Source organism: Dasypus novemcinctus, chromosome 4 (genome assembly GCF_030445035.2).
Source record: "Dasypus novemcinctus isolate mDasNov1 chromosome 4, mDasNov1.1.hap2, whole genome shotgun sequence".
NCBI lineage: Eukaryota > Metazoa > Chordata > Mammalia > Cingulata > Dasypodidae > Dasypus > Dasypus novemcinctus.
In genome coordinates, this window is record NC_080676.1 from 90,349,722 (window position 1) to 90,566,078 (window position 216,357).

The following is a 216,357-nucleotide window of genomic DNA, read 5'->3' on the forward strand; positions in this document are numbered from 1 at the left end:
AAACTATAATGTAAACTATTGTCCCAGTTAGTAGCAATGCTTCGATATGTGTTCATCAGTTGTGACATGTGTACCACACTGATGAAAAAAAGTTGTTTGTGTGGGAAGGTGTAGGAGAGGGAGGGGATGGGGCACAAAGGAATCCCCTGTATTTTTATGTAACATTTATATAATCTAAAGCTTCTTTAAAAATAAAAATTTAAAGTACAAAAAAATTACTGTGCAAATAACTAGTCTTTGACATTCTTTTTGCCTTTGTCTAATTTTTTTCTTTTAATGAGCATGTATTGCCTTTATAATAAGGAAAAAAACAAAAAAATTTAAGTCAAAATAATAGAGCAGAGAAAACATATATACAATATTCTATCTTCAAAAGCCATGCTGAACCATGCTTCTCGTTGGTCAACTACTCTTCAGATGTAATCTATTGGCTTCTTTTTTCTCTCTCTCTCTTTATTTTTTTTTTAATGTTACATTAAAAAAAATATAAGAGGTCCCCATATACCCCCCATCCCCCTCACCCCACTCCTCCCACATCAACAACCTCTTTCATCATCATGGAACGTTCATTGCATTTGGTGAATACATTTTGGAGCACCACTGTACCACATGGATAATGGTTTATATTGTAGTTTGCACTCTCCCCCAGTCCACCCAGTGGGCCATGGCAGGACATACAATGCCCAGCATCTGTCCCTGCAGTACCACCCAGGACAACTCCAAGTCCTGAAAATGCACCCACATCATATCTCTTCTTCCCTCTCCCTACCCTCAGCAGCTACCGTGCAAATTTCTCCACATCAATGCTACAATTTCTTCCATTGCTAGAGTCACAATAGTTCTATAGTAGAATACCAGTAAGTCCACTCTAATCCATAGTCTAATCCTCCATCCTGTGGACCCTGGGATGGTTATGTCCACCCACCTCTCTGTAGAGAGGGGGCTTAGATTCCACATGGATGATGGATGCAATTCTCCTACTTGTAGTTGTAGGCACTCTTGGCTCCCTGGTGTGGTAGTGGACCTTCTTCACCTCCCTGTTAGCTGGCCGGGTTAAGTCCAATAAACCAGAGGGTAGGAGTTGCAAGTCTGCTGAGGCTCAGGGCCTGGCTGTCACATGGACAGTCCAGAGATTCAGGTCTCCTGAGTATACACCAACCCCAGTGCCAACCACAGGTCCAGTAAAAGTGACAGAAGAGGCATGTGTAAAAGGTAACATCTGAGTCCAATTCCATCACACTCAGCAACACAAACTCCAAAGTAGGGCCAACTGACATGGTACTGAACTCTAGAGCCATCTGCTCTTGGCTTCTTGATTATTTTTAAAGCCCCATTCTTTAAGAATTCTTTAAGAAACTGACATAACATAATTATGAGAGAATTACATGTCCAGCCCTTACCAGAATTTTCTGCAAAGTGTAAAATAAAGGTTGAGTTCCCCAGATGGCTACAAGATAAGGCTGGATTTAAGGAGAGGCAAGAAAATAAAAAATAACTTGCTGATGAAGACCTCAAGATGAAGAGTCCCTCTTCCTTCAGAGTAGCTCATTTAAGTTCTAAAGGATTATACACAAATACTATGCTTAAAATTTGTCAGAATCCAGGGACTCTACCACAAAAACAAAGCAAAGCATCCTTCAGGTTAGAAGCACAAAATGAAAGCACCTGAAAGTCAAGTGGAGATTGCAAGGAAATAAGAAAGGAAGGGAAGGAAAGAGAAGGAATGAAGAAAAAAAGATTTTTAAAAAAGGGGGGAGAATTTAGACTGTCCCAGATAATACTTAGGTGCTGTTATAAGAAAAATAAACCCTTAACAAAATATTGGAAAACAAAGGAGAGGAAAACAACTGGATTTCATTAAAAGAGCCTAACCAAACACAAAGAGGAATTGCAGTTTGGCTTTAGAAACATTTTTAACTGAAAGGACAGAGGGGTTATTAGAGCTGTTAGCTATTTATTTCAATCATGCTTCTAACCTAAAGCCACATTTAGGAAAATAACAAATAACCATTTTTAAAAAAACATTCCAGCTCTATGTAGACATGAAAATAGTTTAAAACATGAATTGTACAGCCAGAATTAAGAAAGCTGTTTGCATATAAATAACCTAATTGGTTAAAAGGCACTTCTGGCTCTGAATAGGTCACCTCATCAAGACTCTCCTGCCCCTCCCCCCCCACACACCCATATGTACAGACACATTTATGCACAATATACACACACATTCATTCCACTTCTCCCATCACCTTTTGGCATCATATAGTTGCACATCTCCATATATACACACTTGTTCAATACTCTTAACTATTTCAATGCTTGGCACACATTGAATGGGGATATTCAACACCAGAGTCTGCCTTCTGCATCAGATATTGGGCTCAGAGAATGATTTGAGAAAAACTGAAAGCCTCCTGCCTAAAAGCATAGTTTCTACTCATCTTCTAGGGACCCTTGATGCTTGAACCAGTTACATGGACCCAACATCACCAATCTCACCCAGGAGACTGTTACAAATAAAGAAATTCATGCCCTACCCTAGACTTACTAAATCAGAAATGCAGTATAAGAAGACCTCCAGGTGTCCTATATGCGACTGAAAACAAGAAACACTGTCCCACAGGGCCCCACAATTTAAGCCATACAGAGTCAATCTCTTGAGTAAGGTACTGGTCGCTTCAGAGTGCTAACTGGAAAGAGTACCGGGGGACTTCTTTCAAATCATCATGCTGATATCTAACTCCTGCAGATCTTACAGACATCTAAGAGATATAAAATGCAAGTTGCATATAGAACTTTACATTTTCCAGTAGCCACATAAAAAAGAAAAAGAAACAAGTGAAAATAACTTTAACAGTATATTTTAACACAATATATCCAAAATATCATTTAAACATATAATCAATATAAAAATGTATTAAAGAGATTTTTTTGCATTCTTTTTTTCTATACCAAGTCTTTGAAATCTGGTGTGGATTTTACACTTAGAGCACATCTCAATTTGGACTAGCCAAATTTCAACTACTCAGTAGCCACTTGTGGTTAGTGGTGTCAGTATTTCCCTAACTCACAAGATTGCTGGGTATAATGAGATAACTCATATGTACATACCTCATAAGCTCTAAAATGCTGACACATGTGTGGTACTAATAAATTCAAAGATCACTTGCATGTATTATGGGACATAGAGTGAATGGGCCTGATTTTCCCAAAGTACCTTCCCCCATGTGCTGAGCCATAAACTGGATATGCTACACACTGCCACTTGTGGTTATAGATGCTCCCACAGTTGTTGTCTCAAGGAAAGAGTGATGGAGACATGGGACTGAGTTCTTGATCACATGTGGGGGTGTGATTTGGGGCAAGATCTGTTACAACTTTCAGTCTCAGTTTCTTTATCTGTAATAGTATCTCTCCTATGTATACCACAAAGTTGTGTGAAGATAAATGTAAACCATTGTATATTATATTACAAAATGTTAGGTATTGTTATTTTTATTAACTCTATCCATCCTCATATAATTGTTGATTGATATTAATAGATAATTATAGGTCTTTCAAATTTTTCAAAATATTTCCTATTGATGGCCCCTTTTAGTGCAGCATTTCTTTAAAGGTTTGGGGTTCTGTGCAATGCCTCAGGCGATTCTGCAAAGGCCTCTTCAGGTGAGAATGCAGGAATGGGAGAATGGCCAAGGCAAATTTAGATTAGAGTGAAGAACATGGATGTGGAGTCAAAAAGAACAAACTGAGAATATTAGTGCTTCCATTTGCTCTGTGAGTTAGTTTCCTCTTTGAACCTCAGTTTCTCCATCCATCTGTCAAATAAACCCCTGCTTAGGATTGATGTGAAGGCTACAAGAGAAAATATTGTGTAAGCCTGAGCACTACTTATTATCGCAGCTTGCCTGATACCTGACATGACATCCCAGGAGAGGGAAGAGCTTTGGTGAGGCTCCACAGTGGCCTGGCCATTCATCTAGTTTGAGAGGGTCTGAGTGGAGGTGGTTGGCAGGTTTATTTCGTAGGGACTGGCCCTCTGTTGGCAGCAGCTTCATAACTTCTTGCCACTTAGTCACACCCTGCTGCATGTAATCATTTTTTCTCAAGAGCTGGAGAAGAAGTTCACAAGACTGATTGCTCCCTTCCATCTGGTAGTCCTTGTGGGACCTCCTTCATAGCATCTGGCTTCTCAGGAGGAACTTTTCTGCTCGACTGGCTTGGGCAGACTGTGTCCTGCCTCACCGGTTCTCACTTCTGACCTGCACTTTCTGAGGTAATGATAGCAATGGCAATAATACTGTTTGGATATTTGTGAGAAACCCTTTCATCCCAAAGGATCCCAGATTAATTACCATATCTCACCTCTTGTGGGAAGCCTCATCTAGCAATGATAGAGTCCCTGTGGTGAACAGGGGACCTGGTAGGAATATCATGGAGCCAAAGAGGGACTAACTCAGCCTGGGTGCTAGAAGGTAGGGTTACCGACCAGCCTGACTTGCCCAGGACAAGGGACTTTTAATGCTAAAACCATTCCAAGCATACTGGGATGGCTGGTTACCTACCAGAAAGCGTGGGCATGTGTATAAGTGAGGAAAGGATGAGACTGTAGGGGGTAAGGGCTACATAGGGATATTGAAGATTAGGGAACCAGAAACACAGAATACAGCTGTCAAATGACTGAGCAGCCTAGACAGCAGGCTTCATCCTCAGGGGTAGAGGGGAAAGCAGCACTTCTCCAACTTTTCTGAGTATACAAGTCAACTGGGCATTGTGATGGAATGCAGATGCAGACTCAGTAAGCCTGAGTTGGGGCCTAAGTCTTTCTAACAAAGACTAACAAGGCTCCCAGGTATTGTTGATGCTGCCCATTCATGGGCCCCGTTTTGAATAGCATTGGTCAAGGAGAACTAGACGAGGCTTTGGAAAGGCCTGGGTTACACTGCTGGCTGCACCATTTCCCAGGTAATATTTTTTGAACTTCACTGTTTTAGTTTCCCAGGCTGATCAAAGCAACATCAGGAAATTTGGCTTGACCAATAGGAATTTATTCACTTATGGTTAAAGTATAGAAAAATGGCCAAATCAAGGCGTCATCAAGGCAATGTTTTCTTCCCAAAGACCAGCTGCTGATGATCCTTGGCTCTTCTGTCACATGGGAAGGCACATGGTGGTGTCTTCTGGTCTCTCTTCTCTTTTCCAGGTTTCATTGATATCAGCTTCTTGCTTCTGTGGCTTTCTTTCTCTTGTATTCATTCTATTTATAAAGGACTCCAGGAAGAGGATTCAGATCCATCTTGAATGAGGTGGATCTCACCTTAACTGAACTAGCCTCATCAAAAGTTCCTAAATACAATGGGTTCACATCCACAGGAATCGCTTAAATTTAAGAACATGTCAGTCTGGGGTACATATAGCTTCAAACCACCACACTCACTTTCCTAATTTACTCTATGCTACTGTCCCTAAGAATGAGACCTACTGTCCTGGCTACTCATAAACTGGCTGTTATCTGTGTTTCTGATCCTCTAATCTTCAACCTTTCTGTGCAGCTTCTATCTCTTACTGTATCTTTATCCCTCCGTATTTATGCAAATGCCCACACTTCCTATAGTAGGGTAGCAAATGGTAATTTTCAACAAATACAAGTTTTTTCCTCCCACTTCCCAAACCTTCCATCAGTGGTGAATCAAAGTTATTGCTGTTAAACAGCTCCGTTCCCCAACCTTACCTAACCTCACCCCTTCCCAAACTGAAAGAAGATGATTTAGGCCCCAGTGCACTTAAGGATTTAGCCAGAAACATCTCCTCCGAAATGCAGTGTATTCTGGTTATGGGATGCCTTACCATGGTAGGAAGAATTCTAAGATAGCCCTTTAGTTTGCCAGAGCTGCTATCCCAAGTACCACACAATGGGTTGACTTAAACCATGGGACCATATAGGCTAGGAGAAGTCCAAAATCTAGATATCAGTAAGGCTTGCTTTCTCTCCAGAGGGCTGGTTCTAACTGTAGGCCATCCTTGAGCTCCCTGAAGTTCCTGTCAAAGGTGATGACTTCTTTCTCTCTGCTCTTTCAGTTTCCACTGCCTTTTAGCTTCTGGTCCTCTCTGTGGCTTTCTCCTTGTAAAGCCTCTAGTAATCTAAATTAAGGCCCACCCTTGCTCAGTTGGGCTACACCTGAACTAAAATTAACATCTTCAAGTGGTCCTATTTAATGGACTCACATCCACAGAAATGTTGATTAAGATTAAGAACATATGTTTGTTGGGTACCTAATTCAACCTACCAGCACCCCTAAGTTCTCCCTCCATGGTGCATACACACCTTCTCTCAGTCAGTCAGTCAAACACTAATCTAGATGCTGCTGTCAAAGGATTTGACAGATGTAATTAATGTTCCTACTCAATCAATTAGCTTTAAGATAGGAAGATTATTCTCCACAGGCCTGACCTATCAGATGAGCCCTTAAAAGGGGTGCGGTTCCTTCTGACATAAGAGATTTGAAGTGTGAGGGAGGGATTCAACGTGAGGAAGATTCTCTCTTGCTGACCTTGAAGACGGAGAGGGCACGTGGCAGGAAACTGCAGATTAGTATAGGAGCTGAGAACAGCTCCTGGATGACAGCCAGCAAGGAAAAAATGACCTCTACAATTTTTCCTTAGAATTAGAGGACACTGTGGCAACCAAAGTATGAACGAGCTGATATGCACAGAGCAGCTAGAAGAAATGTTATTAAAATTGGGGGGCATGCCATAAGAACAGTCCCTGCTTCCTCTCCCCATCTACCCCTCACTCCCTCTGTTCTAGTCACACTAGTCTCCCTACTTTTCCTCAAATACATCATATATCTGCCTTATACTGATGCATCTATCTGGAACAGTCTTCCAGATAGCTGCATGCTTCTCTTCCACATCTCCTGTAGATCTCCACTCACATGGCTCCTTATCACTCACATTTATTTGTATATTTATTTATCATGGACAGGATCAGGCCTTTCCTGACCACATTATTTAAAATAGTCGCCCCTGCAACTCTTCCCCACCAACACCTACCCAGATTTGTACATACCTCCTGACTCCTCTTCCTGCTTTATTGCCTTTCCCAAGCAGTTCTTAATGTCTAGTGTATTTTATTTATTTATTTGCTTTTTGTATGCCTTCCTGGAGCATAAATTCTGGGAGGGCAGGGATTTTTATCTGCTTTGTTCACTGCTGTAGCAACAATGCCTAGTAGAGTACTTGGTACACAGTAGGCCCTCAATAATATTAGTAAATAGCCGTATGTTGTAAATTGTGTAACATAGTAAAATCTCCTATTTAAGAAAATAACCACAGCTAGACTAGGTGATAGACATACAACTACAAAAAGAAAATAGGTCTAGCTTCAAATCCCCTTTATAAATTGCTTCTGTGCTACTATAATTTGAGTTTAAATACTTAAAAATGACTAGGTGTTCTATGATGCCTCACATGTGGCTGGGGACACACACTTTCACACACTCACACACACCGTTTAATTAGCAGTACAATTAAGGCACACTATAATTTCTTTTCTGGTGAATGGGCTCTCTATGAACTGAAATAAAGCATGGCATCTACCGCTTTAGCACAAAATCATAGAAAACTGTTTTGTATTCCATGAGAAATTGTAGAATACTATTCTACAAGATACTATATTCTACTAAATAGTAGAAAACTTTTATCAGAAGCAAAGGTGGCCCTGGTGACCATGCCTGTTCAAATATCCTCCTGACTAACTCAGCTTAACTTAGATGAATTCACTGAGTCCCTGTGTTAAGCAGAAAGAATAAGAAGAAATAGCACTTGTCTCTACAAGTTTCTTGACTGTTCCATGATGGCCTTAATTTACTGTTAATGGTTTAATTTCCAGGTTGTGCTTCCTTCCCCCTTAAATAGCACTTAGTGTAATTGATGCCAGGTTAATCACTGTGCCAGCCAAGGGAAGTGTCAATGGGGCAGGAACCACATGCTGTTTTACCTGTGCTTAAAGAGGAAAATGTCACGCCTCTCTGAAAATACAATGCTGTCTGAAAAATGGTGCTGAGTTTCAAATGAGATCTTTGAGAAAAATAAAGCATGAGGCACAGAGTAAGAGACAAAATTCAACATGATCTAAGAGTTCAGATGAATTTAAGGTGATTATTTTTCCTTCTTTACAATATTAAGTAGTGTCCAAAATTATAACAAAAGATACACATAATTTTTATAATTATTGACAAGATAATATTATGTAAAAAATATTATAGGGAGAATATTCCCAATTTAATCCATTGTGAGTACATTGAACTAAGACTATAAGGATGTGCACTAAAATGTTAACAGTGGATATTTCTGAATAGTGGGATTGTTGCTCATTTTTATCCTTCTCCCCTTTGCTCTTTATTAATTTCTAAATTTTTGGCAGTATGTGTTATTTTGTAATTAAAACAAAGTAGGTTAATTTTTTAAAAAAATTTACTGCCCTGTCTTTACAATAGCTAAGCATTTCATTAGTTTGTTTGCATTGGGTTTATTTTAAACAGGTCTCACCTCTTGTTCCTGGTATTATACCAGTATGAGGGGGAAAGTGTTTATTTGAGGGAGGTATAGGAAGTGCATCAGCTTTTAGAAGAAGTCTTTCTTTCCCATCTGTCCTCTAGTATTTCCCCATCACTAGTTGAAACAGGGCAGGCATGAACTTCTACACCCCTGGGCTTACACTCATCTCAGTCCAGGGGAGAGGAGACCTTGGAAATCATCCAGCATCACCCTCTTTCACAATGGAGGAGACAGACGCCCTGAGAGAGGTTGGGATTTGCTCGAGGACACAGTATGTTGGTGACATAATGACAAGCCAAGGCTAGAATCCCTTAGAGAACCTGTATCCTTTACTTTTTTACTTGTTCATGCTGCTTATTCTTTGGTCTGTGAAATAGAATCTTTATGAATTCCAAGCACAGTGCCTGCACAGAGTAGACTACAATAAATGAATGTGGAATGAGTAAGTAAAAAAACTAAAAAATGATTTGAACATCTATGATCACTACTTTCCATGGGGGAAAAGGAGGTTCTGGAAATAAACATCAATTCTTTTTGTTCAACCAGATAGGAGAAAAGAAAAGGCAGAGACAGAGGGAGCTACTTAAAGTAGAAAACCCTACCATTATCTGTGGCACATATTGGTGGCAGGTGCCAGGGCCTGTCCCGGGAGAGGTAATCAAAATGTCTGCAATGATAGAAGGCATACAGAGGGCTGCACAGGTTCTTCTTTGGGTTTACGTGGAATCTGGGGGATATATAAGAATAAAGAGAAAACCTATTTCAGTGGCTGCAAGGGAGCTCCTATAAGGAATTGATGGAGGTATCTCTAGGTCCCAATAGGATTTCCCTCAGCTCATAGAAAACTAAAGTGGCCAACACATGACAAACTTCAAGGGAGTAAAGGGAGGTTTATATGCATCCCAGGGGCAGTAAAAAGAACAGAAAAAACATTTAGCCTCAAAAGTAGGAACAGTTTTAGAATCAAAGAGAACATTTTCAGGATTTAGTGAAGCTTACTAATAACAATGCACAGGCTTCTTGAAGAACAGGATCTACATGAAAAGCAGGGCTTGCTTTTCTCTATCACTCAAACCTATTAGATTCTCCTCCACAGCTTGGCTTCCTTGGAGAGGCACAGTCATGTCATATGCCTCGGTCAGCTGCACCATTCTTAGAAATTGCGACTGAAAATCTCCATCATCTCCATTGAGAAAAACTCCACTGGCAGGTTTCAGTTTTTTCCAGCTAGAAATGCTTTTGCTGAAGATTCGCAGTGGTCTTTTTTTGCCTCGATCTTTGGTCGAGGTGAATTGTAATGTAAACATGGTAGCAATGGTATACCAGGTTTCCTTTCTTTTAACTTTCTCTCCCAATTCTGAGATTCAGGGTTTGAATTTTCTTTGTGGAATGAGAACACAAAAGGTCACAGGAAAATAGTGTGGCATCACTGCCTTGAGTATCATGGTGGCAATAGGCAAAGTCACGTGTCTTATTCTCACAGAGCTTCAACCTGCTTAGATGTCTCCCTTTTTGGAAGAAAGACTCCTCTTTTCAAGGTAGTCTCCATTTGTTTTCATTTACTAAAACCATTAATTAAACCTATTTGTTAAATAAGATGGCTTTCCAGACAGAGTTTTCCAGGCTGGAAGGAAATTTATCATGGACTTTTCACCTTTAGAAAAGGGACTTACACACAAAAGTTGCTTAATATTAATTCATTAAATAAATATCCTATAGCAGGCAGAATAATGGTCCCCCAAGGATGCCAGGAACCCGTGGATCTTAATAGGGAAAAATGGACTTTGCAGATGTGATTAATTCAGGACCTAGAGATCAGGAGGTTATCTTGGATTTTCCAGGTTAGCCCAATAAAATCTCAAGGATCATTATAAGGGAAAGATGGAGGAAGTTAGTTCAGAGTTAGAGATTTGAAGGTGTTACACTGCTGGCTTTGAAGATGGAGGAAAGGACCATGAGTCAAAGAATATGGGTAGACTGTAGAAGCTGGAGAGGGTAAGGAAATGGATTTTCCCCTAAAGTCCAGAAGGAATGCAGCCCTGCCTGTGCCTTGATTTTGGCCCAGTAAGATTATTTTAGAATTCTGACCCCCAGAAATATAAGATACTAAATTTGTGTTGCTTTAAGCTGCTAGGTTTGTGCTAATTTGTTACAGCAGCAACAGGAAACTAGTATATAACCCAATTGAAAAGGAACAGTTGAGAATTGCCTATCAATTTTCTATCCCTCACCCCTTTCTTTGAAAAGATGATGAATAGACAGGAAATACAGCACCAGAGATCCTACTGTGGACTCTTCCACTAATCTCTTGCAACGAAACCTTGCCACAGGAATCCACGGGAATGTGCCCACTGGACTGAACACACCCCTTCGCATTTGCCAAAATGAATTTCACAAAGCTATATGCAATCAGAACAATTGATTCTAAATTATAGGGTCTTTTGCTCTGAAAATTAACTCCATGCCCTCCTTTTCCTTCTTGATTATAACAAATTCAAATACCTCAGTAGCACATGAAACAAAGGCATTGCCTAATGTGTAATTTGGGAGGGGATTTAATGATACATCTGTCTGTTTTGACAAAGCACAGCCTTGGAGTATCTATTTAAAACAAAATCAGCAGATTGGCAGTGACTAAAACTGAAAGGCTATAAAAAAGTTTAGGGAAAAAGGCATTAAAGTCTAATAGCTCTTGGTTTATGTGCCAGCACTATAGTAAATAATTCTAGCACCAAATTTCTCTCCTGAAATCTCAACATTAGCTATTGAAAAGAAAAAAAAAAATCACCATTAAACACAAGCAAAAAAAAAAATCTTTTTAAAATAATAAAGATTAAGCAACGAGTCCATCTGGGATCCAGTAAGATCCATCTAGGATCCTCTAAGACTGGGTATGCATAATATTTCAATATTTCAAGGTATTTTATTTTAAACTTCTGGGCATTATCTTGCAAAACACTAAGGTGGGAAAATATGCTATTACATTGTATGAATAGTCTTGAAATCTTTTTGATACTACAATAATGTTATTTTGCCTGAACAACATAAAAAGGGATTTTGGAAGTTTGCAAGTTTAGGATATTCTAAATGATCTTTGGAAGTATACTAAATAGCCATATAATGTATTTACATCTGTTCTCAAAATCTCTCCCCTAGTTTATCCCTTAAGGAAATAGGCAAAGACAACCAGACACAGCTGATACCAGAATGAATTTAAGTATAGTTAGCCATGACACTTCAGGAATTACTAGTGACTGACTGACACTTACAAGAACTCTTAGGGTAAATGTACAGCAGCTGAGGATCCAAAACCTCACCCTGCCAACTTCTGAGACCCAATGGCAGACCTCAGTTCCCTTCTGAGATTAATTTTTCTCCACCTTCTGCCTCCAATTACACTTGATGTCTCCCTAGGTTCTTTTCCCATTTCCCAACTTAACTTATTGAGAAAGGACTGAATTTGTTGAAGATTTGTACAAATCTAGTCCTTATCTTATATATCTTTTATCTGGTATCAACCTGAAGATATAAATTCTCTTGCACAAGCTCTTCATACTATAGTGAAGGTTTAGACTCAATAAATCTCCCAAGAACTACTAATAGTGACTTCCAAATTATTTGAGAGCTTTGTAAACTTAATTAACTGTGTAAACAGCTAGAGATGGTAAGTGGCATGGCATAAGACTGTACAATATTGCACCTTTAATACAGATACTACAACTGTCTCCTTAGAATACAGTTGCCCAAAGCCACCCCAAGAAGAAAGTAATAGGCAAAAAAGAAAAAGAAGGTGGTAAATGAAATAATATATTTATTCATTTATCCATCCAATATTTATTCAATACCTAGTCTGTGCCATCTTTTATGCTAAATGTTAGAAATACATGCAGTAGTAGCTCAAATAGTCATGGTTCTGGCCCATTTCATCATGATCTAAAATGATTGCTAGAGATCTAGCCATCACATATACATCCAGACAAAAGAATATAAGAAGGGATAAAGAAGAGCATATCTCCTCCCTTTTAAGGGAGAACTTGTTTAACGATCAGTTAAATCTCATTGCTCAACGCATAGTCACCTAGTCACACTGAGCTACAAGGGAGCTAGGGAAAATAGATTTTTATCTGTGTGGTCTGTACCCAGCTCAAAATCAGGGTTCATATTTCTAAGGAAGAAGAAGGAATGGATATTGGAAAGCAACTAAGATACTCTGGCATAGTATCTTTATTTCTTTTGTATTCAATAGCATATAACTTGATGACAAGCATAGAAAATACTCAATTTAATTTCTAACAGAATCAAGTGTGATAATATAAGAAACAGCTTTGTATTCTAAAAGGTATTATAGGGCAGGACCAAGATCAATCAAATTATATATTGACTTCTTTTCAGCAAGATTAACATTTATTTTAATTTCAGATTTATTTGGCTGCCAATTTTTGTAGAATTATCTTAACTAACAGTTTTCTTTTTAAAATATTTAGGTATCTATCTTGTGTAAAATATCTGTCCTCAGGGATTTCTTTCTGGAATTCATTGCGTACTTTCCTTATTTAATAAAATGATTCAAAAAATGAAATAAAATGAAATGATTCAAAATTTCAGGGAGTTTTCTAGTTCATTGGGAATATGAGATTTTTAAAATAAGAAGTACTTTATTAAAAAACTATAAATATTAAAAACGATGCAAGTAAGTATTATGAGATGAAATAAAAGAGACGTAAGCATGGGTAAAGATGAAGGAGGGAAGCCCTACTGAGAACTTGAAACTGAATTGAGTTACCAAAGATGTGTGGGATTTCATTTTATTATAAAAACATTATAACACATTGCTGCTGGGAACATAAAATGGTAAGGCCACTCTGGAGAAGAATTACACTTTCTTAGAAAACTAAACAAGTGTTTACCATAAAACCCAGCACTTGTACTCCTTGACATTTATCCCAGAGAAATGAAAACTTACCTTCACTCAAAAGTCTGTGCATGAATGTTCATAAAGTTTTATTCAAAATAGCCCCAAATTGGAAACAATCAACGTGTGATGATTAAACAAACTGATACATCTATATCACAGAATACAACTTGGGTAGATCTCAAAGGGATTATGCTGACTTAAAAAAAAATAAAAAACAAAAACCTATCTCAAAAGGTTATATGCTGTATGCATTCTTGATATGACAAAACAGAGAGGGAGATCAAATTAGTGGTTGCCAGGGGTTAGGGAGTCTGGGGAGAGAGGGGCATGGCTATAGCTATAAAATGGTAGCATAAGGGATCCTCAAGATGAAACTGTTTTGTATCTTGAATATGGTTGTGGTTACATGGATCTATACCTATAACAAAACTGTATAAAACTAAATACACACAAACACACCACAGAAATAAGTGCATTAAAAACTGGTGAAATCTGAATAAGGTTGATGAGTTTTATTAATGTCACTTTCCTGGTTGTGACCTTGTACAATGGTTCTCAAGATTTTAACACTGGTAAAACTAGGTGAGGTGTGTAAGAGAGCACTGTATAATTTCTTCCAGCTGAAGGTGAAACTATAATTATCACAAAATAAAATATTAATGAAAATATTATGACATAATAGTAAGCAGGAAAGAGAAAATTATAATAAATATTAAAATATTTATATTTTAAAATATAAAATTATAATAAATTATAATTCCATCATACTATTACGATAATGGCTATTTCTTTTATTCTTATGGGTAGAGGGGAATAAACATAAATAGGATGGAGCTCTGTCTTGTTTTGCTGGAACTGCTAAGACAAATAACACACAATAGGTTGGCTTAAACAACAAGCCTTTATTCTCTTGGTTTTGATCAAGATGTAGGTCAGGCCATGCTCTCTCCCAGAGCCACTAGAATCCTGGTGATGACAAGGTCCTTGGTCTCCTCCTGTGGCTTTCTCTGACTTCTGGCTTCTCTGTCTTCCTGCTTCTCTGACTGCATCTGAAGGTCCTCTCTTTATAAGGCCTCCAATAATATGGATTAAGACAAGACACACACTGATTCAGTCTGGCCACAACTTAGTTAATAATGACATCTTCAAAGGGTCCTGTTTATGAATGAGTTCACATTCACAGGAAAGAGGGTTAAGATTAAGACCATGTTTTTGTGGGGTGCATGATTCAATCCCCAGCAGGGCTTTTTGGAGTATCTTGAGTAACAATATAACTATGAAATAAGAGATGAAAATAGTACCAAACTGTGCTGATGACTCTAATTTCCTTTCTTACCCAACCCACTCCAAATTTAAAGAATATGCCATCCTACCTACATCATCCTCGGCTCTCCTGAGAGGAAAAGCATTAAGATGCATAGCTACATGGTGGTGGACTTGGCCCAGTGGTTAGGGCGTCCGCCTACCACATGGGAAGTCCACGGTTCAGACCCCGGGCCTCCTTGATCCGTGTGGAGCTGGCCCATGCGCAGTGCTAATGCACGCAAGGAGTGCCCTGCCACGCAGGGGTGTCCCCCGCGTAGGGGAGCCCCATGCGCAAGGAGTGCACCAGTAAGGAGAGTTGCCCAGCAAGGAGAGCCACCTAGAGCAAAAGAAAGTGCAGCCTGCCCAGGAATGGTGCTACACAAATGGAGAGCTGACACAACCAGATGACGCAACCAAAAGAAACACAGATTCCAGAGCCGCGGATTTCAACAGAAGCGGACAAAGAAGAAGCTGCAAATAGACACAGAGAACAGACAACCGGGATAGAGTGGAGGGGAGGGGAGAGAAATAAATAAATGAATAAATCTTTTATTTTTAAAATGATACAGAGCTACAGCATTGGACTTCCATTTAGATCACAATGCTATGCAAACTGAGTGTTTCTTTCCCTTCTTCCTCTTAATTTTCTAAAAACCAGTGGCAATAAATTCTTAGCAAAGAATCCCAGTGTCTTGGCCTGCTATTGTGATGGAATATAAAATTTCAGACCACAGAATGACATTGTAGTGTGTTTTCTGCCTGATGAGATACAAACCCATATATTAATTTGTCTCTTTGGTTGTCATTCAGAATTGTGGGGTTTGACTTTTTTTCTATGTACAGTAGGCACCCACACACACCCACACCCAAAACATATGCATGTTTTAAGGTATCTTCTTATAAGTTGATAGGGAAATTAAATAAAACTTACTGATGAAGCCAATTCATAAATTTGACATTTGAGTGCTCTCTCCTGGTAGCCCCAGGTAACATCTAAAAGGCACATTTTAATGTTAGACCAAGAGTAAAATGTTTATGACCATGTTATTCATGCAAACATACATTGCTGTGAAATACCACCCTGGCTAGGCCATCTGTTTATCTGGATGATTTCACTGAGGACACAGATCTGACAGATAAATCAGCTGCTATTTCAAATGACGGGGGCCTTCAGAGAAGGCCAAAATCTATAATTCAGCTTCTGTTCATCACTGGTCAAGCAAAAACTACTGATCAGAATGGGTGATAAACAAATGCTAATGGAAACAGCAGGGACTGGTCTATATTTCTGAAATCACTTTTCTAGAAGGGCATTCAAGTTAGATGGACATATAATTATATGTCTCAGATGTTTGTATGATCCAACCAGGTATTATATTGGTAATATTAATTATATTGTCTATCCTTTCAGTTACTTTTCATGCTGTTTCTTTCTAAGCAAAGAGTTTAAAAACTTAGATCAAAAGAGAATACTTAGTATTAACTGACCATGAATGTGTTGTTCAATATGGATTTCATTTGGTAAATTTAATAAATGCACATATTTTAAAAGTAAACAACTGTAGAAAAAGAAAATTCAGATATTACGTCATTTCCCTATCTGTACTTCTTAGTGTGGAATAGTTGAAAGAGCATAAACTTAGGATCAGACACATATTCACGTCTGCCCTCTTTCTTGGTTAACAATGTAGTCTTGGGCAAGTTACTTCACCTCTCTGAACCTCACCTCTCTGAATCTATTTCCTCATTTGTAAAATAAGGTTAAGACAAACTACCCCTCAAGGTTTTGTAAGAATAGGCCCAATAACTGACACACAGTAGGTGCTCAATATAAGTTTATTCTAGCCCCTTATTGTGATTTTCTTGGATAGTAGAGTAGAAACATTGAACTGGAATGACATTTCAATTCAACACTCGTGTGTGTGTGTGTGTGTGTGTGTGTGTGTGTGTGTATAGTGGGTAAGAGCACAGATTCTGAAGCCAGCTCTACCACTTTCTACTTATACAGCCTTGGACAAATTGTTTAATCTCTAGATGCACCATGTTCTCATCTGTAAAATGTGGACAATAATTGTTTACCTCATAAAGATTAATTAATCTAATGCAAATATAAAGCACTCAGCAATATGTGACACTTTACAAGGGCTAGATAAATGCTCCTGTCTTATTATCACTATGTGTTGTTTGAAAACTTACATTTCCTGGCTTATATCCATTAATAGTTATTTTTAAAGACCTTATTTTATTTCCTATTGGTCATTTAATAAAACAATTTCTCCTTCCACTGTTTTATATTAGAAATAACTGGGTAAATCTGGCTATCTTCCTTCCTGCCTCAACAAGTCTTCCTGGGCAAAATTATGCTTCAAATGATGGAATCAATGATCTTTATGAGTGTCTCTCATGAGGGGAGAATGCTCTAAGTTTCTATTTGAAATATCTGAAAGAACACAGGGTTTTTTCCGGTAAATCTACCCTCAAGGCTTGATAATCTCTAGGATTCCTTATGCATTAAAATTCTGTGAGGAAATTATCCTTTTCTATTCTTAGAGATGGTTTGGGAGAAAGAAACAAGTTTATCTAAATTTCCATGGGAAACGAATGAAAAATGGGACTAAGACTTCCTTACTCCCTCCACTTCTCCAGTGATGAATCCAATTACACATTTCAAGGTTATTCTAGCACAATAGCTTAAAAAATCCCTTTAGGTTTTTTGACTCTATCATCAGGGTTCTTTAGAGAAACAGAACCAATAGGACACACACACATACACACAAGAGGTTTATTAGAACAAAATGGCTCAAGTGATTGTTGGGACTGGTATGTCCAAATTTGTAGGGCAGTCTGGAGGCTGGAGGCTGGAGGCAGAAAGCTTGAAATTCTGGCAAGAGTGATGAGAATTCTTATTTTTTTATTTTGAAATACTTTTAAACTTACAGGACAGTTAGAAAAATAATACAAAGCTTATACAAAGAACTCCATCATAGTATATTCTCCCACATACCTGGAGCCAGCAATATTAACATTTTACCACATTTGCTGTATCATCCTATCTATCCATCTATTAGCAATTAATCTATCTTTCTGTCTGTTGATCTATCTATTTATAATCCATTTTCTGAAAACTTGAGTGTAGGTTGTATATGCCATGCTTCTTGGACACGTGATATTGCCATGTACATTTCCTAAGAACAAGGATAGTCACTTATGTAACCACCTTAAGTACAGTTATCAAGTTCAAGAAATTCAACATTGACTTGAAGCTTATAGTTCAATTTTTCCATATGTCCCAATAATGTCTTTTTAGCCTTTTCTCCTGTTGTTAGATCCTATCCAGGATCATGTATTGATTTAATTGTAATTATCTCTTTAGTTACTTTCCTTTTGTTTTTTAAATTGTGGAAACATCTATACAACATAAACTTTCCCATCTCAACCACTCTCAAGCATACCTTTCAGTTGTATAAATCATATTTGCAGTGCTGCAGTGTATGTAATGGGTAGGAGCACTACCTTCCATTACTAAAGCTTTCCCATCTCCCCAAACATACACACTACACCCATTATGCATTAAGTACCAATTCCCCCGACCCCTGCCCCTGGCAACGTGTACTTTCTGCACCTATGACCTTGTATATTCACTGATATTTTCTTTACAGTTACTATAGGACTTAAATTTAACATCCTAAATCTATAACAATCTTGTTTGTTGATACCAAATTAACTTAAATAGTATACATGAGCTGTACTCTTATACTCCTTCATCTTCCCACTTGTAGTTCTTGTCACAAATTACATGTTTATATATTTTAAGTCCAAAACCATTGATTTATTATTACATTTTTTGAAATTGCCTTATAGATTCTATAGAAAGTAAAAAGTGGAGTGACCAAACAAAAATACAATTTATATTTATTCATATCATTATCCTTACTAGAGATCTTTATTTCTTCATGTGATTGCAATCTATTGTCTACTACCCTTTCCTTTCAACTTGCATCTCTTTAGCATTTCTAGAAGGGCCCATCTAGTGGTGAAAAGCTATAAGCTCCTTCATTTTTGAATGACAGGTTTGCTAGATACAGAATTCTTGATTGGCAAAATTTTGCTTTCAGCACTTTAAATATCATCCCACTGGCTTTTTGCCCCCATAGTGCTGATGCAAGGTCAGCATTTAATCTTATTGAAGCTTCCAAGTACCTGGCACGTAGATTCTCTCTTGCAGCTTTCAGGATCCTCTTTTCTCTCTGTCATTCAATAGCTTGATTATAACATGTCATGGTATAGATATATTTGGATTCGTCTTGTTTGGAGTTCAGTTGAACATCTTGGAAGTGTATATTCATTTCTTTCATTAAATGTGGGATGTTTTCAACCATTATTTCTTTGACTATCCTCTCTTTCTTTTTCTGTCTTCCTTCTCCATCTGGGGCTTCCACAATGAGTATATCGGTACATTTGATAGTGTCCCACAGGTTCCTTAGGTTCTGTTCACTTTCTTTCATTCTTTCCCCTCTCTTCTCCTCAGACTCAATGATTTCAATTGTCTTCCTTCAAGGTCACTGATTCTCTCTTTTGCCCACTCTAGTCTGCTGTTAAACCCCTCTAGAGAATTTTAAATTTCTGATACTGTGGTCTTTAGCTCTGTTTGGTTTCTTTCATAATTAAATGCTCTGAGGCCTCTGTTCCTTAATATTGTAACTATCTAATGTTAGGACAGAGCTTTCCTTAAATATCAGGCGCTAACAACAACAAGAACAACAAAATAATGGAAAAAAGAAAACACCTTCCCCAGTTTTTGCAGATTAACCAGTGTGAGTAATCTCCTTCAGAGTGTATCCGTACAATGAGTTTAGAAAATTGTTGTAGGCCGAAGCGTAGGGGCCTCCTTGATCCTTTCTGCACATGCATTCTCTTTTGGATATGCATGCATGGCCCTAGGAATCCCTTTATTTAAGGTCAGCTGATTGAAATACCTACACAGTAACAATTAGGCCAGTGTTTGAGAAAACAACTGGATACCATAACCTAGACAAAGTGACACATAAAGTTAACCATCACACATTCTTAGAAACAAGTATTTTTAATTATATTAAATAAAAGCTTCCAAAACTCAGAATAATAATAATTATCTCCCCTACAGAGAGAAAAGTGGCAGTGCTCTTCTCAAACAGCAGGACAAATTTTGTGCATGAATCCTACTATTCTTGAACACTTTTACTCTGCCTCCTTTTGAGTAGGTAATATGTTTTCAAGATGGCTGCCTCATCCATGGCACAAAACACAGCTTTTTCAGTCCAGTCCTTCATCAGAACCCTAAGTTAGTGGTGACAGTTCTATGCTTTAAAGACTAGCCATTAAATCAAATATAGCATGTGCCCAAAAGGATGGGAGTGGAATTTGTCACATTCAGTTTGGCTGAGAACCCATCTCTTCTGAAGTAAGAGGTCCAAGACAACTATTCTTCTTCTTTATTTTGAAAGAAGTTTTAGATTATGTAAAAGTTACATTGAAAATATAGGGGTTCCCCATATGTCCCATCCCCTCCTCATTTCATACTTCCCCCTATTAAATAACATCTTTCATTAGTGTGGTACATTTGTTACAACTGATGAACAAATATTGAAACTGTTATTAAGCATGGTCTATAGTTTAAATTATGCTTTACATGTTATACCCCACAATTTTATAAGTTTTGAAAAAATGTATGATGGCTGTATTCATCATTGCAATATCATGAAGAACAAGTCCAACGTCCCAGAAATGCCCCATGTTACACCTATTCTTCCCTCTCCCTCTCCTCAGAACCTCTGGTGATCACCGTCTTTATATCGATGTTACAAGTTCTTCTATTACTAGAATAATAATAAGTCTACTTTTGATCCATAGTTGCATTCCCCCCTTAAGTTTATTCCTTCCTCAATCTTGAGGATTTTAGGATGCTGATGCCCACTCTGTTTCTGATCGAGATGGGGCTTAGATCCCATGGGGCACATGGATGGAACTGTCTTGCTTGCAGTGAGAGATACTTTCAGTTTTTGGGACAGGCATTTAAGACAACTATTTTTAACAGAACATTTTTTAGTTTCTCTAGGTTTCTGTCACAAACACCACAAGCTGGTTTTGTCTTAAACAATAGGAATTTGTTGTTTGGCTCACATTTTCAGAGATCAGAAGTCCAAACCAAGATATTGTCTAGAAGACTTGCTTTCTCCTGGATCATAATGTTCTGGTTATGGAGAAATCCTTAGGTTCCTTGACTTTCTAGTCATATGGAGATGTCTTCTCCTTTTTTCCAGGTCCCCTCTGACTTCTGGCTTCTAGCTCCTCCCCATGGCTCTCTTTTAATATGACCTCCAGTAATAGGATTAAGGCCCATCCTTAGTCTATTTGCCATACCCTAAGCAATATTAACATCTTTAAAAAGTCCTGTATACAATGGGTTTATAAGTACAGAGATGGGATTAAGATTGAGACTATTTTATTTCCTGGGATTTATAACTAAATCGACTGTAAACATCCTGAGACTTTTATCTTTTCTTTCTAAGAAAAATTCCTGAATTTTCACCCTAGTTCAGATCCTGAGTCACATCACATTTATGAGGTGTTTAAACCCTCCTGGAACTCATGATAGAATAGTTTACAATTTAAAGACAGATTTTAAAGGTAAAGCTGATATGATAGAAGAGGGGCCACTAACTCACCCAGTGTTGCTCAAGAGGCAGTGGGAAACCTGACATTTCTTCTCCCTTCCTACTTCCCCATTAGAACTGATTATTCAGATATTTAGATATTTACTGCAAGTAATTTGTAATTTGAGATAAGCTATTTCCGTCTTTGCCTGTCTTTTAAAAAAATGAAACTACCCCTGAAAAATAGGAGAGAATATATCTATTTTTTAAATTACATCAAATACATAGACTGTTTTAAAAGCTTAGATCTGAAAATACTGAAATTCCTTTAGGAATGTTCGAGATAGATAAAAATTAGTAGCAAAGTACTTGTGCACAGATTCCTCATGGGCGCATGAGCATCAGAGGGAAGACTGACTCTGCTGTCCAGTTTTGGTTGGAGTAACCTGATCTAGTTTGGGAGGGAGTCCCAGGGGAAATACCCAGTGATTCTCTCCGGATTCCTCAGGACATTCAGCCATAAGTACAGCGACCATAAAGACAAGATGTACCAGAACAGCTCCAATTTCATGCCTTTTCCTCAAAATAAGTATTTTTGCTAAATATGGTTTAACTTTAATAATAAAAAGAAATTTTCAAGACAAATTGGGAAAAATTATCCCTACCCACATGTTCTGGTTTGAGGTAGGAAAATATAGCCCTTTTAGTATGGAATGAGTCAGTCAGAGCTGGGCAATGTGGTCTAGAAGATAAATGCTACTGAGCCCCAAGGCCAAGCTGAGTGAAGAAGCTGTCAAGGTACAGTGATGCCTCATCCAACCAGAACCCAGGAAACAGGCTAAGAGTTAGAAAAGTCTGCCTGCAAGGCCTTCCAACTGGGGCTGGTTGGCTGAAACAGGGGAAAAGGTAGTATCCTGGAGCACATTTTTTATACTACAGCTGAATCTTGGCTCAGAAAACCAAAACCACATGAGGACCCAGCCCAGGAAGGCATCTGAGGTTTGCTTCCTTCCTTGTATGCCTGATTTCTCCATCTAGCCATCTAGTCTCCTCCTCCCTACTCCAAAAAATACTCAAGGGATATTCTTCAAGGAAGCTACTCAAAGAAATTTGTTTCTGAAGATATCCATTACTTTCAGAATTTAGAATTATTTTCAGTCTTCCTTGATATGTCCTGAGTTTATTTGCACTTCCTTTACTGAGATGTTCCACAGATTCTTGGATCAAGGAGGGCCCAGTTCTTTGGCGTAATCTGCATACTCCTCTCTGGAACTGTGGCAAGAATCACAAAGACACAATGGTCAAAGTTAGTTACTTAGTTTAGCTAAAAACATTTTAGGGTTCATCTCAACATAGACAATTTTATACCATTATGATTGTCATTCTCAACCCCTTGATTCCTGCCCCATTCCTTGAACATTAGAAAACATGAATGTGATGGTTACTTTTATGTGTTACTTGGTTAGATTATGGTATCCAGTTGTTTGGTCAAACACTGACCTAGATGTTGCTGAAGGTATTTTGTAGATGTGATTAACATCTGCAATCTGTTGACTTTAAGAAGATTGTCCTTGAAAAAGTGGGTGAGCCTCATCCAATCATTTGAGATATTGCCTCAAGACTATACCCTCTATTTCTGTTGCGTATTGAATCAAATACTCAAAAAAAGACATGTTCAAAAATTATTCCACATCCATTTGGGCATGGACCCATTTGTAAATGAGACCTTCGAAGACATTATTATTAAAGTGTGGCCAAATTGAACCAGGGTGGGTTTTAACCCTTATTATTGGAGACCTTATAAAGACTCAGTCAAAGAAGCTAGAAGTCATAGAAAGCCATAGAAAGAACCAGAAGTCAGCAGAAATCAGGAGAGCGACACAAAGAGAGAGGGATCGTTATGTGATGGGAGACAGAAATGCATGCTAAAGAACCCGAAGGACTGTGGCAAGCCAGCACCAGAACATATAGACTTTAGGGAGAAAGCATGGCTTTGTCAGTGCCTTGATTGTTGATGTCTAGCCTCTCAAACTATGTGCCAAAAAATTCCTGTTGTTAAACTAACACATTGTGTGGTACTTGTCATAGCAGCTGTATTAGTCAGTCAAAGGGGTGCTAATGTAAAGTACCAGAAATCTGTTGACTTTTGTAAAGGGTATTTATTTGGGGTAGCACTTAGAGCTACAAGGCCTTTAAGAGTAAGTTACTTCCCTCACCAAAGTCTGTTGCAATGTGTTGGAGCAATAGGAGGCGATGTCTGTAAGGGTTCAGCCTTCCTCTTCCTCCTAAGGCTCCATAGTCCCATGGTCCCACTTTGTTCTGATCTTAGCTGTAGGCTAGCATGAAGCATGTGTCCCCCCCGCCCCAGGGCTCCTTTCTTTCTGGTCTTTCTCAGCTGTTCAGGGCTCTAGTCTCTTCAGCTGCAAACTATCAGGCAAACAACTCAGCTTTCTCCCTGGAGCTCCAGCATCCAAAACTAAACTCTCTGTGCTCTCCTTCTCTGTGTACGCACTTCCCCGTCTTTAATTGAACCCTAATGATATGGTCAAATAAAAGCCCTAATCTTGATTTAATAAAATAATAGTGAAACCTCCGAATCTAATGCAATCTAATACACCCAGAGGAACAGACCAGTTTACAAACACAATCCAATATCTGTTTTTGGAATTCATAAACAATACCAAACTGCCACAGCAGCTTTGGCAAACTTAGACAAGTGTCTACTCCTCTCTGAGTTTCCAGCCTGCCAAGCTGCCCTACAGAATTTGGACATGTCAGTCCCTGTGGCCACATGAGCCAATTCCTCAAAATAAATCTCCTTTTATTGATTTGTGCACATACATATATCCTATTAGTTCTGTTTCTCTGGAAAGTCCCAGTTAATATAATGAGTTACACACATAATCTAAGAATTTGGAAGGGCCTAATTTCTCAGGTAATGTCAAAGGAAATCTCCCTGATGGATATTCATATTCTGCTTGAATCTCTCCCCTATTAATTGCTGGAGGTAATTTATACCCAACAGCTCCAATTGCTAAAAATATTTGTATTGAGCTAAACTCTAACTGCTTATGTGTTTTTAATGCCATTTCTGCAACTATAAAAATAATGCATGTTTATTATAGAAAATCTGAGAAACACAGAAACATTGAAATAAAACAATGATCAATTTCACCTCATAGAGGAGTGCTGTTAAAATTTTAATGTATTTACTTCCGTCTTTATTTATACAACACACATGTACACACAAGTACATACCATACCATTTTTAACATAATTGAGAGCACACAGTATTTTGAATCCTACTATTTTCTTTTTGTAATATATCATTACTATTTTCCCATGTTTTTAAAATATTCTTTGAAAACATTTTTAATAGCTGCATGAAGTTTCATAGCCTAAATGTACCATTATTTATTAACTTTTCTCTATCAATGAGTTTTGGGAATGTTTCCAAATACTTGCTATTTTAAGTAATAACTCAGTAAACATCTTATACATGAATATTTGTTTTATGGTTTTATTTTGTTGACAGAGTAGATTGCTAAATGGGAAATTATTGGGTGAGAGGATAGACTTTCTTTTTAAAAAGATGTATCTCTTTACATTCCTTAGAGGCAATGTATGACAGTATGATTTTATTATCCCATTTTTAATACTAAATATTATAATTAAAAAATTTTTATTACCATAAGTAGCAAAAAATGGGTACTTAATTGTTTTAAACCTCATCATGTTGAAGGGGTTTCTATTTTTCATTTAAAAATAAAGCACAATTGAATGTATGGCATATTTTCTTCAAAACATCTAGAGGTGGTCTATCCATTATAAATAGAACCATTTGGTCACAACTACAATGTTTTCATTGTAGTGTTTCAAGAGGAACTCAACAGCCTCTGGGGGAATGCCTTGCAGACAAACCTATCAGAGGACTGGCCATAAAAAGAGAAGGAAGAAGGGGATAGTTCTTAAGCTTAGAGAAGCACTGTTTTAGTTTGTTAAAAACAGCTGGGAACAATATTCCAGAAATTGATTGGCTTTTATAATGGGAATTTATGAGGTTAAGAGCTTACAGTTCTGAAGTTGTGGAAGTGCCCAAGTCAAGGCATTATCAGGAGATGCTTTCTTCCCAAGCTGCAGCTGTGGGTGATTAAGCACATGGCAGCATCTGCTCATCTTTCCCCTCTCCTCTGGGCCTCGCTGCTTTCAATTTCGGATGCTTCATCTGTGACTTCACTCTCCTGATTTCATTGATTTCACTTGTAAATGCTTCTCTCTGTCTCTGCCGCTTTTTCCCTGTATCTGTGGCCTTTTATTCTTCCACTTATAAAGGAATCCAGTAAAGGGATTAAGACCCACCCTGGGCCATACAATCTAATCAAAGACCCTTAACTGAAGTGATTTAATCAAAAGATCCCACCACAATAGGTTTGCATGCATAGGAATGGAGTGCCTTTAAGAGGGGATTTTCTGGGATCCACAAAAGCTTCAAACTGCCACAAGCACCATGAGAAAGGCAGGCCCTAATCTGAGCTGCTGCTTTAGCAGGAGAGTTTGGACACTGGGAAAAGAATCTTGGGGGGTGTGGAAGATACTGAGGCAAACACTGTCTAATTGAATGTCTTGCTAAGGCTTTTCTGTTGAAAGGAAAACCTAGGGAGGGTGCTGCTATGGGAAGAAGCCATTAAATACTCTACTGCAGTGGGTGTCAGATGGAGATGCTTGCTAGAAATGAAACAGTTCATACCTACTCATCTGGTGAGGCAGCCTCTTGTCAAGCAGCAGATGGTGGTAAGTTGTCCATCTAGGAAGGCAGAGCATGTCATCCAGAGTATAAGGTAGGGGCTGTTGTCCAAGAAAACAGTCTTTGGCATTGAGTAGTTCTTGAGTGATCCTTGGTGGGTTTCTCTTACCCCGATAAGGTATGGAGAGGTAAGTACATTGCCTAAATGTGAAGACTAGATCAGGGTATTTGAACATGCAAAGGCAAGCCCCAGGCTTTTAGCTGTGGTTCCAGGGAAATATCAGTCAGGGTAAGAGGAACCCTGGAGGATCTAAAGATCTGAACAGTTATCAAGTCAGACTCTTGGAGCCAAGACATCTAAACAGGAGGTCAGTTACTAGAGCTTGTGTGCAAGGGGAGGGCTGGGTGAGGATATCAGAACTATGGCACTGACTCCATAAATTCTTCTGACAAAGTCTGGGATTATGCCCAGGTAGGGGTTACAAGGTCATCCCTACAGGGCCTGAGAGGCTGAGAAGCCAAGGAGCTAGGCTGGTTATCAGAGAAAACAAGGAGATTACGCTTGAGGACACCACAAATGAAACTCAGAATATTGCATTTCATTCTCACCATTCCAGTTCATGAAGAACTGGAAATTCTGAATGATGAATTGGAAGAGATTTATGAATTAGAAAAAAATGTGTATTAGAAGAAGCCTAGTGAGTAATGAACAAAAACTGTAAATGTTAAAGTAGGCAAAGAGAATGAAATGAGAAATCAAAATTAAGTGTGTTTCGATACCAGCAAAGGAGGACTAAGAGGCAGGAGAAGGATTTGTAGGGACACATTTTTTAAAAGCTAGCTAGTAAATCAAGAGAATGAGATTAATGATGACTTTAAAATGGCTAAGGTATTGAACTGATTTTCTTAATCTATCTTTAATAAGAGTAATGGAACCAAGCAGCCATTTCAATTAGGTGGTAATGTAGAGTTTGCAAGAGTCCACAGCTGGTAAGAAAAATGTGGAGACTAAAAATATGCAGCTCAGCAGGTCTCGAGATTCATTCTGGGAAGTGATGCCTCAAAGAATCCACATAATGTAGGGAAGTGGTAGGCAGAGTTGGGACAAGGCAGGAGGAGTAGAGGTAGGATGGAGAGAAGGTGGACAGCTATGTAGCACAAATCCATGCAGCATACTGGGAGAGAGAGAGATTTGGTTCTCTCTCATCACAATACTAAAAAGTAGGCATTAAAATGTGTTACCTGTCTACAAAATATACATTAGGATAAAGTAGTTAGGAACACAGGTAAGGAATTATAGGTGATGGTCAGTATCATCATGTTTTTCCCATGTATCTTTAATACATTCAAAACAGTTTGTCGGATCACTGAAAGGGCATTTTGGGGCAGAGCTAACATTTTTTAGGAGCATACATAAGATTTTGTTCAGTCAAGGAAATATATGCTGAACACATATTGTATTTCACACCTGTGCTGGGGGAATAATAGGGGGAGTTGCAAAAGTGCATTTTTTCAGGCCCCTACCCTTATGGGGTTTATGGATTCACAGAAACACCAAAAACCAAACTAGAAAATAGTGCAAAACGGTGTAAGCCAAACTGTCAGCATGTGAATTTCAGTTCCCAAGGGCCAGATCAGATAACAAAGGTGCTCATATGGACTTTCAGCATTTGAGGAGACATCAAAAAGGTGGCACTTCAATGGGCCTTACGTGTAAGAAGAATCTATGCAGGGATGAGAGTGTGGACTTTCCTTGCAGAGGTTAAAATAAGAAGGTAGTGTGTGTTGGGGGAATAATAAATAAGCTGACAGGATTAGAGAGCTCATGCTGGGAAGTGGGATGGAAAGAGTGCCAAACTGCAAAAGGTTAGGGTACTAGAAAAAAATAACCAAATGTGATTTGGTTAGTAAGGTGTTATTTTGGTGTTTTTGAGGAAGGAAATGGCATGAGATGAATAAGCTTTTAGAAAGACAGGTTCATCATCCCTGGAGAACGAATAAAAGATTAGAGCATTGTATTAGTCAGCCAAAGGGGTGCTGATGCAAAATACCAGAAATTGGTTGGTTTTTATAAAGGATATTTATTTGGGGTAAGAGCTTACAGATGCCAGGCCATAAAGCATAAGTTACTTCCCTCACCAGTCTATTTTCATGTGTTGGGACAGATGACTGCCAACCTCTGTGAGGGTTCAGGCTTCCTGGGTTCCTCTCTTCCAGGGTCTTGCTTCTCTCTGGGTTCAGGGTTCCTCTCTTCCTGGGGCTTGTTTCTCTTTCCTCTGTGCGCTTACTTACCAGGGTTCCAGCTTAAGGCTTCAGCATCAAACTCCAATATCAAAACCCTTCAACTCTGTTCTTGGCCATGCCTTTCATCTCTGAGTCTCAACTCACTAAGAGGTGGGGACTCAATGCCCTAATCATAACTCAATCATGCCCGGGTACAGATCAGATTACAAACATAATCCAATATTTCTTTTTTGGAATTCATCAATAATAACAAATTGCTACAGACTGTATGAAAGATGCCAGACAGTGCCTAGTTAAAGAGGACAGATCAATATACTAGGCTGTTGATATTAATGCTTGTACTTATGAACCTTAATCTTTTAAAATTGAAACTTAGCCTAATACTATTGCCTAAGAGTTACCTCCTGAAAACCTCCTCATTACTTAAATGTGGCCTTTCTCCATCCCCCCAGCATGGGACATGACTCCTGGAGATGAGCCTCTCTGGCACCAAAGGATTATTACCAAGTGCCAACTAGCAATGCATTTGGAAAAAGACCTTACCAAAGGCAGGAAATATTAAATACAAATGAGTTTTTATGGCTAAGAGATTTCAAAGGGAGTTGGGAGGTCATTCTAGAGGTTACATTCATGCACATCTCAGGAGGATCTCATTGACTGCCACAATAAACAATACCTCAAACAGGGGATCCTATGGCTCTAGAAATATCTGGTCACTCTAGGCAGGGCAGACAACCCCAGGAAACCAGCAACCCATCGGTGGGCCTTACCTTGAAATATTTGATAACCTATCTCCCCAATATATCAGGGTTAGACATAATTATAATTTCCCCACATATGGTTCTTCTGCTCTTTTTATTTGAACCTGTAGTTAGCACTATACCCATTAAATATATGTCCCAGAGACTTAAATCTTCAGTCTGTTCGTATGCTGGTTCAGCCCTGAATCTCAGCAGAGCTGCAGCTAACACATTCTCTCCAGTTTATCTGCCCAGGGCAACTAACAAAAGAACGATGATGGACAAAACATTCCCCAAAACAGAGTATCTACAACTGCAAGCAAGACAGTTCCATCCATCTGCCCCATGAGATCTAAGACACCTCTCAATCAGAAGCAGAGTGGGCATCACCATCCCCAAATGCTTGAGATTAAGGAATGAACAAACATAAGGGGGGAAATGCAACTATGGACCAAAGTAGACTTATTATTCTAGTAATGGAGGAACTTGTAACACTGATTTAAAGACAGTAGCCACGAGAAGTTCTGAGAGGAGGGAGAGGGAGGAATGGGTGTAACATGGGGCATTTGGAGACATTGGAATTGCTCTGCCTACCATTGCAATGAACTGTTACAGGCTATCATACATTTTGTCAAAACCTGTAAAATTGTGGGGTGTAAAGTATAAACCATAGTGTAAACTATAGACCATGGTTAGTAGCAATGCACCAACATGTGTTCATCAATTTTAAGAAATGTACCACAGTAATGAAAGAAGTTGTTAATGGGGGAAAGTGTAGGAGGGGAAGAGGGTGGAGTATATGGAAGTTCTATATATTTCCAATGTAACTTTTATGTAATGTAAAACTCTTTTAAAAATAAAAGAAAAAAAATTTGCACATACTCAGAGTAAACTATCTCCAACCCCATCATCTCAGACCGCCCACTTATCATGCTCAGTAATGTAACATATAAGCCAGCATGATGCCTCTCTGCTATGTTCCCCACTATTGCATTATCTTCCCCTCAGCTTTCACTATCTCTCCTCCCTTTTTGTTCAATCCTATAAAAACCCTAAGCAATTCCAACACAGGAAGACAGATTTGAGGAATATTCTCTTGTCTTTGTAGTACTAGCACTTGCTGAATAACCTCTTTCTATTCTCAAAAAAAGAAAAAAAAGAAGAAGAAAAAAAAAGACGCCAGGGCCTTTGAATTACTGTGGGAAGAATTAAGGAAATATATGTCCCTTTGGTAGAGGCACTGAGATTACTCAACATGTCTGAAATATGGTGCTGATAAGGCCAGAATTTTATGAAGGGGAACCATTTTTGAAGCATGATAAATTTCTGAATGAGATCCATTAAATGACCTGCAACATGAATAAATCTCAATTTTGTCTTTTGTGTTTATTTCTAATGAAGTTTTGAAACATGCATTTTCCCCTCTATTCAATTTGATATCACTGCAAAAGGATTCATTTTAATCTTGGTCAAAATTCTAAAATCAGAAGTAATATAATCTATTCACTTCAAATCAAGGGTTAAATTTTAAAAGAGCATTTTGAGGTTTCTCATGACAAATATAATAATCCATTGATTCACAATCAGAAGTACTAAAAAGCCCACACACATGTGGAAATTAAAAATAAGAAAGAAAAAAGATAGATGAGTGATATGAAGGAAAGAAACATGAATGTGAGAGTGAAAAAAGAACAAGGATAACAAGAATGAGATGCAGCCAAAATTACTTCCTAAAGTGCTGCTATAAATAAATAGTTGTGGGACTAGAGTTGAGGTTGGATCAATGCAAGAAAAACAAATGGGGCTGGGGGTGGGGCACTTATGGATCTGCTTATGCTCTGAAGTGGACAATAGATGAATTGGAGGGAAGCTCTGCATATAAATGCTTAACATACTCTCACGATCCATCTGAGTATGGCAATATGTGGGCCAGATGTCCTAAAGACAGAAGGCTTGTTTGAAGGAAATGGGAGGCTTAGAGGACCTGAGAGACTAAGAGAAGAGCGATGGATGGAGGAACTGACATTATTACAGGATGCTTTGCATAATGAAGCGGGTCTGAATCAATCCACACATTTATATGTGTAAGAATTAGCATGTCTCTATTTTCTGTTTGTCAACTTTTTCCATTTCCATGCCTCCATTCCACTAGGTGAGATAGAAACTTAAATTCTTGGGAACTTTTTCTGCTTCCCCTTTGTATTTCATGTTGTGCCAAAGTCCTGGGGTCCTCCACAGCACCAAGACAATGGTGGTAATGATTAGAAATTACTGCTAAGGCATTTGATGTCTCAGGCTGTCTGTCTCTTCCCTTCCAATACCGTGCTGCTTCTTTGCCAGGGTTAGGGCACAAGATAGTCCAGCCTTCAATATTTGCTGGGTAATTTCTCTGAGCCTCTGCTGTGTACTTAAGAAAGTACCAACAACAACATGCAGATCTGTATTTCTTGTGAGACTTTCTCTGGGACACCTTAGAAATTTCTTTCTCTTAAAACTCAGGTCTCAGAAAGAAGGCTTTAAGTTTTTAGGAAAATATCCAGAAAGGCATAGAATAGATACCCTCTGAGGTAAAGAAACATGAGAGGCTGCTGCATCCTTGAAAGGAGAAAGAGGTAAATACAGGGAGAAAATATCAGGTAATAAATTAAAAATTATTTTTGCCACTTACAGAATTTCCTTAACCTGTAAATAAATTAATAATAGCCAATTGGAATGAAAGTTACCTTTTCTTCAATTCTTCTCCTTGTGTTGGGGACATGGAAATATACTGTTCCAGTTCTCAGTTTCTTCAGAGTTTAACCTGCTACAGAGAACCTCCTCACCCAAGGACACTCCCTATCTGAGACTGCCCACATCCAGTGACTGATGGAGGATGGGCTACAAAAGCTGGGTCGTTTCAGTCCAAGGTAGTACGGAACAACTCTCATGGGCTGTGTATGCCCTACCGTTCCCTGTGGGGTGGGTCAAAGCTTTATGGATCAGCATTACACTTCAACTTTTCTCTCTATCCAATTCTGCTTCCATCCCTTCTCTTTCATAGGGCTTCATCCCTAAAAAAATATCCTGCATGTAGAACTCCATCACATCCTTCACTTCCAGAGAACCCAATCTGTAGCAGTTCATACTAGGAATTGTTCTAGAAAGTAACCACAAAGATAAGATTTTGTAGCTGAATCACTAGCTATGTGACTGACAGTGAGAACCCCAATGGAACACAGGCAGGCCCAGGCATAATGTAGAAGTTCAGTGAGTGGTAAAATGGAATGAAATATCAGTGAAAGGGATGCACTAGGAGGTGAGATTTATCAGTTCTTTGAGAAGGAAGGGACAAATATTAGCTATAAGGACAATGGGGCTGGATGACTATCACTAAAAGCCATTGATACTCTAAAAATAATTTTTAAAAAACTACAGTCAATTAATGGGCAACCGAATGCTAAATAAGAAAGCCAGAAGAACCTCTCTGTAGTTTACAAAGAGGCTCTCATCTCTTGTAGCAGGAGGGCAGAGAAAAACTGAGGTCCAAACACAGGACTAAACATAGTGCCGGTCTCCAGGGACACTTACAACCCCAACCAAGGCAGACCTGTATCTTAACCTGATTGGGAAAAAAGAGACCCTGGCCCTTGGAATGAGATCATCTGGGAAGATGGCTCTGATCCTCATACTCTTAGGGTGATCAGCCATCCCAATTTTCTGACAACTGACTGGTTTCCATGGACCAGAGACTTTCAGTACCAAAACTGGGAGTGTCCTGAAAAAACAGGGACTGTTGTTGATTCTATGACTCCTCTGAAGTCTAAGTCTGCAGAAATGGCTTACTCCTCCCTACTTGGAGCAAGTATTTGCTCTTGTTTGAAAATAATACCATTGTCTCCCCTCCAAGGCAGGCAGTATCCCTCCTCCTGGCTATTAGGCCTATAACTAGGATTAAGTCATAACATAATCAATCAGGACATGCTGGAACTGATAAAGGAATAAAGGAATTCTACTCCAACTGAGCTCCAAAACCTAGTTATGTACACTGGCAGAATCCTGGGCAGCATAAGTGTGACTGGATTCTGAGACTGCTTGACAAAGAAGAGTTGGAATGTAAAACTGGATAAGGAAAGCTATTGATTTGGACCACTCTCCAGAGTTATAGGATTTATACCTTGGTAAGGACTCTAGGAGATGGTGTCACATTTTTACTAGGATGGTTCCTATAAACTTGGGAAAAGCAATTGCCCATACTAAATGAAATTGAAAAACCAGAATTTTCTTGGCAGAGAAAGAAGGGATTAAAAGGCTCAAGGAAGCCAATATGCTAGAATGGATATATTATGTGAGGCCCAATGGCCACCAAAGTATTAGTTCCACAGAAATGCCCAGGAATATACCATTTTACAAGGCCACAAGTAGTATACTGGTGAGAGGGACACCAGCATCACTAAAATGTACAGTAATGATGAAAGGATCCTAAATAATGGTAACATTTGTGATAAAACCAACAGATGCCAGGTAATGGAGTATAACTGCCAGAAGCAAGCCAGGTCAATGCAATTATTCTGAAGAACGGCATTCTAGTTTGCTAGGCTCCCAAGAGGAATATACCAGAAATGGGTTGGCTTTTATTATACAATGGGAATTTGTTGTTGTTGTTGTTTTATTTCTTATTTTTTGTCTTTATTTTTTTAATGTTACATTCAAAAAATATGAGGTCCCCATATATCCCCCACCCCCCTCTCCCTCCCCCCAAAACAACCTCCTCCATCATCATGAGACATTCATTGCATTTGGTGAATACATCTCTGAGCACTGCTGCACCTCATGGTCAATGGTCCACACCATAGCCCACACTCTCCCACAGTCCACCCAGAGGGCCATGGGAGGACATACAATGTCTGGTAACTGTCCCTGCAGCACCACCCAGGACAACTCCAACCCCCGAAAATGCCCCACATCACCTCTCTTCCTCCCACTCCCTGCCCCCAGGAGCCACCATGGCCACTTTCTCCACACCAATGCCAATACAATGGGAATTTATTAGCTTACAAGTTTACAGTCTTGAGGCCATGAATATGTTCAAATTAAGGCATCATCAAGATGATACCTTCTTCCTAAAGACTGGCTGCTGGCTATCCTGAACTCCTTTATCATATTGCAAGGCACATGGTGGCATCTGCTGGTCTCTTCCTTCTTTTCTGGGTTTCGTTGCTTCCAGCTTCTTGCTTCTGTGGCTTTCTCATTTTATCTGATTTTCATTTTCTTATGAAGGACTGCAGTAACAGGACTAAGGCCCACCCTGAATGAGATGGGTCACATCTTAAGTTAAGATCCTATTCACCAAAAGATCCTGCTTACAATGGGTCCACACCCATTGGAATGGATTAATGCTAAGAACATACTTTTCTGGGATACATATAGCTTCAAACTATCACCAGCAGTAAGGTCAGACTGGAAGCCAAAGGGGTCCTGCTACACAGAATTATCTTGCCCAGGTCCTGTGCACAATGAAGGACACTACAGAACAACATTTCACTATAATAATTTCTGCAGTTATTGTCCAAAGAAACCTTTAGCCATTTACTTGGGCAACTGTACACTGGGGAAACCCAGGCATTTCCGGGACTGTTAGACGTGAGTTGACTTTGATACTTGGAGACCCTAAGTAACATTATGCCTCCCTATACCCAGTGGACACATATGAGAAGCTGGTAATTAAAATTTCTGGCCAAAGTCTGTGGACCCACTTGATTTTCACTTCCCCAGTTAAAGTTATTGACATACTTGGTGACTGACGTGATCCCACATTGGGCCCTTGGTCTATGGATTAAGGGTTATCAGAGAGGGGAAGGCCAAGTGTAAGTCTCTAAAGCTTCCTCCTTGCTCCAGACAAAAGAGTAGATTAAAAAACAAGATTGCATACCAGGTGAGATGGCAGAGATTATGTCATCTCTAAGGATCTAAGGGATGATGGTCCCATTATATTTCAATCTAATGCATCATTCTGGACCTTGTATAAACCAGAAGAACCTGGAGGATGAAAGTAGACTCACACAAACTCAATCAAGTATCACCAATTACATCTTTTGTTCCAAATGTGGAAACTTTTTTTTAAAAAAATGATTGATAAGATGTTAAGTTCATGGTATATATGGCCTAGATTTTGCAAATATATTCTTTTCTATTATGACTAGGAAAGAGGATCAGAAAGAAATCACAGTTAATTGGAATGGTTGACAATTCATATTTACAGTTTTGGCCCAGGGTTATGATAACTCCCCTATCCTTTGTGATAAAATAGCCCAAAGAGATCTGGACTCTCAGAATATTCCACAAAATATCTCATTGATTCAGTATACCAATGACGTTATGCTTATTAGGCTGTGTGAGCAAGAAATGGTGAGCAAGCTGGATAATCTTGCCAAAGTATCCAGTATATATATATATGTGTGTGTGTGTTAGGTTCAGAGGGAAGCTGAGGAAGAGAGACATCTTAGAAATCAGACCCGGAGCTGAGGTTAGTTTAAACAAAGCCTTTAATGAGAGAGCTTAGCAGGCGAGCTGAGTCTAGAAAAGACAATAACGCTGAAGGAGAGGGAGAGGAGGGTATTTATACTTGTTCAGGGGCTAGACTACAAAGAGACTAGCTTCTGACGGTTATGCTAGATTTTGTAGTTTTAAGGTTGGGGGGAGATAACTTATATAGGCTTTGTTGTTCCATCCTCATCCCTCAGACATGGTTTGCTACTATCAGACAGGAATGTTTAGGGAGGGAGATGGACAGGAGCTCTGATTTCATATCATTTAGGAATGCACAGCTGCAGGTATAGTGGGGAGGGACGGTGGATGAATGGGGGTAGCAGGATGAGAGCCCTGGGCCTAAAAACACACACACACACACACACACACACACACACACCTTATAGAAGCTGGTGGTTAAATCCTAGGAAGTTTTCAAAGCCTGAAATGAGTAAAATTATCAGGATTTCAATAATCAGAGGTAGCTAGTATATTATCTCTAAAATTAAAAATGTATTGTATCCACCATGAAGAAGGAAGTACAAACCCTGGGAGGGCTTCAGGTTCTGGAAGCAGAAGATATTCTTTAAAGGAAAAGACTCATGAAAGTGGGCCAATAACTATGGGTTCCATTGGAGATTTCACTTATTGTACCAATCGGAAACTTCGAGGCTGATACATGAGCACTGAGTAGCTTCTTGAAGGTGAAGTTAATGTGCCAGCTTGGAAACAACATTCTATTGTACAAGGATGGAGTTACATCCTCTAGGACACAATATGCACATAGAATCAAAGACCCTTATACAGTACCATGTTCACTTTTGGAAGATACATGGGGTGGAAGGAGTGGCCTCACTTACCATCACTTCCAAAGATCCATGGGAACTTTGCCCTTTTCTTCATGTTCTCACAACTTTGTACTCTTGGGGTTAGAGGCCATGGTCTCCAAAGGGGGCACACTTTCACCAAGAGACATAGCAAGAGTCCTATTGAACCACAGCCTTGTGGTCACTTTAAGCTTCTTGTGACCAGGGACCACCGGGTATAAAGAGAAGTCATTGGCTTGGCAGGGATAATCGTCCCTAATGAGCAGGAGGGTTAGAACTATTTCACAGTGTGGGCAGGGAGAAATATGTGTGGTGCCCAGTGGATGTATTTGGATGCCTCTTGATACTCCCTTGCTTACTTGTGGTAGTAAAGTGTAGCAACCTAAGCCTGAGAAGGTCCAGGCTGTTCAGGGGTAAGAATCTATATCATGCCATCAGGCAAGCTACTGAGACTAGAAGAGGTCATAGCTGAGAATGAGGGGAATCTAGAAGGGATTCTCTAGAAGACGAATGTGAAGAATATCATTTTCAGCCTTAAGGCCAGCTGCAGAGGGGAGGACTGTAATTCATTCCATTAACCATCCTCCTTAAAATCTTTACCAGGAAGAGAGGCCCACCAAAATCCTGGAGGAGCTGTCCCCTGAATGGATATAAAGAAGTGGGTCTGAGCAATGCAAGATATGAACTGCAGTGGGCATAGAGACCACCACTCATTCTCCTTCAGGTAAGACCTTGTAACCCCAGCTGTCATCTTCTTCAGGGCTTACCTGACTGCAGAAAGCTGCCTTGCCTGAGGACATCTCCTTCCTAGGGGCCCGTATCTAATGAATGATTGAAGCAGGGATATAAGGACAGATCATTTTGACCCAACTCTGATAATCAATATATGCTCCAGAGTCCCGCATGAGGTTAGCTGAAACGTTGTTAGACCTGCATCACAGCTCAGCTTTTCACTCTGTCCAATCCTGCTTCTGCTCTCTCCCTTCCATGGATGTGGATTCTTTATAAATACCCTGCCTGCCAGGCTTCATTTCACTTGCCTGAGAACTCGATCTGAAACACCCTGAGTAGGAAAATTGTTTTTTTTTTTATATATTTATTTTTTATTTATTTCTCTCCCCTTCCCCCTATTAGCTGCTCTCTGTGTCCATTCATTGTGTGTTCTTCTGTGTCCACTTGCATTCTTGTCAGCGGCACTGGGAATCTGTGTCTGTTTTTGTTGCATCATCTTGCTGTGTCAGCTCTCCATGTGTGTGACGCTACTCCTGGGCAGGCTGCATTTTTTTGCATGGGGTGGCTTCTCCTTACGAGGTGCACTCCTTGCACACGAGGCTCCCCTATGCAGGGGACACTCCTGCATGGCAAGGCACTCCTTGTGCACATCAGCACTGAGCATGGGCCAGCTCACCACATGGGTCAGGAGGCCTGGGGTTTGAACCCTGGACCTCCCATGTGGTAGGCGACCCTCTGTCCATTAAGCCAAATCCACTTTCCTAGAAAAATTCTTTTGAAGAATTTTTCCTCACATATATTATTCACCATCATTCCCAATGCACACTGTCCATCCTGGTAATCAGCAGTCTAGCTATTCCCACCTGCCTTTTTTGCATGATATTCTGCAATTTTGTTCAGGAATCCACTCTCCACAGAGAGAACAAGCAGCCCTATCTGGGGGCTCTTACTACTACCTTACACTGTTGTTTTTTTGGTTTTTTTTTTGAAAAGCAAACACATTGGAGGTTGGGATTCCCTGTATCCAGAACAAAGAATGAGACAGTGTCAGGTATTTCTGTAAGCATACTGCAGGAAAAAACAAGAGGTTGACTGAATAGACACCAATGCCATATTTCCATTGATCTTGCCCTCACATTACAGTATTTACATAAGCAGGATATAAGGCATAGATACTGTGTGTTGAAACCAGCGTGGTGACATACAGTCTGGTATGCTCAGGTGTACTTAAAAGGATAACAGGACTGACTTTGGAAAACAGGACTATGTCAGGAAATACAGGAAGTCTGGCTGAATCATAGCACTAGATACCTTTGCTAAAATGTCATTTACATTTTACAAAAGGCTTTGCTCCTTCCAGCCAAGAAAACACCAGGAGAGTTCTTAGACAATTCTCAGACTCTTCAGATCCTTTTCCCCTGCATATTTCCACTTGGGAAATCTCAAGTTCGGGAATCTACAATTCCAAGTTCTGATTTAAAAAAAAATCAATGTGTCTCAGCAATTAGTAGCTCCATCCCTTCTTACACCGAAGAGTAACAGAATGGCTATTATTCTTCAGCAAATTTCTTCTTTTTTTGTTTTGATTTAAACTGGCAAATATAGGTCAAAAGCATAATTCCTACAGTATATTTTCAGGCTTTACTATCAGTAGGAAGGGGAATGCTTAGAAAAGGTAGGGAGAAATGCAGGAGATTGTGACCAAGAAGGCCCAGTTACTGCTGAACACAATGCATGAACTAATACCAATTTGGAAACATATTAGACCAAACATTTTTTTTAAGGAGGTACCAGAGAATGAACTTGGGACCATATACGTGGGAAGCAGGTGCTCAACCACTGAGTTACACCAACTCCCCTAGACCCAAACTTTAAAGGGCTATTTAGTCTGAGACATGGACTACTTATTTTCTGCATGATTCACCATCTAATTTCTCCAGCACTTCTTGTCTTCTTTCATCAATTTCAGAGGGAGTAGCAGAGGGAAAATTTTTTCCAGTTATGCTGTCCTTGTGGAAGTACAAATCTAAAGTTGAAGCTTTTTCTGGAATCTAAAGAAGAAATCTGCAATTTATGTGATTGCATATCTAACCAAGAAAAAAAACCTTCCCAATTTTTTTTTACTCCCACATTTCAATTCTTTTAGAAACCATTCTATATGAGAGGATTATATCTCCTTTGGTTTACTTTTCCATTTCCCATCCATTCAACACCTTGCCAAAACATGTTTTCAGGAAATTTTCTGGGCCTATCAGATTATGTTCCTCTTTGTTGCTTTGACTTTATTGCAACATTTTTGTGATATTTTTGAGAGTGTGCATGTTTGTGCTTCCTTATTCTTAAACACAGTACATGAACTAATATCAATTTAGAATCATATTAGACCAAAATTTCAAAGGGCTATTTAGAGTCTGAGATAGGGATTACTTATTTTTGGATGAATCACCATCTAATTCTTACAAAACTTCTTTCTTTGCCTTGTGAAAATGTGGCTATGAATCCAGGATAACGATAGCTGAGAAAGAGCAAAAGGCTAAAATACAATTGGAAGAGGCAGACAATATTCCTCTCACTGGATGCTTGTAGGCATGGAGAAGACCAACTCTACCCAACTAATGTTAGCTATTTACTGAACACTATATATATGTCATGCATAGTTATAGGTGGTTTACATCAGTAGTGTGTTAGGTGCCAGCTGATACCTACTCTGGGTTCAAGCTACATTGGTAGACAGAAATTGGCAATGGTGGAATATTTACACCATGGAAGTCAGCAAATGTTACAGATCAGGGCTTTAAAAAAATCCAGTGAGCAGGTATACCAGCACTACTGCATATATATATACACACACACAGACATATATATGTATACATATTATATATGTGTATGTGTGTGTACATATGTATTTCATCTTCCATATGAATGTATGTTATCTTCTGTGTCTCTACTAAATTCTATTATTTATGTCAGGTTGGCAAACCATGGCCTATAGGCAAGTCCAGCCCCCAACCTGTTTTTATATGGCCCAGGAGCTTAGTTTTTACATTTTTAAAACATTGTAAAAAACAATGAAGAATATGTGACAGAAATTTTACATGACCCCCAAAGCCTAATAGATTTACTATCTGGCCCTTTTTACAAAAAAATTGCCAACCTCTAATATATATCATTTCTGCATCTGTTTTCATTGATTTTTTTTTCTCTTCATTTTAAGTTATATTCTTTGCCTGCTTGGTAATTTTTGATTGATGACAGGCATTGTGAATTTTACCTTATTGAGTACTATATATATATATGTATATATATGTGTTATTTTAATTATATTTGAGTTTACTTCTGGGATACAGTTACTTGAAAACAGTTTTATTCTTTCAGGGCATGCTTTTAACTATTGTTCAGCAAGACCAGAGCAGCCTGTATCTAGTGCTAATTTGGCCCCACTACCAAGGCAAGGGTAATGCTTCTGAGTATTTAACAGAATGTTATGTGAATTGCATGGTTTTTCCATTCTAGTTGTGGTAATATAAACTATTACCAGTCTCATGAGTTCTGAGAATTTTTCCACCTGCTCATTTCCAGTGGGTTTTTTTCCTCCTCTCCCCCTTCCCCCATTTGTCTGTTCTCTGTGTCTATTTGCTGTGTGTTCTTCTTTGTCCACTTCTGTTGTCAGCGGCACAGGAATCTGTGTTTCTTTTTGTTGCATCATCTTGTTGTGTCATCTGTGTGTGTGTGCGGTGCCATTCCTGGGCAGGCTGCAATTTCTTTCATGCTGGGTGACTCTCCTTATGGGGTGCACTCCTTGTGCATGGGGCTCCTCTACCCGGAGACACCCCTGCACGGCACGGCACTCCTTGGGCACATCAGCACTGCTCATGGGCCAGCTCTGCACGGGTCAAAGAAGCCCGGGGTCTGAACCACGGACCTCCATGTGGTCAAACTGGGCCAAGTCTGCTTCCCTCCAGTGGTTCTTACCTCAGCTTTAGGTAATCTCCTGACATGAGCTGATGCCCAGCATATCTCTGGAGTTCTTTAGTGGTACAGCTCTCCTCTTTGGTACTTTGCCCTGCAAATCATAGCTGCCTTGCTCTCTTCTGTATTCTCAACTCTATCTTGTGAACTCATGAAAACTGCCAAGAGTTTGCTTGGGTTTCCTCTCTCTGAGCTGTAGCCTTGAAATTCTTCTCCGGTACCAAGCTGTAGCATAACATATATATTGCCTGTGCTTTTAGTTGTTTGATGTAGGAGGGTATATCCAATCCCTGTTACCCCATCATGGGTAGAAGCAGAAGTTGGTTCTCCTATATACCTCTGCTTTATACATATTTTAATTTAACTTTCACTTCATGATGTAGGTACTAGTAGAAGTCAAAGAGAAGTTAGGTAAGTAGTCTGGAACACAGTAAGTGGAGAAACCTAGATTTGAATGGAGTCATTGTGACTACAGAGTCTGTGTTCTCTGTGCTTAGCCTCAGTATATCTTTGTGGCTTGAAGGAAAACTTCTCTCAGGAACATCCTCAGGAACTCCTTGAATGGAATAAGAAAAATAGTGGCTGGGATTCTAGTGATACATAGCATGCTAAATGAGTGAGTAACTGTAGTTTATTACATTTGTTGTCTTCAATTCTGCCAATCTGTAGCTTAGGGAAATGGGGTCTATTCACAAACAGTACAAAAACAGTGTTTCCTATTTTCTTTGGCAGGCCACAGAACAGAGAGGGGAGATGAGTGGAAGAGTAAATTCTCTAAATGTTTTTGATGATGATTGTAGAATGTATTAAGTTGTAACAGAACAACAGAGTCAAATAAACTAATTTAAAAATGAGCAAAGGGTTTGAATAGATATCTCCCCCAACAAAGATATACAAATGGCAAATAAGCACATAAAAAGATGCTCAATCTAATTAGTCATTAGGGAATGCAACCAAAACCACAGTGAGATACAACTTCATACTCAGGGGAGTAGTTAGAATTTAAAAAATTTAAAAAAACAGTAACAAGTATTGGTGAGGATATGGAGAACTTACAATCTTCAGTTGTTGCTGATGGAATTTTAAAATGGTGTAGCGCCTTTGGAGAACAGGTTGGCAGTTCCTCAAAATGTTAACCATAGTGTTACCATAGTATCTGGTAATTCTATTCCTAGGTATTCCCAAGAGAAATGAAACCATGTGTACCACAAAAATTTGTACAGAAATGTTCGCATCAAAAATATTCACAGTAGTGAAAAATAGAAACAATTCAGTCCATCAAATGATAATACACAAAACGTGGTATATCCATACAATGTAATGTTATTCAGCCATAAAAAGGAACAAAGTTCTGATGTATGTTCAGACATTGATGAGCCTTGAAAATATGCTAAATGAAAGAAGCCAGGCACAAAGGGTCACATATTGTACAACTTCATTTATATGAAATGTCAAGAAGAGGCAAATCCATAGAGACTGAAAGTAGATCAGTGGTTGGCCAGGGGCTGGGGACAGGGGCAGGAGAGGGCGAATGGAGAGTAACTGCTAATGGGTATGGGTTTTTTTTTGAGGTGATAAAAATGTTTGATAATGGTAATACTTGTAAAACTCTGTGAACATGCTAAAAACCACTGAGTTGTACTCTTTAAAGGGGTGAATTTTATGGAATGTGAAATATATCTCAGCAAAGCTGTAATTAAAACAAAATCAGTGGGGAGCAGGTGTAGTTCAGTGGTTGAGTGTCTGCTTCCCATGTATGAGTTCCTAGGTTGAATCCCAGGTACCTTCTAAAAAAAATTAGTTCCTAGACCTTGGGATTTAACAGATCAGTAAAGGAGCCCTAAAACAAAGTTCAGGGGTCCATCATAGATAGCAACTTATTTCGGTGCTATGAGGAACATTTTAAAAATGGCCATCTACCACTAATAAAATTTCAAAGAAAGCTCATTTTAACATATAAGAATTATTCATGAATAAAGAACAATTCTTTAGGTGAAATGGATTTAGTTTTTTTAAACAAAATTCATGTTCATAAACAATTACAATAATATGTAACTTGACACCTTTTCTAAACCATTTTCAATACTGCTTGAAATATAAAAGTACTTCTGTTACTATTTTTAAAATCTTTTTTAAAAAAATAATTCAACCACAGAAACTTTTAATTTCATAAAATTTTTCTTTAAATTTGGAAATTTTAGTCCTATAATAAGTTTCTTAGTTTTTATAGTTTTATCAAAAATTGACTTATTGATAATAATGTAAGTGAAAAATCTTAGTTAATAAAAACTTTATTCAAAATAAGTAAAGATCATTTACTTATTCAAAAACTGCAAAAATAAAAGATAATTTCTGGTACCTTAAAAATAAAGAGTATCTAAAAATAACCACAGAACATCTACTATGATTACACAATCTGAAATTCAAAGCTAATCTTCAGCATTCTTCTGTATTTTCCCACATTTAAGCTAGAACCCTCTTCCCTACCCTACTACATTGCTATGTAATACTTTCAGTTTTAACACTTGAAATACAACTGGAATGGTTTCTGACAAGCAAGAATATAAACTAATTAATCTCTTATACTACATATCAAAAAACAGTAATTCAAATGGACTAGAAACTATTTTTACTACACACAAAAAAGAACAGGTTAGTTAAACGTTTGTTTTGAAAACAATATGTGGATTAGTATTCTGAACTGAGCTAGACAAGAACCATTTCAACTTGTAGACTCTCCAGATTATTCATTATGCATTTATATGGTACAGGACATTTGCAAAATGCTTTTCACCACTTATTTGTCAGGCCTCACAACAGGAGAATTTACCTCAGGTTTACACAGGGAGAGCCATGGCACAAGACTAGATGTGCCAGAGCCAGAGAGAGAGTGCATTTTCTGACTTCTTGTGAGCAGAGCTAGATGCCTCTTTACTTTGTTTAATGATGAGAGTCAAAATGTGTGGGATTTGTTGTGGGAGAATTAGTTTTGGCTCCCTAAGTAAATATTTCAGGGCATGGATAAGGTAGAGTGGACAAATTCAGTGTGAAAGGGGTTAATGGGTAGAAGGTTAAAACCAGAGCAAATAGCAATCACTTTTCAGGAAAAAAAAAATGCGAAACAAGAATAGGAAAAATAGCTATAGAGGTTCTCTTATGTAAGCAAAATGGCTTTTATAAAATCACTTTAAAAGTAAGACTTCTCTTGAAGACGGTCCTTAGACATCTTATTTTCCCCCCATAAAACCCCTTGAGGTAGAGAGAACTAACTTAAAGGGGTGAAACTGAGAAGTAAAGAATTTAAGAGGTTAAGACCATAAGGAGAGTGAGTGAATAGGCTACAGCAGATGTTGTGTCTTACAGCATTGGCTTAGAAATAGAAACATAAGGTAGAATAGAAACAAAAACAGGAACTTTTCTGGATGAACAAATGGAATAATCCAAGAATCTAGTAGCAACAACAGCTATTTAACATTTTTTTCTTGCAAAGGACTGGGAATTTCAAGTACACAATGAAACCTAAGATGACATACACTTGTCTGGTAGTGAAATGCTCAGTTAGAGGGAATATATGCAATAAATTCTCATAAGTCCATGTGAAAAAGACAGGCATAAATGAGCTATAATGTTAGCAAGTGCAAAATAATGCACTTAGGACAAATACAGCTGCCTATAGTTAAAATATGATGGACACTGAGTCATCATATATTGTGAGAGAGGAATTTAATTTAGCCTGATCGATATATTAGGTGGATTTATTTTTAAAATTACTGATCATTATTAGAAACGATATTGAAAACCAAAACAATGGTACCCATTCGCTTGGAAAATGCTATGCAATTATGGGCTTCATAGATCTACTGTGAGTTATTAAGTGAAATTAAGGATGTTTGAAGTGTATTCCTAACCACTGGAAGAAACAGCATAAAACACCTTGGCTATCAGGCACATCTGCAGTACAATAGGTCACAGTTCTGAGCCAGTGTAGCAAACCTGATGTTCTGGGTTCCCAGGGAGGCTTTTCTTCTAGGTCTCCTCTAATAGACTTTGATGGGTAAATTCCACCCCATGATAATAAATAGAACTAGTTTAAGTCTTGCTACCAAGGATCCTGTTGGGCCATAGGGAAACTGATAATAGGAACTTAAAATGGTAGTGCTGGGTAAAACCTCAAGAGGGTAACTGTTTGGTCTCCCACCTCTGGATTTAGTGAAAGATTGAAATATTTCAGAAAGCTGACTTGTTTATTAAAGCTTGTTTAGGATGGGAATTATAAATTAATTTAATATTATATCCAAGAGTATCTCCTTGGGTTCAGCTGACACCTCCTGTGAAAAACTGTGTGTAGGTAACAACTGTAAACAACACAGCTCTAAATTGGGAGCAGAGGACAAGGTCCTATCCATTTTCAGGTGGTGGAGATGATATTTCATAAATATATCTAGTAACAGTATTTATTACATCTTTTCCTCTGAAATTCAGGCATTTAACCCTAAACCTCACAGCTAGAGGTAAAAGATACAGACTATAAATAGTACTTTTTGATGTAATTTGATACATATCATGACCTTAGCTTCCAAACTGACTGGAATACTCCAGGGGGATGTACCAATGGAATGGATTCATAACCTAATGGAATGGAGAATGCTTTCATTTGTTAATGTTGATTTCCCTTCTTCCTGAGTTTCAGAGGGAACTTCTATATCATGGCCCCAATTGATAATGTATGCTAAAGGATATTTAGTGTCATTTGAATTTTTCACTTTCCCTTTTAGTTTTGTCTACTCAGTGTGAAACTTGCACAATCAAACTGAAATTTGATTAGAGAAAATAAGTCAACCAATGATGGAAATACAGTAAAAATAAGCCTAATATGTTATGTATTTAGACTGGTAAGTTAAATATGACCTCTTTACTCCTACCTCTAACCCTTTTGAGGACAGAATGTTAAATATAATAAAATGTGCCTGCATTAGTGAGAGGTTTCCAAATGTGGGGGTTCCCTTGTACAAATGAACTGGAAAAAAATTTAATGCACATTTTAAGTAGACATCTTCCTCTCCTTCTCTCTTTCTGTCTCACACACACACATATACACACCCTAAGAAGGAAAAGGCTCTCATGAAGGAGAAATGTCCATGAGGCTCTAATATTTAACAGGTTTTTTACATTAGAGCAGTAAAACAGAACAACCCCACCTAGTGTGATGGTGTCATAACCTTAAGAAACTTTCAAAAACCTGTTATGTTGGATGTAATTTCTTTCAAATATTTCAGCATATGTTAATTCATCTTAATATAAACCCTGGTTGCAGTTAGTTAACATTTAAAGTCTACTAGTCAGGAATACACTGTCCAGGGTTTGTCGGTATTTGAAAAACTCTTGCTACTTCAGAGATTTTGTTAAAAAGTAAATAGAAGTGAATTTCCAATGCTCAAATTCGTGGTCTAAAGACATGTGGATTGGCCCAAAATATTGTAAGGTCCTCCGGCCCTTCTTGAACAGGGTATAAGAATCTAGCAACTCTAAAAGTCCTAGAATTCTGTGTCTAGAAGTTAAGCAGAATTGTGTTGTCTGACCGAATTTGTTAGAATACTGTTCAATTTACTTTTAATAATCCTTTTATGATACTGCTGGATTGCCTAAAAGGACAAAGAGTTGGGACTTTTTAAGTTTACAGGACAGGTTGAATTGCTTTGTTGCCTGCTTGCTTATAAGTATATACACATGAGGCAGAAATTGGTCTAAGACTGATTTGTAGTCTAAAGTTCCATCTGGTGGTGAGGTTGAAGGCAACCTATAGCCCTTACCTACCTCTATCTACTGAAAACTATCAAAAGTAACTTAATAATTGTCAGTAACCAGTTTGGCCACGGCCAGCTTACAACAGTTTTCCTTAGAGGAGGAAACACTTATACCTTTATAGGTGTAATAAGATTAATTCAGTCATAGTCTATAATTGAATAAGCTTGCAAATAGCAATTTCTAGTTTAACAGAAGAACTGGGATACAAGTTCCTAGCCCTACTATAAGGTCTATGAACAACTTAAAGATAAAGGGTCTTGTTAGTCAAGGAGCAGAACAAGAGAAATACAGAGTTGAGTCACAGCTGTGGGCCCTGACATTTCTACTTCGCTCTTTCTATTCTTGCTCTGTCTGTCCATCAGGTCTAGGTAACCCTATAATAGGGCCACCACATCTGGGAATTTGATACAGGTGAAACGAACTAAACAGAGAAATGAATATATCAAAGAACTAAGTTTTTGCCCACTAAAATTGAACCACCTAGGGTGGAATGGTTTTAGCTATTTGGTTGCTTCTTTTAGCAGCTCTGGTTAATTTAATACACATTTGAATCTTTCTGGCATCTAGGAAAGTTCACAAACTATGAGCATTTGAACTTGCTTCCATTTTAATAATCACTTCTTACAAGTTTCTTTCATGTACTCTCTCTTACGCTCTACTTTTAAAAAATCAAGAAAACGCAGAGCAGGTGTAGCTCAATGGTTGACCATATACATCTCACACATATGAGGTCCCAGGTTCAATTCCCAGTACCTCCTAAAAACACAAAACACAAAACAAATAAAAAACCTCAAGAAAACAAAATCCCTTACCACCACTCCCCAAATGCAGATTTGAAAGAAGTAACAGCTGACTGACAGCTCTAATGTGTCCTGAGTATGTGCAAGTGTAGCATGTGTGCCTGTCTGCTCCAACAAGAATTCCTGGAAAGGGACCTAACAGAAGTTTGGTCTTATTTAGTGAGAAGATTCATGTAAGGTACTTGCCCTGGAACCTAAATCCATAGTACACACTCAATAATGTGAGTTTTCATTTGTAGTAATTTTTAAAACAAAAGCAATCACTGATTATAGCAATGTATATTTTCAATTCTAGACAAGGTTTACCAAGCTAATATCAAAATATGCAATGACAAATGTTTATTATAGTAAAAGAAATGCCTCCTAAGTGCACTTGGCTATACTCAAATTAAGTCAAACTGAAATTTCCACGTTTTCACTTCGTTCTCCCTGGGGACACTTAAGGTATTCTAAATGTTGTCAAGGGCACTGGAAGTTTGGGTCCAATACACAATAATAATAGAATCAAAGGCATTTTCAGTTTGAAGAGAACTTATAATATCCTATCCATTATTAACTTGTTTAATTTTCACAACTATTTTGAGAGCCTAGCAAGGACGGTATTATAATCTTGCTTTATGAATGAGAGCAACTGATGCCCAGGTAGTTTATGTGACTTGCCTAAATTTTCATGGTTGGAAAGTGATGGAGCTGAATGTAGGACCTGTTTTTTTGTTCCTTGGTATAATGGTCTATCCTCTATACCCCAGAGAATAAGAGGTTCAAAGGAAAGACTTTATTGCATATAAAGAATAGTACCAGGAGACCAGCACAGTGAAGGGAAAAACTGCACAAGAGAAACCAATTGGTGAATTTTAGACTACTTTGTAAGAGGACTTCAGAAATGATTCTCTAAGTACACTGAATAAACTGGAATGTCCTTAGGGGTAACAAGGTCAAAAAAATTTAATGGGGGGGGGACAAATTCATTTAGTTTACAGCACATTTCTACACATCTACTGTGTACATAGTACAGGGATGCCTAGCATAGGTAAGAATTTTCTATTAAATGCTCCCAAAGAGCATAGGATTTTCAAATTTAGAACATATCAGATAATTAATAGGCAGGGGTAAGGGGAACCCTCATAGAAGAGATGATAAATAACTGCCATTTAAGAACCAATCCAAATTTTTATCCCATATGTCAGATCAATCTTAAGTGTGACAATGCTTTATTTTAGTGGGGTGTGTGAAGAACCTGATTATCTGCTACTGCAGCAACATTGCACACTTCTGGAGCATGGGCTACCTAAAAAATAGACACTAAAGACCATGAGTTTAGGATGAATATACACACTCCCCTTGAAATACAAAGCTGCAAGCATAAATGGATAAACACTTGGGATTTCTTTGTTTTAGTGTGTTTTAGTAAACCAGTTATGGGAAAAGTATCTAATATCAGCTGTGGATTATTTCCCTAAGCCTTACTCACTGATTTTAAAAGTCTAACTTCCAAATTTATATGGCCATTGTCAAGTAGTCAAGGCTCCAACTTTAGAAATCAAGAGGCTAATTTTGGACGTCCTTTTTTTTTTTGGATGAGGGGGCTGGTTTATCAAACCTTTCTAAAGCTCCTTTCTAGTCAGCTCAGTATTTAGAGAGAACAAACGGGAGACATCAGGACAAGCTGTTGCATAGCATATGTGACCTGTGTAAGGGGCCAATGGTATAAAATCTACCAGTCTATTAAAGAAATACCATAGTTGACAGGCAAAGAGATTTTGAATTAGTTGACTTTGAGAAAGATCTGAAATTTCTTTTCCAAAACTACACTGAGAAACGTTAAAAGATAGATGGTGGGTTCCTCCTGGTATGGAGGGTGCTGAAGACAGACCAAAGGGCTCCTGAGACTCAATGCTTCCAAATCCCTTTCCCTAGAACAAATGAAGACATCTCTACTTCTCCCTGGGTCCATGGTGTGTTTTTGTGAAGTGAAGTCAACAACCTGCCTCCCTGCAGGACCTTAGAAACCATCTCTATATTGAAGACATTTTTAAAGTGTCCTAAACGTGATATTCTACTATATCTCCACTGTAACATTCCAGTATTTATAAAACATTTCCCAAAGATACCTATGCCCAGAGTTATCTATCTGTTGTAAAACAAAAGTAAATTGTAAGGATTCCTACACCTTCATTTACACTAACTTGCTGATGGGAAGTCAAGTAAAAAAGGGCAACATCTTTTAGTGTCAGCTTGCAACAAAGGGCAGAAAACTCTTAATACTGAGGTAACATAGTGATATAGCAATAAGGATCTTTTAATCCCATGTAAGTATAGACTTTAAAATGGCTAATTACCTAGTTAAAGCATTCACTTGAAATGAATTACTTAGCTAAAACATTCCTTTCTCTCAGAATTGGTAGTCACTCAGGTAAAGTGGACAGAGTATATAACTGCGGTGAAACAATTTGAATAATTTGTCTGATAACATCTGGCAACTGAAAAAAGGAAACAAGAACTAGAGCCGATAGAATATGAATCATAAAGTATCTTTGGTATCTCATTAGGAATCTGTGTTAAGATTCCCCTGACCAGTTGAAGCTTAGGTTGGAAATGTGTACTATTTTATGTTAATGCTTATACCACTCTTTCCTAACATATGACAAGTTTGGAGTGTTTTTGATTTGTGACATACCTTTAATCTTCTAGAAAACACAGGAAAACATTTCTTTCTTTAAGATATGAGGGAGGGTGACAGACATTCACACATGCACCTATGCTCCGTCCTCTGTTCACATCACTGTGAAGATTACTACCTTTCATCTTAATGATGAAAAGTTGGCAAAGTGAAGTTAGCAAATACAAGACAGATATTTGCATCCTCAAGCATCACAGGATATACTAGCAGGCAAATTACTATATTGCTTTTTAGCATCTCTTTACTCTTGTTGACCAGATAAAGTAGGTTAGAAGAGAGAAAGAACAATGGGGCTTGGTTAGGCACCTAGGTCAAATTGAAGTGGCTTTTTTTTTTTTTAAGTTTTCAAAATTTCTACATGGTTTTAAGAAAAGGAATTATTTCAAGGTAGTTTTCCAGTAGGCTTTCTGAGGTAGATAAAGCATGGACAATAAATAGTCTGAAGGATGCAGAATAGTAGCTAAAGCCTCTGTGGATGGAGATAGTTTGAAAGAAATTTCAGTAAAGCTAAGCTTCTCATGAACAATACTACAAAAAAGCAGGGCAAGGCTAAATGCTATTCACCATTTACATAGGGTTTATAGACTTTAATAAGTGGGGGAAAAACAATCTGGCTAGTAAAGAACAGGACTGCAGGAACAATGAGAGAGCAAGAGAACTTTTGTTAGCACATGGGTAATTGAGAGTAGGAAAATAATAGCAAGAAATATACATATAAATGTATATAAATATATATATAAATTCTCTTAGGAATTTAGTAACCAAAAGTAACAAGTAATATCGCAAGGGTTCAAAGCAACCAACAGATTTGAAGGTTAAATTTGCCTTTTTTTTTTTTTTTAGATAAAGAATAAATTTTGCCTCCTTCCTCAGGTCTGTTTGTATACTGATATTGTAATTATATTATGCACGTCAGGGAAAATCAAATCACTGAGAAATAATTAGCAAAACGGACCCTAAACTCATTTTTCTGCCTGTTTGAATTACAGATAAACAGGCTGGTCCGCCTGAGACCTAGTGAAGTTAATAATACCAGCTGGGGCCTTTCTTTCTGGAGAATTACCACAGTCATCATAGGCAGATGCTGTACTTTTAAATGAACATGCCATTGTAGGCCAAATGTTAGTAGTTAAACACCACCATCACAGAAACACACAAAGCTATAGTCAAGTTCACAAACACAGCTGGTGGGTGAGAAACTCTTAATGAAGGAAAGACATTCACCACTGGCTCCAAGTCATTCATCAAGACTTCTAAAACACATAGATTGGGATTGTTTTATATGAGAGAGAATAATAACAATTGGCCTCCGTTTCTCTCCACAGTCTAAGAATAGACATTTGTTAGGATACCCACTGGCAAAAAGAGGGAAATCACACATAATGTTCTCGTGGGTTGATATAGACTCTCTCCAGGTCATTGTTTTGATGATGTTTGCCAGAGCTCCAGTCTTGGTAGTGCATCTGATTGTAAAGGGGGTGCATCTGCTCAATCTCATCTACCCCCACTGGATTCTCATCTTCGTAGTCAAATCTCCTTCTATTTAGTCCGTTCTAAAAATTCAAACATTGCTTACATTAGCAGAGCAGCTGTTTGTGTTTATCTAGCACTTCTGCAAAAATAGGCAAGAAAATAATCCATTACAGTCTGTGTCCTTGGTTCATTATCCCACAAGCTACTTAATGGCAACATAAAGTACAACAACTTTTCATTTTCCAGTCATTTGTTGCTTTTGATATCAGAATAAGAGGGGTGGCAGCCCCTAAACACAAAAATTTTGAGCAATGGGATTGTGGTGTTTCAGGTTTTGAAATTTGGAGTTGGTATTCATTAAGGTAAACTGGAATAAAACAAGTTTGTGAATTTCAGGAGTCTCTAAGGAAGTCTTACACTTGTAATGAGTACATGAGATACACAGAGAATTAAATCAAACAAAAAACACAAAGCCAAAAAAAAGAAACCTCAGGATTCAGCTCTGGGGAATGAGAAAAAGGACACAGTGACATGAATTGGCATTTGACCATACATCCAATCAAACTGAGAATAAGAAACACTCCCCAAAATATCCTCTTGTCTGATTTTTCTTGCTTGTTTACTTTGTTTGACCTCGGGTCATGGCTGACACTTATTATAAAATGTATACCATGATGATATGCATGTCTCTGGTATAAATTCCTCTGCCTGGTTCATGGGTTCTTGGTTTCATAAAACCTGATTACTGCTAAGAGAGACAAGCAAGCCCAAGAACTTTGCCAAATCATATTACAGACACTCAAACAAGAGAGTGATCAGTAAAATGAACTTTTATGGAAATCAAATATTTTAATATGCAAGTTAGCCACAGGCTCTGCCTAGGCTGACACCCTACAATATGACCGTGCTACTTACAGAGTGCTGAAGACTGCCAACTTCTCTTTCTTCAAACTGAGTCTGCAAAGGCAAGGATTCAGTCTGGAAGAAAAAGAAAAACAAAGACATGTACTCTAAAGCACCAAGCACATAGTAAAACCTATCAGCCAATACCACTAAGACTACTATAACAGCCAATTACAGCTACAAATGTCTACAAACTAAGCAAAAATGTTCCATATGAGGATGGACAAAGCAACTCCATTTCCTAAGAGTTTGTCTCTCTTTCCTGGCTCCAGATGTATTCTGCAAGGAAGGAAATATACAAAACATCAGCTGCAAAACATCTCATGCAATCTTGTTTATATCTCACTTGAGGGAAGGTTCACCACAGAAGGTTCTTCTGCCTTTTCTTAGTGGAAGAGTCTTATATTTTAAACAGGCTAAAAGTGGTTGGAGGGCAAGGAAACATTATTTTTCACCTTTATCTATATATATATTATGGTCATCCTTCTCCTCCTGCCTGCTACTCCCCCATTCCCCTACACACATTAAAGAAGGCATTCATCATTTTCAAATCTTATCCCACAAGGAATTTTTCTCAGCTGAGACCCTGTTCAAATATCACCTCTTACATGAAGCTTTGCACAACATCCTCAGGCAGGGATGGCCACTTTCTTTTCTGTGCTTTCATAGCATTTATGTATTACAATTAATCATTCCATTTGCCTGCCTCCCCGCTAAATTGAGTGTTGGTTAGAATATTTTACAAACACTACCTCATTTAATCCTTATAATAATAATTCTATAAAACTGATATCTCTAGTTTACTGATGACTAAAACTGAGGCCCAGAGTGTTTAAGTAAGGTGTTTTTGATCATACAGTTGGTATGTATTCAAACATGGCTTTGTCTAATTCTAAATCCTGTATTCTTATATCTCCTGCTTCATGCTTAGTACCTGAAAAATAGATGTTCAATAAATACAAGAAAAGAATGACTGAATGTCCCAGTCATGTAGGCATATCTATTAAAAAGCTCTGCATTTCACTGCATTTGCTTATGCTGTCCTTTTAGTCTGGAAGTTTTGCCCTTCAATTTCGGCCAACTGAAATATTACCCATCTATCATTGCCTGACTAAAGTCCTTCTTCTGACCAAGTTTTCTCTTGCACTCTTTAGGCTAATCATTGCCTTCCTAGAATGTGATCTCTTTCAAGGTTCATCACACCCCTGCTTCCCACACACTACCAACAGGAGGGAGGATAGGCAAGCAGTCATATTCTTGGGCACATTTTATTGCTATCAGAAGTTGTTGGAAGATACACTGTTCTATATCTATGCCATAAGATTCCAAATATAAATTTACATCATAACCAGAAAGTAAATCATCATTCACATTTTCCTTAATAATGTGGGTAAGACTTGCCTTTGGTCATCATGAAATACAGTAACAGCCCTTGAGTCACTGGAAGCCAGTATTCATAGGTGGCATGATGGGTGATGCAGCATCATGAGTAGCAATGTTCCAATATTAAATGAATAGCATTACAGAACTGAAGAGACAAGGAAATCTATCTGTTTTATTATAATACAAAGGTTTCAAAGAACCATGATTTAATTTATTTTATGAGTTATAAAAGCATTGCCACCTTTTTCTCATGGTAGGAGATACAAAATTAGCCAGGAATAGGGCATTTGACAATAGAAGACAAGAATTTCTACCAGAACAGGAAGAAATGGTACCTGGATAACCACCAACAACCTTCATGTACACAAACTGGACAATAAACAAATGTGCAATTTCTTCTCTATCCAATATTCTAAATCTTCACCAATGAATCACTACACCTCACATGATCCCATGAATTTTATAATAAAATATTTAATCAATTGTTTATATAGACAGGGGGCTCACTCATCCTAGGGACAGTCCTGCAATAGGAATTATGGATGGGAACCTTTAGAAAAGCATGCTGCACCTGCTTTTGCAGTATGTGGCCATATGGATTTTGACAAGATTTTGTATCCTTCCCTCAATACATAAGAAACTTAATCTAACATAGTGGTGCATCTGTAAGTTCTCTGTCAACCCATAAACTACCTGAAATGCTACATCACTGACTTTAAAAATAAGTTAATGGCTACAGTATGTAGAAAAGTATCTTACTTAGTACATTACATATGTTTGGTGCTTAAAATATATGTATTGATAAGCTAATAGTTCTTTAACTGATAGACAAATGATATATATTATTTTATTATCCTTGCATCTTTTCTTAGAAAGTCTCAGGCTACTATTAATCTATAATACATAATTTTAAGTTCCCTACTTACATGTACTATCTTGCAGCAATTTCTATTGTGCTACAACACATATTCACTTTCCTAATTTACTAAAGTCATTGGACTTTTTCTTCTTTATTTTATTTTAAAGAAGTTTTAGATTACAAAAATGTTACATCGAAAATATAAGGGATTCCTATATATGCTACCCTCTCCCCTCCCACACTTTCTCCCATTAACAACATCTTTCATTTAGTGTGGTACATTTGTTACAATTAATGAACACATATTAAAGCAGTGTTACTAAGCATTGTCTATAGTTTACATAGTTTGCACTGCACAATTTTATAGGTTTTGACAAAATGTATAATGGTTTGTATCTGTCATTGCAATATCATACAGAACAATTCCAATGACCCCAAAATACCCTGTGTTAACATCTATTCTTCCCTCTCTCTCCCCTCAGAACACCTGGTGACCACTGTCTTTATATCAATTTTACAAGACTTTCATTACTATAGTAATAATAATAATAAGTCTACTTTGGTCCATAGTTACATTTCTCCCCTTCTGTTTGTTCATTCTTCAATATTGAGGATTTTGGGATGGTGATGCCCACTCTGCTTCTGATTGAGAGGTGTCTTAGACCCCATGGGGCAGATGGATGGAACTGCCTTGCTTGCAGTTGTAGATACTGTATTGTGGGATGGATGTTGTCCATCATCATCCTTTTGTTAGTTGTCCTGGGCAAGTCCAATGAACTGGAGAGTAGGTGTTGGCTGAAGCTCTGCTGAGATTCAGGGCTGAACAAGCATATGAACAGACTGAAGATTTAAGTCTCTGGGACATATATTTAATGGGTATAGTGCGAATTTCACAAGAACAAGATTCATAAGTACAAGCATCAATATCAAGGGCCTGTCATATTGGTCTGTTCTCCTTCACTAGGCTCCAACCACGTACTCTAGGGATTCTTCCCACTCTATAAGAGAATGGAGCAGGACTCCCCAGGATGTGAATTCAGTATTCCACTGGTTATTGTGTGGGTCTCCACTGACCAAGACAACACCTTATGATCATATGAACACACTCATATTCCATAGAGGCATGCCTGAGGTGCACCCCACCCACACATCTCCCCACCACCAATACTCTGCACTAGAGATCCTTCCTGCCACAGTTTCAACCATTCTGCAATCCAAAGCCTCACCAAAAAAAGTCAACCAAAAATATGTAGACTTATATTTCTGGCTTCCAAGGTGCTAACAACATTAGGTTGCTATCTTAACAAATATCTTACCTTCTCTGAATCAACAAACAAATCAAAACCTCCCTTCTTTACTAGGTATTATATTTTAACAATTTTCAGGGAGATACTATTTTTAAATCCTATAAGCAGAACTTTCAGAGTTGTTAAGGTTTATTCTCAGTGATGACAGAACTAAGATTTCAAGCGGCTACTGTCATGAAGACTACAATAATTCTGCTTATTGCTTGCTTTGGCAGTGAAAAAACTTGAACTAGCATTCTATCTGGAACCTTTGTCTCCACTGCAAATTTGAATCTCTTTGGTCCTCAATTTTCTTTCATAATTTCATCTCCCAAGATGAACAGTGTCTTGCTGAACTGAGGAAACAGAGCTCAGCATTCAAGGAAGCTGAGGTGATTGGAATCTGTGCTACAGGATATAGAAAAGGATGGAGCCTCACATAGCTCCAGAAATATGCAAAGGGTTTCCCTTCCTGAAGACTAAGCTGGGGATTGGTAGGGCAGGCAAAGAACAGCTATCAGGTAAGAGAAATCACTAGGGAGTTATTAGCTTTACCAACTATCAGAGCTTGATCAGGGTTGTGGCACTTCGGTTCCAAAAGAACAAACAAAATAAAAAATACTTATTGAGTACCTGAGGTATTCAATAGAAAATCCAGAAAAGTCATGCATTAGGAGGAGGGATAAAGTAGCTCTAGAGGACAAAATATTCTACTACCTCCCTAGCAAAGTTTAAAATCTAATTTCCAGATGATCATGTTGATCTGAAAATAAATTGTCAGGAAACAACTCAATTTTTATTAAGGAATAACAGCAAAATTCAAATGAATAACAATGTGACATTCATAATATTCAGCATCCAATTAAAATTTACTGAATTTGAGAAAAAGCAGGAAATTTGACCCAAAACCAGGAGAAAAACCCAGTCAATAGAAAGCAACCTGGAAATGATATATAAGATGGAATTAGCAACAAGAACTTTAAAATATCAATTACAAATATGTTCAAGGATATAAAGAGAAAATAATGAAATAAATGAAACAATGAAAAGAATCAAAGGGATTTTCCAGAGCTGAAAAATATATTATCTTAAATGAAAAATTCCCTAGATGGCCTTAACAGATGCTGCAGAATGAAAGATTAGTGTACTTGAAAGCAGAAACTATCCATACTGAAAAACAGAGGAAATGACTGAAAACAAATGAACACAGCCTTAATGATCTGTGGGATAATATCAAGAATACTACTATTTGTAAAATTGGAGCCATAGAAGAGGGATCAGAAAAATATTTGAAGACTTGCCAAATATTTGATGAAAAATATAAACCTATAGCTCTATGAAACTCAAACACTAAAGATAATATATAAAAAAAAACCCACTCTGACACGGCCAAATAAAATGGTGAAAAATTAAAGATAGAAAGAAAATCTAAAGATGTAGCCAGAGAGAAAAAGAAGATACAGTCTGTTTAGAAAAAAAAGATAAGAATTATCACTGATTTCTCAACAGAAAAAGAGAGCTTAGGACATAATGGGGCTACAACTTTAATTTGCTAGAATGAAAAAAAACAAAAAAACAAAAAAACAAGCAATCTAGTATTCCAATCCCACAAAAATATTAAAAAATGAAGATTAAATAAAGACATTTTCTGATAACCAAGAGCTAAGAAAATTTGTTTTCAGCAGACCTGCACCTTAAGAAATGTTATAGAAAGTTCTTTAGGTTGAAGAAAAGAGACTACAAGCACAAGCTTATCAATTTTTAATTTTCTTTAATAAGATATATTACAGTCTAAAACAAAAATTATAGAACTGTATTGCTGGATTTTAACATACAGAGAAATAAGACATATAAGAATAATAAGGAAGAGGGAGGAAATTGAAGAATATGCTAAAAATTTTATTTTATAATGAAGTAATATAATGTCTATTTAAGGTAGAGAGTGATATGTTAAAAATATATCTGTGAAACCATAGAGAACTACTGAAAATGAAACAAAGATGTCTGGCTAATAATTTCAATAGAGTAGATGAAATAAAATACTAAAAAAAGGTGTTAATTTAAAAGGAGGCAAGAAAAAAGGGGAAAAGGAATTGATGGGACAAGTAGAAAAGAAATAACAAGTAGTGGACTTAAATCTAACCATATCCTAGAGGAGGCTCTGTCATGGTCCCTAGGGGAGCAGCAGCAGTCTCCCAGGTGCAACGGCAAGGACCAGGAGGGAATGAGGGTCCAACAGTGGGCTCCTGATACTAATGACTATGCTTGTGAGCCTAAACACCTGAAATAAGAACAAGGCCTAGAGCAGCACTGTGCCTAAGAGTTCCCTCCTGACAACCTCCATGTTACTCAAATGTGGCCAGTCTCAAAGCCAAACTCAGCATGTAAATGCAATGCCTTCCCCCCAGCATGGGACATGACACCCAGGGATGAGCCTCCCTGGCACCGAGGGATCACTACCAAGTACCAGCTGATGACGTAACTAGAACATGACCCTAAATTAAAGGTTCAACATGGACCAGCAGAATATCCCTGTCTACATATAAGAAACAGGAGTTAAAAATGCTGTTTGACCTAAAGAAAGGGGGAAATGGAAAAGACAAATGAGTTCATATGGCTATGAGTCTCTAAAAAAGAGTCTGGAGGTTGTCAGAAGGATTGCCCTTATGCACACCTGAGCAGAGTCTCAGAGACAGATAAAGGAGATACAACCCCAGATATTGCTTCTTTGGAGGGCTAAAGAGACTCACAGGTTCTATGGTCATGGCAGATGGGGTTCACTGCCATGCCAGTTGGCCCTTCTTTGGAGCTGGACTCAGATGGGATCTCTTTTCACAAGCCTTTCATGCTACTTTACTGGAATTGTAGTTGGTCCTGGGGCTTAAGATATATCTAGGGGATCTGAATCCCTGGACTGAAAATATGATAGCCAGGCCCTGAGCCTCAACAGACTTCAGCTCCTACACTCTGATTTATTGGACTTACCCCACTCAGCTAACATGGAGTTGAAGAATGTCAACCACCACACCATGGAGCCTAGAGTGCCTACAACTGAAAGCAGGAGGATTACATCCAATATCCATGTGGGAATCTAAACCCCCTCTTGACATAGACGTGGAATGGACACAACCAAGCCAAGGTCCACAGGAAGGAGGAATACAGTAAGGATCAGAGTGGACTTAATGATATATTATTCATGAACTATTGTGGTTAATAATTGAGAAAATGTGGCATTGGTGTGGAAAAAGTGGGCATGGTTGCTGCTGGGTGCGGGGAATGGGAGGAAGAGATGAGATGTGGAGGCATTCTCGGGACTTGGAGTTGTCCTGGCTGGTGCTCCAGGGACAATTGCTGGAGTTGTATGTCCTCCCATGGCCCACTGGATGGAACGTGGGAGAGTGTGGGCTATGGTGTGGAACACGGGACATGGGGTGCAGCGATGCCCAGAGATGTACTCACCAGACGCAATGGATGTGCCATGATGATGGGGGAAAGTGTTACTGTGGGGGGAGTGAAGGGGTGGGGATGGTGGGGGTGAATGGGGACCTCATTTTTTTTTTTTTAAAGATTTATTTATTTAATTTACCCCCCTCCCCTGGTTGTCTGTTCTTGGTGTCTATTTGCTGCGTCTTGTTTCTTTGTCCGCTTCTGTTGTCGTCAGCGGCACGGGAAGTGTGGGCGGCACCATTCCTGGGCAGGCTGCACTTTCTTTTCACGCTGGGCGGCTTTCCTCACGGGCACACTCCTTGCGCGTGGGGCTCCCCCACGCGGGGGACACCCTTGCGTGGCACAGCACTCCTTGCGCGCATCAGCACTGCGCATGGCCAGCTCCACACGGGTCAAGGAGGCCCGGGGTTTGAACCGCGGACCTCCCATATGGTAGACGGATGCCCTAACCACTGGGCCAAAGTCCGTTTCCCCATATTTTTTTTAATGTAATATCTTTTAAAAAAAATGAATAAATTGAGTAGAATTTGGAAAAAAATAAATAAATCTAACCATATCAATAAAAATATTGAATAATAATGGACTAAGAATACCAACTAAAAGGCAAGGTTTTCACACTGGATCAAAAGGTACTACCCAACTCTATGCTAGTTACAGGAAATTCATTTTAAATATAAAGATATTTATGGGTTAAAAGGAAAAGGATGGAAAAATGCATACCATGTATTTTAGTCAGGATTCTCTAGGAAAACAGAACCAAGAGAAGATATCTGTCAATTTTATAAGAGTCTCTCACATGACTGTGGGGATGCACAAGCCCAGGTTCTGCAGGCAGGATGCAAACCAGGGGCTCTGATGAAAGTCCAATGAAGGTCCTTGATGAGTTTCTGGGAGATGTTGGCTGTCCAGAGACAAGCTGGGAAATTATCCCTGAATGCTGGAATCACTTCCCCTTTTAGACATTCAACTAATTGGATAAAGAGACACTCATTGCTGATGACAATCTCCTGACTGATGTAATTGTAATCAACTATCTATGATTTACCACTGCAGTAAAGTCAATGGTGACTAAAGTCCATAAATGTCCTTGTATTTCAATTAGCCCAGTGCTTGCTTGACCAATCAACTGGGCACAATTACCTGGCCAAGTTGACACATTAGCCTAACTATCACACCATAAGAACACTAATCATAAAAAAATTAAAAACTGGAGTAGCTAAATTAATATCAAGACAGTGCTGTCAGAACAAGGAAAAATATCATAAGATAAAGAGGGAATTTCCAAAATTGATAAAAGAATCAGTTTACCAAGAAAACATAACATGGCAATCTTAAATTTTTATGAATCAAATGAGAGGTACAAAATACATTAATAACTGACAAAACTGAAAAGATGGATAAATATATTCATAACATAGTTGGAAATACATTATTTCCTCTCTCAGTAAGTGACAGAAATGTATACAGAAAATCGGTATGGATATAGAAGACATGAACAACATTATCAACCAATTTTACCAGATTGACATGTGTAGAAGATGACACACAGCAATAGAATACACATTTATTTGAGTGTACATGGAACATTCACTAAGATAGAATAAATACTGGGCCACGAAATAAGTCTCAATATATTTACAAAGACTGAAATTCAACAAAATATATTTTCTGACCATAAAAGAAATAAATGAGAAATCATTAACAAAAACATATTTGGAAATTTCCAAAATATTTGGAAATTTAACAATATAGTTCTAAATAACCATTGGCGAAAGGAGAAATAACAAGGGGAGTTAGAAAATATTTTGAATTGAATACTTTCTGGAATTTCAAATAAAGACATGCTTAGGGGAAAACTTACAGTTTTAAATGTTTGTATTAGAAAAGAAGAAAGTTCTCAATTTTCTGTCTCATTTAGAAAGATAGAAAAAGAAGAAAAAATTAAATCCAAAGAAAATAGAAAGTAGGAAATAATAAGTATGAAAATTAATAAACATTAGAAAAAAATTAATGAAACTAAAACCTGATTCTTTAAAAAGATTAGTAATATTGATTAAACCCTAGCAAGAAAAGAGAAAATATAAACCAATATCAAAACAAAAAGGCAATTTAGCACTGATTCCATATAAATTGAAAGAATAATAGGAATATATTATGAATTTGATACCAATTAATTTCTACAACCTAGATGAAATTGGCAAATTCCCTGAAAGACACTAATGATCAAAACTGGTACAAGAAGGAATAGAAATCTGAATAACCCTATATCTATTAAAGGAATTGAGTTCATAATTAAACTCCTTTCAGTGAAAAAACTACAGGCCCAGATAGGATCCATTGTGAATTCTATCAAACATTTAAAGAAGGAACAGTATTACTCAAAATAAATAAATAAATAAAAATAAATAAAACAAAGAAAACCTCTTTGAGCAAATGGAAAAGAACACTTCCCAATTACGTTTAAGACACAGAATTATCCATATCAAAATAAGACAAATATTACAAGGAAAGAAAACTAAAGTATGGTACATTCACAAATATATACTTAGCAATAAAAGGAAATGAAATACAAATACATGCAAAAACATGGGTGAATCTTAAAAATATGTTAAGTAAAAAAAATCAGACACATAGATCCAAGATGGCAGAAGAGGAAAAGGCAGGCTGCAGTCATCCCCCAGAAGTGGTGGGAAGACAGGCAGGCTTACTGGGTATAGGGCAAGCAATGGTGCCACAGGGTGACTATTGGAGGTGGCCAGTGAGGAGGGTCCTAGCCAGATGCTGGTGGCCTGAGAGGGAGGCCCGTTTATTTTTGCCCCCCCCACACTTTTTCCTCCTCTTCCTTTTCTTTTTCTTTCCTTCCTTCCTTCTTTCCTTCCTTCCTTCCTCCCTCCCTCCCTCCCTTCCTTCCTTCCTTCCTTTTCTATTTAGAATAATCACAAACAAGTATCAAAGATGAGCCTTAACACAAAGCCAAACAAAAATAAAACTTTGGCAAGAGAGAAAAACTGACCAAGAGAGTAAACCCATTAGATAAATAGATACCAAACATGAGCAAAAAATTACAAGCCATACTAAGAAACAGGAAATTTGGCCAGTCATACAGAAAAAAATTTGTAAACATACATAAACAACAATAACAGATCTTATGGTAATGAAAGGCACAATAGAAGAAATTAAAAATACACTAGTATCACAAAACAGCAGATATGAGCAGGGAGAGGAAAGGATTAGCAAGTTAGAAGATGGGACATCAGAAATCACACAGATAGAAGAACAGAGAAAGGAAAAATGGAAAAAATAGAGTAGGGACTCAGGGAATTTAACATACAAACATAAACATTATGGGTGTCCCAGAGGGAGAAGAGAAGGGAAAATGGGGGATAAGGAGTGTTTAAGGAAATAATGGCTGAAAATCTCCCAACTCTTAGGAGGGACATATACGTACATGTCCAGGAAGTACACTGTACTCCAAAGAGAATAAATCCTAACAGATATACTGTAAGATGCATACTAATCAGATTGCCAAATGCCAAAGGTAAAGGAAGAATCTGGAAAGCAACAAGAGATGCTTGATAAGATGCTTGGCAAAGGATGATCAATAAGATTAAGTGTTGATTTCTCATCTGAAACCATGGAGGTGAGAAGGCAGTAATAGGACATATTTAAGGTACTGAAAGAGAAAAACTTCTAGCCAAAAAATCTGTACCCTGCAAAATTGTCCTTCAAAAGTGAGGGGGAGATTAAAATATTCACAGGTAAACAGAAATTGAGAGAATTCATTAGCAAGAGTCCTGCCTTCAACTACTAAAGGGAGTACTGCAAGTTGAAAGTAATGCAATTTTATCAGTCATCAAAAGTCTCCCAACAAAGAAAAGCACAGGGCCAGATGCCTTCACAGGTGACTTTTACCAATCATTTAGTAAGGGTAACTAAAAGAGTAAAAGGAGAAACAAAAATAAGATATGATATATGAAAGACTAAAGATAAAAAGGCTGAAGTAAGTACTGCCTTCACAGTAACAACATTGAATTTTAAAGGATTATACTCCCTAATTCAGAGACACAGAGCAAGTAAAAGTTGGAAAATGATTTTCCACACAAACAGTAACTAGAAAAGAGCTTTAGATGTGGAGGCGTTTTTGGGACGTGGAGTTGTCCTGGGTGGTGCTTCATGGACAATTACAGGACATTGTAGACCCCCCCAGGGCCCACTGGATGGAACGGGGGAGAGTGTGGGCTATGATGTGGACCATTGACTACGGGGTGCAGTGATGTTCAGAGATGTACGTACTGGGTGCAATGGATGTCTCACGATGATGGGAGAGAGTGTTGCTGTGGGGGGGGGGGGGTTGGGGGCGGTGGGGTTGATTGGGACCTCGTATTTTTTGAATGTAATTCGTAAAAATAAATAATTTTAATTAAAAAAAAAAAGAAAAGAGCTTTAATATCAGACAAAATAGACTTTAAATACAAAATTGTTGTAAGGGGCAAAGAAGGACAAAATATATTAATAAAAGAGTTAATTTACCAAGAAGAAAGAACAATCATAAATATTTATGCATCTAACCATGGTGCCCCAAAATACATGAGGCAAAAACTGACAAAACTGAGGGGAGAAATAAGTGCCTCTACAATAATAGTGGGGGACATCAATACACCACTCACAGCAATAGACGGAATATCTAGACTAAGGATCAACAAAGAAACAGAGATCTTGAATAATACATTAAAGGAACTTGATCTAATGGATATATACAGAATACTGCACCCCACAATAGCAGGATATAGCATTCTTCTCAAGTGCTCATGGTTCATTCTTCAGGATTTACCACGTTAGGTCATAGAACAAATCTCATGAATTTAGAATGATTGAAATTATACAAAACACTTTTATGACCACAACAGTAACAAGACTCCTGCCCTTTAAGAAATACTAAAGGGCAGGTTGAAAGTAATACAATTGAATCAGACATCAAAACCTCCCAGCAAAGAAAAGCCCAGGACCAGATGACTTCACAGGTGAATTCTACCAATCATTTCAAAAAGAACTAATACCAATCCTAATCAAACTCTTGCAAAAAATTGAAAAGGAGGGAACATTACTTAACTCATTCTAAACATCACCCTAATACCAAAGGCAGATAAAGATGGTGTAAGAAAAGAAAATTACAGAACAATCTCTCTAATGAACTTAGATGCAAAAGTCCTCAAGAAAATTCTTGAAAATTGAATCCAACAACATACTAAACAAATTATATACCATGCTTAAGTGGGTTTTATCCCAGGTATCCAGGGATGTTTCAACATAAGAAAATCAAGTAATGTAATATACCACATTAACAAATCAGAGGACAAAAGTTACACTATCATCTCTATGTACATAGGAAAGGCATTCAACAAAATTTAGCACCCTTTCATGATTAAAACACTTCCAAAGACAGGAATAGAAGGAAACTTCCTCAACATGGTAAAAAGCAAAAATGAAGAACCCACAGCTAATATCATACTCAATGGTGAAAGACAAAAACTTTCCCTCTAAATATTGGAATAAAATAAGGATGCCTACTGTCACCACTTTTTTTCAACATTGTGTTAGAAGTTCTTGCTAGAAAAATTATGCAAGAAGAAATAAAAGACATCCAAATAGGAAAGGAAGAAGTAAAACTTTCACTATTTGCAGATGACATATTCCTATGTAAAGATAGTCCTGAAAAATCCACAACAAAAACTACTAGAGATAATAAGTTCAGCAAAGTGGCAGGATATAAGATCAACTGGCAAAAAATTCAGTAGTGTTTTTATACACTAGGAGTAAGCAATCTGAGGAAGAAATCAATTAAAAAATTTCCATTTGCAATAGTGTATTAGTCAGCCAAAGTGGTGCTGATGCAAAATACCAGAAATCTGTTGGCTTTTTTAAGGGTATTTATTTGGGGGCAGAAGCTTACAGTTAACAGGCCATAAAGCATAAATTACTTCCCTCACCAAAGTCTATTGCCATATGTTGGGACAAGAAGGCTGCTGATGTCTGCCAAGAGTTCAGGCTTCTCTCTGCCTGGGGTTCCATCTCTCTCAGGGCTCAGCTACTGTGCTCTTTCCATAAGGCCAGCTGTAGACATTAGGTGAATGGCTCTGTGTCTTTCCCTGTGTCTTTCTCTGGGGATTCTGCAGTCACTATCAGGTGAATGGCTCTGTATCTTTCCCTAGGGCTTCTAAGGAGTCATCGCTATTCCTCTGTGCTTTTCTCCTGTGTGTTCACTTTCTGGGCTCCAGCTTAAAACACCAGCACCAAAACTCCAGCTAATTCCTCTGCTCTGCTGAGTAGTTTTATCAATGTCCTACTGACTTGGTGCAATCAAAGCCCTAATCAAAATTTAATCATGCCCAGGTACAGACCAGTTAACAAACATAATCTAAAATCTATTTTTGGAATTCATAAACCATATCAAACTGCTACAAAATAGCAATGAAAAGAATCAAATATCTAGGAATAAATTTAACTAAAGATGTAAAGGATTTGTACACAGAAAATAATACATTATTAATAGAAATCAAAGAAAACCTAAATAAATGGAATGACATTCTATGTTCTTAGATTGGAAGACTAAATATCAAGATATCAAGTCTATCCAAATTGATGTACAGATTCTACAGAATTCCAATAAAAATTCCAACAGCCTTTTTTTTTTTGAGAAATATAATAGTCAATTATCAACTTTATTTCAAAAAAGGACTCTCACTACCTGACTTTAAAGATTACAAAGCTACAATGGTCAAAACTGCATGGTATTGACACAAGGATAGACATAGTGAGAGTTCAGAAATAGACCTGCACATCTGCAGTCAACTGATACTTGACAAGGCTACCAAATCTACTCAAATGGTATAGAACAGTGTCTTCAATAAATAGTGCTGGGAAAAATGGATATCCATACTCAAAAGGATGGAAAAGGTTCTCTATCTCACATCCTATATAAAAACTAACTCAAGATGGACCAAAGACCTAAATATAAGAGCCAGGAGCATAAAAATCCTAGAAGATAATGTAGGAAAGCATGTCTGAGATCTTTATGGTAGACAATGGTTTCATAAACTTTATGCCCAAAGCACAAGCAATGGAAGAAAAAATAAATAAATGGGAACTCCTCAAAATTAAAAACTTTTGTGCTTCAAAGGAATTACTCAAGAAAGTTAAAAGGCAGCCTCCTCAATGGGAGAAAATATCTGGAAACCATGTATCTGATAAGGGCCTAATATCCACCAGATATAAAGAAATCCTACAACTCAACAGTAAAAAGAAAACCCAAAAAAGAAAAAAAGAAGAAAAAAAAAAGCCAAGTACAGAATATAGGGGATTTCCATATACCCAACATAAATATATCCCCTATATTCTGTACATGATTTTCTGTAACCTAAATTTTCTTTGAATATAAAACGAAAAATATAAGGCTCTGGGTGACTATACAGAGTAAAATATCATACCACCGAAAAAAAAAAAAAAGGAGATGGACAAAAGACTTGAAGGGATGTGTTTTCCAAAGAGTAAATACAAATGGCTAAAAGGTATATTAAAAGATGCTCAACATCATTAGCTATTAGGAAAATGCAAATCAAAACTACAATGAGATATCATTGCAACTCTACTAGAATGGCTGTTATTAAAAAACAAAAAACAGATTGGGGATTTGCAGGTCTGTGGTTAAAATTACAATGTTGGGAATGTTCTTTGGCAAATATGGCAGGGGAAGGGTACAGGTTTAGGATGTTGGATGTGGGGAGGGGGATGTGGGACAGAGAGCAACTGGAGCAGGCTTCTAGAATATGTAAGTATTCATCTTGTCATTGTGAACTATATTAGTGGGAGGAAACCCACATAATAAAAAATATCAAACTACCATCCTGCGGAGTCCTGTTATGTCCCCAATTAGAGAGACAAGAATACCTTGAAAACAAAGGCAGTACACAATAAAAGTAAACAGACCAATATGTCAAACCCTCAATATTATTGCAACTATGAATCTTATTCTCCAAAAACTGAAACATAGTGTTTACCATAGGTTCTGAGGGGAGGAGGAGGGAAGAATAGAATAGATGGAATGCAGGGCATTAGAATCGTTCAGCATGATCTTGCAATAACAAATACAGGTCACTTCAAATTTCATCAAAACCTGTAAAAGTGTACAGACCAAAATGTAAACCATAATATAAATTACTGACCATGATTAGTAGCAATGCTTCAATATATGTACATCGATTGTAACAAATGTACCATCTGTATGTAAAATGTTATTAATTGGGGGAGGGGAAGAGAAGCAGGGAAGAAAAGTCACATTCTCTATGTGACTTCTGTATCCTAAAACTTCTTTGAAGATAAAGTGAAAAAATAAGACAATGGAGGAATATAAGGAAGAATTGTCACTGTACATCCAACACAACAGACTTATAGTGATGAAAGACACAAAGTCTAAAAAAAAGTTATTTCAAAAAATTTTTTGTATTTTGTTGAATATTTCTAAATTATTATTTCATTTTCTTATTAATTTTATTTGGTTATTTTTGTGATTTCATTTTTGGAGAGTTTTTGGATCACAGAAGGGTCACAACAGTGGCAGGGAAGGATCATGGATGTAGGGTTCAGTCATGGGGGGATGCATGGGAAGAGGTTTACCTAGGGCATGACTCTAAGGCATACAAATATATTCAAATGTTCATGGGGCACTGCCTCAGTGGGTGGAGATCCACACAATAAACGAAAGAATATTGGATTACCATCTTGGGAAGTTCTAATACATTCTCTAATAGAATGGTAAGTATCCCCTGGGTGCAAGGGCAGTCCATAATGAAGAAAGACAGACTATTGTGCCAGGCCCTTGATACTGATGATTGTACTTATGAACCTTTACTTGTGAAATAGAAACTTAGCCTAGTATTATATATTGCCTAACAGTTTACCTCCTGAAATCCTCCTTGTTGCTCACATGTGAGCACACACTGCTAAAATGTGGCCTTTCTCTAAGCCAGGTTCAGCATATAAATGCTGTAGTACATTTCCCCCAGCATGGGAGATGACTCCCAGGGATGAGCCTCCCTGGCACTGAGGGATCATTACCAAGCACCAACAAGCATGCATCCTGAAAAAGACCTTGACCAAAAGGGGGAAATATTAAATACAAATGAGTTTTTATAGCTAACAGATTTCAAAGTGAGTCAGGAGGTCATTCCAGAGGTTACACTTATGCATGTCTCAGCAGGATCTCCTTGACTGCCACAAACAGTGCTTCAAACAGTGGGCCTCCTGAGGGCTCTAGAGACATCCAGACACTATAAGCAGACAGACATTCAGCACCCTGTCAGTGGGCCTTACTCTGGAATTTATGCTCCCCAGTGTAACAGAGTTAGACTCATTTATAGTTTCCCTACACATATTGTTTTGCCCCTTTTATTTGAACCTATAATTAGCACTATACTTGTTAAATATATGTCCCAGAGACTTAAATCTTTAGTCTGTCCATGTGCCAGTTGAGCCCTGAATTTCAGCAAAGTTGTAACACCTACGCTCTGGTTCACTGGACTCACTCAGGACAACTAACAAGAGATGAAGATGGACAATGCCCATCCCGAGGAACAGAAAGTGTCTGCTACTGCAAGCAAGACAGTTCCATCCACCTGCCCCATGGGACCTAGGCCATCTCTCAATTAGAAACAGAGTGGGCATCACCCCAGCTTGAACGTGACTCCCGGGAATGGACCTCCCTGGCAACAAGGGATTATTACCAAGTCCCAACTAGCAATGCATCTGGAAAAAGACCTTGACCAGAAGCAGGAAATGGTAACTGTAAATGATTTTTTATGGCTAAGAGATTTCAAAGTGACTTAGGAGGTCATTTCAGAGGTAATGCTTATGCAAGTCTCAGCAGGATCTCATTGACTGTCATGGTAAACAGTGCCTCAAATACCAGGGCTCCTGAGGGCTCTAGAGATATCCAGAAACTATAAATAGGGCAGAAAGCTCAGGAATTCAGGACTCTGTCAGTGGGCTTTACTTTGGAATTTATGGTCCCCAGTGTAAGAGTTAGAATCACTTATAGGTTCTCTAGACATGGCTCCTCTGCCCCTTTTATTTGAAACTATAATTAGCACTATACTTGACAAATACATGTTCCAGAGACTTAAATCTTTGCTCCATCCATTTGCCAGTTGTGCCCTGAGTTTCAGCAGAGTTGCAACACTACACACGAGTTCATTGAACTCACCCAGGACAACTTACATGTAGATGATGATGGACAACATCTATCCTAAGAAAAAGAGAGTGTCTGCAAGCTGCAAGCAATATAGTTCCTTCTATCTGCCCATGGGATCTAAGCTCCCTCTAAAATAAAGGCAGAGTGGGCATTACCATTACCATCCCCAAGTCCTCAAGATTGGGGAATGAACAATGGACTAATGTAGTCTTATTATAATTGTACTATAGACTTATTATTATTCTAGTGATGGAAGAACTCTCATCATTGATATCAAGGCAGTGGCCATCAGAGGCTCTGAGGGATGGGAGAGGAAAGAATAGATGTAATATGGGGACATTTGGGGGACATTGGAGTTGTCCTGCATGACAATGCAGTGACAGATACAGGCCACTGTAAATTTTGTCATAACCTACAAAATTTTGTGGGACAGAGTGTAAATTATAATGTAAACTGTAATCCATGGTTAGTAGCAATGCTTCAATATATGTCCATCAATTGTAACAAATGTACCACACCATAATTAGGGATGTTGTAGATGTGGAAAAGTGTGAGAGGTGGGGGGTGGTATATGGGAATCCTTTATACGTTTTTATGTAACATTTATGTAATCTAAAGGCACTTTAAAAAATTTAATTATTTTTAAAAACCATAAAACTACAAGTGTTGAAGAGGATGTGGAGATACAGGAACACCCATTCACTGCTGGCAGGAACGTAGAATGATACAGCCAATGTAGAGGACAGTTTGACCATTCCTCAGCAAGCTGAATATAAAATTTCCATATGACCCAGAAATCTCGCTACTAGGTATATACCCAGAAGAACTGAAAGCAGGGAAATGAATAGATATATGCATACCAGTGTTCACATTGGCATTATTCACAACTGCCAAAAGGTAGGAAGCAACCCACATGTCCATCAATAGATAAATGGATAAATAAAATATAGTATATTCATACAATGGAATATTAGTCAGTAGTAAGAAGGAATGTAGTACTGACAGATGCAACAACATGGATGAACCTTTGGACCTTATGTTGACTGAAATAAGTCAGACACAAAAGTACAAATATGTATAATCTCACTCATATGAACTAAGTATAGTGAGTAGACTTACGGAGGTAGTCTGGAAGTTAGATGACCACAAGGTAGAAAGGGAGTAGAAAATGGTGAGCTAATGCGTACTCTATGAAAAATTTATAATTAGGTTGATTGTGATTGGAAATGGACAGAGGTGATGGTTGTGGAGTAATGTGAGTATAATTAACAGCACTTAAGTTTGTATGTGAACATGGCTGAAAGGGGCTTGGGTCATGTATGTTGCTGAAAGGAAAGCTAGAGGATAAAATAACACAGCTAGAGGATAAAGCACAGTGAAAAGTGTGCTGGCCGAAGACTATGGTTAATATTACAAATAAAAGAATGTTCTTTCAAGATCTATAACAAAAGTACATCACTAGTACAGGGTGGTATATGGGGAAAAATTCACCTAAAGCATACTTCTGTGGGATAGCATCTGTGTTGTCATATGTATTAGTCAGTCAAAGGGCACTAATACAAAGTACCATAAATTTGTTGGCTTTTATAAAGGGTATTTATTTGTGGTAAAAGCTTATGGTTACAAGGTCCTAAAGGGTCCAACTCAAAGTTGTTTTCTCAGCAAAACTCCTTGCTACATGTTGAAGCAAGATAGTTGCCAGTTTCTGCCAAGTTTCAGCCTTCCTCTCTCTCAGATACAGGCTGGCTTAGGGCTTGTTTCTTTCCAGGTCTGCTCAGCTGCTCTGTTCTCTTTAGCTGCAAACTATCAGGTGAATGGCTCATCTCTCTCCAGGGCCCCAAGATCAAACATGACAAAGTTTTCTGTCTTTCTGTATCATCTTCTGTGTATATTCTTTTTTTTTTTTTAAAGATTTATTTATTTAATTCCCTCCCCTCCCACAGTTGTCTGTTCTCTGTGTCTATTTGCTGCGTCTTGTTTCTTTGTCCGCTTCTGTTGTCGTCAGCGGCATGGGAAGTGTGGGCGGTACCATTCCTGGGCAGGCTGCACTTTCTCTCACGCTGGGCAGCTCTCCTTACAGGGCGCAATCCTTGCGCGTGGGGCTCCCCTACGCAGGGGACACCCCTGCGTGGCAGGGCACTCCTTGCGCGCATCAGCACTGCGCGTGGGCCAGCTCCACACGGGTCAAGGAGGCCCGGGGTTTGAACCGCGGACCTCCCATGTGGTAGACAGACGCCCTAACCACTGGGCCAAGTCCGTTTCCCTCTGTGTATATTCTTGAGTGTCCATTTATATCAGCCCACCAAGGGGGCAGGGACTCAACCCTGAGTCACACCCTACTGACAAGTCTAATCAAAACACTAATTTTAACAGATAATTTAATCAAAGACATCTCAGATGAATCTAATATAATCAAAAAGGATCACACCCAGAGGAACAGACCAGTTTATAAACATAATCTCTCCTTTTAGGAATTCATAAATAATCTCAAACTGCCACACTATAGATATACTTTCTGGATAGAGACCCACACAGCTAACAAAATATTAAACTTCCCTTCTGCAGAAGTTCTGCTACTTTCTCAAATAAGATGGGGGGAAAAAAAGCAACCTCTGGAATATATATAAGCCTTCCCTAATTAAAAACAAACAAAAAGGCCAATAAACCAAGCCCTTGATCTTAATTCTTGCACTCATGAATCTTTTCCTGTAATAATGAAACTAAGCCTAATTATAATTAATGCCTAAGAGTTACCTCCTGAAAACCTCCTTCTTACTCAAATGTGACCTCTCTAAGCAAAACTCTGCAAATAAACTCACTACCTTTCCTACAAGGTATACGATTCCTAGGGTTGAGCCTCCCTGGCACTGGGGATTATTCCAAGCATTAATTAGCAATGCATTTGGAGAAAGACCTTGACCAAAAAGGGAAAATAAAACTGAGTTTTTATGTTTAAGACATTTCAAAATGAATTGGGAGATCATTCTGGAGGTTACACTTAGGCAGGTTTCAGGCAGATTTCACTAACTGCCACAGCAAACAAAGCCTCAAACAAAAATGCTCCCAGGGGCTCTAGGGATATCTGGACATCACAGGCAAACCACACAGCCTCATGAAATCAACACCGCCTCAGTGTGCCCTATCTGAGAATATATGAAAATCTATTTCCCCAATAAACAGTTACACTCATATATAATTCCCCTAGTCGTTATTCTTCGACTCCTTTTTATTTGAACCTATAATTTCTAGTGTGTCTGTTAATTATATTTCTCAAAGAATTAAATCTTCAGATTGTTCATTGCAAGTTGAGCTCTGAATCCCAGCAGAGTTGCAGCTAACTCCTACTCTGCAGTTCTTTGGACTTGCTCTGGACAACTAACAAAATGATGATGATGGACCAATTCCATTCCCAAAACAAGGAGCATCTTCAGCTGTAAGCAAAACAATTCCTTTCTTCTGCCCCGTAATATCTGCATCCCTTCTCAGCCTGAAGCAGTTAGAGTGAACATTGTCCCAAATCCCTCAAGATTGATGAATGAACAAAAAATAAGGGGTAGTGTACCCATGGACCAAAGCAGATTTATTGTTATTGTAATTATATTATCTTGTGTTAAGAGAATAACTTATAACATTGACATAAAGAATTAAAAAGAAACTTAAAAAAAAATCTGTCAAAGATGTGAAAGTGAGGGAATATATCAGTAAGAATTCCAGACTGAAGCAGACTGGAAGACTATAGAAAAATATTGTTGAGGCAGTTGGGGATGGTTGGGACAATGAGTCAAAGTAGAAGGTATCTGGGGATGGGATAACAGTATTGAAGTCATGTTGATTTCCTAATGTGGGTTTATGTGGTTGGGTTCTAGGATATTGACCTTGTTTTGGAGATAAATTCACTGCAATAAATTTGTGAAAAGTTTGTTAATTGACAAATGAAATGAAATGGTAGTTGGGGAATCTGAGTGAAGGTACTGGGACTTATTTGTACTACTCTTGCAAATTTTTATACATCTGATTTTATTTAAAAATAAATTATTTTTAAAAAAAAGGAAACCAGGTACAACAGAATACATACTGTATGATTCCACTTACATGAGGTTCTTAAAAAAGATATAATATATTGTGATAGAAATTCTATTAGCAGTTATCTGAAGCAGGAGGCATTTGAGAAAGAAGGGGCAGAATTTATTGCAAAGGTACATGAAATTTTTCATGTAACAGAAATGTTCTTCATTGGGGTGGTAGTCACATCAGTGTATACATTTGACAAAGCTCATCAAATGGGGCATATTACAGAAATTTTTTCCTCAAAACAGTTGAGTTTTAAAGTTATGCCCTTCCATTTTGTCATAGTTTTTCCATTTTGAGGGGAACATGGAGGAGGTATGGCAGTTTGGCATTGTTTATGAATTCTAAAAATAGAACTTTATTATGTTTATAAACTGTAAATTATGATTAAGGTTTTGATTGGGCCATGTCAGTAGGATGTCACCAAGGGGATGAGGACTCACAGAGAAACTGTACCACAGAAACACAGAGGTTGGAGTTTTGAGCTGGAGCCTGGGAAATAAACACACAGGAGAGATGAGCTGTTCGCCTGATAGTCCACAGCTGGCCTTGTGGAGAAGCAGAGCAGCTGAGCCTGGAGAGAAATGAGCCCTAAGAGAGAGACAAGATGTATTCCAGCCTACGGCTGATACTGGAAGAAGCTGGGCCCATGAAGCCTTAAGAGGAAGAGGAAGGCTGAACGTCAGCAGCCATCTTGTCCAACAAGTGGCAATAGACTTTCATGAGGAAAGTAACTTATGCTTTATGGCCTGGTAACTGTAAGCTTCTACCCCAAATACATACCCTTTATAAAAGCAAACAGACTTTTGGTATTTTGCATCAGCACCCCTTTCACTGACTAATACAGGAGGTGAAGTAAAATGAGAGGTCATTCACTTCTTGGCCTCTAGCATGACACAATAGATAGTAATAAACTTTTAAACTCAATAAATACTTTATAAACTGATTGTACCCGGTACAAGAATTTCTCTGCTAGAGTATCTAACAGATTATGTATATTCTAGTGACTGAGTTTCTAATCTACAAAGAGGATTTCATCATATTAAAGGAGCAACCCACAAAGAACTGGCTTCCATAACCCACAAAGTAGGGATTCTTCAAGGTCTAATGGATGTTACATTCCTATCTATCAAGTACCTCTCTAAAGGAGTTTATAAAACTGTGCAGCAGGAGGATTGCATCCAGAATCCATGTGGAATCTAAGCCCCCACTTGACATAGATGTGCAATGGACACAACCAATCCAATGTCCACAGAGAAAATGTGGCATTGGTGTGGGAAGGGTGGCCATGGTGGCTGCTGGGTGCGGGGAATGGGAGGAAGAGATGAGATGGGGAGGCGTTTTCGGGACTTGGAGTTGTCCTGGGTGGTGCTTCACGGACAACTACGGGACATTGTAGATCCCCCCAGGGCCCACTGGATGGACCGTGGGAGAGTGTGGGCTATGATGTGGACCATTGACTATGGGGTGCAGCGATGCCCAGAGATGTACTTACCAGGTGCAATGGATGTGTCATGATGATGGGAGAGTGTTGCTGTGGGGGGAGTGGGGGGTGGAGGCAGTGGGGTTGAATGGGACCTCATATTTTCTGAATGTCATATTTTTTTAAAAAAGGAATTTAAAAAAAACAACTGTGAATCAAAGATTGACTTCTCTTTCATTTTTTAATAGTTGAGAGAGGCCAACCATGTTGCACAAGCAAGGACTATAAAGATTGTGTACTAATCAAGTGAAATTTATAGTAATTAGGCATGTTTAATGAGATAGATCATTGTTATTGTTCTCCACGATCATTACACATTAAGCTATTCATATGAATGTCTCATTATTACAATAGATCCTTGACATTCATAGGTTTAACATTGTTGGTTTCAATCATTCATGAATAAGTTTAAAAGACTTATGACAGGTAGTAATTTGTTATTTTGCTGAGACACAAATTTGAGTCAAGACCTGGGAGTTTTTTGTGACACAGGTAATCATTTAGCTAGTTAATGAGCTTAGTAGATTACTCAGTGTACATCTCTTACTGCATCTTTGTTAGTTTCAATTCTTCATATCAACTTTATAAAAGATAGAGTATGTAGGAATTTAGGGATTCTCAAAAGTCCATGAAATATCCTCTGAATTTCAAGGGAATTGTTATATTATTAACCAACCTTATTTCTTTTAAATTAAAAAAAAAAAATTGCTTGTTATTTCTTAGTTATCTAGCCTCTACAATCAATCATGATCAATGCAAATTTCCATGACACATTATACATGTTAAATGCTAAGGTCTGCCTGGATCTTATTCACTAAGACTTAAGATTTATTTGCTTACAACGTTTCTTCCCTGATAGGATAAGTTATGCTTCTATATTATGTCCATGCATTCCATTCCATAAGTCCTCTTCCATGAGGGAGAGGGGAAAGTTCCCCCAAAACTTGCATTGTGCAGCACTGAGTAGTTTCTTGACAAACACTTGTTGATGTTCTATCCATGTTTTGACCCTACTCTTAATCAGTAGTTTCCACATAGGGCTTGGAGGCTAAATTATATAGGGAAACCTGTATCAGGTAGACTAGAAACTTTGGGATCTGAACTCCTGACTGCATGCAACAGGGCAGATATACAGCTGAATTAATTAATGAGAAAGTAGTGAACGACATAAAAATGGATTCTAAGTCCTTGGTACTCAGGAGTGTCTTGAGAAAGAAAGATTAGAGGAGAGGTTTTAAGGTATAGGAAGAAAGAGAGAAACGGAACACAAAAGTTGGTTCAATGACAAAATGGTTAGAACAGATATCATTAGGCTGCTTCAGCTTAGGGAAAAGTACAGTTGTAACTTGTAATGACTGGCAAAAGATTCTTCCCTTATTCCCTGTTCCTTCCATTAGATAATATTTATTTTTATTTTTTTATTATACAATTTCAGACTAAAGGTTCCACTAAAAATATCACAGAGATTTAACAAAAATGAATGTTTTCCTGAAAGTGTAGCTATTGACAAAGATAACAGCCAAGATTTATTATAAGACAAACATTGTACAAAACACTTTAGATGTATCATATTTTTATACTATCCTCTCGAGGTAATTTTTATCATTGTTCTTATATATATTATATAGATGAGGAAGCTAAGGCCTAGTGAGATCAAAAAATGTTCCAAAGTTCCTGGAACCAGAATCCAAATTTATGTTCATATAATACCAAGTCTTTGTCTTAAGTCATCGCACAGAACTACCTATATCTTGATCATATCCAACCTCTTTCTATATGGACTGCAGAAGGCAATGGGTACTGGAAAGCAGGAAGTCAATGAGCATTTGAAAGGGAGAGGATATAACATTGAGGTGAAAGACTAGCAAGGTGAAAGTACTTGCTAGCTTTGTACCTGTTCTGATTTAGCTTCATCTATACGGGTCAAACAGAAGCTATGGCATAAATTACTTCACCTCCTGCTTAGGCTCCCAACCTCAGTTAGAGGAGAACAAAGGTAAGATTTTTCTTGAGAATTTTAATGCTCTGAGAGTTTTCCACCTACTCCAGTCCAGGGCTGAACACATAATGGTCATTTGCTGTAGTATAATACTTTAAAAAATTAATTTAGTAGGTATTTTATCTCCTTTTCTTTATTAATGTTTATACCCTACAGTGACAGTGCCTTAAAATACAGTGTCCACTCTCCAGTCTCCTAATTTATAATACTCAAGATTGTAATGAGGCAGTTACAAAAAGAAATGACTTCAGAAATCATGTCCTCATGGCAAGTGTTTAAAAGGCAGGTTTAAGTCATATAAAGCATTTTGTCCCAACAAGGTAGCATTGGATTTTTCACAAGTCATCACAGAATTATAACAGCCTAGCTGTAGAAAATGTTGCCTTATCCGAAAGGAAGGCAGTGTTCCCTTTTATCATTGGTAAAAAATTTCATTAATTCTATTGTGTATACATGCATTCTAGGTTTTAATTTTTCAATGTGAAATTTGATATGATACATTTTAATGCATTTCTTATCTTGTTTTATACTATTCTTAATCCTTACATTAAAATACGTAAGAAAGCGGTATTTCATCTAAATTATAATATGTATACAAAGAAAAGTACCTAATTAAAACAGATGATAAAGGTGATGGAAAATTATGTGTCTGCAAACTGGACATCCATATACAATTCTAAGAGGTCCTTGATCACAAATCCTATTTCAGAGGCACAAATCAAAATGGTTATACATTCATATGAGGCATTTTTTTGAGACTAATAAACACCTGCACATTTAAACATCAGAATGCAAGTTATACTATCACAGTCACAATGGGCGTCTCTATTTTCCCCCCTCAACCTTTCTTTAATGTTGTAACAAACCACACATTCATCACTTTATCTACAAATTTTTCTACAAAGTAAACATTTAATTCAGAAATTTCAATGTATATTCATTCATCCATGCACCCAACTACCCTTGCAGAAGATGTTAATTGCCTTTTCTGTGTTGGGCACAGTATTGCACCCCAAGGTACGAAACTGCAGAAATACTACCCATTATACTATCATATACTATCTTGTGAAAAGATGTGTTGTTAGATAAACTGTGCCGAAAATCATTCCATTTCTGGCTTAAATACTGTAATAGTCAAAATTCTACATGTTAAAATAAGACCGAAGGGACTTTGGGGAAGATGGCATCAGAGTAGCTAGGCAAAGCTCAATTCTCTCATAAAAACAACAGAAGAAAGGCAAAAAGGTATTCAAGGGAGCTGCTTTGGGGATCTGCAGACCAGGAAAGTGCTGTGCATCATCTAGGAGGGAGAAGGACAGAGAGACAAAGAGAACAAATGAAAACCATGAGTTACTGGCCCTTGAGGCTAGAAATGGCACATATTCTCTACACCAAGGAAAATAGCTTCAGTCAAATCCTTGGCTCACTGCAGACAACTGAGGAGGGAAAGGTCCTCATTGCTGGGAGAAAGAAGGGTCTGGAAGAGGACGGAGAGGTTTCTCTTCAGTGAATTTGGCCAGTTGAGCTGAGTAGTCAGCTGAGCAAGTGGAGACTGCAAGTGACCCATCCATGGGGGAGCTGACAGGCCAATAGGTGTGGGACAGGCACCCAGAAAACTCAGAGAGAGGGACTTGAAGAGGGAGGGAAGCTTGATAGGTAGAACAGAGAGGAAAAAAATAAAGACCCTAGTCAGTGCTGAAACTGCCCCAGGGAGATGGCAGAGGGTATCAGATCAGGAAGACTGTCACGCCCACTACCCTGGGAGAGTTAGGAACTAAGTCAGTGATGGGTGGGCTAACACATGACTAACAGCCCTAGAGAGAAGGAAGCCAGGAGAGATAGCCAGCAAACTGTTAGAAGCCCTAGGGGAGAGCAGATAAACTTCCAGAAACCCACTTAACCCAAGTAGCTGGTATAGCTCAGTGGATGAAAGCCTGCCTCACATCTACTAGATCCCAGATTCAATCCCTGGTATTGCTTAAGAGAAGCGATCCAGAGAGTGATTCAGTGGGTTGTCAGGCATCCAGCTGCCACCTTGTGGCAGGTAATTTATAGACCGAGATTATTTTCTTAAGATTTTTTGATCTACTATTTTACATTTCTTATTATTTTTTCTTATTTTTATTTTTTTATTTTCTGGTTTTTTTTTTTTCAGTTCTTTATTTTATTTTCTAAAACTGGGTACCTTACCTCTGGGCAGGCTGTAGGATGATTGATTGATGAGCACTGGTACCCTGAGATGGTTCCTGGTGGCTTAAGAAAGAAACCTACTTTTCCTGGGTTGTTTTTTATATTTTCTGTTTCTTTGTTTCTATTTTTCTTTTGCTTCTTTTTTCTCCTTAGTTTCTTTATTCCTTGTCCTTCTTTCATTTCCCCCTCTTCCTTTGTTTTTCTTTCATCACTTTCTCTTGTTTGGTCTTCCATTTTTTCCTCTCTCTTTCTCTCTTCTCATCTTTCTGGTTTTTTATATTATTCTTTTTCATTTTTTCTCTTGTTTAATTTTTTTTTTTATTTCACCCTTTTTAATCTTATACCTTGTATTTTTTATGATTTTTCACTCTTTTTTTTTCTGGCTCCTTTATGGTTCCTTTTCTATCTTAGTTGTTTTACAATTATTTTTTTCCTCTTCTACCTTTCCTTTTCTATGGAATTAAAAGTTTTTCAGGGAAACATGGACAATTACAAGAATATAGAATAAGGGGAACCAAGTGTCAAAATGGAAATTTAACACATACATACACACACACAAACAAACAATAAAATCCTAGAACAGAAAGAAAGGCTAACCATCTGAATAAGCCCATCATGATAAACAAATACCTAGACACCAACAAAAAGTACAAGCCATACTAAGAAACAGGAAGACATGGACCAGTCTAATGAACAAACCAAAAAATAAGAGATGTAGAATGTGTAACAACTAATCAAAGATTTCGAAATAATTATCATGAATCAAGTTAGCAAAAGTGAAAGAGATAAAGATATGTAGAAGACATTAGGGGAGCAAACAGAAGAAATTGTAAACATATATAAAAAGACAATAGCTCTGATGGTGATGAATGGCACAATGCAAGAAATAAAAAATACACTGGAAGAACATAACAGTGGATTTGAGCAGGCAGAGGAAAAAATTAGTGACATCAAAAATAATACATTTGAAATCAGAAAGATAGTAGAACAGATAAATAAAAAGAAAGAAAATTCAGCAGGGACTAAGAGAACTGAATGACAAAACACAGAAATATATGCATTATAGGCATTCCAGAGGGAGACAAGAAGGGAAAGGAGGCAGAAGGAGTGTTGGAGGAAATAATGGCTAAAAAATTTTCAACTCTATTGAGAGATATGGATGTACATATCTAGGAAACAGAGCACACTCCCAATAGTGTAAATCCTAACAGGCCTACCCTGAGAAATATATACTTATCAAATTGTCAAAGGCTCAAGACAAAGAGAGAAGACAAGGCAGCAAGACAAAAGAGATCCACCATTTATGTGGCAAGCACCATAAGATTAAGTGCTGATTTCTCATCTGAAATGAAGGAAGTAAGAAGGCACAGGTATGACATAGCTAAGGTGCTAGAAGAAAAACAAAAACAGAAAAAAACAAAACAAAAAACCTGCCAGCCAAGAATTCTGGATCCAGAAAATCTGGCATTCAAAGATAAGGGAGAGTTCAAGTTATTCACAGATAAAAAGAAATTAAGAGAATCTGTCAACAAGAAACTTACCATTCAAGAAATTCTAAAGGGAATTGCTAGTTGAGAGCAAAAAATAAAGGACAAAGAGGGTTGGTGGAGAGTAGAGAAAGGAAAATAGTAAGAATAACTAAAAAGCTCAAAAGAGAAATAAAAACAAAATATGACATATATAAACCAAAATAAAAAATGGCTAATGTAAGTACTGCTTTGACAGTAATAACATTGACTGTTAATGGATTAAACTCTCCAATCAAAAGACAAATTGGCAGAACAGATAAGGAACTACCACCCATCTATATGCTGTTAACAAGAAACTCACCTTAGAGCCAGAGATTCAAGGAGGTTGAAAGTGAATGGATGGAAAACAATTTTACATGCAAATAATAAAAGAGGGTGGAATTAGCTATACTAATATTGGAAAAAATAGACTTTAAATGAAAACTATTTTAAGAGACAAAAAAGGATACTATATATTAATAAAAGGTGTAAGCTCTCAAGAAGAAAGAATAATTACAAATATTTATTCACCTATCCAGTGTGCCCCAAAATACATTAGACAAACACTGGAAAAACTAAGTAGAGAAATAGATGCCTCTACAGTTATAGTGGGGGACTTTAATACACCATTATCACCATTAGACAGAACATCTCAACAGAGAATCAATAAAGAAACAGAGGCCTTGAATAATACCTTAAAGGGTCTAGACCTAATAGAAATATATAGAACATTACGTCCAAATACAGCAGGATACACATTCTTCTCAAGTTCACATTGATCATTCTGAAGGATAGACCACATGTTAGGTCACAGAACAACTCTCAACAAATTCAGAAAAATTGAAATTATGCAAAGTAATTTCTCTGACTACAACAGAATAAAGCTAAAAATTAATAAGGGACAGAGAAACAGAATAGGCACAAAGATATGGAACAACACACTCTTAGATAATCAGTGAGTCGGGGTGATATTGCAAAAGAAATCAATAACTACTTCGAAACAAATGAAAATAAGAACACAACATATCAAGACCTATGGGATGCAGCAAAAGCAAAGCTCAGAGAGAAATTTATAGCCATAAATGCTTATATTAAAAAAGAAGAAAGAGCTAAAATTGAAGACCTAACTGCACACCTGGTGAAATTAGAAAAAGAACAATAGACTATTCCTAAAGCAAGCAGAAAGAAGGAAATAAAGAATAGAGCAGAACTAAATGAAACTGAGGGGGAAAACACAGGAGAATTTTTAATAAAACCAAAAGCTGGTACTTTGAGAAGATTAATAAGATTGACAAACCTTTAGCTAGATTAACAAAAGAAAAAAGAGGGAAGATGGAAATACATAAACTAAAAATCAAGAGAGTGGATATCATCCCTCATCCCACAGAACTAAAGAATATCCTAAGAGGATGCAATTGAAAAACTGTATGCCAACAAGATGGATAACTTAGATGAAATGGACAAATATCTAGAAACATACATGCAACCTACCTTGGCAAAAGAAGAAATTGATGAATTCACCAGCTAAAACACAAGTAGTAAGATTGACTTATTCATCAAAAACCTGCCAACTAAGAAGAGCCCAGGACAAGATGGCTTCACAGATGAATTCTACCAATCAATCCAGGAAGAATTAACACCAATTCTGCTTAACTCTTCCAAAAAACAGAAGTGGAAGGCACATTGCCTAACTCATTCTATGATGCCAACATCACCCTAATACCAAAGCCACATAAAGATGCCACAAGAAAAGAAAGTTACAGACCAATCTCTCTAATGAAACTGGATACTAAAATCCTCAAAAAAATACTTGCTCATCATATTCAATAACACATCAAGTGAATTTTACACCACGATCAAGTGGGTTTCATCCCTGGTATACAAGGATTGTTCAATGTAAGAAAATCAATGCAATATACCATATTAATAGATTGAAAGAAAAAATCACATGATCATCTCTATTGACATAGAAAAAGCACTTAACAAAATACAGCTTCTTTTCTTGATAAAAACACTTCAAAAGATAGGAGTAGAAGGAAACTTCCTCAACATGATAAAGAGTATATATGAAAAACCCAATCTGGAACAAGACAAAGATGCCCACTGTCACCACTCTTATTTAACATTGTATTGTATTTGTTCAAGTACTTAGGCAAGAAAAAGAAATAAAAGACATCCAAATTTTAAAGGAAGAAGTTCATTATTTGCATATTACATGATCCTATATGTAGGAAGCCATGAAAAAAACTACAACAAAGCTTCTAGAGCTACTTAATGAGTTCAGTAAAGTGGCAGGATATAAGATCAACATGCAAAAATCTAGCATTTCTGTACATCAATAATGAGCAATCTAAGGAGGAAATCAAGTAAAAAATTCACTTACAATAGCAACTAAAAGAATCAAATATCTATGAATAAACTTAACTAAAGAGGTATAGTACTTGTACACAGAAAATTATACAATGTTGTTAAAGAAAATCAAAGAAGACCTAAATATATGTCCATGTTCATGTTCTGGAAGACTAATCATCATTAAGATAGCTGTCCTACCCAAATTGATTCATAGATTTAATGCAATCCCAATAAAAATAACAACACTTTTTTTTTTTTTTACTGAATTGGAAAAGCTAATTATGAAATTTATTTGGAAGGGTAAGGGACCTAAACAGCCAAAAACATATTGAAAAAGAAAAACAAAATCTGAGGAATCACGATATCTGACTTTAAAGCATACTACAAAGCTACAGTAGCCAAAACTTCATGGTATTGCCATGAAGACAGACATACTGACCAATGGAACCAAACTGAGAGTTCAGATATAGATCCTCACATATATGGTCAACTGATATTTGACAAGGCCACCAAGTCTGCCTAATTGGGATAGAATGGCCTCTTCAACAATTGGTGCTGGGAGAACTGGATACCATATCCAAAGGAATGAGAGAGGATCATCATCCCATGCCCTTTTACAAAAATTAACTCAAGACAGATCAAAGATCTAAATATGAGTGAAGACAATAAAGTTCCTAGAAGATAATGTAGGGAAGCATCTATGAGATTTTGTAGCAGGAAAGGCTTCAAAAACTTTATACCCAAAGTGTGAACCAAGAAAGAAAAAAACAGATAAGTGGGACCTGCTCAAAATAAAAAACCTTTGCACTTCAAAGGGGTTTGTCAACTACGTGAAAAGGCAGCCTAACTCAATGAGAGAATACAATTGATAAACATTTGTCCAATAAGGGCCTCACATCCAGCATTTAAGAAGAAATACTACACTTCAAAAATAAAAAGACAAACAACCCATTTTAAAAATGGGCAAGAAATTTGAATAGAAAGTTTTCCAAAAATACAAATGGCTAAAAGCACATGCAAAGATGCTCAATGTCACTACCTACTAGGGAAATGCAAATCAGAACTACAATGAGTTATCATCTTACACCTATTAGACAGACAGTTATTTAAAAAGCAGAGAACTACCAGTGTTGGAGAGTAAGTGGAGGAAAGGGAACCCTCAACCACTGCCGGTGAGAATGTAGAATAGTGCAGCTGTTCCTCAGAAAGCCAACTATAGAACTGTCATATGATCCAGCAATTCCACTGCTGGGATTGAAAGCAGGCACATGAACAGATATATGTACACCAATGTTCATAGCAGCATTATTCATGATTGCCAAAATTTCAAAGAAACACAAGTGTCCATCAACAGATGAATGGATACGCAAATTGTGGTTATACATATAATGGAATATTACTTAGCCTTTAGCAGGAGGGCCATATTAACACATGGGACAACACAGATGAATCTTGAAGAACTTATATTTAGTGAAGTAAGCCAGTCACTGAAGCACAAATATGACATGGCTTTGCTGATACGACTTAAGCAAATTTGGCAGACTCATAAAGCTAGAGTCTGGAAGACATATGGGATTAGAGTGTGGGGAGCTGATGCTCAAAATGGGCAAGACCTATGTTAAGGTGGAAGGGGATGGTTGGGCAGTGGATGGTGGTGATGTTGGTGCAGGGGTGTGAGGAGGGTTGACAGTGTTGGAAGGTGAGGGGGTGTAGAGTGGTGTCATTGGGGTGGACTATCCATGGAACTGGGGCAAGGGCTGGAGGAAGGAACAGGTGAACTCTAGGGACTTGTAGGTCTGTGGTTAAAACTACAATGGCAGGAATGTTCTTTTGGCAAATATTGTATGGGAGATTTACTTGTGCAGGGTGTTGGGAGTGGGGAGATATGTGGGATAGGGTACACGTGGGGTGGGTGGAAACCCACACAACAAACAAGAAAATATTAAACTTCCATCCTGTGAAGTCCCACTATGTCCTCCTTCAGAGAGACAAGAATCTCTCAAGAACATAGGCAGTGCTTTATTTTATTTTTTTTTAATAGAATGTTTTTTTTAGAAAACAGACCCATATAACAAGCCCTCAATATTAACACATGTATACTTATGAACCTTATTTTCTAAAAATTGAAACCTAGTGGTTACCATAGGTTCTGAATGGAGAGGGAGGGCAGAACAGAATAAATGGAACATAGGGCACTTTTAGGGCATTGGAAATTGTTCTGCATGATCTTACAATGACAGATACTGGCCATTACAAATTTTCCAAAATCTACAAAAGTGTATGGTACAAAATGTAAACCATAATGTAAACCATTGACCATGGTTAGTAGCAGCGCTTCAATATTTGTTCATCAATTGTAACAAATATACTATACTTACGGAAGATGTTATTAACAGGGGAAAATGTGAGAAGGGGAGGAAGTGGGGTTTGTGGGAATCCCTTATATTTTCTATGTAACTTTTTTTGCAACCCAAAGATTCTTTGAAAATAAAGCCAAAACAAAACAAAACAAAACACAGTGGGGGACCATACAGAAGAAATTCTCACTGTACATAAAGGATAACAAATCTTACTGTGATGAAAGACAATGAAAAAAAGTTTATTTTTTGATTTTTGTATTTTGTTATTATTTTAATTTTTATTATTTTAATTAATTTATTTTTTGGCTTACTTTTTGGGGGAGGTTTTGGATTGCAGAAGGGAAGATCACTGGTGTGGGGTGTTGGGGATGCGTGGGGAAAGGTGCACCTGGGGCATGTCTTTACGGAAAATGAATATGTTCAAGTGGTCATGGGGTGTTGTCTCTGTATGTGGAGACTCACACAATAAATGAAAGAATATTGAATTCCTATCCTTTTAAGTCCTGCTACTTTCTATAATAGAGTGGCAAGAATCCCTAGAGTACATGGGCAGTGCCTAGCAAAGGTGGACAGATCAGTATACCAGGTCCTTGACACTGATCATTGTACTTATGAACCTTGCTCTTGTGAAATTGAAACTAAGGCTAGTAATATATTGCCTAAGGGTTTATGAAAGCCTCCCCATTGCTTAAATATGGCCTTTCTATAAGTCAAACTCAAAATATAAACACATTACCTTTCCCACTGGCATGGGACATGACTCCTATGGATGAGTCTGGCACCAAGGGATTATTACCAAGCACCAGCTAGCAATGCATTTGGAAAAAGACCTGACCAAAGGGGGAAATATTAAATACAAATGAGCTTTTATGACTAAGAGATTTCAAAATGAGCTGGGAGGTCATTCCAGATGTAATGCTTCTGCATATCTGGGAGGATCTCATTGACTGCTACAGTAAATAGTGCCTCAAGCAAGGGGACTCCTGAGCACCCTTGACACCTATAGACAGGGAAGATACTCTCAGGAATTCAGCACCTTGTCATTGGGCCTTACCTTGGAATATATGCTCTCCAATGTAACAGAGTTAAACTCATTTATAATTTCCCAACACATGGCTCTACTGCCCCTTTTATATGAACCTATAATTAGCACTATACTCATTAAATATATGTCCCAGAGACTTAAATCTTCAGTCTGTTCATATACTGGTTGAGCCCTGGATCTCAGCAGAGTTGCAACACCTACTCTTCAGTTCATTAGACTCACCCAAGACAACTAACAAAAGCATGATGATGGACCACACCCTTCCCAACATTATAGAGTATCTACAACTGCAAGCAAGACAGGTCCATCCGTGGGATCTAAGCCCCTTCTCAATCAGAAGCATAGTGGGCATCACCATCTTAAAATCTTCAAAATGAGGAATGAACAATCATAAGGGGGGAATGCAACTATGAACTAAAGTAGACTTGTTATTCTAGCAATGAAAGAACTTGTAACATTGCTATAAAGGCAGTGGTCACCAGAGGTTCTGAGGAGAAAGAGAGGGAAGAATAGATGTAACCTGGGGCATTTTTGGGACATTGGAATTGTTCTGAATGACACTGTAATGACAGATACAGGTCATTGTATATTTCGTCAAAAATTGTGAGGTACATAGTGTAAACTATAATGTAAACTATTGACCGTGGTTAGTAGCAATGCTTCAATACGTGTTCATCAATTCTAAGAAATGTACCACACTAATGTTAATGGGGAAAATTGTGGAAGGGAGAGGGGATGTAGTACACAGGAATCCTCTATATTTTCAATGTAACTTATGTGAAATCTAAAGCGTCTTTAAAAATTAAAAAAAAAAAAGCATCAAAATCTGTTTCCTCTATAGAGATCACTAAAATGATCCTTCAGTTAAAGAAAAAATAGGTAATTGTCTAAAATGGTGAGGGCATATAGATTAATTGGATTTCCTTGAAAATGACACCCTTTCATATATTAATTGAGTTCTAGCTTTTAAAAACTTCATTTCCATGTATTTTTGAAATTACTTTAAACAATTTCAAAGCAAACTGCCTAACCTTAACTCACGGGACTAGAAAAAGACATTCTGGTAAGAATTCCTATATAGTTAATAACTTGCCCCATTCATAGCAAAAAGATAAAAAAGTAGAAAGGACCTCTTAAAATCTTTAATACTACTTAACAAATTTTAGGCCATGAAACAACAGGCAATACTCTAAATGCAAAATAACACTTCTTTTATATTCCTTCTCATTGAACAGTAAGACAATAGAATAATCATTTCTCTTACGAATAATCTTTCTCTATTAAGGATACAATAAAAGCAGAACATATTTAGTTAATAATTACTTTTTTTTTAAGGGTCTTAAACTGAACTGAATTGTATTTTTCACCATTTTTCTGTAGGGAAAAAATATATAGGTAACATACACAGATTCTCCATCTGGAGGAAGATAACAGTAAGGAAAGTAGGAGAAAAGGAGAAATTATCTCCTATGTAAAGCTAATATTAAATTTCAGGGACATTGATTTTGTAACATAAAACCCAAAGAAGCCAGTTTTATTTGAATTAGAGAAGTAAATGTTTATAACCCCAGTTTGGCATTTCTATGCACAATGATGCTATGTTTTAAGGTGACCCGTGCACAAAGGCCTTTTGAGCTAGACTCTAGGCTCATGAATTATGCACCACCAGAATGTACCATCACTTTGAATCAAAGTTCATAGCACCAGTGGCTCCAGGAGGGAAGTAAAGTAGATCATAAGAAAGAAGGAGAGGGAAACGGACTTGGCCCAGTGGTTAGGGCGTCTGTCTACCATATGGGAGGTCCGCGGTTCAAACCCCGGGCCTCCTTGACCCGTGTGGAGCTGGCCCATGCGCAGTGCTGATGTGCACAAGGAGGGCCATGCCACGCAGGGGTGTCCCCCGCGTAGGGGAGCCCCACGGGCAAGGAGTGCACCTGTAAGGAGAGCCGCCCAGTGCGAAAGAAAGTGCAGCCTGCCCAGGAATGGCGCCGCCCACACTTCCTATGTCGCTGAACCGACAACAGAAGCGGACAAAGAAACAAGACGCAGCAAATAGACAGAGAGAACAGACAACTGGGGGAGGGGGGGGGGGAATTAAATAAATAAATAAATCTTAAAAAAAAAAAAAAAAAAGAAAGGAGGAGAATCAAACCAGTGGAGATATGTTACTTAGATAATAAAATGAGTCAAAGATCTTTTTTAAAATTTCTCCAGTATCAGTATCAAATCTTTATACTATCTCATTAAATACTGTAGTATATAATACTATAGTAATACTATCTCATTAAATGCTACTTTTCTAGGAGGTAAGAAACACCATTTATTAATGGCATTTGCAAAATAGTATGTCAGTTAGAAAATAAATTTCTTTTCATGTACATATAAAAGAACAGTTTCTCTTCATGTAACATATAATTTAGAAACCTAAAAAGAGCTAAGGCATTTTTTATTTAGCCTCTTAAAAAGGCTAATAACTAAAAAGAGCAGATTATCTATTTTGTTTGGGGTTGGTAAATACCATAGCAAGATGACATTCTTTTGTTTGATAGTGAAAGGAGTCAGCCACTCTGTTATGATATAAACATTTTCATCATTTAAAACAAAGAACTAAAGAGGATGAATGAAAAGTGGACTGCTACAGAAATAGTAGAATGAGGAAATCAATTTAGAACATATCAACTAAAAAAATATATCCAACCTTACCTACTCCATGCCCAAGGTAGAATGACCTGGACTGTGGCTGACCCTGGCTGAAAATGCCCATAGCTAGAGAGGCTTCCATGAAACCACTAGAAGGTGCTGCTGAAACAAATGCCCTTCCCTCAGTCCTAGGCAATGAATTAGGTCAGACATAGTACCATCATGTTTGAGCTATCTGGCTGATAGGAATTTCGATTCTATTGTCCATTAGAACTAAGCTCTACAGTCCATTCTCTAAATGGACTGGGAATTAATAGAGACAGTCCCCTGAAATAACTGCATCATTAGTAATGTTCTACTATGGTAGATGTAAAAGAACTATGGGACCCTTCCCTTGAGTACAATCTTATTTCATGTGGCTTGTCTTCCAAACAGTTAAACAATAAAGCAAGGCAGTTTGGATGCAAGCTCCTTAAAAGTCAGAAGACTATCTTATGCTTTTTCTTTTCCTTATCTCCTAGAGTAGTACCCAGCACACTGTAGGCATATACACATCTGCTGATCTGACATAATTATGTGCCCAAATCATTACAGTTCCACAATCTCTTCTCTGAAACTCTTAAGACCAGACGTGTTTTTGAAATTCAAATGGACAAAGGGTATGGGGAAAGGCAGGAAGAGATGAGAGGTGGAGGCGTCTTCGGGACATGGAGCTGCCCTGGATGGTGCTTCAGAGGTAATCACCGGACATTGTAAATCCTCACAGGGCCTACATGATGGAATAGAGGAGAGTATGGGCCATGATGTGAACCAATGTATATGAGGTGCAGAGGTGCCCAAAGATGTACTTACCAAATCCAATGGATGTGTCAGGATGATGGGAACGAGTGTTGTTGGGGGGGGGGGGGAGAGGGGGGGGTGGGGGGGTGGGGTTGAATGGGACCTCACATATATATTTTTAATGTAATATTATTACAAAGTCAATAAAAAATAAAAAAATTTAAAAAAAAAAAAAAAGACTATTAAAAAAGTGCAAAGAAAAAAAAAAAAAAAAAAAGAATTTTTCAGATTTTAGAAAGGTGATAGGTAATTATTCTATGTATCTATAAAACACTTCTAGTTGGGTTTGGTACAGAGCCCCATAGGTCAAGCATATAAATATTTCTGTAGTTGAAAATATAAATATTCACATTAAATCAGGAAAATAATGACTCTAAATAACTTTGTGAGTTTACTTCAGATTTTGGTGCAAAATGAGTTGAAAAAAAAGTTTTAGGAGTTTAGAGTTTTTCAGATTTGGGAATTGTGGAAAATAGATCATAGACCTATAATACACACCACAGGAATGACAGGCCAGAGCAGACATCATAAACTTTGGAGACGTAAATAGTATTAGTGAAGACCCAGAATTTACTGGTAGGAACCTCTGCCCTGGAGAATAGGTATGGTGGGGTCAGATCACAGAGGAACACACTGAGGAATCCCAAGCCTGAAGAGCCACCCAGATCCTAGGTCATGGGAGCAACACAGTGAGAGCAGAGCTTGAGAAATGTTATTTGGCCTAAGGATGCTTATAGTGAGTATGACCAGGTTCTCAGAGCCCAGAAGAATCTAGGATTTTACTATCAATAGTAAAGAACAGAGAAGGGAAAATGAGAGAAAGCAGACACCAATAGTCCTAAATCAAGTCTGCACAAGCTGTGAGTGTTCATAAAAAGAGGATAAGCAGAAGTAAGAATATTGTAGGCTATATACCTCATTAACAGCTTGAGGGAAAAGAGAGTACATTAATATGTGAAAATGATAACAGCGTAGATATAGCAGATATTATTACTATAGATGGAGTCAAGGAGTGAGAAGGATCACATTGCATTTAGTAAAATAGAACATAATTTTTTCAAAAGCACAATGAAAGAAGAAAGGAAGCCAGCTCAATGGAAGGAGGGAGTACATTAATAGGGCCAGAAAAGCGGAGAAATGATTACTCTTATAGGGAGGACCAAGACTATAAAACCCCAATGGTGAGTAAGCAGCTCATGTTACAAATATTGACAAGATTGTGTGGTTGTGGGAGGAGGATTAGAAGAGATAGGGCTGCCATATACCAAAAAGGATGCTAGACTTTAGGGAACACTACAGAAGATAAGGAGAAGCAAAGAGTTGAATTAAGAATTCTGACTGAAAAAGATCATGCATGATGAGAGGTGAAATATGCAGAAGAGATGAAAGCTGGTCTTGGTCTGAAAATGACAAAATTCAACAAAATGGGAAGAATTGAATGTTATCACATGGAGGAAAAGACTGCTGCTCATGTGAAGATGAGGAGCAGCTCCAGGTTCAGAAATGGAACTTCCTTGTTCAGAGATGAAGCATGTTGTATTAAAGATGAATGTCATGCTCTTGGAAGAAGAACCAGATTTTCCTAATGGACCCTGACTGGGTAACACATCAGAGAGAATGGGCATCGCCTATGTATTAAAGAAAAAGCATAATGCTGGCTTTTGGTTGTTGCCTGGTTTAAAAAAAAAAAAGGTTGTATTTCTATGTAAAAGAGGAAAAGAATGTACTCAACGTAAGTGGCTTCAAAAGCTGCAAAAATCTTCTATTACTTTTTCTCCAAAGAAGCTCATAGAGCTTTCCTACAATCTCATTTTTAGTTCAAAAGGATTTGAGGAAGCTCTACTATATGGGTAGAAGAGACAAAGGTTTTCAGAAAGACTTACACAGGATTTCACAGTAAGTTTAAGTGCTGTACTGTGTTCACAGAGCAAATGGTGCATTCTACCAATGTGCACATCGTATCACAGGACAAGCAGAACAGGCCAACAGGAAAAATACCTACCAGATAACAATATATGCGTAGAAAATTTTATAACAGGTATTACGACACCATTAAGGATGAAAAGTTTTACTGACTAGTACATTCAATAATTTAACTTAAAGACCCATTTTTTTTTCTCCTTAATCATTTTTTCACATATACCATCTTATATTTAGTATGGTTTGGAGAAATACATATATATTTAAAATTAGTCTTTAAAAAAGCTTAGGTAAATTTATTTTCTGTGAAACAGAATCCAGGCTAACCTTGGCCCCTTTAAGTATGTAGTAGATGGAAAGGATCTTCTATTTATTTCAATCCATCCTCATCCAGATCTCAACAAGTGTATGGTATTTTATACTCATGTTCATTTATGAAAACATATTTTAATTTAGCAACAGTCTTCTGCAAGGTGAGAAGGGCCCAGAATGACACATGATTGTGTGAGCACACAAGGAGTATGTGGGGAAGCAAACCTGGCCCAGTGGATAGGGTGTCCGTCTACCACATGGGAAGTCTGTGGTTCAAACCCCAGACCTCCTTGACCCGTGTGGAGCTGGCCCACGAGCAGTGCTTATGCATAAGGAGTGCCATGCCACACAGGGGTGCCCCCTGCATAGGGGAGCCTCACGCACAAGGAGTGTGACCTATAAGGAGAGCCGCCCAGCATGAAAGAAAGTGCAGCCTGCCCAGGAATGGTGTCGCACACACAGAGAGTTGACGCAGCAAGATGACGTAACAAAAAGAAACACAGATTCCCATGCCACTGACAACAACAGAAGTGGACAATGAAGAACATGGAGCAAATGGACACAGAGAACAGACAACTGGGGTGAGGAGGGGAAGGGGAGAGAAATAAATCTTTAAAAAAAAAGGAGTGTGTGTACAGCTAGGGGCGTGGAAGAATGGCAAGAGGAGCTAGAATAAGGAAGTTAGGTAGGAGAAAGAAATAAGATCATGGAAAGATGTAGCTGTCATATAAAAAAGGGAAAAAAATAAGCACTAAGATTATCAGACTTAATAACCTACTTGTAAAATTCATTAAGAAAAGTCACAAAATATGGCAAGGGTCCAGAAGAAAAGGGAAGTGTAACATTACAGTCCTCAATTTCTTTATTTTAAAGATTTTAGTTCAATCTGTATTCAAGTCAAAACAAGTAGAGACAATCTAGAATATTTAGATTAATGCCAGCAAAATGAATGAATGTTTCCCTATTTTGTGAAACATTAGAAAAAATATCTATCTCAAGTATCTACAAATTAACAGGCCTTTAACAAGGCAAGCTGGATGATGAAGTAAGTTGTTCTGAGAAAAAACATGTACTTTAACGAAATCTTTCTTTTTTTTTTAAACCAGAAGATGACATTTATATATTTCAACTGTTTTTGATTTCCTTATGAGGTTCTACCCATATGCGTAGTGCAGTCATGTGATGTCTCCTATAACAGTTTTCAAACGGCAATATGCACTGGAGTCTAGCAGAGATGCAAATGCACCTGATGTGGTGGGAAAGGATTTGCATTAAATTGCAGCAGCTGAGCATTTTCTGGGCACAATCACAGAGATTGTGGGATAACATAGACACTAAAGTCTAAGATTCTTCTCTACTATTGATGAATCAGAAGTAACAAAATTGCTTAGCCCTTTTCATCTGAGGATGAAAAGCTCAAGGGGGGGTCTCCAGAATTATCCAGTAACAAATGTCCTCCTTTCAAATTTGAGGGAACAAGTTCCAGAGAAGTGAAGGGATTAGCCCCAAGAATTCACATAGGACAGAACTGGGACACAAACCCAAATCCATAATCCTTACTCCCAGGCCACTGATTTTTCCAGTACTTGCAGTCCAGTGTGGGCTCTCAAGCTAAATTGCTTGGCTTCTAGCTCTGGAGTTCACATGTAGCAAGTTATAGCTAGGTGACCCTGGTAAAGAACAGAGCAGGGAATATATTCTTCAACATTAAACATGGGATGGAAGTGGAAAATGTTTAAAGAAAGAGGATTTCATTTAGTATATAAATAGCCAGATTTATCCAGTGTTCCAATGGAAGGGAGCTGGCATGCTGGAGAGGGAAAAAGGGTGCCCAAGAATACTTTCAATTCACTAGCATACCATTTAAGGCCTTAACACAGTAGGAAATTTTGTTAAATGCAGAGCTAGCTAACAAATGAACTAAAATACATTCTTTCTTCTCATATGCTATTGCCAGTAGGGTACTATGGTATAAAATAGAAATTTTTGGGAAGAAATTTGGCAATATTCATAAAAATTAAAATTATATATCCATGAATTTCCACTTCATGATTGATATACTTTACATGTATAAAAACTTATATCTATAAATTATTAAAGTTGAACATAAAACTGTTTCCATAATTCTTAGATCAATATTCTACTAATCTTTCCAGTACCTAGCCAGAAAATAAAATAGAATGTAACTACTGTTGAGGGTCTTAATAGAGAAATGAATGCTTCATGTTAGACCCTAAAAGTTAAGTAGATAGAATAATCATAGCCAACTTTAAAATATGGTAACCGTGCTCATAATCTATTAATTTTCTATGACCACAATTTGCTAGGGGAAAAATGCTTATTGACAATATCATGATTTCCTGGTGTACTGAGCTTAATGCCAAATTTTTATTTTAAAACATTGAACAATCGGAAGATTCAACAGAACTCTTTTATATTTGAAACTTTTTAATCATTTTGGTAAACTGGTGCAAATTGCATTTTACCTTCTATGTTTCTTTCCTTTAGAATTATGAAAAATGCATTTGTTTTCTCTTGCCTAATCATTATTCTATCAGAAAATCTACAGAATTCCATAACAGAAAATCAGAGAGAGAAGTATAGAATTGATACCAAATAAAGCAGATCTTACTCTACTATTTGTAGATCCAGCCACCCATCCATCCAACAATTTACTGAATGCCAAGCATGCTGTTATGTGCTAAAATAGGGCACTGGTGGATTTAAATAGCTAAGGTATGGCTCCTACCCTCAAATTTGATTAGCTTCAAAATCTAAATTCTTTTAGAAGTCTCTGAACTTCCCTTTGCCTCTTATCTACTTTTCTAAATCATGCTTTAAAGCACATTCTGAGTTATCCTCCCAAAGAATAAACTAGATCATGTCACTTCCCTTTTCAAAAACCTATGATTGATTCAACCATTCAATAAATATTTGAGGTCATACTTTTGTATCAGACGCTTCTGTAGGTGCTTGTGGTGGCTTGAAGCTATGTACCCCAAAATAAAATGTTCTTAATTTTCATCCATTCCTGTAGTGTGACATACTGTAAATAGGATCATGTGATAAAATATTTCACTTAAGGTGTGACCCTACTGAATATGATGGGTCTTAATCCTATTAATGGGACCTTAGAGAGTAAAGTGTAAAAAGAAAGAAGCTGGAAATCAAGAGCCCCCAGAAGAGAAAGGAGATGTTGCCATGTGAAAGAAAAGCCAGCCCCAGAAAACCTGGTAGAAAGCATAGTTCTGACGCTACCTTAATTTTGGACTTCTAGTCTTAAAACCATGAGCCAACAAATTCCTGTTGTTAAACCAACCCATTATGTGGCATTTGTTTTAGCACCTCAGAAACTAAAACAGTTTTTGGTACTAGAAGTCAGTTGTGGAAATAGCTTTAGGAATGGTAATGGAAAGTCTGGAAGAATCATGAGGTGCTTAAAAGAAAAAAGCCAGATTACTCTGCAGACACTGTTGGTAGAAATATAAAGGTCTTCCAATGATGTCTTAAAAGGAAATGATGAATGTTTTATTGGAAAATAGAAGAAAGGCAATCCCCATTATAAAGTGGCAGAGAACTTAATAAAATTGTGTTCTGATATTGTACTGAAAGTGGAACTTGTAAGTGATGAACCTAGATATTTAGCAGAAGAGATTTCTAAACTAGGTATGGAAGGTGCAGCCTGTCTTCAACTTGCACTGACAGTATAAAGTATGAGAGGAAAGGGATAATGAACTCTCTTAAGTACAGAGAAACTAGAAATTGATGGTTTGGAAAATTCTCATCCTATTTTCTGAGACTAGGACCAGAAGAGGGTCTGTCAGTGACATCCCTGAGCTTTCAGAAAATGAGTCCACAGAGCTCCCTGTAAGGGTTTAACCAAACAGTCCTTTCCAGAGAGGGTGTGATTGAACATGGATCAAGTAGCCATTTCAGGGGAAGTCTGGACAGAAAATCCAGTTATGCAAGAAGGATCAGTGGAAAGTTCTATTGTCTGCACACAAAACCAACAAGGTTTTTTAAAAATTTATATAAACAGAAGCAATGCCTGAAAAGGACAAAAAGAAGGATGAACTAAAGGTAAAATGACTTTAAAGCAGAACCATGGAAGCCAAGGTTTGGATGGAAGAAATCTTGGGCCATTGTGGGTAAGGATGTTCCTCACCTGAGCTTAAATGGGGCAAGCCATCTACTCTGGCACTTGGAGGGGCAGGCACTCTGTTGTTCAGGGAAACTGCTGACACCCCAATGCTGGGAGATGATAGAATTTATGACCTGGAATTCCTGAAAAGCCTGACCACCATTCTGATGCTAGGAGAGGGTAGGGCTTACACCTGTTTTCAGGGAGAGTGGCTACTGCACAAGGGCTCAGAACGGATGGGGCTGCCACTCCATTAGGCCTAGAGGGCAGAGCATCAAACACTGAGATCTAACAGAGTTTGCTGTACGGGGTTTTGGATATGTTTAGGACCCATGACCTGTTTCCCTTCCCATTTCTCCCTTCATGAATGGAAATGTTTATGCTACACCTGTTCCACCATTGTATATTAGAAGCAGATAACTTATTTTCTAGACTTCATAGGTCCATCAGAGGAATTTTGCTCCAAAATGGATCACACCCATAACTTTTATTAATAAGACTTTATACTAAACATTGTTACTAAAATCACTTAAGACTTTTGGGATGTTGTGATGGAATGAATGTGGGAAGAACATGTTTTTCTGGGATCCAGAGGGCAGAATGTTGGGGACTAAATCATGTACCCTACAAAAGATATGTTCAGGTCTACAACCCTCATCCTACAGGTGTGAATCCATTTGCAAAAAAGAACTTTGAATATGTTATTAATTAAGGTTTTCCCAAACAGAATGAGGGTGGGTCATAATCTAATATGGCTGAAGTCCTTATAAGCAAAGGAAATTGGACACAGAAAAAGAAACCAAGGGGAACAGCCAGAAGCTGGAAGTCAAGTGAATCCAGAAAAGAAAGAACTTGCCACCATGTCCACTGTCACATGACAGAAAAGCCAAGGAACACCAAAATAGCTAGCCAATCAGAAAATACTTACCACACGAGCCTCTGAAATTGTAAGCTAATACGTTCGGGAAACTAAAACAATTAGTGATTACTTAGAGCTGGGAGGGAGGTTGGGGGAAAATGTGGAATGACTGGTAATGGATATGTGGTTTCTTTTTGAGATAATGAAATGTTCTAAAATTGATTATGGTAATGTTTGCACATGGCTATGAAAATACTAAAAATCACTGAATTACACACTTTAAATAGGTGACTTGTATAACATGTGAATTATATCCAAATAAAGCTGTTATTAAGGAAAAAAAACCTGGATCAATTTAAATGAAGTTTATAAGTTTGTGTAGTTAATAGCATTATACCAATATTAATTTCTTAGTTTCGAGAATTATGGGAAGACAGCATTGGAATAGGTAGGCAGGGCTAAACTATCTCACAAAAACAATGGAGGAAGAGCAAAAAGCTATCCAAGGGAGTTGTTGCGGGGATCTGAAGACATGGAGAGTGCTGCACATCACCCAGGAGGGAGAGGGATGAAGAGACAAAAAGGACAAATGAAAACCGGAACAAGAGCATTACTAGCATATAGAATAAGTGGAAACCAGTGTCAAAGAAGAGCCTTAACACAAACAAGAAAAATAAAACCATAGAGTAGAAAGAGAGTTTAACCATCTGAATAAGTCCTCAAGATAAACAGATACCTAGACATCAGGAAACAATTATAAGCAACACTAAGAAACAGGAAGACATGGCCCAATCAAATGAACAAACTAAATAACAGGAGGATATGAAGAACATGTAACAATTAATCAAGGATTTCCAAATAAATATCATGAATCAACTTAGCAAAGTGAAGGAAGAGATAAAAGATATTAAGAAGATACTGGGGGAACATACAGAAGAATTGTAAACATACATAAAAAGAAAACAGAGCTGATGGTGATAAATGACACAATGCAAGAAATAAAAAACACACTGGAAGGATATAACAGCAGATTTGAACAGGCAGAGGAAAGAACTAGTGATTTCAAAGATAATACATCTCAAATTAGAAAGATGGTAGAACAGATAATAAAAAGATAGAAAAAAATTCAGCAGGAACTTAGATAATTGAGTGACAACATGAAACACACAAATATACACATTACAGGCATTACAGAGGGAGAAGAGAAGAGAAAGGATACAGAAGGAGTGTTGGAGGAAATAATGGCTGAAACTTTCCTAATTCTACTGAGGGACATGGATGTACATGTCCAGAAGCACGGCATACTCCAAACAATATAAATCCTAACAGGCCTACCCCGAGACATATACTTATCAAATTGTCAAAGTCTCAAGACAAAGAGAGAATACTGGAAGTAGCAAGAGAAAACAGATCCATTATATATAAGGGAAGTGTGATAAGATTAAACACTGATTTCTCATTTGAAACCATAGTGGTAAGAAGGCAATGGTGTGGCATAGTCAAGGTGCTAAAAGAAAAAAACAAAAACAAAAAAACTACCAGCCAAGAATTCTGTATCCAGCAAAGCTGGCAATAAAAAATGAAAGAGAGTTCAAAATATTCACAGAAAAAAAGAAATTAAGAGAGTTTGTCAATAAGAAACCTATCTTTCAAGAAATACTAAAGGGAGTCCTTCAGGTTGAAAGGATAAAAAAAGGATGGAGAGAGTTGGAGAACAGTATAAAAAAGGAAGATTATTAGTAAGAATAACTAAAAAGATAAGAAGAAATAAAATATGACATTTATAAACTATAGACAAAATGGCTAATGTAAGTAATGCCTTGACAGTAATAACACTGAATGTTAATTGTAAACCCTCCAATGAAAAGAAACAGATTGGCAGGACAGATAAGTAAATATGACCCATCTATAAGCTGTCTACAAAAGACTCAATTAAACCCAAGGATACAAACCAGTTGCAAGGAAAAGGTCAGAAAATGATTTTTTTCACAAGCAGTAACCAATAAAGGACTATATTAATATCAGACAAAATAGACTTTAAATGCAAAACCATTGAAAGAGACAAAAAAAAAAAAGATAATATATATTAATAAAAGGGGTAAGCTATCAAGAAGAAAGAACAATCAGAAACATTTATGCACCTGGTAACCAGGGTGCCCCAAAATACATGAAGTAAACACTGGCAAAACTAAATGGAGAAATAGAAGACTCTACAATTATAGTAGGGGAATTAATACATAATATCACGATTAGATAGAGCAAAATGACAGGAATCAGTAAAGTAACAGAGACCTTGAATAATACTACATAAGAGGATCTAGACCTAATAAGATATATACAGAATATTACACCCAAATACAGCAGGATATAAATTCTTCTCAAGCACACAGGGATCATTCTACAGGATAAACCATAGGATAGGCCAGAGAACAACTCTCAAAAAATTGAGAAAGATTGAAATTATACAAAGTAATTTCCCTGACCACAATGGAATGAAGGTGGAAATTAATAAGAGGCAGAGAACCAGTAAAGTAAAAAAGATATGGGAGTTAAACAACAAACTCTTAGACCAGTGAGTCAAGGAGGAAATTGCAAAACAAATCAGTAACTACCTTGAAATGAATGAAAATGAGAACATCACATATCAAACCTGAGTGGACTGTGGGAGAGTGTGGGCTATGGAGTGGACCATTGACCATGAGGTGCAGCGGTGCTCAGAGATGTATTCACCAAATGCAATGACTGTCTCATGACAACAGAGGAGGTTGTTGTTATGGGGGGAAGAGCGGGAGGAGGGGAGTGGGGGGTATACGGAGACCTCATATTTTTTTAATGTAAAATTAAAAAAAATAAAGACAAACAAACAAAAATAAAGGTATTAGAGATTGGTTTAAAAAAAAACCCTATGGAATGCAGCAAAAAGCCATAAACGTGTATATTAAAAAAGAATAACTAAAATCAAATCAATAATCGCTCACCTTGAGGAACTAGAAAAAGTACAACAACAACAACAAATCCCAAAGGAAGCAGAAAGAAGGAAATAATAAAGATTAGATCACCAAGAATTTTTAAAAACACTAGAAAAGATTAACAAAACCAAAAGCTGGTTCTTTGAGAAGACTATCAAAATTGAGAAACCCTTAGCTAAACTGCACAAAGATAAAAAGAAAGAAAGTGGAAATACATAATATTTAAAAATAAGGGAGGGATACCACCACTTATTCCACAGAAATAAAGACTATCATAAAATGACTCTTTGAAAAACTGTATGTCAACATGAAGGATAACTTAGATGAAATGGACGAATTTCTAGAAACATAAAAGCAGCCTACATTGACGACAGAAGAAATTATTCAACAGACCAGTCACAAATAATGAGATTGAATGTTATCAAAAACCTCCACTAAGTTGAGTCCTGAATAGATGGCTTCACAGGTGCATTCTACCAGTCATTCCAGAAAAGAACTAACACAAATCTTGCTTAAACACTTCCAAAAAACAGAAGTGGAGGAGCATTGCCTAACATATTCTATGACAAAAACATCACCCTAATAACAAAGCTAAACAAAGATGCCACAAGAAAAGAAAATTACAGACCATCTCTTTAATAAACCTGGATGCTAAAATCCTTAACAAAATACTTGCTTATCATATTCAACAATACATCAAAAGAAATGATCAACTGGGTTTCATCCCCAGTATGCAAGAATGGTTCAACATAAGAAAATCAATCAATGTAATATGCCATATTAACAGATCAAAAGGAAAAAATCACATTATCATCTCTGCTGATGGAGAAAAAGCATTTGACAAAATACAGCATCCTTTCTTTTTTTTTTTTTTTGCACATTGCATTTTTATTTTATTTTTTTTTATTGACTTTGTAATAATATTACATCAAAAATATATATGTGAGGTCCCATTCAACCCCACTCCCCCACCCCCACTCTCCCCCCCAAAACACTCGTTCCCATCATCATGACACATCCATTGGATTTGGTAAGTACATCTTTGGGCACCTCTGCACCTCATAGTCAATGGTCCACATCATGGCCCATACTCTCCTCCATTCCATCCAGTGGGCCCTGTGAGGATTTACAATGTCCGGTGATTGCCTCTGAAGTACCATCCAGGGCAGCTCCATGTCCCAAAGACACCTCCACCTCTCATCTCTTCCTGCCTTTCCCCATACCCATCATCCACCACGTCCACTTTTCTCAATCCAATACCACCTCTTCTATGTGGACATTGGATTGGTTGTGTCCATTGCACCTCTATGTCAAGAGGAGTAGCATCCTTTCTTGATACAAAACACTTCAAAAGAGAGAAGGAAAGTTCCTCAACATGATAAAGTGTATATATGAAAAACCTATAGCTAACATCATATTCAATGGTGAGATGCTAAAGGCTTTCTCTCTAAAATCTGGAACAAGACAAAGATGCCCACATTCACTGTTCTTACTTAACATTCTGTTAGAAGTATTTGATCGGGAAGCAGACTTGGCTGAACAGATAGAGTGTCTGTCTACCACATGGGAGGTACACGGTTCAAACCCCGGGCTTCCTTGACCCGTGTGGAGCTGGCCCACATATAGTGCTGATGTGCACAAGGAGTGCCATGCCATGCAGGGTGTCCTTGCATAAGGGATCCCCATGCGCAAGAAGGGTGCCCCATAAGGAGAGCCGCCCAGTGCAAAAGCAAGTTCAGCCTGCCCAGGAGTGGAGCCACACACACACAGAGGTGACGCAGCAAGATGATGCAACAAAAAGAGACACAGATTCCTGGTGCTGCTAACAAGAATAGAAGCAGACACAGAACAGACAACTGGGGTGGGGGGGAGGGAAGGGGAGAGAAATAAATAAAAATAAATCTTTAAAAAAAAGAAGTACTTGATCAAGCACTTAGTAGTTGTGCAGTAAAGGGATAAGACAAGGGCATAGGGATACAATTGGGTTGGGCTTTGCAGGGGAGTGGGGAGGATGGGTCAAATGGTCCAACAAATGGGGGGGGGGAGTGTTGGGGGCGGGCAAGTGAACACGGGAGATTGTTTGGTATGTGGCTAAAACTATAATGTTGAGAAAACTCTTTAGAAAATATAATAAGGAAGGGTTACTGGTTTAAGGTGTTTGATGGGGGGCATCTGGTATAGGGTGCACCTGAGGCAGGCTTCTAGGGAGTGTGAGTGCTCATCATGTCATAGTGTGTTATATCAGTGGGTGGTGACCCATACAATGAGTGAGAAGGTGTTAGGTCCCCATTCTGGGGAGGCCTGATGTTTTCAAACAGAAAGGAGGGTGTCTCTCAAGAGAATGGGTGGCTCCCAATGGGGCAAACAGACTAGTGTGTCAAGCCCTCAGCATTGTTGCAAGTATCTTTGAATCTTGGCCTTCAAGCAGTGAAGCTTGGTTGTCATCATGGGCTCTGAGGGGAGTGGGAGAGAGGAATAGAATAGATGGAAGAGGGGTTAACTGGGGACAATGGAAGTGTTCTGCAAGATCATGTAATGATGGACACAGGCCATGTTAAATTTCACCAAAAATATATAAAAGTGTATAGTCCAAAATATAAACCATAATGTAAACCATATGCCCCCCCTAGGATAAAATGTAAACCATAATGTAAACCATAATGCAACCATGGTTAGTAGCTATGTTTCAGTATTTGTACATCAGTTGCAGCAAATGTAACATCCACATGTAAAAAGATCATTGCTTGGAAGGGGGAAAAGGGTTTGATGTTGGGTATATGGGAGTTCCCTATATTCTATATGTGACTTTACTGTGACCTAAACTTTTTTTGAAGACATAATAACAAAAAAAATTAAAAATTAAAGAAAAAGAAATAAAAGGTATTCATATTAGAAAGGAAGAAGTAAACATTTCACTACTTGCAGATAACATGATCCTATACATAGAAAGTCCTAAAAAAACTACAACAAAGGTTCTAGAGCTGATAAGTGAATTCAGTAAAGTGGCAAGATATAAGATCAATATGTAAAAACCAGTAGCATTTCTGCACACCAATAATGAGCAATCTGAGGAGGAAACCAAGAAAAAGATTCCATTTACAATAACTAAAAGAATCAAATATCTACGAACAAACTTAATTAAAGATGTAAAGAACTTGTACAGAGAAAACTACATATCATTGTTAAAGGAAATCAAAGAACACCTTAATAAATGGAAGAATATTCCATGTTCATATTTTGGAAGATTAAATATCATTAAGATGCCTGTCCTACCTAAAATGATTCACATATTTAATGCGATCCCAGTAAAAATTACAACAGCATTTTTTTTAAACTGAATTAGAAAAGCTAATTATGAAATTTACTTGGGGCGGCAGACTTGGCCCAGTGGTTAGGGTGTCCGTCTACCACATGGGAGGTCTGCGGTTCAAACCCCGGGCCTCCTTGACCGGTGTGGAACTAGCCCATGTGCAGTGCTGATGCATGCAAGGAGTGCCGTGCCACGCAGGGGTGTCCCCTGCGTAGGAGAGCCCCACACGCAAGGAGTGCACCCCGTAAGGAGAGCCACCCAGTGCGAAAGTGCAGCCTGTCCAGGAAAGGCGCCACACACACGGAGAGCTGACACAAGATGACGCAACAAAAAGAAACACAGATTCCCATGCCACTGACAACAGAAGTGGACAAAGACGACGCAACACCAATAGACACAGAGAACAGACAACTGGGGTGGGGGGGGAAGGGGAGAGAAATAAATAAATAAATCTTTAAAAAAAAAAAAAAGAAATTTACTTGGAAGGGCAAGGATCCTAAATAGCTAAAAACATATTGAAAAAGAAAAACAAAATTTGAGGAACCACACTACCTGACTTAGCGCATACTACAACACTACAGTGGTCAAAACTGCATGGTTTGACCCTTTTACTCAAGGTCTTTTTCTAGTTACATCATCAGCTGGTGCTTGGTTGTATTCCCTTAGCGCCAGGGATGTGGGAGGAGTGGGGTGACGGGGGTGGGGAGTAAAGGGGACCCCTTTTATTTTTTGAATGTAACATTTTTTAAAAATTGAGAAAACAAAACAAAACAAAACAAAAAACTGCATAGTGTTGGCAGCAAGAATAGACATACTGACCAATGGAACCAAACTGAGAGTTCAGATATAGAGCCTCATATACTCAGTCAACTAATATTCAACAAGGCCACCAAGCCCACTCAACTGGGGCAGAATGGTCTCTTCAACAAATGGTGCTGGGAGAATTGGATATCCATATCCAAAAGAATGAGAAAGGATTACTATCTCATGACATACACAAAAATTAACTCAAGGGAAGTGGACTTGACCCAATGGATAGGGCGTCCACCTACCACATGGGAGGTCCGCGGTTCAAACCCCAGGCCTCCTTGACCCGTGTGGAGCTGGCCCATGCACAGTGCTGATGTGCGCAAGGAGTGCCGTGCCATGCAGGGCTGTCCCCTGTGTAGGGGAGCCCCACGCGCAAGGAGTGAGCCCCGTAAGGAGAGCCACCCAGCGTGAATGAAAGTGCAGACTGCCCAAGAATGATGCCACACACACAGAGACCTGACACAACAAGATGATGCAACAAAAAGAAACATAGATCCCTGGTGCCACTGATAAGGCTAGAAGTGGTCACAGAAGAACACACAGCGAATGGACACAGAGAGCAGACAACTGGGGGGGAGGGGAGAGAAATAAATAAAAATAAATCTAAAAAAAAAATTAACTCAAGATGGATCAAAGATCTAAATATAAGAGCCAAGACAATAAAGTTCCTGAAAGATAATGTAGGGAAGCATTTATGAGGTCTTGTAATAGGAAATGGTTTCTAAAATTTATACCTAAAGCACAAGCAATAAAAGAAAAAATAGATAAATGGGACCTCCTCAAGATTAAAAACTTTGCACTCCAAAGGAGTTTGTCAAGAAAGTGTAGAGGCAGTTCACTCAATGGGAGAAAATATTTGCTAACCATTTATTCAAAAACCATTTATTCAAAAAGGGTCTAATATCTAGCATACATAAAGAAAACCTACATCTCGAAAATAAAAAGACAACCCATTTTAAAAATGGGTAAAAGGTTTGAATAGACACTCTTCCAAAGAAGAAATGCAAATGGCTAAAAGGCACATGAAAAGATGTTCAACATCTCTAGCTATTGGGGAAATGCAAATCAAAACTACAATGAGATATCATCTCACACTTATGAGACTGGTGGCTATTTTAAAAAACCAGAGAACTACAAGTGTTGAAAAGTATGTGGAGGAAAGGGAACCCTCATCCACTGCTGGTGGGAATGTAGAATGGTGCAGCCATTGTGGAGGACAGTTTGGCGGTTCCTTAGGAAGCAAACTATTGAACTACCATATGATCCAGCAAATCTCTGCTGGGTATATACCCAGAAGAATTGAAAGCAGGGACACAAAAAATATATGCACATCAACATTGACAGTAGAATTATTCACTATTGCCAAAAGTTGGAAGCAACCCAAGTGTCCATCAACAGATGAATGGTTAGGCAAATTGTGGTATATACATACAATGGAATATTACTCAGCTGTAAGAAGGAATGAAATATTGACATATGGGACAACATGGATAAATCTTGAAGACCTTATGTTGAGTGAAGCAAGCTAATTACTAAAGGACAAATATGACATGACCTCACTGATATAACCTAAGCAAACTGAGCAGACTCACAGAGCCAGAGTCTGCTCAATATTGGCAAAAACTGTAAGGTGGAAGGGGATGGTTTAACTGGGGTTGGGGACGATAATGGTGCAGGGATGTAAGTGGGGTCAACAGTGCTGTAATGTGAAGGTGAGCTGGGGATTTGGGTTGGACTATTCATGGAACTAGAGGTTGGTCTGGAGGAAGCAACAGGTGAACTCTGGGGATTGTAGATCTCTGGTTAAAACTACAAGGGTGGGAATGTTCTTTTCGTAAATACGACATGGGAGGGTTATTGGTGCAGGGCTTTGGAGATGGGGGGAATATGTGGGAAAGGGCACACCTGGGGCATCCTTCTATGAAATATGTAAGTGGTCATTTTGTCATAGGGTGTTATCTGAGTGGGTGGAGACCCACCAATAAACAAGAATATATTAAACTCCCATCCTAGGGAATCCTGCTAGGTTAGGAAATACAGGGGAAGAGTCTCTCGAGACCATAGGCAGTGCCTAACAGAAAACGACCAACAAATATGTCAAGCCCTCAATTTTAATGCATGTACTTATGAACCTTATTCTTCAAAAATTGCAACCTAGTGGTTAACATGGTATCTCAGGAGAAGGGTAGGGAAGAATGGATGGAGCATGGGGCTTTTTTAGGGCATTGGAATTGTTCTGCATGATCTTGAAATGATGGATAAAGGCCATTATGCATTTTGTTAGAACTTATAAAAGTTTATGGTATAGAATGTGAACCACTGACCATGGTCAGTTATAATGCTTCAATATTTGTTCATCAATTGTAACAAATATACTATATTCATACAAGATTTTATTAATATTAATAGGGGTAAATGTGAGAGGGGAATGGCATGGGGTATTTGGGGATCCCCTATATTTTCTATGTGACTTTTCTGTTACCTAAAGCTTCTTTGAAAATAAAGTGAAAAATTAAGACACTGGGGAACACAGAGAAGTATTAGCACTTACAGAAAAGCTAATAGATTTTAAGGGAATGAAAGACAAAAAGCAAATTTTTTAAAGAAATTTTTGTTATAAATATTTTATTTTGTATTTTTTATTATTTTTATTTAATAGTTTTTGGCTTTGTTTTGGGGAGGTTTTGGATGCAGAAGAGTCACAACTGTGGCTGGGGAGGATCACTGGTGCAGGTTGTCAGTAGTGGGGGGATGTATGGGGAGGGGTGCACCTTGGGCATGCCTCTATGGAATATGAATGTGTTCAAGTGGTCATGGGGTATTGCTCAGTGGGTGGAGACCCACACAATAACCAAAATATTGAATTCCCATCCTGGGGAGCCCTTCTGCATTCTTGTAGAGTGGGAAGAATCCCTAGAGTACATGGGTAGTGCCTAGTGAAGTAGGACACCCCAACATGTCAGATCCTTGAAATATATTTTTCCAATATACATTTTATTTTTAAAAAAGAAACTTAGATTACATAAATGTTACACAAAAAATACAGGGGATTCCCATATGCCCCGCTCCTTAGCCCTCCTACATTTTCCCACATCAGCAACATCTTTCATTAGTGTGGTACATTTGTCACTATTGATGACTACATCTTGGCACAATGCCCCGAAGCAATGTATATAGTTTATATTGTAGTTTACACTCTCTTCCACACATTTTTGCAAATTATTACATGATATACAATGGCCTGTACCTGCAATTGAAATGTCACTTGGAATAATTCCCAAGTTCCAAAAATGTCCCCAAATTACACCTATTTTTCCCCCTCCTTCCCTTCAGAACCTTCGAGGGCCACTGCCTCCACATCCATGATTAAAGTTCTCCCACTGCTAGGATCACAAGTCTACAGTAGAGCAACTGTAAGTCTACTCTAGTCCCTGGCCCATTCCCCAATCATGAGGATTCTATGATGGTGATGCTCTCTCTACGTCTAATTGAGAGGGGTTTAGGTCCCATGGGGCAGATGGATGGGATTTCCTTTTATTTTTTTAAGATTTATTTTATTTGTTTCTCTCTCCTTCCCGCCCCCCCCCCCCAGTTGTCTGTTCTTTGTGTCCATTTGCTATGTGTTCTTGTTTTTGTCCGCTTCTGTTGTTTCTTTTTGTTGCATCATCTTGCTGCGTCAACTCTCCGTGTGTGCGGCACCATTTCTGGGCAGGCTGCACTTTCTTTCGCCCTGGGCAGCTCTCCTTATGGGGTGCACTCCTTGCACGTGGGGCTCCCCTACGGGGGGGGGAGGGGCACCCCTGCATGGCACAGCGCTCCTTGTGCGCATTAGCACTGCCCGTGGGCCAGCTCCACATGGGTCAAGGAGGCCCGGGGTTTGAACCGTGGACTGCCCATGTGGTAGACGGATGCGCTATCCACTGGGCCAAGTCCACTTCCCAGATGGGATTTTCTTGCTTGCAGTTGCAGACTCTCTCTGTTCCTTGAGATGATTGTCATCAGTCATCTTCTTGTTAGTTGTCCTCGGTGAGTTCAATGAACTAGAGAGTAGGTGTTACAAGTCTGTTGAGATTCAGAGCCCAACTGGCACATAGCCCAAAAATTAAAGTTGCTTGGACATTCAACTATCAACTAGGTTCAGATAGAGGGGCAGCAGAGCCATATGTAGGGAAAACACATCTGAGCCCAACTCTATCACACCAGGTAGCGTAAATTCCAAAGTAGGGCCCACTGGCAGGGCACAGAACTCCTGAGCAGTCTACCCTGCCTATAATATCTGGATGCCTCCAGAGTCCTCAGGAGCTATTTGAGGTAATATTTACTTAGGCAGTCAATGAGTTCCTACTGAGACATGCGTAAGTGCAAACTCATAACAATTGAAATGACCTCCTGACTCACTTTGAGGCCCTTGTTATTGAAGCTTATACTTATGAGCCTTGGTCTTATGAGGTTGAAACTTAGCCTAGTATTATATATTGCCTAAGAGTTACCTCCTATAAGCCTCCTTGTTTCTCTAATATGGCCTCTAAGCCAAACTAAGCATATAAACTCATTACCTCCCCTCCCCCCACATGGGACATGAATTCCAGGGATGAGCCTCCCTGGTACCAAGGGATTATTACCAAGTGACAGCTAGCAAAGCACTTGGAAAAAGACCTAGACCAAAAGGGGAAAATATTAAATACAAATGAGTTTCTATGGCTAAGAGATTTCAAAGTGAGTCAGGAGATCACCCCAGAGGTTACAGTTAATGCACGTCTTAGGAGGATCTGACTTGCCACAGTAAATAGTGCCTCAAACAGGGGGACTCTTGAGGGCTCTAGAGACATTTGCCTTTTGAAGAGTTTTTTAATCAAGAAAGGATGCTGTATTTTGTCAAATGCTTTTTCTGCATCAGTAGAAAGGATGTGATTTTTTTTTCTTTTGTTCTGTTAATATGGTATATTAATTTGATTGATTTTCTTATGTTGAACCATCCTTGCATGCTGGGGATGAAACCCAGGTGATCATGGTATATAATTTGTTCAGGGCTCAATGAGCATATGAACTATAGGCAGGGCAGACAACCTCAGGAATTAAGCACCCTGTTAATGGACCTTATCTTGGAATATACAACTTATCCCTCAAATACATCAGAGTTGGACTCATTTATAATTTTCCTACATATTATTCTATGTCCCTTTTATTTAAACCTATAATTAGCACTATATCCATTAAATATGTATCCCAGAGACTTAAATCTTCCAGCTGTTCATACCCCAGTTGAGCTGAATCTCAGCAGAGTTGCAGTCAATACCTACCCTCAATTTCATCAGTCTCACCCAAGACAACCAACAAAAAGATGATGAGGGACAATGCCCATACCCCAAAAGAGAGAGTATCTACCCTCAATTTCATCAGTCTCACCCAAAACAACCAACAAAAAGATGATGAGGGACAATGCCCATACCCCAAAAGAGAGAGTATCTACTACTGCAAGCAAAACATTTCCACCCAACTGCACCATGGGATCTAACCCCCCTGTATTAGTCAGCCAAGGGGGTGCTGATGCAAAATACCAGAAAGTGGTTGGTTTTTATAAAGGGCATTTATTTGGTGTAGAAACTATTACAGTTACCAGGTTATAAAGCATAAGTTACTTCCCTCACCAAAGTCTATTGCCATGTGTTGGAGGAAGATGGCTCTCGACATCTGCAAGAGTTCAAGCTTCCTGGGTTCCTCTCCTCCCATGACTCATTTCTTTCTGGGTTCAGCTCCTCTGCTCTCTCCACAAGGCCAGCTGTAGAGTGTCAGGCAAACAGTTCACCTCTCTTCCTGGGGCCTCTGTTGTGTCCATTTGAGCCTTTTCTCCTTCCTCACATGTCTGCTTCTATATGTGTTTACTTCCCAGGTTCCAGGATCAAAACTTCAACCTCCCTTCTATGCAATGCGGTTTCTCTGTGAGTCCCTGCTCCCCAAGGGGGTGGGGACTCAACATCCTACTGGCATGGACCAATCAAAGCCCTAATCATAATTTAATCATGCCCAGAGGAATAGACCAGTTTACAATATATATTTAAAAACTTCTTTTTCATTTTTTTCCAAATTTTTCTCATCTTTATAATGGCTATTATCTCAGTAACTGCTCCATTCTTTGCTTCAAAGGTGGCTTTGACATTCAGTTTTTATAGTCTATTCTTGAGTCGTATGACTTTCTCCTCTACTTAGCTCAAAAGGGTGAATCATCCATTTATGCTTCTGGTTCGGCCATTTAAAAGGGTAATCTATACATATCAAATATTCCAAACACATATGATATATATTATTTCTATATTATATGCATATAATATACATAGTATATACATATAAATATGCATAGTGTAAGTACTTAAGTGATGCAAACTCTGGAAAGATCACTCTGCCTTAAAATATAATTAAGAGAATAAACCCAAAGTTTTGGACAATTACTAGCAAGTCAATATCATTTTCCCCAAGATTTTCAAAAGCAATACTAACATCTGAGAACCCATTCCCATGCTGTGCCCAGGATGTCTCAGAATTCAATCTAGATGGGATTCCAGAGAATCTCAAACCAGTGAGCATCAGGTAGACATAGAAAACAGGAAAAATATAAGTAATTTCTTCTAATCTGAGATCCTAGCCTTAATTCCAACTCAAGAAATAGCTATTTTAATCCTGTACTAGTCTCATGAGAAACTTGTAAAGCTTCTGTAAAGGAAACAGGTAGATTGTTAGTTCTGAGTTCACTTTAGAGATTATCTAATTTCTTTGCTGTTCGTTTTCTTTTCTTTGGTTGCTTGCTATGGATTGTCACCAGAAAGTAGACAGTGACCAGAAAAGGGGCATGGCAGGCATTATACTGTTTACCCATATGCAGTTCCCTTCTCTTTCAGGGCACTTGGGAGGATTGTATTTTCCCACCTACTTGAAGTTATACAACTTGCTTTGCCATAAAAAAGAAACTGGTATGAAATGTTCTATCATTTGAATGTGTCTTTGGCATAAGTCCTCTGCTTGAGTTACATGATTATATACTTTGTCTATTTAAATCACATTTACTTGTTGGCTATAGGTGTATGAGGAAAGTAAACCCCTTCAAAGACTTATTATGCAAAACCCCAGGCAATGCATGATAGTCTACAGCTTACAGATATAAAGCCAAAGGACTCCACATGGAAGATGGCTTCAAGGCATAGCATTCTAAGTGTTTAACTAATAAAATCATATTTCATGGAATTAAGTAGTTAAATATTACCTAAAGGTAAAGTCTCAGTACCCAGACTTTTTAAAATGACAAATGGATACAAGGTACAGATTTTTAAAAACAAGTATAAGAAGTGACAGATTTATAGATACTACTCTTGAAACTGTGGTAATTTGCTGATTTTCAAATCTCACTGTTAAGACAAAAGTTTTACTAACCTATAATATGAAGTACAGTCATTTTTGAAACACAACTACTTTTTACATAATGTACTTTTGTAGACAAGTTTCCTTTCTCTTTCACAAAGAGTAATGCTTTATTCTTATTTTACTTTTTTTTAAAAAAAGATTTACTTGTTCCATCTCTTCCACTGGGTAAGTTTTTCCTGATTCCAAATTGACCATCTACTTTATAGATTCCCTCTATTCATATATGAAAATCAGGAAATTCTCTTTATCAAAGCATTATATATTAAAGCAGCTGCAGTTATGACATTGCAAAAAAGGAAAGGTCGCTATGATGTGAAAATGTTTATTAATAAAATTATCACCTGTAAAATGAATCCCCACTCAAACATACCACTTAATTCCTGCCATCCCCATCATAATTGTTGCTTTAGTCGCTCATTGGTTCCCACGTTGTGACTATCCAACAACATAAGACAATACAACATAATGTAAATGGATGGTAAAGTGGCAATACAAATCTTGCATAGGATGTGGAATTTCATGAAGTGAAACTGAGGATCTAGTGCCATAGGCCATTCATAAGAGAATGGTTTAAATCTCAAAATGTGAGGCCCATGAACTTTACCTGAATGAAACATCTGTGAAAGTCAAACATTCTATCATTCAATTTCAAAACTAGACCAAAAATCCATTGATCCATTATTCACTTTAAGAATTAATAAACATTTGGAATTATGACCAAACTTTATTTAAAGATTAAAAATGAAAGGGCCTTGATGCAAGAATATTATAGTATTGCTGTTAACCAATGCCAAAGATGAACCGTGTTGATAATGGGAGTGTATGGAAAAAGTGTGCCAAATGTACTGGACCATGGTTGGTATAATAGTAATAGTCTGATGATGATATCTCATAATCTGTAACAAATGTTCCACCACAGTGTAGTATATTGGTGAAGGGGTGCTGTAAGAGAATTCTACCCATGTGAGTGACTGTTTTGTAAGATCACAATTTCTGTAATAAAAATATATTTAAATAATAAAAATGGGGTGGATTGTGGGAAGAAGATATGGATTACAGTTAGTAGTAATGTTTTGACAATATTCTTTCATAATTTGTAACAAATGTTTAAAAACAATGCAAGCTGCTGGTGGTGGGGTGATGCATGTTCATGTATGAATGATATACTTCAATAAAATTTTTTAGAAAATGGAAGGGCCCAGGGAGAGGGGAGCCATGCTACTAAATTAAAAACCAAATATTTAAAGCATAGTTTCCTAAAAACCTGCTAGCCAAATAATACCCAGATAACTTTTTCTCCAATTTTTTGTATAAAAGTGTTTCCAAGAACAAGTTTACATATTATAGGCAACAATAATTCCAGAGATCTTAAAAGCTATAAATCCAGAGGTATGGAAACAAAACCTGAAAACAAACCATGTCAAAAGAGTGCGAATTGTGAGTCAAATTAGTGAATTTTATATTTCTATTTTTCAATGTGTATTTTCATACCTCTGGATGCTAATATCAAATTAACAAATGAAAATTCTTAAAAGAGCACTATTCAAATTGCTAGCATATACATATACATACTCATACATGTAAACGAGTGCTCTGGGAACCCCAAATTAGAAGAGCCAAGCAGGATGAAAACATCATATAAAATCTGGCTAAAGAAACAACTAAAAGAAGAAAAAAGGTTTTTCCTAGGCACCTTGACCTACCCGGCCCCCTTCCCCAGGGCCTTCTCCTAAAATAACCTTGACTGAATTCAAGGCTCTCATTCTCTCTTTAACACCTATTGAGGTAGCTTTTGGGGGACCAGTTAGGTACAATAAGATGTAAGTTTAGCTTAGAGCTCTGTCTACTAGGCCTGGAAATCAAGAATGGTAGAGACAGAGGGAATATTCAGAATAAATCTTAGTTGGCATAGTTTGTCAGGTAAATCCCCACTTAAAAAAAAAATTTAACTGCCTTGGGTTGAGAATAATTAATAATCCAATAGCCAAATTTTAGTCAAGTAAAGAAAAAGTCCTTGAAAGTTATGGAAATCAGTTTGAGCCTCCTATAGAGAAAGGTGAAAAAAATTCTCGGGATAAACTATCAATTTTATTTGACTTGGGTATAATTTCCATAGGTTTATACAGGTAGTAATGAAATAAATTAGCATTATATTTATTACATCTTTAAGATGATGAAAATTGTAAGTTTGTGTTTAATGAAATTAAGTTAAAGAAGAAAATATAAGTTCTATCCTTAAGTTTTCATCAAGGCAGAAATATGTAGGACAAAACCTGAATGGACATGAAAAGTCTTAAAGGACTGTGGAAATAAATTTTGTTTGTTGCTGACTGTAATTTAATAAGTTTATTTAAAGGTGAAACTTTGTCTTAAGGTGAAGTAATTAATCTATATGGTTATAAATGGTTATAAGAAGTTATAGGAAGTTATGGGTTGTAGGAAGTTTGTAAAAGCATTTTCTAAACTGAAGGATTTCAATGTAAATGGCTGATTCTAAGAAGCCATTATTAAATAGAAATCTATGAGTTGATATCGATAACAAAGGGTAACTTCATGGCAGAAAAGTCTTTCAAAGGCCACTAATCTGTTATGATCGATGCTAACTAGGATTTGTTTGCTGAATGGTGTATATTACAGCGAACAGTATGGAAGCTGTTCATTTTAATATGAAGTAAAATACTTTCAAGAAGCTTTATATATATATGGTTAGTTAGTATTATGAGTCACATGAGAAGTGCTGGGGAAGAGTTGTAAACTAAAGAAATCTCCTAATCTTCTATTGATTAAATCTGATCTATAATTGTTATTTCTAAATCCTGAGATGTGTTACTCTTAGTGTATAACTTAATAGCTCCCTACCTGCCTGACACCTGGAACTCAAAGTTAGCCTACTCTAAGGGTGCTGAAGAAGCAGCCCTATGGCTCTAGAAAAAGAGTGGCCATAGATGAGCTACCACATAGTGGCAGCTGGTTAAGGTACCAGGCACCCACATTAAATAGTCCTGCATTTAGACCAGGCCCCACCTACCACACATTTTATCTGTCCATTTGAGCTATTGCCACAGCCAGTTAATACGGCCCCCAAAGCAATAAAGGTATCTACTACATCACCTGGCCATGCCCCAGGAGATGGAAGCACACTATTGCTGAAAACTCCTGTGGCTGAGTCTCTTTAGCCCCACAGTGGATATTACCTCCACACTGGCTCTGTTGCACGGTGCCAGAAGGTGCCAGAAGGTTGGAGCCAACCTTCCTGTTCTCACTAGGACTGATGGTATTACAGTATGTCAACTGCATGAAAGGCAAACCAACAGAGACAATAATTGCCAGGGATCTGGGTAGAATCTAATGAAACACAACTGACATTATGACCTGCCCCTATGGAAGATCAACACATGTGGTCTTGTAAGCCCAGACCCCACACACTCTCAGCAAATGTCTTAGGGCCTATAGGAGAAAGTTACTCAATGGAAAAGACCCCTCCCACCAGGTACCCACTAAACATTTATACTACACCCTTAGGCCTCTTTTACCTGATTCAAATGGCTTCATCTAACATTTCCCTTGACTGGTTGCCACCATCGCAATAACCCACAATCAGTCGGACTGTTGAGTATGCAGATACATGTCAGCATCTGGCAGCTCTGGTCTCCCCTTCAATATCCTTCCCTTATTTTTGACAAATTGGAGTAATTGACTAAAGAAAGTAAATAAGAGCCGCCCTTCTAGGGGCCAACTCCCAGAGCCCATGAACTCCTATAATTACTAGTAATCATTTGCTTATCTTGTTTATATTGTAGTCATGGCCTTATATCACAGTTGCACTGTTTATAAAACCTTCATTCCATGCTGAGGGCTTCATGTGGAAGAGGTAGCAGAAAGATAGTAAGAGTTGTGGGACATGGTGGATTGTGGCATATATGACTACATTTTCTTCCCAACAGATTTGCCTAAGAAGATTTCCAGGTGGAGTGCTTCAAGGCCAAATAACTATTTTCAATTAACTACATATGATAAAGATAGAGATGAGTGAGTTTTGCATTTTTTTTTAAGGAATTGTTTAAATTTCTAACTAATTCTCCCCAGGGAATAAACTATAAAGTGCTACCCAAAAAACTTGAAAGATTTTATCAATTTATGTTCACAGAAACCTGAAGAACCAGCATAGAAATGGATATGAAAGGTTTTAGATTAGGGTGGAATATATAATGTTGAATCAAATGGAATTGGTTTATACAGAGGTACTAAGTTGAGATTCTGGATTCAATGTACTACTCTGATTGGACAGAAATGCTCTGGTTGGTTAACTGAAATCCAGACCCAAAGGTCAACTATACTAAATGAATGTAAAAGTACAGTACTTCCTTGGTATACTGGCAAGTATCCAAAGGCTTATGGAGATCAAATGCTAAGGAGGACTTATCATGTAAGACCTGCTTAGCCACTGATTAACTGTCTTCCAGGAGGGCCCTGAGAACATCCCCTTTAACAATTCTTTAAGAAATATACTCACAACAACTATTCCGGCATTGCTCTGTGGTAGCTAATCTCTGTAGGTCAAGAATGACAATTGGTATTACTACCATTGAACTGGGCTCTTAGAATTCAATGGAGAAAATGTGTGGCAGCATTTAATAATCAGAAACAAGGTAGGTATGGTTACTAGAGATGTAAATACATCTTTTATTTACAGCCTATTCTTTGTTGCCCATATTTCTAATTTTTTAATTAGGAATGATTTTTAAAATTACAAAATAAATAACAATATTTTTAAAATCTACATAACAGAAAAGCATATAGAGTAAAAAAATAATCATGTTAAAGAGGGTGGATGTAGAATGGAGGAAAAGATAGCAAGATATTATCTTCAAATGTGGAGGAAGGGATGTTACAATATCTGATTTTATAATCCATGTTCCTTTGTGTTTTGATTCATATCACTTTGGCTTCCTGTTTCTCACACCAGTTGAAGGCACTAAAGAAAAATCATAATTTCTGAATTGTATTGTATTAGTTAAATGAAAAATTTGCAATAGGTTAGAATAGTGATCTAAAATAAAAGTTAAATTTAATGGAGAAAAATACAGTAGGTTAACAAAATCAATATAACTGCAGGGAAGAGGTTTCAATTGACATGAGTTTGAAAGAATAAGACAAAGTTTTTTGCTGGTTTTCAACACACACACACACACACACATAAATAGAAGACCATGTTAACAGAAATACAGGGATCAGAAAAGGGAAAGATGTAGTCCAAATTCAACTGGCACTGACCATCTTATATCTGAAGTATTATATTTTATTCCAGACCATGTATTTCATTAATCATATTAATCGGCAGTTTGCTAAGAGGACAGGGACTAGGGAGAAAAGAAAACTACATCATATATGGGATGGCTGAAACAATGGGAAGACTCAAATTGGTTTAAAAATGGTGAGAGCAAGATCAGAGAACTTTAACTATTTGAAAAACTATCAGATTATTTTTTAAGGGTTATTGCAAACACTTGTGGTATGTATGAAAAGTACCTACATAAAACAAACGAAAAGATGAAAAAAAAAGTACTCTTAATTGTACCTTAACAATGTTTAAAAGAATTTTAAGAATTATAGAGATCAGAATTAGGACTAATGATATACATCAAAAGAAGGCAGTTTCCATATTTCTATCAATTTTTGCTATAAAAAATATAATACAATGTTTTGTAAAGTAATGGAACTATTACTGCAAGTATTTTAAGTTGAGGCTAAATTAAGGTCATCAGTGTTTGGTATTAGAGGAAATTTTACCTTGAGTTGAAGGATGGGCTATGATATCTCTAACGGGTGTTTTCTACTGCAGAGCAATGACACTGATTTGCTATATGCTGCAAACTCTCTTTTGGCAAATTAGGTAATCCACAATATCACATTCTTATGTTTTTTTAAATTTAAATACTGTGGATTATAAGCTGTTCATCATTGAAAACTACCATCAAGAATAGGATTAATCAGTTATAGAGGACATCAATGTAAAAACATAAACCTGTGTCATTTTTTTGTGGAGTCAAAACTATATCACATATTACTTACAGATCCTTGTATATTAAGAACTATAATGAGATAAGATGGGGTAATACTTCCTGAGAAGTTTGGGTGTTTGGATATCTAATCATACTGTACTTAGAGATATTAGGATAGAAAGTAATCAATAAAAATATGCCCTTGTGACAAAAATGGAAAGTATAAGTATGAATTGCTTTAAATAAATAGAATAAATATAAGTTGATTTATAAAAGATAAACTGGAGGTTATTTTTAATTATATAGCAACATTGGATATGGTCAATCTTTTTTAGTCTAGCCAATCTAATAGTTGTATAGTGGCATTTCACTGTATGACTAATGATGACTAATGATGTGGAACACCTTTTCACATGCTTATTGGCCATTTATCTTTTTTGATGAAAAATAGGTACAAAACTTCTGCCCATTATTTGATTGTTTCAATTAGGTTGTTTTCCTATTATTGAGCTGCAAGACTTCTTCATATACTCTGGATGCAATTCCTGTGTTTGATATGTGTGTTGCAAGTATTTTCTCTTAGTCTGTGGCTTTTAATTTTAATGAAGTCCAACTTACCAATTTTTAAAAATATTTTATGTTTTTTTGTATTCTAGTACAATTATTTGTGAGGGTGTATGTATACATATGTGAACATTCACAGTTTTATAGTTTTACATTTAGTTCATATCTCAGCAGGAAGTAACCACAGTAAAATTTTTCAACTTTGTAGCCACCTTTTCCTGAATATAGTCTGCAATTTCTCAGGTTCTACTTAAAAGTAAAGGTACTATTGTACATTTTTCTAAAGAGGTATTTCTAATTTGCTTGGGAACACATATATTAGGGAATTTTAAATGTTTCAAATACATTTACATGCCATTTCTTTTAATAAACAGGATTGATAGCCTAAGTAATACTGCCCACCAAATACCTGAAATCAAAATTATTACCTTCTGTAAAGTGCCAATGAATTTAAAATAGGAATCATTATAAATCTAAGCACTTCCTTTTAAAGGCCTTTAACAATTCTTATTCTTCTAAAGTTATTTATATGCATAACATATTCTGAAGTTAGCAAGTTTTATATCTCATCTTACATTCATTGTGGTTAAAGTTTCTGGAAAGCTATCATACAAAGTGTATTTTAAGTTTTCAGTGTCTATGTGAGCAGTGAAGTAGTCATAATTGTAAACCAACCATAAAACAATATACGATTCGCATTTTAAAGAAGAGAATCTTTCTCTTCTTGAAAATAAATGTGGTGAAACTTTTTAAGAAGCAATTTTTGCTATGTAAAGCTCCTTTTAGTGTTATCTGGAATTGGCAAAAGTTCTTGAAATCATTTAGCACAGTAAAAAAAGTGTATAGAACATGTGTTCTTTTAGTAACTCATTAGGTAACTAATCAATAGACTACACCTATATGTTCCATTCAAATACAATGTAGATCTCTATATAGAACCTTGGTCCCAAATACCACCAATGTTATTTTTCAACCTACTACCTATATTCCTTTCTCAGAGAAAAAGAGTCAAGGGTTAGGACTAGAAGGGGCTTTACAAGTGTAACTATTCCTAATGCATGAATGCCTCCTATAACATGCAACAAAGGACAAGAGCTGAGTGTTCTAAGCAATGCCAGTTGGGAAATATTTATTATTTCTTGAGGTGTCAGCTCCCTTACAGGACTATTCTAATTACTGGAAAGTCTTAATATTGAGTATTCAAATCTATCTCTCTGTGACATTCACTTCTGGTCCTTGCTCTGTTTTCTAGACAATAAAGAAAAATTATACCCACCAAATCAATCGAACAATGAAAAATCATCATAGAGTTCAACTTTATGGAAAAGACAGATGAAAAATTATGTAGCTACAAAAATGTTAAGTGAACCCAAACTGTGTCTTTGGGGAAACAAGAAGTAGGCCTAAAAGAATGTAAAATACTTCAATTTCTAAGTTTCTTGTTTGGTTGGCATGAAAACTCATCATCTAAGATGATCCTGTGTCACACATGTACTTGATAGGAATCAGCAAAAAAAGGTAAAGAAACAAAGTGAATTTTGAAACTTTTGTAAATACAGAAGTGATGAATATAAACCATATACAAGCCATAGAGATTTTAACAGGCCTGATGATTTTTTAAAAGTTTGTAAGGCAATGTCACAATGATTCCACTAAAGTACCAATGCAATTGAGTGACATTTGTTTTTTTCCTCAAACAATGAGTCTTATTAAATCCTCAATAACAAAATACTGACTTAGAAGATAAACTTTTTCACGTACGTGTCAAAGGAAACATATGTCAGTTTGGAGCTTATTTTCTCAAATAACAAAGCAATATCTTTAAAACAGTGAGTCATCAATAGGCTAACCACTTACTTACCCTGTGCACATTCCCAAAAAGTAAATAACAATAAAGCAGACAAAGGAAGATTACTTTATATAAAACTAAAGTGATGATTTGAGAATATGTGCCAAAGAATCAATAAAATGAATTTGGGATCATGTCACAAACAAATTTAACCATAGACGGAAAACATCTGGGAAAAGAGAGATAATTGAGTCCACTATCATGCCCCAAACAGGAAACCTGTACTATGGGAGCTTGGTAACTGACATGTTACCACAACAGACTAGGTGAAAGATTTCCATACTTACATGAAAAAATGTAATAATTTTAGTGGCTCTATGTCAAATGATTAAGGTTAACTCACCCAAGGATTAACTGTGGTCATGAATACTTTACCCACAACAAACCCTTTTGAATGTTTTCCAACTTCATTATTTTTAAAATTTACTCCTTAGTTTTTGGCATTTTAATGATTTCTAATTCAATATGCATCTTGAATTTAATTTAGTATTTCTAACTTTTCTAATTTGTAGTATTTTTTTAAGTTATGGTTAGTGCTTTATTGTTGATATCTATTTTTTAAAACCTAAAGCCTTTAACCTTTAAGTTAGTTCAACCAAACATATTACCTTCAAATTTAAAAGATTTCAAAAGGAAAATTTTATTTTAAAGAAAATATCTATTCTAATTTCATTTTATTTACAGCATCTCAATAAATTCAAAATAAACAAAAGTGTGTTGGGTTATTAAATGAGCTGGTTTTAAATGAAATGATCATTTACCCTTTTTTTGTTGTTCTTCCTAAAAGTATCTCATGCTTATTTTCTACTCTGCCATTTTATTAACTTGAGAAGAAACTGAAGTATTAATTAATTAAATCTTAAATTTTATAATTCATAGCAAACACAAAATTAGAACTTGTTACTTTCTACCCCTTAAAGTTCTTCTCAGAAGATTACTCTCTCTACTCTTCAACAAGAGACTACCACAATAAGTACTTTACTGTAGTTGACACTGGCGTACTCTATTCTAAATTAGATATTTTTCTGATTCGTTTGGGAAGAGTTTTTAGAGGAGATTAGATAATAGAGCCATTTTAATTATGAGAAAAGTGTTTTCAACTGGAATGGTCAGAAATGCTGTAAGAGGCTATTAGGGAATTGGGAAAAAGACAAGGGAGTAAGAAAGGAGTCAGAAGTGCTAGGGAGATGGAAACAGCAGTGTCTTAGAGAACTTTAAGCACTGTTGAAGGCTGGTAATCTGAGATAAACATCTAACAGAAAGTTTCAAGTTTTGTGTTGAATCACTCTGAACAAGGGTTAATATAACCAGATTTAGTTAGGAACTCAAAATTGGGGTTAAGCAGACTAACATACACGCTGACACTAAGGTACAAATATGTGAGATCAGGACTATGATGGAAATTCTAGAAGATAAAATTGCTATTCCACTACATAAGGTCCTGCTAATAAGCAATAGCTTGAGATAGTTTCCCCATTGGTATTTTCATGTTAACATGTGGTAATAGGTATTATTAAATGAACCTCTAGTAATGGGAAATTAGGCACTGTGGCAGGTATGGCAGTCTCCCTAGCATTGCTGGACCCACAATATGAAAGAAGCTGCCTAAAGCAACTCTCTATATGTCAGCTTTAATTTAATCAAGGGCTCTATAATTGATTCTACTTTTAAAAAATTCTAAAAAGTCACTTCCACAACACTTAGTACAGTGCTTACTACAATTTATTAAATGAAGAGTGAACATTAAAAGATCAGATATATCAGTAACATTTATATTAAATAATATATTACTTATGTTAGCCTCTCAAAAGCTGAATGTGGCCTTTACCAGTGTTTGTTTTTTAACACTTCAAAAGAACTTTAACAAAATAACTTCCCAGCACTAAAATCAAGACTAAATGGCTAAACTCAAAGTAAAATTAGATTGATAATGTCTACATAAAATATAAATAACAAATAATAAATGAGTACATTTTCTGAAAACAGTTTAGTTGCATTGTTCTGAACATATAACTTTTCAGACTTAAAAAGGAATTGCTCCCAATAAGGAAAACTATGAATCCTTTTACATAAAGAAAGCTCTTAGGTCCTCTGAAATTTGGGAGGGAATTTCCTTATACTTTGCTGATCCTATTTATCTTCAATAGTTCTTTTACTTCTACTTATTCATGAGTCAATCCAGAGCCACCCCTAATTAAGACTTATAGTTCCCTGACATTAGTGTTAACCTAACATGTTTAAATAAACTACTTAAGATTTAATGCTCTGATTGCAGCTCAAGTATGAATAGTCTAAATATAATTCTCTAAAAGCCAAGGCATAAAAGACAATTTAAGGAAATTAATGGTTAGGATAATACCTTTTTGCACAAATTTCGGAGTAGCATTGAGCCATTAGAACAGTTTTTAAAAAAACAGTTCTGGTATTACATCTGAGTTAATATGTCAGCTTTTCCTGTGGTTTAAAAATATTTTTGGTAGTAACATTAAAAAGCAGAGGTTCATTTCTAGTTACAATGAGTTTGATAATGATAATACTTTGGAAAAAAAATTATTATAGACTGGCATCTTTTCTAAAAGTTCTTTGAAGCTGCTAAAAAATAATAAAGAACTATAATTTCCAATCTATTTAAAATCAATTTTCTAGTTGTTATACAGGCATAAGAATGAAGAGACATTATGTATAGATTGCGATGTCTTCCCTGTCCCTGAATGTTGCTGGTTATCTCCCTCAGCAACATTGGAAACTATGATTTCATATACCCAAGAAAGCAGCTATGGTTTCTGCTTCTAAAGAGCTTGTAATTAATGAAGAGAAAATAGAACCACAAATACACATATATATTAAGTACAAAGTGTAAGTAGTTTTTATAATGAGTCAGTACCTGTAACTCAGTGCTAAGGATTCAAAAGGAAGAAAGAAGATGGGAGGTTTATGAAGTTAGATAGAATCAAGCAGAGTATTTATACTATAAAAAAGCCTTATGGAAAGGTATGGATTAGGTGTTTACTCTGGATTGCTTGGAATAGTCTTGAAAGGCCAATATTTAATCCCTTTATTTTAATCTTTTTTTCTTTTTCAGTATTAAATATTGGTGGCTAGAATGCAGTCAACTCTTTTTATTCATTTAATCTTCATAAAAAATAATTGAGTCAGTACTAGAAATAGTGCTGAAGGAAATATTGCATAAATTAAGTTTCTTTTTTTTCTTTTCATAAGACAATCCTAACTCTCCCAATCAGAGGCAACATTGCTACAAATCAGAAACAGACAGCAATGAGAATCTAAGACAGGATTTCACTCTTTTCTAGAAATCACACACTTAATGTTCTAATGCTGGCGATATGGGCAAATATTTCATGCTAATAAAAATCCTGAAATACAGAGCTGGTTTATACATACAATAAGTCTATCATAAATTTTCTTAAGTGTATTTCCACAATTTAAACTCATAATAAAAAATCTTAATCTCAATTATAACATGATTACTGGATCCCATTTTGTTCTACTAAGAATAAGAGTTAACATGACTAGAAAGTTTTCTTCTCTTCTTGCTACCATGTACATTTTTAAAATTTTACTAAGTATCTACTCTGTGCTAATTACTGTGTTAGACACAAAGATGAATAGAACATATGAAGAGATAATGGCTATTTCTATGCTAAGGGCCAGAAAATACTATTAGAGAGACCATGTCTTTCAAATTTCTACATTTCTTAGGTGAAATTAGAATTACTTGTACTATGTCTTCTGAAGGTACTGAAGGAACTTTAGTATCAAAGGAAAACTACAGTCTTTGAATTAATACACTGAATTTCCTAATTAGTAATGAAATTTACACAGGAAAAATAAAGAAATGATGTTTCATAAAAAATATACTAACAATATTGTTTTTATTAAACAGGTATTACTCCCCATTCCAGAGAGAATTAATGGTGTTACTGTCATTATATAAATGGGACCTCATTAAAATTAAGAATTTCTGCCCTTCAAAAGTCACTGTTAAGAGAATGAAAAGCACGAGAATGGGAGAGAAGCTTGCGAATCTCATACCTGACAAAGGACTGTATCCAAAACATAAAAAGAACTCTCAAAACTCAATATGAAAACAAGCCAACAAAAAAACTAGCAACATATTGAAGAGGATTGTGGGAAGATGGCAGGGTAGGAATCTCTAGGACTTAGTCTTTCCACAAAAACAATATTTAAACAGGCATAAACTATCTGAAACAAATATTTTGACACTCCAGAGCCCAGAAGAACACTGTACAGCATCTAGGAAAGAGCGGGAGGAAGAGGCTAATAAATTATGGTAAAGAACAGTAAACTCCTCCCTCTACACGGCAAACAACTGTTTCCCATTCCCCACCTTACAGTAAGCTGCAGAAGAGTCAAGCCCCTAGCTAGCTATCATTGAAAGGGACATAAAAATCCTAATCCCGAAGAACAAGGGTGGGCATGGCTGATCAATGATCACAGCTTTTGATTAGTGACTTCAGATCACTTGGGGCCTGGCTCTGAAGGCAAATGTTGTTTCAACCCATCCTGGACAAAAGTGATGGTAGCCGCTGTTTCAACACTCCCAGGACAGGGACTGCAGTGGCAGGGGTGGAAATATAAAGACACTGAGCTTCCTCAGGGCTGCAAGGACAGTTAGTTGAAGGGCTGCATAAGCTGGGCAGGCCAGGAAAGCTCAGCTTTGGAGAACTGTCAGATAAACTCTTGTACCCTTCCTGATCTGCTCCCATGGGCACTTTAGAACTGGTCTGTGTCCCCTTTGTGAATTCCTGGCCTGTTTTATCTGGGAAAGTCCTCCACAGTGTGTCCCTCCCTCCCAGAATTTGCCCTCAAGGCTAAAGCAGCTAGAGCCAATAAAAGGAGTGTAATAAACTATAAAGGCAACAGCCTAGGGCTTCAAACATCCAGGAGAGGAGACCTGTCACCTGGGGAAGAGGGGAAAACCAAACTCCTATAAACAGGAGAATTCCAAAACAGCTAACAAGCAAGAGCCCAGGACAAGACACAGGCCCAGGAAGATAGGGAAAATCCTGCACACTGCATGTGCCATTTTAAAATATTACAATATATAGTTTGCAACAAAAGCATACAAGGCAAACAAAGAAACAAGAAATTATGGCCCATCCAGAGAAAGGGGAAAAAATGCAGAAAACAACACTGAAGAAGAATGTGGATGTAACCAAACAAAGCCTTTTTAAAAAATGAATCAAAAGGACTCAATGAGATGAAGGAAAATATAGAGGAAGGACTAAAGGATATCAGGAAAACAATGAATGAGTGATATGAGAGTCTTAGTAAAGCAAGAAAAATTTTAAAAAGGAACCAAGCAGAATTATTGAAGTTGAAGATCACAATAACTGAAATGAAAAATTTCCTAGAGGATTTTAAAATCAGATTAGAGCTGGGAGAAAAAAGAAATATTAATAGTGAAAATAGCCTAAGACACCTTTGGGACCCATCAAGCATCCAATATATGCATTATGGGAATCCCAGAAGGAGAATAAAGAGAAAAGAGCAAAACAAATATTCAGAGAGATAATGGCAGAGAACCTCCCATACTTAACAAAAGATATGAAGTTATACAGGATAAACATGAAGAAAAATCAACCCCATCATATACTGATTATACTATGGAATGCAAAAGACAAGGAGAGAGTTCTAAAAGCTGCAAGAGAAAAACAACATGTTGCATACATAAATAACATGCTATATACAACTCATTTAGAATGATTTCCAATTTCTCATCAGAAAACCAGGCAAGATGGCAGTGGGCTGAAATGCTTTAAGTACAGAAAGAAAGCAACTGCCAACCAAGAATTTCAATCTGGTAAGACTCATTCAAAAATAAGGGAGAGATTAAGACATTCTCAGATAAATAAAAGCTGAGGAAGTTCATCACCACTAGATCTGCTCTACAAGCAATGCTAAAGTGAGTTCTTCATACTGAAAAGACACTAGACAGTGGTTCAAAGTGGCATAAAGAAATAAATGCCTGCAGTAAAGGTAACCATTTGGGTAATTACAAATGCCAGTATTATTGTAGTGTATTGTTTGGTATGTAACTCTACTTCTTACTGCCTATAGGTGCTAAACTGCAAATGCATAAAAAGAAATGATGTATCTATGCTTTTGACATATAATATACAAATATTAAAGTGGTAACAAGTTAAAAAAAAAAAGGTGATGAGACAGAGGAGGATAGGAAAAATATATGTGCATGGTATTGAAATTAGGTTGCTATCAATTCAAATATGACTATTATATATACACAATGTTAAATTTATACCCCATGGTAGCCACAAAGAAAACAGATGAAAAATGTCCAGACAGAAATGAGAAGGCACTCAATATGGTACAACAAAAAATTCAAATAAATATAAAAGTATGCATTAATAGAAGTGAGGGACAAAAAAGGTATGAGACTTACAAAGGCTAAGTAAGTAACAAAATGGAAGAAGAAAGTCCTTTATCAGTAGTGATTTTAAATTTAAATGGATTAATATCTCCAACCAAATGGCAGAGATTGAAAAAAAGAATAAAAAAGCATGACATTACAATATGCTATCTGCAAAAGGCTCACATTAAATTTAAAGACATAAATATGTGTGTGGGAGAAGGATAGAACAAATAAATACCATGAACATAGTAACCAAAAGAGAGCTGGGGTGGATATACGATTATTGGATTAAATAGACCAAGTCAAAAACAGTTTTGAGGGACAAAGAAGGTCATTATATACTGGTAAAAGGGACAATTATAAATACACATGCATCTAGCAGCAGAGCCCCAAAATATACAATGTGAATACTGATAGATTTGAAGAGAGAAACTGCCAGTTCTACAATAGCAAGAAACTTTAATATACCACTGTCAATAATGGATAATCATCTAGTCAGAAGATCAATAAGGAAGTACAAGACTTGAATGATACTCTAAACCAACCAGTCCTAACAGACATATGTAGAACACACAGCCCAGCAAAAACAGAATACACATTTTTCTTGAGCTCACAAGGATCATTCTCCAGGAGAGACCATATGTTGGGTCACAAAACAATTTGCAATAAATTAAAAAATTTTGAAATCATATAATGTATACTAACTGACCACAATGGAATGAAGCTAGAAATCAGTAACAGAGGAAGAAAGGGAAATTGCACAAATATGGGAGAATTAAATAACATACTCTTAAATAACCAGTAGGTTAAAGAGCAAATTAGAGGCAAAATTAGGAAATATTTTGAGGTGAATGAACATGAAAACACAACATACCAAACTTATGGGCTGCAGCAAAAGCAGTAAAATCAATGCTGAGAGGGATCTTTATAGTTCTGAATGCTTGCATTAAAAATGAAGAGGGGGGAGTGAATGTAGCTCAGTAGTTGAGCACCTGCCTCCCACATACAAGGGCCAGAGTTCAATCCCTGGTACCTTCTGAAAAAGAGAAGAAAACAGACTTCAAAGCAGATGCCCAACCTCAAAACTGAAAGAACTAGAAAAAGAAAACTAAATTAAACCCGAAGTGAGCAGAAGGAAGGAAATAAGTATTAGAATAAAGAAATGGAAAAGTAAAAAAATAGCAAGAATCCACAAAAACAAAAGTTAACTATTTGAAAAGATCAATAAAATTGGGAACTAGCACAACAGTATTAACTATTGAATGTAGTTGATTATGTTGATGCTTAGATTTTTTGAGGTTCTTTGCCTATTATACATGTAAATATAAAATACATGTATAAATGTGAGTGTACGATAAAGTATATTATGTTGATCTAAAAATGATTGTTTTTGTGTTGTCTACTGTTGCCCCTTCAAAGCTGGCCTTTCCATTTAAAATAAATGTATTTCATACCTTTAAAAATAATTATTAGCCATTTAGTGGAAGACAAGTTTAGCAGGTACTAGGGTACATACAAACTCTTCAAATCTTTAAGGCATTTTAGTTGGAATGTAACATATTTAACTTAGATTGCACCAAAGATATAATTTTAACAGTGCTTCTTAGAAATTCCTAATTCCTGATAGCAACCTGCTAAGTGGATTTAAACCACAACGCTTACATGGTTTGAGACTCATACTGCCTACAGCTTCATCTGCTTGACATTTCACTTTTCTGACTTGAAGACAGAAAGGAAAACTGTTGGGAAGTGGAAGTGGCTCAAGTGATACAGCTTCCATCTATCATATGAGAGGACCCAGGTTCAATCCCTGGGGCCTCCTGATGAAAAGAAGAGAAAGTGTGCCTGCACAGAAAGCCAGTGCCCATGAGGCAAGCCGAATGCCTGCGCAGAATGCTGAGTGCTGGTACAAGTGAGTCATGCAGCAAGATGATGATGCAACAAAAAACAGATGAAGGGGAGAGTCAAGGTGAAACATAGCAAAGACCAGGAACTGAGGTGGTGCAATTCATAGGGAACCGTTCTCCACATCAGATGTCCTCAAGATTGAATTCTAGAGGAGGAAGACAAGAAGAGAAGACAAAAAGAGAAATGGACACAGAAGATCACATAGCGAATGGACACAGACAGCAAAAAACAGCAGGCAGGGGAAGGGGAGGGGAAGGAAAAAAGAAAAGGAAAACTGTAGTTGTCTCTAACTTTTGAAACAGTTTCATGTAGCCAATGCCTTCCCTTCTCTAGATGAGCTATTCTTGATACTAATGTAAGTTCATAGTGTTTTATTCACCAGAGGCTCATGGCTGTAAAATTACTGTGTAAAGGCATAATAGTGAAGGCTCGTATGTAGTGATCCTCCTAAGTGAAATAATAGTAAGTTGTCCACAGCATGGAAACACTGGGATTTGCCCTACTAACATCCTGCTGTCTACAGTAGTTGTCCCAGAGCTGCTTCCCAAAATGCACCCACAGCCTGGAAGTAAGCTTTATCATACTGTATATTAAAAAAAAATGTGGGAAGAATAAAGGACACTTCCACCTAACTTCAATGTGTGGTATTTCTACTAAGCTTAATAAGGTAAGAATGCAATCTACAATTATTTTAAAGTAACCCACCTTCATTCATCTACCATTCATCTCTTTTCCTTGAATGAGACATCAATCTAGCAAGGGTGTTATTATTTGTGCCTTGAGGGTAGCAATTATAGAATAGCACCACCTAAAATACAATAGTCTTCATTTTTCCTTATTTTTTTTAAAGAAAGTTATACCAAACAGGCTTCTTCAAAGAGAATAAAGAAGGTGAACACCTATTGTTTCAATCACCACACACATTTTTTGGTTTGAAATGGGAGCATGGTCAAGTATGCTTTTGGGGTTTTCTGCATTTAGAAGATCCTACTTAATTGTTGGCAGTTAAGAAAAGTAAGCATCAGTGCAGTTTGTAAGTGTTCTAAATTTACAAAGAAATGCTTTGTCCCTTCTTTTGCACATACTTGTGCTACTGAGGGCTACATTCTCAAAAGAAAACCTAGCAAGGGGACTAATAACGCATTGAAGTAAAAGGGTAGTGTTGCCATTAATTAATATTCTATACATCAGACACAGAGGAAGTGTTGGTAATAGGTAAGTATATCCTGGGGAGAAGAGCGCAATTTAGTATACAAAACAGTTTGCTTTGCCCACAAGGAAGGGCCTATGAATATGGGTTTCAAAACAAAGTCTTAACTTAGAATTTCATTGTGTTTTAAAATTATCTCTGCATTAATCTTTAAACATCTATTAAGCCCTCCTAATAAAGGAGAAATTCGTTTTTATTCATGACTTTTTGTTGATAAAAATGCAGCAATTTATGGTTTAAAAAAAAACACTTTGTTTCTGTGACAGTGTTTGTTAATCCAGCCAACAGTTATCTGCAGATAACATAGAGTTCTTAATGTACAGAAACTGTTCTTCCCCAAAATGTTAGTTTCCTGAATTGTTCTAAGAGTATTTACAAAAACTGAAACTCAGTAATTAAAGAGAAAATGAAAAAAAAACCAAAAAACAAAAAAAGCCCTGACAAACCTTCAGCTAGATTGACAAGGAAAAAAAAATAACAAAAATTGGAAATGAAAAGGGGGACATTACTACTGACCCTCCTGAAATTAAAAACAAAAACAAAAGCAAAACAAAACAAAAAAACTATGAGGATACTATAAACCACTCTACACCCATAAATTAGATAACTTTAATGAAATGTACAAATTCTTAGAAACACTCAAGCTACCTACACTGATTCAAGAATAAATAGAAGCTTTCAAAACACTAATTACTAGTAAAAAAAAAATTACATCAGCAATAAAAAACCTACCAACAAAGAAAAGACCAGGACCAGATGGCTTCACAGGGAAATTCTACCAACACTCCAATTCTGTTCAAATTCCTCCAAAAATTAAAGAGGAGGGAACACTCCCTAATTCATTCTATGGGGCCAACATCACCCTCATACCAAAGTCAGATAAAGATACCAAAAGAAGAGAATAGTACAGACCAATATCTGTTATGAAAGTAGGTGCAAAAATCCTCAACAAAATACTAGCAAACCAAATCTGACAGCATATTAAAAGAATTCTACAATCATGATGAAGTGGGATGTATCCCTGGTATGCAAGGATGGTTCCACAATCAATTATTGTAATGTATCACATTAATAGAACAAAGGAAGAATAAATACATGACCATCTCAACTGATTTTAAAAAGGCATGTGACCAAATCCAGCAACTCTTGATAAAAACACTTAAAACACTAGAAAGAGAAGGAAACTTCCCCAACATGATAAAGAACATATATGAAAAGCCAACAGCTAACATCCTATGTAATGGTGAAAGACTGAAAGCTTTCCCTCTAAGATTAAGAACAAGACAAGTATTCCACTGTCACCATTCTTATTCATTATTGTAGTGTAGTGGAAGTTCTTACCAGAGGAATTAGGGAAGGAAAAGAAATAAAAAGTATCCAAATTAGAAAGGAAGAAGTAAAACTTTCACTTTTTGCAGATGACATGATCCTATATAGAGTAAACCCTAAAAAATCCACAAGAGCTCCTAGAATTAATAAATGAATTCAGCAAAGTGGCAGAGTTAAAGATCAACACTCAAATATCAGTAATGTTTCTATACACAATGAACAACTAGAAGAAGAAATCAAGAAAAAAATTCTATTTATAATAGCAACTAAAAGAATCAAATACCTAGGAATAAATCTAACCAAGGATATAAAAGAGGTGTACATGAAAACTACAAATTATTACTAAAAGAAATCAAACACTACCTAAATAAATGGAAGAATATTTTGTGTTCACGGACTGGGAGACTAAATACTGTTAGCATGTCAGTCCTACCAAAAGTAATTAATTTATGGATTCAATGCAATCCTAGTCATAACCTTCTTTGCTTAACAGAAGGTCAATGATCAAATTTACAGGGAAGTGGAAAGGGCACCTAATATAAGGTGGTGCAAAAGGAAATTGCGATTTCGGACCATGAATTTTAAATCATTATAACTAGGCTCAAATACATCTTTATTAATCAAAGTAGGAACCATTACAATCAACACCGTTTTGCCAGTGAGAGATGTTTGTTTATCCCTGTAGCGTAAAAATCCATGCTTCAGGATTCGACGAACTCTTGGAAAGCATTTTCTGCATCCTGCTGGTTGTGCAAGCATTTTCCCTGCAAAAAGTTGTCAAGATGCTTGAAGAAGAAGTAGTTGGTTGGCAAGAGGTCAGGTGAATATGGCAGATGAGGTGAAACTTTGTAGCCCAATTCGTTCAACTTTTGAAGTATTGGTTGTGCAACATGCAATCGGGCATTGTTGTGGAGAACAATTGGGCCCTTTCTGTTGACCAATGCTGGCTGCAGGTGTTGCAGTTTTCAGTGCATCTAATCGCTTTGCTGAGCATATTTGTCAGATATAATGATTTTGCCAGGATTCAGAAAACTGTAGTGGATCAGAATGGCAGCAGACCACCAAACAGTGACCAAAACCTTTTTTTTTTTTTTTTTTGTGCAAGTTTGGCTTTGGGAAGTGCTTTGGAGCTTCTTCTCGGTCCAATCACTGAGCTAGTAATTGCCGGTTGTTGTATAAAATCTGCTTTTCATCACACATCACAATCTGATAGAGAAATGGCTTGTTATTATTGCAGAGAATGAGAAGATGACACTTCAAGATGACAATTTTTTGGATTCTCAGTCGGCTCATGAGGCACTCACTTATCGAGCTTTTTCACCTTTTCAGTTCACTTTAAATGCCGAATGATCATAGAATGGTCCACGTTGAATTCTTCAGCAACTTCTCCTGTAGCTGTAAGAGAATCACCTTTGATGATTGTTCTCAATTGGTCGTTGACAACTTCTGACGGCTGGCCCTTACACTCCTCATCTTCAAGGTTCTGGTTGCCTTTGCAAAACTCCTTGAACCACCATTGCACTGTATTTTTGTTAGCAGTTCCTGGTCAAATGCATTGTTGATGTTGCAAGTTTTCTCTGTTGCTTTACAACCCATTTTGAACTCAAAATAAGAAAACCGCCCAAATGTGCATTTTGTCTAACATCATTTTCAGAGTTTAAAATAAATATAAAATAAACAGCAAGTAATATCATTAGCAAAAAAAAACATAAAGCTAGAAATGCACATTAAAATGATGTATAACAATCATATTTAAGAATGTATTACAATATCAAATGATAAACTTCAACAATGCAGAACCGCAATTACTTTTGCACCAACCAATATTAAAAGCCATCTTGAAAAAGAAACTGAAGGACTCACACTTTCATATCTTAAAACTTATACAAAACCACAGTAAACAAAACAGACTGATACTGGCACAAAGAAAGACATACAGACAAATGGAATAGAACCAAGAGCTCGAAATCAACCCTCACATTTATGGCCAAATGATTTTTGACAAGGAGGGTAAAGATGACTCAAATTGGGAAAGATAGTCCCTTCAATAAATGGTGCTGGGAAAATTGGATCTCCCTTTGCCAAAAAAAAAACAAAACAAAAAACTAGGAAGAGGACCCTTACTTCACACCATATACAAAAATCAAAGACTTAAATAATTTAAATATAAGAGCTGGAACTATCAAACTCCTAGAAGAAAATGTACAGGTGAATCACAAGGAACTTGTGTTAGGCAATGATTTCTTAGACTTTACACCCAAAGCACAAAGCAACAAAAGAAAGCATAAATAAATGGGACTTCATCATTAAAAATTTAATTTTTATGCCTCAAAGTATTAATAGTTTATCATAAAAGTAAAATGACATCCTACACAGTGGAAGATAATATTTGGAAATCACATAGCCAATAAAGATTTAATATCAAGAAAATATTTTTTAAAATCCTTCAACTTAACAAAAAGGCAAATAATGCAATTTCAAAAATAGGCAAGACTTGAATAGACATCTCATATCTGAATATAATTAAAAGGGGAAATGTTAGATTGTATATATGGTAACAGAATAAAAAATTTTTTAATCCATGGAACTATATTACATAGTGAACCCTAAGTTAAACCATTGATTTTAGTTAATAGTACAATTAAAAAAATATAATATCATCCATTAAAACAAATGTTCCACACCACTGCAGGGTGCTGGTGGTATATGGGAATCCTGTATTTTATGCATGATTGTTTTGTAAACTCACAGCTTCTCTAATAAAGAAAAAAAAATTTTTTAACAAGCAAGTATTTTAACACATTTCACCCAAGAAGATAAAAGTGTTTCAAATTAGATGACAAATCAGCAAATGAAAAAAAAAAAATTGTTCCATTTCATTAGTAACTAGGGAAATGCAAATTAAAACCACAGATGATCCACCCTTCTCTCTGGCTCCCTTAGCAACAGCTACTGCCACAGTCATCACTAGCTTCACTTCCTCTCTTCCTTCTGCTGAGCCACTTGCCTCCTCGCATTATGATCATCCTCTCCATTCAACAGCTGGAGCTGCTGGCCATGGGTGCCCGCCTCTCACCAGTGGGTTTTTCCATCAGTGGTTACTTCTGGAAGCTCCAAAGGGTTACCACAGCCCCACCGCGGGTAGCACTGCTGAGTTTGGAGGGTGGGCGGAGCGCCACTTAGGGGCTACAGCAGTGCACAGGATGTCCTGGACCAGGCCCCCACCTCGGCCATGGGTCCTGCTACCATAACCTAAACTGAAGAAGCGAGCCCGGTCCCTGGCTTGCTGCTGCCTGTGGAGCTCGCCCATCCATCGCTCATAAGAGATTTTTAAATCAAAAGTGGGAAAATCAGAGAAAATTGCCATTCCTCACAGCCTGTTCACAATGTGCACTTGTGTGAACAACCAAAGATAAACGGATAATCAAATACAACTTACCACAAACCAAGATTGCCTCTGTAAAAAGAAATGAAAATAATTCTTGGCAGGATTCTGTTTCATATGGTCTTATTGAGATTCAAGAAAAAAAGTCTTTTGGAAATTCTGAGAACATTAAAAATATACATTTGAAGAATGCAGCATTTCCAACTGAAGTGAGTCAAAAGGAAAAATTGCTGGCGCAAAGTTCAGTGATCCTCCTCCTCCTAGTGTTCGTCCAGAGCCTCCTAGTCACTGGATGGGAAGCACTGTTGAAAATTCCAACCAAAATAGGGAGATGATGGCAGTACACTTAAAAACTTTCTTAAGAGTTCAAACTTAGATTTCATATCTGAGTATATATGTAAAACATAGTTTTTCCAAAATCTCTGGATGTTTTAAAAGAAAATTGGAATATGACTGGAAATTTGCCTTTTTGCAGAAGTACAAAAAAGAAAGATGAATTTTAAAAATTATATACCAACAGCTTGTACCATATTTTATATTTTGTAAATACTATATACCATGTATTGTATATATTGTTCATACTTTAGAGGTACTCTGTAGTTTTGTTATGAAAGTATATATTTTGTCCTGCCCAAATTGTAGGTGTTTTATATATATATAAATGGAGAAATTTTAAGTGTGTCTAAGGCACATGAAAAACAAATTTATTTACACAAGGTAGAGAGATTTTTTTTTCAAGAAACAGCTGCCTAATATCAAGGTGAAGATCTGTGAACAATAAACTAATGTACTACTGAAATTTAAATCTGTGGCACAATCATTATAAACATAGGATTTCTCTACATTTCTCTGAATTGATGTTTGCCTTCTAATTGGAAAATTCAATTCCTGTTCCCATTTTTACCAAACTTAATTTCTGTTTTTTTATTTGTAGACATAATTCAAATTTCATTACTCTAAATTGTAATGCCAACAAAATCGGTTATAATCAAATTTTAAAATAATTATAAATACATGTAAAATAACATGTAAACATATACATTAGTCCTGTACATTAGTTTACATGTAAAATAATGTGCAAACTAATGAACAGGAACAGAAAGCATACCAGTGGTTGGTTTCTTCTCCCCCTTTTAAAAAATTAAAGCCACAGTGAAATAAGTGAAATACAATTACACATCTATTAGAATGTCTAAAATTTTTTAAGTCTAAATATTAAGTGTTGGTGAGTATATGGAACAACTTCATACACTGCTTTTGGGAATGTAAAATGATAAAAGCACTTAGTATGACAGTTTGATTTTTTTTTTTTTTAAGTTAAAGATACACTTAGCATTTAATTCAACCATGTCACTCCTAGGCCTTTACTCAAGGGGATTGAGAACATATATCCACACAAAAACTTGTACATGAATATTTATAACAGCTTTATTTGTAATATCCAAAATTGGAAACAGTCCAAATGCCCATCAACAGGCAAATGTACAGACCAAATGTAGTATAGCTACACATTGGAATACTATTCATCAACAAAAAGGAATGAAATAGTGATTCACACAATATGAATGAATCTCAGAATATGTGGAGTAAAAGGAACCAGACCAAAAAAGAGAGCATACAATATGATTTCATTGGTATTAAATTCAAGAACATGCAAACTAATGTTCAGGAACAGAAGCAGACTGTGGTTGATTCCTCAAGGACAACAGAAGGGTTGGGGGAAGGGTAGGAAGGTGATATCATAATGGGATACTAAGAAACTTCTGGGAATGATGATTATATGTATTATCTTGACTGTGCCAATGTTTCCCAGGTATGCATCTATGTTTATATTCACGCATGTGTATATCTTTAAACACACACACACATATATATATAAAACAAATTTCCACATTAAATATATGCAGCTTACTGTATGTCAACTATATTTTAATGAAGCTGTAAAAAAAAGGGGGGGGTGGAATTTGTCACCATAGGCATTTGTCTATATGATGCATCAAACTTTCTTTACAACAAATTTGGATGTCAAGAAGTAACAAACACCACACTGAAATAAAAACAAAAAAAAATTACATCTAGTTATAAAATGTCTAAATGTTCATTATTATTTTGTCTAATAAACAAACAAAATACATTACAGAGGGGTGGGGGTAAGGGAGGCCTTTTAAACACCTGAAAAGATTCTCAAACTCAGTAATGATATTTCAAAATTACAATTACATGTATACACCATTTTTAACCTACCAGATTAGCAATAATCAAACATAACAACATATGCTATTGGTGAGGTTGTAGGGAAACAGGCACTCTCATTCATTACTGGTATGAGTACAAAATGGTGCAATATTTTTGGAGAATAATTTGACAATATCAAAACTATAAATGCATTTCTCAGTTGATGTAGCAATAACAAGTCTAAAAATTTATCCTATAGGTTATATCTGAAGAGATACAAAATGTCATATATACAAGGTTATTAACGTTAGCAATTTTGATTAAAATCTCTTGATATTACAAACTATGGTAATACACATGCATTAGCATACATGAGAATGTTCTCTGTATTCCAATAATATATAACAATATTCTTTTGTACAAGAAAAGGAGAAGATAAAAATGTGTGTGCATAATCATTGTTAACATTTCAGAATATTTCCATGTAGTCTCCTGTTTTCTTTTTCATACATGGTATATTAAAACCTGGTATCTGATACACTGATGTTAGACTAATTTAATATACTAACATAATCTGGTACATGGATATGAAAGCATAATTCAGAAATTTTCACTGATCATAGATTAAGGAGAATATAAAGAGGGGCTTCATTCTTTCATTCATTCATTCAAAAAATATTTATCAGACACCTACTATGTGCTCAGTACTAATCAAGGGTGACATGATTTCTGCCTTCACACCACTTACAGTTGACAGTGGAGGCTTTCAAACTTTTGGTCTTAGGACCCCTCTACACTCTTAAATTTTCATGACCCAATGCACTTTTACTTATATAATAGCTATCTATACTTATCATATTAAATATTAAAATGTTTAAATATTTATTTAAGAGAATATATAATGTAAATATAAACAGCATTTCTTTAAGTTAAAAAAAAAAAACGTAAATTTTCCAAAATAAAGTTTAGTGAAAATGGTGGCACTTTCTACATTTTTGCAAATGTCTTTAATATCTAAGTCAAGAGAAGAAAGCCTCATTTTCATATCTGTGTCAGCATTCAATCTATTGTAATATGGTGTTTGGTTTCAAACAAATATGCAATTGGAAAAGGAAAGAATACTTCAATAGGCTTTTTGGATAATGTGGATATTCATCTTTGATATTATACCAAATTCTCTGAAGTTGTAGTTTCCTAAAGCTTATGTGGAATTTGAAAACTTATCAATAAACTTTTCATTTAGTTACATTAAAATCCATTTGTCTATCTTGCACTTTGAACAGATATTTAACTCATGCATTATTCTGTAACAGCATGCATTGGTCATTTGGAAATTATTGGTTCAGGGAGTTATGCAGATCTTCCAAACATTGACTCTCTTCATTTTTCATTAACAAAAAAAAATCATATTCATTAATATCTCTACTGATGTGACTAGAAAAACCTGGGTATTGGGAAAATGTAAATCTTGTGATTGCATATTTAAGTTTTCCAAAAGTTCTAATTTTCACTCGGAAATTCAAATTTTATCATTGTTTGCTTTGAAGTGACAGGCTTACTTTATTGCTTTTGGATAAAATAGCTGCAAAATACTCAAACCTGAATGACCATAGTCATTCTACTAAAAACCAAATAGTTCAGCTTAGAACTCAAACATTACACAAGCACATTATGCATACATCCAATTTCGTCACACAGAATATTAAAAAAAATTATAACTCAACAATCAAATATAAATAAAATTAATTTTTACTGCTTCATCTAGGGCCACTCTTAAGTGAAACTTGCTTTCCCCATCGCCACATGAACTGTGAGTGTGACAATGAACAATACAATGACTACTAGTACAGTTTGGTGCAAAAGGCTTGAATTGTGTTGAGGTGCCAGGAGTTCTACCCACCACTGTTTTTGCACCATCAGTCTAAATGCCAAATAGTAGAAGAGGCAAATAATATCTTCATATTATTATGAAAATAGTTTTGACCTCATGGATTCCCTTAAAAGGCATCTGGGATCCTCATGGATTCTTAAGCCACACTTTGAGATGTGGCTAGAGGACAAACGTAATTATAAGGTCATAGCTTTTCCAGGGAAGAAAGGCTGTATAGATGTAGATGTTAAATGGCTGCTATGGTGTCTGTTGATGGCTGGCTCCAGCACAGAACTTCAGAGTATAAAGACATAGCTTACTGTTTGGAGAGATGTTAGGTGCAGCACCAAAGCAGCAGTTCTTAATTCTGGTTTTCTAATCACTGGATGGCAGTTATGGAAATATGTTTTACTGAACTTCAGTCCCAGTGGCAGTCTTTCAATGATTTATAAATACTCAATTCCCTATATGAAATATCTTGCTGCTTAAAATGCTTAACATATACATTCCTCTTTTATTTTGCCAATAAAATGACTGACAATTTCCTTTTCTTCTCTTTTTCTGTGCTTTTACACACACGTATTTTAGTGAAAGTTTGATGGAATAGGTTATATCTATGCCAATTTCTCTAAGTACATTTTTAAAACAAACTTTCTACTTGTACGCATTTGTGAAATCAAATTCTAGAAGGAATAATGGATACCAATTTAAAAAAGATAGAATTGTGTATGTATAGTAGATACAAGTCTAGTGGCACTCAACATTTATTCACACCTCCATCTAAGTATGCCTTCCTGTACTGCAGAAAAGTTGAAGAAAACAAGAATACATTTTCCAGATTCTTAAAGTAGAGTCTGGATGAGAATTTGGTTCTTCTGATTAGATGAATCTACACAGGACTTGAAATCCTGACATTAGGAGAGGAACTAATAAAATGGAGTTTGATCTAGCCCCTCCCCCAGTGGGTTGAGGAGTTTTACCAATCTAACCAGTGGTTATTTCCCCAATTTTTCAATGCATGGTTGATACTCATAAACACAAGAACCCAAAAATTACCCAACTGACTCCATGACTTATGGAGTCAGAGCCATGATGGTAGTAAGGGCAAAATGGAAGTTACTGGGATTTTTCTTTCCTTCCAAAATAATAATTCCAGAAAATTTCAGACATTAGTGCCTCTGAAAACTTGAAAATCAGGGATTGTGATTTCTATCACATTCTTATTTAACTTTTCTGTCAGGCTTGTGGAGAAAAAACATGGAGTTCTGTGGAATGACAATGTATTCTTTAATACTTAAGCCATATACACATATACAAATGTTTTGATATAATGAAAAATTGATCTGTGTATTCCTACATCCTAGAATATTATTCATAAACATTTTCAGGGCTGATAAAAATTTAGAATTTACCAACAGTCATCTGTCAAAATAACGACCTCAGCAAATGTGGATATCAAGGGGAAAAAGTTCAAGAGACTAAAATCTTTTATTAATTTTTTTTTATTATGATATGTCAGTACTAAAAATCACTCCAAAAGTTACATTCTCCATAATCTTGCTGCCTGACTGGAATCCCTGTTTATCATCCTCGATAGAATCAAGTAATAGTATCCATTTCAAACAATCTACTAGTCTAGACTAACCAAGAATAAATGCTATTTCAGGAGGAAACATAGGGTATTCTAAGTTTTACATTTACTTTCTGATTTTCCCATATCAGAAATCAAACTGAATTCATTAGATAGGTTTTTCTGAAAATATTCCCTAGAATATTTCAGTTGATTTGAGGACTTTTCTTTTACAAATCAGAGCATACAGAGTATACTCTTCCAATACATGACTAAAAAAAAAAAAAATCAGAGTGCACAGTGTTGTCAAAAAATTTAATAAAAAGAAATTTATATTGGGATTTCATACTAGATTGGGAAATTAATGCGATAAGGAAGCCCCATCTAACTGTCAGCATTTAGTACTCTGCTAGAGGTTCTAATCACTGCAATAAATAAATAAATAAATGACAATAAACAAGGGATAAAAATAAAAATTATCATTATTAGCAGCAACTATATTATGTATCTAGAAAATTCAAGAAAAGAAACGGCAACATTATTAGAATGAGTAAGAATTCTGAGAAAGGAGGAGATATACAAGATTCATATTAAAATATCTAAGTCATTTGTATATACTAAGAATAGGCAATGAGAAAAAGGAATGGGGAGGTGGCAAGGAAGAGATCCCATTGATAATCAAAACAAATATTTAAAATGCCTATAATAAACTAATAAGAAATGTGCAAGAAATATACAAAACAAAACAAACAAAAGCACAAGACTTTATTCCAGAATATATGGAAAAAAAAAAAAATGGAGGATTACCTGGTTTCTAGGATTGGGAATTTAATATTATAAAGTTATCAGTTCTCACTAAATTAATTCGTAAGTTCAGTAGGATTTTTATGGAACCTGAGAAGCCAATTCTAAAGTCTACAGAAAAAAGAAGAGGCAAAAAAATGAAGATGAGGGAATTTGTTTCTCTGAATATCAATTCATAACATAAAAAAGTAATAGTAAAATACTTGGAAACAAGCTAAGAAAATGATTAAATAATCTGTGGTATATCAACACTATAGAATACTAATTCAGCTATTAAGAATGAGATGAAGATACAGCCATTGTTCTCAAACATGAATGTACATGAAAATATATTTGGAAAGCTAGTTAAAATGCCCATTATCACTAACCTCAGAGAATTTTATTCAGGAATTTTCACTTTTAATAACACACGAGATTTTAATAAAGGTGGCTACATTGGCCACTCTTTGGAGACTACTTTTCTATTATGAAAGACATGTTAAGTGGGAAAAGCAATTTCTAGAACAATATGTATTCTATGATCCCATTTTGTTTTTAACAAAACTATTTGTAGATGCAAATATGAATGATGTGTGCATGGAAGTAAATTCATGAGGAAAAAGTCTGGAGGGGTATTTAAATTTGTAACAGTGGCAATCTCTAGGGGTTGAATGTGACCTTTGGGGAATAGAGGAATGCAAGTGGACTGTAACAGTTTCAAATTCTTTTATGAATTCCAAAAAAAGAAAGATCATGTTTTTTACCTAATTCATTCCTGTGGGTGTGAGACCCTTCTGACTGGACTACATCAGTGAAGCATGACTCAGGTTGAGTCTTGCCTTCTTGCTGGTCTGATATGAACAGATGGAGAGAGAGACACAGGAAAAAGAAAGCTCTGCCATATTTGTTCCTGTCACATGGGAGAAAGGACTTTAGGTTTGCCCACAGTTGAATTCAAGGAAAAAATATAGAGAGAGGCTGGCAGATCCTCCATCTTGCCTGATTACCACATGGCAGGACACTAGGATCGGTAGTAGCCGACTTTGGTGAGAGAGCATCACTAATGGTGCCTTGGATTTGGACATTTCCTGGTGTCAGAACTTGTAAGCCTTTTCCCTAATAAATGTCCTATTATAAAAGCCAATCCATTTTTGGTACTCTGCATTGGGAGCCCTAATGTAAACTAAGACATGGACTTTCACAATTTATACATTTCTCTAGTATTTTATTTTTTTTGCACTAAGAATATGCTTATGTATTATCTGCTTAATGTGTTAAGAAAATAAAGCATAATAAAAAGGTAAAGTGCAGGTAATGTCACGAACTAATAGTTGTTTACAAAATGAAGACTCATGTTGTAAGATTATCATAAAGCAACACGAAAAGTTGCAGATATTTCTCACGAGTACTCTCTGACTTCAGGCAAGATATTCCTTTTACTTTCCTTAGGCAAGTATGTATGTGTGCTGCCACGCTCCTAATTAACTTATATTTAAAGGGAAAATTCTCAGGAATAAATTTTGGCATGATTACCCCAAATGCAATAGTTAAACAAGGTGAGGAAATACAGGTGGTGAGGAACTACTTCTTTTCCGTTGTTTCCAAAGGTAAAATCACTGACAGATACAACAACTGGGAGTCTCTTCCTTAAAGCCATGGTGGCATTTGAAAGCATGGGACCTTGGCCACTAGGCCTGGCTGTGAGGGCCGGTGACTAAAAACCTCAAGTAGAAATTATTTCATGAGTCAAAGTTGACCAGTGATCTAGTGAAGTAGAATATTACTAAGGCATTGACTTTCACAGCATGTTAACAGTGCATGGAATCAATTAGATTGTAATTACAGAAATTCTGGTTACCCAGGAAAGGGTTACTTTGCATTTTGTAGTTCGATATCACAACATTAATTAAAATAGGGAAGCGGACATGGCTCAACTGATAGAGCATCCACCTACCATATGGAGGGCCCGGGGGTTCCATCCCCAGGCCCTCCTGACCTGTGTGGTAAGCTGGCCCATGTGTAATGCTGTGGCACTCAATGAGTACAGTGCCACACAGGGGCGTCCCTGCAAGGAGTGTGCCCCACAAGGATAGCCGCCTCATGTGAAAAAAGTTCAGCCCACCCAGGAGTGGGACCGCAAACACAGAGAGCTGACACAGCAAGATGATGCAACAAAAAAGAGATGCAATTTCTCTGTGTCGCCAGGTAATGCAAGCAGACGCAGAAGAACACACAGTGAATGAACACAGAGAGCAGACAACAGAGGGGAAGGAGAGAGAAATAAATAAATAATAAATCTTTTAAAAAAAGAGAAAAAAAACATTAATTAAAAATAAACTGCCCTATAATTAACATCTGGCATTATAATACATGAATCATAACAGATTCTCTTACTGGTGGATGATTTTACTCTTATTCCTAATGCTTTTATAGCATTAAGAATTATTTCATCTCCAACACAAGTTCTGATTCTCCTGAGCAAAGTGACAACTACTTGACCCTTAGTAATATTTTATAGAATTCTATAGCTAAAAGAGAAAACAGTTATGTTTTCAACTGCTTAATTTTAAGACTGAAAGTACTACTAAAATAGTCTATTCCCAAAATCCAATGTTTAATCATTTTAAGTGCTCTTCCATCCATTTTCTTCGTAAAATATGCAATTTACTAAAACTCAAATGACCCAAATCAATAATTGAGTAATTTTATCATCTGCTTCAAAATTTCCTGCTTCTAAAACTGATACACCCAAGGATATTAAAAATTGCAGTATGTACCACTGTCAACTCAAATTAGTAAAGAAATAACTTCCTTTTGTGTTTACTTAGCAGCATCTACATGTATAACACATTTTCCAACCAAAATACATGATTTGAGCCAAATAATTTTTTAAGATTTAGAAGCTTTTATAAACATTAAATTAGAAAATATTAAATAACAAGTTATATAATCGATTGATTTTACTGATTATAATAAAATCATATGCAATTAGAGGATCTGTCTTCAAAAATCAAACAATGCTCTAAAAAAATCCCCAAAACTAAATCTAGAAATCCTCTGGTTAATTACTACACTTGTTGAAGGAGGAAAACAGCTATCACCCTGCAGCAGTGTAACAACAGCTCTAAGTATTTTCTTGACATTTCACACTACTTGTCAAGTTAATTTTCCAAAAAGTATGTCAGAACAAGAGGTCTGTCTGAAAAGATGGCAAGTCTCCTTATGTAAGATGATAAAGCTGGTACCTATTGATAGTGAGTGAGCAGGCCAGGAAATATTCCCCCACATCCTTTCAGTAGATTGATTATATGGGTCAATTTAGGAATGGAAACTGAGAATATTTTCAGAGAAACATCTCTTTGGAGTTTTTCTACCAAATTAAATCAATTTATTGCGGGGTAATTGATTTCCTTTACTCAAGCTGAAGAGAGAAGGCATATTTTGGGAGAAAAATATTATAGACTTTCTCAGAGGTAATAAAACCCCAAAATAGGATTAGAGTCAATAGATTGCCTGGGTGACAAAGAAAAAAAAAAAAAAAACCAAAAAGACAATAAACTAAAGGTAAGAATAAAAGAATTCAAACATTTTGATAGTATAAACTTTCCCAAATTTCAAACAGAGCATCTTAATCCAGGCATAGAATACAAGTTTGAAGCACTAAATCAATATTTTTTACATGAATTACTTTTAACTGATTCCTAAATAAATTTTAAAACTTATCAAAAATATAATATGGGGCTCAATATCCACATCCAGAATTTAAAATTTACTATAACACCCTCACTGTTAAATAAAGGAATGTTAAAATATGAAAATACTGAAAAGAAAAAATAAAATACAGGACACTCCAAGGAAAAGCTCTTCACTATACCCTGCAAAAGATATTCACTTTTTCTACTTTCTATATATAAAAATAGATATTTTACAATTAATTCAGCATTGTAAACTCTGTTACTAATAAAGTCTTCAAACACAAGTTTTTAAATAAAAATTCCTATTTCTAATACAGTATTGATTTTCTTAGCTATCGTGGTCTTAATTCTTAGACAAAATTAGATCCCCTAAACATTTCAGAAAAATGGTCAGGCAAATTAAGAATTAAGCAAGTTAAGAATTATGTAATAGTTAATGTATAATGATTAGGCAACATTTTGAAACAATATAAAAGACTTACTATATTATTATATTTTAGATTAAGTGTACACATGAACACATACCTGATGTAGAAAGTCTTTTTGAGGCATAGGAGGGGATCTCTCTTCATATACAGGAGGTGGTTTATGCGTGGGTGGAAGGTCAATCCTGCATTAGAAAGGTTAAAAAAATTGATTTCCACATTTAGCAAAAAAAGGGGGGAAGAAAATCAAGGTCCTCTTAAGTTCTGAGAACATTTTCCTCATATAAATATTTTAGCTTACATGTTCAATTTGACGCTTATATTTCCAATAATCTTTCATAGATGGAAGAAAAAGTAAAGTTATTTTAAAGGTTCCAATGTGTAGGATTAATCAAGTTGATTCCTATTTAAAATAATTCAAGTAAAAGCTTTTAAAAATGTATATTATTAAGCATATAATCTTATACATGCCCAATTTATTCAAATACTGCACTTTTTTACATTTTACAATGACTTACAAGCATTTTAAAGAAAATCAAATATTTGTTTAATGGAAGGGAGTTTCCTCCAAAGTGTCATAAAAGAAATATAGAGGGAGTGGATTTGGTGAAGTGATTGAGCTCCTGCCTACCACATGGGAGATCCTGGGTTCAGTCCCCCTGCCTCCTCGAAGACAAGCAAGACAGCAAGCTGGTGTGATGGGCGGGCGTGGCGAGCTGGTGCAACAAGAATGACGTGACAAAGGTGGCACAAGGGGAAAGACAATGAGAGGCACAACAAAAGCAGGGAACTGAGGTGGCTCAAGCGATTGAGTACCTCCCTCCCACATTGAAGGTCCCAGGACAGGTTCCTGATGCCTCCTAACGAGAAGAGGAGCAGACACAGAGAGTACAACATCAAATGGATACAGACAGCAGACAGCAAGTACAAACAACAAGGGGGAGGGGAAATAAAGATTTTTAAAAAAGATACAGAAGGCTATATCTGAAAATAATGATGGCAAAAGTTTATATATTATGGAAAAACTTTCAAATTTAATTTTCAGATGCCTTGGTCACTCAAAACAGTCATCACTCAAGATTTTCAGTCACCAGACCATTATAAATCTTGCCATCTGAAATAATTATTACATCCTTAGGGAATGCATTTATTTTGCCAAAATGATAAAATCTATTTTAAAAAGTTCATATATTTAAACATTGTTTAGTTACAACAAAACCGGGTTTAAGTATTATATTCTGTAACTTCGCATTTTATAAAATAATTTTACATATATTCTCATATTTTGAAAATCACAAATAACTAATTTTCAATATTGTGATTCATAAGTCAAATAAAAATATAATTCCTATTAAAGGATAAAGTGAGGGAAATGGATGTGGCTCAACCAGTTCGGCTCCCATCTATCATATAGGAGGGTCCAGGGTTCGATGCCCAGGGCCTCCTGGTGAGGGAAAGTTGGCCCATGCTGAGTGCTGGCCCACACGGGAATGTGGCCCCGCACAGGAGTGCCACCCTGAGTGGAAATCCCGTCCCGCACAGGAAAGCTGCCCCATGCAAGAGTGCTGGCCAGTGCAGAGAGCTGGCACAGCAAGATGACAAAGCAGGAGACACAGGAGAGAAAATATCAAGCAGCAAAAACAGGGTGCTGAGGTGGCACAAGAGAGTAATCACTCCTTCTCCGGAAAGTTCCAGGATCGGTTCCTGGAGCCACCTCATGAGAATACAAGCAAACACAGAGAGCACATAGCAAACAGACACAGAAAGCAGACAACAGGGGGAACAGGGGTGGGGAAAAATAAATAAAAATAAATCTTTTTTTTTTTTTTTTAAAAAGGACAACATGAATGAAAGCCATTGAGGCTGAAATAATTTCAAAGTCTGTGGTCTAATGACTTATGAATATGGGTACAAAGTATTATTTTAAATGAAGAGAATGTGAAACAATATATTAAAAAGTTATATGAATTCATTAGTCTACTAACAAATTTATATGAAATTATAGTAAAACCTGAGATAATTTGGGAACTACACTAAAGTTAACTACATGCTAATTATTCTTAAAATATTAAAGAACTCATTTTACAGTACTGTACTAAAAGAATCTTTTATAATCCTTTTATTTAAAGTAATTATTTCCTTTCATCTAATGAAAATTATAGCAAATTTATAACTCCAAGGTGCCATAGGTCATTTAGATGAAAAATGTGAGGCTCATGGGGGCAAAGTGACTAGTTCATGGTCATACCACAAACGTGATTGTGATACAGCTGAGACTAACACCCAGGTGTCTTCAATCTAAAAAAAAGACCAATACTATATAACTGCCAGATTAGACAGGCAGAGATATACACAACGCATTTATGAAGATAGAAGCCTGCCTTATGTCCTAATATCAAAGCAATAAGCTGCACAACAAATAAAGCCATTTGTATTGCCCTCCACAGTTCATAAAATGACATTCTATTATTCTAGCCTCATTAGAACCACGAGGTACATAATATATCAATCATATTTCACTGACGAAGCAAGAGAGCTGTGGATAGAATTAAGTTACTTGGGACATAGGTCTTTTAATTCTACACCAAAATGCAATTTCTGCTTTACAATTCTATCTCAAGGATTAGGCCAAAACATTGCTAGCTCCTTAATTAAATTTGCCAAAACAGATCTAGGATTTTTCTTCTTAAAGGAATAATTTCTAAAACTTGATGCAATTAATAAATCTGAGCAACTGAAAGTTGTTGTATCTATACATGAGACATATCTGTCTTTCAATTCCTACTTCATCAAAGCCCTGCATTTACATTCAGAAGGCAAGACATCACAAAGTATCATCACACTGCCATTTGGAAAGATGTCTAACATATTATAGGGTGAAAAGCTATCTAATATATTTGTCTAGCACTCCCTTGGCATGGTTCTTTTACTAAGTTTTAATTTAAGATGTTTTTATGAAACCACAGTCATCTGACAAAGGTCCAACATTATCTTTACTTTGTTCCCCTGAATACTTTACAAGAGTAGCTGTAAAGGTAGACATGAAGACTGACCCATATGAATATTCAGTTGATCACAAGCAAGTAAGTTACCTACACTTTGTCAAGATAGGATGGCCTCTTTTTACGAGGCATCAGCAGCACAGTCACAAAGATAGCAATGATGAAAAGGGCAAGGACAGCTCCAATTACAGCTCCGGCTACAGCTATTGAAGAGGTGTGCTTAAATGGAACATCTGTAAAGTAACAAAAATTAGGCCTTTCAAACAATTTAAAAAAAAAAAGAGCTCTTGAAATTGTGTGCCTTAATTTCTACAATGTGCATGGATAATTTGACTCAAGTAAGTTACCCAATGGCAAGCTTAGGACACCCCAAATTTGATTCACTAGTTTCAATAGCACTATTCTAACACCCTTTCTCCATGTCAGATGTCTCTTCAACACCCCAGTTTTGCTATTTTCAAATTATAAAAAGAATATCTCCACTCAGACATCAGCAAATGTATCTATTATTTAGAGACAAATAATGTTTGGAGAAAAAAGTAAAGATGAAAAACAAGTTTAAGTTTTCAGTCTAAAAAGTGACCCAAAAAAATAAGTATTCCTTAAGAGTTAACCAACAATAAAGAAACCCAAACTCTTCAGGGATAAAAAAAAAAAAAAAGATTAAAAATATCCCAGATCAAAAAATATAGTAAAAAAAAGTGACATAATTTAAGTTCACCATTGTAAATTTAAATGTCTTAAAATAGTAGTATTAAAACAGTACTTGTTGCAGAAAAAGTTCCCTTCTGCAAAGCACTTCAGATTCATTATAAAATTAAAGAGAAATTTTTCCCTGCCTCCTGAATATAATTTCTGAATACCATTTTCCCTTTCCCAGCCTGCACCACCATTTTTTAGAAAGGATTTTAAAAATATATTTAGCAGTTAATATTCCACATAATTATAAAAACTAAAGATAACTCTATTTAATGAACTACAAAATAAAGGAATCCACTAAAATTACTGAAAGTTACCTATATAATTTCAAATGCGTTATGAGCTATAACAAAACCATTGATCCTTATGAGTAAGTGACAATTTCAGCACTCAGTCTAGAAACTAAATTTGTGGGGTGATTCAAGTTACACCAAAGTGCTTTCATATACATGGTTTTATCTTTCTACTCACAAGAAAGATACTGAAAATACATTCTATAGATGAAGATACTGAAGCTCTCAAGTTAAATAACCTGCCCAAGGTCATCTAATCAGTAAGTAGTAGCATAGGGTGAAATAAAATTAGGTTGGAATGGGGTAGATGCTCTCCACCCTTCTGCCCTTGCTGGGAGAGAAGATTCTTTTGTTTTTCCCCCCAATATCTAATGTAGACTCCCCTTTTTGGTCTCCTACTTGGTAAAGAAGAGCTTAGTTTTCATTCAAATTGATAGAGTCACATATACTCCCTTATATAATGCCAATTATTGTTGTGATCCAGATAATGGTGATTTTAAATGGAATTGAAGTACTACCGTTGCATTATAATTTCGATATATATTTCTCTTATGAACTAGCCAGTATTTTCATATAATCACATATTTACAAGTATTTTCCAACTCCAATTTTATTAAAATCAGGATCACATAGTGCTTTAGATTGCTCAAGAAATTTTTATAATTAGAAATACTTATTCTTTCTTTGAACTAATTCAATCCATTAATAATCTTTAAGTCATTGTTAGCCTCATTCCACACTAAAAATCTCACAGCAATGAGTGCAAATCACCCATTCCAATAACCTCTCAAACACTGAATAAAATCTGGATGTAGTGAAAAAATGCTATTTTGAAAAAATATTTAATGGATTTAGTTTTTCAGGATCACCCCCATTCACTGATACCATGCCTGGTTTATCTTCCCATTGTTGCTCATTTCTCTATTCCCTAGTATTGCCATCTGATTATGTTTTAAATGAGAAAAGGACTTGAAAGTCAGTGCAAATATTACTCTGTTCTTGTAAATGTGAAAAAGAATCTGGGATGACTTATGGTGAACCTTCTGTTTATCCTGTCATTTTCCCCATCATATAACTTATAATGTTGACCACTGGTCATAGTATAGCTATAAAGTAGATGACTGTACATAGTATTTTAAAATAGGCTGATTGAAACCCATTTAAGGCTACATGGTTCGACCTAGTTCATAGATGTAATCAGTGGCAGCAATAAAAAGTCCTGGTGTATTTTAGTTGAGAAATTTAAAGGTTTCTAATGTAAACTTTTATTTTGCAAAAAGATTAGTTTTAATAGTACTATCCAAATTACTTCTATCACTTCTGTTCAATGGTATAGAATTTAGTTATTTTGATAATAAAGTTAATATATTTATAGTAATGCTTTCAAAATTATTTCTCAAAACCTCAGATCACTCTTAGAATATTCATAGCCCAAATTAAGATTCTCAACTATTTTAAGTCCATAAACCTATTATTTCTCAAAAAAAAATGCCTTTTGTTTAATCCTAGTAATAATCTGAAATTTGTTAATGTTCTGTAAGTAATAAAATATAATTAGAGGAAGTGGACTTGGCCAATGGATAAGGCGTCCACCTACCACATGGGAGGTCCGCGGTTCAAACCCCAGGCCTCTTTGACCTGTGTGGAGCTGGCCCATGCACAGTGCTGAAGTGTGCAAGGAGTGCCCTGCCACATAGGGGTATCCCATGCGTAGGGGAGCCCCATGCGCAAGGAGTGCACCCCGTAAGGAGAGCCGCCCAGTGTGAAAGAAAGTGCAGCCTGCCCAAGAATGGCACCACACACATGAAGAGCTGACACAGCAAGACGACCCAACAAACACAGATTCCCAGTGCCCCTAAAAGGGATAGAAGCGGTCACAGAACAACAGACAGCGAATGGACACAGACAGCAGACAACTGGGGGGAGGGAGAAAAGGAGAAAGAAATAAATAAAAAATAAATAAAAATCTTTAAAAAAAACATAATTAGGAGGTATACGGAAACTCTGGATTTTATGCATTTTTCGGTAAATTGTAACTTTTCTAATTTAAAAACACACAAAACATAAGACAGCTTTTTAATATCCTAAAATAACTCCCAACTCTAAAGATACTAATTTTAATATCCTAAAATAATTTTGAAATTATTTTTAAAAATTTAAATTATTTTCTACTTATCCAATTCTTTAATTCATCTTATAATTTCTAGCACTAGGCTTCTACAACTGAAAGTTGAATGTATGCATACTACAATATTTTCTTCTATCTTAATTTAGGCACCTATGCTTCACCTGATTCTATTTATTCTTTATTCATATTTACCTTCTCTTTTTTCCATATCTCTTCTTAGTATTAAGACATGTTATTAAGTGCTGAAATGAGCAACTGGAAGAGAAACTAGGTATGAATGCTTGTACAAATTGGATAATTTACTCTATATAGGTAAAGTGATTATGTTAAACACATTAAAATTTATATTTTCATTTTACTGGGATTTATTTCAGATTTTGTTTCTTCCATTAATTTACGAAAAAAGGATATTAACAAGTGATGAAATTACAAAGGAAGAGTTGAAATCTTTTGCTTTTGAGTCAAAGTACCTGATGAAAGTTGAGATTTAGCCTCAACACAGCCCCCACACATATCCCTACTCATATAAAACATGCATACTACATATTCAATTTACCTACAAAATCACTAAAAGGGAGGGAAAAAGCAAATGTATAAAAATCTGGCATTTTAAAATGCTAAGCTAGTTTACTCAGTGATTAAAATGAAGCAACATTACCATTATCTAAGGAAATGTTATGCTAAATCTAGTATGTTTACAAGCATCAAAATACAAAAAAAAAAGACAAAAATACTAAAATATTTAGCAAGGATTGGTGTCTCTCTCAAAGAAACAACTTGCAGTTATAGTAACCTACACTCACTATAAACCATCTTCAAAGAAAGAAATTTAGCATTCCCCAGTACAACAGTGTGCTGATCATAATTAAAGATATTATACATGCCTTCTGAGGAAAAATACTAAAAATTCAGTTTTTAATCCAAAGAATTAGTTCGTTTTAAAATATAAGTACATATTAATTAAAAATTGTCCCTTGTTATGGTCAGTGGTAGCAGAGAATGAAAAAAATATATATGGAAGGTATTCATTCAAACATTGCATATCTAATTCACATCTGAAACTAAGGAATGACAATATTTTTTTTAAATTAACAATTCTCCAAGCTAAAACATTTGTTTATAGCGATTTACTAAAAATAGTAATTTAAAATGGGTAATGTGATACCCTACAAACTCACCTTCCAACTTTTAATTTTGTTCCATATTATATAACATTGCATTACCAACTTTTCTCAATACCACTCTTCATTTGTCAATATCCCTCTTTATCTTCTCAACATGACATCTAAGCCTTAATACTCATTCAAATATTTATTTCACTAGTTTTTAGTAAAAGTTCTCCATTTGGAGAAAAATCTTCTCAGACCCTCAATCAAAATTACCAAGCACCAAACATGTGCCAAGTCTTGTGCTAAGTGCTAAGAATACAAGGATGAGTTCCACAATATAGAACAAAATGCTCAGAACGGGGTAAGAGAATCCAAGAAATACATATGATCCAATAAAGTAGAGATATATTACCAATTATCTAAAAATAATAATAAAAATTAATGCTCTACAAGCATATATCATTTAAAACGGGCAATGCAATATCCTACCAACTTTTCTTCCTGTGGAAAAAGTGGTACAGGATAGTTGAATCAAATAGATGGTTAATACGCTCACTTGGTTTTTCCCTCTAAGCAATAAGCATCTTGTGGCACAATATAAGTTACGTGCAGAGTAAAGTAATAAATTACCTAGTTTAACTAACAAACATGTAAAAGAAGCATTGCAAGAGTGAGTGCCCTGTGAGACAAGAGAAAACCTGACATCCCTCCCAAGTGGGCATATGAATTTCAGTATTAAATACTAGGAAACATTCATTTCTAGTAAATGTCGTATGTGCAAAGAACATGCAGAATGAAGATAACACTAACAATAGTTACAAATGACAAAAACAAAAAAACTGACAATTCAAATATTTTATTCCTATATACATGAATGTTTTCAATTATATTATGAAGTAAAACCATAGCAATCTAATTAGATGTGGTAAGTCTACCAAAAAATTCAAAGACATCAGGAAATCAACTAAAATATGTATTTAGATTCACTCTTATTAACAATAAACCTCACAGTAAATCTATCATGCCTGAAATAATAGCTAACGCGAGGGTGAGGCTATTGTGATTGGCAAGAGATTTAAAAAACCAAACACCTTTACCATGAAAAAAAATCCTAAAAGTAGGGTAGTATAAAAACTGTTAAGGTTCCCCAACAAGGCACTTCCTCCCTTTGAATCTGCTTGGTTTTGAGAGGTAGCAGTTAGCTGTAACACCTAAAAACCAAGTATCAAAACACATGAACTTGGAATCACACCTTTGAATAAGCAAAATACAAACCAATATTAAAAAACAAAGGAAGCATATTCAAACATGTTTTTTTAAAAAAGTGTTTTCATGAAAAAAAAGTTAACTTTTCAAAATGAACAATTACATTTCCCAAAATATTGTTTTAGTGAATAAAAATGTTAACATTTAAAAGTGTTATTTTATCAGATACTGTTAAAATTTCCATTTCAATGTAGCCAACAGTTATAATAGCACATATACCTAATTTATAAATATACACATATTAGTACACATTAATACTTAACTTACAGGTAGCCAAGAGTTTGAAGGCCACTGATCTAGAGGATATAGGCTAAAAACTGGAATAAAATGTAAAGTATTGCAGAGTAAATATAAATTAACATAAAAAATACAGGAAGCACCATAAAAGGGGAAAGCTATCAAAAACCTATCAACTGAGCTGGACATTGAATATTGACTGGTTTTCTAGTGGAGAAGAGATAAAAATGAATTTTATGTAAAAAGAGCAGCAAGGATATAATTATTCAGGCATCAATGTACACAGAATGTTACAAGAGTAGATTTCACAGATCTAGGCACTGAGCACCAAATGGCTGCTAACATCAAAAAAGACAAAACAGACATCCAGTAGAAGTGCACACCATTATTTAAAAATTAATCTTGAAAAAAAAATTAAACGTGAATTGAATCAAGGCCCTAGATCTCACTACCAATTGACAGAAAACATTAGATGCATTAGAGGATGCAATTGGCAAAATCCAAACTCGGAAATTCTGTAGGACAAATGAAACAGTTTCTTCAACAAATAAACTGCAAAGAAAAAACCTGGAGGGTAGGGAGGGCAGGGATTAAAAGACATTTCAGCCAATCACAATGTATGAGCCATATATGGATCTTGATTAAAACAAATTGCAAAAAAATTTTATGATTGGAAATCTGAATTCACTGGATGTTTGATATTAAGGAATTACTGCTAATTTTTAAGATAATAGTAAACTGGTCTTTATTTTTTAAACTGGTCTTTATTTTTTGGTGCTATATACAGATATATTTACAGTAAAGCAATGGTAGGGGGAATGAAGTGGGTAGGGATTTAAATGAAAAGATTGAAGATGAACTGATAATTAAAGCTGAGTGATGGGTACATGGAGGTTCATTCCAATATTCCATAGATCTACTTTTGTATATTTACAATTTCCCATAACAAAACGTTTTTTAAAAAAATTAGTAGGCAACTATACAGTTAGAACATTACCCCCTGGCTTTTAGGTCAAACCTTCCCTTCAAGACCAGGTTTCCCTAAGATATTTTTCATAACTGAGACTGTGCAATTAAGTATCACATCTATGCAGAAACATTACCCATGGGAGGAAATGAGGACTTGAATTATTCTCAAGTTTTGAAGATTATTATATTTTACAGTTATTCTATTAAAGCTCAATTCCATTCTGCCATGTCTACAAGTACCCGGCCAGATGAAACAGTATCAAGTATAGGCAAGTAAAATAAGACATTCTAAAATCCAATCATATCTTATCCTTCTAAGTTGAAATGAATATAACTACCATCAAGTTTCCAGAAAAGAAATGACTTCTAGGAGTATATGCAACAAAAGCTTTTGTAAGTAATGTTTAGTTTCAAGCTCTTAATGGAAACCTATCACTAATCAAATAAAAATAGATACTCACTTTTTAAAAATGCAGCTGACTGAAATATAAGAAAAAAGTAAACAGAAAGCATTAAAAAAGTTTTAAGACCTATGGCATCATACACTACTCCAAAGACCCTTTCGTGTGTGGATTTTTTGGAAAAGTGTTTATTATTTCTATATTAGATTAAAAAGGGGACGAAACTTAATTCAAATTGGATGTTATTTTAAAAAGCTGTTACTTGTTCAAAACTAATTTTGGGTTCGAAACTAAAATGTGTCATAATTTGAAATATCAGATTTAGGATCCAAGAAGAAGGTGATTTATAAACAATTTCAAAACAATGGCATTTCTGGTCAAACAGTAAGTGAAAAACACTAAATGCCAAGTTAAGAAATGTCTTATATGTTCATTGTAAAGTAAAAGCCAATTAATAAAATTTGACTTACACCAAAGTTACAGCAATATTTAAAATCTGGGCTTGAGACAAGATAATTCATGATTCTAGAATATTATTCAATATGTGTACAGGAAATAGGGATTAAACGGCCAAAATAAAATTTTGGCTAAAAATAATGAATATACTAACTTACATGCTCCCTCATATCTCACTTGATTGGATCCTACTCTGATATTAGAATCTTGTTTAGAAAGAGATACAAAGTAAGTGTCTAACTTCCATAAAATATCATGAATTAAAATAAAGGAAACTAGTTTACTTACACATACACATGCGCCAACAAACGTCATAAAGAGGATAAATAAGGTAATACAGAGCTACAGACTCACTATAAAAATATGCCTCTAAAGAAGTTTTTTAAAACTTTTATTTAAAAAGATCTCTCACATGGCTATTGGGGCTATCACCTAATAGGAAACTAGGTTAAACAAACCAACAAACAGAAAAAGTTACCACTTGTACAAACTAAAATTAAATCCAACATACCAAAAAGAAAGGAGCTTTTTATGAACGGTAAACAGGAATAACAACTCAATCTACAATCTATTTCCCTATTAGAATAAAAAATTCAGTTATGGGTAGCATTTCCTCCTTCCTTCTATTTTATATTACTTCCACATGTTAACAACTTCTTCCTTATTCATATACTTTAACAGTATTTACAAAGGGTAAAATCAAAATCAAATTAGAGGTTTTCACACATTAAACAGCTAAGTTTCCTCTCATTATTTGCCCTAATATTTTGTACTTTCTTCATCCTCTGATGTAAAACATTTTAGCAAGTTACTTTTCTAAAAGTTTCTTGTAATTGACAACTTTAGAATCAATACTACTGAAAATCCTCAATGGTTTCTTTAATCTTAAATGTATATATCAAACAGAAATGTACTAGATATAGTAAAATGTTTAATCTTTCAACTATAAAGTAGTTCTTAAATATCACTTTTTAAAGCTCTAGCCAATAAAAAACGTTTCAATATACTTTAATAAAAATGGCAGAAAAGAGTTGCAATTGATCTTCATTCTATTATTGAAATATTTTAACCCCATGGAAAAAAAAATTCCCTGAAATGAATAAAAAAATGCAAAAGCAGTTCCAAAGATATGAAAGAAATAAAAACTTTGTCAAAAAATACTAAAGATATTCTTTCATCTTTTCCAAAATAGTAGCATTTTCATATCTACCACTATAGCTTTGCACATCACTGGTATTCAAAATTAATTTCTCAAAATACTTAATATGACTATTCATTTACAAACAACTCTTTATGCACAGCAAATATATATAATATTCTAATAAACAACAATGTAATGCTTCCAAAAATCTTAAGTGTAAATAACTGATTCTTAAAATTTTGATATATATATTTTAACCAAATTTTTAGTTAAGGATAAAGTATATCAAATATTCTCTTGCAGCTTTCCATACCACCCTCTCCCCTGAAAAATATCCTAACCTCACAAAGGCCACAATGCAAAAGTTAACAATAACTAGACATTTATATTTTTGAAATACAGTTCTTAAAATACATTGTATATTTCCTTCAGATTATACTCAAACTGGGGCTGATAAAATATTCTAATGTGATTAATTTTTCTCAGTTTCATAAAGCATTTCAAACACTGCTTTTAAAGATAAAACTGGGTGAAAAAGCTACATAAATTCATTTTCCATGACAAGAAATTTTAAACCTATCCTTCTTACGGCTTCAATCATCACTAACATTTAAATAAAAAATAACTTCAATTCAATCACAGTGTATTATCAAAACAGTTTTTCTTTCAATGATTTGAACCCAAACAGTCTTAATGTTTATAAATGAATGTCAAGACTATACATTTTAAACAAATATCAGAGAACTTGTATCTTTAATCTGATCATCCAGTCTTAATACTAATTCGTTTGGAAGAAAAATAAAATAGATTTCTGGTTTCCATAAAATGTGTTTAATAAAACAAAAACTATTTTATAATCATTTAGAGTTAAGCTTTCATTACCTGTAAAATCTATGAACTGATTAAATTTTACCTTCTAATACAATTTCTTAGATGTGATGGAATGGGTAGGAGGTGGGGGGAGGGGGTTTAAGGCTGGGAGCATAATAAAAGTAACTACTTTACCTTTTTATTTACAAAACAATTTATTCAATTTATAATTCTCCTATTGCCCTCTACTCTATTGTCTTGCATTTAAAAAATCTAAGGCAATTCTAGACAGCCTCCCCCCCCAAAAGAAAATGAATCATAAATAGATAAACATACACTTTGGGATTCAAAATAGTTTTGTCATTAGAATTTTATAGAACTGAAGAAGCAATTTAATCACCTCCCAAAAAACCACATTTGAAGATTTAAATAACATTTCTTTCTCAAAAGATACATGATTTCTAGAATGAATACACTTAATTAATTGTGCAAACAACAAAAACAAAAAACCTCACGATAGGTTTCCAGTTTTAATTGGGAAAAACAAAAATTGTGAAACACATACATACACATTTAGGAGGAAAGGGAGATGGTTTATCAATATCCATCAAGAATTGGTTCTATAATTCAGATTTCTCTAATTAAATCTAAAATTTCCGAGTTTACTCAATTTTTTCTGTACATTTACCCGCTTGAACAACGTCAATATTAAATGACTTAAAACCAAGATGGTCTAGAAAATTATTTGTATAGATTTTCTTGTTTGAAACCTCTCATTTGTAAAATTGTTGTCTCAATGCTAATTTACCCATGCTTTTCCATATTCTGAAATGCCTTCTCTGCACTGTATTTAACTATGTTAACATCTTTTCATTATTACTTTTATATTTAGGACATAAAGCATTAAAACAAAAGTATCAATGTACCAAAATCCATGTTCACCTAACAATACAAGAATTTTCTTGTACTGAAAAAAATTGAAATAATTATGCTTAAAAGACATATTTTATTAATATTGGATGTATTCTGGACAAAAATACTGATCAGTTAATCATGTCCTTCCATACATCATATTCACTGAGTTTACTACCACAGTTTTAGTGCAACAAAATATCTTTTAAAAGCCACTCTACAGTAATTATGGCAAGGCTCATTCAAATGCAGAGGTAAATAGTCTATTTGTATAGAAACTCAGAAAATAATGTTTGAAAAGGAAAAATGTTCCATCCAGCTGAATATTTTTTGTATACTAAAATATATATATAAACATTTTAAAATTAGTTTTATAGTCAATTTTGATGCAGTTTCATTTAGTGGTGATAAATTTTGAGAGGTATATGTTTAACAAAGCATTATATTTGAGATTATAGTCTTAAGTAAACATTTAATACACAATGCCAAGGTAGTTCCTTTTTTTTTAATTTTGTACCAAAAAAGTCATACATTTAACATTGACATTTCCTTCTTACCTGTGTGCCATAGACTAATAAAGTACTCTGCATTAAAATTTAAATCTTGAGACAGTAGTACAGCATTGAAAAAAATTGTAAAGCAGCTCAGATACATTTAAACCAGATTTTACATTTTCATTTGTCAGATTAGAATATAAAAAGTAAGCTTGAAAATCAACTTGAAAAAGGTTATTCTTCTTCAAGAAAAAGTATGAACAATCTGAAAATGATCAACAAGTATGAATGAAACATTGTACATAGTTAAGTCACATTTAGTGGTTGCTAAACATACCACTCCCTCCTGGAAATTACGGAACCATCTACATGTGAAACTAAATCATCTTCATTTTCGTCATAATGTTCATCATTGACGAACTTCATTCCCATTTTTAGATCTTCATAATAATCCATTGGTCTTTCAAACCTACTGAGATTTTCTACATTGTTCCACTGAGTTTTTTCAGGTTCTTCTAAATAGTCTTTACGTATTAGATTGTTCACTGGATTTTTATTTTCCTTTTTTATACTGTCTGGATAAGAATCAAGCTCATCTTGTTGAAGAACATCAATTTGTGATTCTTTTTGCATATCTGAAGGTGGAATGTAATTCTTGGCAAAGTAGTCTCCACGAAACGTCCGTCTTCTCCTATAGCAAAATATTCCACCCAAAACACTTACAAGTACTATGAAGAGAGCCCCACCCACTACACTAGCAATGATTGTGCCAATTGTGTCATCCTTAATTGTTGCCAAAGTTGACAATGGGAAGGGCAATTTTTTAGGTTCTGTTGCTAGATCCTCGGTGTCAGCAGTTGAGGGATGCCACTGAATTGTAGGCTGAAGGGTGGTAGTAGTAGGAGGATCTAATGGAAACAGTAAAGATAGACAAGACACAGAAAGACAAAGAATGTCAATGCAGGTGGTTTCAGGAGCAAGTTGAAAAGACAGCACAGTTAATGAATATTCATAGTAACAATAGTTTTTCATTCTTATTTTGATTAATTAGAAGGTAGTACTTACATATTCTTAAAATAACAAAACTGACACTTAGTCAGTTACCAATAAAATGAAAGGAATAAAGATTATTTATGGTATAAATCCTGAATCATTCTATTCCAAGTTCAAATGTGAGATAGTACTCCAGGGAAAATGTATCTTTTTCATAAAAATGTAGAGTATTACTTACACTGTCCTATAAAAAGCTGGCTTAAGAACTATCACACCAAAAAATTTACCCAAATAATTCAAATGTGCATTTTCTTAGCCAGTAGCACAAGGAAATAAAATGAAAGCATGAAAAGAACCAAGTATGTTTTCTTAATATCCAACTTTACGTAATGTTTTACTTTTATAGGATATGAACTGATCTTTTCAAGAATGAAAAACTATAGATTCTTGTTAAGTGGGCACAGTATAAGCTGCTGGTTTAATAATTCTCTCAAAAATATTTTCCTTAAAGAGAACTCTTTGTTAGAAAGGAGATATTTAAAAAATAAAGAACAATATGTTTAAACTAGTTGCCAAATGGACTACTACCAAATGAGACTAATAAACAAAGTAAAAATATAAAGTATTATACAAAATGGCATCATCATCATGTATACTAAGCCATGGCTAAGATATCTGAACATTTAAGGAATTTCAAGTACATCTTGCAAAATTTAATGTCACTGCTTTATGATGAAGTCTCAAAGAGTAGCTAATATTTTAGAGAGAACATTCTAATAATACTTAAATATTAGATGCAAATGATCCCATGTACTGCTGTTAGATTACACAGTAAATAGCCATTAATACTAAAAAGCAACTAAACATAAATAGTCAAAATTAAAGATTTGTTAATATCAATTAAGTGATATTTTTAGGTCATGTAGCACAAAATTATCTAGAGTTTGAAGAAAGGATGACTTTAAAAAACCTTGAATTTCTTCATAGATAAAAATAAATGACCCAAATGGTAATCTCCTATAAATAATTTTTAAATGCATGGTACTGATTGAGCTTTTTAAAAATGATTGTTAGAAAAATACTAAATCTATATGGGGTAAGTTATTCTAATATTACAAGCTAAAGAAAAATACTTACTGAAACAGGTTTCATCACGGAATGCCATATGTATAGAATGTGGTAAAAATTTAGCAAGTACAGTATAAAATTTAAAGAGTACAGTATTACTAATTTCCTATGAGTTTAAATCAATATAATTGGCAATCGTGTCAAGCACCTTGAAGTGAATATTAGTTATCCTAGTAAATGCAAATCAACGAATAAAGGAGGAGATTTATGAGAAGGTAATAACTAGCTGAACAAATTCACTATGAAGAAAACAATTATGGAAGAGGATCATTTCTAGTATAAAAGTAGTAAAGCATCATATAATCCAACTTTACAGAACAGAATACTAAAGGAATACACTATAAATTAAATCATTTGCCTAACTGCTCACATACTATATGAGGAGGAAGGTCAAGTTTTAAGTATTAAATGGCATCTATTCAGTGATTTCCGAAGGGAAAAGTATTATAATAAACGGCCATCAGCACCAGACTGCCCAAATAAAAGTATACATGACCTAAGTAATTATTTATAATTCACACATTTTTGTGCTAAGATTTTAAGAATGTTTGGTAGCTCTTAATGAAATAATTTTCACAGACCACTGTGTAAGCCTGAGCTCTTGCCAAGTATAAGATAATTGAACATTTTTACAAAGTACCACTAACCACCCCACTCCCCAAAAAATCACTGACATTTCTTATTGTTTATTTCTACTAGCAATTGCCTTTATGTGAACAAAGATGGATGTCTAATCCATTTCACTCAGATTTAACAAAACAGTTTTCAGGAAATCCAATAAGAGATTATAACAACAACAACAACAACAACAACAAAAACAATTTAAATTTTATGCGATTTAATTTTGTCAGTACTAGAAATTTTTCAATCCACCCACCTACATTATTCCCTTCCCCAGTGTTAAAATAGCATAATCTCACCATTAATATCATTCCATTAAAAAGGGACTAAGATTAATACTTTTTATTCATACTTTCAGCAATGGAAACATGATAAATATACGTAGCACATTATTTGTGTCTTCTAATTCTTACTCTGCTCCAAGATAATTAGAATGAGAGTCAAAATTCAAGTAAGGAGGTAAGAAAACTATTTTGTAATCACTGTGAACTACTTATTTAAGTTAATTATCATGATTTAAATTCTTCCCAAGGCATTCTTCAGTTTTTAGTCAGACATTACTTTTTATGTTTTTTGCTGAATGTATAATAAATGAGTACATAACAGATGTAATGAATTTATAAACTCCGAGTTCTCCCCAAAAATAAAAAATAATTCAAGTTTCTTTTTCTAATTAATAAGTTTTGTCAAACATGAAAATAGTCCCATAAGGCCCACATAGCCATAACATATATTTTAGCCTAATAATTACTGTGTTAAAAAAAAAAATGAAATGGATTGATTCCTTTTTCTTTCAAACTTTATATGTGGGGTTTAAAATAAACAAAATCTATGCATTTTAAAGTTTAAGGACTGCTGAGTAAGTGTGGATTCCTAAGTCTGATATTATGCCTAAATCTAAAATCTGTATGATTTGAAATTCAAGTTTTCCAGAGGAATATATTTTAATTTTAGTTTTAAGCACGGAGGGGATCTTATTCGATACACACAAATGTGTTTTTCTATTTTCAAAGAGAAATGACACGCTAGGTAAAAACATACACCAAACAAACTGAAAAACAACACACACAAAAAAACAAAAACAATTTCCAGGAAAAAGATAGTATCCCCTGAGATTGCCACTATACAATCAGTAAAATTTAATAACTGAAATTGAGTTTTTCAATCTTGAATCAATGACTTCTTGTCCAAAATCTTATGTTTGAGAACATTCCCTCAAATAGTTGCTCATTCTATTCTGTTATAAGTGGAAGTTTCAGTCTCTGGTCATAATAGACATTCATTTAGAAATATTTTTTAAAATCACTGCGTAAATTTTAATATATCAATTTTAATACTGAGGCAAGAAATTTTATAAGTATGTTATACCTTTTTTCCTGGAGTAAAGTTACAGTGGAAAAGATTTAAATGTTTGACATTTTATTTTGTATGATTATGGTCTCTTATTCTGAAAAAAAGCCTACTAAGTTGTATTAAATACTTATTTTGGAAAGGCAGCATTATACCTTGGATACTTGACATATTCCAAGAAGCTCTTAGAAGAGATAACTACACTTGGTGTAGTGTACTGAATTCAAGACTCTGAAAAGTAATATCTAATTCTTGATGACTTCTTGAAGAAAACCATCTCATATAATACTATGTTCTTCTGAAGTACACATAATTCTTATTTATTCGAAAATTGATTTCCCTTATTATAAGACTTAGTAGACACTGATTTAAAAAAACTGAATTTTATCACGAGTATTGCCTCAGTTCTCTCCAGTAAAGAAAATAAAGTTGTATAAAAGCAAATTCTGGATTTTTCATTCTTTCCTGATTTTCTTCTTTTAAACAAATATTTTCATTCATGCGTAAAAATATAATGAAAACCTATTGCTTGCTAAATATTACTGCAGATGGTGGGAATAAAGAAGCAATCAACACCAATTGAAATCTTGTCCTCTTAGGGCTTATTTTCTAGTGGGGATAAACAAATAAGCATATAGTAAAATCAAATATGTAGAATGTCACATGGCAGTGAGTACTATAGAGAAATCTAAGGCAAAGATGGAGGATAGTAAGTAATAAAGAGATGAAGAAAGAGGGTTCAATTTTAAATACAGTCCTGAAGGAAGAAGACCTTACTGCAAAAGGTGAGATTTAAGCAAAGAACCAAAATAAGTGAGGGAAATAGCTATGAGCCTATCTGGTGGAAGCACATTCCAGGCAATGAAAACAGTAAATGCAAAGGGTCTGGGATAAGAATGTGTCTGTTGTGTTCAAAGAACAGGAAGAAGGCCAGTATGGCTGAAGCAGAATTGAGCAAAGGATATAATAAGAAATGAGATCAAACAGATAAAGTGAGATCAGATCATGCATACAGCCTCATAAGTCATTGTAAAGACTTGGTTTTCATTGTAAGTAAATGAAAACCCCATTAAGGTTTTGAGGAGTGACATGATTTGGCACACCTTTTCACTAGATGACAGAATGGAGGGCAACAACAGTAAATGTAGGGAAAATAATTACATGGCTGTTATAATAGAGCTGTAAAAGTTGCTGTTGGCATGAACCAGAGTAGCAGTAATAGAAGATGTGGAGAAGTGGTGAAATTCTGTACATAACATGATGGAAAAGTTTGACAGGATTTACTGATGGAGTAGATAGTGTGGAGGGAAAAAACAAAATCAAGAGTAACTATATCAAGGGCTGTACCCTGAGCAAATATAAGAATATAGTTATCAATGACTGAGAGAAGAAAGACTGCTGGAGAAATAGGTTTGGTGGCAAGGGGCAGGAGGAAGATTGGGAGTTCAGTTACAGATGTGTTAAGCTATAAATAAATGCTTATTCAGACTTCTACATGGGCTCATTAACAGGTAGTTGTATATAAGTTAGTAGTACTGGAAAGTGGCCCCACCATGCCAAAAGACAGAAATTTAGGATAACCAATGTATTAAGTAATATAAGTAATATGAGTGCCCAAATTGAGTCCAAATACATAAATGACTGCATAATTATATTTGAGTTTAATTTCACAAGTAATAATCCACATTAAATTATACAATAGAAATAAAAGGTAAAGTCTTTAAGTATATTCTAAATATGCATTTCTTGTACCTTAACCATTATTCTTCTAAAGAAGCATTTTTAATAAAATCCTCTAAGGGAAGAGAAACTAACATTTACTAATATTAAATATTATTCAGATTTTCACCAAAGCACTGCTACTGCTACTAGCAGAGTAAGGTAGGATATATATAGCTCTAGGCTTCTTGCTAGATTTTTGTGAAAAAATGAGTCCCGATTATGTGCATAGCTCTACGCTAACTGCTGACTCTATATATGGTACTGAAAAAAACAAAACAAATTGCTTAATTGTGAGGATAAGTAATAACTAAATAAACAATCAAAAAGCTACAAATGTTAAGTTCTGTGAGAAAAGAATAAAGGAGACTGATTTTAATCACTTAACACTTAAACAAACAAAAATTTTCCAAGTCTTTAATTTAGTCTCAGATTTGAAAAGAGATATAAACCTTTACGACCTATTAAATATTTAAAATGCAAACCTGTATATCTCAAGGGTCTCTTCCTCTTTCCTTTTAACTTTCCTTTTGTTAGACATGAAGTTTGCTGTATTCTTATAGTCAATAAGGAGGCACTCAACATATTTTAAATGATTTTATAAATAAGCATTCCACTGATAATTTATTATTTATAGCCACACCCAGGAAAACACATTTTTTAACTCCAAATATATTTTCTGACTCCCCAACTTTATATTCAGTCAACTAAATAAAAACATTCAGAGCATGACAAATGGAAGTCTTAGTGGCTTAAAGACTCATACCAAGAAACATCTTAAATTGCATTTCCTTAAAACACTTTCAGGAGCATTCCTACTTCAGTTCTTAGTAACCCAATATGGTACAGTTCCATATTAAGTGACAATATTATTTAACAAGTCAGCTCATTAAAGCTGATATTCCTTTTTATTTATCAGACATTTGTGTGCAGAGTAGCCATCACAGCAAGAAAATCAAAGTTAGTTCTTGATGAGAAGACAAAAGAACCGTACCATCTACAGAGGGAATATTCAATACCACTTACCAGAAAAATTAACCATATAAACAGGTATTAAAATGTATACAAACTTGTCATATAAACATTTTTGGTAATTCTTTAGTAAAAGCATGCCACCTTACAAATGTATTTCAGAGAAGGACACTTTATTGTATCCCTTTTAGATTACTTAGGAAACCTCACTCTGCAGAATTTATTTCTTCACAAATATAAACTGCTGTCTAGATTATAGTATTATTGCTATAATTATTATTATAGGAACATTTTAAGCAACTCAGTTTGCAAGAAGATAGTAACTTACCTGAAATATAAATGATCTTTTGATCACTTCTTTGACCAAGGGAATTGGTAACTTTACAGACATAAACACCAGAATAATTGAAAGTCAGTGGATGGACAAAATGAAGAGTGTTGTCTGAAGCCAATAAACCATCTGGCCACTGTCCATCCAACCTAGGTTTAAAAAGAATGAAATTATTAAAAATATCTTCAGAATGTATTCTTTAAATAGTTATTTAAAATAAGACATTACATCTTTGAGATATTAGCAACAGCACCAATATCGTTTAGGTAAAACTCACTACATATTAGGGCTTGTAATAAAAGTTATAATTCCTTCATTTTAATAAAGATGAATGGATGAAATCCATTAAGAATGCCCATTCTTTCAAAATATCAACTTATACAAGTTTAGCTAATCCACAATATTAGAATAGGAAGGAGAGAAAATATATGTGATTTTAAAGAAATATAATCAGAAAGCTAGAAAATTAGAAAAATGTATTATTTAAAGCTATACCCACAGTACCATAAGATTAAAATATCTCTTAGAGGACTGAGGACTATGGATCTAGTCACAAAATATCTGCAATTTTCTTAAAAGAGAAGTGATCTCATTAAAATGCATAATGTTGTAGCACCTTCTGTGCCATCTTATAGAACATCACTCAAAACTAAGTAAACATATACTGTACCCTACCCAAAGATGGTAAGTTTTTAAAGTACCGAGGGGAACTTATAAAATAATTTCATTTGTAAGGTTGGCTTCTCTGCCAATAAAAAACCACAGCACCACTTGATGTCAATAATGAGTCTTTTAAAACGTGCCTATACTAATCTGGACAAGAGGTCCTATCAGGTATACACATTACGATAAGCCATAATAGGAATAAAGTCACTAAAAGAACTCTAAAGTCATTCATTGCAATGGAACTAAACATACTGTTAAAAAAAAATCAATGTCATAGGGATTCAAACACTGATTAGATAATTTAACTCAAAGTAGCTCAACTTCACTGTGACTATGAAAGGTAGGAATGTGTATATGGGTATGTTTGTGGGTTTGTGGGTTAAAATGTCATCTATAAGAAGTCAATAGCGTTTAAAGTTGGTAAATCAAGACGTAGCAATTTAAGAACCTTCAAAGCTCTATGAAGGTAACTACTAGAAGAAACTGCTAAAACTGTTAAAATAGCTTCTGAGTAACAGAATTGAGGCAATAGGAAGCTGGGGAGGGGTAAGCAGCAGAACACTGAAAAACCCTTTCTTCAATTTAGTTTTATCACTACTTCTATAATTACATATTCATTGATTAAAAAATTTTTAAATACACATCTAAGAATACTTTTTACTTTTAAAATAATTTCTCTTTAGAAGTATATAACATAATACCTGCTCCACACAGATTTGAAGGGTGGTGGATTTGCATCAGCATTACACTTAAGGTTAACACCTTTTCTTCCTACAAACCAATTTCCATCATATCCTGTTACTGAAACCTCAGGAGCATCTACAAAATAAACACATGGCAGAAAAATTACCTTTTATTAATAAAATAGACTAAGTTTTAGAAGGACAGGTATCATGTTTCTTACGTTCAACATACATAACCAATGCTATGGACAATACTCAGTAGGACTATAAGAATGAATGAATGAACAATAAATATTCAAATATCAGGCAACTATAAGTATGTATAATTTTAGTTATTAAGGTCACCAAACACAAAATTTATAAATTTATAATCACCAAAGGCATAACAGAAGAGTCGTAATATGAAGGATATAGAGATATTTGAGCAAAGCAAATATATTACACCACTTAATTCAGACTTGACATTTGAGTTCCACATATCACCAAGTTACCATATAAAACTGTCTGTAAAAAGATGTTTAATCTCAAAGGAAACATCTCCCTAAGAAATAACATCTCAATTATAGAGAGTAGATTCCCCATATTACAATTACCTAATTAATATTCTTTGGGTATACAGAGATGTGACACTAATTTTCTAACATTACATACTTAGAATTGAGGCAAATCATGTAGGGCATAAATTGTACTATAACATGAACTTTTATCTATTTACTGCACCCAAAAGTCTTTTAGTATGTGTGAAATAACTAGTTGAAAGAGCAATTATCCATATCTACCAACAATATAAATTTATAACTTTACACTATAAAGTTCAATGCTAATATTTCATTCAACCATGATTTGATTTTACTCCTAGTAAGTGTCAGGCACTGTTTTAGGCATCTAGTATACACATAGGTCCTGTATTCATAAAGCTCACAGTCTAACAAAGAAGGGAAGATGGCATTTCAAAAATATTTAACTAGAATTTATCATAAGGGCCAAGAAGGAAAAGAATAGGATACTAAGAGAGAAAATATTAATAACAGGGAAGAATCTAATTTAGATTTGAAAGTGGGGGAAGTCATTAAAGGTTTCCCTAAGAAAGTACTACTAATTGCTTAGTGCAGGCAACCTCCATCTTTTTTGTCAGCTCCATAGTAAACCAGATAGGAGTAGATGGCTAAAAGTTTAAGACCAGGTCAGTCTGTAACTGCCAGAGAAGCCAGATCTATTGAAAATCAAAGTTTACCAAAAGTAGCAAAAACTGAAAACTTTTAAGGTCCACCCTTATTCATTTTAAAAAAGAAATGTCTAGAAGCAGATGTGGTTGAAGCAGTTGAGCTCCCTGCCTCCCACATGGGAGGTCCTGGGTTCGATTCCTGATGCCTCCTGAAAAAACAAAAACAAATAACAAGCAAAACATGATAAAATCAAGTCAGGGAAGCTGATGTGGTACAGTGGTTGAGTGCCAGCTTCCCACATACACAGTCCCAGGTTCAATCCTGGCTCTGGGTACTCCAAAAAGAAATACCAAAATAATACTTTTGCATGTTAAAATAGGCAGTAAAAAATGCTGCTGAAGGAATAGTACAGAGGTAGCTGGAAATTTAACCTTTTTATAAATGTGGGGCATTAAAATATCCCCCTAACAAATATCTCCAAATTTTAAGGTATGATATTGGGTTATAAGACCTTCTTCTTCTTAAACTTGATTCACATTTTTAATAGGTTCCCAACTAAAAAAAAAAAAGTCATGAGTATTCCAAGGATATTTTACTCTAAGCAATAAATCTAAGCCATAATCATAAAGACTTATATTAGAAAAAATATTTTTATATTTTTAGGATTACACTCAAAATATTAATAACTATTAAAAATAATACAAATTGAAGAAAATTTCAGTCATTATTAGACACAGGGAAGGAAAAATATGTGAGAAAATATTGATAGTACTTACAACTGGGGATTGAATTTTACTAGAAAAAGGAAAAAAGAGTGTGAAAGCAAGGTAGGAGAGGGGAAAAGAAAAATTTTAGTTGGAGCCTCCAGAGAAGTAAGGAGAAAAGATATATTAGCACTCATGAAACAATGGTAATAATAACACTCATGCAACCAGTTTTCAAGTTTAACCCTATAAATGTTGAAAAGAGCCTTGGATTAGTTTTAGAAACTATTGCAACAAAGTGTAATGCATATGAATAATTTAAAATTTCATTCATGCAGTATTAAAATAAAAACAATAATAACAAAAACACAGAACACCTGCTTCAAAAACTTAACTGTCCAGATCTATGATCTGTCCAGGGATGAAAATGACAGCAGAACCTAAACATTCACCTAATTCTACTTCTAATTTGCCTAAATTTTCATCATCCTTGCTATGTCTACAGAAGCTACCTGTACCATCACCTCTCTTACTCGAAAATTTTAAAATGCTACACAAATCATAAAGAATGTACCAAATATTGATAAACTTTATAGAGAAGGGAAACACGTATCCCACACATACATGCACACTCAAATAATCAGAAAAGAGGGTACTCCTTAACAAAATAAATGTAAGTACAAGGTAGGCCAGCTTTTAATCTTTTATCTCCAACAGTTATTATTCTAATGATCTCTTTAGAATATTGTTTTATCTCTATGAGAATTTCATAACATGATCAATAAACTCAGATTGGAAATAAGATATTTTAAAGATACAGATTTTCAAACTAATTAAAATGCATTTAGAAAAGTAAAAGACTTGTTGAAAACAGCATAAATAACATCAGTGGAATTGAATAATAGCTGAATTAAAATGAAAAAAGTTGTTACCCTAAGTACTGTGTATTTTAAGGTACAAATTCCAACAATTCACTTAACTCCAACCTACTCTTAAGGTCTATAAAGAGCAAGATTAAATAATTTTAAGTTGGAATGCAACCTCAAAGTCAACTATCATTCATCTTCCCAGAACTGATAAAAAATGTTCTGGTTAAATGAACTTTCCAGAAAAATAGCAAGAAAAAATTGAAGAGAAAATTTTAAAACTGCCAACAAATAAAAGTTTTAGGAGTATCCTACATTAAATATTCAAACTAAAAATAATTTGATAAATACATCACAGGAAGAAAATTAAAATGCATGAATTATGTTTAAAAAGCAGTATTACCATTTACTTACACTGAATATCCAATATGAAAGAATATCGGATGTCTTTTTCCAAGGTTGGATGTTTTACAACACAAGTAATTCGTCTTCCTCGAGCAAATCTGGTTGGAAACAGTTTGTACTGGCTGACAATCGTCGCTGTTTCATTTGGAAAAGAAGTTGTAGTGGATTCCATTTCACCAAGATCACCTTCCCAATCAATATGTGCAACTGGTTTTCCAGCGGCTGCTGTACAAATGGCTGCTACTGTTTCATTTCCTCCATCAATTAAAGAATCGGGCCCTTTAATTAGGCTCACAGTAGGTTCGACTGTTTAAATTATTAAAAAAAAAAAAAAAAGTTGCACTTTAATAAGAATATATTTACCTCTTTCCAAGCTATTTCATAAGCTTAGGGACAACTGCATGTAAAATCTACACACACACTTTTAAAGTAATGCCAACATCAACTGGATTCTTGGAACAAGAGAAGATCATAAGCCAGGACAAGAGGCCAATACTTTATATAATCATTCAAATATGGCTCTCCTTTGTGCAGGTAAATTCTACTTTACACAGACAGTTGAGATGCCCCCAAGATTAGTGTATATAAAAAACTTTTGTGAGCTAGTTGACAATTTCCACTATGAAATTAAAGATATTATTACTCTGGTAGGGAAAATTTAGTTTTAATATATAAGGTTTATATATTAAATAAATATATAGGTTTAATATATAATATTTAATGTCTTAGGTTTAATATATAATATTAGGTTTAATATATAATATAGGTTTAACATATAATATTTAATGCCTTATTTTGCAGCAGAAATGTTTAAAGCAAACACTTTTATATAAGTTACCAGTAAATGTTAAACATTTGAAAGTACCCATAGGAGATGAAGTATGTTTTTCTTAGTCCACTGGATGACAACCAAGCCATGATTTCACTTAAAACATGCCTTTTAAACTTTCAACCTTTAACATTTCTTATGTTTAAAAGAACTGATTAAGGCTGTTAAATTTGTTCAACTACTTTTGTTTATAATATATACATTAAATTCATGGTACCATGAAATGTCACCAAGTTATGTTTATTGGAACATACATGCCATGCATCCTTTTCTGGTACAGGAAAGTTCCCCAAGTGGGGGAAAGTAACCTTAATGTTAGAACTTCTCACTCTACCCTCCTTATCTCCTATATCTTTTCATATTTCTGAGTAATATTTACGTGCTTCCTTCTGTATAAATACTCAGCACTCCATGAACTGTGTCTATCCTATAATTTACTCAGTGCATTGCGCTTTTATTTCAAAGACTATTTTTTATTACCAGAATTTTTAATTGGCTCTTTCAATGCTATCTGTTCTTGACTTATTTTTGTTTCTTACTTTAAAAGATATTACTCTTTTCCTTATGTATTTTTCTTTTATAATGTACATTATTATAATGAGAAAAGTGCATACAACACAAGTAATGAATACTTTTATAGCAAACATTCATGTCACCACCAAGCATTAACAAAGAACATTATTAGCACTGTCCCTAGTACCTCTCCCTGATCTTACCCTTCTAACCTCAATATGAAAACATTATACTGACTTCAGAAACCATTGTTTGCTTACTTTTCATTATAGTTCTACAACCAACAAAGGCAAACACAAACAATAGTTCAATTTGCACATTTCCAAGGTGCTATCAATTTTATTTGTTTTAATTGCTAAATTTTATTAACTGTTGGACATTTGGGTTATTTCCTGTTGGGATAAACAATTTTACAGAAAACATTCTCATTCACAGTATTGTGGTACACTTGTACATAACTTTCTAAGGTTTATCTCTTGTGTGAAAGTGCTACTATTACAAGTATTTTCAACTTTAGCAAACACTGCCCAAAACTTTCCAGAGTATCAATCTGCACTCCCAAATCTTAACAGTTCCTGTTGGTCCACATACTCACCAGCAGTTGATATTGTCCTACTTCTCAATGCAAGCATGTAATGGCATATCTTTGAGATTTTATTTTGCATTTCAATTCACAGGTTATTAGCACTGTCCCCCATGACATGAATGAGTTTGAGGACCTTTTCCTGTCTTGGGGACATTTGGAATTTCTTCTACAAAATGCCTATTTAAGCCAATCAGCTGTCTTTCTTAGTGGTATATGGGTGTTCACATATTTGGGAATGGAGTCCTTTGTAAATTATATGTTGTGCAAATATCTTCTACCAGTTTTGGGCTTGTCTTTGTTACCCTTCTTATGATGTGTTTTGATGAGAAGTTCATAATTCAGATGTACTCAAATTTACCACTTTTTTATTTGCCTTTTCTAAGAAATACTTCTCTACTTCCAACCCTAGAACATATTCTAAGTTATTGTCTAAAAACTTTATAGTTTTGCCTTTCACAACCTATTTCTTTATCCTTAATTGTGGGGCACATCAAAAGTAGGGGTTATTTTCCCCTATATCCATAATAATCAGTTATACCAACACAATGTTTTGAGAAGTCCATTTCCTTGTTTATCTGCCATGCCACCCATATCCAATCAAGTGCCCATATTTATAAGTCTGTGTTCAATTCATTGGTTTTTGTCTATCTCTGCCCCAATAACACAGTCTTAATTATTATAGCTCAGTAAGTCCTGATTTCTGGAAGAGAAAGTTCTTGAAATTTGTTCATCTTCTTTAAAATGAAGCTTCATTGCTGGGCTATATTTATTCCTTCTGCATTTTCACTTGAATTTTTGAATAAGTTTTTAAATTTCTACCAAAACAAACAAACAAAAAAAACCCCTGTTGGATTTTTATCAAGATTTTCCCCCCTTTCCCACCTCCTCCCCACCCCCAGTTGTCTGCTCTGTGTCCATTCTGTGTTCTTCTGTGCCCACTTGTATTCTTGTCAATGGCACCCAAAATCTGTTTCTTTTTTGTTGCCTCATCTAGCTGCATCAGCTCTCCACGTGTGCGGTGCCACTCCTGGGCAAGGTGCACATTTTTCGTGCTGGGCAGCTCTCTTTGCGGGGTGCATTCCTTGTGCGCGGGGTTCCTCTACGCGGCATGGGACTTCTTGCGCACAGCAGCACCGTGCATGGGCCAGTTCATGACACGAGTCAGGAAGCCCTGGGTTTGAACCTTAGACCTCCTACGTGGTAGGCAGACACCCTATCAGTTGGGCCAAATCCACTTTCCTTGATCAAGATTATACTGAATATATAAACAAACTTGACAAATGGCATCCTCACGGTGATTCTCCAAACCATGGTTTATAGATCTCCATTTATTTAGAACTTATTTTAATATCAATAAAATTTATAACTTTCCCCATAGATTTAGTGTACATCCTTTATTAAATGTTCCTAAGTATTTCTTTTAATTATATGGAAAATTCTGAAATCTTTAAATTTCATTTTCTAATTGTTCTGAGCCTATGAAAATACAACTGACTCTTATATTCTGATTTTTTAGTAAACTATCCTGCCAAACTTTATTAAACCTATTAAATCTAATTTATAGATTTTTTCCAATTTCCTACATATACTATATCCTGTGAAGTGTCCAGTTTTGTTTCCTTCCAATCATCATAACTATTTTTCCTTTTGATTGCTTAAGCAAGACCTACTGTACAATGTTAAAGAAAGGTACACCCTTGTCTTCTCCTGATCTCAAAAGGAGAGCTACTAAATAATTCATCATTAAGTAAGACTGCTGCTATAGAAGATAAAAGGACTTTTTTTAATTTCTAGATGGTTGAGGGTTTAAAATCACAAATGAATGTTAAATTTTGGCAAACACTTTTTCTGCATCTATTAAAAAAATGTTTTCTCTTTGAGTCAGTCAATGCAGTAGAGTATCAGAATTGATTTTCTATAATATTAAGCCAACCTTACATTTATTTTGGGAATAAAGACTTTATCATCCATGCTCACAAGCATGATTGAAAAATTACATTTTGGCCTTGCAGAGTTATTTTTTGTTTGTTTGCATCAAGGTTATAAGTCTCAAAATGAGTTGGAATACAAGCTCTCTTTTTGTATAACCTGGGAGAGTTCATATAAGATTAATATATTAATTCTTCATTGAATACTGAAAGCTCTCTAGTCCAGAAGGGATTTTTATGTGTGGAACACTTTTACTAATTCATTTAAAGATTAAAGGGTCATTCACGTTTTCTATTTCTTGAGTTTATTTTGATGTTACAGCTTCCTTGAACTTTTAAATTTCTTGTAAATTATACCTGATTTTGTTGTAGAGATGTTCATAATGTCCTCTTAACATATTTCTAATTGTACCATTTGCTATGTCCTCTTTCTCATTCCTGAAGTTATTTTGTACCACCTCTATTTTTATCACTTTTACTAGAAGTTTATCAATTTTATTACTTTTCATAGATTCATGACTATATCATTCCTGCTCTTCTGATTTCTATTGATGCTCTAGAGCAGTTAATCCATTACTCTTGAAAGTAATTTGTCTTTTTTCCTTTGGCTACTTTTAAGATTCCTCCTTTACCCTGGATTTACCATAATTTCAATTTAATGTGTTTAAGAGATTTACTTTTTCATATTATGTTGGAATCCATGGACTAATTTTTCACATCTATTCTAGAAAAGTTTTAACCAGTCTTTCTTCAAATATCACCTGGATCCCATATCTCTGTCTCATCTTCTGGGAATCCAATTAAATGCACATTATTCCACCCCTTTATATCTTCAGGTTTTTACTCTCTACTGTATTTTCCATCTTTCTTTCTCTCTTTCCTGCTTTCTATGCAACTTATTCTATCATTCAGTTCATTGACTCTCTCTTCAGCTGTGTCTATTTTGCTGTTAACCCAACTATCACATTCTCAATTTTAGTAACTGCATTTCATTTATAAATATTTGATTCTTTTTCAAGTCTACCATGTGATTTTATAAGTAGTTTACAGTTCTTTGCAGAAATTTTATAGATTGACCTATTCCTTTAAATGGAATTCTGTCCTTTAATTCCAACACCTTATGTCTTACAGGTCTGTTTCTGTTGTCTGTTGTATGTGCTGGTTGCTGCTTATACTTTACAAAAAAGGGTTTCAAACAGACTATATGTCTGTGTTTGAATAATAACTTTAGAAACAATTTGAAGTCTAGAATATAAAGGTACCTTCCCTCCAGGAAAGATAGGTGCTTACTAACTTCCCCAAAACAATGACCAGTCCAGTATCTCCTTATATTATGTTCCAGCTACTCAAATGTTATAAACCAAGGCTATTAGTCTACCAGAAGACTGCTTTACTTCTGGTGTAATATTACTCTGAGAATACAAGCCTTGAGGGTACCAGGTGAATATAAGAAGAGTTTTCAGGTACCCCAACCTGAGCAGACTCTGCACTCACAACACAATTGTTTCTCTCACTTCTCAAAGCTCTAAGTTGTTCCTTTTGAATTGTCAAATGTTCTCAGGCTGAATTTAGTTCTCAACATTCAGTGGCAACCACTTTTATATTTTCACTTTCTTCTAGATTTTGGTCTAGTTATATACCTACGTTGTTATTTCTTTAAAGCTTTGAAAGGTGCTTTTTTTATATTTCACCCATGGGAGAGATGGTCTGAACAACTTACATCATTAATAGAAGCCTTCTTTTCTCCTTGAGGAACTTAAACATTTATTTTAAAGTCACTTTTAATTTATGTTATTTACACTTCTTATGAAATGCATACATCTCCTGGATGTAGATTTTATTGACTTTCTAAAGTCAGTTATCTCACATACTTCAATATTTTAAATAAGTTCTCTGCACATTCATCCTTTCCTCTCTAGCAAATTTGCATACTCTGACCCCTTGAGATGCTATCCATTTGCCCTATGCATTATGAGATTTCTAACTGATGGAAATATGAAGTTTTCCACCAAAACAAGCATCAAGATTATTAGGTCTAGTACTTTATGGTGGTACTTTCTCCAATTTCAAAAGTTTCTTCTCACATGTATGAAGATCAGTATTCAACCAAAGACTTCAAAAGTCCTTTCTATCGATCTCTGAAGCTCTCTGTGTTGCTCCCTCCTTTCTAGTATTCTGCCCTGAAAATTATAGCCTCTCCAAACCCCAATCTGTTTCTTCAATTCAGTTAGAAAATCATGTTGTTTCAATTCACTTCCATTAAGTTATAACCTAGAAACTGCCTAAGCAGTAAAGTAGAGCAATTATAAGGCTGACCTTTTTCCTCCCTTATTTCAGGCATCACAGTCCTATACTGCCCTTTGTCCAATGTTTGTAACTGTTTCATATCATTTGCTCAGTTTTCTTGTTCCAAAGAAAGAGGGGTAAATCCAATCTCTGTTGTTATGCCATCATGGCCAGCAGTCTATGTTTTTAATTGGAACAGCAATATTGCTGAAAATTGAGTAAATTAGGGAAAACTAAACACAATTCCACAATCCTTTTAGTCATTACCATATTATACCATTTCCTTCCCTTTCTTTCCTATGTCTAGTTTTTATATAAATGGATATACACATAATATGTCTATAATTTTGTGGATGATTTTTTTTCCAGGTAGCAATACTTCTCTTAACCATAGTTTCAATGAATACATATTCCATCAAGAAGAAGCAACCAGTTATGTAATAACAATTCTACCGTGGGGCATCTGTTATTGAATTTTCCCAGAGATTTTTACTATATCCCTTAATTTGGTTTCTGTTACTACCATTCCATTGAAACTGTTGTCTCTAATGTCACCAATTACCACTTAATCTACAGACTCAATACTTTATACTTTGTCGATTTTCCTTGACTAACTTTGTAGGATTTGCTACTTCAGAGCACCCCTTCTGAATAAGTTCCAAAAAAATTAATCCCTAACACCTTAAAGTATCTGTTGTATATAATGAATTAACTTCCAGGCTATACATGTAGAATGATACTTTCTATGCATTATATTATTTTCCAATATCTGTCTCAATAATTAACCAGTCCTAGGGCTCAGCTACTTTTTGTTTCTCCATTAGAAACTTTCATCTAATTAACACTACTACCCAGATGTTCCCCAACTCAAATTTTTTATATCAAGCTTGACTCCTCAGTTTCTAACAGTTTGCTGAGGATGATTTCACCTATATTTCCTCAAATCCAACAAACCTAATACTAAACTCATCAGTGTATATTCTCAATCCCCAATAGTTGATTTTCATTCAGATGTCCCATTTTAAAATACTGATAGCATAATTTACTCAATCACCAAGGTTCAAAACACATTACTGTTCAAAAACATCCTTTGTTTCTTATATCCAGTCAGTTACAAAGCCCTGCTAGTTCTTCCTTTGTAATAGCTCCTGCATATATTCCTTCTTCACTTGAAAGACAAAAAACAGAAAATTAATTTCAAGTCTTCAGGGCCTCATAGATGAGACAATGGCTTGACAACTAATTATTATGATTTCAAGACCTCTTCAATTCAATCCACCAAAAACACTACACTGATCTCCCTATAGCACAGAATTCATCACATTACTCCCCAAAGCAGGTCTACTACAACTTAAGCATATACCTCAATGTAAGGTGAGAAAGTGGTCAAAAGCAGTGTTTCTTAAACTTTATTGTGCATACAGATCCACTGGTTAACTTGTTAAAATGTAGATTATCATTCAATAAGTCTGAGGGGCCTGAAATTCTGTATTTCTAGAAAGCTCTGGTAATATCAGTGCTGTTGGTCTATGAACCATATCTAAAAAGCAAAAGTCTGAGAGTAGAAAAAGGGAGGTGAGAAACAGCATGACCACTTCCAAAGATTTCCAAAGATAAAAGGTCAAATTCCCCATCTTAACATTCAAGTGGCTTTAATGTGATCCTACTCTACCTTTCTATCCTTTAGTCCTTGTATTTTACATAAATGTTTTGGGAAAATAAAATAAATTGTTTATTCAACATTCTTTAATGCAGTGGTTCTAAATGAGGGGTGATTTTGGCCCTGAGAGGACACGTGGCAACGTTTGGGGACATTTTGGATTGCCACAAGTGCAAGTATGCTACTACAATTACCTCTTACTAAACTTCATTCCTGCCTACGCAAAACCTACCCATCTTTCAAGGACTGGCTCAACAATTTGTCCGACAAAACATTTCTAGACTACCAATTCATTCCTATATCCTACTTAAATAACATTTCTTATAGATTAGCTACATGCCTGGGATTTTTACAGGTTTTAGGGGTATAAAATTTTCAAGGGCAGTCTACCACTTGGTTACAGTGGAGAAAACGTATAATACAGTATGGGACCTACTGCAATAAAGATAAGCTTAAGGTACAATGGCAAAAGAGCAACAGATTAGAGGACAGGGGTTAAGAATGCCTTCCAAAAGGATATGATTTGATAAATAGTAGTTAAATAGAACAATGCAGGAAGAGAGAAAGGAAGAAAAAAGTCAACCCAGACAGAAGAGAAAGTGCATGTCAAAATATAAACAGGTTAACAGAACTGCAAATAGTTTACTATGATTACAAGACTTGGGTTTTTGGGGAGTGGTAGAGCAAGGGATGGTCAAGATGAAACTAGAGAAATTAGCATGGATAAAATCATGGTTAATCTTCTATAAACAGTTCAGGTGTCAAGCCAAGTCACAGGGTATTAATTTAAGGGTAACTACTAAAAGTTAAAGACAAAAGAAAAATGATTTTATCCCCATGAGCTCTCTCTTTCACATGCAAAACATTTATGTATTACTTTTGTGAAACTGAACTATTTTGTGACCTTTTTTAACTTTGTTGTCCTGTGCTTATTTCTGATATTTATGTATTACCTTCCAATCAGAAAATTTTCAAAAGTATGAATTCCTTAAACTTCAGCTATATTCCACAACTTTATAGCAGTGTCTTAAACATATTAGACACTCAAGTACTTAATTTTACTTCTATTTTTAAACAGTATCTCTCAAAATGAAAAAATACAACACATATTTGGATGAAACTGCCTTCCTGAATTTCAGAGACTCTAGCATTATACCATTGAGTAACAGGGCTGTGTACATGTTCGGTAGTCCAGGAAACAGACCAAGACCAAGTGAGGGGTGCAAAAAGTTTATTACGTTGTAACATCTAGGAGAAAATGAAGGACTGGATAGGGATAATGATCAGCAAACCTGACAAAGTATCTGCCAACCAAAGGGATGATCCAGAGCAAAGACTCATTAAAGGACCCCCATGTTGGGCAAAAATGGCTAGGTCCTCATATTACCATCTTATTTAATCACTGTCTCCAAGAAAAATTAGCCCTCAGACATCACTATCTACTCAGACACTGGTATGGGGACATCCAAGAAGAACATGACCGCAAATCAGAAGCTGAAGCAGATTTAAAGGAGATACAGCTAGAAATTATCAGCTATCAACAGTCCTAGTAACTGAGCAGTAAGTTCTTTTTTTGAAAAATGATCTAAACAGTAGAGTTCCATGTCAGCCACAGATTACAATTATTCCTGAAATTGGCATTCTGCTATTCCAAAAGTACTACCAGCCTTCCCAAATTCAAGTAGTTTTCTTAATCTTAATAAATTTATTTAAAATCCCATCAGAAACTTCAATAGTTAGTACAAGATGCAAATAGCTATATGCATATCTACAACACCAGGAATAATATGATTATCAAAACCTGAAATACGAGGTGTCACTATCTCTTAAGAAAACCTCAGTCATTACTAACAAAAAGGGAAAAAAATTTAAATAAAGATGGCAATTTAAATAAAGCCTGAAAACTTGAAAAATAATGAAAACGTCAAAGAAATTCAGCACTTAGTATTACAACTTTAAAATTACCTTTCATGCAGTTAACTAACTAAGAACCATGTAGCGTTATATATATGGATAGGCAGGCAGGTAAGAGACAAGATTTTGTTTAAATTAAGAGAGCAGAGAATAACAAAATTTAAAACTACTTGTAAAATCATATTTTAATTACTTTACTCTCAATCCAAACCATATACAAAATTTCTTGAGAATACTTTTAATCCCCACCAAACCCCCAGAAAAAAGTAATTTAAAAATACCTACCTAATACAGTTACAATTGTAGAGGACTGGGAATTTCCAAATGGAAATGTAACAGCTTTGCATATGTATTTTCCAGAATCAGAGAATCCTATGTTATGTAGAGTAATTGTTGCATCATTAAGTGAATAGTTTTTAAACAAGACTCTTCCCTGATATTCCCCTTGAACAGAGAATCCATATTGAGGATGATGAACAGCAACAGTCTGTGAACTCTGGCCATGTATCTTCTCCCATGAAATCTGTGTTATGTTTTTTTCATTTACTTCAATTAAACATTTCAATGAAACATTCTTTCCCCATACTGCTGTGACCTGTGGCTCCACAATAACTGATCCAGCTAAGGCACCTACGAGGAGAAAAAAGTATAATTCTTAAAGTGGAAAAGAGTTATGCTAAATATGATTTAATTGATGTATACATTACTCTCTATATAAATTCAATCATATATATAAACATACATGATTGTGAAATAAAAAGGACTGAGAAGAGCTAGGTGTTCTCCGGGAAGAACTTCAGTCAAGCCTTTAGATGAGACCCCTTTCCCTGCTGACACCTTGACTGTAGCTTGTGAGACTCTGAAGCACATAATCCAGTTTAGATGTAATTGGATTCCTGACCCACAGAAACATAAAGGTAATAATGTATGTTGTTTTAAATGGCTAAATTTTGCAGGTGGTTTATTATAAAGCAATAGATAACTAATACATGAAATATCAGTTCAAAAACAAATATAATATCAAAGTGTCTTCTTTTGGAGGCTTCCTATGTCAAAAGTTTCTATCTAAAGAAATTCATTTATCACTTACCAATTGTCAGAAAACATTAATGAAGAAACCTCATATAAATATGAAATATTTTTGCCACTTCAAGGATGAAGGAAAAAAAATCCTACAAGCACTTATCAACAAATGAAAAAGCTGAAATGAAATGGTATCAAACTTCTTCCTTATGAAATGGATTTCCTTCCTAAAAACAATGATACAAAAATCTATATATTTTGGGGGGAAATAAGACTAACATTCATGGATACTACAGTTGAGTAAGATGCTGCTTATTGACAATAGGACATATTCAACAAGTTCTTGGAAAGGTTACCACACAATACACCCTGGCAAATTAATTAAAGAACTACTCAATTGTAGAAGCAATAAAAATAAGAACTCAAAATTGGAAAATAGTAAATCCTGATAACACCAGCCCACACCATTACTCTTTTCAGAGTCAGAAACACCCAGCTCTGACCACCCATTGTGACAACCACTGAGCTCTTGTTTCTCATGCAAACTTTAGGTCCTTAGAGCAAGCACAAGATGGAACATTTTTCCATCTCCCAGAGACTCAACACAATGGTGTTTACATGGAGCAGCTCATTTCAAAACCATTTAACTGTCTAAGAAGCACATGAAAAGATCTTCAACATCACTAATTTAGGAAAATGCAAAAACTACAATGAGATAACATCTAACACCTATTAGACTGGTGGCTATGAAAAAAACAAAGAAATACAAGTGTCGGAGAGGATGTGGAGGAGAAATAAGTCATCCACTGCTGGTGAGAATGTAGAAGATGCAGCCACTGTGGAGGACAGTTTGGCAGTTTGTCAGGAAGCTAACTATAGAACTGCTATATGATCCAGCAATCCCACTGCCATATATACCCAGAAAAATTGAAAGCAGGGACACAAATGGATATATGAACACTAACATTCATAGGAGAATTATTCACTATTGCCAAAAGTTGGAAGTAACCCGTGTCCATAGACATATGAATGGATAAAGACAATGTGGGATATACATACAATGGAAATATTACTCAACTATAAGAAGGAATGCAGTATTAACACATTGGATAACATGGATGATCCCTGAAGACCTTACATTGAATGAAGTCAGTCACTGAAGGACAAATATTACATGACCAGTTATTGTGGACCTAATTGAAATGACTTAAGCAAACTCACAAACCTTGAGTCTGGAAGATAGATAATCAGGATGCAGAAAAGGAGTAGAGTGAGCCGATACTCAGTGTGGGCAAGACTTATGATAAGGTGGAAGGGGGTGGTTGGACAGTGGATGAGGGTGATGTTGGTGCAGGATGTGAGGAGGACTGATGGTGCTGGAATGTGGGGGGAAATATGGTGGGGAATTTGGGTTGGACTATGCATGGAACTGTGGGGAGGGCTGGAGGAAGGAACAGGTGAACTCTGGGGATTTTGTAAATCTGTGGTTAAAACTAGAATGGTGGGAATGTTCTTTTGGCAAATATGGCAGGAAAGGGTTACTGTGCAGGGCATCGGGGGTGGGGAGTATATGGGATAGTGCACACCTGTGGCTGCTTCTATGAAATATGAAAATGTTATGTGTGTTATCTCAGTAAGTAGAGACCCACACAATAAACAAGAAAATATTAAACTCCCATCCTGGGGAGTCCTGCTATGTTCTCAATTTCAGGGGCAAGAATATCTGAAGAACACAGATAGTGCTAATAAAAGAAAACAGACCAATATGTCAAACCCTCAATATTAATGCATGTAACTATGAACCTTATTCTTCAAAAATTGAAACTTAGTGGTTTTCACAGGTCCCAAGGGGAGGATGAGGGAAGAATAGAATAGATGGAACATAGGGCATTTTTAGGACATTGGAATTGTTCTGCATGATCTTGCAAAGCAGATAGAAGCCATTATGAATTTTGTGAAAACTTATAAAAGTGTACAGTGCAAAATGTAATCCATAATGTAATCCATTAACCATAATTAGCAGCAATGCCTCAATATTGTAACAAATGTACCATATTCATAAAAGATGTTATCAGTAGGGGAAAATGTGGGAAGGGGAGGGGATAGGATATAAGAGAACTCCCTATATTTTCAATGTGACTTTTCTGAAACCTAAAGTCTCCTTGAAAATAAAGCAAAAAAAAAAAAAAAAAAAAGACATTGGGGGACCATATAGAAGAAATTGTCACAGTACATAAAAGATAACATATGGTGGTGAAAGACACAATGAAAAATATTTTTTAAATTTTGTATTTACTTTTTATTTTTTATTTTTGTATTTGTCTTTTTAATTATTTTAATTTTATTCTTTTTACTCTTTTGGGGGGGAGTTGTTTTTGAAAGGTTTTGGATTGCAGAAGGGTCACAACTGTAGCAGGGCAGGATCACTGGGTGCAGGGTGTCAGTGATGGAGGATGTGTGAGGAGGGGTGCACCTGCGCATACCTGTATGGAGTATGAATATGTTCAAGTGGTCACAGGGTATTGTCTTGGTAGGTGGAGACCCACACAATAACTGAAAGAATATTCAATTCCCATCCTGGGAAGTCTTGCTCCAATCTCTAATAAAATGGTAAGAATTTCTAGAGTACATGGGCAGTGGCTAGCAAATGAGGACAGACCAGTATGCCAGGTCCTTGACTGACGGTTGTACTTATAAACCTTGTTCTTGTGAAACTGAAGCATAGTTTACCATTATATGTTGCCTTCTGAAAAACCTCCTTGAAAACCTTCCTAGCATTATAGATTACCTCCTGAAAACCTTCTTGTTGCTAATGTGGACTCTCTCTAATCCAAACTCAGCACATAAATGTCCCAAGCATGGGACATGACTCCCGGGGATAAGCCTACCTGGCACCAAGGGATTATTAACTAGAGATACAACTGGAAAAAGACCTTGACCAAAAAGGGGAAATATTGAATATAAATAAGTTTTTATGGCTAAGAGATTTCCAAGTGAGTCAGGAAGTCACTCTAGAGGTTACATTTATGCACCTCAGGAGGATCTCATTGACTGCCAAAGTAAATAATATTTCAAGCAGGGATGCTCCTGAGGGTTCTAGAAACATGTAGACACTATAGACAGGGCAGACAATCTCAGGAATTTGGCACCTTGTCAGTGGGCCTTACCGTGGAATATATGTTCCCCAGTGTAAAAGAGTTAGAGTCACTTATAATATCCCCATACATGCCTCTTCTACCCCTTTTATTTGAACCTATATGTAGCACTATACTCATTGTACCAGAGGCATAAATCTTCATTCTGATCATAAGCTGGTTGAGCCCTGAATCTCAGCAGTGTTGCAACACCTACTCTAGTTCATCAGACTTGCCCAGGACAACTAACAAAATGATGATTATAGACAATGCCCGCCCCAAAAAACAGGGGCTCTACAACTGCAAGCAAGACAGTTTCCAGAAACATCACCTTCCTAAAATCCTCAAGAATAAGGAATGAACAAACATAAGGGGGAAGGAGGGAATGCAACTATGGAGTAATGTTGACTTATTATTATTCTAGAAATGGAAGATCTTATAACAATGATATAAAGGCAGTGGTCACCAGCGGTTCTGAGGGGAGGGAGAGGGAAGAAAGGATGTAACATGGGGCACTTGGGGGATACCCGGAATTGTTCTGCATGACATTGCAATGATGGATACAAGCCATTCTACATTTTGTTAAAACTTATAAAAATGTATGATGCAAAATGTAAACTATAATGTAATTTATTGACTATGGTTAGGAGCAATGCTTCAATGTGTTAATCAATTTTAACAAATGTACCACAGTAATGAAAGATGTTATAAATGGCAAAAGTGAGTGGGAGAGAGGGGCTATATGGGAATACCCCTATATTTTCGATGTATCATTTATGTAATCTAAAGCTTCTTTCAAAATAAAAATAAAAACCTCATTTATTAATCACTCACTATGTGGAAGGGCCTGGGGACAAGGGATTAAAATAAAATCATAATAAAACAAAAAAAACCTTTATATCTAATTAATATTTTTCAATGAATACAAAAAAGGCAAAAGGCCATCACTTACAAGATATTCAGGTAAAAATGAATTTAAACATGTTCAAACCATTCTAAACAAGAAAAAAGAATTATGTATTATTTCCATGAGCCCTTTTTGGGGAGAAAAAATTAAAACAATAAACAACCACAGTACAAACCTTACCATCTAAGAGAAGACTGAAGAAGTAACAGAAAAGAACTGACAATGCACACTGACTATATTTAATAGTTGTGGGAAAAAAAGGGGGAAAAAAAAGTTTTCTTTTGTTTCTTAACAATTGCTCCCAAAAACCATCAGGCCCAAAATGTTGCCATCATGTTCAAACACATTTTCAAGTATTGACAATTATTAGCATTTAAAAATTAATCCAAGGTATAAAAAATGATAGTGTTCTAATGCATGTTTGCAAGCTATCATAAGCCTGGTACTAAACTCTAAGAGGTACAAAAAATTAAAAAGTAATTTTATGAATATTAATTAAAAAATACACAGAATATTATAAAATAAAATACAGCTCTGTATTTAAAGAAAAATATACCATGACCATATAAGATTATTCCAAGGATATAAGGATGAGCCAGAATTATATTTTGAGACTATTCATCACACTGAAAGCTCATATGACTTTGTGACACTAAAAAAAATTCTTTTTAATTTAACCTTTTTCTTTTGTGTGTGAATTAAGAAAAGAATTCTTAATAAAAAGTTAAGTTCGTCTCAGATCAATGATCAACAACATACTAAAAAAGACAGGCTCAAGATAAGAAGGTCCACTATGATTATTATTTTCAAATGAGACCAGAAATTCAATGCAATAAGATAAGAAAAATAAACAAAGAAGGATAAATATTAGAAAAGGATAGGCAGAATTATTTGAATAGCTATTACCTGAAAAATCCAAGAAAGTCAAGAGCTATTACAATCAGTGACATGATTGCTTACAAAATATATGCAAACTGTATATAAAATATATAATTAATGCATGCTATAATAGCTGATGCTCTTTAAAATTTATTGCAGAAAAAATATTGTTAATATTTGCAAAACATTAATATTTAAAATACTCGTTAACAAAGTTTTAATGGACCAATACACCTGAGTGACTGACCTGAATAGATGGGACTGACATACCATGTTCCTCGTTGGGAAAACTTATTACTATCTAGAAGTAAATTTTCCTCATTGAATACACAGTTTCAATGCAACTCCTGTGAAAACTCTGATAAACACTGAGAAACAAACAGACTAAGGATAATAGCTAAGGTATATTTCAAAAACAGCAATAGACTAACCAATAGGTGAGAGAGAAAGGCAAGATAAAATAAAAAGTTTGGTACTAGTATCATTAAAGTAATTAAAAGCAGAGAAACAGACCTACATATATAATGTAATAAGGTATTGTGGTTTTTTTTGTACAAGTGGGAAAATGAATTATTAAAGAAATTCTAATTACATATCACCATTTTTGTGTTTCAGTTAGACAGAACTAGTTTCTATTGTGTTCACTGGAGCAGCACTTTTAATTTCCTTCAAGAACTTTTCTTTTACATTCACAATTTGGCTAAATGGTGCAAGAGGCCTAGCTTTCAGCCTAACTCAGTTTTGACATACCTTTCTCACTGAATTTAATAATTTCTAGCTTTCGATTTAAAGGTAGAAATGTGGGACTCATCCTTTCACGTTAACAGAGGCCATTGTAGAGTTATTAAGTGGCCTAATTTCAAAACTGTTATGGCTCAGGAAATAGGTAGACTCAAAGGAGAGGGAAAGAGATGGGGGATCTGCCTGTCAGTGGAGAAGTCAGAACACACAATGTTCATCAATGAAATTTGCTGTCTCCCAGGCCCTGAGCCTCAGCAGACTTGCAACTCCTACCCTCTGGTTTATTGGACTTACCCTGGCCAGCTAACAGGGAGGTGAAGAAGATCAACCACCACACCAGGGAGCCAAGAGTGCCTACATGCAAGCAGGAGAATTGCATCCATCATCCATGTGGAATCTAAGCCCCCTCTTGATATAGAGGGGGACTGAACTTAACCATCCCAGGGTCTACAAGATGGAGGAATAGAATATAGATTAGAGTGGACTTACTGGTGTTCTGCTGGGGAACTACTGTGATTAGTAAGGGAAGAAACTATAATACTGATGTGGAGAAAGTGGCCACAGTAGCTGCTGAGGGTAGAGAGAGGGAAGAAGAGGTATGGTGTGGGGGCATTTTCAGGATTTGGAGTTGTCCTGGGTGGTGCTGCAGGGACAGATGCTGGACACTGTGTGTCCTGCCATGGCCCACTAGGTGGACTGGGGGAGAGTGTAGACTACAATGTAGACCACTGTCCATGTGGTGCAGCAGTGCTCCAAAATGTATTCACCAGGTGCAGTGAATGTTGCCATGATGATGGAAGAGGTTGCTGATGCGGGAGGAGTGGGGTAGGGGGATGGGGGGTATATGGGGACCTCATATTTTTTTAATGTAAATTTTAAAAGAAATAAAGAAGAAAAACAAATTTTAAAAAAAATTGCTGTCTCATAGGGGCACAGTTCCCGATGCCCCAAAACAACTATGATAGTAATATCAAAGATCACTGATCACAGATCACCATAACAGATACAATAATTACTATTATTTTGAAATATTGCAAAAATTACCAAAATGTGATACTGAGACACAAAGTGAGCACATGCTATTGGAAAAATGGTGCCCAAAGACTTACTTTGATGCATGGTTGCCACAATCCATCAATTTGTAAAAAAAAAAAAAAAAATAAGTATCTATGAAGCACAATAAAACGCAGTATGCCTGTAAAAATATATCAGATACTAAGAACTATTAAGGAAAATAAAGCAAAGTAAGAGGGAGTGATTACTTTAGAGTGGACAATAAAATACAGTACAGCTTTCTGATGTAAGTGGGTAAGAGAAGACTTCTTTGATAAAATGACATTGCAGTAAAGACCTGAAAAAAGTGAGGGAGTGAACAGAAAGAAAACCAGTGTGGCTGGAATAAATTGAGTGAGTAGAAGAATGGCAAGAGATGAGGCCACAGAAATATCAGGATCTAGATCATATAGACCACTCTAAGACTTGACTTTTATCAGAATAAGATGGGAAACCCCCATACAGTTTTGGAAGAAACTTGGCATATTCTAACTTACCTTTTAAAAGATCACCCTGCTCTGCTGTGAAATAAATGGTAAACAGTCAAGAACAAAATGAGAGACACTAGTTAAGAACCCATTACAAACGTAGGAGAGAGGGGATGGCATTTAGACCAAGGTGATGGTAGTGAATTGTAGTCAGATTCTGAATATATTATATTGTCTTTTGAAAGCAGAGTAAATAGGATTTGCTAATAGAATGAAACAAGGTCTGAAAGAAACAGAGAGGTCAAAATTACTCCAAAGTTTTTGGCCTGGGCCAAATGATGACACTGTCATTTACCAAAATGAGAATGAACAAGAGGAACACTTTTATGTCAGAAGTGCATTAACAAAAAAGCTCTCTGTAATCCTAAATAATTTTTAAATGTGTAAAAAGGTCCTGAGACCAAAACAGTTTGAATATCGGTGACTAAGAGAACGGAGGAGTTCAGGGTTTTTAGGTTTTTAACCTTGAACTGAGAGTGAGATCAATCAGCGTTCACTTTCCTGGACGCAGGCATGAAGAAGGCAGAGGGTTTTAACCAGATTCAACCTGGGTTGGGGATTTCACCAGGCAAGTACAATTAAAGGAGATACAGGCAAAAATATTGAATATACATAACAAAGAAGCTGTTTCAATGATGGGCTATGGATCTAAACTGGGCCAAATAAAAGGAAAGGAAGTAAGAACAAAAGACTGTAAAAACCATGTGGTTGAAGATTAATTGGAATTCAAGGAGTTGCAGAGACATACTATTAAGCCTACAATGTTTTTAATCTGAATTAATCATTGGTATTTTAGAAGTAGAGAATTATACATGAAAATTCAGCTTTTAAAAACTCAAACCATTTAGCACATCCCTAATTAGCAATAACTTTCAGTTGCTAGGATATAGCTGCCATCTTTTAGATTGGTACACACACACTTCTACAGTTCAAAACAAAGATCTGTACGTAATACTCCTTGACCAATCCTTTCCAGAAAGACCTTTCCTCCTTTGCTTCTACTATATTTTACTATACCAGTTCCCCTGCCCTCTTGATGGTTCTCATTCATTCATACATGTCCTCCCTCTCCCTCCATCTCTCTCTCTCTTCCTCTATCTCTCACCTCTGGGTTAATCCTTTCTGCTTTAACTCTGTTTATGGGGCTCCCTGTCCCAAATTCAGGGATTGAATCCATGGACCCAGTGTTAAGCAATTTACCTGTGTGTGTATTTATGTTTGTGTGTGCCCATTATACACATACACAAACATATATTTCTTAATTTTCACAGTAGAGAAGGTAGCTTCAGAGCAATCCTTGAACTTAACGCAACTAGTTGGGCAAGATATTTTTTTAAATTATAGTTATGGAGAGCTACCAATAAAGTGAACAACTGCAGAGTCACGATCCAGAAAAAGAAAGAAATACAGAGAAATGAGTCTAACATCAGGGCAGAGCTGCTTTTTTCGTAGTGACATTTACAAGTCTTAACTGAGAGCATTAAGAAGGTGAGCAGCTTGAGACAGACTCACAGGAGTAAGGGCAGGGAAAGAAGAGGGGGGAAAATGTAGGAGCATATACCTACTAAGGAGGAAGTACATTAGTAAATTCCCCCCAGTTCACAGGAGTCTCCACCCTAGGGATAGCATGATGAGAATTCTGAAGTCCTAATGTTTCCCATTCCAACTTGCTCATAGTAGGAAAATTCTACACTAGGAGATTTTGCCCATAAGCAATTAAGAAGATTTGCTTAAGATGTTGCAGCCTCATGGCAGCAACAAGCTAAACCATTAGCCAGCTAGTTTATCAGTGACAACTGAGAAAGATACACATAAGAAGAACCCTGCTGGAGTCAAAGGAAATACAAAAAGACTGGACTAAATACTACTCCTGTAAAGGGGCCAAAATTTAATTAGATCAGAACATGGGGAAATTTATGTCCCAAGGCATTAATGAAAACAGTAGTTCAATAAGCTGGCAATTTATGGAACCTAACAACTGAGAGTAATACTATCAAGGAAAAAGAAAGTAAAAAAAATGCCCTGGTAAAACTACTGTCCCATGTTATAAGAAATACTAAAGGAAGTTCTTCAGGCTGAAAGCAAATGACCCCAGACAGTAGTGTGATTCAAAAACACACACAAATATATTAGTAAAGGTAAGTATGAAATTATGTAAGGGAAATATAAAGGCATATAAATCTTCTCCTTGCTTCTCTTAACAGAGTTAAAACAGAGTATATAATTGCACTTTTGGACCTGTAATATACATGTAATATGGAAGTGAAATACATTTGACAGTACATAAGAGGTAGATGAAAACAAAGCTGAATTGCAGAAAAGAAATAACATCAGATCCAGATTCAGAGGAACAGACGAAGAGAATCAGAAATGGTAAACAAAATTAATATAACAAATTCTGTGTGTATATACTTGCTGTCCTTTCTTTTCACAGCTTCTTTAAATGACAACAAAACATAAAGTAATAAATATACAATGTATTGATTAGTTTATAATATGTATAGATATAATATATATAAGAACAATGATGTAAAAAGAGACAAGATTGAAGAGAACTATATAGTAGTAACATTTCTATGTCCACTGGAATTGTTAGCAAAAATTTGAAGCATAATCTGATAAACTGAAGATGTATATGGTACCAAAGAACAACCAGTAAGAAAAAAAGAAAAAAATTATTAAAGTATTAAAACAAAACATGTAAAAGTACTGAAATAAAGTAAGTATGTTCTTTGCCACATGGAAAAAAAATAGACGTCAATAACAGACAGAAATTTGAGGAACACACTAACGTGGGAAATAACACACTCCAAAATAAAGAGTCAAAGAAGAAATTAGAAGGGAAATTTTAAAAGTGCCTTCAAATTAATGAAAAACTGCTTTCAGATTAATACCAAAACTTAAGAGATGTAACTAAAAAGTAGTGCTTAGAGGGAAATTTATAGCCCTAATCACCGATATGAAAAAGATGAGAAACCTCAAATCAAAAATCAAACATTCTACCTTAAGATACTGGGGGAGAAAAGAGCAAATTAAACCTAAAGCAAGCCAAAAGAAGAAAATAATGATTAGCAGGAAAATTAGTAAAACAGAAAATAGAATAGCCAAAAAAAAAAAAAAAAAAGATGGTGCTTTTAAAAGATAAAAAACATAACAAACTTCTAACTATGGACAAGAGAGAAAAAGAAAATGAATATCCAAACTACAAAAATCAGAAATAAAAAAGGAGACAAATTACTAACAATTTTACTGAAATAAAAACTTATAAGAGATTATACTATGAATTCTATGCCAACAAATTAGAAAACTTAGATGAACAAATTCCTAGAAATATATAACCTATCAAAACTGACTCAAGAAGAAATTTAAGTATAATTATAATAAGTAGAGATAATAAATTAGTAATTTTAAAACTTCCCACAGATAAGAACCCAGGCCTATATAGCTTTACTGGTGAACTCTACCTAATGTTTAAAAATAATTAATACCAATTATTCACACATCTTCCAAAACATAAGAGAAGGGCATCTTCCCAAATCACTCCATAAGGTCAATATTACCCTGATACCAAAGCAAATAAACATCTGAAGAAAAGCCAATACAGACCAATATCTCTTATGACTATGGACACAGAAATCCTCAACAACATACAAATAAACTTAATCCAGCAACATAAAAAAGGATTATATACCATGACCAAGTGGGATGCAAGGTTAGCTTAACATTTGAAAATCAACAGAATAAAAGACAAAAATCACAGGGTCATCAATAGATGCAGAAAAAGCATATGACATATCTAAATGCCTTCATGACAAAAACAGTGAACAAACTGGAAATATAAGGAAACCTGATAAATAGGGAATCTTTGAAAAACCCACAGTCAGCATCATACTTAATAATGAAAGACTAAATTTATCTCAAAAACAGGAAAAAGACATGGATGTCCACCAGTTCTATTCAAAATTGTACTGGAAGTTCCATCAGAGCAATTAGGAAAAATAAGTAAAATAAATAAATAGCATCCAGATTAATAAGGAAGAAATGAAGCTTTGTACTTGTAGAATACATAATCCTATATATAAAAATTCTTAATAAAATCCATATATCCAAAAAAACAAACTTATTAGAATTAATAAAAGAGTTTAGCAAGGTTGAAGAGTATAATATCAATACACAAAAATATATTTTATACATTAGTGATGGACAACCCAAAAATGAAATTAAGAATACTGTCCCATGGACAATAACATAAAATACTTCAGAAAAGATTTTTAAAAAGACTGAGTAACTTATCATCTGAAAACGACAAAGCATTGTTGAGAGAAATTAAAGAAGACCTAAATAAATGGCAAAATAACTCACATTCACGGATAAGAAAATTTAAAACCATTAAAACAGGAATAGCCCCCATGCTTATTTACAGATTCAATGCAACCAAATCCAAATTCCAGCTGGGATTATTAACTGATATTGATGAGCTGATCCTCAAATTCATATGAAAATTAAAGTGTTTCAGAGTAGGCAGAAAATCTTTAAAAAGAACAAAACTGGAGGGCCAACCCTTTCCAATTTCAAAACTTTCAGCAAAGATACAGTAATCAAAACTATGTGATACTGGCATAAGGCCAGAGGTATGGATCAATGAAATAGTACGGGGAATTAAGAAATAAACTGTGACTTTTACTCTCAATTTATTTTCAACAAGGATGCTAAGGCAATTCATTAAGAAAAGAACAGTCTCTTCAACAAAAGGTGCTAGTACAATTAGATATTCACAAGCAAAGGATTAAGTTGAACATTTTTCTCATACTTTACACAAAAAATTAACTCAAAATGGATCATAGTCTGAAGATAATAATTAAAACTATAAAACTCTTAGACGAAAACATAGGAGTAAATCTTCATGAGTGTGTATTAGGCAAAGCCTACTTAGATATAACACCACATGTACAAGCAACAAAAGAAAAAATAGATAAACTGGACTTCATCAAAATTGTGCTTATATGGACACCATCAAGAAAGTGAAAATACAATCTACAAATTGGAAGAAAATAGTTGCAGATGATAATATCTTATAAGGGACTTGTATCTAGAATACATAAAGAACTCTTACACAGCTCAATAATAAAAACACAAATAATCCAATTTAAAAATGGGCAGAGTCTTCATATATTTATTTTGAAAGTGCGAATAAGCACATGAAAAGATGCTCAACATCATTATTAATCAAGGAAATGTAAATCAAAATAGCAATGATAAACCACTTCACAATCATTTGCATGGCTAAAAAAAAAAGACAGAATAACAAATTCTGGTAAGGTTGTGGAGAAAAAGAAACTCTCAAGGAATGCTGGTGTAAATGTAAAGTGATGCAGCCACTTTGGAAAACAATCTGGCAACACCTCAAAAAGTTAAACATGGTTACCACAGGAAACAGCAATTCCACTCTGAGGTTACTCAAGTGAAATTAAACTATATGTCCCTGCAAAACATTCATTGTACATGAATGTTCATACCAACATTATTCATATTAGCCAAAAAGTGGAAATAACCCAAACATCCATCAAATGATAAATGGATAAATAAAATGTGGTATACAATGAAATATTATTCAGCAATAAAAACTGAAGTAATGATAAACACTACAACATTGATGAAACTTGAAAACATATGTTAATTCAAAGAAGCTAATTGCAAAAAACTACTTATTTTATGAATCCATTTATACATTTATATGAAATGTACAGAATAGGCAAATCTAAGGAAGCATAAAGTAAACTAGTTCTGGAAAGGCTGAGGGGAAATAAGTAGTGGCTGTTTTTGAAACCATGCTAACAATGATTGAGGTGATGGTCACACAACTCTGAATATACTAAAAACCAATGAATAATATGCTTTAAACCAGTGAGTTGTATGTTCTTTTAATTATATCAATAAAGACTTACATATTCTTAAAAGAAGGTAAAATAAGAAAAACAAGGAGAAAGAATTTTAGTCTATAGATTTGTACTAAAGAAAAATCAAAGGATGCTCTTCAGGCAGAAGAAAAAGGATTCTAGATGGAATCTTTAAGATGTGGTTTTAAAGAAAGGGTAAAATACATATGGATAACTATATATTTACTGCAAAACACTGTTTTACAGGGTACACAATAGCAATAATGATGGAATGGGGAAATCCCTGTAATGTCTGGGAAATATCAAGACACCTAGTTACTGTATTCTTTAGGACAGGGGTTCTTAACAAGAGGTCCATGAGCTTGAATTGAAATTAAGAAAAAAAAACATTATTCTTGTGGGGATGTGTTGGTGTGGGTGTGATCTATTTATTAAATAATACACAGCATAATGTGGCCTTAGTAAGGGGTCTGTGGTTTTCACCTGACTGGTAAAGGGGTCTGTGAAACAAAAAAGGTTAAGAACTCCTGATCTAGATGTACAAAGCCTAACAAATTGAATTAAAAAAACACAAACTGCCTCCAGAGACACACTTTAAATGAAAGGACACAGAAAGACTGAAAGTTAAGGTTGGAGAAAATGTCAAATGCAAATACTAGCCATATGTAGCTATACTAAAATTAGATAAAGTAGACTTTAAGGCAGAAAGCACAGCTAGAGATAGAGACATTTATTAACAATAAAAAGGTTAAATCCCAGAGATATAATAATTCCAAATTTGATTATACCTAATAACCTAGTCTAAAAGTATGTAGAGCAAAAATGCACAGAAATAAAAAGACAAATCCATATCATGATATATGATTTTAATATACCTCTCAGTAATTAACAGAGAAGCAGAAAAAAAATCAGAAACAATACAGAAGATTTGAGCAATACAATCACTGGAAGGAACAAAGGAAGGGAGGGAGGGAAGGAATAGATTTTACTCAACATGCAGAAACCAACTCTACCTTTACCCAACAAGTGCAATGTATAGTCTTTTAAAGTATATATGGAATTGCCAAAATAACCGCATACTGGGTGACTGCAATCATACAGTAAATTATTTTGCACAATGTAATTAAGCTAAAATCAATAACAAAGATAACTAGAAAAATATTTTTAATAAAGCAATACATTTTAAAATAAACATGTATCAAAATGATCACAATGGAAACTTTAAAATATTTTGAGCTGAATGTCTACCTGTGTGCTTTGTAAAGAAGAGAAAAAAAGACCAATGGAAGAGTCCAAAAAATAAGGCTGGGCATATATGGCCACGTGACTTATTATATGGGCAGCACTGCACATCAGAAAGAAAGATACTATTTTTCCCAAAAATGGTACTGGTCGAGTTGGGTACAAATGGAGAAAAATGAATATGGAACTTACCTTACCTTACCTCACATAATCACACCCAAAGAAAATTCTAGACGTATCATAGTAAAGGCAAAATAATAAAGCTTCTAGGAAAAACAATATAATGTGCTAGAGAAAGACTTTATAAACAATACAAAAAATTGATTGTAAAGGAAAAGATTGATAAAGTTGGGATGGATATTAAGGAACTCCTGTTCATCAACAGACACCATTAGAGTGAAAAGGTCAGAGTGGGAGAAAATACTTGCAATACATATAACTGACAAAAGGTTCACACCCAATACATATAAGGTACTCCTGCAAGTCAAGAAAAAGACAACAGACAACCCACATGTAAAAAGGGGAAAGGAATTAACAGGCACTTCACAAAAGAGGATATTCAAATGACTGATAAGCATATAAAAAGAGCTAGATCTCAGTCATCAGAGACGTGAAAATTAAAATCACATTATACCATTATACACAGATCAGAATGGCTAAGAAAAATAGTGACATTAAAATGGGCTGGTAAGGATGTAGAACAAATGAAACTCTTTTTCATTCAACTATACTACTGGTGGAAGTACATTGGTACAGGCACTTTGGAAAACTGTTTCAATAAAAACATGCATTAATATGAACCAGCAATTCCACCACCAAAAGACAGAAATAATAGTGTTCACAGAAGTATTATTCCTAAAAGCCTCAAACTGAAAACAATCAAACGTCTGCCAAATATTAAATCAACAAATTATGGTACAGTAAGAGAAATATTATACAGTGGTTAAAAAAAAACTGATACAATGGATGAATCTCAAAATGTTCAACAAGGAAGTATTATATAATTCAACACAGGTAAAAGTAAATTATGGCTTTAGAAATCAGAATTGTGGTTACTCATGGGGTAAAGAGAAGGACTTGTGATTTTGAAAAAGGATGTAAGAGGGACTTTGGGAGTGTTGGTCCCATTCTATTTCTTGAGCAGAGTAATAGTTTTCTGGGTATGCTCACTTCCTAATAATAGTTCACTGAAGTGCACACTTACAATGAGACATTCTGTATGTATATGTCAGTAAAAGTTTGCTCTTGCTTTCTTTTTTAGCAGATACCAAGTATTGAACCGAGGATCGCGTACTTGGGAAGGAGGCGCTCAAGCACTTGAGCAACATCCGCTCCCCTAAAAATAAGGAAGCTGTTATTTTAGTAAAAGTTTTACTATCATGAATCTCTATCTCATGTCTCGTTCAAAGTGGCTCATATCTCACATCTTCAAGTACTGTATTACCTGGTACTTTGACTTGAATCAAATCCCAAATCTCACAGTTAACAGTAAAAACAAAAATCATTAGCCCTTCCATGTAATATCTAATTCTTACCTCAAGGTACCTAATATTTACACTATTTGCCAATCTGTCCAACACCAAAATTACAAATACACTCATTTTGTCCATTCCTCATATCCTGGCATCACTTAAGAGCTATTATTTTGCCTTTTAATTATGTCTTGATTAAATCTTTCCCTGTCATTTTTACCAGTACCATCCAAATTTAGGCCTTTCTGTTAATCCCTTGGAACTTGACTTTTTTCTCCCACGCACTTTTACTAAAATTACCAAAAGTCACCAATGCCTACCTCCAACTACTAAATTTATTGGTCTTAGTTTTCCATTGTCCAGTTTGTTTTATTTTTTCCCTTCCACTGACAGCTCATCCAATCCAAATACCTCAATCTTGAAAATGTCTTCTCCCTCTTTTTGTTCTCTTTCCATCTCTTCCTCTTTTCTCCTTCCCATTACCCCCCTCCTAAAAATTCCCAATTCCACATCCTACTCCTAATTCTTATAACAAATTTCCAACTACACTTCTAAAACATATAATCCTGAACACTGCAATTAAAAATGCCTCCAAAAAATTACAGACTTGATTAAATATATCACCAGTCTCCTAATCATTCAAAGAAACTAAATTCAAGTCCAGTTTTCCTTCCTCACCACAATGACATGCAAATGCCATGTAATCTATTTCAGCGATAGCTCTCATATCTATTCCTCCCTCCAAATCTCCCTCTGCCAAAATGTCCTTTTAGTCCTTAATCCTCTCTTCCCATGGTTGCAATGGTTTTCCCTTCCACCTGCCTCTCATCTTTTTACACTGCTGCCAGTTATACTCTCAAATCACAGACTTAATAATTCCCTGTCTTCATAAAATCCTCAGTACCTACACTAATTCTTTTGATAGAGACCTCATCTAGGTCTTTTCATCCTAGAACACTTTTTTTCATTGACCCTCCCCTCACAAATCGAAACTCTCCTTCAGGGTTCAGCTGGAAAAGTACTTCATCTATGAGTCTTCCTCCAACCCCAGATACACTGTTCCTTCTTTTATATAATCCCACAACACTTTGTTAATATTTCTAGCAAAAGACAATTCATTTCCCTTTGCATTACGTTAGTTTTATTTGTAGAACACCTTGCTGCAGTTTAATAAGGATTTTATTTAATCTTCACAGCAACTCTGCAAAGGAATATTATTTAGCCAAATTTACAGGGGATGAGACAGGCAGAGAAGTTAAATAATGTGGTTTCAAAAATATATACACCCCCAAAAAGATCTTCTAATTCTAATTCCTGTGCTTCAAAGATCTGTCAATGAAATTTTACATTTCTTAAGGGCAAAGGCACCAAAAAACCCAGCACAGTCCCTTCTGTTTAACAGATGCTTTGCTTTCAAAGAAATATTTTCTTCCCTGTTTGAAATAATCTTGTTTTGTCTGTCTGAACTCAACTCATTCTTGAAGACTTAGGTCAAAAGTTCCTACCTTGACTCTTCCAGGTCTTACGGATCCTTTTTTAGGCTGTATCATACCACTTGGTATGTTGTTACAAATATCTTTTGCTTTAATATATATTCTAGCATGCAAACAGTCTCTTAATAGCTTTATAAACTTGGGAACAGCCACCGTGTCTTATTCCACTGTGGTATCTTCTCTACTACCTGATACATGACTGGTGCTCTATTACCTGTTTCCTGATTTAACGCTCAGTAGTCCCCAATCTATCACCTGCTCCAATTACTAAGCCCTTTATTTTCTTCATTATAGGTAGAAGTCAACTGTTGTGACTAAATTTCACGGTATCTTAACAAAAAACACTACTGAAGCACTCCTGAAATTTAAAGCTCACAGGTCAAGAAACTAATCTAATCATCTGATGAGAGAAAAAAAGAGAGTGACTATTTTAGAAGACAGTAGAGGGCAGCAAAGCAACAGTAGTATCTTTAAAGAAAAATATGTGTTTTTCTTTTAGGGAACTTTGGATTTGTTTTTATATTTTGATATAAGGATTAAAGCTTTTAGAGGACAAGAGACTTTTTGGCATGCCATATACATATTTCATCAGCTACTTATAAATTTTAACATTTTCACTATATCAACTATAAGTAGAATAAAAATGTATCCATGACCAGGTCCTTTTTTACACATAAGGAAAAATCAATTTGATAAAATATACATGGTTTCAAAAGAGCCATCACAATTCCTGACTCCTTTGAGAATCTGAAAGTTGAAATTTTTTTAATGAAAATTGTAAAAATAATCTAAAGAACTGAAAAGATGTCAATAATCTAATGAGAATGTTTCACTTCCTGCTGAAATGTCTTTTTTAGTATTAATTCTAGCCTTAATATGCCTTGATATACTCCTGTTTTGCCTGTCTGAATTCTATACATTCTTGAAGTCTTACCTCAAAACTTTCATTCCATCTAAGTACTTTACCTTGACACTTTCAGGCCTTATAATCAGTTATTCAAAACCAATCAGCCAATTGTAGGGACTATAACAGCTTTAAAAGAAAATAATAATATAATAATCTTGTGACACTGTATAGTATACACAATAACAAACAGAAGGTAACAACTTGACACAGAAAAGGAATTCCTTCTTTTACTTCAATATTAAAATTTATTCTGGTTTTATTAGGAATTATATCCAACTGTATCACTGAGATAACCATATATTTATAATCTTAGAATTGCTTACAGGAATGGAAAAGTTACCATAAAAGTTGAAATTGAAAAACCCAACTATTATTCACAATCATTTTTTCCCAAGATTTTTGGTGGTGGAAATTTTTTACCTCCTTTTAAGTTTAACAAGCAGAAATGCAGAGATTTATAGTCACTGCTATAGAACAGTACCATGATTCATGATTTAGTGAAAAATACTGCTATGATATTCTAATCTTGTACCCTTAATAAGAAGATAGAACTGTTAGATATGTACCTTCTCCCACTTGGAGCTCCTCAGTGCAAAAGAAAGGAAGTGAGGGAGGGAGGAGCATTTTTTTTCACTTTGCACTTAAAAGAATATGGGTATCTGTAAGCAGGTTAAAACAACTAGACAATTTATTGTCTAATTTAGTCAGTGTTATATCGAACTTATAGCCAAGAATGATTATCTCTAACCTAAATCAAATGTGTAGGGAGTTTGGAGTTCACAATTATAGGACACTTGTGAAATCAATCTTAAATCTCTGATCACACATTATCTATGACTCAATTAGAAATCTCATTAATCATCTTCAAAAACTATGGCCTATGGTATTTAGTAATGACAAATGTGTGTCACAGATAACTCATATAAACAGGGCCATTATATGAAATTAATCTTACAACAGTTTACCAATATATAACAGGTCATTCATGCTTTTGTTTTTTCTCTGAATTAAAGCAATTTGAAGAGTCAAGCCCACTCCTAATTATATACAATGTTCTCAAATGCTGAGTTGAAGCCCTAGCAGTTTGTACCTATATATTTGCTAGTTGGTTTTTTCATGTTCTTCCCAGTAGCAGCATTGACATATTTCCATTTCAAAATAGACTATCTTAAATTTACCCACTTCATTTCCAAAACTCGAAGCCAGAGTGTGATTTGTTATACAAAAAGTAAAATAAATCCCACAAAAAGTTTAAATTACATACATGGGAGGGAGATAAATAGTACACAGTTGATTTTGCAATTTACAATCCCAAAGAGCAAAAAATTGTACTCCTCCTAAAAGGCCAATTTTGCAAACACCTCAGATCCAAAATAGGTGATACAGGGAAGCAGATGTGGCTCAGGTGATTGGACTTCTGCCTACCACATGGGAGGTCCCAGGTTCAGTTCCCAGTCCCAGTGCCCCCCGGAGAAGGCAAGCTGGCATGGCGAGCTGACACAACAAGATGGCACAACAAAAGAGACACAAAGAGAAAAGACAATGAGAGACACCACAAATCAGGGACCTGAGGTGGCTTAGATGCTGAGCGCCTCTCTTCCACCTGGGAGGTCCCGGGTTTGGTTTCCAGTTCCTCCTAAGGAAAAGATGAGCAGACACAGAGAACACACCACAAATGGACAAGAGAGCAGACAGTGACCACAAAAAACAAAGGGAGGGTAAATAAATAAAATTTTAAAAAAGAAACATCTTTAAAACCTATCAACCTTTTCTATTTTATAACTCAAGTTAGAAAAACACACATGCCTTCTAAGACAGCAATGTTTCCCATGGTTGTATTTTGCATAATATAGCTTCTAAATCATGATAAAAGTTTTTCACACAAAACAGGATTTGTTTAGTAAGTTTGTAAAACAGGACATTTTACTGAAGAATTTCTTAAACCCATTAAAAATCAATGCAAATCGTGACTCTCCATGAACGCTTTCCCGATTCCCAAATGTGTTCAACCATGGAACTTTCTTCCAAAACATATCTTCTGAGACTATAAACACTTTGGCAAACTCTGTTCTAAACTTAAAAGCATCAAAAAATGAACAGAATTGGCATGCATATCTCACTAAGACAACTTGTCAACTGTTGAAAGAAGAACAAGGCAGGCCCCCAGGGACAAGAGATTTGAAAGGTATATATAGGATCAAATGGGGAAAGTTAGAATTCAGGGATTTTTAAAAATAAAATTAGACAATTCAAACATTTATCTAAAGTAAGGAACAAATTTCACTCTGGGAATCAGGAAAGGTCTGCCAGCTTTCAAAAGACTAATCGTAAAAGGTTCAAATTTCAGGAGATATTGTCAGAAATAGTAACAATAATGCCCAAAGGCACTAAGGTAAGTTTCAATTCTCACATTTTATTCAGTATTCTTTAAATCATGACCCAATTAAATGGCAATATAGATACAGTACTTACATATAGTCAGAGGACAAGACATGGGTACACAAGGCACCTTTTTTGAGACAAGGAAACAGGTAGGATGAGTTCTTTCTCCCTTTAATACCAATTAGACTATCTGAACACTCATAATCACTACAAAAAGATTAAATTTCATTGAAAACTGTAAATTTAGAGAATATCTGCCTAACTGGAAATTGAATGATATCATTTTATTTCAACATGGAAGAAGAAATGATAAATCAAACCAAGTATTCTCTTGATACCATTTCATAGTATAGAAAATATGGTCAACTCCTTAAATAATGGGAAAAAACTGGTGTTAAAATCTATACCAGTTACAAAATAATGTGCTCGACACATAGTGATACGTTTACCTGTAAAAAGCACATGACAAAGCCATTTAGAATTAAATGCTAGATAATAAAGACTAAGACTAACTTCTTTAGAAAAAAGAAAAGCCCACAGTGTGCAGAAATGGTGAAGGAAGGATTTATGAAGAAAGGTAAGCTTAAAGCAGCACTTCAGAATGTGTTCAGGTAGGAAGGATGGCAAAGTCATTCTAGAACTTACGAGTAAGGCCTAGACAAGGGAATAATTTACTTTGAAGACAAACATTTTAGACCACTACTGTCTAATCTAATAGCCACCAGATACACTTGACTATTGACAACTGAGTACATGATATATGGTTAGTTCTAACTGAAATGATCTGTTAAGTGTAAAATATACACTGGATTTCAAAGACTTACTATGAAAGAAAATGGAAAATATCCCAACTTTCACCATCGATTCCATGTTGAAATGATAGTATTTGGATATTTATTGGGCTAAATAAAATATAATAGGAAGTTTAATATTGCATGTTTCTTTTTTACTTTTTAATGTGGCTTCTAGAAAATTTAAATTATGTATATGGTTTGCATTACTGGACAACACTCATTTAGACTAAACTTAATTTCATAGGTAAACTTCTGAAATAAAGAAATTTGAGTCCTACTATACGCCAAGCACATAGAGAGAAAACAGTGAACAAAATAAGAGTATATTTTTTTCAGAAGATTGATGATATCTGGCCAAGGCATAAATAAAAATACTTTAATAAATAGTACTGGTTGGGGGAAAAAATAACCTTCTGAAAATGAATCCCAAGATACAAATCCCCAATCCCAAGGTTTCCACTCCCCAAACCACTTGCAAACCACATCATCCAGCAAGTTCATAGTGAGGCCTACCCATGTTGTTTAGAAAAAGATTCCCTAGTAACTGTGATTTGAACCCAACTACATACTCTACTCTTGCTAAGCCTGGCTGGCTGAAAGTACTGATTTACGGCTGTCTTTTTTTGGTTATGTTTCTTCTAAAGAAAGTCCACCTACTTAAAAAAAGAACAAGTTTGGTTTTTCCTAATTATTAAAGGAAACCAAATAAAGTTAAAAAAAAAAAAAAAAACTATTATGACCTCTCCTTTCTATAGAGTCACATATATAATTTAGTACCCTATACCTAACAAAATAGGTACCTTACACCTAACAAAATAATCACCTGGCATGTTGAAAAGCATACTGCAAATTCTTAGGCACTTAATCCAATTATGAGGTATTATGTTTTTACATATGACTAAAATTATGGTTTATGAATATTTACTCACAATGTAATATGTAGTTCTTCCCTATCTATCTCAATTAGCAAAATGAATGGGGAGCAGCCAATAGGTCTGCAAGAAAAACAATCTTCCTGGGTGCTATATTAAAAAGAATATGTAAAATTGACAATATAAGTAAGCAATACAATATCTTTTCTTAAACAACTACAGTACCTGCTGTTTGGCTAGGTACACCAGAAGGCAGTTCTCACTAAAATTTTAAACTGATGACCTACACTACAATAAATGAGCCATTTAGAAAAATTTGAGGTCCACCCTTGATAAAAGTTTATTTAAAAATTTATTATAAAATGGTTAAACTATGTCAGAGCCTATTACAGAAATTGAAATCAAAAGTTTTATGAAATTCAGGAAAGGATATGGGTTCAAAACTTTAAGACAATTTTTGAAAAAAATAATAAAGGTAATCAAAAATATGATAGATTAGTGGTGCTCAGATTTTTGGTCCTGAGTGCTTACCACAACAAATCATCTAAAATCCCATTACTGTTTTAGTTTCTTAGCTGCTAAAACAAATACCATACAGTCAGTTGGCTTAACAACTCATGCTAACTGTCTCATGGTTTCAGAGTCTAAAAAGCTTGCTTCTTCCTGGGTCAGTGATTTCTGGCTTGCCAGTAATCTTTGGGGTTCCATGGCTTTTCAGTCACATGGCAATGCGTCTTTTTCTCTTCTGGCTTCTGTGGACTTCCAAATTCTGGTTCCTCCCCTTGGTTTCTCACTGTGGCCTTCTCTAAAAGGATTAAAACCCACCCTGAGGGAGCAGATGTGGCTCAAGCAGTTGGGCACCCATCTTCACATGGGAGATCCTGGGTTCAGTACGCTGTGCCTTCTAAAGACGATGAGCAGAGATAAAAAGCAGACAGAACAGGAAGCTATCTCAGGGAAAAAAATAAATAAATTTTAAAAATAAAATAAAAGCTTTGTCCTGAAAAAAAAAAAACAAAAAAATTTCCACCCTAATTCAGTTGGGAGGCACTTTAACTGGAGTAACCTCTTTATACAATTCAATCCACCACAGTGACTTAAAGTTTATTTGATTTTATCCTATACATTAATGATTATTAAATTCTGACTCTTTCACAAACCATATAGTGTTTGTTAATTTTTAAGAAAACTTTAATAGATTTCAGAATATGCTACAACAAAATATTATTTACTTACTAATTATTTAATGAATAAATTACAAAATACTCTCTTTTTTAACATGGTATCACAACCAGCTTGTCTTCAATACTCTTCAAATAACAGACAAGAAACCAAAGTTTTATTCCTTAACTATATGGCTACAAAACGTTCATCAGAATTTGCTAAATCATGAAATTAAATATATATATAAATGTATGCAAGTTTAAGTGACACAGCATGGTAAAATAGCAAATAAGATAAAAACAGAGAAAGATACAATTGCTCGGCTTTTTCCAATTTCTATTTCTGATGCTATAGCCAAGTGGGAAAAAGGAAGATCTGGACTATTCTTCTTGCTTTTAAATCTGGTACCCTTTCCAATTTTATCTGGATTATATATTGTGGATCCCAGCATGGTACTATCAGGAACTCGATTAAGTATAGCTAAACTGTCACTCCCCTCTTCAACTCCACATTTTCAATATAATCACAAACAAGAGACCTTATTGCACTGTCAAATTCTAAAATGCATTTAAGAGTCAACTGGATTCCATACAATTACGCAGCTGAGCTAATTTCACTATATTCTAGTATTCTGAAGATTGGCCATCTGTATATTTATCTGAAGTAAATTTAACAAATATTTAACAAGATTGCTCTATACATTCATAAAGATGTCAACTATGAACACAGTATGTCAATTAACTTGAATACTCTACGACTGAGGACATTAGGGTAGAATTTAAGAATCACGAATACCAGGCTGGTTGGCTTATGTTGTACTATATAATAAATGCTAATATGTGCATGTTTACTACATGCTATGCTAAGTAATGCTATGTTAAATTTTATTTTACAGTTAATCCTCACAAGAACTGTTGGAGCCAAGGGATAGTACTATTTTTTAATTAAAAGAAGGTTGAAGTTTACCCATTTAAAATAATCTGCCAAACATTCACAGCTACCAAGAGGCAGTCTTTTTTTAGAATCAAAATGCCTCTTTGGTCACTCAACCATAAAGTACATAGAAAAAGAGAACAAACTTGTATCATTACTACAATGTCTAATCTCAGTAAAAAGATCTGACCCAAGTGATTTTTAAAAAGTGATTTTTTCCCCTCACTTCACATTCATATGTTTTTACCTAATGAGTTTGTTACCCCTCTTTTGAGCAGCCCACAGCATCTCATGCAGACCTCTATTATAAACACGAAACTGTCCTGAAGTCATCTATTAATATTTCCTTTATGGCTATCACAGTGCTGTATGCTCCTTGAAGCCAGGACTCCTTAACTCAATGTGTTATGTCCCCAAGTACCTACCAAGTTCCAGGAATTTAGAAAGTACTCATAGTGCTGTTAGAGGTTCAATAGCAAACTGGATTTTCCTTGCTATCATCTTTTAAACATCTTAAGACAAAACCTTACTTAAAATGGAAAAAGTGATAGAATTAGAGTCAAATAGGACCTTAAACAAAGATCAAAATAGTCTATTTTCACTTTCATTAACACTATATCCCTGCTCACATTCTCTACCTCCCAAGAAAAATGAAGGAAAGAAAGATAATACTGATCACCTATTAACTGGTTATTGCCATCCTAAAGAAACATGGAATTCCAGAATTAAATGAACAAGGTTTATCAAGTCAGATGTTGTTGCTAACACACCTAGTCTCCTTTCACTTTTATACCTGTTAATTTCTTAGGTTTAAAAAAAAAACAAAAAAACCTGGCAGTTTGTCAATCTGTAAAGTTCTCATTTTAAAAGCTCAGTTCTTATTAAATTAGCCATATAATGTACATTCTCAAAATATACAGTAGACAGTCAATCTAAGACATATCTTCTTTTTTTCCCAGTAGCTTCACAGTATCATGTGTACCAGTTGTAAGGGGTTCTTTGATGGGTCAAATTAGCATGATATAAACATTATCTTGTGCTAATATATAATAGTACCTAAGCTGAGCACAGTTAAGGTCATGCTAAGTGTAAAGCAGCATATCAAAAATAGCAGTAAAAAAAAATCTATATGTGATAAAACAAGCATTCTGATTAACAAATCACCAGACGAGTCATCTTTTTAAGTCTGTCAATGTTTTTAACACTAAAACTGATTCTACCCAGTAAAATGTTAAGTACCAGTGCCAACGTTTATAAGTAGTACTTGAATGTTAAATCAACAAACAGCTTACACAAAGAAAACTATTTCCATACTTACTAAGCATCCATAAGTCAGGACAACTGTGCCCTACTCAAAGACTAAATTCTAAAATAGAGTAGATAGAAAGAAAGAAAGAAAAAAAAAAAAAAAAACCACGTCATAAGGGTTCACAAATTCGGGTGTCATAACACCATAAGCCAAAAAAGGAAACTCTTAAATGAGCAGTGCACAGTAACCCAAAGCTAGCATCTGTCTCCTACAACTACACTCCAAGTTCAGTTGACTCTAATAACTTCAGCTTACACCTCCTCTAAATCACATTCCATTTACCTATACTGCCTGAAGTTTTAGGGTTTTAAAATAAAATAGCAAATCCCTCCAAGAGTACATTAATAATATTATTATATTTTTAAAAGATTTTCTTCTTCCATGTGAAAACCAACGTATTCCTTCAAAAAATAACACTTCATTTGCAAAGCTACTATGAAATTATTATGAAAGTTTTCCTCCTTGTATCAGCTATACGATAAAGAGGTAATAGTATTAAGAATTGTGTTTTGGAACCAAACATCTGGGCAGTGGGGAAATAGAAACAGCACAGATAAATGTCACTTATCGTACTATATAAATAAGAAACTTGCATTATAGCGCATGGAACGTGGTGGTGAAATGGTAGTAGAAATTGTCAGCCTATAAGCAGCACTCAATCTCAATATAACTTCTCCCTCATAACCAAATACCTTGATACACCTATCTCCATCAGAAGCTCTTTCTTCTAAACCACACTATCCAAGAAATCCCCACACATCTCTCTTTTAAATATATACTGGTAAAATTTCAGGTCCATTTAAGATTTCATGAAATAATGAAATCCAACAAAGGTCTTACATATCAGCAAAAATGTCTTAGGTAAACCAATCTTTCAGCAATCTTTCACCAATCTAAGTTCTGCTCCTCCATCTTCCTCATCAAATAAGAATTACAAATTAATAACTCCAGCAGTGCTTTGTTTGACATTATCCAGACACATAGAGCTAATCCCAAAGACCTGTGGCCTCATTTTCCTGAACAACCACCTTCCATTAATTACCACTTTCGTCCCTTGCTTGAAAGACAAATTTTAAGGGTCGAGTCTTCAATACGTGGAAAAAGAACTAGCTCCCAATGTGATAGGAAAACTGTTAACAAGAAAAAGAAAGAGTGGGATAAGAAAGAGACCAGGAAGGGGCGTGAAGGTGCTTTGGCAGAACAGCAGGGCACACTATCGATGCAGTCGGTTGTTTAACGCACACATAGAACTCCTGGAGAAAAAGGGTCTGCTGACATAAACACGGACAACACGAGAGATGTCCCACAAAGAAGGTAGCCAGCGTCTGGGCTCAATGCAAGAGAAGGAAAGGATGCTGGGGCAGAACTGCGGACGGAGGACTGAAGAAGAAGCGACTGTAGAGGATGCTGCAGGGTGGGCTAAAAGGGTGCCTTCTGGGGTGGAAGGCGATGAGGGCTGAATCAGAAGGTTTCATTCTGCCGGGTTTTGGTTCCTAAAGGTTTCTGAGCTCGGAGCTCAAGTTTCAGCGAGAAGAGGGGAAGAAAAAAAAATGAGACGACAAGCGTGCATCCCCGCACCTTAACCTCAGCCTAGAAATCCGCACTCGGCTTCTTCACAAAGTGAGCAAGGAAATAACGGTCCCGGAGCAAACCCTGAAGAGCTCCGCGCCTGAAGCACTCGGCGTCGGGCGGGAGTGCGGGGGAGGGGTGCAGGCGGCCGGGGCCACACTCACCCCGCCCGGCCCTTCCCCGGCCTCACCCCCGGCGCGGCGAAAAGTTTTAAGCCAAGGTCCGCGGCAGTCGCTCGCGCAGCCAACCGCCGAGCACAACCGCCTCGCTTCGCCGCCCCGAGGAGCGGCCCGCGCCGGCAGGGCCGCGGCTCCGGGACCCTCTGTCGCGCCTCTCTCACTCAGCCCGCGCCGGCCGCCGAGGTTCACCTACCACAGAGCCGGGAGAAGAGCAGCAGCGGGAAGAGCAGCAGCAGCAGCAGTGGCGGAGGGGTCGGTGGCGGCAGCAGGAGCCCGGCCCCGGGGGGAGAAGCGGAGGAAAGTTGTGCTTTGCCGCCTCCGGGACACAGCGGAGCCGGCCCCGGGGTCCGCGCCATCCCCCACCCTCCCCCCGGCCCGCTCGTCCGCCCGTCCCCCCGGCTCCCCCGGCCCCGGCGTCTCAGGCTCTGGGCGGCGGCAGGGGCGGCCGCAGCGCGGAGGAAGGTCCGGCGCACCCGTCCCTAACTCTCAGCTCTTAAGCCTTCGCCGCAGGCTGACACTCAGCAGAGCGCTCGCGCCTGCCTCGACTCGGCCGTCGCCGAAGCCACTGCCGAGGCTGAGGCGGGAGCCGCCCGCAGCCGCCGCTGCCGCCGCCACTCCCCTCCCCCCTGGCACCCGCCCGCTTCGAACTCCTGGGAACTCGGAACGCACCACCCCGCCCCGTGCGGGAGGGGGAAAGGAAGCGGACCCTCGGAACGGGCGCTGGAACTCGCCCGCCCTCTCAGTTCAACTCTTTCTCGGGTGCAATCTCGGAATGCTTGCCTTGTCTCCTCCCATCCCGCCTTCCTACATGCTCCTCCCCTTTAGAAAAAAAAAATTTCTTCTCATCCACTTTGACAATGGGGTTTCTCCCAAAACAGGGCTTTAAAAAAAAAGGAAAATCTGGAATAGGTTAGTCCGCCCCGCCCCTTGTTCCTGCTTCGTCTCCCCCTCCCCAACATTTCCAATGGTCTCGCCCACTCCGCCCCTCGAGTCCGCCGCGGCAACCAGCAGACTGAGGCGCTCGGCGACCGGACAATCGCGTTAGGGCGTTCACCTCGACCGGGCGGCGCTTTCCCTCTGGCGGGGACCCGGGGAGAGGCGGAGGTGGGAAGGGGAAGGCCGGATGAGGCTGCCCTTCCGTCGCCTGTGCTAAAGGTTCCTGTCCAGAAAGCTGGACGAAACATTTGGACTAGTCATCTTCCTCGCCGGAGACTCGGGGGTCCGAAAGGAAAGACTTTTCTCCTTCCTGCTCCCCAAGACAGCTGAGCTCTCCGAATCTCTGTTCCTCCCGGCCCCGCTTCCCCCCAGCCCACCGAGGCACGTTTGCCCTGGCGTTTTTCTTTCCCCCTTCTCTGGGAGGGTGGAATGGTCAGCGGAGCTGGGAAAGAGACAAGAGGGACCCCAGGAGATTTGCTTTCTCTCTTGCTTCTCCCCGGCCGCCGCGCCCGGCGACTGGCAACAGGAGGCCACGGATTCGCCGATCGGAGCGCCTCGAGAGCGGTGGTGGTTTTCTTTGATTGTTTCACTTGCATGTTACACATGTAATTTTATTTTCACTGCCTGTTTTTCCTTTGAACCATTGACAGATCGCAGGAAAGTGACCTCGGGAAGTATTAATAAACATTTGCCAGTAAGGGGAGCGTTGGTGGCTGTCCGCCCTGTCCTCTCCATCCGCCAGCCAGGCACAGCCCAGTTGGCCTGACCTTGGATCCACAGCCTTTCGCGGTCATGCCTGCGGAGTGGGGCGGGAGTGGGGAAGGAGCTAATGAAGAGTTTGGGCTGTGCAGAGGCTGTTTGGAGGCAGAGGACACCCGTCCTCAGGCCTGAGACCATTATTTTTATGAGGTCCTGCCATTGCTCCAGATAGTCACAAGTGTTCCAATTAGAAAACTAAACAAAGATCTGCCGCCTAGATCCGAGCCTGTCACAGCTGAAGTAGTGCTTGCCTGCCGTCAATTCCACACGCCGTCCCCACCCACTGGCTTAGAATAATTTCCTCATCTCCAAGGCTAACCACCATTCTCCCCCCTCCCTCCTCTCTTCTTTCTTAACTTCCGCCTCCCATCCTGACTCCCCGCGCTGCAGTTTTGTACCTCTTTTCCTCCATTCCCTTCCTTTCCTCTCATACTCCCTATGCCTGCCGTCCTCTGTCGTCCCCTGTAAGCCTGTTTCCTGCAGCACTCCTTTCTATCTCCTATACTCTTGTTGCACTTAGGAATCAACTTGTCCTGCATCACTCCCAGAGATCCCCTGTTGATCATAATTGACGAAAGGTAGCTATTGTGACATTCCTCAGCTGTGCTGACACCACCGTTTCCCTTGAGAACCTTTCTTTTACTGTTTTCGCATCCCCTAAACCTAATTTCAGTGCTAAATTTAGATAGCGCCCACTGTGCAGCAGCTATCTAATTATCTGTTTAGATAGCACGTTAACACGTTGTTGATACTCGGTTAAATGTTAAACAACCAGTATTTTAATATTGCTAGCCAATTTTATTCCCTCTGCCTTTCCCTGATGATTCTAGTCTCCAGAAAAAAGTAATTAGCCAACTTTGAAATGGTGCCAAAGACTTAATATGAGGGCCACCGTGCAATTGCTACAGAGACCATGAGGGATTAGCAGCTTTAATGCTTCTCAAAAGGATGATATGGAGCTTTAAAATATATATATTTCCTCCATATTTGAAGAAAATGGATTAGTGACATGCTATGATTACCTTCTCCTCTGATGGAAAGTGAAAAAAGAGAAAGACCAGTATTTATCGATGTTATATACGCATTAACAGCACCTTACTGGTGTTTTATGTGCATACAAGCATTATGTTATAATAATTTATGTTGATATAGCATCATCAACTTGAGGTGTCAAATTACATGCCCATTCCCCAGGGAAGGTAGCAATTATTATTATCCCTACTTGACAACCAACTGTGGGAAGCTAGGCACAGAGGTTGTTTCCTGAAAATACTACGTCATGTGCACTGTTTTTGCCTTCCAGTGGGCACCACTGACCTCTCAGGATCCCCATTTAAGTTAAAGCACATTACTAAGAGAACTCAAATTTCTGTTTACTAAGTGTCCAGTAAAATTACATTCTCCTCAAATGCATGAAACTTGGACATATCCACTCTAAGCCTTTCCTTAGCAAATCCTGTTAGAAATCATTACTAGCTACAGAGAAGTATTTTACATTACATGGTACAATTTGTTTTTTTTGCATGGACAAGAATTATTGTTGATTTTTAAAACTATAACCTTTAATATGAGCATATTACTGGGTTTCTAAGATCATTTTTAGTTTTCTAAATATAAAGATAAGTTCAACTTTGGGTAACCACCATTGAATACCAAAATATGCAAGTATTTTCTCAGAAAAAAATTATCTGAACAAAAAGCAACATGATCCTAATGCCAACATTGTTTTCACTACTTTGGGTTTAGAGTACTGATAGTGTCCATCCCACTTTCTGCCTAAAAGATTGTTTACTAATTATTAAGATTCATTAGCTTTTAACTAAAAAACAAAGACTGACATCTTAACAAAGAAATAATTATGTACAGTATTTTACATTTACTAAAATAATCCAAATTTAAAGTTGAGAGTAGTATTAGGATTCATTTCTAATTCTGAAAAAAATGAAGTATTTTATACTAGAGGTAGGACTTCAGCTAATTCCCTTGACCATCTGCAAATTTTCATGGCCTGCTGTGTGAAAAAGTAAAGCATTTCTCTCTGTGGAAGAGATGAGCAATTCTTTGCAGAATGTTTGAACTTGGTATTATATTTGATAATAAGTTGATGTTTGCCCAGCTACAATCACAGTTTTTTAAAGCAGAATTATGCAAACGTGTGAAATATATACTACAAACCCACAAAAAGTCCCCCCACTTGCAAAATCTTCACCAATCTCACATTTATCGAATGCAACCACTTTCCTACTAAAAAGATCTTTCCATACACATTCAATCTGTTTTTTCCCTCATTTTATTAGGTCTTTGTTTAGATTTCACTTCATCATTGAGAACTTCTGTAACTACCCACACCCCATATAAAAGAACGGCCACACACACACTCCCTATCCATTAATTTGCTTTATTTTTTTTCCATTGCACTTACCATCTGACATGTTATGTGTTTATTGTCTTTCTTTGCTCCACTAAAATGAAAGTTCCATTAGGGCAGGCAGGGACCTATTTTTTCACTGCTGAAAGCCCAGTACCTAGAACACTGTATGCCATAATAGTGGGTGCCATATATTTGTACTTTTTGTTGTTGCTGATGTGCTTCATCCTAGTCATAGTTAAAACAAATATAAATTTCTTATTTTAGGTGGTTTAGGTGATTTATTTATTTTACAAAACTTGATTTACCTGAGAATCATTTTGGAACTGCAGGATAGAATAAAAGGATTATTTGGGGGGAAAAAGAATTAGAGTTCTTTCCCAAACCTACAGTGAAAACAAACATATATTTCGCATAGCTGTCTAAACCCTAACTCTATTTATAATGTACAACTCTTTTGTAGGGACTCAGGATTCCACAGAAGACAGTTTAAGAAACTTATATTCAGACAGAAAGAAGAGCTATGCCATAGCATTATGGTAGGTTAAATAAAGGGACATTAATTTAACAAGATGATTGAACATCTACTGTGTACTGGATTCTTTGCTAGGTGTTATGAATGGAAAAAAAATGAAGCCTGACCTGAAAGTGATAAAGAACTATATTCTTGCAAACAATGAAGGGATTTACAGTGTAGAGAGTAGAGGAAGAGTTCCTGAAAGAGACTGAGAAGACTTGATAGCAGAGAAAACATTTGAATAGTCTTAAAGAATAACTAGGAGTTTTCCACATGGATGAGGTAGAAGCAGCAGAGGGAATAGGGGAATGACAGATGGAAGTTACAGAGGCATAAGAGTCTGGAAATGGTAAGTTCTTCTGGGTTGCTAGATGGGTAATATGCAAAGGGGGAATTAAGGAAAAAGATAAAAATGGCATTAGATGAGTAGGCAGGAATTTAAAACCTTGCAAAAAAGTTTAGATTTTATTTGGTAAATCATGGGTAGCACTGAAGAATTTTAAATAGAGGAATGACAAGATTAGATTTTCTAGAAAAGCCAGTGTGAATGTGAGTATAGACCAATTGTGAGAGGATAGGGGAGAATTATAGGCAGAAATATTGAAAGTCTGAACTTGACCAGTGATAAAGGGGATGGAAAGGAGTCAAAGGATTCAGGAGATTTTTAGTATTTTAAAACAAAATAGTTTATTTCCAGAATGGTTTGTATATGGTATGAATAATGGGAAGACAACAATATGCAACTGAGGGAAGCAGGAGGCAAAAGACACAGAAGCAAAGTGATGGAAAAGGGATAAAAAAGAGAAGCATTGTCAATATTCAATACATATTTTGTTTTTTTGTTTTTTTTTGTTTTTAAAGATTTATTTATTTATTTCTCTCCCCTTCTCCCCACCCCACCCCCCCCCCCCCCCCGGCCCCAATTGTCTGTTCTCTGTGTCTGTTTTTTGCTGCATGTTCTTCTTTGTCCACTTCTATTATTGTCAACGGCACAGGAATCTGTGTTTCTTTTTGTTGCGTCATCTTCTTGTGTCAGCTCTCTGTGTGTGCAGTGCCATTCCTGGCCAGGCTGAACTTTCTTTTCGCGCTGGGCGGCTCTCCATACAGGGCGCACTCCCTACGCGTGGGCCTCCCCTACGCAGGGACACCCCTGCGTGGCAGGGCACTCCTTGTGCGCATTAGCACTGCACGTGGGCCAGCTCCACACTGATCAAGGAGGCCCAGGGTTTGAACTGCAGACCTCCCATGTGATAGATGGACACCGTAACCACTGGGTCAAGTCAGCTTCCCTCAATATATATTTTGAATGGAAGGCAGGGAGGGAGGCTAAAGAAAGTGTAGCCTTGTAATGGTTTTGCCTTTAGATTTAACTGAATTTAAGAAATCTGGTGTCTGTTTAGGTTTAGTACAATGAAGAGCCACTTTTCCCACTTTGACTATTTCAAGGGATACATAGTTTCCCAATCCTGCATGACAAGAAAGCAAGTGGACATAGAATAACACACAGCGAATGGACACAAAGAGCAGACAACGGGGAAGGGGAGAGAAATAAATCTTTAAAAAAAAAAAAGCATATTCCATTTCCATGGATTGGAAAACTAAATATCATTAAAATGTCTGTCCCATAAAAATTATATATATATTTTTTACTGAACTGGAAAAGCCAATTATGTAATTTATTCAGAAGGGCAAGTGGCCCCAAATAGCCAAAAGCATTGAAAAAGGAAAAGAAAATTGGAGAACTCATGCTACAGGACTTTAAAGCCTACTACAAAGCTACAGTGGTCAAAACAGCATGGTATGGGCACAAGGACAGACACACTGACCAATGGAACCAAACTGAGATCTATATCTGCTATAGGTCCATGCATATACAGCCATTTGAGAGATGTAGCTCAAATGGTTGAGCACCTGCTTCCCATGTATGAGGTCCTGGGTTCAATTCTGGTCCCTTCTGAAAACAAACAAATGAAAAAACCAACTCTCATTGGGGAGCAGATATAGTTCAGTGGTTGAGCACCTGCTTCCCCTATATGAGGTTCTGAGGGCCTGAGTTCAATCCCTGCTACCTCCAAAATAAATTTTTAAAAAAAGAAAATAAATTGGAAGATTCATGGTACCTGACTTTAAAACATACTACAAAGCTACAGTGAAAGGAAATGCCCTTAGTAGTAGGAAATGGTTTCATAAACTTTACACCCAAAGCACAAGCAATGAAAGAAGAAATAGATAAATGGGACCTCCTCAAAAAAAAATTTAAAAATTGTGCTTCAAAGGTATTTGTTAAGAAAGTTAAAAGGGGAAGTGAATGTGGCTCAAACAATTGGGCTCCCATCTACCCTATGGGGCATAGTGGGTTCAGTTTCTGGGACCTCCTGGTGAAGGTGAAATGGCTTGCACCAGGGAGAGCTGGCCCACGCCACAGAGGAGAGCTAGCTGATGACATGGAGGAAAGCTGGCCCGCACTGTAGAGAGCTGGCCCGTGCTTCGAGCAACAAGATGACTCGACAATAAAAAGAGACACAGAAGAAAGACAATGAGAAACACAATAAACCAGGGAGCTGAGGTGGCTGAAGAGATTGAATGCCTCTCTCCAATGTCAGAGGTCCCAGGATTCGTTACCAGTGCCTCCTAAAGAGAAAACAAGAAGAGAAGA

General features: G+C 36.2%; 1 protein-coding gene across 5 annotated transcripts; it reads right to left on the minus strand.

The window, feature by feature from the left end:
- Nucleotides 1–51,716: 51,716 nt before the first annotated feature.
- On the minus strand, nucleotides 51,717–209,715 carry NECTIN3 (nectin cell adhesion molecule 3). Of its 5 annotated transcripts, XM_058295874.2 has the most exons (9): nucleotides 209,315–209,715; nucleotides 180,969–181,313; nucleotides 170,977–171,273; nucleotides 167,845–167,962; nucleotides 166,475–166,626; nucleotides 148,543–148,681; nucleotides 145,547–145,631; nucleotides 52,842–52,904; nucleotides 51,717–52,006 (listed from the first exon to the last, which is right to left on the minus strand). In XM_058295874.2, exons 1-9 carry the CDS (start codon nucleotides 209,475–209,477, stop codon nucleotides 51,827–51,829), a joined length of 1,542 nt encoding a protein of 513 aa, XP_058151857.1. In that variant the 5' UTR covers nucleotides 209,478–209,715; the 3' UTR covers nucleotides 51,717–51,826. The 5 variants fall into 5 exon arrangements, with proteins under 5 accessions (XP_058151857.1, XP_058151859.1, XP_058151858.1 ...); XM_058295876.2 differs by lacking the exons at nucleotides 51,717–52,006; nucleotides 52,842–52,904 and adding an exon at nucleotides 54,365–55,890 and having other exon boundaries at nucleotides 209,315–209,713; XM_058295875.2 differs by lacking the exons at nucleotides 51,717–52,006; nucleotides 52,842–52,904 and adding an exon at nucleotides 133,859–135,230 and having other exon boundaries at nucleotides 209,315–209,714.
- Nucleotides 209,716–216,357: the final 6,642 nt, after the last annotated feature.

Coding starts and splice junctions, on each gene's coding strand:
- NECTIN3 (XM_004456909.4), bottom strand. CDS start 209,477: ATGGCGCGGACCCCGGGGCCGGCTCCGCTGTGTCCCGGAGGCGGCAAA. Junction 181,314..209,314: donor GCTCTTCTCCCGGCTCTGTG/GTAGGTGAACCT, acceptor TTCTCCTCGTAG/GTGCCTTAGCTGGATCAGTT. Junction 166,627..167,844: donor TTCAAATCTGTGTGGAGCAG/GTATTATGTTAT, acceptor TTTTAAACCTAG/GTTGGATGGACAGTGGCCAG.